We start from the raw sequence: 288,358 nt of genomic DNA on the forward strand, positions 1-288,358 counted from the left end.
TCTAAAAATCTGGTTCATAAGCTATGGTTGCAGGCTAATTCTCATCTACGTTCCTACCTTCTTAGTTGAATTCAGAAGGACGTCAAATTGAAGATCACAAAGTAATGTACCTTCAAATTCGCTATAATTAAGAGGTATATCGACGACGCAACTTGTGAAATAGTTCTTTTGGATGTTTGTCTGGTTATCCTTGGAGCCCATACCTTTAGAATCCAGATGCAGTTTCTACCAGTATTTGAAGAAGTATCAGTTCGTGAAGGACGGAAAGGAGTTTATGATTAACGCCTCCAAAATATAAGAAACTATAGACCTTCCAATTGCTACCCAAGCAAAGCGACATATTAATGTCTGCAACAAGTTTATGATGATGGTACGAAAATCTGATACTACTTATGAGAGGCTAAGCTCTCAATCTTTAGTTCTATTATCGATATACCGAGATCAAGATCGAGGAGTCGCTATAGTTGTCATCAACAAGGAAGGACAACAAGAAGTCCAGATGCAGGAGCAGAGCAAGTGGTTCGCTGAGACTTTAGAGTGACGAAGAGCCAAGCCAGAAACTATCTCCAAGCAAAGCTAGATGGTTCAATCGTGAGATGGAAAAGCAGGCGTTTCTTCATCTTCAGTTTTGATTGAGCGAGAGATAAATCTCCTAAACAACAGAGCCCTGATCTAAGAAAAAAAATATGCATTGAGAATGTTCTGTTGCTTCAATTGGGATTTGTGAAATAGTATAACAAATTCTTAAGAAAGAAACTACTGGATATGTTGGATACGAACAATCCAGAATTAGGGACTCAGTGACGATGACTAGGTTTTGTGTGTGTTGTGTGTGCGTGTGTGTGTGTGTGTGTGTGTGTTCCATATTCTTTATTATTAGGAGGGAAGTCCAAACTTTAATTAGGATCTCCTGGCCCTATTTGTGTCATGTTTGGTATATAAGGGTTTTAATTAGGATCGTGTAAGGGTCAAGTTTTCTGATCCAAACTTTTAAATGGTTCAAGTATGGATCCTAGTTTTGACCCAACTATGGTCATGAGAGCTAGTTCTGTTGAGTAGAAAAATTTTCAAGGGATTTAGTCATAATTTTAGAGGAGAATCGAATGATTGATCTTTTCTCAATACTATGTATTCAAATCATTTTAGAAAATATTTTATAAGAACGGTAAAGGCTTAATTTGATACGTTAAGATAGGTTTGTTAGTAATTTGAGTCTTACAAAATAAATTACGCTGTGATCAAATGGGTTATCTCAAATGACCTGTGATGTGTATGGGTTGAGAAGTCTTTGATCCGAAGTTGGGACGGATCATGTATGAGCCAAGATTTTCAATATTATTGTCCTTACTTGACCTGACCCCGGCTTGAGCCAATCCATTATCACCCTACTTACAGGAGAAAAGGAAGAAGTACAATAGGCCGGTCTAAGACATGAACCAAGGACTCAAAATCTTAGAACAGGGTACTCAAAGTTGAAATCTCGAGGAATAAAACCACTGAGGACTTGAACCATACCTGCCGCTTGGGGAAGGAGACAACTACTAAAGTCATAATATACTCCTAATTATCATGGCACAACCATGAGCCACTTCAAATACAGAATTTCATAAATAAATAAATAGGTTATATTTATATTCAATAATTTATAAAACTAACACTTACACTCAGTTAAATTAACAATATTAGTAAAACCGTTTATCTCATATAAAAAGTCAAAATTATCCTTGAGTGAGATGCTATGCCACTTAAAGTTATTTTAGACATTTTTATTATTTTTTTAACATAACATTTGGATCTTATTTAAGATTAATGATTTGACTAACGTTCTGTCGAGTTATGAGTTGAAATGTTGAATAAAACTAAACCTCAGAGGAATAACCGTAGATTTTTCAAACAATTTGGTGTAAGTGTAATTCACCTCTAACTTTAGGAGGGTTTTTATAATTTACTCTAAATAAAATGGTAGTAATGCAATAGCCTAGCTACACAAACTTCTATTAAATATTGGAAGATTTTCGCTTTTTCTCAGTGGCATATTAGTAAATTTTGCTTGGGTCATGCACTAATGATGCTTCTGTAGAAACTGATTTTGCTTTGTGGATGTGATATCCTGCATTAAGTTGAGATTTCAGGTTTGTGTTACTAGATGGTCTGCTTCAAACAATTACCATTATCCATGCATCAAACAACTATGGATGACCAAACTAGACCCTCTGACAATTGAGGATAACTCACCCACACACAAATAAGAATACATATAGGATATTGAAAACAAATGCAAATGTAAAATGTATATTAGATTTTATAGCTGAATTGTTATTTTATGTTTTTTAACTCAAAAAAATAATATAAGCATCTCTTTTTTTTTCATCACCCTCATCTTTTTACAACAAAAAAATGGTACCAAAAACAACAAAGGTATAGCCGCATTGACTTAATTAACTGATGCCTTAATAAAAAAAATAAAGATGGAATAATGCATGAGGCTCCCATCACTATGAAGTCTCATCCTCCCCTGGGATTGTTCTGTGTTTTAAACCATGATACCTAGATTACAATTGAGCAACCTTATTATTGTACCAAGACTTACCCTCTCATATAACTACTCTAAAACATCCTAATAATCTTGCCATGCCATGTTGACCACTTTCAATTAATTATTAAGTATACAATCCATTAAATCCAAATGTAACTATTTGAAAAAAAAAAAAAAAACTAAAGACATATTGATGATGAAACTCATACTATTTTAGAGTTTATGTGCTACATAAGATTAAAAAGGATTGCAGACATATTTGCATATCCAGATACATATCAGATATTCGCGTATTATGCATCCACATGCATGTCCAATTTTTTGTGTCATATCCAAATGTAGAAATTATTCAAATGTTAATATTTATATACATATTCAGGCATAATTGAATTAATTAAAAAGGATCCAGATGCATTGCAGGTGCAAATGGATTCAGTTTCTGAAGTCATTGGGAAACATTGTACTGGTGACATGGTCTGTTGTCTTGCCTATGCTATTTACATTAATTACTTCAATAAATTGGATGGGGTTCGGTAACCCCTTAACTCCTTTTTCTTTTTTCTTAAAAAAAGGGTCCTTGAACAGATTTGTCTCCTCAATGTCTTTCATCCAAAAGACAACCAGCCTGCTAAAGGAACACTTCTCCAATCTCTTAATAACTTAATTCTTCCTTCCGTACTGGTTTTCTTTTTCTTGTTGCAGATGCTGTGGTATGGGTTTCATTGAATGTAATGGGCCTTCAACCCTCACACACACACATATACATACATATATATATACATATATATATACATACATATATATACATACATATATATACACATATATACACATATATATACACATATATAAACTCACTCATGTTGCTGAGACAAAACACAGGACAAAGTTGATAGACAATTGCTGGTTGATGCTTTCTAACAAGCTGCTCTAATAATGCTCTATTTCCACCAACAAACATGTTCTATGAAGGCATTGGAATATTAGAAAATAAAAAATAATAGATAATAAAAAACCTTAAAGGACAAGCATTTCCGCAGAAGTACCCCATAAGACCTAACAAGATAATCTAACCAAATATAGAGCATCTTCATCTAAAGAAATGCATCCAGTTTCTTTGCCTTGATCGGATGCGGTGGTCTGAAATCCTCCAAACGAAGATTGGAGCTCAGACATATTTCATTCAAAACAGCATCCCCTTTCTCCATTTTGATTACTTCCAGGATGCTGCCAAGGACCTCAGCTGCAAGCCCGATCCCCAATAAGCGTCCGGGCTCCTCTCCACCTTCATGGATTAATTTTCCTATATCTCTGAGTGGAACCACATTTTCCAATATAACTCTTGCAAAGATGCGGCCGAGAAACTCTGCTGCTCTGGGAGCATCATTTACAGCATCCTCCAGCAAGGTGAGAACAGAGACAAACCTGGAAAAAATGTGGAAGTTTTCAAGATTTCTTTCATCGAAACAAATGAATAGATGTTCCTTTCCTAACTTTTTATCGGGTTTTAACAACTGGCATTCATACCCCTGGATGAGCTGTACTTGACTTAACAGGCTATCTCGAGACTTGCAAAGGTTGACGAGAAGTCTAGCCAAGAGATCCCTCTCCATGTCTTTCCGCTCAAAGGAGTCGGTCACCCAGAGTGATATCATAGCTGGATAAAAGTTTGGACAATTCAGTTCTTTGATGCACAAAGATACCTCTCCCTCGTCCCTGGCACTGATGAGATGAAGCGGAACAGGAAAATAATCAGAAACCACTCTCCAATCAAGGTACAACAATTTAGGAACAAGTAGGGAAGGAAATACAACCTCACCACTCCAACTTAACATGCATGGCAAGTAATAGACAAGGCCCAAAGGGACCTTGAGAATCATAAGCCAAAACACGAGGTTTGAGAAGTGAAAATTCATTTCAGGGGTAAAAGAATGTATGGCCTCAGGATTTTTTAAAAAGAAGCTACTCGAACTCATAAATTAAACAAAATTAATACAAAAATAAACAAATCCATAGCAAAAATCCCACTACACAAGCATGCTTTTAGGAAGATGGCTCTCAGCCCAGTCCTCCCCACAAAAATCCCAATTACTCAGGGAAAGTCATGTCCCCAGCAATGGGGAGCGAATATACTCTAGCGTCCACATCCAGACCATAAAACAATGAAGTGCATTCCAATATCTGCATCAATCTGGAAGCATTCATACCCAACATAAAAACACAACTTTGCTTCTAGTTTGCCTGTAGTAATGACAAATTTCCGACCAAAAAACTAGAGTTTTTTTTTTTTTTTTTTTTTTTTTTTTTTTTGCGCTTATGTAAGGTTGGAATGCAATCTATGGTTGCTTATGCATGAAGTTCAACTCTTTGGTAAAATCTACACAAAGTTGGTAATGTTCAAACTAATAAGTTCTGGAAAATATATAAAAATCGAAATAACTCAAAATATATTTAATGAGGAAATGACTTAAAACATGGGGAAAAACCTCATCTCACGAAAAAAAAAAAAAAACTAATTTCATATAGTTTGAAAGAGATATGGGAAATAAGGATGCTAAATGATATAAGAATGGAAAATTATATGCCTAATCATTAAATATAGATAAACCAGCATGACAAAGGGGAAAAGAATGCAATCACAGTTTAAAGAAATAAAGCAACAATGAAAGCTCCAAGATCATGCTGTACAATCAACGGGGAAAGAAGTGAAAATGGGATGGGGAAAAGGAAGATAATGAATGAGATGGGGAGAAAGAAGAAAAAAGAGGCAAGCAGCTGCAAATTTTTCTTGCACACTAATCATGAATGCTACACAGAGTGCCATATATTATTATAAAACATAGAAGAGAAGACATACATTTAGGATTTAGGTTAAAAGACCAGACGTAAACATTCCTGAAATTTGTTGATCCAACCAATGGAATTAATCTATGTTCTACCTGTTGGTGTAAATCTAAATTAATCTATATGATAAGATGACTAATGTTAAAAAGAGTGAAAACCTATAAGAAAAAAGCAAAGTATCTTTTCTCCTCATCACAGGGCTGCTGCCAGAGATCAGCTAAACTGGTGACTCCAACAATGAGAACCATAAGCAAACAAGTGTGGAAACGAAGGGGATGCCAGCTAACAAAGCACTACTGGCAAAATAATTGGCTGATTGGCTGGCAAGGTTAAAAGGCACTAATCTAGACTGGTTAATAGAGACACTAGAACCTAACATGCAGAAGATGCCAGAATTTACAGGGGTTTTCTCTTGATCATTAAGGATAGAAGATAATTGTCGATGAAAGGAAAAGGGGCCAGAAAATCCCACGTAGCATGACCAAACAACAGATACGCCTGCAATAGATGCTAAAAACTTAGCTAAGAAGAAAGATAAGTCTTATGCAGCACAAGTGGTAAACAGTGGAAGGTTATATCAAGATATGTGCAAGATAAGCAGCCAAGCAGTGTTACCTAGACACTCCAAATTTTGGGCCTCTTGACACGTCGGACACTTGGACACTTGGGAGTCGGAAAGTTTGACACTCCTTGACTCTTTCATACCATCAAATTTATGATGCCATAAATTATTACATGTCTAGTTTCGGCACTTCTATTTGAAAGTATTTAGTTAGAAACAATTTATGAAATTAAGGAGAGTAAGTCTAGCTTATAACATGTGCATATATCAATATACATCCACACATACATATTTAAGACATAGACATGTTCCTTATTTGTTTTTCAGAAGATTTCTATATCAGATTCTTTTGGACAATTGGACACCTAACATCTGACAGTAGTGTCATGTGTCCAAGTAATATTGCGGCTAAGACATGGATATTGATGTAAGTATTCATCTAGTATGTGGTCTTGTGCAGAGGGTTAACAAAATTATATGATAGCAATAAGTGGATTCAATGGACCTAGCCATCACAATGGTGAGTCAACATATGAAAGTCAAATAAATAGGCATAAGAGCCATACTGAGACCATTTTAAAGAAGGAAAACAAAATTTCAAACTCAAGGGTGGACAACAATCAAGAGAAGTCAAGGGCATAAACAATGACAAGTAAGAAAAAATGTGAAATGAAGGCAACACAATGGCACAAAATGTATATGCTGATTAGAGAATGAGAAAGCAAGGGCTCAAATAAGATGTCTGGACCAAATTAAGCAAAAAAAGCCTCAGGCAACCCTAAAGCTGCAGGAAACTAATGTCCAAACGAGACCATAAAATAAGTCCAACAAAAACAATGGATGATGGTACAGAGAACCAAATAAAGCAATAGAATCAAATCTCCAAGCAGAAAAGAAAGAATACCATGGACAAAGTGGCATACTAAAGACTTATGGGACAGCCATTGCAGGCTGGCAGGAAAGAATTAGGATCCAAGGGCTAGAAAGAGAAGGGGGTCCCATGGAATGGCTGGATGACCCAAAAAACCTATTTTTCCAGTCAAAGAAGAGTCAACCATTAAGATTTCTAAGATATTCCTTTGTAAGGCATTAGGGGGCTACCATGACACCGAGGTGTGAGCTCTGAATTATCAAAGGTAATGGGAACTGATTTAGATTTTGACTAAACCCACGAAAACCACAAAAAAGTTGAGAATTATATCATTTGGTGGTGAAACATTGAGGAGCATTTACACTACTAAAAAAAAAAAAAACAAGAAGACACTATGGAATGTTCCTAGCATGAAGATTGATGAGTGATCTTTTCTTAAAAAAAGAATAGGCAAAGAAACAGCAAACAGACACAAAGGATGCTAAATAAGTTCCACTAATAAAAGAAGAAAACTGTCAAATTGATTTGGACAATCAAACTGTCAATATTCTATCATCTCAACATCTCTTAGAAATTATGGCCCTAAACTGAGTGAAATGGAGAAAAGAATTCATGTAGGCGACCCAACTAGCTTAGGATTAAGGCTTACTTGAGTTCAGTTAAGACTGTCAATACTCCATGATGTAAAATTCAGGTCATTTGATAATAAAAAGTATAATGAAAGAATAAACTAAATCAAATGACACGTAAGTCAATCCTAAAGATTTTTGCAATTTACACTACCTACAGGGGGAAAAAATTCTTGAAACTTCACATTAAGCAGTAAAATTGTGATTCAAACAAATAGACATGGGATTAGGGAACCTTTAGACATATAGTTTCCTTCAAACCACACAATCGTTTCCAGTTTTTAAATAGTATTAGAAGTCTAGAAAAACCAGGGCTAGGACATCATGTGATCCAGTGCAAGCCATTTCTCCTATGTCAGGATTGGGCATCTTAACACACAATTTGGAGAGAAGACCCATACTCAACCCATCGTGTGATTCGATGCCTGATGAGGAGGTTCAAAGCCTAACTGGAATGCCCAATCCACAGTTCATAGAGAAATGACCTCTCGACCTCCTCTATCATTCCTGCAATTTTTCAGGACTCAGAAAGCAGTACTCAGAAGAAAGCTTAACGAGGAGAGCTAGGGTATAGACTCCTTACAAGCACAGCCTTGTTCCTAGCCACCATCACATCCTGGCCAAGTACGGCCAACATCCTGAGCCATCATCACTACCCACCCACCAGTACCCAAGCCCCAACACCACTCTACCACCTCCCAGGAGACCTTTTCCTTTGTGTACTCGAACATAGGTTAGGCTTTCTAACTTGGAAGATTTTTCTCTCTCATGGGACGAAAATCTGGGTCTTATCCCATGGGGTATATACCCCTAGTACCTCAATAGTCCCTCATAGAGAATTTTTAAAACAAGGAAATCAATAATGGTCAGTTGCTGATTGCAGAACATAAATCAATAAATTACCAGAAATTTTCTTGGAGAAAAATGTTTCTGTTAAAGTTTGGCCAACCATAAGCCAATACTTAAGCAGTGCAGTAAGAAGATCTTGATTAGAAGAAATGTTGTCAAGCATTGTTATTAAAATCCTAGAAACCACAATCTGAATCATATGATCTGCATTAAAATGGGTTCAAAGAATTTGGAGTTCAGATCTACAAAGAGGTTGGGAACAACATGGTTGCTTGAGGTGTCTGTCTCTGCAACAGAACAACTTCTATCACAGTCATTAGAGGAAATTTTTCTCAATAAAGACTTGGCATGTATAGGGACAATAGAAACAAGGATTGGCAATTTCCTTGGCAATAGGGGTGTTTATAGGTTGGGCCAACCCAAACAGCACGAAGGCCTAACCCAATTTTCATGGGCCTCAAAATCAAAAGCTAAACTTGCATGTTAGGCTTGGATTGAACAAACATACCAACAATCAATCAGTCTAGAATTGGGCTTGGGCTTTGAAAAAAGTAAGGATTTAGCTAAAATTTCAAGTCTGACATAGCATGGTTAGATTATTTTATATGAATATGATTGGACCTAGCTAATGCAATAGCATGGATCAAAGCCTAGTAGTCCTAGCAAGGACCGCCAAACCGGTACCGGGACCCGTACCGGTCAACGCCCAGTACGGTTCTGTACCAGTTCGGGTTGAACCAAACTGGTAGGGCGTGCCAAATATCCCCTCTAGATGAGAGTAGGTCCTCACAAGTGGGTCCGCATGAAACAAATCAAATTTGATTTGCCTACTACTCCGACCTTGGCCACACCCTTTTTTGTTTGAGTTCTCACTCTTTTCGAACTTTTTCTATGAATTTAAGTATAATTTGATGTTTTTTTTATGTTTTTCGGATGTTTTTTTTTAGGCTTTTTGATGTTTCTATGATTCCGGTTTAACCTAGATAATACATCCTAGATAATACATCTTATTACTTTAAAATGATACAAATCATAAAATGAAAACAACATAAAATATTCTCAAATCAAGATACAATCAATTACATACTTTTAAAGTCCAACATATATATGGATATCTAAAATCGGATCGAGTAGCGATGCATCTCGTAAATATCCAGATCATTAGCATAATCAGGAGGCACATCAACCCACTCCTCTAACCAAGGGGCATTGTAGTCTTATACGTTCATCCCATAAGAAATGTGCGCCGAGTTTTAAGCACTCTCGGATCCCTCACTGAAGCTCTGGCTAATAATACGGCTGTGGAGGGGCCTATCCGAATATGCCAACAGCAAATTCCGACTCGTAAGATGCTCCAGACTGTGTAGGATAGTAGCCACCGAAAGATGCCTCAAATGCTCTATATTTATATCCGTATCCGTATGAATCATAGGCTGTCTGTGGCTGCGGATAATAGAATCCAGTATACGATTCGAAATCTGATACGTTTATGGATCCTACTTCACGTGCGAGATCATCTGCAATTGCATCGTGTCCTCCTGAATGACCTCGAGAAGCCCATCTCCTATATGCAATCGTATTTTCACGGATTCTATCAGATCGTGTATCGTGATCCCTATCCTATATAGCATGCATAAATTAGAACTCACCGGTATATCGAAGACCACCCTGCGGCTGTCTCATAACCAGTAGCTTGCATGCCCCTAAATACGTTTCTAATTTTATAATTTTTTCTTATTTTTTATTTATTTATCAAATTTATTCTTTTTTAATCCAAATATATATTTTTAATTTTTAAAAATTATATAAAATCCAAAAATTAAATATTTTTATGTCAGCGTATATATTGTCCATAAATCTATATCATATAAAAAATCAAGTCCAAATCGAAAAATTTGGCATAATCTCTTATTTTGTAATTTTTGAACTATTTTTTCAAGCCCTTCCCAAAAAAAGAAAGGAAAGAGATAAGAGAGAGGAAGCACGCCTTATTTAACCTTGGCTCTTCCTTCTGATAGCCTGAATCAATGTTGTTTATGAATTTTTTAGAAAGGAGAAGCCTTGGCTCTATGTGGACTGACCGTTAGGAAAGCCTTCTCGGGCCTTCCCCTTCGGTGGCGTTGGGCTTTTAAAGCTAGCTCTAACACTGTGGCATGCCACAATAATGCCACAGTGTTCCTTGACTCGGTTCGCACCGAGTCGGCATCGAATCGGACGGAACCATTTTTAGAAAGCGAACCGACCTGATTTCGTACCGGGACGGTTTAGTACTGTCTAATTTGGCAGACCTTGAGTCCTAGTTATCTAAGATTCAGAGTAGATTGATTATGCATCTGAAAAGTTTTATTTGCAGTTAGTTGCTACTTCATATGAGATTTTAAAGTTTTTAGCTAATCTTAAGGCCTGTTCTATAGTAACATATCAAGAAAAGCTGGATAATCCTGCTGGATGTGGATCGGGCAGCTCATTTGGGTACGGCCCACATCAACCTAGCCCTGCCCCCACCTTGCAAGTTTGTATCCTGCAAGGGGGGAAAATGGATTGTCGTGAGTCTTTTCTTTTCCCTTGCAGGTTACAGGCTGGAGGGACCAGTTGATGTGGGTTGTGCCCAGATGGGCTACTCAGTCCCCAAATCTAGTGGGATTGATCTGGTTGTTCCTGTTGAATTACCTAAGCAAGCACCTAGGGGTTTCTAAAACTTTTAGGAATTTTAATATTCAACATTCGAGATAAAATTTCAGCACAGTTCAGCAATAGCTCATCCTAGTCACCAAATAAGAGAAACCAACCTAATGAAGCCCATATCGGATAAGAAGGCTCCGGACATCATGCACCATAGACAAGATAAAGGGATGCCTATTTCCACTTAGGTACATGAAAAGGATTGTGGGAAAATTAAAAAAATAAAAAAGTGTGACAGGAAAAGAGAGAAAGAGGGAGGAAAAGGAAAAGAGAGGAAAGAAGGAAAGAAACGAAAGAAAAGGAGATCATTACCTAGGCTGTCTGCTACTCTTTCTATCCCTTTTCCTAATTTTACAGTACATTTCTCCTTTATTTCCATCTTTTGGATCATATGATTGTCCTAAGGCCTATAGGATCTAGACTAGGATTTTTCTCATAGTATAAAAAGAAGAAGGATACAATGTAAAAAAGCAATAATGAACAAAACAAATTACATTTTCATGATTTTCTATTTCCTTCTTTTGTTCTCTTTGGGCTCAAAAATTCACCCCAAATCATGGATAAATGGTATGATTTCCTGCGGGCTTTTTTTTTAGCAAAAAAGATTGGAAAGGTAATTCTGATGCAACCGAAAAATCAGATCTTATCCGAAAATTAGATTTAGCCCCTCCAATGGATTCGATATGTAAACTGGGTCTACATTGAATTGGTAATCTTATCTTCTTCCTTGTAGAAGGTTATGGTGGCTTTGGCTTTAACTAAGAGAATGAAACATAAGTTCTATCATCAAATCCACAACCAAAGGGAGGCTTCCGTGCCATTAGTGGAAGACCTACCTGCACTTGTGGCAAGCATCTCAAACATCTGGATCATATAAGTTATCCCAATTTTTGGTATCTTAAGAGTAACAAAGGGTTCCAAGCAGTTTCTTTTCAAAAGAATCATTAGGTAAACTTCTTTTTGATTGAATACCTAGTTAAAATGTCCTTTTCATCCATCTTGAGAAGCTAGGGTTTGAAGGTACAATGAGAGGGAAAAGATTCAGGGAGTCTGATAAGGAAGCAAAGGCACTTGTTTGCCAGATGGAACATTTGTGTGGTTTCTTTCTAGTTGTCTACTTGAGCTTCGGCACCCTTTGAAAGACATGGCGATCAAAATTGCAAAATTGTTTTATAATAGGTTTTCTCTAAAAAGGTGTACCTTATACCCTTAGGACGTATATGCACTGAGAGATCATGAATCTAAAACTTTGCTTATGGTGTTTTTGATGTTGCTTCTACTTCTATAATAAGGTTTTACAAGGACTGTGATTTAAGTGTTTTAAGTTGTTTCTACTTCTATAATAGGGTTTTGCAAGGACTTTGATTTAAGTGTTTTAACGAGAGCTGAGAAGAACTCCACATGCTCAATTTTTGGTAAACTTTCAATGCAGAGAAACAGTTCAGTAAGAAGAAAAAAAATATTGAGATAACAAGCTCATGTCTCACGAGAACTAGTGTTAACCTAATCAGAAATAGGATTTAGTATTTAGACATGGAATCAACCACTTACTTGGAACAAACCATGCAAGTCCAACTTAGATAGAGAGTGGGTTTCAGTTTATAAGTTTGACTTAGAACACAATGTATTCAATCTCAAGGACGAAATTTTGCAAAACTTCATTGACCTGAAAGGAGGCTTAGGGCTGAATCAAGGACTTGCACCTAATCCTCAAACTCAGATTTTGGTGAGGGGCAGGTTGGTGATGAGTCAGATTAGATTTGAATTACCAAATTATTAGCACCGTCAATGAGCTTGCTTTCAGGTAAGATATATTTGTCAATTATAGGAAATACAAGTGCCACTTCCAAGACTAGAAAGATTGCAAGTTGGATCGAGCAGGTTAAGGAGGTCACAAATTATATTCAGGGGTAGAACCATGATTTCTGAGAGATCATGCTAATGTTGGCTCACTACCAAAAATTGTAAAAAAAAAAATAATTAAATGAAGACAAAAATACATTAAATATATATTATACAGATAAAAATGTTTTGAAATATTTAAACAATTATGATTATATTAAAATTTGAAATTTTAAAATACTATAATTAGAAACAATGAAAAATAGCTTACTGGTGAACTCCAGTAAAGATTTCTATCACTTTTCATGCATCTGGTAACTGACTACTATCGATGGAGGAACGAAGAGACAAAGAAAAGGGAATTAAGTTAGGACATCATTCATCAAGATTATGATAAGGAGATTTGTTTGCAACTTCAAATTTATTCTAATTTAGTTGAGGGCCTTTTTTGCAAGCATTGACTACTCAGATATGATAGCAACTAAGAACTCTATGAGAGAAAAGAGCCCCAACCTAATCTGCAAGAAATTTAGTATTTTGGTAGCCTGAGCAGTTTAATACTAAGTACCCTCACACGCAATTCTCATGTTCCTATGTTTTGCACCCTCGGTTGCATTTGGATGCTGAATAGCTAACTATCACCTGCATAACTTTAACCTTCGGTATTCATCCCCTAATCAGCTAACCAGCGAATAACTTCATTTACTATTTGGATGGTGCTCCCATGGTTAGTGGGATAAAATAGTGGATAAAGCAAAGAGGGAGCAGGAGAGTTTTGGGTGGCGGAAGACGTTCCACCTTCCCCACCTTGAAATAACTTTAAACTGGTTAAGCACCCTTTTCACCCTTTGACCAAATAAGTTTATTCATCACGTAAAAAGTGGTATTGGCTGGTCAGCTAGATAACCATATATTATCTATCATTTAACCAACTTCCAAACACAGTCCTAGTATAATTTATAAATTAGAAAGTGCTGACTGGACAGGTTATTGTGAGAAAATTCTCTTTGGTTTATTTGAATTCCTAATTTGACCATCAATGGGCATCACATGGACTACGAGTGGGGAACTGAGCCAAGAGGGAAGGGGGCCATGATTGGGATTTGACTGATTTTAGCAGGAGACCAGAAGTGGAACTCAGTGGGGCCACTAGGCACACGATTGAGCGCCTAAGGGCATTAGAGTAATTGAGAGGGGACCATGGGCCATCTTCTATGTAATGCAGCTCCATCCCTGATCATATTTGACAATCCATTAAACCTAACTAGAAACCCCACCTTTACGCATCATAAGCAAGAGAGAAGAGAGAAAGAGAGAGAGAGAGAGAGAGAGAGAGAGAAGGGAGCAACAATAACTGTATCCAATGGCCATGGGATCTAGAGGCTTCAAGTGGCAATGGTAGAGTTAAAGTGTTTGTAGGTCTCTTTCTCTCCCCCCTCCTTTCCTCCTCCTCCTATTCCTCCTCACCTCCATTTCTTTCGATTTCTTTTTTCCTATTGTCACAACTTGAAACCTTTGCTTCTATGCATCTGAGCATATTGGAGGGAAAGAGCATAAGATGGCTCCTCATAGTCCCACCTTTTAGCACTAGAGCTCCTTCCCCTCCTGTTTCACCCTCTCTTGCTGACTTGTTGCATTACATCAAAAGAAAGTCGTCCACCAATAATGTCCTCAAATGATTGTTGTGTCAGAAGTGCACAATAGCAAGTAAATTGATGAATTATTGTTAAGTGATAGAACTGATCTTCATGACAACCATTATAACCAATGGACGTCTTCTACCTTATTTCTTCAAACATTAGATTATAAATATATTTTCTTGTATGAATTTTGGCTTTTCTATTGATAGATTGTTTTGAATAGACTGACATTTTTTGACTGATAGATCAATTAGGCATACTGGCATTCTTATTAATTGTTGTAATCAAAAAATAACAAAAATAAATGTGTAATAACTAGGTTTGTTAAAAATATTTGTTCATTCGTTGCAATATCCTTGTATCATTATCCCTTTTTTTTCAAATTTTGTGGTATACAGCATGTTCATATAATGCTATATCCTAATCAATTATCTCATTCCATCTTCATGCTTCACAGACAGGTATAGATAATAATCGATCATTGGTGAGTGCATTTAGGACAAAAAACAAGTTTCACCTCTTTCTGGCCTACTTTTATGTACTTGCTGCATAACATATTCCTAGTTATGTAATATTCTGAGTATAAGCAACATTAAATGAAATAAGTCCACAGTTAAAGCATTGCATTATTTAACTAGTATATCAGATATTACACTGTGACTAGCTGATAAATAAGTTTGGACAGAATTTGCCAATACGAACTGCTAGATAATGATTTAGAACAACCATGCAAACTAAAAGGCTGATAGAACATTGGATCTTCCAGTCTGCATGACAATATAGTCTAGTCAGTACTAAGACATTCAGAAACCGGTAAATAACTACGAAAACTGAACAGCTCCTTGAATGTTTAAATGGGTACCACATAGGTTGATAGGCATCACATAGCTGTTTGCATTACTGTTTACGAACTTTAAGTGCCGATTTTAAAAAATGAAACAAGGGAATGTCAAAAAGATTTGAAGATGATAATCAAAGAGTAGTAGTTGGAAAGAGTGTAATTCTGATGGTGCAAGAATATGGAAGAATGTCATCGGTCAGGTAGAGAGTGCAAACTAGGAACTAAGATAAAAGATACAAAAAAGGTCAAAAAAATTAAAAGAGCACACACAGATTTATGTCCTCAACAGGGAAAAATTAACATCAAGAAAAAATGATCATGAACTTTTATTTCCAGACAAGATTAGTGGCTAGTTTAAGTACAAAAAAAAACAAACAATTCAGGAAATCAAATACTATTCAATACTCCAAGCCAAAAGCAAGACATCCAACATAGTTATAGCAGTACAAATTTATGAAATAGAATAACAAGACATATCACTTTATGAGACGCATGCACGTCATGGATGATATGTTTTGAAGCAATCTATATAGACAAGAAATATATATATAGTTCGAAGCAATCAATAAGGACAAGCAAAATATATGGCAAATTAGATTATGATAAAGACAAACTAAATATGCAAGTATCCCCTTTCAGAAAGATGAGAGGTTAGCGGCCAAATGAGTGTTTTAATATCCCATAACCATGTGAATTATCTACATAGTTGAAATATTTGTATCAGGATCAACTAAATTCCGTGTTACCCCTAAACAGGCAGTAAACCTACAACTGCCATGTAACCTTATTACTGTTTAACCTGCCTTCTATAATAATCTTCACCATCAGGCACAAAAACAATGGCATGCATCTTCATGATAACATAAAGATCTTCCAACAGTTCTCAGAAAAGTAAAAGTGAAACAAAAAAATATGGTACCTATAGAATTCCCTTATTGCTGATAATGACTTTTCTAGAAAAACCTCTTCAGACAATGGTTTTGCTTCAGAAGATGCAACCGCACTGCCACTTAAAGATCCCTGCGCATGACCAGCAGAAATGGTAGATGCCGCAGATCGTTCAAAAGAACGATCGGCAATCTTGTCCCTGCTTCCTAAATAAGTATTACGATCTTGAGGATTCAGTTGATCATGGCTTGCTCCAGAGAACCTATCTGGCATATATTTTGGCACCATTTCTTCTTTTAAGTTATAAGGTGTCCGATCAGGTGCTGGGCTGCAGCCATTTGGACCTGATGGCATTCTGCGACTATCACCAACATTTGAAGAAATATCAGCCATGGGAGCACCTGGCATCAAAGACTGTGCTCGAACAGACATGCCCCTAGCGAGACCACCTTGTGGGCCAAGGGTAATTGAATCATCATCAGTAAGTCTTTGAGGAAGGGGAACTGACAATGTTCTACTTTCAAATGGATGTCTATCCTCTGATCGAACATCTTGAGTTCCATATCCACGGACCTGAGGAGGTAAATTGCGTACACTACCAATCTGGGAGCTTGGAGAAGGTAATATAGTGGACCCCCTTGGACCATAATCAACAGGTGGTCCTCTTCTTGAGACGGAAATACCAGAACCACGAGTTGATCTGCTTGCTTGAGCGTGACGCTCCTGAGCTGCATCTCTATGCACCTCCTCAATTTTCTTTGGGCCTTCAACTTTCCTTCTTTGTTGCCATTTATTCTTCCTCAGATCAATTGCATCCTTCAGCATGAACCTAACCCGAGATGATAGCTTCTGATTTATTGATAGTTTTGCCATCATGTCAAAATATGCGTCCATATGTTCCTTGGCCTTGGGGTGGTCTATCATCTCACCAATTGTACTCATCAACTTGCACAAAGCTTCAATATCTTCCTCATCAGGATTCTGATACTGCCCAAGCAATTTCTTGATGCATTCATGCATAATTCTCTCAGTCAACATTCTTTTCTTGTACAATTCCCCAATTAACCGGATATTTCCCAGCATACGCCTCCGTGCCTTGATCTTTTTCTCCTCCTTTTCCTGTTCAGATTTTTCAGTCTCACCTTCCTCTTCAGGTTTATTAGCCTCAGCTTGCTCTCTCTCACCTCTTTCAAATTCCTCTTGGCACTTGTTTAAGAGCAACCTTTTAAAGGTAATCTTTTCATTGCCCTCTGTGAAATCAGGTAATTCACGAGCAAGATGATAACAGAAATCAGCATACATCTCACAAAAAGTTGGCTCCATCAAAGCTTTGTCAAAAATCTGATCGATAACACCAGTAAGAGTAACAGTATTGTCAATATTAACCTCTTGGACTTGCTGAAATAGCTTCTCAAAATTCTGAGGCGTCAGCTTGTTCAGTATGCCTTTCAATTGCCTTTGCTTTGCCTCTTCTTCGTCATTCACCTTACCCACTAAATATCTATTCGGAGCTTTGTGCATTACTTGTGCAGGCGTTTGAGGAGAAGGAATTAACCCTCTTTGAGTGCCAGAACGCTGCCACCTGTCTGCATCAGCACCATTTCGTTGTATTCCTCCCTGAGTTGCCAGTGACTGCATTGGCCCGGAGGGAATCCCTCCAGCAAACTGACTAGATGACTGCCCACGTGGATGTCTCAAAACTCCTTGGTTAACTCCTTGTCCTGGCCGAAAGTTCATAATAGATGATCCATGAGCCATCTCTGGCCGAAGATCACGTACAGAAGCAAAAGAACTAGACGCTTTCATCCATTTATCATCATCCACAATGCCAACCATACGGCGATCCGCCCGGGAAGCTCCTGGAGATCTATCTGTAATCCTTCCAGGACTTGGGTAGGTTTCACGATCAACAATACGGGAAGCGCCAACTGAGACACTCATCAAAAAATCAGCTATATCAGATCTAATCTCAAACCCTGCAGGAAGATCAGCACATTGCTCAGAAAAGGTTAATAGAAAATCCCTGGAATACTTCTTCCTCATAGTCTCATTTCTGTTATCATTCTTTGCTTGACTAGCTTGCAGTCCATCCTCTGATATTCTCAATTTTGGGGTGGAGATATCGGCAGCATCTTCCCAATCATCCACTTCAACTTTACTCTGCTCATCTCCCTCAACAGCAACAATGTCTTTATCAGTATCAGCGGTCACATGTTTTCCATCCGCTACTGCAGAACTATCCACACTTTCTGAGCTATTAGTAATTTCATGTTTTTCTTCAGGACCCTTGTATGCAGTGTAAAGATCAGAAGTTCCCGCAGCTTCAGCCTTTGAAAGAATTTCTCTCTTCTTCTTCTTTTTCCCAGAAGCAGGCTTACCCCGGGGAGGCTCCAAAAAAGACTTATCCTTGGGTCCAGATGACAAAGCAGAAACCAGATCCCCACTAGACAGCTCCATAGCTTTTCCTTCCAGTTTTATGGTCACTTTAGAAGTAACAGGGGCTGAAATAGCAGCTGTCTCTGGTTGTGAGGCATCATGTTCACTCAAGCCAGCATCGTGGCTGTGTAATGCTTTACTTGTATTTGAGATGGCATCTGGAGAGGAAGGCTTTTCTTCTTCAACATTTACAGATGAAAGATGACATGAAGGAACCGCATCAGCTTCTGTGAAGTCTGAAGATGACCTAGCAGATATGTCTATTTCCTCAGTTGTCTTCCCAACCACTAAGCTTGGCTCCACTGCTTCATTGTGGGCATCAAACTGTTGCCTTTCAGCATCATAAGACTCACATACGGTTGAACTTTCTGAATTTTCTCCCCCAGCCCCATCTTGCTCGACCAGCTCAACTGGCTTTCCACCTTCGACACATTCAGTAGTGGCAGGTACTGGAAACACTTTAGAACTACCAGTCTCTCTTGAGGAATCACCAAATACTTCAGTTTCACCATTTTTATTCTTTGCCACTGTTTCTTGTCCTGGTTCAACATCCAACAAGATAGAATTTTCCCGACTAAATGTAGGATACAAATTCTCCTGTACAGTTTCATCCATCTCAAGACCACTAGATGTTGATGTCTCAGAATAACCTTTCTTTTTAACTAGAGTTATACTATCAGTTCTCCCAAAAACGTCTTGTAGTATTTCCTTCCCCAAAATAACTCCAGCTGATCCTGATTCAGTAGGCACTAATTGGCTTTCAACAGCTTTCAATATTCTGGCTTCAGTGGAACTACTCTGTTCTAAACCTGCATCTTCAGGATTTCTGGATATTTGCCAAGTTGCTGCATCTCCAGAGCCACCCTGGCTAAATGAAGACAAGTGCACACTACCTGCAGAATCAGATGTATCCACCTGCACCATCCAATCATCACCAAAAGTTGCACATAAAAATTACAATGAGAGGGAGAAGAAAAGAAAAGGAGTAAGAAACATGTCACACCTGTTGTTGGTGTTGCGAATGTCTGGGATCCTTCTTACTGGGCTTTTTCAGGTGATCCTTCAATGAGTCCGATCTTCGAATAGGTTCTTTTCTTCTGCCATCAGTTCCTGTCTCAGCAGATCCAGAATCTCCATGAGGAGCAACAAGAACTGGTGAGGTTGCAGCCTGTGTGGTTTCCAATGGCTGAGTAGATGATTTGGGCTGCTGAACAGAACTTTCTGGGCTGATTTTAATGTCATTTTGTGGATTGGAAGAAGTGGCTTCTCCAGAAGGCTTTGATATCTTAGGTGCTTCAGCATTGTTTATGGGTGGGCTAACTGTCATTAAAGTTGTCCCAGCCTTATTCCCATGCAGACCAACAACTGGCTTCACCATTCCCTGTACAGGAGCTGTTGGTTCAGATACTGGCACAGCTTCCACTTTTGGTGGTTCAGAAGGACTATGCAAAGAAGGTCCAGAATTGCTGCCAGCCATGGGCTTATGGACAGATGTGTTCATAAATGGAATGCCTTGGCCACTCTGGCCAACTGAATAGCTATATCTTGGTACCTGTGAACCAGAATGCAACTGGCTGCTTGTCAAAGGAAGAGAAGTTGAGCTAGGGAAGAACATCTGTGATGAGCTATAAGCATTAGGTTGCAATGGAGGATAGTAATGCGGGGGAGCAAGTGATGCAACTGGTTGAGATTGAGACGTTACATTAGGAAGGGGCCTTTGCCCTCCAGAACCACCATCTGCATATGAATCTGTCCTTCTGTCAAGTTTCAGCTCCTCATGCGTCTCTGGGTGAGTTATCTTTACAGTGGTCTTACGAGGAGCACCTAATTTTCCAGGCTGCTGTTGTACAAATTGGGGCGTGGCAATACCCATTCCCATGCCTCCTATCTGTGGAGGCAGCTGATGGCCCATTTGAGGTGCAAAGCCCAAGCCTTGTGCCTGGTGAATTATGGCCTGAGGCTGCAGAGGATGAGACTGGAGACCATGGAGAAACATCTGTTGTGGTACTTGGGGGATACTTCCAACAGGTAAAGTCATTGGCATTTGCAGTGAACTGGCTGCAGCACCCTGTGACTGCATCTGAGGGCTGGGCCCACCAAATTGCAGGGGAACTTGCGGATGTTGAAAGGCCACCGGCACAGACAACCCAGCCATGGGAAGAACAGAAGATTTGGGTAGTGGTACAGCAGGGGAACCTGAAATTTGTGTGTGCCCATCCTGCTTTACCTGAGCAGGAGGTTGAGATTCTCCTGTATTTGATTGGTTAAGACCACTCATATCCTTCTTAGGTTGTTGAGGATGCTGTGATCTAGAGGGTATAGGCACTTTCGGCATCATCCCGAATGAACCATGGCGAGCCTGCATGATTGAATTCAAGATTATAAAAGAAGAAAAATTGAAATTTGAAAAAAAAAAAAACGATAATGGTTATTAGGTGTCTATTTGACAGTGATCAAAACTTCCTCAAAATGCAGACTCAACATTTGGACAAAATGACCCAACCCAAGCCAGAGCAGTTATGCATCTGTTTGATATGTATCAAAAATCACAGTGTTTGATTCATCCAAACTTATAAAGCTACAAAGTGATACGAGTAATATGGAATATGGACAGCTACAGGAATATAATGTCTGTTCATCAATCATCAAAGCAAAATTAATTTGAATATCAACATACAACCCAATTTTTTTGTGTGAAAAGGTAACAGTACAGTATCAACAAACCTGCTCATCCAGATTAGGTGGAGCTGACGTAGTCCGAGCAGGAATCTACATTGATCATTTTGCCAAATCAGAAGGTGCATTGCAAAAAATAAAATAAAATAAAATCAACAGCAGCCAAAACAAATAGAGAAAAAAATAACTTGAAGCATAAAGCAAGAATATTTACCTGCATTCCATCCATGAGACCAGGACTTATAGACCCAAATTGGAGAATAAATGTCTTCGGTCCATCACCTGAAGGAAAGAAACATTTAACAAATGAACCTAATTGCAATAAAATTAAAAAATAGTTCTCACTGCAATAAATTAAAAAAAAATAGCTTTCACATTTGAAGATGACCTCCTGCAGAGATGTTATCACTATTTGCAAACCATGCACCAAAAACAGTCAGTATAGAAAGGAGAAAAGGCATCTAAACATACCCAACGCACTAGAGAGAAAACATTCAAATAATAATATTAATAAATGCACAAGAATTACCTTTGGCTGGAGTCACAGGGGCTGCTGCAGAATCTGAAGCTCCTGCAGCAGAACGAGGAATCGGAGCACTTGGGTGGGCTCGCGAACTTCTCGGGATGGGTGCATCCACAGGTCTCGCAGCACTTGGTGCTGGTGCATCAGACGGTCCTGAGCAACATGAAGACGAGTTAAATTTAAGGATATAAATATTTTTTCCCCTTTTAAACCCAAGAATCAACCAAAATTGATAAATCTCAATATATAAAATAATCATAAATGAAGAAGAAATTCGAACAACCAAGCAAGGACGGCTGGACATAGGCACCATTCTGCACAGCCCGTGGAGCAACAGGAGCTGCAGAGGCAACGGCAACACTCGCCCCCGAACTCGAAGAATTTCCCCTGGATGACCCCCCTTGTCCATTTCCAGACTTCTTGAAACTAGAAAAACAACAACAAAGAACCAATAAAAACCCTAACTTTCGAATGTCTATTTGCCCAAATCAACAAATAAGGCGGATTCGATCGAGGAAGGACGGCATCACAGGCGGCAAGGTAGATGAAGTCTTTCTTTACCTCCGATTCGATGAGAGGGGCGGGTGGGTCGATGAAGAAGGGGGCAAAGAGGAGGAAGAAGAGAGCTGGGGAGGAGGGGCGGAACCGCCGCCGCCCTTCCCGCCGCCGCTGGAATATCCTCTGTGCTGGCCGGAGCTGCCGGAACGACCGCTCTTCCTCAGCTGCTGGCCGTCACTCCTATCTACCCTGGATTGATTGAAGGACATAAATCCGTCTTTCTTCCACCCACCTAGAACACCAAAAATCAATCTCAAACAACCAAAAAAAAATCCAGATCCCATGAATCGATCAAAACCGACGAAATAACCCTAGACTTTGCCGTCCCCAAATCCAGAAAAAATAAAACAAAACAGCACCAGAGATTCAAAAAAGTATCCCAAAACAATGATTAAAAAACCCAACTTTAACGCATTGGCAAACTCGATTTCGAGGGTTTTGAGATCAATCACTCACCTGAAGCCTGCGAAGGGATAGAATCGCGGATTCCGGGAAAGATTAGGGTTTCCCCTCGTCGCTATCGGGAGGAAAAACGGTCGAATAGGTTGGTGAAGCGAGCGTGGGGAAGAGAGAGAGACAGAAGCGAAGGATTCGAAAGGGTTTAATCGGAGAGAATACAAATATATGAGGGAAAATAAAAGGTTATTTATATTTATGTCACTATACCATAAGTAGTAGGAGAGAACAGAGAAGGTAATGAACTCCTCTTCTAAATGGGCTGGCTGATGGGCCTGGGCCCTGGCCTAAATTGTTCCATATGAAGCTTTCATTGATTCCAATTATTGATCAAGTGGACTCAACTTCTTCATGATTTGAGGCCATCAATCCATGAACTTAGGCAGCATTTGATTTGGCAATAAAGCAGGTATAAAGCTTGGCGTAAGTCTTATACATGTAAAACAGGTATACGCAACGCATACGAGAACTCAAGTGTAGGAATTCGGGTCGCGCATGATTTTTGTGGAGAAAATAAACTAGTTGAACCCCTAGCTAATAAGGGCTCGGGAGATATCATTTGTGTTAGAATGGTTATCCATGAGAGTTGTCGAGCAAGCCGACGTCAACAAGATGTATCGGAATTACAAGATTGTGACTCCACCTTTCTGTTACCAATAATTGCAAATATGCGAAGTATAAATTGTTATATCATCCAAATTTGCTTAGGCCCTGTTTGGGGGAGCTTTTGGAGGGCCAGAAAGCACTTTCTGGCCCTCCAAAAGTACTTTTAGATGAAAAACTGTGTTTGGTAAATTTTTCAAAAAGCTGTTTCAGCTTTTGCGAGAAGCTGAAAACAGCTTTTGGGAGGAAGCTCCAATTTGGAGCTTTTGGGAGGAAGCTGTTTCAGCTTTTTCGGAAAGCTGTATTTTTGACAAAAATGCCCATATTAAAATAACATAATTACATAGTTTGTCCCTTTATAAACCTAAAAATCTGCTGGAGCCAAGAACCCTAGCCGTCAGACTCCCTTCCATAAGAAAAGGTATTTTTCTTTTCAATTTTGTATGCATCTCTTGAACCACATTTTAGAAGAAAAAAATTTTAATCCTTTTCCATACCTTCCAAAATCAATCTATTGTTTTTTTTTTTATCATCAACCTCGCGGCCCACGCTGAGGTCCTCCTCGAGCGTGGACCACGAAGAAGAGCCCCTGGACCGCGGAAAATTATTTTATGAGAAATTATGAAAAATTATTTTATACTAATAATTATAATATTTTATACCTTTATTTTTGTGTTATACTATAAATATAATATCATATTATATTATATCATAATACATTAATATGTTATGTTAAATAATTTAATATTATGTTATATTATGCAAAATTAATTTATACTAATAATTATAATATTTTATACCTTTATTTTTGTATTATACTATAAATATAATATCATATTATATTATATCATAATACATTAATATGTTATGTTAAATAATTTAATATTATGTTATATTATGGAAAATTAATTTATACTAATAATTATAATATTTTATAACTTTATTATTGTATTATACTATAAATATTATATTATATTACATTACATTATAATACATTAATATGTTATTTTAAATAATTTAATATTATGTTATATTATGAGAAATTAATTTATACTAATAATTATAATATTTTATACTTTTATTATTGTATTATACTATAAATATAATATATATTATATTATATCAGCATACATTAATATGTTATGTTAAATAATTTAATATTATGTTATATTACCAAATATTAATTTACTCTAATAATTATATTACTATTATGCTATATCAACATAATATTATTTTATATTACAATAATATTATACTATATCATATATTTATGTATTAATTTATGTTATGTTTTATTATGTTCTGTTGTATAATACTATGCAATGTCCTTTATGGTAATTTTGTCATATAAAAGTACTTTCTCAGTTTGTTTACCAAACACAAAATAAAGTATCACAGCACTTTACGAATGTAGTTACCAAACAGCAAACAGCTTTTTATAACAGCTCTACTTCAGACAGCTCTACTTCCAACAGCTCTACTTCTAACAGCTCTACTGCCAACAGCTCCCCCAAACAGGGCCACTATTGCCAAGTGTTAGTATATGAAGAAGAAGCCATTATTTATGCCTATCTCTTATTTTTCTAATGAATAAAAATATTCCTAACCAAGGTTACAACTACTTCAAGAGGCATAACTTTATTCCTGAATCAAAAGCAAGACCACAAGATGTCAATGGTCCCAATCTTGAATAGATGACAGTGGGCCAAATCTAAAAGCCCCTGGCCCAATATGTGAAGTAAATTGCAGCTTGCGTGTCTCAGGGAACACCGAGATCGGATATTTTGTGGTGTTTATTTGAAGTTCTTTCTTTTTTGAGGGAGCACTTGGATGCCATAAAGTAAGTAGTTCTTTAATAATTAATCAAAAGAAGGGCTTTAAGATGAACGCAGGGTGGATGTGAGTCGACGGCCGAGTCAACGTCAATGTATAGTTTAGAGCATGCATACAAAACGCACTAAGGTTTTGCTTACATGGGAAGTAAAGAAATGAAGTTTGGCTTGTGGATACCCACATTCATCTCTCTTGTTTATGTTTTATGGAAGGGAAATTGTTTTGTAGCACAGCCAGGTGGTGGCGTACTGAAGTCGCTTATGGGAGGGTTGCCTATTATTTTTCCACCATCAAAATTTGTCGATTTTTTTTTTATTGAACCTAGGGCATTTCAGAACTTGCTATTTTTGACTTTTTTTTTTTAATTTGTATGAGTCTTCTGTTATAGTAAAATGAAATAAAATAAAATAAAATAATTTCTAGAGCAGAACCACAAATCGATCACTCGCCTGCCGAGAAATGAACATGGAATGTTTTGCAAATCCTCTATGAATATTTCTATGTATGTCTCATGAAATACCTAATGATGATTTGAGGCGATAATTTAAGAATTTTTTGCATGGATATCCTTCTAAATATCGAATTGTGCATGAATACCCTTCCAAAATTGATATTTACATGTATACCCTCGTAAAACTCTGTTATTGTATATATATCCCTAATATAACGGTTATTCTAACGGTGTTAAGAAAATCAAATTTATATTAATTAAAAATAAAAATAAAATTTTAAAATTACACCATTATTCCTGTCTTCTTTCCTGCTGTCGTGATCGTGATCTATTTGCATATCTACCCATTAAGGGTATTTTAGTCATTTTAATTTGAAACTGTTAATTTTTTAATGTCATTAGATAGTATGGGTATATATGCTAAAACAAAAATAAAAAAAAGGTAGAATAGCAAAATCCGAATCATCCGCCGAAACAGACGCAGCTGCCCCCAGTTCAAATCCACTAGTCCGAGAGTTCGAGACAATAAGTTGGAGAAGAGGGAACCTCATCGTCTATCCCTCAGTCTTTCTTCCCCATCCGGGAAGCCTTTTCCGTGGGCTATCCGAGAGAGTGGTTCAGGTGACTACCGGAGTCATTGATTAAGCAGGTCAGATGGGCTTAGTAGAAAAAAGTCAAAGGTAATATCAGGTCGTTCGCCCCAAAATGCGATGTAATAGAAGATGCAGACTTCGGGCAAACAAATGAGTGAAGTTCCTGTTCTGGAATGTCAAGCCATTTCGAGTAGATGTCGGCATTTCATTGTGTCGTCGGCGGAAGTGAGTTTGAAGTGAAGGCTGGACGCAGCCGGGCTGGGTTCGCCTCCCTCCAAGAATTCCAAGCTCCGGGAATCAAGAAGCTAATGATAAATAAGAAGATTTCTCTTCTTTTTAGTATAGATCCGAAACTGCTCTCCAACTCAATGAATGAAGGGGGGAGTATGAGGAAGGCCGACGGTTTATAATACACAAGCTCGACGTGCCTTAAGGCCACTTTTGCAGCTGCCTTGAAATCTCCTTTCTGTTTGAAATACTTCAACAATTTTTCCGCGACAACAGACAGCATAGGTTCGTCCCCGAGTCTGGAATCCGAATCAATCCAAATCCTCTGACACTCCTTTTCAGCTGCTATTTTCATACCTTGGAAGATGCAAAAGAGCTCGACATCCTCATGTGGGTGATTCCCAATCTTCTTCGTTAAACATTGGGTTCTCAGTAAGAAGATCGCTGTCGAGAAAACCACCTGGAACACGCTCTTGGGCTTGATGCTCTTGAACTAGCTCACACAAGTAAGTGCAGGACCCCCTACGGGCCTTTCTGAAGTGTGGCACAGCCAGGGAGGTAGGGAGAGTGTGAAGCCTAGAGAGGCGGAAGCGGCAAATCGCTTCTAACGAGTTCCCCAACACTTAGCCTTGACAAGGATGACATGAAAATCCAATCCGAAAATCAGACACAGACAACACAAAAAACAGAGCAACAAGGTCAACCACGGTAGTAGTTGCGGAACTACTGGGCCAAGAGAGGACAACCTGTTGTTCCTGCTCCTCTTTCTTCGCTTCGGGGACAGAGGTCCTACGGGATTACAGGTGACGGTTACAAGAATGGCGGGGAAGTGAAGAGTACCTGACGGCATTCAGGGATGAATGTAGTGGTGATCAGTTGGACCTTTGATTGAGTAACATTTATTTTTTTTGATTGACCTCCTCCCTGCGGGAGGTCAAATTCAAGTTGCAATTAAACTTTGTTTTGTTAAGTTTTTTTTATTGTGATTCGACATAACATAAACGTTGTTATAAATTTTCTGCGTTGAAGTTGGTAGTTCTTCCAAAGGAGGAGCTCGATTCAATTTATATATATCGATTCGTTTTTCCAGGTACTTCCGACTTGACATAAGTTAATAACTCTATTTTTTAGGGGGAGAGATAATTTGACATGTCAAACATGTGCTTGGATCATTTATCTGCTACACCAGTGTTGAAAGATCCAGGACTACCTTAAAGATTGTTGCATATATGTTGGCTATTTTGAAGGTACATGTTCTTTGAAACATGGGAAACATTTAACCTTGTAATTTGAAAGTTATCTATCATCTAAGATGCATGAAAAGTGCATGTTGGTTCTCTGAAGATCCAAAGAGAATACATAAATGCAATCTTCTATATGTTGCTTAAACGTGAGTCCCATCAATCTAAACCTTAGCTACTCTTATTAAGGACATGTTGACCATCTAATAGGGATTTTTGCAGTAGTATAAAATAATAAGCATGGGATTGTATCGTCTCTTACAATAAATCACCATGAACCCATAATTACATGTATAATGAAGAGGTGTATATCTTCTAGAAAACATTGAGACCATGAAGCACTTGATTCGCCGAGACTTACTAACCTTAGCCACTTCATTCAATATGTTTATCTAAAGCTTTGTCTAACTTTGTGCATGTAGCAATGATGTATTGTAAAAAAGATTTATCTCACAAGTTTTTTCTCTCTGTCTTTCTTTCTAACTCTTAGAGAAGGAAGAACTCTTGTCCTTTGTGCGTCTCTCTTTCTAACTCTTAAAAATGGAAGAACTCAGTGCTCTTTGTGCATCTCTTAGGATATAAAATGACCATGCTACGGAGGGGTATAGCTCATAACAACACGAAACTAATAGCCATAATCTCAAATAACATAGAAGATTCAAATCCATCATCCATTAAATAATTGAATAAATGCTGGTTCAGAGCAACTAAATCTAAATTTAGATGCCAAAATCCATAACTTCAAAATTCAAAGAGTCGCCCGCTACAAATTTATAGTTAATTAAAGAACTAAAATTCTGCTACAAAATCGCAGCTTGATAGCGCAAACTCCAAGCCCAAACTATTCTTTATTCCCGGTAACCCTATTTGTCTAAAAAAGAAAAAAAAATAAAGAGAGATGTAAGCTACACAGCTCAGTAAATAAAACTTATACTACTTTATCGGAACAAATATAAGTTTTTCTATGAACAATGCATCATTTAAAGAATAATAAATATTATAAAAATAGAGAATTTTATAATACAATATGATAAAACAAGTTATAAAGCCAATCATACATGCATAAATCATCAATATTTCAAAAACATGGTTCCAAGTATATTGTACAAATAAAATTGTAAATCATACTTTGTCAATAGTCATATCATAGTTCAAACCATTGCTTAGGGATATTCATGCTAAGATCACTTTATATATGTAGTAGGGTCCGTGTTTGTAATCGACAGAGTATCATGTTCTATATGCCAACTTTATACCTGCTAGTAGGGCCTATGTTCGTACGGAACTAGTTCCGGATGTCGTTCTTCCCCAATTCTAGAGGTCATACATAGCTATCCAAGAGCCTTAAAAATATTTATAATTTTTTTTAAAACATACATGTAAGTAGATGAACAAGTATTAAATGGCATGATAAAAATTTGTATTCCATAAACAAGTTATTTTTGTTAAACAAATATTCATGGAACCACTTTTTGTAACAAATCATATGTTGATCCAATAATTTAAAAAAATATCATATCATCAATAACAGACTATATGCACAAAAAATATATGATAGTTTGAAAATTAATAAGAAGTATAAGATCTACTTACCTCATCCACTTTGAGCCTTCAAAATTTCTTAAGCGAGTCGGCTAAACCTATTTAAAGACATCAATCAGGCAATTAATTCCTCAATAACTATAATATTAGTAAAATGACAAGGAAAAGTGGATAAATGGCCAGGTGACAACATTCGACAGCTCCGAGTGAGTCAGGTCTAAATGATTCAATCAATGAATCATGAAGTACGAACTTGATCAAAACCAAGATCGTTTGATAGGGTGCATCAATAGTGAGTTTTAAGGATTCTCAACAAGGGTCGAGGTGATCGATCCGATAGGCTGCCAGGGCACCGGGGCAGTAGGATTCATGCACTACATGTCATAAGCCAACTATTATTTTGTTTTCTATCAAGAAATATATCAAAATTTGGGTCAGTTACAGTCTCTGCTCTGCAGGATTTACGTAAAGAGCAGGCCACTTGTTCGATGATACTCCGAACTTCTTAGATGATTTATTCTCCTTCCTTCTCCATGGAACTTTAAAAATTCATGTAGAAAAATGGAGGTTGTGATCTAGGTCCTCAGTGCCAAGGGATGAGGACTACTTAGTTTCAGTGAGTGGATCTAGAGTTACAGGAACTTTCACTGATAAATTTTTAGGGTCTCCTAGCAACTCACTGCAAGAAGTTTAGCAAGGTAGCCACATTAATAAAAGAAACCTTCTCATTCCGACCATAATATTGACATGAATAAAAGAAAGACAATGAAGCCTAACTGGCCAATGCTAAATTTTTATGAAGTCCCATTATCCTACCTGTTTTGCCACTGCTATAGATGACTAGAGGAGCCTTTCATAGCTCTATAAGACTGATAGCCTAAACAATGTCTTATCATAAAACTTTTTGCAACAAAGGTGTCATCCTATTCAAATTTTTGTTCTCATGTTTTTAAGAGGAAAAATTTTACCAAAAGAACTAGAACCCACCGCATGGAAAATGTTCTACCAGTGAGTTGTAGGACTTTATTCCTTTAACCTATGATAATGACATAGAAACCTGAAAATCCTTGTATCTAAATGATTTTACAGCCTCCAAGACCATCCAATCTTTTCAACTATAGATTATGATTCAACAGTCACCTTGGAAACAAGAAGCTAATTTCTTTTTCGAGAAAGGAAATAGCAAGCTAAATTCAAGCATGAATATGTTAAAAGTACAAGCTTCAAGAAGCCAGTCATAATTGACTTGCATCAATTACCGAGAGGAGAAAAAAAAAACTCGCGAATAACAGATAGTGGTGGTATATCAGATCTTTACAAGCTTAAGATGAGCTTTTGATGACAAAGCCGGCTCTTCTCTCTTCAAAAGAGTACTCCATATCCTTAGGCATGTCTATGACTTCAGCTTGACAAATCACAGAGACTGGAGCATTAGCTTCTATCTTCATACAGCTCTTGCGAGTACCGATCTCCTCTTCAGCATTGTCAGAATTGCGCTTGGTGGGTGTGGATGGCATGTTGCTGTCTGAAACTACAGGAGAAAAAGGCTTACGGGGCATGGTTGTAGCATCCAGATCTCTCCTGACTACAAGCATTCAGCTGACACTGTCAAATAAAATAACACTTGATAATTCTGAGCTGCAACATTGATAAAACAAATGCTAAAGGAAAGCAGATTCTAACCAGCAGATAAGCCACTCCCATCATCAGACTTCCTGTGGGCATGTGAGGACTTCGCGGACTGCGGCATATCAGATTGCGACGTGGCTCCAGGTGTGGATGGTCTTCTACTTGGACCCGAAGAGAAAGTCCTAGTTACCTTTTTCATATTTTTCAAAGGGCTTGGCTTAGAGCCAAAAAGTGCTTCTTGCGCTGCAATAAGCTGACCCTGAAGTCTCCTCTGATCCTGCATCAAAATTATGTTACAAATGTGAGCCAAGCAGTGAGGATTCTATTTGAGTTTGATACTCGTAATGATAAAAGAATACCCTGTGTCTTTTGCGCTCTTGCTCTTTCTCCTGCCTCATAGTGGTGTAGTCTTCCAGCATCGACAAAAGTCTGACCTATAAGCAGTAGGGAAAAAGGAAGAGAATAGATGAGTAGTTTGGAATCGTCTGTCAAACTGAACCAAGATTCAAATGTGCAGCTATGAGAAATGCTTACACCATCATATATAAACTCATTGCCCCTCTCTTTCTCCCAAGCTGTAGTTTTGACTGACAATGCCTCTACCATTGCTGCTCCATATAGAAACAGCAAATAGGAGCCTTAAGTTTTGGTGTTTGAGAAATCAAAATTTCTCCAAAACTGTTAATAGTTAAAAACATAACTTCGAACCTGGAATTTTGCTGACAAGAGTGCGTGCTTTTTCAGCGCGCTTCAGCGCAAGGTGGGTACCTCTTCCGGCACTATAACGGCTCTCATCCTAAAAAACCATAGATAATGAAATATAACTACTCAAAAATATATAGTGGATAAATTTTAACCAATAGGTGGGTATTCAAACCCTATTGTACTCCTCCAGCCAGGACTCTTCTTCGCAAGCTGCCAGCCATTTTTCGACCCTTTCGAGCATATCTTTCCTGCTGAATGCCTCTTCTTTAGCAGCTGAAACTTGAAACTCAATCTGGCCAAGGATCAAAGAGGGGTCAGCATCACCTGCAATAGAAAAGATGAACAAAAGTTCAAGGAAGCAGAATCTGATGATTTGAAGAACAAATTTAAAAAGAAAATATTAGACTAATACCGGTCTCAACAGCTTCATATGCAAATTCTGTTTCGGTATCTCCTTCTGCTACCAAATGTGCCCGCCTACGAATCTCTTCTAGCTCGCTTTTTTTTCTGAGGACAAGTTCTTTCATCTTGCTATTTTTCAGTTCTTCGAGCCTCAAAACTTCTGCCTCAACCTACATTTTAGATTCATTCCTGCTTTCATTCTTACAGTCAAATTAATCATGCTGCCGATGAGCATACAAAAGATGATCATCTCCGTACTTCAGATTATAACTCACATGTTTGATGAAGTCCACAGAAAGAGCATCAGGCTCTGTTATTTCATGTTCTGAAGCAGCTATATTACATGTTACATTCTGAAAATTTAGTTGCTCTTCAGTTGGTGTGTCCATCAGGTTCCACAGCTCCAACATAGTACTTGCAAGATCTTGAAGCTGTCACAGCTTAGATTTTTAATTAACAGAATGGATTTTTTATTAAAAAAAAGGGCAAATTTTAATCTAAATCACTTGCCTTTTCCATTCTTTGCCGCTTAATATCTCGCAATCTCTGAATTGCAGAGGTCAACCTTTCAATTGTATCATCACTAGTATTTTTGCATCCTCCAGTTTCATTCAGATTAGGGTCTACCTCACTAACCATTTGCTTGAAATCTTTACCAAGTACCAAACACAGGGAATTCAAAGTATGCAGGTGGTCCATGACCTTTCTGAGCCGGTCAGCCTATAGCAGTAGACAATTAAGCAAAATAAGTTTCAAGAAAATAATGAACAAAAGAATGGTTCTGTGGAACTGATAACTATATAAATATAATTATTTCTAAGAAATAAGCTCTAACCTTCTCCTCTTGAAGTAGCTGTAACTGCCCACGCAATTCTTCAACCCTTCTCACAGATAGGGCAGATTCATCAGCAGCCACGGTGGATAAATCATAACCTGTTGGCCTAATCTCGATTAATATCTCCCGTATCTGCTCCACAACTTCAAGAATTTGATTCTTTCTATCGTTCTTCCTCTTTTTCATCTCCTCTAGGTGTGGAATAATGGCCTTGAGCTCTTCCTTTAAGCTTCCAGCATTTTGATTCCACTGACAATGCAACCACAAGTAAGAACATAAAAACAAAAATATCCCATGACTTATTTTATTACAGTCTTTGTGAACATGCCCCGATCACCATATATGTTTAAAAAGTTCCATTTCTTGCTGCCTGATCTGAGTCTACTAAGACAGAACATAGAAAGCACTTCAGTTCCAGTATTCTTTCCTTCTAATGTAGGACTCAAAGGTAGAGAGTTAAAATCAATCTCCCATACGACTGGAGAGAAGAGTTTGTATAAATATGTTTATATATATATATATTGGAGAAATGAGGAGGGTCTAAGAGTTTTAGTGATGCAAATGCAAATAGATAAAAAATGCAGACAGCTTTTTGCATAAAACAGTAAATCATCTGATAAAAAATTGGTTCTCTCATTGCACTTTTTTTTATCAGAAGTTCAAAGAGTAGACAGACCTGCCAAACATGCACTGGTGGCTCACCCATTGCAGAACATATGGCTGCAATCTCTGCTTCAGCATCGGCAATAGCCTGCCGCAGCTGAGCTTTAGACCTGTTTGCCTGGTCAACTTTTCTTCTATATAACTCCAAGCACTCCTGTTCTAGCTCAAGTAGCATTTTATTCCTTTCAGCTTCAGATTCTCCAACTTCATCCCAAATTATCTGCAATCAATCATATCAACAGGCACAATGACCTTTATAGACTTCCAAACAAAGAAGTGATTGGCTGGATAAATTATGCATCTAAGATGGATGTAGCATGCTTCAAATTAAATCCAACACATCAACGAAAACATGATTCGATGCATCAAACATATGCTGTGCTAGAGGTTCTCTTTTTCTTTTTTTGAGAAACGAAGGGAGAAAAAGAATAAGAAGAACCTCTATCCATGTGAGAGATTCTGGAATGCACTGTTCAGATATTTTTCGAAACTATGATCATGTACCATTTTGCCATACTAACAATGCCTTCAGTAGGAAGAACATAATGACAAACATCAGCAACGATTGAAAACAAGGACAAGTAAACATATCCTGCATATAATTCATCGAGGCCTAAAAGCTTACCTTGAGTTCATGTAACAGCGATCCGTGAGTGCTCTCCATTTGTAAAGATTGTTGACTTGGAAGCTTAGCCATATGTTACACCAACTACTACTCTGCAAAAGCAACGGCAAGAAGACGGTTCAAGAGTTACTCGCAGAGGCAATTTTTTTCCCACATCATTCAATAAGAGGAGGATTTTCTTAATCCCTTTTTCCATCATTCAAATGTATCAGAATAAACAAAATTAAACCAGCAATCACCAGATAGGTCAAGTGCTTGAAAGGCATCAAACCTCAATTTCTTTCATGAATAATTTGATTTTCAAGGACAAGATGTAATTACAGTAGGGATGAATATAGTTTATCCTTGGTGCCAAATCACCACCATTTAGGATTGGAGGCAAATACTCCCATTAAAATAATTCTCAAATAAAAATGGGCATGAAAGGGGAAAAAAGGGCATTGAACGGATTGATTGCTTTCTCAATTATCTCTTATAAACCACATTTTAATACTGACGCAGTTATCAATTGTTTCATGAAACAAGCATCATTGCCCCCCAAACTTTTATTTCTCTGAATTACTGTTCTCATAATCGATGGATTTAAACTCCTAAATTCCTAAGAATTCAAAGCGCAGAAACCTGATAGATCTATAACAAGGAAATACCTTGGACAATTGAGGATACGAGGAACCAAATTGACTGTGGAGACGGCCCAAAAGTCAATTGAATTAAGGAAAAACCTGGCAGAACTAATGAGAACTCTGCATGGAATGGAAAACAAAAGCAAATGTGAAGAACAAAATAAAACGAGGATCCCAAAACGAACTAACCGGATGGATATATGTTGTCCGACAACAGAGAATCCAGCAAAACAACCAGAAGGCAACTTCTTCCTACGGCTTCATGGCTGAGAAACGAAAGGAGCAATTTTTTCAGAAAAGAAAACAAACCGGTGGTTTTGAGGATGACAGCGAAAAAGAGAGAGAGAGTCTTGCGCGGCAAAAGCAGCGGAAGACACGGACGGATCGGATTGCTTTGAGCCTCTGACAGCAACCGGGCTGGAAGTTAACATGGTCCCAGATGTGAAAACAAGACATTTAACGGCTTAACTGCTTCCGCTTAAATAGGAAACAAGCTGCGCTAAATTTCTCAAATCTATTGAGAGAAAGAAAAAGAAAAAGAACAAATTTGTTGTCTTTTCTGGTTTCTTATCCTCCTGGATCCTCATCTCAAGCAACCCATACCACCCTCTTCTCTCTGCCAAGACTTTGGCTTTTATATATATATATGATTGGCAACCAGCAGTTACCACCTTCTTACCTTCTTCTCTCTTCTATCTTCGTGCTGTCCGGCTCGTGGAATGTGAGACTTACGTTAGCATCCACTGGCTATGCCAAACACAAAACATTTATAGTTTGATACTCCATTATGATTATTATCACATTTTTATTGTTTTACTTTATATATTGTTTTTATTTTCTTGTTTATTTGCATATTGAATGAATTTATTTTGCTTCAATTATATCATTTTATTTACCACATGATTAAGTTGTGTTGTTCAAAAAATATTAAATATTATTTATGACATTTGTTTAAAATGCAAATAATTACTTTTATTTCTTATGGAAAAACTTCAAAAAATTTGCACGATGCATGTTGGTTGTTACTGAAAGGCTGCATAATCCAAAAAAAAACTAGTTATTTTTGAATCTCCTATCTTTTTCTTCTTCTCTAAACCGATTTTCTTGCTCATAGGGACATCCTGACATCCTACTAAAATTTGGGCTCATTATTCGAAATTTCACCTTAATACCAATAATTTCTAGATATTTATTCTACTCAAGTTGGTTATATAAAAATATAGATAATGGAACACAAGCATAAATGTAAACTCCAGTATACTGTTGCATGCCATTAATATGGGGCTCTTGTCAAGTAGGCTAGCACTGCCTTCAATAACTAGCTGCATCATCGATTCATTGACCATTGAACTGCATTATGATACAAATACTGGCTGGACTAAGAAAGCATGGCCTATCATGCCATAATAGCATGGCAAACCCGAGGCTCTCCGGCTATTCCTCGACATCTTAAAAGTAATATTTTTAGCTTGCCATCATACTAATTTCCTAAGTGAATCCAATTGACATTATCCAAGTTCGATTCAAATTAAACTAATGGACGTCTTCTCTGAATTATCAAAAAAAATTACAAATTTTCTATTTTTTGACCAAATGACTCTCAAATTTCAATATATTATACTATTATTTAATTTTTTTATTATTCTTGAATTATTTGCAAATTTTACAATTTATTCACAAATTAGTTTCAACTAATTTTAAATATTTTGGTGTTACAAATTAATTAACAATATCATATACTATTACCAGAGATGATTTTTTTTTTTACCATAATTTATTATTTTTTAACCTTCTATGCTGATTTTTAAGTAAATAAATTTATAAATATTTTAGAATGCTTATATTTTTTGAAAAAAAATATTAATTTTCTCATTTTTCCTTGCCCCAACTCTTTTCAAATTTTTTATGATTTTTATTTTTATTTCTTTTCGAACTCCAACTCATTATATCCAACCAATTGGTTCCCTAACACTAAATTTGTGACTGATAACCATCCGCTTGGGCATGCTCCAATCAGGCCAAGACAGTCAATGGTTGGTACTCAGAAGTCTCTAATCTGAAGGGCCTTCCTGTTTAGACAAAAGGGCAAGGTTGAATGGCAGGTGTAGCCAATGCCCGTCAATTAGCAGCTCAATTGATGCTTTCTTTCCAATATTGAAGATGAGAATTCTATGAAGGCATTGGAAAAATTTTTTTTCAAAAAAAAAAAACTTACAGGAAAAGAATTTTTTGAGGAAGAGCCCTAAGAGAACCTATACATGATAAGCTAACCAAAAACAAAGAATCTAAAGAAATGCATCCAATTTCTTTGCCTTGATTGAATGCGGTGGTCTGAAATCCTCCAGCCGAAGATTGGAGATCGCACATATCTCATTCAAGACAGATTCCCCTTTCTCCTTTTTGATCACCTCCAAGATGCTTCCAAGGACCTCAGATGCAAGTCCCAGTTCTAATAAGCGCCCAGGCTCTTCCCCACCTTGGTGAATTAATTTTCCTACCTCTCTGAGTGGAACCACATTTTCCAATATAACTTTCGCAAAAACGCAGCCGAGAAACTCTGCTGCTCTGGGAGCATCATTCACAGCATCCTCCAGTGAGGCCAGAGCAGATTCAAACCTAGCAAAAAAGCGAAAAGCTTGTAAGATTTCATTTCTCGAGTCAAATATTGCTTTTGTATCTTCATTGGGTTTTAACAACTAGCGTTCCTACCCCTGGATGAGTTGTACTTGATTCAGCAAGCTATCTGGAGACTTGCAAAGGTTGACTAGAAGTGTAGCCAAGATATCCCTCTCCATGTCTTTCCGCTCGAAAGAATCTATGACCCACAGTGATATCATGGCAGGATGAAAGTTTGGACAATTCAGCTCTTTGATGCACAGAGATACCTCCTCTTCATCTCTGGCACTGGTGAGATGAAATTAAAAAGGAAAATTCAGCAATCAAACCACAATCAAGATAAAACATTTGGAAATAGATCGCAAGAAAAATACAACCAACACTTCTACTCAACATGCATAAGCAATCAATAGCCAAGGAACTTAAGGATCATAAACCTAAGAATGAGGTCATGAGAAGTTAAAATACATTTCAGAATATAGACAACCTTGGAACTTACAAAAAAGAAGCTACCCAACCATGTTTCAACAAAAATGATACAGCTCTCAGCCTCCCACCCAGCCCCGGACACAACCCCAATTGCTCAGGGAAGGTCATGTCACCAACACTGGGTGTGCATAGACCACAATTTCTGCATCATATGAAACCATAGAAGGATAAAGTATACTTCTGCGTCATTCCAGAAGAATATTATACCCAACATAAAAACACAAACTTGCTTCCAGGTAGCCAGTAGCAGTTACAATTTTCCCACTAGAAAAATGAAGTGTATCTCAATATCTCTGTCATTCCTAAATAATCTTATACCCAACACAATAACACAAAAGCTTGATGGTTTGCCTGTAGTCATTACGATTTGCCCACCAGAAAAATGAAAGGTTTGATTCTATATTGGATTTATGAACTGAAATGCCTCACTGATCGAAGAAAAACATCCAAAGCTGACCCTTTCTAACAGCCAACTCAATGTCTATATTACATTGGAAATAAGAGAATGAGAGAGCATGGGCTGAAATAAGATGATTGGACCAAATGACACCAGGAAGCAAATGCCTAAAGAGAACATAAAATAAGTCTAACAAAAGAAATCAACAATTGTACCAGGAACCGTCGAGCAATTAAATAACAAGAATTCCCCGAAGCAGCAAATGAAGAATACCAAGGAACGAGTACGATAAGTCGATACTAAAAAGACTGGTGGAGCGGCAACCGCAGATTGGAAATGAAGAATCCTAGGGACCAGCAAAAGAATGTGAATGCATGGAATGACTGCATGAGCCACAAAAACCAACATCTCAAGGCAAAGAAAAATCAAGCATTAAGATTTCTAAGGTATTCAAGTGTAAGATACAAGGGGGCTATTATGACACCAAGGTGTGACCTGTCGATTACCAAGGTTAATTAGGAACTGATTTAAATATTGACTAAACAAAGGAAAACCACAAGAATTTTGAACAATATATTATTTAGTGGTGAAGCATTAAGGATTGTTATGATATACCACAAAAAAAAGACAACAAAAAAAGAAGCATTACAAAATGGAAGGTTCCTAACAAGAAAATCAATGAAAGAGGCTAGAAAAGGAAAGAAATAAGTTAAGAAACAGCAGAGACTGAAAAATATAGAAATAAATTAAGAAACAGCAAACAAACACTGAACAAGCATAAAGAATGCTAAGTTTATGGGTCGCAACCATGAGGAGCTAGGGTTTGATTGGGTCTTTCGTATTCATAAAAAGTCATTTGGAGCTAAATTCTAAAAGACTTCCCCAGCACCTCCCCCCCCCCCCCCCCCCCCCCCCCCCCCCCCCCCCCCCCCCCCCCCGGGGCAAAAAAAAAAAAAAACAACCACCACAAAATAAAAGAATAAAAATAAAATTTAGTAGGAAACTTGAGGGACCCTATTAAAATGCCTGCCTAATCAGACAGATGAAAAGAAGAGCAGTTCAACCTTGATCAAATGGACTATGTTGTGATCAGCAGGTTCAAGTGCCAACCAAATAATGGAGCCTAACAATGTCATAGATCACCAAAAGATTTTTTTATTCTAATCCGCCACCCCTCTATCTCATTCCATTTCCTTTTACTGTCACAATGGGTTGAAACCTTTGCTTCTGTGCACATGAACAAAATGGGGAGAAAATGTATACTGGGCTCCTCGCAGACCACCATCAGGCCTCCTTCCCTTCCTATCTCTCTCTGTCAAATGTCGCTACAACTTGCAGGCTTGTTGCATTACATCAAAAGGAAAGCTATCGACCAATGATGCCCACAAATGATTGCCATGTCCATAATGAACTGCCAGAAACACCTTAAACAGGATTATCCTTAAGTGATGGAACTGATATTTTTATGGCAATTGTCATAACTAGGGGATGTCCTTTACCTTATTTAAGTTACTAATACATTTTACAATGGCCTTTAGTACCAACCATACTGGCATACCAACTCATACCTGTAGGCAACTGATACACAGTACACCCCTTGTACCAAGTGTTATTTTCAAGAACCAGACCAACAATGCACAATTGGGTATCAATAAGGGGTACTGAAACCAGATTTGAAACCCTTGTCATGTTACATTATTTTGAACCTCTTCGTTTGTGTTTTGGCTTTTCCTTGATAAATAAATTAGGGATGCTGACATCATCACTAAAAATCATAATTTATGGCTTAGAGTTTTCCAAAATATTTAACAAAATATATCTTGCTAATATGTAATTATGTATTTCTGTATTTGCTTATTCATTGCAATGTCCTCATTAATATCAATACCCTGTTTTCTCAGAATTGTCATATTGGCATGTTCATATAATGCTATTTCCTGATCAACCATGCCATTCCATTTACATGCTTCATAGGGAGGTAGGGATGATAAACCGATCCTTTTAGAGTGCATATAGAGCAAAAGACAACCTTATGATATTCTTAGGTTGCTTTTCATTAACTTACATGTAACAAATTCTTAATTATGTAGTGTCCTGAGAATAAGAAACATTAAATGGAATTTGCAGAATCAAAGGATTACACCTTTTAACAAGTGTAATAGATATTATATTCTAAAAACAGTCCATAATAAAATGAATGTGGACAGAAAAATTTACCAATATCAACTGATAAATAATGATTTAAACGATTGAACAAATAAATGGCTGCTAAAACATTTGATCTTCTAGTCTACATGATGACATATTCTAGTCTGAGTTAAAGCTTGAAGCAACAGCTAAATAACTAGAAAAATTGAATAACTTCTTAAATGTTCAAACAGGTGCCTCTTAAGTGGCGAGGCATTGAAAAGCTGTTCAAGTGACTGCATTGAAAAGCTGTTCAAGTGACTGCTTAAGCACTTAAGCAGCCATTTTTACTATTGACTAAGGGAATGTCAAAAAGATTAGTAGATGGTAATATAAAAGAATTGTTTAGAAAGAGAGTTATTATGATGCTGTCAGGTAAAGAATTCTAAACCAAGAACTAAGTTAAAAGGTAACAAAAAGGTGAAGAAATATTGAAGAACACACACAGATTTATGTCCTCGACAAGTAAAAAACTGCATTAAGAATAAATGATCATCAATAACTCAAGCCAAATATAAGACTCTCAACAGAGAATTAGCAGAATAGTGGTATAGAACAACCAAGATGGCAAAACATCACTTGATGAGAAGCATGGAAAGGATATTCAAGGATGATACAATTCAAAGCATTGCAATAGAGACACCCAAAATATACATGAATGATAGCAAAGATAAATTTTTAAATATATAAATATCCCCTTCTGACAAAGAATGATAGGTAAGATGCAAATGGGTACATTAATAATCCCATAACCATGTGAAATTGTTTATGCAGTCAGACTTTTTACATGGTCATAATCACCTAAATTCAATGTTGACCCTAAACAAGCAGTAAGCCTACAACTACCATGTAGCCCTATTATCGTTTAACCTTCATTTTCTAAATTCTTCCCAGTAGACACAATCAATTGTATGCATGCTGCATGATAGCATATAGGATTTTCAGTAGTAGTCAGAAAAAGGAAAAATATATAAGAAAAAGGTGTTACCTATAGAATTCCCTTATTGCTGATATCGATTTTTCCTGCAGAACCTCTTCAGACAACTGTTTTACTTCAGAAGGTGCACCAGCACTGCCACTTAAAGATACCTGCACATGACCAGCAGGGATGATACTTGCTGCAGATCTATCAAAAGAACAATCTAAAATCTTTCCCCTGCTTCCAAAATAGGTACTACGATCTTGGGGATTCATTGGATCATGTGGTGCTCCAGAGAACCTATCTGGCATATTTTTTGGCATTATTTCTTCTTTTGAGCTGTCAGGTGCCCGCCTGTAACCATTTGGACCTGATGGCATCCTACGATAGTCACCAACACTGGGAGAAATATCAGGCGACAAAACATTTGATATCAAAGAGTGTCCTCTTGCAGACATACCCCTAGCAAGTCCACCTTGTGGGCCAAGGGTAATTGAATCATCATTGTTAGGTCTTTGAGGAAGGGGAACTGACAATGTTTTACTTCCGAATGGATGTCTATCCTTCAATCGAACACCTTGAGATCCATAACCACGGACCTGAGGTGATAAATTGTGCATATTACCAACCTGGGAGCTTGGAGGAGGTAACATACTGGATGCTCGCAGACCATAGTCAACAGGTCGTCCTCTTCTTGAGGCTGCACTAATGCCAGAACCACGAGCTGATCTACTTGCTTGAGCTTGCCGCTCTTGCACTGCATCTCTGTGCACCTCTTCAATTTTCTTTGGGCCTTCAACTTTCCTTCTTTGTTGCCATTTATTCTTTCTCAGATCAATTGCATCCTTCAACATGAACCTAACTCTAGATGATAGCTTCTGATTTGTTGATAGTTTTGCCATCATGTCAAAATATGCATCCATATGTTCCTTGGCCTTGGGATGGTCTATCATCTCACCTATTGTACTCATTAACTTGCACAAAGCTTCAATATCTTCCTCGTCAGGATTCTGGTACTGCCCGAGCAACTTCTTGATGCATTCATGCATAATTCTCTCCGTTAACATTCTTTTCTTGTACAATTCACCAATTAGCCGAATATTTCCAAGCATACGCCTCCGTGCCTTGATCTTTTTCTTCTCTCTTTCCTCCTCAGATTGTTTAGCCTCACCTTCCTCTTCGGATTTGTTAGCTTCAGCTTCCTCTCTCTCCCCTCTTTCAAATTCCTCCTGGCACTTATTTAGAAGCAACCTTTTAAAGGTAATCTTTTCACTGTCCTCAGTGAAATCAGGTAATTCATTAGCAAGATGGTAACAGAAATCAGCATACATCTCACAGAAAGTTGGCTCCATCAAAGCTTTGTCAAAAATCTGTGAGATTACACCTGTAAGAGTAACAGTATTGTCAATATTAACCTCCTTGACTTGTTGAAAAAGCTTCTCAAAATTCTGAGGTGTCAGTTTGTTCAGTATGGCTTTCAATTGCCTTTGTTTTGCCTCTTCCTTGTCGGTCGCTTTACCCACTTCATATCTTTTCTCAGCTCTGTGTATTACTTGCGCAGGTGTTTGAGGAGAAGGTATTAACCCTCTTTGAGTGCCAGGAGAACGCTGCCACCTGTCTGTGTCAACACCATTACGTGGTATCCCTCCCTGAGATGCCAGCGTTTGCACTAGCCCAGAAAGAATGCCACCAGCAAACTGACTGGATGACTGCCCACGTGGATGCCTTAAAACCCCATGACTTACTCCTTGTCCTGGCCGAAAGTTCATAATAGCTGCTCCATGTCCCATCTCTGGCCGAAGATCACGTACAGAAGCAAAAGAACTAGATGCTTTCGTCCATTTATCATCATCCAGAGTTCCAACCATATGGCGGTCCACACGGGAACCTCCTGGAGATCTATTTGTAATCCTTCCAGGACTAGGATAGGGTTCATGGTCAACAACAAGGGAAGCACCAACAGAAACACTCATCAAAGCATCAGATATATCAGATCTAATCTCAAATCCCACAGGAAGATCAGTATATTGCTCTGAAAATGTTAATAGAAAATCCCTGGAATATTTTCTGCTCATACTCTCATTTCCGTCATCAACCTTGCATTTCTCTACTTGACAGACTTGCTGTCCATTCTCTGGTATTTTCAATTTTGGAGTGGAGATATCAGCTGCATCTTCCCAATCATCCACTTCAACTTTGCTCTGCCCATCTCCCTCGCTAGCAACAACATTCTTATCTGTATCTGCAACCACAGGTTTTTCAGCATCTACTACTCCAGGACCATCTACACTTTCTGGGGTAGTGGTAATTTCATGTTTTTCCTCAGGACCCTTGTATGCATTGTAAAGATCTGAAGTTCCTGCAGCATCAGCTTTTGAGAGAATTTCCTTCCTCTTCTTCCTTTTTCCAGAAGGCTGAGCCCTGGGAGGATCCAAAGCAGTCTTGTCCTCTGGCCTGGATGACAAAACAGAAACCAGTTCCTCACTAGACAGCTCTGTAACTTTTCCTTCCAGTTTCTCTGTCACCTTATTAGTAACAGGGGCTGAAACAGCAGCTGTCTCCAGTTGTGAGACATCAGGATTGCTCAAGGCAACATCTTGGCTGTATATTTCTTTGCTTGTGATGGCATCTAGAGAAGAAGGTTTGTTTTCTTCAATGTTTGCAGATGAAAGATGACTAGAAGAAACTGCATCAGCTTTCTTGAAGTCCAAAGACATACTAGAAGAGATGTATAATTCCTCATTTGTCTTCTCAACCATCAAGCTTTGCTCCCCTGCTTCATTGTAGGAACCAGACTGTTGCCTTTCAGCATCATAAGACTCACAGACAGTCGAACTTTCTGAATTACATTTTCCGGTCCCATCTTGCTCAGCCAACTCAACTTGTTTTCCACCTTCAACACATTCTGTCAAAACAGATATTGGATGCATTTTCGCATTACCAGTATCTTGAGAGAAATCACTAGATACTCTTGTTTTTCTGAGTTCCTTTTCAGCAAGTGTTTCTTGTTCCGGTTCAACATCTAACAAGATAGAATTGTCCCGACTAAGAAATGTCTCATCCATCTCAAGACCTGTAGAGGTTGATGTCTCAGAATAACCTTTCTCTTTAACTAGAATTCCACTGTCACCTCTCAAACAAACATCTCCAGGTACTTCCTTCACCAAATCAATGCCAGATGAATCTGAATCAGTAGGGACTAATTTACTTTCAACATCTTTAAAAGCTCTAATTTCAGTTGAAGTACTTTGTTCTAAACTAAGTGAAGACAAGCTTGTTGGAGTGGTTAACATATCTACCCCAGAAAATTCCGGAGCTTTCTCAGAGTTTCTGGATAATTGCCCCGTTGTTCCATCTCTGTCTGCAGATTCAGAAGCATCTGTCTGCACCATGTAATCAAGTCCAAAAGTTACAAATAGAAATTCGCTTATATATAACAGCAGCAAAAATATATCCTCTACATGAGAAGATGAGAAAAGAAAAAAATAAGAAAAATCTAGAAACTCAGACCTGTTGTGGGTTCTGTGAATATCTGAGGTCCTTCTTATTTTGCTTTTTTTGGTTATCCTTCAATAAAGTCATTCTTTCAACAGGTTCTTTTATTCTGCCACCAGTTCCTGTCTCAACAGGTTCATAATCCCCATGAGGAACAACAGGAAGTGATGAAACTGCAGCCTGTGTGGTCTCCGACGGCGGAGAAGCTGATTTAGACTGCTGAACAGAACATTGTAGACTGACCTTACTGTTACTTTGTGGATGAGAAGACGTGGCTTCTCCAGAAGGCTTTAACACCACAGGTGCTTCAGCATTGCTTGTACGCAAGCTAACTATCTCTGAAGCAGTTCCAGCTTTATTCCCATGAACTGTAGCTGATGGAGCAGAAACTGGCACAGCTTCCACTATCATTGGTTCAGTGAGACCATGCAAAGGAGAGCCAGCTTTGCTACCAGGCATGGGCTTAATGACAGATGGATGCGTGAATGTAGTGGCTTGGCCAACCTGGCCAACTGGATAGCTATATCTTGCTGCCTGTGAACCAGAAGCCATCTGGCTGTTCGTCAAAGGAAGAGAAGTTGAGGTAGAGAAGAACATCTGTGGTGAGTTATAAGCATTGGGTTGAAATGGAGGAGAATAATGGGGCGGGAACAATGATGGAACAGGTTGGGATTGAGAGGTTGCATTGGGAAGGGACCTTTGCTGTGTAAAACCACCATCAGTATATGAATCTGTCCTTTTATGAAGTCTCAGCTCCTCATGGGTCTCTGGGTGAGTTATCTTTACAGTGGTCTTGCGAGGAGCACCAAATTTTCCAGATTGCTGTTGTGCAAACTGTTGGGTGGCAATACTGATTCCAAGGTTTCCTAACTGAGGAGGAAGTTGGCGACCCATTTGAGGTGCAAAGTTCAAGCCTTGTCCCTGGTGCATCATCAGCTGAGGCTGCAGAGGATGAGACTGAAGGCCATGGAGAAACATCTGCTGTGGTACTTGGGGAACATTTCCAACAGGTAATGTCATTGGCATTTGCAGTGAAGTGGCTACAACACCCTGTGACTGCAGCTGAGGACTGGGGCCACCAAATTGCAAGGGGACTTGGGGCTGTTGAAAGGCCATCGGCATAGATATTCCAGCTATAGGAAGAATAGAAGATTTGGGTAGCAGTACAGCAGGCGCAGCTGAAATTTGTGAGTGCATATCCCGCTTTACCTGGGCAGGAGGTAGAGACTCTCCAATATTAGATTGGTTAACACCACCTGCATCCTTCTTAGGCTGTAGTGGCTGCTGTGGTCCAGAGGGTATGGGAACTTTGGGCACACCCCTGAATGAACCATGGTGAGCCTGCATGATGGAATTCAAAATCTTAAAATCATGACAGAACAAACTGAGAAAACTCAATGACGTCAACTAGGATCACAAAGACTTCCATTAGGTATACATCTGACAATGATCAAGATTTCCTCATGATAGGGACTCAACGTTTGGATAATATTACCTATCACAAGCAGAGAATTTATAAATCTGCTTGACATGTACTAAAAAATATAAAGTGAATGCTCCAGCTAACGGAGCAAAGGGATAAAGGCCATATAGAAGATGAACAGCTACTGGAATATAACGTTGGTTCATCCATCATCAAAGCAAAATTAGTCTAGATATCAATTTACAGCCCTTTTTTTGCTGAAAAGTAAAGTTTACAAGTCCACTATAAATTTACAAACCTTGTCCTTCTTCTGCTCATCCAGATTAGGTGGAGCTGAGGTAGTCCGAGCAGGAATCTATAATAATCATAACAAATTTTGCCAAATCAGAATTGCAAAGGACAGCACAAATAACACATAAAACATAAAATTTTATTTGAAGCAAAATGCTAGAATAAATACCTGCATTCCATCCATGATACCAGGGCTTATAGACCCAAATTGAAGGGTAAATGTCTCGGATCCGTCACCTCAAGAGAAGGAAGCAGTAAATCAATAAGACTATCCAAATAATAAATTAAAAGAATAGTTACTATGCATGAAGATGACCTCCGAAAAAAAACATCAGTTGCAGAAAAACAAGCACCAGCTTATAACAGTTAGCACAGAGAAAGAAACACATCCGACATAAACAAGCCACTAGCATAAGCATTCAAACAACGAAGTGAACAAATACACAAGAAATTACCTTTGGCCGGAGTCACAGGGGCTTCGGCATCTGAAGTTCCTGCAGCAGACTGAGAAATTGGAGCCCTTGGATGGGCTCGCAGGTTTCTTGGAATGGGTGCATCCACAGGGTTTGCAGAACTTGATGCTGCTGCATCAGATGATCCTGAACAACATGAAGATGAGTAAATTTAAGAGTATAGCAGCATTTCTTTTCTTCTTTTTTTTTTTTTTTTGCTTTCTGATCCACGGTTCATGAGTAGCGCTCAATCCAAGCAATCAATCAGAACCGATAAATTTTGATAAAAAAATAAACATAAAAAAAGGAATTTGAACAACCATGCAAAGGTGGTTGGACATGGGGACCATTCTGCACGGCCCGCAGAGCAACGGGAGCAGCGGGGGCACCAACAAAACTCGTCCCAGAACTCGAACTCGATGAATTCGCCCTAGATGACCCTCCTTGTCCATTTCCAGACTTCTTGAATCTAGAAGCCGACAACAAGAAACTAATCAAAACCTAAATTTTGAACGCCCATTTGCCCAAATCAACGGAGAAGAGTGATTTCATCAAGCAAGATAAAATCTTTACGTCCGATTTGTCCAGAGGGGCGGGTGGTCCGACGAAGAGGAGGGAAAAGAGGAGGAAGAGGAGAGTTGGGGAGGAGGGGCAGAGCCGCCGCCCTTTCCGCCGCCGCCGCCGGAATATCCCCTTTGCTGGCCGGAGCTGCCGGAACGACCGCTCTTCCTCAGCTGCTGGCCCTCGCTCTTCTCTGCCCTGGATTGATTGAAGGACATAAATCCGCCTTTTCTTCCTCCCACCTATAGCACCAAAAACAAAAAAACAATCTCAAACGAGAAAAAACAACAAAAGAACGGAAAGATCCATCAACCCAACAAAACCGAACAAAGCCCCAGATTTTGGCACCATCAAATCGAAGAAAGACAAAAAAACACAAAGGTTCGAAATTTATCCCAAAAAAAAAGAGACAAACTTCGAGGCATCGGGGAATGCCGGGGGACCTCGACTTCCAGGGTCTTGAGATCATTCTCTCACCTAAAGCCTGCGAAGAAATCAATTCGCGGATTCGGGGAATAGTTAGGGTTTCCCCCTCAGAGTGATGGGGAGGGAAACCGGTCGAATAGGCTGGACGGAATCATGAGGAGACCGAGAGAGAGAGAGAAAGAGAGAGACAGAGAGTGGGGGAAAAAGAGGATTCGAAAGAGTTTCACCAGAGACGGGGAAGAGAGTTATCAATAAAATAAAAGACAGGGGTAAAAAAGGTAGAGAGAGAGCAGACGCTGTGTGACGGTGCTCCTGACACGTTATCAAAATTCATTACTTAATATAAAAAAATCAAATTATTAATTTATTAAATCTTTTTGTTTACCATAATTTATTTTATTATTATATTATATTATAAAAATAATTTAAAAAAAATGGCATACTCCATGCATCACCAGGGCTAATATTAGTTAGAAGAAAGGTTTTCTGAAGGTTTAACTTAACCCAGAATGTTTGATGTTGATATTAATGATGCCAGTATTAATAACTATAATTTTTGTATAGCATTCGCTAAAGCTCATTACTTAAATATAACAAAAATAATTATAACTTCTATTTATTATAATTTATTATGTTATTATATTGCATTTTCAGAATGATTGAGAAAGGAGAAAAATATTGTATCCCATGCATCATGCAGATTATATGCTAGTAACATATGGATACTCGAGATTGTAAATTGGACCATATGCTAGTAACATATGGATACTCGAGATTGTAAATTGGACCCTCCAATTCACAATCCATGAGACATATGCTATGTAATTTATGATAAGAGAAAATAACAACTCATTTGTAAGATCTATTTGAATATTTAAGGTGTATATATACGCATGCATATATATATATATATATATATATAGGTATGTATGTGTGGGTGTAGACGTATGTACATGAAATTGGACATGAGATAATTTTCACTGAGAAAGTTTTACAAATTAGAATTTTCATCATGTGTTTGGGCAAAGAGAATGAATTTTCCAAACTCTATGAGATAGATAAGCAATTGGATGTTAAATCAATATATCTAAAAGTATAGCCTACTTTTAACTCCATACAACATGGCTAGGGACATGACCAAGTTAAGATTACTGCTTATTTAGTGGAAGCCGGTTACAAATCTAAGAACATCTTGAAAAAGGCTGGGTCTTCACTTAAATTGGTCTCTGGGTCTATAATATCCTAATCCATATCTCTAATTATATATAATTTGTTGATAATTGTATTTACTCTTTGAAAGATGCAGGATGCTTGAGGTAGTATAATAGCGAAGTTAAATTGTAATTTAACTACAAGCTTAGTTAAATATTCAATATATTTTTGGTTGTAGTAGTTTGAGACCCGGAATGATCTGATCGAGGGAAAAAAAATTATTTAAACTCGCTCTAACTCAAGTCTCTCAAAAATATTATGGAAAAATAAAAAAAGATTGGCAAAAGTAAGATTTTGTCCTTTTTTTATTGTTCCATCCGAAACTAAGGTACATAGTCTCTATTCATGACGTTAGTCCTTGCACAATTCGAGTCGGATTTCTCGCTTAGTTCGAACAGAACTAGCTTTTCCAATATATATATAACTAATAAAAATAAACATAAAAAGCTAATAGTTAGATCAACACAATGCATGCGAAACAAAATACCGATCCCACAAAAGCTCAAACAACAAACAATTAGATCAAAATTATAGAAAAATTAAAGAATAATAAATAATAACAACAACAGAAATAAAGTAAAAATTTTGGCTTCTTTAGTAAGCCGCTATAGATCGCCCACTGAACGATTTAAGTCAAAATTATATCGATCCTATCAAACAAAGTTTGATCCAAAAAAGGCTGAAACCTAGGGTTATACAAGGACCCGACCCGGAGTAATATCTCGAGGAAGAAGACCTAGGGTTTCGAAGAACCAAAGAAGGGAGGAATACATAAAGGAAGAAGAAAGGGAGGATGGAGGAGAACAAGGTAGGGCAAGTTGTAGATATAGGGTTTCAGAGGACTTGGGAGTCGGGATGAAGCATGCCGAAGTCGCTGGACGCCGAAGAAACTCACTGAAATGTTGCAGGCTCTAGGGTTTTGCACAAGCATGAAGGGGGAGATCGATCTGAGTTCGGGAAGGGAGGGTTTTGCACTTTTGCTGAGGCTCTAAATGGTCCTCAACCTTAGGGGAGATCGAGAGAGAGAGCGATTGGAAAACAGAGAAAGCCGAATAGCTGAAAGCCTAAAGCAAGAAGGGTTTTGCACTCCAAATGGTCCTCAGCCTCAAGGAGATCTAGAGAGAGAGAGCGGTTGGAAAATAGGGAAAGCTAAATGCTTGAAAGCATGAAGTAGTGAAGGCTGAAGCGTGGAGCGATTAAGCCTCAAGGAGTCGGAGCAATGAAGTCGAAGACTCGTAGTTGTAGCGATTGAGATGACTCAGAACTCACAAGAGTAATTGAGCGATTGGATAATTCCTTGCAACTGTGGCCTCGTGCTATGGGCCTGCGGGCCCAAAATGGATAATTTGGGTTTGGGTCGTTGGGTAAATGATCCAAAATTGATCAAAAATAATGGGTCAGGTCGTTTCGGGTTGGGTCAAGATTCAAAAATCCAAACCCGAACTAAAACATAGAATGGGTCCAATTTGAGACCCCGACCTATCCCGACCCTACGGATTCTTACAAATGGGTCGGATTAGGTCTAAATGGGTTGGGTCGGGTCACGGGTCAATCCGACCTATTTACAACCTTATATATAATCCTCCACAAATCTCAAGGCCTAGTCCCTGGATGCGCCTCCCAAGTGGTGGGGCCGGATGTGGGGTTGCTACGATTGCTCCACTGATAGCTCCTTGGGCAAGTTCACTTGCGCCTCCGGTGACTACGTCAACAGACGGATAGGTAACATGTGGCCACGCGAGCAAGACATTGCCGACCATGATAGCCAAGTTCACCATATAGGGAGACGATAACAAGGACTTCTACAACATGAGCTATATCGATGGCTTCAACTTTCCGCTCTTGATCAAGCCGCAAGGCATGCTGGGATGCACCTCCCCTTCTTGTGTGGCGCACATCAATGCATGGTGCCCCAAGGAGTTGGACAGAACCTCGCTAGACCACGGTGCGGTTGTAGGTTGTAGGAGTGCCTGCAATGCTTTTGATACGGATGAATACTGCTGCTGGGGAGATTTTTAGGGTCCGAATGCGCGCAAGCCCTTGACTTACTCGCAACTATTTAAGGATGCATGCCCTCAGGCTTATAGTTACGCCTATAATGATGCGACCGACCTCTTCACTTGCGTCGGTGCTAGTATCTCATCATCTTCTGTCCTTCAAATTAAATTATTGTTAGTTTGATTTATTTCTAGTTTTATGTCTATAGGATTAAATAAGTGAAGCTTTAGGCATATGGTTATTGAATAAGTGAAGCAAAGATCTCGTCTTTAGTTTATAACATCTCTAATTAATTAGGTAATTTTGGTTTTACTTACCTCCGGTACGTGTCTCTTTCGCAGCTTACAACAAGCATATATGTAAATCAGATCAGGGTTAGATCTTGTGGCGCACATGATTTAACCTGAACTATATATTGGATCCAAATCTAGAGCATGATTTGCTTTCCAATGTCAGATCCGCATTAGTAGTTGCTAGATTACGATTCTTTATGAGTTCATACTAGTCTAGTTTAGATATGGACTAGCCTTTCTCAAGCATACAGGTTCACAAGAACAATACTCTTCTGAGTTTATTAGTATGCTAGCATGTGCAAACTTATGTCCACGAGGAAAAACAATACTCGCAATTATTAGCAACTTGAATCAATTTGACTGATTTTGATTGATAACTTTTTTAAATAATAATAATAATGTCTCGAAAGATTATTATGATGGGGAGGGTTGATGTCAAATATTTATAAGTGATAAGTGCTAAATAATGCATAAATTAATATCTTATTCATAGCACTTATCATTATTTTAATTCACATATTTTGTAAATTCAACTAAAAGCCGTGTTACCCTCATCATTGCATTTTTATAAATTAATTCGAGTTTGATTTAATTATTTACTTATTAAGCTTAATGTGTGCAGGTCCAGTCCGATAATTCCCAAGTCATCCACTGTGGTTTAGTTTCTCCCACATCCAATTAAGTTCAACCTCTCTAAGATTAGTTTCATCATCTCCACGGTGCACTACTTGAACCCATACCACGACCGGATCCCAAACTTCTTCCACGCCCAGCCAAGACCCACGGACCCCTTCATTATCCGAACCCAGTGAGGATTCCAAACAACCAAATCCACGAATTATCTCCGTCTCTACATTTGCATGGGATCACCCAACCAAAGAACCCCCTGTTTTTCCGAGCAAATCTTTCTTCCCGAGCATCACGGAAGAGCTCGCTATCAGTATCCATTGCATCCACAACAATCCCAACCTTCATCCCGTCTGCGTTCCCTCCTCCACATCTTTCCCAATATCCCATGGATCATCTCCCCTGTTCCCAACCGAATCGAGTTCATCCTCCCGTATCCAACGAACAAAACCAATCCTCCGTCCACGGATTTCTCCCAGCATCCTCTCCCCTGATCCGAGAGTCCCTTCTCTTTCAGATAAGAACCAGCAACCGTACTCTACAAGCTCTCCCCCTCGCAGATTCAAATCAACCTCCGGATCCCCTGAGAATAGAGTTTATCCACAACTCCCTCATGTTCGTGATCTATCGTCAGCCGAATCCAACCTTCCATTATCCACGGAACACCGCAGCTGCATCTCATCCGGATTAGCTCGCGTCCAGCCAGCCGCCCCCAAGCATCCATCCGTTCTCAGCATCCACGGGATAAGTTCAAATCTCCTTCCACGTCTACTAACAAAACCCATTCCAAGATGCTCTCAACATCCAGCCGGATTCCCAAATCTCCCAACATCCAAGTTCATCCCAGCTGCCGCGGATCGGATCAAGCAGCATCTCCGTGAACATCCCGAGCTTCACGATGAGTTCCCTTTCTTCTGGATAATCTCCCAGCTCACGCGTTTGTTCCCAGCAACCCAGACTTCACAGAAACAAAACAGAGCAGCTCACAAAACAACATCATCCGTATCCCGTATCCACTTCCTCCCAGTGTCCCACGCTCAATCCGAGTTTCTTGCTCACATCCCATTCGGATTAACTCTATTATGGATTACATCCTTATCCCCTGCTCCTGGATTACTCCCATTCGTTCTAACTCCCCTTTTCCAGCTTGCATCTTTATCTCTTATTTCGGAACAGAGGTTCAGCCATCCAGCTGAGATCTTCTCCGCGTTCTTCCCATCGGAACAGATTCATCCTCTCCATGAATCAAGCATCCCGTGATCTCTTTCCTTCATTCCATTTCCTTCCCAACATCCCAAACTTCCACATGTGATCCCAACCAAATGCATAACATCCACGGCTCGTCAACGCCTCAAACGTCCAGCCTTCAACGTTCGCAGCCAAGCATCTCCGTATCAAGATCCGAACCACAGCAGCCCAGCAAATCCATGCATTTAGCCAAAGGCTTCGATCCATCCTTATCTTGACGTGAAATAGGGAAAAGAAGAGGGAGGTTGCAGCCTATAAAAGGCTCAGACGTGAAACAGGGGGAGACACTTCTCTTCGGAGACTCCTTAGAATATTTTACTTAAAGAGGGAGAATGGTTTGGGTACTTTGGGAATGATTTTCCAAAGGAAGAGATGATGATTTGTTGAGAGGGAGCCGACGGGAGGAAGGAGCCAATCATCATGAAGTCCTCCTGCAGTGCAGCTGTTCAACTCTTCATGGAAGCCTGAGCTCTTCTCCAGGGCTGGATGCAGCCCTAATAAAGGGACACGGATTTTATATTTTATTTTATATTCTTGGGGTTGTATGAATTTATTGTTTTTAATGGATATCTTCTTTTGAATCATATTTAATTTCTGTGATTTAAGTATGATGTTCGTACAACTGTTCTTCATGATCACTAAGTAAATATAAGATAGTCCATGCTTAGGAAAGATGCAGTGTCCTGCCACATTAGTTTAGGATAGACATTTCATGCCAACTGAAGATGGATTATTCCTAAATTACTTTTGTGAATTTCTATTTAAATGCTTATTAGGCTTGTAGCCAATTTGCATATTAATCCAAGAATAGATTAAAATATAAATAATCCTTGTTCCGATATTAGTGGTGAATTCCTTGCCCTAGGTTTTCTCAAACTGATAACATTTTAATTACATTTTTTTATTATTAAATTCCTTAGTTTAATTTTTTTTCACAAACTCTTCCTTTTAAATATTTTTATTTTTTAAGAAAAACAACTATACCCCAATCCCTGTGGATCGATACCCGTAATCACTATCCTACCAGATACATGCTATTGCGTGGTCTTTAAAGTTGACTATCAATAAAAGACAAAAAAAAGGAGCTAACCTGCCTTTTAATTTTCAATAGAAGTTTTTATCCAATAAAAAATAGCAAATTGGTGCATTTAAGTAAGACACAATAAATATATAAATGCATATATTTTTGGAAATGACATCAATAAAAATTGATAAAAAATAAATTAAGAAATCAATATCATGTAAAAGAAAGAAATGCAATATAATAAAGTAAGTAATAGAAAAATATGAAAGTAAATATCCAAATATAACAAGGCAAAAAAATATCAAAAGGCAAAACTAGAACAAAACAAATTACAAATTAGGATGACACAATACTGCAAAACAACATATAATTTTCTATTAAAAAATAGACCAAAATAATTCAAGCTAATAAACCAAAATATAAAAATAAAAATTTAATATATAATGAAATAAAAAATAAAATTACATAAAGTAGACTACAATCAAAAGGAAATACATTAGGAAGGTAATAAATTGAAATGAAAAAGAATACAAAAGAAGGCAAAATAGATAAACTAAAACAGGCAGCAAATAAAATATAAAATATGAGAACACTTTTGAAACACTGAAACATGATATATTTAAAATAAGGAACAAAAACTAAAAAGTAAGATAATAATACCTAAACAGCAAGGTATGATAAAAACAAGATCATAAAGAGAAGAAAAAAATACATCAAATATAAATAAAAAAATAAGTTAGGATAATAAAACATAAAATCATTAAAGATATAAAATTAAAATAAAATTAAGATTAAAGTTAAAAATATGAAATTATAAGTTAAAACAAATGAAACTATTGAATATGAAATGTAGAGGAGTTGAAACAAATCGAGATACCAAACTAAAAATGATTGATGGAATCACCTGTAACTCTTCCTCTTTTGATTATTGAATATGCCATTTTGGCTTGATTGACATTATGAATTTTATGCTCAAACTACTTTCATCAAGTCGGGCATCAAGAAAGCTTTCAAACACCACTTGAATACTTTAATCAGAGCTCGGATGAGGAAATTATGAATAAAATACTAAAGTAGTGTCAATGCAATCCGAGAACAAAAATTAGATGCCAAGGTATTTGATGTTAAGACTACAAATAGGTTAGGTTGAGCAGTGACCTGACCCAACCCTAACTCGAATAGATCAGACCTTGTCCATATCTGAAGACCCTTGGAATATTCTCAAGTGTATATATTTGTATTAAAAATCATTGTTTGTAAAGTTAAAAATGATCGGTTATTTGGATGAAATTAAAAGTTTATAAATAAAAATTCAAGTTGATTCTTTTTGTTTTATTTAAATTTTTAATTATTTTATATTTATCTTTAACTATTATATTTTAGTTAAAAAGAGCAACTAAATGCTTGACTCAAAGATCCTACTCAATCTTGACCTAAAGCTAAACATTTTAGGCCTGGTTTGGGCAATACTTGACCTAACCCTACTTGAATGACTCGCTGGATCTAAAATCCTTTGCATAGATCTGATCTGACCCACTCAGCTAATGGATTGGATTTGAGTCCAAAATCATTACCCAAATATGAAATTGGATCAGGTGGAGGGGAAGTATGCCATAGTCCAACTTGATCTATTTGCATCCCCATATGTCATCAAACAATTAGATGATGTCCAATCAGATGTTAATTCACCTACAAGCTAATGCAGATTGAGTCCTAGGCGCCGTTGAAGCCGTACCAAATTGGGTCTAGGTCAATTTGGCAGTAGTTGATATTCCTTTAGATTGATTTGGATGATAGTAAGTGCATTATCGGATCTGTTTTTACTTCTATAAGCATTCTCACAATGACTTGACCTTGGTGGTTAAGTTAGAGAGAATAAAAGAAAAACGGAAACACAAAAAGATGAATAAAGAAACTACAATTTTTCACTTCAATCCAAATGCAGAAGGAACAAGAAGTTAGTAAAAAAATAAAAACACACACACACACAAACAAGAAGAACACAATTGTGGAAGGGAGGGGGATGAAGTCTAGAGCTCGCCTGACCTGCTTCCATTTTTTGCCCCCTCCTTGCATCATGACCTTGCAGGATATGACTTCCCCACTATCTCGAAACCACCAACCCACAGTGGAAAGAAAGGAAAAACCAAAAACAACTCCAACGAAACTTCTTCCATTCTCCAACTTTCTTTTCCCACACGAGGAAAGCAGAGCCCTTTCATCAAAAGGGCGCGTCTTACGTCAAAAGTCCACGCATTCTCCCATAGCACGACGGGGTAAAATTTTTCCTAAATACCGAGGATATTAGCTTGGAAAAAGCTTGGCAAAATGAAGCCCTTTTTCCAATCGTCGGAGCACCCTCCGTAACACCACGGGAGCCTCTCTCTCTCTCTCTCTCTCTCTCTCTCTCTCTCTATATATATATATATATATATATATATTAATGGGAGACGAAATGGATTGTCCAACCCACAGCTAAAAGGCCGTCCCGTTTTGGCCCAAGAAACGTCAACACCGACTGGTTGAATCCTTGGTCGGGCCCAGAATCAACTCGGCCTCCGACTTCACTAAAAGCTCCATTGGCTTCAAATATTTGCTGACTCCCCCAACTAAGTTCGGGGCACCTTCAATACTCGCCGACCCGCTCCGACCAAGCTCAGGGCGCCTACTTCAGTAGCACGCCTCGACCTTCGAGCTCGGGGTACTCCACCGAGCACACCTCGGAATACGGGAAGTTGAGCTACCCTCAACACCCGTCTAGCCGATCTCGCTAAACACATGACGCGACCTCTCAATGAGCTCAGCCTCGCCAACAACCACACCCATGCCCTCCTACATGGCCGTACATTACAACACCACCGCGCCATGCTTCGATAGCTGGCCCTCAACAGTCAAAGGATGACACCATGATTACTCCGGTATACCTTGCTGTGACTGTCAATACCTTACCATTCTCGAGAACGGATAGCACCACACGCTACCGACCAGCCTTAGCTGTGCGCCATTTGGTTTAGAGCCATGCCTCCTCTCATGATGAGGGCGGACAGTGCCTCTACCACATGGGCCTCTCCACCGGGACTATAAATAACCCAGTCATGTAACTTCTAAGGGACTTTTTGGCTGGACCAAATCTACCCACTCTAACTTGATCGTCGGAGGGCCCTCATCGGAAACACCGGTGAGGCTTTGTGCAGGTCCGCCACCGCCATCACGCAGGAGGTGGCCCCCGTCTTCTTCTTCCAACCACCGAAGACTCCCTTGATTCCACCGGCATGGTCACCCTCGGGCCAAACTTGAACCACAACACACACACACACACACATATATATATCTAACCCCATCCAAGATTGTTCTTATTCCTTGAAAATCCTACCTCCCCTGCATCTTAAAGTGAACTTCGACGGTAGCACCCTCGGTGTTGACGATAGAGCCAATTTTGTGATTAGAAACCATGACTCAAAGTTGATTACCGTTGCGAGGCGACACATCATAGAATTGACAACCATAGAGACAGAGCTGAGGGCAACATAGGAAGGTATCACTTATACAAGACAGGTGCTGAAGGTCAAGCGCATCCTCCTTGAAGGAGACACAGTTATGGTGATCGAGTGGATACAGAAAGAGAGGTAAAGAGGGATGAAAATCCTCTGCTATGTGATATTCGTTGAATGGTGGGAGATTGTAGTGCCTTACAGGCCGTACATGTATACCGAGAGATGAATAGGACCACCGACTGAATCGTCTTCATTACTGTCCATTACTCCGAAGAGTTCTTTTAGACACACCCGAGCCTAAGGCTGCAAATGGGTCGGGTCAACCTGAGATCCGACCCGATCCGAATTTTAGGACCCGTGGGTCTGGATCGGGTCCTAAAATTGGACCCGAATCATTTTTTGGATCGGGTATGGGTTTACCGAACAGACCCGACCCAACCCGAATGGATCCGAAGAGAGAAAGAGAGGGAAAAAAAAGCAAAAAAGAGTTTTTTTTTTCTTTTTTTGTGTGTGGGTCGTGGCACTATTGATCGGTCAAGATCCTCTCTCGATCTATTACATTGTTGATACCTCTGGTGTCTCGATAGCTGGCTTTTTTTTTTTTATTTCCTTCTGTTTTTTGGTTTCTGTTTTTTTAAAGTGAGGGAATGCTGAACTGAATATGGGTCATGTGCCGGTTTTCTGCAATGGAATTGGATTTTGGAAGAAGGTCTGGGATTTTTTTTGTCCTTGTGAGGGGGGAGCTAGGAGACACCAAGTTCCGTCCAATCAGTCATATGGACAAAAAATAGTGTGATATGAAATTCGGCTTGTAGACCGACTTACTTAGTAAGTCAGGGGTCATTCGTTCTGACTGGAGGTCAATTGCAAGTCTTTCAAGTCATGGGTCACCCGGCACCTCATAATTATGATATGACCCAATTAGATTTGCCCAAATTTTTTCCAAAAAGCATAAAAAAATTAGATCCGATTTGAATCCGAACCCGATCCGACTCGAATTCGGATCCGATTCGAACCCAACTCGATCCGATCCGATTTTCAACCGGATTAGATCTGGATCCAAAATTAGGATCCGAACAAAAAATCGGATCGAATCGGGATCATACAAGATCCGATCCGACCCGACCTATTTGCACCCTTGCCCGATCCGCTCCTCTATTGCGCCATCGCCTAGTTTAGTGAAGGCCACTATTAGGGGGAAAAAAAACACCAAATTATTGTACAAACGGATATCTAAAGAACACATCGACTTCGAATCAAATATATTTCCCGTGAGTCTGTACGCTTAGAATCAATCAAAAAAAAAAAAGGAAGAAAAAATTATGTACGCCTCAATGAGATTCCACCGAAAACTGAGATCCTCTTAAACGAGAAGAGAATAAAGCAACAATCTTACCCTGCTGATTCCCTGATAAATACATATTAGCCATCCAGTAAGAAAGAACCAAAACAACCAAATATGGTAAAATCGTAGTTTAACATACATTGAAGGACTTCTCGCGTAAATATGCTCGCCCTCTTGCCGACCGACTGCTAGACCCCGCGAACTTCTCTCAAGACTCCCAACGTATCCACTCCACGAGAGAGGAGAGGGAGGGAGAGAGAGAGAGAGAGAGAGCCATGGACGACCCCTTCGTCCAAGACTACGAACCGTCGGAGCTCGAGATCGCGGCGGAGTTCCTAACCAACTGGCTCCCCTTCCTCACCCGCGACCTCTGCGACGGTTGCTCCGCCGCCCTCCGGCGCCGGATCCAATCCCTCCACCCAGGTCTGCACCCCTATCCGCCTCGATTCTAGGGTTTCCGGTTTTCCTCGCTCTCGATCGATCCGTTCTTCTTTTTCTTAACCCCGTAGATCTCGCGTTTTTGTAGGGGATGCGGCGGTCTCCGGCGGCCGAGAGGATCTCGGCGCTTCGAGCTCCCCCGGACCGCCGGAGCCTTCGGATTGGTCGGATCGGATCCGGCCGATGACGTGGGACTCGGAGCCTCCGCCGGAGTCCGCCAAGGTGCGGATGTCGTGGGCGGACATGGCGCAGGAGGACGAGCTGGAGGAGGAGGAAGAGGAGGCGAGGAGGAGGAGTTTGGAGGCGGGGGCGGGGGAGGAGGAAGGGGAGGTTGAGCGAGGGAAGGGGGAGGAGAAGAAGAAGCCGGAGCTGTCGAGGGAGCAGAGGGAGCTGATACGGTTCAGGAACGTGGGGAGGAAGAAGGATTTCATATGCCTGGAGAGGGTGAAAGGGAAGATTGCTAATATTCTTGATGGTCTGGAGCTGCACACTGGAGTTTTTAGCGCCGCGGAGCAGAAGAGGATTGTGGATTTCATCTATGAACTCCAAGAGAAGGGGAGGAACCATCAGTTGGGAGGTGAGGAAAAGTCCAGAGGTTATATGTTCTTGTTCTAGTTAGTTATGTTTACCATGTACAGTTTTCAATTTCAGAATCGTCACTTATCCTTTTCCTAGACTTAAAACTTTTGGATTTTGAAAATTGAGGCTATTTTTTTAGGAGATGTTTGGTTGTTAAAAAGAACATGTTGAAAAAGGAGAAAACTTAAATGATGTGAATTTGGAAAGCTCTTCTCGTAATAGAAATTTGATTTCATGATTATGAGTTTTATGAAATTTCCATGCAACCAAATATGTAGTAGTACAAAACCGCGACATGCAATTTTAGGAAACATGTAAAAATCACATGAGGAGGGCGGGCCTTGGTGCCATGGTAAAGTTGCTCCATTACGGCCTAATTGTAATGGGCTTGAAACATAGAATCAACTTTTCTACATGTAGAGGTAAGGCTTCGTAGATCTAACCCTTACCAAACTTCGCAATGGCAGGAGCCTTGTACACTGAGATGCCTTTTATGTAAAATCATATGATCTCATAATTTTTGTTTAGATTCAAATGCTCCCTAAGTTCACTAGTGTTGGACATGTAAGATGCATGTAATTTGTTTAAGGCATGGGAATGATATCAATAGCAATCTTTCAGAGTGGATGGTAGACCTTTTCTTCTTAGTCATTTGTTTGAGAGCAAAAATTGTAAAGTGTTTTTTTTTTTCCACTACAAGAAGAGCTTTGAAGGAAAGTGTGACAAACAGGCCTAAGCACAAACATTGTCGCATGCAGAATATTGTTGATTAGAGATCTGGGATATTGGACTGCATCTTTTCTAATATAGTCTGTCAAAAATGTGCTAGAACTAGATGTTACAGAATAATGCTGTAATTACTTATTTAAATTGAGAAACGAACAAAATCGGGAAAAAAGAAAGAAAACTATGTTTTATATCATATAACTTGATATGGTGCTGTGTTTGAGATTAATTTTTTAAGTAGGAAGTAGGCAAGCCTTGGATGGGCAGTTGATGCGGTGAAATTCTTTAAACCCAACTTCAGCAAAAAATTTAACCAATCGAGAAGCATTGGGAGCAGTCAAGCTCTTTAAAGACATCCTTTTAATGTTATTAATTCTATTTTACAAAAAAAGAGCATGCTCTAATTCTGGTCATCACAATCTAAAGTAAGTATAGTTAGTTGGATGGGTAGGCGATGGCATCCATGCACATGATTTGAAAGTGGAAGGAAATTGTGATAGAAACTTTTCTAGTGATCTACTAGGATATGTTGGTTTACCTGGTTGCTCTTCTACAAGGTGACATAGTAAGGAAGTAATGCATGGAGAAGTTCAAATGAAATCATTGGTCCTTATCAAATTGGCAAAGTTGATTATTCAATATTCAATGCTCAAAATAAAACTTCTTTCAATTTGATGAGAAACAACCACTTTGAGGTTGTAAGGAGTAGATGAGCGGCTATGGATAGTTCTCTCAGCTGTTTGAGAGTTAAGTAGCCACTATTAGTAAGGCTTGATTTTCTAAATACATTATGGATATTAGAACTTGGACTGCAAGCAGTGCTTCTTCTACAATTCAATCAGTAAAGCCAAAAAATATTACCTTTGGTTGTAATTCAAAGTAAGGTTACTCTAAATTACATGATGCGACAATTCATCATTAAAATCTTTAGATGTAAAGGTAATTCTTGTTATACAGCTAAGTGATGTAATTATTCTAGAGGGATGTGAGTTAGAAGTGGTCGAAATGAAGGTAGATGAAAAGACGAGGAATTGGATAAGAAAGTGCATGTCTGTGTGAACATGGCTAACTTATTGTGGGTTGACATTTGTAATGCCTCGTATGGATGAAGAGAGATATTTGCTACTGCTTGTCATCTTTCTTATTTATTTCAAGAACATCTAAAGAAATGAGGCTTAATCATTGACAAACAGATCATCAGATTTTAGGGGTCTCAATAGATTGGATGGGGCTTTGGCTATACTTTGCCTGGACGAATGAGGATCTCAGTTTTCAAGTTGATGCAGGACCACTTGGATAGCGAAGTATGCATAGATAAACCTAAAGGTTCGTTTGGTTGGGGTATGTTAGATTAGGAGGTAATCTAATAATTTCTGAGAATCATTTATCTAGAAAAATGATTACGAGGGAAAACAGGTTTTAGCACATTTGATTGGTGAAAAATTACTCCGAAAAATGGCATCGAAAGAAGATTACTATATTTGGTTGGAGATAATCTTATATAGAAATATTGTAAAATTTTTAAAAATACCATTGAATAAATAATTCAAGTAATGATATTTTTTTTGTTTAGTCCATTTGTTGGCCATTTATGGCCCACTTACATAAAGGCTGTCAAATAGGACATTTTGAATATTTTAGTTAATAATTTTTTAAATTAATTTTACATATATTAAAAATATATTTTTTATTATAAATACTTTTTTTTATTTTTTGTTAGATCAATAAATATATTAATTATAAATATTATAAATTTATTTATTAATAAATAAAATTTTAATTATAAATATCAATATTTTAATTGTTCTATTATTATTTATAAAGAATACTATTTGTATTTTAATATATTAATGATAATAAACTAGTTTATTATATTAATTATAATAAATAATTAAGAAATACAATAATTATATTGATGATATTAATATATTAATATAATAATTATTTATTTACTAACTAAATAATTAATAAACATACTAATTATCATAAATAATATATTTATTAAAATTAGTATATTTGTTAATATATTAATTTTATATATTTATTAAAATATTTTAATTTATATATTAATTATAAATATAAAATAATTAATATAAATATGTGTTAATTAAAAGTTAAATAAATAAATAATATAAATATATGACTATAATATATCAATTATATATTGTAATATATATTATATTAATATAAAGAGTTTATTTAATCATAAATATATATGCATATTAATATCTATTTAATAAACAGTATTATGTCATAGTATACTAATATAAAATATTAAAATATTTATTATACACCCATCTAATATATTAAAATAAAATTAATATAACATATATTAATATAGTTAATATATTAACTATATGATATAATTAATATTAATATAAGTGAGGGTATTTTCGTTAAGCGATGATAATTTCAGAGTACCTCGACTTGGTAATTTGGCGTGGGAAAAAAATACCATTCCACTGGCCGTATCTGTTTTACTTTCTCTCTTTAAAAATTGGCTTCGGACCCACCATTTATTTTACTATCTCTCTCATCCTCTTCGTACCAAACATGGTAATCTAAGATGGGATTGATTTTTCTATACCACATTACTCCCAACCAAATGGACCCTATGGATGGAATTAAACTAGGATTTGAGTATAAATTACTTAAACTAGGATCTGAGTATAAATTACTTCAGTGTTGTGTTGTAAAAACATGGCAAAAATTCTTTTTCATCGTTAAAAGATGTGTCAAAAAATTTTATTTTGTGTTTTCTATAAGAGAAGTGAGTCATGGGCAGACGAATTTAGAGTTGATCAGGTGAATGATGTAGGTTGAAAGTTGATGGTAAAAGAATTTCAGATCTGTTTAATGAAATTATGTGGACAATGTGCATGCTATGAAAAAAAAATAATATATAAAAACATCCATGAAGTGATGAAAATTGCAGATTTTTGTGGTGCAGAGAACCAGCAGATAAGAGTAGTAACAATAGAAATATTTAAGTAAAACTGAAAATAGTGGGGAAGGAGAAGTCTGAAATGAAGCAATAAGAAGCACAAGGAGAAGGAGAGGGAAAAGAAAGACCAGAAAGAGAAGAGGAACAACACAAGAAAGGAATAAAGAGGGAATGGTTGGCCGAATTTGGCCTTCAATCCTTTTTCTATTTCATAAAAGAAAACAAGACACAATGCTTTTCTTAGTGCCAAACTGTAGGGCCATCTACAGCCTAAGTGAATCAGCATCTGCCGTGTGCATTCCTCATTTGGCTCAAATAACTCAAATTAAGGTCCCTAATATCTGTTAATAACCAACTTAATGCCCAGGTTTGAGTCCCTATAAGACTTTAGGTAAGGAAAGAATTCCACTTCCACTGTTCATGGCATCATCGCATGAATAGCAATCAACTAATTTAAAATACTCAGCTCAACTCAACTAAGCTTTAATCCTAATCTACTTGGATCAACTACAAGAATCCTTTTCTTCCATCATGCTCTGTTTAGGGCCATACTTTTTGAAAGATATAGCGGTATCAAGTCCTTCCTTACTACTTTATATCATGTGATTTTCAGTCTATCTCTACACCTCTTTCCTTCTGCATGTATTAAATTATGCCTTCATAGTAGTGCATTCCTTAGCTGCTTCATCTAAGCCATAATCCAAATCGACTAATTTCAAATCCTTATTGAAATTTGGATCTTAACTCAGGTTGTTAGAAAGCACATTTTTCATCAAAGATAGACTATTCTAGTGGTTGATGCTCAAGTATTTCTTGTTTTTGTTTTTTTATCTTCATTTGTAATATATAGCTGTTACTAAATATCTAAGTCCTTCTATATATGTACATATGTTTATGCATCTGCATGTTGTTGTCTATTATTTCATAAAGGAACCTTTTTTTTATTTGAAAGATCTATATATTTAGCCATCTAAAGGAAAGTTAAGTATGTGATGGACCATAATTTAATAATATATACTACGAAATTGCATGACAAATTAGTTTATCTTCATGAGTGCACCAACTGGCTGAGTTGGTAAATTGTTTTGTGTTGATATGAGGACCTAGGTCTGGTCCCGCTTACTCCAGTATTTGTCTAGGCTTCCACCTGTCCTAGTGCTCTCCCCTCCCCAAAAAAAGATAAAAAATAACTGATATGGAGTGGCTAAGTTCAGATATGTGTTCATATATGCATGTCTAAACATAGATCAAGAATAGTGCAAGACTTTTATAGTCCATTGGGCTTGAGACCTATAGATGGGTTTGGCACATTTCGTTGGTTACCTGGATTTGATACCCTTATCCTCTCCCACTAAATATCATTTCTTGTCTATGCTATCTCTAAAATGCTCTGGGCTTGTCAGGCTAGCTGGATAGTTGTATTGTAGATTGTGATTTTCAACATGCTTCAAAAAGTCGAAGCCCTCTATATGTGAACATACTTGGCTGGATGTGGGAGCATTGCAATTATCTTTTGTGCTTTGTTTCCCCTATAAAGATTGTCCTAGTGGTTGACCATATCATAATGATTGAGATTTCAATGTGATAGAAAAACTAATGCTTACACCCTAATGTACCATAATGGGAAATCCTTGAGGCTGGCTTCACGCAGCTAGCCTCAAGGACTGATGATGCTGGGCTCCAACTTTAAACTAAATACCGGAAATCCCTTTGCATGATGAAGCCTTCCTTCTCAGAAAAGGAAATCTCTACATCTTTCCATGCCCTAAAATAAGCACCAAAAATCCTTCTGCATGATGAAGCCTTCCATCTCGGGAAAAAGAAATCTCCATACCTTTCCATGCGTTAAAATAAATACCGGAAACTCTTTCGTGTATGAAACCTTTGTTCTTAGGAAAAAGAAATCCCTGTCTTTCCACGCATTTAAGATATCATGTATATCTTTTGTCCCGCTTCTCATCTCTGGTAGTGGGGTACACCATCCATATCCTCTATTAAAAAAAAATAAATATCATTCATCAAATATTACATCTCCTATTATAGCCATATATCTATCTACTAATAAATAATGGGAAAGGATCCACGTGTGCCCCAACCCCATGTCCCATGGAAAAAGTATTTTCTTATTTCCTTGATGTCTTTCCATAAATTGTCTCTTGCTCAAGTTTTTAGAAGGGTTAGAATTTTGAAATACGAGTTTTCAACTTCTGTAAGTTTCTTTTTATATATCTAAAACTTTTTGTAATTAATACAAATCCTCTATTATTGGTAATTTTTAGATATATAGTATTATAATTGTACATTATTTTTAAAACACAAAAATCTTTTCTCCTTTGTTGAAGATATAGAAAATCTTTTTTTATCTATCTTTTATTAAAAGATCACAGCCATCAAAATGCAATTAAATTTCGCGTGCACCTCAAATGCGAGACTCTAGCATGTAGTAGTCATCAAATTGTTCTTCAAGCCCGTGAATAATGGGAGCATCTATATTAGGGGTGCAAGCGAGCCAAGTCGAGTAGCTAGAAGCTCAAGCTTGACTCAATTTAAAATACTCAGGCTCGAAACTCGACTCGAGATCAATCAAGCCTTAATATCCAAGCTCGAATTTGACTTGAATATTAATCGAGCCACACTGAGTTCAAGCTTGAATTCGAGCCTTGGTCACAATTTAAAAATATAGTTAAAAGTTATGAGTTAGATTAGATTAAAAAAATATAGATATTATATTTTTTAAATTTTGAATTAATAATATATTACAAATAAATATAATATTATATATATATATATATATATATATATATATATATATATATATATATATACACATACTTGACTAGGTTTGCGAGTCTTCAAGCTGAGTATTTTGCTATTCGTGCTTGACGCAAAACATTATTGGAGCTACTCAAGCTCGAGTCGAGCTCGTTAATTGTTGAGTTGAGCTCAAGCAGCTCGCGAGTTGCTTATCTCATTTGCACCCTAAGTCTATATGAGGAGATATGAACAAAATAGTGATTCCAATTTTTCTTGTACTCAACTATATTAAGGCAAGAAATTAATGATATATATTTAATATGCAAAATCATGCTTGGTGATTTGAAGTATGATAATTCTTCTTGGTATATTGTGTTCCACACTTACCCACATTTAATTTGGTCAGCATACCATAATGATTGAGAATTTGTCTAGGAAGCATGGATATGAATATGGAATATGGATAGATACGATACAAATATGTTCATATAATAAATCTTGAATAAAAAGGATATGATATGGCCATAATATAACAAGAAATAAATATTATTTTTATTTTATGCTACAAAACATCTAGAAACCATGATTGGTTTATTATAAAACACCATTTAGTAACATTCAACATCACAAATTTAAATGAGTTCACAAGATGAAAACTTATAAATATTTAACAATATAATAAAAACAAATATAGTAACTATATTTGTATGTGTTTATGTATCTATAAGTTAGTAGACATAAATACCACAAACATTCTTTACCCTCAAAATATAAATGTAGCAAGGTAGCAATTTAACTAAAACAAATGCAACAAGCTAATAAGAACTTATGCAGCAAAATATATGAATAATTAGAGTAGCAGCAGTGAACGTGCGAGCTTGCCAAGGTGATAAAGTCTTTTGCAGATGTACGAAATGACCTGGGATCAAATCTCACCTTCACTAGGTTTTTGGGGTTTGGGGTATTTTTGGAAGGGCTATCCCCCATTGTGTAGCCTATTGCCTAGGGCCTCTTTCTTAATAAAAAAGAACGGTAGCAGTACATATTTAGTGGGTCAGCAACAAGATTAAGAAAAATAGAAGAGTTGGAATCAGAAGAAAAAAATTAATGCAGAAAACCAGCAATATAATAAAAAATTATCTTCCAAAAAAATGCAGCAACATAAACAAAATACTGAATTATTACAAAATCACATGCAGAAATATTATATTATCTCAAAAAATGAGATTAGGACATAACCTGCCAGTTTTTCCATGTACCCTACCTATCATATGATACACATAGATGGGAAATACCAAAATGAAAGAAAAAAAAAAGAAAAAGAAAATGAGTTTGAATGAAGAAAGAGGAAAAAAAGGAAAAAAGGGACCTAATAACTTATTTAAATTATTGTTTGGAGGCAAATTTAGGTTCAAAACCCACTTGACCCATGTCCAATCGATGATACGTCTGATTGATTTTAGTGATGCTATGATTCTATCACAATCGATGTGCCTAACTAGAAAGAGTATATGATGCATGATTGTAATCTCATATTTTATCCCCAAATTTTTATTTGTGTGAATGTTGTGGGATATAACCACATGGATGGCTATTATTCCATTACATATGATACACTTGGTACTTTAAACTAGGGCGAACAATAAAGATTTGACACACCATATAGTGGGCTTGCATTGTCATAAGATCAAATATTCATTTAATTTAATTTTCTGTCGATAGGTTAAAGAAGAAATATGATAGCATTTTTCTCCACTGTTTTAAAAGGGTAGAATTGGAAACATAAGAGGAAGAGTTGAAGGTAAAATTTGACAGAAAATTCCATGAATTGGAGGTGGTGAGCCAAGGAGCCACACGGGTGTTCACATTAGTAGTGTATAAATCCATGTTTTGGACTGTCTATACTTTTGTAAGCAGTTTAAGAAAGAAAAGGAAAGAGAACCTGCTAGCCAAGTTGCTGTTTTCTAGTAGGGGTGTTGACTATCTCCGCTTTCTCTCGTACTATCGCTTTTAGCAAGGTGCTGTGTCTTGTGCCTTAGCTCACCGCCGGTGCTTATGTAAACTGATATAGCCACTTTCATTAGTTCCATTATGGTAAGCTGGGCTTTAGGCTTAAGGGAAGTTTGATTGCTCAATTCACTCCTGAGGCGGAGAAGCAGTCTCTTCTTCCTTCCTATCTATACACTAAGCTAGTGGATTAGAAATAGAACCATTATCCAAATTGCACACGTGAATCCTTAATAACATGGAATCGATGGCTACAACATTTTTTTGCAACCCATGAAACTCCTTGCTCTCCTCTGCATTTTGCCTCGCATAAGATATTCCCTTGTTTTCCTTTGATCATCCTGCATATTGGATATGATCTATCTGAGAAAATTTTGCCCATTAAATCTCTGAGAATAGTTAAAAGCTGATTTATGACAATTTCATTGTATAGTATTCCTCTATGCTTGGCTTGTTATTGTCTGCTAAACAATATGGTTCTATCTAGAAAACCTTGCTCATTATCTTCCTCCTTTTATCCACCTTCTACCCTTTGCAGTTTGCTCCTCCTTCCTTGCAACTCACCTTCAGTCTCAAATTAGTAATTGATTATATTATAAATCCATTTAGATCTCTCAACTTGTAAGGCTAGGTTCTTCATTTCTGGCAATTCTGTTCCTGAACCCTAATTATTGATGGGGGAATTAATATTGCCTTCATGGAATCCAATTTATACATTAGAAATTAGGTGCAGCTTGAAGAAGCAGCCTGTTTCCTTTTGCTTTTGAGAAACCTCATTAATTTTTGCATGGCTGGATCTTAAAGCCTTTTTTTTCCTAAGTTGTGATTACTTGGGATTCTCTTTTTTTCAATTTGAAGATAAAATTATTTTGGGAATCAGTATTTTTAATCTCCACTGTTCTACCAATTAGTACTTTCGGAAACCCAAAGCACCTATGGTTCCATCTCCATAGGAGTGGCGAGGTGTGGAGAACGTGTTTGTTTCTGCCTTAAGGTACTGGGTACTTAAGCCGTGTTTTACATTTGAAGAATCTTTTGGAATCCTGTGGTTCCTTGAAGCAGGAATTTGGATAGTCATAGTCTCTTCCTCTCCATTGAGTAGGATTTAGAACAGTAAAGATGCAGCCACACTGAATCTCATGAATTCCTATGACAAAAAACTTTTTTCCTTTTTAGCAAAGTTGTTGCTGAAGGGCTTCCTTAAGAAGAGTATGCATCTGCAGGAGAGGAGATAAGGGGAAAGAATCTTTGTGGGATCTCCCATCTGGCATCTGGATCTTGTGATGAAAGACAGCTTTTTGATCATCGTCAAACCTTTAATAAATAAAAACCTCTATTCCAACTCCAAATCTGCTTTGCAGCAAAGGGACAGACCATTTACTAGAACTTCTTAAGTATGACATCAGGTTAACTACAAAAACAATTCATTGTACCATAGATCTCGCTAAAGAAAGGAATGGGAGAGAAAACCTACAAAACTTCTGAATCCAACACCATTAATACTACATAGGAAACTAGATTTAAGTTAGATACCCCCTTAGAATGTCTCTCAAAAGCTTTTTGCGTTCTGGCAAATATGAGAAAAAAATGATATTTAGGTCTAGCATAAGGCCTGATAGTCTTTTACCAGCCCCTCACAATTATTGCATTCTATTCTTTATTTTGCATGTAACTTGCCTTAGTTCAACATCTCCAAGTGGCGGTCCTTCAACCATCTTGTATGCAATCCAACAACCCTCATCACAAGCAATGGGATATGTGTTGCGATCTTCTGAGTCTAACATGTTGTTTCTAAGCAAGGTCCGCCGTACCAACGTACCGGTGGGCACCGGTACCAGTACCAAACGGAGCCGAACCGGTGGGGCTGGTTCGGCCGAGTTTCAGCTTTGGCGTCGTTTTTTTTTTGGGGGGGGGGGGGGGGGGAGTTCTCATTTTAAAAGCTGTACCGGTGCGAACCGAGCCGGTTCGCACCGATAAAGCCCTGGAACCGACCGGTTCCGACCCCACCGATTTTAATTGCTGTACCGGACCGTTGCTCGTCGATATCGGTCTGATATGGGCTGAACTGACCGATTCCAGTTGGTTTAGCAGACCCTGTTTCTAAGGCATAATCGTGACTAATTGGCTCATGTGGAATGACAATAGAAAAACTTATTCTCAAATCGAATAGGTGTTACAGCATGTTGCTTTGAACTTTGATAAAAAAACCACTATCCTTCCAATAAAATTTTCCTACCCTTGTTGAAATGAAAAAGAAAGAAACACCTACTTTTTAAACTTCGCATAAAGGAAAGAGAAGGGGATTAGTGTTTCATGATGACTCGATTGTTGTCATTAAGCTGTTAATATAGGGTGTTCTTTTGGTCCCACATTTAAGTTAAGAATTTTCTCTTCTTTTTCTGATGAAATTTACTGCTGCTTTCAACTTTAGTAATCACCATATCCTTCTGATAGCCACAGGTTTCAAACTTTTAATGGTTTTAACATATTAGTATGCTTCCATTTGATCCTTGTGGGTAGAGTCTGGTTGTAGGATAGTCAATCTATATCTATTATAAGTATACTCTTTTCATCAAATATCAAAATTAAGGATCGCCGAATCTATACCGACACATGGTACAGGGCGATGTACCGGTGGGTCACCGCTATGGTACAATACTAGTTCAGTACTGTACCGACACATGATACAAGACGATGTACCGGTCATCTAAATGGTACGTCGTTTTTTTTATTTTTTTATTTTTTTGTTTTCTTAATCTTTTTTGTTTTCACTTATTATTTTGATGATAATTGTTTAATTTGTAATTTTGACATTGTTTTGATATCTTTTTGGTCATAAAGTAGAATTGAAGTACGATAATGTATTTATAAGTGAATACACATAAAATATAACAAATGGAGTAGATTTAATGTATTTAAAGTACAAAATTCGTACCGACATGAAAAATTTTGTGGAGTGCCGATGTCCCTCATAGACGTCAGGAGCACGATCATAGTCTGGGCCTGGGATACCCACTTCAAGATTCTGAGAGGATTGCCCATAAATTTGGGCCTAAGTCTCTATGTGCATGATTGTGTCCAAAGTTAAATAAATTGCTATCAAATTTAGGTAGAAAGAATGATGAATACCCCTAAATATGCTACCAGTTTTACAAAATTTTTTTATCATTATTTTATTTTTTAATTCAAAAATATATTTTCTAATCTAAAAATTCAAAGATTGGTTGTATTGTGTAAATCACCTATAGGTCTATAGGATATCACGAAATTATGCCGAAACCCAAAAGTTTGGCACCTTCATTTTTTCTATTTTTTTATCGATTTTCAGCATGTAAAAGAAAAAAAAAAGAGAGGAGAGGGAAGGGAAGAAGGCCCTTTGCTTTGTTTTTGGGTTGGATCTAGTTTGAAATCAGCAAAATCCTCTCTGTCTTTGATTTTTTTTGGGGTTGGAAAAAAAAGAGACGTGAGTAGAGAAGGCATCCGGGCCTTCTCTGCCTCCCTCTCAATAATTTAAAGGGAGAGAGGGCCGAACCGTGTTGAACCAAGGATGGTTCAGGTCAGATCGGGCTTGAACTGAGCGGTTTGGGCTTTGTTTCGAATCGAGCAGCTGTACTGTTGTGGTTCGGGGTGGTACGAATTGGTATGCTTGGAATTAGTTGGTTTGGGGCACTTCGGCATTCCATGATCAAAACATTGGGTCCATTCTTGCGTTGATTAGAGGTCAGTACAGCAACATGCTATATTACATTGTAACTTGTTGGTACAGGAGCCTGCATGCTTAGGTACAGTTAGAGAATCTTTATTTTTTTCCTTTCCTTGCCATTACATTTTAGTGTAAAATAATATGTTTTTTCAAAATCCTAACATGATTTCTGTCTAGCTAAACACATCTACTATCCCCAGTTATGTGAGGGATGAATGATAGCTGCTGATGAAGATATGCAAAGCATATACCATTAACATTTGATAGAAGTTGAATTTCTGAACCAATTTGAATTATCCTTCTAAAACACCTCATGCAAAAGCAAAAGCAAGAATCCTGTATGGGATAGTTTGTACATGTTTTAGTATCCTGGGTAGGATATATCATTATCCTGCACTTTCACCCTTCTCAAGTAGAGGTGCTGTCATCAATTCCCCATGGAGCATCCTTCATTCATAGTCTGAGCATGGTAATATAAAGCAGGGCAACTTAGAGTGCAATTTGGTTTGCAAATACAGGTTAATGTGGTCTGATTCAATATATCCATGGATTAGGCAATTTACATACAGTTCAAAGCAGTTGAGGTGTGATTCACCTTGGTTTCTGCCAAAGTAGGGCCAGTATGTTCTGTTTAGCTAGCCTCTGTGCTCTTGTAGCAGGTTACACTATCAAGAACATTTTTAATAAAAGAAATTGAAGAAGACATTGGGAGCTTTGATAGAGGATATGTTGATATATAACAAACTTGACATCTCGATATATAAATTGACTTCAGGTGGGATCCACTGTCTATACATGTTGAATAATGTGTTAAAGCACATTTCACTGTTTACAGCATATTGCTGCAACAGTAGGTATCATGATACAATCTCATATCATAATGACAACCATGCTATACAATAAGATAAAGCAGAACGCTCACATTATTGCTTTACTTTATTGTAACAATTCTAAGAAAAAAATCATTTTGTCAACATGCAACTTTTTTTTGCTGATTATGTCATGTCCATCATTTTCTGACTCCATTAAGAACTTTGACTTTGCAATGTTTTAGAAAATGGAAATAGAAGAGATGGATAAAGAAGATTCATAGATTACTAAAGTTGGGAATAATTCAGTATTTCACTGCTGATAATGGAATCTTTTTCCTGTTTGGATGATTTTGTTGCAACATTAAAGAGGCGAAATTCAGTATAGGGGTTGGCCTCATACTTTTAACCTAAATATTGACTTCAACAATCTTAGTATAAGTTTATTCCATTGCATTACAAAAGTTTCTGCTATTTTTATCCCAGTATCCAGTAGTTTGCTGCTCTCAAATGAGCTATGCTGTTCAGTTACCACCACCATATCATCATAGTCCTAATATTTACCCTTGATTTCCCATGTGCGGTGCCCTTCTTCCATATCTGGCATCACTTCTTTAAGGGCTTTCTGTAAAGAGTAACATTTCCCCATTAGATTGGTTTCTGGTAGCGCAAAATATAAAAGCGATCCATTTGAATCTCCAACATGTCTTCCCTTAAGGAGGCAAACTTACTAAATTTGTGGAAGTAAAGTTGGTTTTTTATGTAAACATAGCCAACAAATAGATTTTCTAGTTTCTCCTCAAAGCACCTTTTCAATTCCTGCATATGATAGAGGCATCAAATCAAACATTTTTATGTTTTGCCTTTTCTTGTTTAAAAGGCTTAATTGCTTTTTTTTAAAAGCAAAGCCAAGTATGCCTTTCAGGTTGTTGTAGAGTTGAGTTTCTAATGGCTTGTTAACTGGGTTCCTTGAATCAGGAATGGGGTATAAATGCTCATTGAAGCTCAACATGCAGATGTTTTAATTGGATGGTAAAACAACCATAGCTAACTGCTACTGCTAATGCTTGTTTGATGTTTTCTTTTCCATAGTCATGTTTCGTTGGTATCATATGATATTTAGGCATGCAAATTGATGGCATGGTTATGATTGACATCAAATGAATGCAGATGCATCTTGTAAATTAGATATTATGCTGCTATGTACATAATCATGGATAGTTTCACCAGTTAGTTTTCTGGGCATTTCAGAGCAACATGGCTTTGGCTATATTCCTGCAATTGGATGGGCGAGTGCCATATTCTCAAATTAGCGCACATCATATGTAAATCTGTCGTCCGGCAACATATATATTCCATTTGGTTAATTGTAATAGAATTGCTTAGCTAAGGAATACTACCAACTTGTACAAGCTGATTGGATGCTCCATTACTTTTGTGATGCCCTGCATGGGTTGGAATCATTGAGGGACTAAGGAAGAAGTGCATTGGACCAGAGGAAGTTACAAATCCCTCAGCCCAGTTTTTTTTTTAATAATATACATATATATTTTATTTATTTTTAACTATATATATAATTATTTCTATTTTTATTTTTATGGATGAAAAATTCATCTAATTGGTGTCTTTTGGTATTTGACAACCTTGGGACTGTAGCATAGGGCACTTTGCCCGATTCTGCTCATTTTCTTCTCTGTTTACTCCCTTCAGTCCTTCCCATCAGTTGTGATATATTATATGGATAAAGAAGCTGGGCATGTGAAGGCCCTTTAGTTTGATAATGCACATATATGATTCTGCCCTGTTTAACTATGAAAAGGGTAGCATAATCATCTAAGTATTGTGTAGTAAATACATTTGCTGGTTAGTGCTTTTATTTTAGTGCAGGCTTTTTTATTACTAAGGTTCTGTTTGGAGGAGCTGTTTGTAGTAGAGCTTTTGGAAGTAGAGCTGTTGGAAGTAGAGCTGTCTAAAGCAGAGCATTTATAAAAAGCTGTTTGCTGTTTGGTAACTACATTTCTAAAGTGCTGTTGCACTTTAACATGTGTTTGGTAAACAAACTGAGAAAGTACTTTTGTATGACAAAATGACTATAAAGGATATTACCAGTATTATATAACAGAGCATAATAATATAATATGTATTAATACATAAATATTTGATATAGTATAATATTAATGTAATGTAATATAATATTATTATAATATAGTACTATAACATTGTATTAATAATAATTTAATATAATATTAAATTAATTAACACAAATATCAATGTATTATGATATAATGTAATATTATATTATATTTATAGTATAATATAATAATAAATATATAAAATATTATAATTATTAGTGTAAATTAATTTTTCATCCTTCTAATGATCATTTATCTCTCTAACAAATAAAGAGAAAGGAAGAAGAATATAGAGAGGGAAAGAGAGAAAGGAAGAGGCGGGATAAAGATTTTGGGGGAAAAAAGTGTGATTTAAATGAGGGTATTTTGGTCCAAAAAACAGCTTCCCGACAAAGCTGAAAATAGCATTTTCGGAAAGCTCCAAATTGGAGCTTCTCCCCAAAAGCTGTTTTCAGCTTGTCGCAAAAGCTGCTTTCCGAAAATTTTACCAAACATCATTTTTTATCTAAAAGTACTTTTGAAGGGCCAGAAAGTGCTTTTTGGCCCTCCAAAAGCTCTCCCAAACAGGGCCTAATTCTTGTGACTTGTATATAAACTCGTACTTTTCTCATTTACTATGCTGTTATAAAGCTCAGCTCAGTTCTCTAATGTTTTCAGACAATTTGGTGATCTCATCTGCTGCTATTTGCAGAGCATACATATTCAGAACCACGAAAATGGATGCCAGGCAAGGGCCGGGCGACCATCCAATTTGGATGCTGTTATAATTTTTCTATGGTATTTCATCACAAGCATTTTGGATATGAAACTTCTTACATTTGTAGTTGGAAGATGGGGAGAAAACTAATGAGAAGTCTGTTGACAGGATAAGGATGCTAACCTCCCAGGCATCCTTCAGAATGTTATTGCAGATCCAATACCTCATCTTTTCAAGGTGATCATAAGGAGACTCATTCGCTGGCATGTACTCCCAGCAGCATGCATACCTGACAGTTGTATCGTCAACATTTATGAACCAGGAGATTGTATACCACCTCATATTGACAGCCATGATTTTGCTCGACCATTCTGTACCGTGTCGTTCCTTAGCGAGTGCAATATACTCTTTGGATCCAACTTAAAGGTTGCTGGAGCAGGCGAGAGTTCAGTTCCAATCTCCTTGCCTGTTGGGTATGCATGTTTAAAACTCTGACATCTTGCCTATTTCCATTAATGTTACCGTGACCAGGAATTAATGCATATAATTTCTTTTTCATTTACTTGGATTTTTGTGATAAGGACCTGGATGTGTGAAGAGACATTATGAAACATATTTACATCATATTAAATATGATCATGGGTTACTGTAAGATAAATGAGGAACTTGTCTCAACGTGTACCTTCTGCTACTTTATATTTAATGCATATGACTAATAGTACATATCTATATTCCTTAAGTTTGATATATCATGCTTTTTATTCTCCCAATTGAAAGGAAAATTGATTTATATTATTGTTTTATAATTACCCAGTGAAGTCCTATTTGAGCTCACGATGTTTCAAGATATAGTGATTTGATTTCAATTATCCTGTTTAAAAACTCATTTTACACTAGATGGTGTATGTAATGTTAATCAACCCTGAATTGCTGCCGATTAACTTGATGATGCTGGGTTATGTAATTGTGATTCTTCAATGCAAAACCTAACTTTCTAACTTTTTTCAGGTCAGTGCTTGTCTTGAATGGTAATGTAGCTGATGTTGCAAAAGCATTGTGTGCCAGCAGTCCCAAAAAAAAGGTATGACTATCATTTAAAAAAAAAGAGAAAATGTTCGATATGTTCAAGTCATAGCTCTCTCATGTTCTTATTTTAAATCACAGGATATCCATTACCTTCAGAAAATGGATGAAAACAAGCGGCCAGTTGGTTTCAAGCCTGAACCAGATCTGCAAAGCATCCAGCCACTTCCATATGATTCTGAGGCAAAGAAATTACCTCATCAGGACTGGAACAAACAACCTGCAGTAGAGAGTAAAAGCTTTAAGAAAGGGAAGAAACCCAAAGGAAGGTCAGCTGGGATAAAGCCTGAACAACATTTGTATGAGAGCCAGTCTCATCCTTATGATGCTAGCATGTCGACAAAGAGATCCGCATTCCGAGCTATGGACGATCAGCGTGCAATGGCTAGTAACGCGTCTGAGAGAGGAAGAACTTTGTTGGGAGGTCAACTGAATCAAAGCCAGAACCAGATTTGCAAGACATCCAATTACATCAAGATGATGCTGATGATCTCACAAAAAGGTCAGTGCAACGAGGTCGGCATGAGGAAGAGCATGATAACCTGGAGAGTAGCAAGGATTATGGTGGGAGGAGAGTGCGAATGGAGCAGAGGAGGATCATTATAAGCCGCAACATGGAAGGAGAAGAGGAAACACTACCCGTAGGTAGTCAGACTGCAGAGCCAACCCGTCTTTCCCGGGCTCATTTGCGATCCCTGAATAATGGACGAAGAAGGGTGAGGGTAAGCTTGTCTAATGATTAGTGGTGTCAAGTCACAAGAATTTTCCACATCAGATTTAGTTTAAATTGTGATGACTTGGGTTGTGGCATTTCGTTTGCGCATTGCTAAGGTTTGGCATTAGCTCATATGTTCGACATTAATATTCCCCATCATTGGTGTCATTTATGTTATGTCGAAATGTGTTATTTTATACATCAAAAAAATTACTTTACTGCAAATTACTTCAGCTTTCTAGTTTGAACATGATAGAATTGACTGTTTTAATGTTCTGAGCAGTAAATAAAAAAAAAAGATTAAATGCATCCGGTGAAACTCACGATTATCCTTCTTCTTCCTTGAGAGCAGATTTGGGGTTGGGGAGAGTAGGCAGGAGCTGGATGGGAACAGCTTGTGTTGGGCAGTTTCTATGCTGAGCTACTTTCACTAACTAGCTCTGTACCTTTAAAAACTGTGAAAGAAAGTATCAGAGCCTTTGTCTGATCAGATTGCATAGAGAGGATTTAAATGGCCTCCTCGGTGGATTACATAGTGTACATTTCGCCTCTCTTTTCATCTTCCCTTTTCTAACTCTTCATTAAGTGGTAGAATCTCTTTTGTGCATTTCTAAACGAAAAGTTCCAAGTTTGGTTGGTGCATAAGTTTTCCATATAATTGACAAGAAGCTTTTCTCTTGTTCGCTATTCCTATGCTTCTTCAACATTCTTTTATTGTTCTTTTCCTAAATCTCACATAATACTGCCCATCTGACGAGTAATGCCATATTATTTTGCATACCTCAAACAGGGAGTTTCTTTGAATGACAAAGGGATCAACCGGTTGTCCCGAACTAAAAGTTTCATCTTGAAGCCGGTTTGTTTAACATGGAGATGGGCTTAACCTCTTTATGGTGTTTCATCCATCCATTCTTGTCCTGTTAGATCATCTACCATCCATTCAGGCATCCCAGTAATTTAACGTTTGGGGCTAATCATTTACTTGATAATTGTTTGAACAGAGAAGCCCATATTGTAGGTACATGGTAAACTAATAATGCTTAGATTGTGATGGTTGGTTAAAAAGGGCTACCAAGGCTAACAGAAAATTGCCAGGCTGATCCATACAAATAATCAGAAAGGAGCCATCTTTTGTCTAAAATTTTTGGTTCTACAATGAAGCAAATTTATTTATTTATTTATTTTTATCTCAAACCATGACTTGTTTTCTTTAAATAAATAAATAAATAATAAAAATAAATAGAAGAAAAATAAGGATTTTTCTGCAAAACCCCTTCTTTTCTTTTACACTTCAACAAAACAAGTTGGGCTCACGTTGTTGGTTATCTAAATGAATAATAAAGAAGGAGAAACATGGCTTATACATAAGCTGTAAGTGGGATCCTCCCCCAACTCCTTGAGGAGTATATTTCAGGATTCTACATGAGCCATGAATTTATAGAAGAACTGTCGATCCCAGCACAAGCGTAACGATAACGATGACGATTCCATTTTTTTAGTGCTTCAAGTGTTAGAGAACTAGGCAATTCACAATATCTAGTGGCATTAGGGTAGTCAATTTAAGCTTGAATTATGGAATTGACTAGGTTGGGTATGAATCTGAGAGGTAGAACTTTGCCGTTTATCATTCAAAGTGGATAAGTTACGAGTGTGCATGGAAAAGTGTCAGGACAGAGTAGTCATTCTGTCAAAGAGAGTGCACTGCAAATTAGAAGCATATTAGTTTGGGAAAGTAATACTTACATGTTCTTCACACACCCATTCTCATGTGAAGGAGCCTGTGGGATTCTTATATTAAATCAAAATTTAATAATAATAATATTAAAAAAACACTCACTCATACCCAACCCAAGGGAGAGTGACTGATGGTGTCTTAAAACAGCACCACATAAATGGGCATGCTTGGGCAATACGTCTCTAGACCAAGACTGCTACTACTTGGAAAGGGTTTGGGCAGACCATCAGACGACTGACTCAACTGCAATAAGTCAGGACCCACGTATAAGACCAGAGATTGTGTGGTCCTTCCTAGTCCCACCCCCTACTATAACTACAGTAGCTTAAAGATCCCTACAGTTACATGAGATTACAAGCAATTCAACAGGTCCTCCCCCTTCACTATCAAACACTTTGAATCTCCTCCAGATGGAGCTCATATGTCCTTTCTTTTTGTGATCTAGGCATCATGCCCATCCCTTTTCCAAGAATTAATCAACTTTGTGCCTATGGGAAATGAGGGAAGCAACAAAATTAAGGCTGCTTCTTTTCTACTGTCCCTTATTTGTGCAAGGAGGGGATGTGGGGTGAGTACTGCTTTAGAAGTGGAAGTGAAGGGGCGGTCAAAACTAGTATGTTGCTTTGACACTTCAGATAGACTGAGAGAGAGAGAGAGAGAGAGAGAGAGAGAAGGCGGCTGCTAACACAAGAGAGAGAGAGAGAGAGAGAGAGAGAGAGAGAGAGAGAGAGAGAGAGAGAGAGGGGGGGGGGAGAGAGAGAGAGAGAGAAGGGTGGCTGCTAACACCAAGACGCATCTTTCATGATATCTTTGTGTAATCTTTTGGGATCTCCTGTGAGAACATCAGCAGTGGATGATTACCCCAAAGAAAAGGAGGCATTTTTGTACCCATCCCTACCCATCCCTAAGGGCTGCCCCCTAGGGGAGGCTCTCCTCTATATGAGGTATGAGTTGTAGGGTCCTACCTTGATAGAGCTACCGCGAGAGAGAGAGAGAGAGAGAGAGAGAGAGAGAGAGATGAGGGTATTGCGTTTGCATGATAGGGAAAGGAAAATCTCATGATGGTGGTGTCAATATCAGGGAAAATTTAACACAATCTGAAAAGTTGCACTTTGGGAGGCTCAGTAGTCAGTTCTGTACTGAAGCACGGATGACATGCATACAAACTATTATCTAAAGGAAAATGCTTCGAAAAACCCGGTGTAGCGCTCATTCCGGGTACTCTAATGGTATGTCAAACAGTACTCTTATCTCAAAGCGAATAAAAAAAAGAAGAAGAAGACATGCATACGAATTAAAAGGACAGGTTATGCAAACATTACATGCATAAGGAGAGATCAGAGTTTATTAGTGTTGTTAATGTTGTGGTATTCAATGCTCTGACACTCTGAGCATCCGTATGTGGCAGGGGCGTTTGAGTCAGAGTTGGCGGAAAAGGGGAATGAGATAGCCGCAGCAGCAGCAGCAGCAGGAGGAAGGAATTTGTGCTGGAAAATTGGGTGAAGGTGATCCTATACTTTCTTGACTATCTGTTCACGTCCTCTCAAAATTATTCATAGGAACATTAATCTTTTGAGTCATTCTCTTGGAACACTGCAAGAGAGAGAGAGAGAGAGAGAGAGAGAGAGAGAGAGAGAGAACCAGCCTGCTATCTAATTTTCTGTGCTTCAATTTTGTGGAAGGATATTTTCTCAAAAAAATTTCTGAAATTAAGGACCCTTTTTGTGCAAATGAACCTATTATTTTATGTTGAGAAAATTTTCATTTTTCTATGAAATATAATTATATCAGGATTGAGATAGGATGTTCAAGTATTGCAAATGAATAACGTCTAATTTTGGAGCATCCATCTTACAATGTCTCAAACTATACTCTCCATATATCACATGAAGAGGGGACCATCTTTCAGTGAATAGATTTTTTTTTTTTTCCTCCCCTCCATCTGCAACAGGAGTTTTTTAATCTTTTTAGAAAAAAACTCACTTTGCTTGTGCTTCAGTCATTATCGTGTTGCAGATTGTTTACTACTGTCAGAGGACTACTGGTTGATTAAATAGAGCCATTTCCTGCTAAATTTCATTTTAATTTAAACACAGGCCTAAATATGACCTATCCGAAGGAGTAAAAGATGGAGGTTTGTTGTTTTCCAAGATCACCAAACCCAACTCATGCAACTTGATCCTAAGATTCACCTGACTACTACATTCAGGTCCCTACAGAATGGGTCGAATCCGAATTGTAGAATTGAAACCAATTCATAGAGTTAAACGGTCATCGGGTGGGAAACGCAATCCAAATGATTCATACCTATGAAATTGGCTAAACATATTATTTCTATCATATATTTTCTTCTTCCCCTATTCTAAGGTACCAGAATATTTACTCCTCACATAGAAGTTGCGGCCAGTGAAGGTGCAAGAGACTAGCATACTACTCAAATTACATCTGGATTGAGATCACAACTTTATAAGAATTCGGCATTTAAGAGTAAGGCAGAATGCTTAGCATATAAGAAGTTGTGGCCCCAAGCATGATTAATTGCACGAGACTTTGTTATAGGCGATCTTGCTGAAATTGTTTCAAAGATGTTATTTTCCCTTTATTAAAAAAAATAGAAATCAAATTGTTGGTATCAACACCAAGAAACTTATTATAGACACTCTTTAATACATGCTAATGGTGTGCATGCAGAAAAGGCTAATGAATGGTCCGAGATAGTTTGCATGAAATTCTTTTTTAATTCATGAATGGTGATTGGTGGCCCCCACTGAGAAAAAAAAAGATGATCAAAGACCTTGTACTCCTGACCACCGCTCCATTCCTCCAGCCATCCCCTCTCCATATATCATATGTTTTCCTAGCAAATCTTTCTAGACCCTCTAAATAGAATGCACTGCCAAACCGACCCATGCTTACCGAAAGGCAACCCTTGGCCATGGTCCTACAAAGCAGCAGTCACTGTAGCTATCATTACTCTCCGACAATAAAACCCCCCCAAAGGCTTACATTTACCATTGCACCACTTCTCAGCAAAATAAACTAACAAAAAGGTCCTCTCGAATCAACCTTGATAGTTTTTTTCCCCACTAAGGAGAGGTCTAGGAATTATTTTGGAGGGTGACTCGGCCACCGTCGTCCGGTGGATACAGAGGGGATTGGGGGGTGAGGGCACAGACCATTCCTTGATTCGCGATATTGTGATGATGTGTGAGGAGGGGGCCTTTCTGGCCAAGCATGTATTCAGGGAGGCCAATGGGGCAGCCGATTGGGTGGCTGCCCATGCGGCCCACCACTCGGGGTATGCCCTCTGGTCGGGGGAGGCGGAGCTGCCATTGGCATTCCGTGAGGTATTGTATTTTGATCTTATTGGGTGTATTCGTACCCGTACTGTATGAAGCACCCGTTTTCAAAAAAAGAAGAAGAAGAAGAAGAAGAAGAAGAAGAAGAAGAAGAAGAAGAAAAAAGAAGAAGGGAGCGGCCTAGGACATGACTAAATGGGATGGAAGAGAGGAGTTTGATGGCTATTCTTGGAAGTGATTGGGGCCTTCTCTTGAACGCCTAGAGAGGCCTTTGGAACCTAGGGTTAGAAGCTCCACTCTACTAGGCCTAGAAAAAAGCTCATAGGGGTCAAGGGAGGGCGGGGAGACCCACATGAGTCATGCAGGGGTCAGCCGCGAGTGTTTTTAGGGCATAAAGAGAGATGCAGTGGGAAAGGGCAAAAATGATGAGGTTTTCATGAACAGGGGAGAGGCTCTCTTCCCTAACTCTTATCCACCATTCAATGCAAAGCACATCACCCTCAAACCCCGTGACTCCTCTTTCTAATCAAAGAAGAAATATAATTACAAGATTTTCTGTTGTTGTTGTTGTTGTTTTTTACTCCCCAGCATTTTGACATAATCGTATGATCACAAAAATAAGATCTTGTGGTTTTAGATCGTGCCACTAGCGTACTTAAATGAGGGATAGAGAATGAAAAGATACAAGCACGGTGGCACCGTATGCTAGTACTTCATTAGCAGCTTTCAGCACAAGATGTGGTTACAGTAATAACATGGCAATATTGTGGAGCCTATGATGAATCCAAGTAGTCTAAATATGCTTCCATAAATCCCTTGGAAAGCTGTTTGTTTCTAGCTTGGCTCTAATATCATATCAGGACTGCAGGAGTATTAATGGTGGCATCATATTGGTTCAAAAGTGAGCTATCTGCATGGCTGCAAGCTATACTTCAAAATATCAGATCTCTGTCCATATGTGCACTGGTTATTTAAGTATTATAAGCTAAATGCAACTTCGATCTTCTGGTTAGCATAGATATATATATTTTCTGGTTAGCATATAAATATCTTGATGTATATAATGTATAGGTCAATTCCTACTTTTCTTCCAATTTAAGATGTATTTATAACCAGTAAATGGAAGAGCAAGCAGAAAAAATCTATCAGCAAATGGCGAATACTGTGCATCCAATTTTTCTTCTATTGTTTTTCAGAAAAGGATATAGATGCATGCATTTTATTGGGAACATAGATAACCATTTTATACGAAAAGTAAATAACAAAATGAAGGTACACTGATGCCAGCGCTAGCTCTTAGTGTGGACTGGATTCGTTTTAATGGAGTTTAGTTGCACCATTAAGAAGTCCTTGCAACCTGATGATCATGGTCTATTATCATAAAAGGTCATCCATAAACCTCTCTTTTTCGATAGGTGAATCGAAAAATACCACAGAGTATCTTGTAAGAGGTAACCATCCATTTTTGATGCTTCGCTGATTAGGTGACCAACCTCACAAAAATTTCAGACAAGGATGTAAGTGGAAGTCTAACCAACATAGTACGTAAATTATCTGCTAGTTTATAGCCAAACGCATGCCTACATACCATGTCAAGAGCTAGAAAGCCCTGTTATGGTTAATGTGTTGTCTAATTAAATGCTATTTAATGTTTACCATAGTTACTTTTGCTAACTAGAGTCAAAGTATGAATAGAATGAGTGGAGAAGAAGTTGAAGAGACATGATATGCTGTAAAAAAAAAAGTAGAAACGGCTGAATAGTGGGTTGCCTCTCTTCCACTGTTTCCTCCTGTTTTGCTGAACATAATCCAGATTTGCAGCAACTTATTTTGTGAGTTTAATTCGGCATGCCTCTGTTGTTTTATAATTGCTGGTGTGTCCAACCAACAGATCTGGTATCAGAGCCAGGTTGAAAGAGGTGTTGAAGGCAGAAATTTGAAGAAGAAAAAGAAGATTTTGGAGGAGAAAAATGGCCAGCACAAGTTGCGTAAATTGGAGCAGTGTACAGGTTCCTATTTTCTCAGGTGAGAATTATGATTTCTGAAGTATAAAGATGAGAACCTTATTTGTCTCCATAAATTTGTGGGATATAGTAGAATCTGGTTATGAAATTTTAGAATCTTCTTCAACTCTAACCGAAGCCCAGCAAAAGGAGTTGAAAGAAAATAAGAGCAAAGATGCAGGAGCTCTTGGAATGATACAAAGGGGAGTTTCAGAAGCTATTTTTCCAAGAATCATGGGAGCAAAAACAGCAAAACAAGCATGGGAGACATTGCAAGAAGAGTTCCAAGGAGATAAAAAGGTGAGAGCCATCAAACTCCAATCTCTTAGAAGAGATTTTGAAAATATGAGAATGAAAGAAAATGAAAGTGTGAAAGATTACTCAACCAGATTTTTGGAGTTAGTAAACCAAATGAAAATTTATGGTGAAGAAATGTCTGATCGTAAACTTGTGGAAAAGATACTAATTAGTCTACCAGAAAAATTTGACCCCATGGTTGCTGTTATTGAAGAAACTAAAGACCTCTCTAAATTAAGTGTTCAAGAGCTGTTAGGCTCTTTAAAATCTCATGAGCAAAGGTTGGAATGGCACTCCGAGAAGTCAATAGAGAGTGCTTTCCAATCTAAGCTGAATGTTAGATCAAAATTTTTTGAAAAGAAATCAATGGCTTATTAATAAAATGGGGGAGACTCATTTAGAGGAGGTAGACAAGGAAGAGGAGGCAGAAATTTTAGAGGAAGAGGAAGAGGTAGAAATAATTTTGACAAAAGATTTGGTGGAGAAGGTTCTTCACAAAGATGCAATGTGTGCAACAAATTTGGCCATCTTGAGAAGAATTGCTGGTTTAAAGGGAAGCCTCAATGCTACAATTGCAAGAAGTTTGGTCATTTGCAAAAAGATTGTCGATTCAAGAATGAGCAGCAAGCAAACTTTACAGAAGAAAAGGAAGAAGGAAAGAGTGAAGAGAATTTATTCTATGCTTGCCAACATGTTTCTGAACAAAAGAATGATGTGTGGTTCCTTGACAGTGGGTGCAGCAATCATATGACACCAGAAAAACAATTTTTCTGGATATGGATGTTTCATTTAATTCTAAGGTGAAGATGGGAAATGGTTCAGTAGTAGAAGTGAAGGGAAAAGGCAGCATTGGTGTCCAAACAAAGAAGGGCAGAAAGATTATTCGTGATGTGTTATTTGTTCCGGAGTTAGACCAAAATCTGCTGAGTGTTGGACAGCTTTTGAAGCATGGTTATAGTCTTCATTTTGAAGGCAATGGTTGCAGAGTTTTTGACCAAGGAAGAAAAAAATCAGTTGTGGCTGATGTTAAAATGGGCCCTTACCGAAGTTTTCCACTCACTTTCAATTATGCTACAAGTGTTGCTTTGAAAGCTAATGTGCTTGATGAATCATGGTTGTGGCATAGAAGATTTGGTCACTTGAATTTTCAAAACCTCAACCTGTTGTACAAGAAAAATATGGTGCAAGGATTGCCTATGATTAAAGAGAAAAGTGAAGTTTGTGAAGGTTGTGCCATGGGGAGCATCATCGCCAATCTTTTCCAAAAGGAGTGGCATGGAGAGCAAAAGAGGTGCTGGAACTTGTGCATACAGACGTGTGTGGGCCTATGCACACTCCTTCTCACTCTCAAAATAGGTATTTCATACTCTTCATTGATGATTATAGTCGTATGACTTGGGTTTATTTTATGAGAAAAAAATCTGAAGTGTTTGGCATCTTTAAGAAGTTTAAATGTCTTGTTGAGAAGCAAAGTGGCCGTCCTATAAAAATTCTGCGAAGTGACAGAGGAAAGGAGTATACTTCGAATGAATTTCAAAAATTCTGTGAAGATGAAGGGATGAAAAGACAGCTTACAGTTGGCTACACTCCGCAATAGAATGGGGTGTCCGAGAGGAAGAACCAAACTGTAATGAAAATGGCCAAGTCTATGATGCATGAAGCTGGTTTACCGAAGCATTTTTGGGCTGAAGCTGTGTATACAGCAGTTTATTTAATAAACAGGTGTCCTACAAAGGTAGTGTGGCATCAAACACCATTTGAAGCTTGGAGTGGTAGAAAACCATCAGTAAAGCACTTTAAAGTATTTGGTTGTTTCTGTTATGCTCAAATTCCAAAAGAGAAAAGATACAAGCTGGATGAAGCTAGTGAGAAATGCATCTTTGTTGGCTATAGCTCAATGTCAAAAGGCTATAAGTTGTACAGTTTGAAGACCAACAACATAATCATTAGTAGGGATGTAATATTTGATGAGAAAGCTAAATGGAATTGGGAGCAAGGCAAAGTTGAAGAGCAATTTGTTCCGGTGACTATTCCACAACAAAGTGTAGTTCAAGAAGATCAAAATAATGATGGAAGCTTTCAACCTTTAAGTTCATCTTCACCACCATCATCTCCAAGCACACAATTAGCCCCAAGCTCAAGTTCATCATCACCAAGCTCAACTCCGGTAAGATTGAGAAATTTGAGTGATGTGTATGCAAGATGCAATTTTTGTGTTGTGGAACCAGAAAATTTTGAAGAGGCAGTCAAAGAAGAAGCTTGGAAGAAAGCTATGGAAGAAGAAATTGAAGTGATTGAGAAAAACAATACATGGAAGCTTGTTGATCGCCCAGAAAACAAAGAAGTTATCGATGTGAAGTGGGTTTACAAGGTGAAATTCAATACAAATGGTTCTGTTTAGAAAAACAAAGCAAGACTGGTTGCAAAGGGCTATTCACAACAGCCCGGTATTGACTTCCAAGAAACATTTGCTCCGGTTGCCCGTCTTGACACCGTGAGAGTACTTATCTCTTTGGCAGCACAAAAGGGTTGGTTGTTGTACCAACTTGATGTGAAATCAGCATTTCTTAATGGGGAGTTGAAAGAAGAAATTTATGTTGAGCAACCTCAAGGATTTATCATTGAAGGCCAAGAAGAAAAAGTGTACAAGCTGAAGAAAGCACTCTATGGGCTGAAACAGGCACCTAAAGCATGGTACAGTGAAATTGACAGCTACTTCAATGAACAAGGCTTTGAGAAAAGCAAAAGTGAGCCTACTTTGTATGTCAAAAATCAAGGTACAACTGATATTCTTATTGTTGCTCTTTATGTTGATGATTTGGTGCTAACTGGAAGCAATGCAGAAATGATTGAAAAATTTAAGAAAGAAATAATGAGAAAGTATGAAATGAGTGATTTGGGATTGCTACATCATTTTTTGGGTATTGAAGTCTATCAAGATGAAAAAGGGGTATTCATTTCACAAAAGATGTATGTTGAAAAAATTCTGAAGAAGTTTAGAATGTTTGGTTGTAAACCAATAGCTACACCCCTTGTTGTCAATGAAAAACTGATGAAAGAAGATGGAAGGAAAAGGGTCGATGCAACTCTGTATAGAAGTCTTGTTGGAAACTTGCTTTATATTACAGCTACAAGGCCTGACATTATGTTTGCAGCAAGTATGCTTTCAAGATTCATGCATTCTCCAAGTGACATCCACTATGCAGCAGCAAAAAGAGTACTTAGATACATTCAAGGCACCATGAGATATGGAATTCAATATTCCCAAAGTTCTGAAGTGAAGTTGATTGGTTTTTGTGATAGTGATTGGGGAGGTTGTGTAGATGACATGAAGAGCACCTCCGGTTATGCATTTTCACTTGGATCAGGTGTGTTCTCTTGGTCCTCAAAGAAGCAACAATCAGTTGCTCAATCATCAGCAGAAGCTGAATATGTTTCAGCTGCACTCGCCACATCTCAAGCAATTTGGTTGAGAAGAATTTTAGAAGATATTGGTGAGAAGCAAGAGAAAGCAACTAAAATATTCTGTGACAACAAATCAGCCATAGCAATGGTAAAGAATCATGTCTTTCATAGCAGAATCAGGCATATTGCAACTAAGCATCATTTCATCAGAGATGCCATTGAAGAAGAAGAAGTGAAGCTGGAGTTTTGCAGGACAGAGGATCAAGTAGCAGATATTTTCACCAAAGCATTGCCAAAGGAGAAGTTCCATCAGTTGAGAGAAGCACTAGGAGTTCAAGACCAACACATTAAAGGGGAGAATGTTATGGTTAATGTGTTGTCTAATTAAATGCTATTTAATGTTTACCATAGTTACTTTTGCTAACTAGAGTCAAAGTATGAATAGAATGAGGGGAGAAGAAGTTGAAGAGACATGATATGCTGTAAAAAAAAAAGTAGAAATGGCTGAATAGTGGGTTGCCTCTCTTCTACTGTTTTTCCTTGTTTTGCTGAACATAATCCAGATTTACAGCAACTTATTTTGTGAGTTTAATTCTGCCTCTGTTGTTTTATAATTGATGGTGTGTCCAACCAACAAGCCCAAAGACCAAATGATACCTCTGAGTACTAGTGATTAGTCAATGAACCAATAATAATATAGATGTATTCACGAGAAGATTGTAATAACAGACACTACAGCTGATTAGCCACCTTTCTTTGTTCTCCTCCCACTCATTCATTCTAATATTATACACAATCCTCTCTCTCTCTCTGTGTGTGTGTGTGTGTGTGTGTGTGTGTGTGTGTGTTGCTTCCATCACTTGTAATCATTTTGTTTGCATGCCTTCACACCCAAGCAATTCCTTCTGGACCTAAGCTTTCTACTCCCTATTTTGTCCCCTTGCCTTTTTAAGCTCCCATCTGTCAACTTCAGTCCCTCTCTCAAAGATATGCATCTGATACTCTCAAATCTCCCAGCCACCCACCCTCCCTCCCTCCCCCTCTTCAAATACTTGCACCTCCTCCTGCCCCCCATCCTTCATTCCAACCCCTCGGTCCTCTCTCTCTCTCTGTCTCTCTCTCGTTGTTCTTAATTCTTGTGTCATGGAACACCACCAGTACCAACAACAGCAGCATGAGGAAAGCAATACAAGCAGTGTTGTTGGTGGTAGTGTTGGAGGGAGTAAGAGTAACTTCCTCTGCAGGCAGTCCAGCACAAGGTGGATCCCCACTGCTGATCAGATACGGATACTGAGGGACCTCTACTACAACATGGGGATCAGGTCCCCTACCGCCGAGCAGATCCAAAAGATCTCCGCGACGCTCCGCAAGTACGGCAAGATCGAAGGCAAGAATGTCTTCTACTGGTTCCAGAACCACAAGGCCCGGGAGAGGCAGAAGAAAAGGCTCACTGCGGACATTTCCAGTACCACCAGCACTCCCAGCAACAGCACCATAACCACCATGTCTCCTGGTGCGGTTAAACTATAAATTACTCATTCCTTTGAGATACATGTATGCATATATAGCAGAAAACTTAATTTCCTCGCTTCTCATTCTCTGACTTTCCTTTTCGTTTTGGCCTGTTGGGTGTTGGTGTTGTGGTGGTGCAGGTTTGCATGGTCCCTGTTCTTCTCCTGGGTTTTATGGTGTTGGGCAGATGGGAAGCAGTGGCTGTGGAGGCTCTGTGCTTATGGAAAGGAGCTTTAGAGTTAAGACATACTATCTTGTTCATCTTGTTTGTTTATCCTTATCAAGTAGTTGGAGGAGCTAGCATTGCACAAGCTAAAATGTCTCCTACTGACCATATCTAATAGAGCTTAATTTGTACACTTGGGTGAAACATTGATGGTGCATAAAAAGTTGAGCATGTGATGATAAAATCGTCGTTTTATACGAAGAGAAAACAACCCAACAGCTCCTGCGCTCTTTTTGTAGCAGGAATGTACTTTAGTGTTGAAACTCTCTCATGCATTCGTGCAAAAGAGTGAATCACATTAAAGGTGGGAAGCATGAACTCTAGCATGACAAAATTGTACCTCTTGGCTCTTTAGGCTCTCACAAGTCACATCAACATGCTTATTTATTTAAACCTATTAGATGGTTTCATGGTACGACGTCCTTTCCTGTGGGAACAGGAGTGCTGCATGTCTGGAGGAGGAGGAGATGGGTCTGGGATGGAGAGCAGCATGGGATGGGTGGGATTAGAGAGCGCTGCGACGCCATGGATGTACCGCTACCCCTTGGAGCACGAAGCAGGAGCTCCGATGGCGACTCGAGAGATCGAAACCCTTCCACTCTTTCCCATCAAACAAGAAGAAGAACAAGAAGGAGAACAAGAGGAGAAAAAAGGGGAATTCATCACTCACTGTCATCTGAACAGCTGCGACAACACCACCACCACCAGCAGCAGCAATAACCACAACGATGGCGGCAACCAATGCCTTCCTGCCTTCTACTGGGGCGGCGGTCAGGCGCAGGACCAACACCACCTCTACAACCACCACCACCTAAACGACGGCAGCGGCGGCGCTGCCGCCCACCAGGCGGCCTCCTTGGATCTCACCCTCAACTCCTACTACTATGCTCCCCCGGGATCCACGTGATCTCATGCATGCCACATGGCATCTCCTGGGGAAGTCTTTCTCGGTCTCTTCTGCGAAGAAGGCAGCTTTCCACTTCTACTTCTACTTCAACTTCTCATCCTAGTGTAGTACTTTTCTGTACCGGACTTCCGTCACTTTGGTTATTCTTCTCTTCCGTGCCTGTGTGTAAATATTTAAGCAGATGCAGCGAAAACAGTTCTCCTCGGTTGAATCCACCGTACCTGCATGCCTTGAGATTGTTGAAGATTCCCTGCTACCTCTATCACAGTACAGTGGTACGTGAGCCTCGATCTCTCTCTCTCACCTCAGGGTTGAAAACCTTTACCGGACTCAGCCCGTTCTTGGACCCAGCACAGGTTAATTGGGTTGAGGCAGGACATTCTAACCTACCACGAGGTACTAACTAGAGGCTCAATGTGTGTGGCTAGGGTCATGGATGGCATGACACATTTTTGATACATCTTAATGGGTGTGGTTGGAAAAAAAACAATTGTTTAGCTAGAAATTTAGGAGGCAAATGGCAATGGCCAATGATCGACAAATAGAGCGAAATCCAATGGCTTGCCGATGAATCATGTCGTCCGGGAGCCACTAGATTCCACTCAAGGCACCGATAAAGTTAATCCATCAATTGCAAGCAAGTTTATAAAGATGCATGGTATCCTTGATCTCTTTAACAAGTTCGAAACAATTGTATGCTTTGACCGAATAGTGTCGGCAAGGGTAGAATGATGAATGATCTTTTTGTGGGTACCTGGCCATTGGATCCTTTTAAATGGGCCCAGCCCGTTCAGATACTCATAAGCTTGGATTTGATTTCTTTTGTTGGTTCTATGGGTGGATGGATGGATGGATAAAATGGAGGGAGGGAGAGAGAGCATTTACATATAATTAAGACCAAATTAAGTTGCATAGATGTCTAGAGCAACAACAAATTCAGGAGGAATGTAAAGGGAAAATTAAAACCACTGGTGTGGGAATTTCGATTTGAGAAACTTCCAATAAAGTGCCATTTTGGATCTAGGAGCTAGAAAAGCCAAGAAAGATTAAGTGATGAGTAAAGATAAATTTGTCCAGTCCCACAGACAATTATTTTTGGCGAATCAAATCCCTATCCATAGATTATTTGAGGAGATAGAATTGCGAGAAACTTGAGTCATGCAAGTGGCTATTGTGGTAGGTGCAGGGTTATGGGTAAGTTTGTGGTGTCCATGCCTAAAGATCTTAGAACCAAGTTTGAGGTCCATAAAGAAACATATAGGCTCCAAAAATAGCATCCTTCAGATGGCTCACTGTTAAAAGAAGTGCAAACAAGGCAGGCTCTAATGCAATAAGGTGACCAAAAACTAAGTAGGGGTGAAAAAGAATAGGAAAGGAACATCAAAGATACAACAATGATATATGCATTGAGTTGGAGGTCTGTAAATACAATTGCAGTTGCATCCTGGGTGACATCCAACCATAGAGTTGAGGTGTCTTACTAATCTCCAAACATTAGAAATTACCAGAAATAGTTCGCAGTTACATCCAAGTGGCCAGAGCAATCAAGGTGGGCAAACAGATCACCGATGTTGCGGTTAGCTAAAATTGATGCCCATAATGGCTGATAACTCGACCGACAGATGTTAATTTGTTTGGCGTGACAATTTCTTAAACTTCTTGCTTCCATATTAGAGGGTTCATTCAAGAAGAAACTAACAAGCAAAAAGCTCGATAGAGAATCTTGAAGTCGAACATCAAAAAAGAAACTTGGAAGTCATTTTGCCATCTTAGCGGCGTCAATTTCCCAGATAAACTCTTTATTATCATCAAGGAGACAATATGTAACATCACATAGCAACATACAAGGGAAAATTACATGTCAGAGTTTACCAAAAGATACATTTCAAAATTAAAAACAATTAGGATCTATAACTTCATTATAAACAACAACATGCTACAAATTGTACATGGAAGGAAAACAGAGGAATTATGATTATCACCTTTATTATGTGCCTTCTACATGGAATCCTGCATGACCACTAGCTTCTATAATTATTTTATTACCAACAGGAAAATTTAGGCCTCAAATTAACATCATATGTTTTTTTTTCTTTTGGTACAACAGCGGCTCACACCCTACGGGTGTGGATGCGGCTAACAAAATCAGAAAATAACAAAGCAGATAAAGAACCCGACACTATGTCACGCTTCCTCCAAACGAAGCCTTCAGAATGGTAAACTGCATAGAAGGCAACGCAATTGACTGCACCATTTACTTCCTTGTAGACGTGTGTGGCCTGATGGGCGCCACACTCCTACAGTAGTCCGTCAATGTCGAGGAGCACCGGCCTACCTTCGCCTGCATGACCCCAACCCCAGATCCAGTCGATCACCATTGTCGAGTCGCCTTCGAAGATGAGCCGGTCTGCACCCAATATCCATATGGAAACTTCTATGCCATGCGGGAGTATGACTGCTAGCTTCTTTGCATAAATGAGGTTGGACCATATGGAAAAACCTACATTATCGCCAAGGCAATGAAGGAAAACATTAGCAGAGGCATCCAAAATATGGAAACCAGAATTTTTTTTTTTCTCTCAACAAATTTATCTCCATCTCCTTAGAGCAGAGCTAGAAACTCTGCGAACTGTTAATCCATATATCAAAGGCATTTGCATCAATCAGCTTCAATATGAATGAGATTAACTCCTACGATCAACTTCAACCAATGATACATTAATTGCTATGTCTCAAAGTGCAAAGTAAAAAATAGTGTTAAAAGAAGATCTGGCTTGTATGTCATCAATAAGAAAGACTTATCAAGAATCAACTTTCCTACTCAGCAAGCAATCGATTGGCCACAAACAAAACACTGTTATATTACTTGTACCATACATAAGATGAGAGGCAGAATATATATTGTTATACTGATGGAAGGGATATGCTACCATCCAGCAAAATTTCATTTAAATCAGCAAACAAACTGTGTAATTGGTATTGCCTTAATGCAAAGGCAACTGACATAATCGGGCTGAATCATAGATTGCAAGCAGACCAAAAACGTGAAAAGCCATGGGAGGCCACTTATGGTGCAAGTCATTCGTCTACACTATATTTTTCTACTTACTAGATAATTTAATTTGGCCACTGCTAATAAATTATGACCATATGGAAATTCTCTCTCTTGCACTCTTTTACGTATATGCTTATCTCTTTCTCCTTTATTTCTGAATGTCATGATGAAGTATGTGATACATCATTATTGACATGGTAAATTACTCCACGATTTATTAATCAAGTTGCTTAGACCTAATTTGCCTGGAGCCACCGAACACTATCACCCAACCAACCGTCTCCTTTCCTTATTATTTTAACTTGAATAGAAATTAATCTTGCTTTTAATGTCTTTAAATAGGTTTAATAGGTTCGCTTAGTGAATTTAAAAATCTAAGATGGGAAAGGTAAGTAATTCTAACATTCCTTATTAGTTTTCAAATTTTCACTTATTTTCTAGTATTATGAAAATATGAAAGTACAAAAATAATATTAAATGTTAATGAAATCATTTTTAAAAAAAATTAAGGATTAAGCATATGATATTATAAAACTCATGATTTATTGTGAAATAATAGTTTCATGAGTATTTTATCGTTAATCATTATTTATAAACTATGAACTCCATATTTATTAAATTTATATTTTGTTATGAAAAGAATAATTTCCTGATTATTGTACTGTTAAAGGTTTAATTATGGATTACAAACTCTTTATAGTATTTTAGCAATTTATTCATGTATGATTTAAGACATTATGATTTAAAAAAATATGATTTAATAAAATTTACTTTAAGAAATGACTATGGGCTCTCAGATAGCTATGTACGACCCTCGCCAGCGGATTATAGTAGCTTGGCTTACAGTCCTCGCCAGCAGGTTATAGCAGCATGGCATATGGCCTTCGCCAACGGGTTATAGCAGTTTGAAGTTTGGCTGTCGTCAGTAGATTACAGTAGCTTGGCATACGACCCTCACCAGCAGTTTATAATAGCTTGCCATACGGCCCTGCCAACGGATTATAGTAGTTGGCATGATGATGATTCCGACCCTGTCATGGGTATATTTTCTATTATTTAGTTTGAGAGAATTATTATAAATTATGATATGACAAAATTACAAATGATTTATGACTTTGTAAAATTGGCACGATTTATGATTTTGTATGCACTAAGAACTATATTTATATAATTTGCATGATATATGCATATGTGCATGATTGATTTATGATTATACTGTTATTATGAAATATTCTTTTTTTATGGTAGCTATCTTCTCTAAATGATTTATTGATGCATGTAAAATACTTATGCTTGATCCAGTAAGGTAGTGAAAGGTTTACTTACCGAGCTGTGTCGCTTATATAACTCTATTTTTTTTAGATGAATAGGATCGATAGGAATGAAGGATGGTGCAGGCTTGGAGTTCGCGCTAGCAAGCTTAGTAATTTTATAGAAGAATTCTAGTCTTTTAATTAACTTTGAATTTGTAGTTAATGATTTTTTAAATATTAAAGATTATGGGTTTGGTATTTATATCTGGATTTAGATGATTTGAACTGGTATTGGTTTTCTTTAATGTATGATAAAATTAGACTTTCAATTATTATATTTTATTTATGATGGATTTGAAAATCTAAATGTAATATTGGCTCCGTGTTACTATGGGCTATACCTCTCGGTAGATATGCTCCGGATCTGGGATGTGACACATGTATCATTTACTTGTATTATGTAAAAAAACTTATTTTTAACTAGCTCAACTACTCGTAAAGCAATATTAAGAAACATTAAATTTCAATCATGTTCGAGCCAAATCTATTTTTGGCCCAAACGGGTAATTCGGGCTGGCACAATCATGTTTGAGCCAAGCTCGGGTCAGGCTTCGGCTTGGATTATCCAAAATTTTGGACCTAAGCCCAGCCTCCAAAAAAAAATTCAGGTTGGGTTAGGGGAGGGGTATGGCCTGGCCTAGCCCGGTCCACTTCCAGAACCATTGGTACTTCCTTTTTAAACCAACTATAACACGTCTTCAAAGCAAAGTCAGATTCCAACCTCGGACACATCCTCTTCTCATTGATCTGTGGAATCGGCCCGCTGTGAGCCAACATTGGAACCAGGTCTTTTGAGTCTCCTACTCCTCTTGCTCTTAGCCCAGTACTGGAGGTCGAGTGGAACTGGTTTTCCGGAAGCAAGAAAGACTCCTTTTGTTTAGTGCTCAAAGGCAAGTCAATAAATCGATGGCATATTTTAATTGGTTGAATCTTTTAGCGAGCTGTAGCCAGTTTAGAGGCATATTATTATGGATATGAGCAAGATCACTATTTCTATATTCTCTTCTCTTTTTGGAGAAAGAAGAGAAGATTACTTCTTGTCCAGGTATAGACATGATTCAAACCTAGGTTACCAGTATCTTACCACACCTCACAAAATATTTTACAAATCGAACTAGTTGACACCGACTATTTCTCTACTCTTTTGTCACGAAACATATATTCCAAAACCGGTGGTATACCATATTCTACAACTTCCATGTGGTTTAACCAGGCAATGAGCTACGTGTAAAACCTTGTCCACTAGGCAATAGCCAATCTCTAGTTTCTAGATTAACCTAGATTGCTATTATTGACTCTGATCATAAAGACGGACGGCTATCAAACAAGATTGGCACTAGGCCATACAAAACATACTCTGCATGGGTTACAGTCCATCCTGTTTGATAGCCATCCATCTCGACGTGATGGCTATCCAAGATTGTATCGCTGTTTGTGCTGCAAATAGCGCACCGGATAGGATCCTCCTTGCAAATGCCGAGACAATGCGTTTCAAAGGCTGGGCCCTTTGATCATCGATTAAAGAAGGTACCTGCTCCTTCCCAACAAAAAGAACACGGCAAAGCAAATTCTCCCTCACGGGAACAATTGAACAAAGACATTCCTTCTTCTTTTCAATTTCCATTTCTTTCCGGTTGATTCCCAAACAGCCAAAAGTATAAAACTAGTAGAAGTCGCCACTATTTAATCCACCAATGGGAGTTTAATAAACATATCTAAAGTTCTCGTTACATAGGATAAATTCTGAATCAGGCCATTAGGTGAAACGTCTCCCTCTCTCGGATATGTCTTCCTGGGATCACTCCAATCAAGACTGTTTACCCAACTGAAATCTTCTCCAACTACCAGTGAAGTAGACGCGAAGAAACGAAGCAGTATCATATTACTATACCTTTGAACAAATCAAACTCCCTTCTCCCCTTCCTTCCATGTCGCCAACCACCTGACCTCTCAACCTGAAGTCGTCAATACAAAATAAAACCACCCCCCCCTCCCACTGCCTTCCACCACCTTAACACCTCTCTCTCTCTCTCTCTCTCTCTCTCTCTCTCATGTGTTAGTGTTAGTTGTCGGAGGGGAAGAACAGAGCATGGAGAGAGAAGAAGGTGGAGTTGTGGCGACGAGAGCCGAGATCGACACGAGAGCACCATTCCGGACGGTGAAGGAAGCCGTCATGCTCTTCGGCGAGAGGGTGTTGGCAAGAGAAGTCTACGCCCACAAGCTTAATGAGGTAGCCTCTTTCCATCTCTCTGTTTTGCTTAGAAAAAATAAAAGCAAGCAAATCTGTCTGCTGTGGAGATAACGTATAGAGGTAAGCTGTGATTAGAAGAATTCATTCAACTGCCAAGTGCCAAAGCTTTTTGGGGTGAATAACCATGGCAGGAAAATCGTAGGATAGTGATCATCCTATAGAGAGCCTTTGTTGAAGTCTAGTGTTAAACCTATTGGTCAGCCACACAAAAAGTCCACCAAGTTTACTTCAAAGGTAAGTTGCTTCAAGCGTGCACTTTGGTGCATGGACAAGATAAATGGTGATGCAGCTAAGCAATATGTTACAAAAGGTTGATTCCCAATTATTGGCTGTCTATTAGCATATTATGATGCAATAACATGAAAAGAGCACAATTAGTGATAGCTTTTGCATGGATTACCTAAATGAGCCTGGTAATTAATTTAAAATCAATCCATTATTGTCAACTTGAAGGGTGGCAAGTTGACAATGCTTCAAAGGTCCACCATGTGATCATCAATTTTTTTGTTTTATGTAAATGATATGACACATGATTAAGTGGATGGTTCTGATCCAACGCATGCAACTCGCATGGAATTTTGATTGAACATAAAGGTTGTGAACTTGAATTGTGATTCAGTTAGATTACATCACTATTGTTTATTTTCCAAAGGAAGAGAGATCTTTTATTACAAAAATAAATAGATAGAGCAAGGAAGATAAGTTTGTTAACAAGTCTAGAACAGAGGGCAAAATCTTGAAGAGAGAAAGAAGGCCAGATTGGAATCAAGGAGACAGAACTGCGGTAATGCCAATCGATGAAACCTCTTTCACCATCTAAGAGTAATCCACTAGTTGTTCCTCAAAAGAAAAAGGAGTAATATAAGATAAATAAATAAATAAATAGTAAGAAAAAAAGCAGTTCCTTAGTCAGGTGATGATGAAACAAGTAATATAAATTGGTTCACTATTTTGTTTAAAAATGTAAACCAAAAGCACGAGGCAATGAAGATATATATCGTGTTAACCCTATATGATTGTTTAGTTATCTTGAGTTATGCTTCATGAAAGCTTACCAAGTTCTGCAGCACTTAATCATAATTTTTTGGTTAATAGATGAGATTTGCTGTGAGCACGAATGAACATGACCTCTCACAGATTGGGTCCATGAAGGCGGAGCTAGAAGTAACAAGGCAAAGCCTTGCGAAGGCACGTGAAGAAAGCTTAGAAATGGCAAACTGCCTCAGATCTCTCAAGGCAGAGCTTGAGAAGACAAAGAATGAGCTCAAACAATTGAAAGCAAGTGAATCGGAGAAACGAGTTGTAGAATTGGAGATTGAAGACCTCAAGTTTGTAGAGAATGCAGCCAAAATTCAGGTTGAGAAACCAGTGATAGAAGAGGGAATGGAGTTGCAAAAGAAGAGGAGTGTTAAGTTCGCCGATCCGCCAACCTTGGCTCGAGTCCTAAATGAAAAGGTATTGGAAAGACAATTTTCTGTGGACAGCGCAGTGGAACCGATGAAGAAAAAGAAGAAGAAGACATTCATTCCTTTGATAGGGGTGATTTTCTCCAAGAAGAGAGGTTATCAAGAAGGTGCATCACCTAAAGCTCATAGATCATAATAGTTGTACAAGGGATTTCAAGCTCCATGCTAGTGTTCAAACAATCAAGGCATTTGTTTGGTTTGTTCCTTTCAATATTGTTGTCATATTTGGCTGCCTTATAAAGTGATCAGAGGTGGCACTGCTATTAATCAGTGACTTTAGTATCATCATGTCATACATAAAGAAGATCCTAATTTTTCTTTCCATTGATCATGAGAAGTAGTCACAAGTGCTCTGGCAACAAAAAAAGAAAAAGGTTTCAAAAAAAAAAAAAAAGCTTCAGACAAACAACATTAAGCTGCAAAGATTCTTCTAATGCAGAGTTAATATTTTACCAAAACGTCTGCAACCCAACCACATCATGTATTTAAACCAAATGCACTCAAGCACGCAAGTTATTTCAATCTCGGATGTAATGCAAAGCCTTCGATAATTATAATGATACTAAACAAAATCTTCAATATTCTGACCATTCAATCTTGTCTCCTGGCATGACTTGTTAAAGAACTCGATGCAATCTGAGATGGCTTCGTTGTAATGTGAATCAAGGGGATGATGATATGAACTGCATGATATTTTCGGGACGTCGGGAGGTTCATCAACCTTTGGGTGGGGAATTGATGGCCTTCCAGAGCGAAGAGAGAAGAAGCATGTCACAATCTTCCGCAAGCGGCTGAAGAGCCCATTTGGCCACATGCTGAACTTGGGTGCAACCATAGATCTCGCAATCTCGCCTTCCTTGCTTACTTGAATCACAAAGCTATCTACTTGCAACTTATGCATTGACTCAACAATGATCTAGTAGATAGACACTGGTAAGGGACAGTGGAAGAGATGCCCAGGGCTATATACTCAGTGGCAGGATGCAGAAGAAAATGGATTCTTTAAGCTCTTCACTTCAAAGGAACAATAAGAAATATGACCCATCTGCCCAAATCATTGAAGGTTGCTGTCCGAGTCATTCAAAGTGTCTAGTTTACTAGATGCCTTTTTTGCTGAACTAGGTGGTTCTTGTCCCCACACTGCCATTGCTCCCATATAAATCCATCAAAGTGTCTTCAGCCAATGATAATTAGACATGTGTAGCAACATCATGTAAAATAAAGTGCATGGTAGGAATCTCTCTTTCTTTTGGTCAAGGAGGTCCTAGCTTTTTTGAATAACTAATGTGAAGAATGAATGATTTGGTCCTAGGTTTGGGCAAAAGCCTAACCAGTGAAAAGGCTTTTCTGCTGGCTAGGGGAGAAGTGCCTGACATTTAGATAAGCATCTCGGTGCTCATGATGAGGGAAGGGAACACCCTTAAAGGCCGGGACTAAGCTTGTCAGTTCTTAAACTAATTATACTTACACTGAAGAATGAGTATCATAATTTTCGAAGGGAAGGGAAGAGCACACTTTCCATTGTTTTATCACTTATGGAGTGCAGAAGCAGCAATTTAATTCGCAGGAGATAGTAGCAGGATGACTGTAGTTGAAGCAAAATGAGATGATGCAGTTGTTGTCATGTGGCCTATTGGCTGTCCATATGTGCTCATGTGGTAAGCCCACTCATGCTTTCCTCAGGCTCTCATGCTACCATTAAACAGCTTTCCTCGCATCACACAAAGAGTGGGTTGCTAGCACCAGGCTCAACAGCTCAACCATTGCAGGTTTTCCTAAAAGTTAGATAATTTGAGGAAGTTATTATGCAGGAGATGATGCAGTTAACATTCATCATCAACATGCCTTACCTATCAAATTGCCATGGTTTCATAAATCTTATTCAGTTTGCGCTCCTAACGACGATTTAAATAAATTTATACAGACTCTGCTCGCGTCTTTAAAATTAAAGAGAATTTTTGACCGTTTATACAATCCAGATAGTCCATTTTGTAATGCAAACACAAACAAAGTAAATATTTGCATAGTTGATGTCACTTTTTCTTTTCTTTCCCTTTTCTAATTATATCCCTAGGATTGCATTGGTATGTCTAAATGTTGTAAATTGATTGTTTAAAGTTAGAAAGATGGAAATATCTTTTTTCTCTCTTTTTTTTTTTTTTGTGCATGCATATGCCGGTAAGTTCTACCATAGCCAACTATTAGTATCCATTTACATCCACTTGAATGACCTTTTCTCATAATAAGAATGCAAATAATCCTGTTTCAGTCTGAGCAGGTATGGAATTAGCTTATAATTGTGCGCGTGCGCGTGCGTGCGCGTGCGTGCGTGATCAGGTACAAAATTAGCTTGTAATTGTATGTATAGATCGATGGATGGATGCATGAATGCATGCATGTATATTTGTTGATATACATGTGTGGGTGTTTATATAACCCACTAGGAAGTCAAATTTGCCGGGGCTTGGTGCTTCGGCGTATACATGATGATAATGAAAGCACTTATTGGACACAAATTCCTTAATTCCAGAAGGGATCAACCGAGTTCATGCTATATTGCAGATGTACGGTGCTTCATGAAGATTCTAAACGTTAGGAGTTGAGTTCAGAACAAGTGCTAGGGCATCTCAAAGGAAACCAATCCCATTACTAATCAAGTTCCAAACGGTAGCCAATAAACGTCAGATGTTACATGAATTGATGATTTTTTTGTTATAATGTATTGACAACTTTGATGTATCTAGCACGTACGTGCGATGATCTATACTTAGATCTTTGGTATAAAATCAAGAAAAATCAAAGCAAGCGAATGTTGGGTATCCTCACCAAAGTTTGCCTGGATGGAAAATTAATTGGCTTTTGGTGACCATTATTAATAAAAGTAACACTAAAAAATCTTGAATTATTCTCAACTTTATCTTGCGCCAGATAATGAGTTAAATTATTCCAACTTACTCAAGAAATTTCTACTTTTTGTAAATATTTCAACAAGCAATTTTCAATACATAATTGATGTTGGTATGATTCCATCAATTTTTATTATTTTAGTATTTTGTTCTAATTTTCTAATTTTAGATCATCCACACTTTTGGTGAAAAATTTCTTCCATTTTTTTGGCTCCTAAATTTTTCACCTCCTACTGAATTATATCCGAGCATCAAACAAGTGACTATAGATAAGTTTCTAAATAATATACTATACCATTATAATGAACCACACCAAAATCATTATTAATTATTATATAATCATTATTTACTTCAAAAAGTTGAACTTCAAATATTTATTGTTAAAACAATCATTATTAATAGAGTAAATTACGAAACCCCTCTCGAGGTTTACATTTATTACACTTACACCCAATAGTTTGTAAAAAACTTACACTTATACATAGTTAAATTAACGGTATTAATGAGACTATTTACCTCATGTGAAAAATCGAAATTGCCCTTTGACGGAGAGGAGGATGCATGTTGTCTTTTGTTCTTGGATGGTTGTTATGTCACTTAAGGAGGAGGCAAACTCTATTTGTTGCTTGAGTCAATGGAGAAGAGTATAGTGAATAAAGAAGCAGATATATAAGTTAAAATGGTGATTTGTGAAGGGGTGAAATAGAGATACAAGTTTATAACAGGAGTAGAGAATAAAAAGAGAGGGGACCCAATATTATAGCAATCTTTCCTTAAAAATAAAGTAGTTTTCTAAAAGAGTAAAAATAATGTTTAGTGTACCCTAATGTGTACCCCGGTTACATTTGTCATGAATTGCTAAGGGTAAAATAGGTATTAAAATCCTTTTTAAATAGCTTAGCCACCACGTGTGGGGCACCAAAACCTAGTTTGTGCTCCTCCCAGGTATGTACTCAAGTATATCTACCAGTACTCTTCTTAAAAGAGTAGTTACCTCTATACTTACTATATATGCCCTATAATAGTTAGAAGTGTAATTCAGGTTGGCCTTGACCTAAACTTGCTTGCCTAACCTGCTCATTGGATGGCATTAGATTAAGGTTTTACAAACTTAATTTATACTTGGGCTCAAAATTCCCAACACAACCTTAAATAGAGTTGGGTTAGGGTTAACCTTCAACCCAATCTGAACTTGATCTTAACCCAACTAGAAACTGATATGATTTAACCTAACCCAACCTGATGTATAAATAATTGTGTTTCATATAGGTTATTTATATATGTATATAATTGTATCTTTAATCTTATTAAATTATGTATAAGGGTATCATTGAAATTTATGAATGATCGAGGTCTCAATTTAATAAATATTAATCCAACAAAAACTTCCTAAGCTTTTTTCCTATCTTAAAGTTTCTATTTAACCTAATTTAATTCAACTAATATAGAACAACCCAAGTCAACCTAGCTAACCCAACCCTACTTAGCTAACTGACCTAATCTGAGTTTAATTTATAATGGGTTAGTTTAGGTTGGTTAAGAGAATCTTAACTCAAGATCGAATTGGGTTGTATTAGGGTTGAGGGACTTAGAGGTTGGATTGAGTTAGGTCTTGCCCTCAACTGGCTAGAGTTGTATCCCTAATAACAACTATTATAATGTTTTTGGCACCCCCTTCATCTTGCATGTTATTTATAACTTTAGGATTTTGCTATGGTCTCCTCAAATTCCATACCTCATTTTCTTGGTTAATATAGACCATCTATTTCTCCTAGGCAATAGAGAAGACTACAATGACGCCAACACGTGGTGGATCGGAAGCGGCCACTAGGTGGGCCCAACGCCATTCCATTAAGCTTGCATATCAAAAGCTCCCCACATTGGCCATATTCTAATCGAGAGACCTAGGGCTCGTTTGGTTCACGGGAAGTATTTTCCCTCCTAGGAATATGATTCCTGGGAATCAGATTCCTAGGAAGAGGATACCTAGGAAAGTATTTTTGGCATGTTTGGTTAACCATGGGAAAGTGACAAATTTCCAAAGTGCTTATGTTTGGTTAACCATCCATTTTCCTAGGAAAGTTATGTATAATTTCTATTATGCCCTTAATAAAAATTAGGTCTTTAATGCCTCTTTAATGCTTCTTTAATGCTGAAGGGTCTTTTTGGGAAAAAATAAAAAAGAAGTGATTCCCACCTCATGGGAAAGTAACTTTCCCATGTTTCTCATGGGAAAGACTTTCCCATGAAATGTGGGAATCATATTCCCATGGGAATACAACTTTCCCATCTCTCTCCTTTGAAAACTCCAACCAAACAAGAGGCATTTCATTACTTTTCCGTTGACCACACTTTCCCCCCTCCTTTTCCTGCGAACCAAACGAGCCCCTAGTGATCATCAAAATCCCACCGAAATGACAGGCAGGACGTCATCCGAGTGTGAAGATTCATGGCCGATGTCCAAGCCGTACTCAAGCCAGTCACTTTGGGTCGACCCACATGCCCCAATTCTTTGGTGGTAAGTAGGCTCCTCCACCGAACATATACAAAGGGGGTGGGGGGGCGGGCCAGCATAGGAGGTAAGCAAGAAAAATGCCCTTACAGACTAAAAGACTGCCTCCTTTCGTTTTCTGATTACTATACCAACTTAGGCATCGGATGGTTTCCACCGGATACGTTCTGGCTAGAGGATTTCTTTGCTCTATGATGTTTCAGGTCGAAATACTACTATCTGACGAGGATCTCGGCTGTAGCGACTGAGCGTCGCTCATCTTCTTCAATTCCAGCTAAAGCAATCGACCACCAAGCTCTCTAGTGTCGTCATGCTTCTCGCCGCAGTGCCTAGGGCCAGTCAGGTCTCACCGGCAACAGATTAGTCCACATAAATCTAGGCAATGACTATTGTGATCCAACACATGCAGTAGCCAGCCGCTCTCCGGTACCTACAATGGCAAGAGGCCTACAAGCAGGATCACCGGAAGGAACTGGAATGCTCGAGTCGATGCTCTCCACCTCGGAGTGGGGGGCAAGTGCCTCTCAACTAGCCTTCCTATCGTTACAGCTCTGGCAAGGCTCCACGCAGCCTCTACAACCAACCACAGAGTCATGTGCTCGAGGACCCATCTCGATCCACTGGCTCTTCCTCTTGGGAGGAGTCAGCCTCTAGCCATTGCTCCTCTCACCGACCGATAGGGCTTCAAGAAGAGAGGCCAACCTCGACCGTAAGCTCGAGGATATGTGCCAGCGCCTCGAAGACCTGCAGCAGCATCAGACTAATCAAGACTATAAGATGTGTAGTTCACCACTGAACCCCATCCTCGATGAAGATAATGGTAGATTAAATAGTGGTGATTTCTACTAGTTTTATACTTTAGGCTGTTTGGGAATCAACCAGAAAGACAGTGAAATTGAAAAGAAAAAGGATTCTCTTTGTTCCCGTGAGGCAGTATTTGCTTTGCCGTGTTCTTTTTGTTGGGAAGGAGCAGGTAGGTACCTTCTTTAATCGATAATCAAAGGGCCCACCCTGTGAAACAATTTCCCCTGGCATTGACTAGGCATTTGCAAGGAGGATACCATCCTTAGCTATTCGCAGCACAAACAGCGGTACAATTTTGGATAGCCATCACGTCATCCGATCATGAAAATGGACGGTAATAAATCAGGATGTACTATAATCCATGCAAAGCATGTTTTGTAGGGCACAATGCCAATCTTGTTTGATGGCCGTCCATCTTTATAATCGGAGTCAACAATAGCAATCCAAATTAATCTAGAAACTAGCTTAACCACATGGAAGTTGTAGTATACAGTATACTAGTTTTAAAATATATGTATTGTGACAAAAGAGTATAGAAAAAGCCGGTGTCAACTAGTTCAATTTGTAAAATATTTTGCGAGATGTGGTGGAATATTGTTAACCTAGGTTTGAGTTCTGTTTATACCTGGATGAGGAGTAATCTCCTCTCCTTTCTCCAAAAAAAATGGAAAGAATATAGAAATAGTGATCATGCTCGTATCCATACCACAACGAAAGTAAATCTCTTCAGCATGCAAGCTTTCATCTCCATGTATTTGTCCCACCGTGACTACTCTCTGTGTTGTGATTTAGTTCTTCATTCTGAGTGAGAGAAAAGGAGAGGTACATCTTCCAAAATTGAAAATTCACGGGAAATCAAGCCACCTCAGATGTGCATCTCATTTCACACAGAAGTGTATGAGATACTTGTATACATAGCTAGCATATGCCAGGATTCTATTCGTAGGTTAAATTATATATGTTTACACCTTATTCTGACACTTGAGGATCATTGTACATATGGCAATTCTAGAACAAAACTCAGAGAGAAATGTTAAGGGAGAGCTTGAGTCAAGAACTTTAGTCAGAAAACAAAAAATCCCAAAAATTCAGCCTAACTAACAGCTTAAGAAATGGTCTGGACATGGCATTTAACTATAAAAATATTTTTGATTTATTTATTTGATGAATAAGAACTTACATGAATCCCTGGAAGTTTCTTGTTCTTCACCTTCTGAAATATGCTTTGTTCCTGGTAAAAGTTCGCTCTTCGAATTCCAGATAGGAGTAAATTGTACACTAGCAAGTAGCTTAGAATAAAAATTGGCCTGCATTTAGTATTATAGGTATTGGATGTATAAAAACTATATGGTAACTAAAAGATAAGCCTGTAATTCAGTGCCTTGTAGAAGGCTGGAAGAGGAGAAATTATATCCTATACGGGGTGCACCATGTGGCTGTGCATACCCCAAATCATAACCACTCGTTCCTATAGCGATACATCAAGATGAGCGCTTGATGAATGGGGTCCACAAGAACGGGCAGCTGAGACTGGTGGCATGCATGTGGTGCACGCCGTTAAGATATAGTTTCTTATAGAAGAGAAAGTTGAAAAGACCGTAAGGAAAATAGAGATTAGTATCGTAAACTTACACTAAAAGCATTGACAAAATGTATTTCATCTAATTTGAAAAACCATATCTATGTGAAACTATGGAGTCTGATATTATAAATATAAGAAACCAATTGAACACCTGGATGCCCCTCAAACTGCAAATTGAATGTACCCTAAAACCACTTGCTCTCCTCCTCTGTGGTTGCTATGCCCTGGTTAGACCTAATTGTAGGGTTTCAGCTATCCGAGAAGTCTGAATTTGAGGGTCAATAAATATCCACTCCACTCTAGTTTGGGATGCCACCGGCTTAGAGGACGGGCGAAGAAAAATTACATGGGCAGGCTTCCTATTTTACTATATTTTTTTTAGTGCTCATCTCAAAAAAAAAAAACAAAAATCAGGGACTCTTTTTACTACTGGAGTCAGCAATCCCGTGATTAAAAAAAAGCTCAAAGAAAGAAAACAAAATCATCTTTCTTCTTTATCAAACCGCTCCATCCATCCTCTTCCTCATCAAGCCATCTCTCCTATCCGTGTTGTCTTTCCTTTTCTTTCCGAGTCTCTTTCTCCTCCAAATCCCTCTTTCTTTTTCAGAATCTTTGTACCTAAAAGTTTATGGAATCTAAGTAATGTCATGGATATAATTCTTATATTAAACAAAGCTAGAAAACTGCACACCATGTACTGGTACTGATGAATACTATATTCTAGAAACTATGTATCGATTTGATTAAAGAAGTGTATTGATTTGCTAGATGTCTAATTTGCTTGGTATGTATCATATGATCATATAATATATAATAGTAAAGATAATTAATAATATTAAATTATTCTTAGCGGTGATCAAATATAATGACTCTTGTCTTGATTTTCTTTTTAGTTTTGTGATTTCCTGGTTTATATTTGTTAGCTCTCTTTTCCAATTTCTCCTTTTATACCAGATAGTGATTCCTTTCCCTCCTACCTCCCTTCTGTTCACCTCAGCAGCAGGCCATCTCCCTTTTGTTTTTGCTCTATCTCAACCATTCATAAATCAAACTAGCATACACATCAATCTAACCACAATGTATCATCCATCTTTTTTTGGAAAACATAAGATGTAATGTCCGGGCCCACAACCTACTAGGCCCAATAAGAAATGGGCCCAGTTAAGGGTTTGGGCCCAAATTTCACTGTGGGCAGTATTATTTTAATGATTATTATAATGGTACGAAAAAAAATGAAGGGATAAGACCGACAGGGAAGGGTTACCTCACCCCCTGCTGGCAGCCGATGCCGGCGCGCCGGAGACAGGGGGGCGGCGGCCAGTCCCGGAGTATGGAGGAAAGGAGAGGATGGGACCTCTCAGAGGGGGGTTTCATCCTCTAAACAATTATTTAAGCCTCTGCCGGCAACCCCAAGTCACAGACTCCCTAGACTTTGAACGAGAGAGAGAGCCGAAGCCCTGGAGCCTAAGGCCAAGGAGCCCTGAGGCTCTGGGAAAGGAAGAACTACTAGGGAGGAAGCACTGCCGACTACAACCGGCCAAGGTAAGGAGTTTTTTTTTTAGGTTAGGGTTTAACAGAAGTAAGGAAACCCCTCTGTGGGGTGCTCTTCCCCTCTGTGTCAACAGTGAAATAGAGGGGAGGAGGCCGGCACAGGAGAGGGAGAGAAAAAAAAAAAAACCCACAAGCCCGGGTCGGGTCGGACTCACAGGCCGCGACCATCCGGACCGAACCCAACCGGGCTCGGCCTGTTGACGAACCGGACACCGCGGCCTCGGCCGCGGGTACCTTGGGGTTCGGGGGGCAACCCGGGCCGCCAGATCTGGCCGGGACGACAACAGAGGCGGCCACAGGGCCGCCAGCCCCGGCCGGACCACCACCTCTTCTCCGGCAAGGGGTGGTGGTGCCGGAAGGAAGAACCAAGGAAAAAAAAAAAAGAGAGAGAGAGAGAGGGAGGAAAAATTAGAATGAGCTCACCGGACCGAAGAAGCTTCATTCTTGGACCCCGGCCTTACCTCACCGTGGTCGGAGCAGGGGGAGATCTCCCAGAGGAGATCCAGCCGCGACCCAACTTCCCGGCACTCCTCTTCTCCGGCATCGCTTCGGAGAAGAGGAAGGGGGGGCCGGCCTTTCTTCCGCCGGTGCTCCGGGGGGAAGCTCCGCCTCGGTCGGTGGATCGGAGGGGAGCCTCGTCTCCCCGGTCGCCTGCGAGAGAAGAAAGGGAGGAGACGGAGGGTTCGGTGGGGACGAAAGGCCGAAAGGGCTAGGGCTTTCGGTCGAAAACGAGGAGAAAGAGAGAAAAGGAGAGGAAAAGAGTGGAAGAGAGAAAAGAAGAGGGAGTGACCGAGAGAGAGAGGAGGCCGTAGATCCGGCCGGAGGAGAAGAAGGGGAGCCGGAGGGCCGGCAGGAGGCATGGGTTCGGTGGAGACGAAGGAGAAAAGAGAGGAGAGAGAGGAGAGCGGGAGATGAAGAGGCGGAAGCCTCTGGAAGGGGGGAGAAAAACCCTGATAACGGGTTCGCGGGTCGGATCCGAATCCGAACCCGCAACCCGTTAAGCCCAAAGAGCAAAAAAAGAAAAAGAAAAAGAAAAAGAAAAAGAAAAAGAAAAAGGGAAAGGGTTTAGCCAAATTTGACTAAACCCGAGCCCAATCAAATTGGGCTAAGTCTGGACAAGCCAGACTATAAATTTAACCAAAATTAAGCCCAAATGGAATGAGGCCCAAACCCAATTCGGCTGGAATTGGTCCTAACAGACCAAACTAATGGAAATCGGCCCAATTAAAGCCCAATTCAAGCCAATGTAATTAATTTGGGGGCCAAATTGATCCCGGATTGACCCTGACTCAGGCCCAAACGGGTCACAGTGACCCTAAACCCGAAATTAAACCCAATTAAGCTGGGAATTAAGCTTAGTGGCCAATCGGAAGGCCAATTAAGACTTATGAGCCCAGCCAAGACCCCAAATACAGAGGAATTAGGCTTGGGCTAAATTTCAGGTAGAAAAGGAAATAACATATTGTTATTATGACATGATTGTAGGTGACTTAGGACTCGTCACCAGGACGCAGGAGACCTAGGAGAAAGGCAAATTACTGTAAGTAACTTGTTTTAATCTTGTTGTGAATCATGTATGTAAGTAGCCTGTCCTAATCTTTTATGGATCATACATGAAATTTAACATGTTATGCATATACTGTAGGCTAAGAACGATACGTGTATCTGACATGCTCTAGTTACACAAGATATGATGATATATGCTTTATATTCCGTTATGCCTACAAAATACTGGGATTACATTACATGCTAAGATATGAGTTATGAAATATGAACATGAGTGATACATGTCAGTCACATAATTCATAGTTGTGCACATATTATGTTTTCATAGCTCTTGTGATACATGCAAAATGAATTGAATTCCATATTATGATTTTTATTAGCATGAGTGTAAAGAATGATAATGATTTGCTCTAGCTGCATATTGCTTGTAAGAGGGTACCTAAGAACTCCTAATGCTACGGGCCAAATGCAACTGAGCCGGCCTTGCCAGTGGCCGATAATGACTGAGCCAGCCCCGCCAGTGGCCGACTAATAACTGAGCAGGCCCCGCCAGTGACCAATAATGAATTCGCCGTAGCATCTATGAGGTACTACCTATACGAAGCATTATTTAAGAACTCTTAAGAGCTACTGTGTCACGCCCCGGATCCGGCTCCGTGACACGGCCGTGCTATTGCCGACTACTGCCCACAATAGCACGCAGCCTCGTACATGGTCAACAGGTAGTCAAAAGCCGTGTAACTTGTATATATCAAAAGAAGGTATTACAACCCACTGGTTCATATAAAGTATAGAGCTTCTACATAGTTTATATACACAAAAGTTTATTTATATCATCCCCAAAAATAAAGAAGCCCTGTTGCAAAAGAAAAATGCTTCTGGCAGCTGTCACTGGTGGTGATCTAAAAAAAAACGTAAATGAACAGGCATGAGCTACACGGCTCAGTAAGTAATCCTGCATAATCTTGTCGAATCAACTAAAAATGCTAACCATGCTTATCAGAGTTTGAGAAGCTGACATGTATGCTACTAAATCAATCGTCATAATAAAATATCCATGCTGAGTAAATAAAACAGTATCCTACAATGTCAAGAAATCATGTAATATGCACATGTAGGAAAAATCGTGCCACCGGCATGCCGTGGTCATGCTCTCAAATGCTACTGCGAAGTCATTCTTGGCCACTGGCGGGACCGGCTCAGTTATTAGGCGGCCACTGGCGGGGCTGGCTCAGTCATTCTCGGCCACTGGCAAGGCCGGCTCAGTTACATTGGGTCAGTAGCTCTTAAGAGTTCTTAAATAATGCTTCGTATAGGTAGTACCTCATAGATGCTACGGCGAATTCATTATTGGTCACTGGCGGGGCCTGCTCAGTTATTAGTCGGCCACTGGCGGGGCTGGCTCAGTCATTATCGGCCACTGGCAAGGCCGGCTCAGTTGCATTCGGCCCGTAGCATTAGGAGTTCTTAGGTACCCTCTTACAAGCAATATGCAGCTAGAGCAAATAATTATCATTCTTTACACTCATGCTAATAAAAATCATAATATGGAATTCAATTTATTTTGCATGTATCACAAGAGCTATGAAAACATAATATGTGCACAACTATGAATTATGTGACTGACATGTATCACTCATGTTCATATTTCATAACTCATATCTTAGCATGTAATGTAATCCCAGTATTTTGTAGGCATAACGGAATATAAAGCATATATCATCATATCTTGTGTAACTAGAGCATGTCAGATACACGTATCGTTCTTAGCCTACAGTACATGCATAACATGTTAAATTTCATGTATGATCCATAAAAGATTAGGACAGGCTACTTACATACATGATTCACAACAAGATTAAAACAAGTTACTTACAGTAATTTGCCTTTCTCCTAGGTCTCCTGCGTCCTGGTGACGAGTCCTAAGTCACCTACAATCATGTCATAATAACAATATGTTATTTCCTTTTCTACCTGAAATTTAGCCCAAGCCTAATTCCTCTGTATTTGGGGTCTTGGCTGGGCTCATAAGTCTTAATTGGCCTTCCGATTGGCCACTAAGCTTAATTCCCAGCTTAATTGGGTTTAATTTCGGGTTTAGGGTCACTGTGACCCGTTTGGGCCTGAGTCAGGGTCAATCCGGGATCAATTTGGCCCCCAAATTAATTACATTGTCTTGAATTGGGCTTTAATTGGGCCGATTTCCATTAGTTTGGTCTGTTAGGACCAATTCCAGCCGAATTGGGTTTGGGCCTCATTCCATTTGGGCTTAATTTTGGTTAAATTTATAGTCTGGCTTGTCCAGACTTAGCCCAATTTGATTGGGCTCGGGTTTAGTCAAATTTGGCTAAACCCTTTCCCTTTTTCTTTTTCTTTTTCTTTTTTTGTCTCTCTTTGGGCTTAACGGGTTGCGGGTTCGGATTCGGATCCGACCCGCGAACCCGTTATCAGGGTTTTTCTCCCCCCTTCCAGAGGCTTCCGCCTCTTCATCTCCCGCTCTCCTCTCTCTCCTCTCTTTTCTCCTTCGTCTCCACCGAACCCATGCCTCCGGCCGGCCCTCCGGCTCCCCTTCTTCTCCTCCGGCCTGATCTACGGCCTCCTCTCTCTCTCGGTCACTCCCTCTTCTTTTCTCTCTTCCACTCTTTTCCTCTCCTTTTCTCTCTTTCTCCTCGTTTCCGACCGAAAGCCCTAGCCCTTTCGGCCTTTCGTCCCCACCGAACCCTCCGTCTCCTCCCTTTCTTCTCTCGCAGGCGACCGGGGAGACGAGGCTCCCCTCCGATCCACCGACCGAGGCGGAGCTTCCCCCCGGAGCACCGGCGGAAGAAAGGCCGGCCCCCCTTCCTCTTCTCCGAAGCGATGCCGGAGAAGAGGAGTGCCGGGAAGTTGGGTCGCGGCTGGATCTCCTCCGGGAGATCTCCCCCTGCTCCGACCACGGTGAGGTAAGGCCGGGGTCCAAGAATGAAGCTTCTTCGGTCCGGTGAGTTCATTCTAATTTTTCCTCCCTCTCTCTCTCTCTCTCTTTTTTTTTTCCTTGGTTCTTCCTTCCGGCACCACCACCCCTTGCCGGAGAAGAGGTGGTGGTCCGGCCGGGGCTGGCGGCCCTGTGGCCGCCTCTGTTGTCGTCCCGGCCAGATCTGGCGGCTCGGGTTGCCCCCCGAACCCCAAGGTACCCGCGGCCGAGGCCGCGGTGTCCGGTTCGTCAACAGGCCGAGCCCGGTTGGGTTCGGTCCGGATGGTCGCGGCCTGTGAGTCCGACCCGACCTGGGCTTGTGGGTTTTTTTTTTCTCCCTCTCCTGTGCCGGCCTCCTCCCCTCTATTTCACTGTTGACACAGAGGGGAAGAGCACCCCACAGAGGGGTTTCCTTACTTCTGTTAAACCCTAACCTAAAAAAAAAACTCCTTCCGGTTGTAGTCGGCAGTGCTTCCTCCCTAGTAGTCCTTCCTTTCCCAGAGCTTCAGGGCTCCTTGGCCTTAGGCTCCAGGGCTTCGGCTCTCTCCCTCGTTCAAAGTTTAGGGAGTCTGTGACTTGGGGTTGCCGGCAGAGGCTTAAATAATTGTTTAGAGGATGAAACCCCCCTCTGAGAGGTCCCATCCTCTCCTTTCCTCCATACTCCGGGACTGGCCGCCGCCCCCCTGTCTCCGGCGCGCCGTCATCGGCTGCCAGCAGGGGGTGAGGTAACCCTTCCCTGTCGGTCTTATCCCTTCATTTTTTTTTTGCGTATCATTATAATAATCATTAAAATAATACTGCCCACAGTGAAATTTGGGCCCAAACCCTTAACTGGGCCCATTTCTTATTGGGCCTAGTAGGTTGTGGGCCCGGACATTACATACTGACCTAATGTAACTGAGCCGGCCTTGCCAGTGGCCGAGAATGACTGAGCCAGCCCCGCCAGTGGCCGCCTAATAACTGAGCCGGTCCCGCCAGTGGCCAAGAATGACTTCGCAGTAGCATTTGAGAGCATGACCACGGCATGCCGGTGGCACGATTTTTCCTACATGTGCATATTACATGATTTCTTGACATTGTAGGATACTGTTTTATTTACTCAGCATGGATATTTTATTATGACGATTGATTTAGTAGCATACATGTCAGCTTCTCAAACTCTGATAAGCATGGTTAGCATTTTTAGTTGATTCGACAAGATTATGCAGGATTACTTACTGAGCCGTGTAGCTCATGCCTGTTCATTTACGTTTTTTTTTAGATCACCACCAGTGACAGCTGCCAGAAGCATTTTTCTTTTGCAACAGGGCTTCTTTATTTTTGGGGATGATATAAATAAACTTTTGTGTATATAAACTATGTAGAAGCTCTGTACTTTATATGAACCAGTGGGTTGTAATACCTTCTTTTGATATATACAAGTTACACTGCTTTTGACTACCTGTTGACCATGTACAAGGCTGCGTGCTATTGTGGGCAGTAGTCGGCAATAGCACGGCCGTGTCACGGAGCCGGATCCGGGGCGTGACATTTCGTGGTATCAGAGCTTTAGGACTAACAAGAACATAACAATAAAATTTGGGGTTAACGGGTAGTTAAGGGTGTTGAGACTTATTAGGGTATATTGACCTTACTTTGAATTTTGGTGGCAGTAAACACTATAAGATATGGAGGATGATAGGAGGCCACCGTCCCCAGATCCTAGCTACCGCTCCGAGTCCCCGGATACACCACGCTCTGGGGCAGGTAGCACGGATCTAGCTGGAGTGTACTAGTTGATAGCGCAGCTCCTCCAGCAGCAGCAGCAGATACAGCTAGCTACCCTACAACCAACCAGCTCTTATTATGAGAGGTTCCGACGACTGAACCCACCAGTATTTGATGGCGGACCGGACTCGATAGTGGCCGAGACATGGATTCGGGATATGGAGAAGATGTTCCAAGCACTCCAGTTCTCCGAAGAAACGAAGGTCCGATTAGCCATCCCCCAGCTGAAGGGGAGCGCCGAGTTTTGGTGGACGACCATGGAGCCCGCATACCCCGCCAGCAGGATTACTTGGAGGGACTTCACGAGGCTGTTCTATGCAGAGTATTTCCCGGACTCGGTGAACCAGATAAAACAAGATGAATTTTTGACACTGACGCAGTCCGAGCATATGTCTGTCCTGCAATATGCCAGCAAATTCAACGAACTGGGCCGGTTCTGCCCCCAGTTCATGGAAAATGAAAGGAGTAAGGCAAGCCGGTTTGAGCGGGGGCTGAGGTACAGGATCAGATCTCGGATATCTTCTCACCTATTCACCTGCTACAGAGACGTGCTGGACCGGGCCTTGAAGGTTGAGGCCGACTTGATGAGGCCTGACTTAGAAAGAAGTGATCTGACGAAGGCCAGGTCAGCAGGAGGACAGAGCAGTAGGCCCAAGGGCATCAAGGGGTCTATGATTAAGAAGAGGCAGAACCGAGGTTGCCCTAGCTGCGGCAAGCATCACAGTGGGCCCTGTCTGAAGAAAATTGGGGCCTGTTTTACATGCGGGCAGCTCGGACATATGGCACGTGACTGCCCAAAGAGGGCACCCAGACCTCCTGCAACCGAGGGCCAGAAGCCAAGGAACACCCCCCGAGTATTCGCACGCACAGGTCAACTCAAGGATGAAGTGGAAAAAGGGTTACGACCCGAGCTCCAGATTCACTCAGATGGTACCCTGAGGTTCGGTCATCGATTGTATGTCCCAGCTGATGTGGAATTAAAGAAAGAAATTCTAGGAGAAGCCCACCAATCCCGTTTCTCCGTTCACCCCGGTAGTACCAAAATGTACAGGGACCTCCGAGAGCATTACTGGTGGAAGGGTATGAAAAGAGAAATAGCTGAGTATGTTGCCCGATGCATGACCTGTCAGCTGATAAAAGCAGAACACCAGAGGCCGGCAGGGTTACTAGAGCCATTGGAGATTCCAGAATGGAAATGGGAGCATATCACTATGGACTTTGTTGCAGGGCTTCCAAGAACAGTAAAAAGGAATGACGCAGTGTGGGTGATTGTCGACCGCCTCACAAAGTCAGCTCACTTCCTACCCTTTAGGGTTGGAACCTCATTGGACAGGCTGGCCCAAGTGTACATTAATGAAATTGTGCGCCTACATGGAGTGCCAGTGAGCATCGTCTCTGATCGCAACCCCCGATTTGTATCCAGATTCTGGGGAAGCTTTCAGAAGGCCATGGGTACCGAATTGAGGCTCAGTACCGCATACCACCCCCAGACCGACGGTCAGTCAGAGCGAACAATACAGACCCTGGAAGACATATTAAGAGCTTGTACCATGGACCTAGGTGGAGGCTGGGACGACCACATACCTCTGGTAGAGTTTGCCTACAATAACAGTTACCATTCCAGCATCCAAATGGCACCATATGAAGCTCTATATGGAAGGAAATGCCGATCTCCTCTGCATTGGGATGAGGTCGGAGAGCGAAAACTACTCGGTCCTGAATTGGTCCAGAGTGCTAGAGATAAGGTACTGCTAATAACGCGGAGACTACAAGCCGCTCAGGACAGACAGAAACGATGGGCTGACGAAGACAGGAGAGAATTGGAATTTTTGGAGGGGAACTTTGTCTTCCTAAAAATTTCTCCGTCAAGGGGTGTTACCCGATTTGGGCGGCACGGTAAACTGAGTCCCCGCTACATCGGCCCATTCGAGGTTCTCGCTAAAGTGGGCAAGGTCGCCTACAAGCTGGCCCTACCTCCAGAGTTATCAGGAGTACACGACGTCTTTCACGTCTCCCTCCTACGCAGGTACATCCCAGATCCCAGCCATGTATTACAGTATGAACCCTTGCAGATAAATGAAGACCTGACCTATGAGGAAGCTCCTCTGCGCATCATCGATAAGAAGGAGCAAATTCTTCGGAGGCGTACCATCCCTTATGTCAAAGTTCAGTGGGCCAACCACACTGAACGGGAAGCCACCTGGGAACTTGAAGAGGAGATGCGCCAAAGTTACCCCCAGCTCTTCGAAGATAGAGGTATGTATAATTTCGCGGACGAAATTTATTTTAAGGGGGGTAGGATGTAATGTCCGGGCCCACAACCTACTAGGCCCAATAAGAAATGGGCCCAGTTAAGGGTTTGGGCCCAAATTTCACTGTGGGCAGTATTATTTTAATGATTATTATAATGGTACGAAAAAAAAATGAAGGGATAAGACCGACAGGGAAGGGTTACCTCACCCCTTGCTGGCAGCCGATGCCGGCGCGCCGGAGACAGGGGGGCGGCGGCCAGTCCCGGAGTATGGAGGAAAGGAGAGGATGGGACCTCTCAGAGGGGGGTTTCATTCTCTAAACAATTATTTAAGCCTCTGCCGGCAACCCCAAGTCACAGACTCCCTAAACTTTGAACGAGAGAGAGAGCCGAAGCCCTGGAGCCTAAGGCCAAGGAGCCCTGAAGCTCTGGGAAAGGAAGGACTACTAGGGAGGAAGCACTGCCGACTACAACCGGCCAAGGTAAGGAGTTTTTTTTTAGGTTAGGGTTTAACAGAAGTAAGGAAACCCCTCTGTGGGGTGCTCTTCCCCTCTGTGTCAATAGTGAAATAGAGGGGAGGAGGCCGGCACAGGAGAGGGAGAAAAAAAAAAAAAAAACCCACAAGCCCGGGTCGGGTCGGACTCACAGGCCGCGACCATCCGGACCGAACCCAACCGGGCTCGGCCTGTTGACGAACCGGACACCGCGGCCTCGGCCGCGGGTACCTTGGGGTTCGGGGGGCAACCCGGGCCGCCAGATCTGGCCGGGACGACAACAGAGGCGGCCACAGGGCCGCCAGCCCCGGCCGGACCACCACCTCTTCTCCGGCAAGGGGTGGTGGTGCCGGAAGGAAGAACCAAGGAAAAAAAAAAAAAGAGAGAGAGAGAGGGAGGAAAAATTAGAATGAACTCACCGGACCGAAGAAGCTTCATTCTTGGACCCCGGCCTTACCTCACCGTGGTCGGAGCAGGGGGAGATCTCCCAGAGGAGATCCAGCCGCGACCCAACTTCCCGGCACTCCTCTTCTCCGGCATCGCTTCGGAGAAGAGGAAGGGGGGGCCGGCCTTTCTTCCGCCGGTGCTCCGGGGGGAAGCTCCGCCTCGGTCGGTGGATCGGAGGGGAGCCTCGTCTCCCCGGTCGCCTGCGAGAGAAGAAAGGGAGGAGACGGAGGGTTCGGTGGGGACGAAAGGCCGAAAGGGCTAGGGCTTTCGGTCGGAAACGAGGAGAAAGAGAGAAAAGGAAAGGAAAAGAGTGGAAGAGAGAAAAGAAGAGGGAGTGACCGAGAGAGGGAGGAGGCCGTAGATCCGGCCGGAGGAGAAGAAGGGGAGCCGGAGGGCCGGCCGGAGGCATGGGTTCGGTGGAGACGAAGGAGAAAAGAGAGGAGAGCGGGAGATGAAGAGGCGGAAGCCTCTGGAAGGGGGGAGAAAAACCCTGATAACGGGTTCGCAGGTCGGATCCGAATCCGAACCCGCAACCCGTTAATTCCAAAGAGGAAAAAAAAAAGAAAAAGAAAAAGAAAAAGAAAAAGAAAAAGGGAAAGGGTTTAGCCAAATTTGACTAAACCCGAGCCCAATCAAATTGGGCTAAGTCTGGACAAGCCAGACTATAAATTTAACCAAAATTAAGCCCAAATGGAATGAGGCCCAAACCCAATTCGGCTGGAATTAGTCCTAACAGACCAAACTAATGGAAATCGGCCCAATTAAAGCCCAATTCAAGCCAATGTAATTAATTTGGGGGCCAAATTGATCCCGGATTGACCCTGACTCAGGCCAGTGACCCTAAACCCGAAATTAAACCCAATTAAGCTGGGAATTAAGCTTAGTGGCCAATCGGAAGGCCAATTAAGACTTATGAGCCCAGCCAAGACCCCAAATACAGAGGAATTAGGCTTGGGCTAAATTTCAGGTAGAAAAGGAAATAACATATTGTTATTATGACATGATTGTAGGTGACTTAGGACTCGTCACCAGGACGCAGGAGACCTAGGAGAAAGGCAAATTACTGTAAGTAACTTGTTTTAATCTTGTTGTGAATCATGTATGTAAGTAGCCTGTCCTAATCTTTTATGGATCATACATGAAATTTAACATGTTATGCATGTACTGTAGGCTAAGAACGATACGTGTATTTGACATGCTCTAGTTACACAAGATATGATGATATATGCTTTATATTCCGTTATGCCTACAAAATACTGGGATTACATTACATGCTAAGATATGAGTTATGAAATATGAACATGAGTGATACATGTCAGTCACATAATTCACAGTTGTGCACATATTATGTTTTCATAGCTCTTGTGATACATGCAAAATGAATTGAATTCCATATTATGATTTTTATTAGCATGAGTGTAAAGAATGATAATGATTTGCTCTAGCTGCATATTGCTTGTAAGAGGGTACCTAAGAACTCCTAATGCTACGGGCCGAATGCAACTGAGCCGGCCTTGCCAGTGGCCGATAATGACTGAGCCAGCCCCGCCAGTGGCCGACTAATAACTGAGCAGGCCCCGCCAGTGACCAATAATGAATTCGCCGTAGCATCTATGAGGTACTACCTATACAAAGCATTATTTAAGAACTCTTAAGAGCTACTGACCCAATGTAACTGAGCCGGCCTTGCCAGTGGCCGAGAATGACTGAGCCAGCCCCGCCAGTGGCCGCCTAATAACTGAGCCGGTCCCGCCAGTGGCCAAGAATGACTTCGCAGTAGCATTTGAGAGCATGACCACGGCATGCCGGTGGCACGATTTTTCCTACATGTGCATATTACATGATTTCTTGACATTGTAGGATACTGTTTTATTTACTCAGCATGGATATTTTATTATGACGATTGATTTAGTAGCATACATGTCAGCTTCTCAAACTCTGATAAGCATGGTTAGCATTTTTAGTTGATTCGACAAGATTATGCAGGATTACTTACTGAGCCGTGTAGCTCATGCCTGTTCATTTACGTTTTTTTTTAGATCACCACCAGTGACAGCTGCCAGAAGCATTTTTCTTTTGCAACAGGGCTTCTTTATTTTTGGGGATGATATAAATAAACTTTTGTGTATATAAACTATGTAGAAGCTCTGTACTTTATATGAACCAGTGGGTTGTAATACCTTCTTTTGATATATACAAGTTACACTGCTTTTGACTACCTGTTGACCATGTACGAGGCTGCGTGCTATTGTGGGCAGTAGTCGGCAATAGCACGGCCGTGTCACGGAGCCGGATCCGGGGCGTGACATAAGACTTATATTTCCTCTTCGAGGAAATGCCTAACAAATTTTATTTGTTATTACTAGCTTTTATTTATACAAAATTTAAGATTTTATTGGTCCATAACCAATGCAGCTGTGGAGCCTGCCTTTGTGTCTAGATTCAGCAATAATTTCCTATGTCATCTTATAGGATTAATTAATCTTGATTCATTTCTCTATCCTATCCTTTAACAGTACTTCTCCATCAGAAGTGGTGTGTTTAAAATTTGGCTTAATAGTTTATTTATTTTTTTTCTATTTTATCTTCTCTTTATGTTCAATGCTAGCTCTTTTTTTCATAATAACTCCACGATTTTTTTTTTTAATTTTCCCTTTTAGAACTCATTTAGTTCATGAAAGGAGAAGGAAAATAATATGATCAATAAAAAAATAGAGAAATACTTTATATTTGATTGAAGTTTTTAAAAAGAAGAGATAGAGAAGTAGTTTTTCCAAGAAAATAAGATTTCTATATTTTATGGAAAAGAAAAATTTACGTAGAATATGGAAAAGTGACTTTCTCAGTTTAAAAGCATCCTTAAGCTTTTAGATAGAATAAGATAGTTTTTTTTTTTCTTATGGGCATAACAAGTATTTTATATAACTCTTCCAAAAAATAGATATTTAACTAGTATAAGCCACTGAAATATACTATTTTTTTATGATCAACTAAATATATAAAAATTATTTTATTAAGTATCATTTATTTAGACATCAATTTTGTAGAAACAGATATTTTAATGTTTTTTTTTTCACGAACCAAAAATAGTTTTTTTATTAAACACCAATTCCACTCATTTTTTCATACGATAAGCTTCTGTGCAAAAGTTTTGATTTAACTACTATTTTATAATGATTGGCAGCTGATAAAAACACCACCTAATTCGTTATCTGCGTCCAGCTTTGCTGATAAATACACCTGCCATCCATCTGAACTTTTCATCCCCACTTCCCTTTAAAAAAAGTACAAAAAAAAAAATCACCGCCAAAAATAGGGAAGCTACCGGCAAGACTGATAGAGGACAGGCTCATCTCTCTCTTGAAGTCATGTAAGAATCTCCAATGGATCCACCAAATCCAGGCCCAGATCATCGCCAACGGTCTCCATCACGACCCATTCCTCGCCCCCACGGTCGTCTCCTCCTCCTTCCAAGTGGGAAATCCGGAGCTCGCCCGCCGATGGTTCGACCGAGTTCTCCTCCCCAACACCGTTCTTTGGAACCTCATGCTCAAAGGCTACACCGAGGCCGGGCTCCACGAGCAAACGCTCCATCTGTTCAGCCTCATGAACCGGAGCGGCGCGCGGCCGAGTCGCTACACCTTGCCTCTCGTCATCAAGTCCTGCGCCGGCATCCCCTCCCTGACGGTGGGCGAGCAGGTGCACTGCGTTGCAATCAAAACCGGGTTTGAGACCAATGCGTTCGTTGGCCCGGCATTGATCGATATGTACTCGGATCGGGGTGTGGTCGGGGCTGCCCACAGGGTGTTCTCCCAAATGCCTGTGAAAAATGTGGTTGCTTGGACTGCTGTCGTCGCTGCGTTTCTCTCGGCAGGGGATGTGAAGTCGGCAAGAGAGCTCTTTGATCAGGCGGTTGAGCGTGATGTCATCCTATGGAACACCATGGTCTGTGGGTACACCAGGCATGGAGACATGGCTGCGGCGCAGGAACTCTTTGTGAGAATGCCGGACAAGGACATCATATGTTGGAACACCATCTTGCTTGGTTATGCGAATGGTGGAGATCTTGAGGCTTGCGAGCGGTTGTTCGAGGAGATGCCGGAAAGAAATGTGTTCTCTTGGAATGCACTGATTGGAGGGTTTGCTCGTCATGGCCGGTACTACGAGGTCTTGGATGCCTTAACTCGGATGCTGGGATTGTCTGATGTCAAGCCAAATGATGCAACTCTTGTGATGGTATTGTCTGCCTGCTCGAGGCTAGGGGCTCTCAACTGGGGAAGATGGATTCATGTCTACGCCGAAGGCAATGGATTCAAAGGAAATGTATATGTTGGAAATGGACTTATTGACATGTATGCAAAATGTGGCTGCATAGAGGATGCAGTCTCTGTGTTTGATGGCATGGAAACAAGGGATCTCATCACTTGGAATTCGATGATTGGAGGGCTCGCGATGCATGGACATAGCATGGAGGCATTGGAGCTTTTCGATCGGATGAAGGACACGGGAGAAAAACCCGATGGTATCACACTTGTTGGAGTGCTATCTGCTTGCGTGCACATGGGTCTGGTTAAAGAGGGGTTCATGTACTTCAGATCGATGACAAAGGACTGTGCAATTGTTCCTTGGTTAGAGCATTATGGATGTATGGTAGACCTCCTTGGCCGAGCTGGCTTGCTTGATGAGGCATTGAATTTTGTAAGGAAGATGCCAATTGAACCTGATTGTGTAATATGGAGTGCTTTGCTTGGAGCATGTCAGGTTCACAGAAATGTTGGATTGGCTGAGCTTACCATGAATCAGCTTGTAAGGCTTGTGCCAGAGGATGCAGCTAATTATGTGGTGCTCTCTAACATTTATGGAGCTAATCGGAGAAGGGAAGATTTTGCTAAACTGAAGTTGATGATGAAAGAAAGGACTATGGGGAAGTTTCCCGGCTGTAGCTTGATTGAAGTTGACTCTGAGGTGGTTGAGTTCTTTTCATCAGATACAAGGCATTCGCAAACTAGGAAGATATATGGGGTATTGGAGGGATTAACAAAGCTGTCAAAGTCATCAGGGAATGAGACCGAGCTTGATGACCTATGTTAAGTAAATGCCTGGACGAGTCATCAAGCTTGAGGACAATAATTCAGGTAATGCAATCTGATTCTATTTCCCTCTATATTAAAATAATTCACATAGTTGACTGATTTTATATGCCTGTCATAAGCTGCTTGATTATAATCCTTGGTAGAATTTCATGTGAAATTGCATTAGTCAGAGAATCATTCACTAGAATGATTAAAGAAAGTGTGTACTTCTAGATCTAGTATGTTTTCATAAGACAGAGCAGTACGTATATAATTGAAGGAGATAACTTTTGGTTTTTCCCCCTCTCAAAGGACCTCTCAAACGCTGAGGCAGCATTAACTTCTTATGAAATGGTGATCTGAGATTGCTATGCTGTAGCTTGATTGAAATAAATTATAAGATGGTTGAGTTCTTTCATCTGATATGAAAGAAGTAAGGGATGATAAGTTCTTTTAGAATAATTTTCACTTAATTTTTCACATGACAAAGCAATCCTTCACCACAGCTTTCTTACAAGAATCTTGCCTCATCTACTATTCCATAAAGAAGCTCAACTAATAGGTACACCACCTCATCTCCTCCATTGCATGTGTCCAAGTTTGTCTATGAATACACTTAACATCCATCTGAACTCATCATTTCTCATCTTTTTTTTTTTTTTTAAGAAAAGACTATATAGGTTGTGGGCTGCACAATAATGGTAGCCCTCCTCAAACCCCGAACTTTGGTTAAGACAAATTTTTATCACACCTGCAGCGATGCAAATGCTAATGGTTACAAACCAAGAACATCTCTTGTAGCAATGCCTTGGTAATCTCTTTACAGGCAAGGGTAACTATCCCAAACTACTACCTGTACTTCCATGTTGAGAAGCCTGGCTGAAGTCTAGGATGGACATTGGCCCTGGAAGAGGTTATTTGGTCCATGCTTGGATCTCTTGCCACACATCAAGGCAACATCTTCAAATTCAAATTCTGCATCCTTCATTCTTGCAAGAGAGATCCAGTCATCACCGATCTCACGACGGAGGCGGTGCCTTAAAATCGAAGCTTCTGTCTGCTTGGGCCATTGACCAGCCTACTTCCTTCTCATCTTTTGACCTCATTGTAGGTAGCCTTGACAGAAGCCCCAGAACCTCAAACTCCTCACACCAGGCCTGGGCTACACTCGTGGTCTATTGGAGGATGACACTCCTACAGTGTCTCAGTTGGGTGAGGGAGAAGAGAGGAGCAGGTTTTCAGTAAGACTTCTAGACAGATGATTGTCCACAATTCACATATAGTTTCTGACTGCCTTTGATCTCATTAGTTTGTTGTGAACAAGTCATAACCCTCTTGAAGGACTAAGGAAAATATTCTTAAGTGGTTGGCAGGAACATGATAATCAGCATGCACCTACTCTAGATTTGTGGTGACAAGGCATTGGCTTGTTGCATATTGCTATCAACATTCTACAACTCTAAAATCACACCATGCTCAGTCTGCAGCTGCGGTTGCCAGGCCACAGGCAACAAAAGACCACTATGTGCAGGTTGTGTATTTTTTCGAGTGCTACGTCATTCTTTAATTATGGATCTCATTATGGTTGTTGCAATCAATCAATCTAATCATGGGAGGCAAAGAGTGAAGAACTTGTTAGAATCATGCTATCCCTTGAGCATGGAACGTTGTTCTTCAGAAAACATTGCAAACTAGCTCGTTCATGCTAAGGTGCATGGTTGCGCATCTTTAGAGATCATTCTACTAACTTTGGCTCCAGTTAGTTGATAATTTCTTACTCTAAACTCTGGTGCAGAAACAGTGAGATGAAGTGATTGCCAGGAGATGACCCGAGCCGTTTTAACTTGGTCGGCTGCACTGACCACTCGTGGCCAGTCCGAGTTCATTGGCATGTGAAATCTAATCATAGAGATCACTAGAAAGTAGAAGTAATAGTGTCAAATGACCGCTTTGCTTACAATTTTTCTGACTGGAACTATGTGATTCAGCGCCTACCTTTGGTCAGCGTACTCTTACAACAGCTTCAACTCCAACAGACTGTCTACTGCAGGAAACGTGGGTACTCTTTTTACATTTCTCTCGTTCATTCTTTGCAACTAGCTATGTGGGAGGAAAATTTAAGACTACATGGAAATTTCTGATCATGCTGGTGCCTCACTCTCAGAAAGAGCAAGATCTTTAATTCTAAAAATGTGCTTATGTTTAATTCCTTGAAGGACCAAGATCATGTGACCACTTTGTAATTGTTTAGTCTTTATCTCTTTTGTTTTCATCAGAAAATTGGTTGTCTTCTCTGCAAATTTAAAGAGAGTAGAAAAGATATATAAATAAATACATCACCAACAAATTGAACTCTGCTCAATGTTAGTTCCCAACGTGAAATACTCTTTAACAGTCACAAAATACTTGGGCATTTTGGATTCTTCAATTTGTTGTGCAGTCGCAGCAAATTCTTCTAGGTCTGTACATTTGTTCTATAATTTTGTGATCCTGGCTTTACTGTTCTCTTGCATTTTGCTTCTGATTCTAGCAATTAATGTCACATGACACTGCCATTCTGTAGCAAAAGCTGAGTTATAGCCCAGTAGTTGCACCCCGCATTTGGAGAACTTTCTGTATTCCGACCTACAGAGATGCTTGCCTGAGTTTGTGGTTAGATATTGCCATTTCTATCAAGCACAGTGCTCCTAAGGCTTCAACCTTCGTAACTGTGCTACATCATAGATGAGAAAGCTATTTGATTATAATCATTAAGTTTCTACCTTCAAGGGTAAGAAAAATGATTTGCTACCAAAAAAGAAAAAGAAACTAACATGAGCTTAAACAATGCAGATGAGACAGCCAACTTTTGGGGTATAAAGTACTACAACAAAGAGCTTCTGCAGACAGGAACCAGGCTGAGTCATGACGGAGATGGTTCTGCGCAAGGATCCTGAATCATTCACATTGAGGAACGGCTGCGCCTTCCCCTTGAAAAGTCTATTTTAATGGAGAAATCTGTGAAATGCCTATGCCAGATGACTTCCCAGCGCCACCAAACACTGGTTCCAGTCCCTCAAATGCTTGCTGTCTTCTCTTAAGTGTATTCTCCATGATTATTCTCTTCCATTAGAAATTCTAAATCTTGCTTTGTAATCAATAAAAGAAATGCATTACTGGATGTCTAAGACACTGCTAATCTACACTAAAAAAATTATTTTACATGCATGCTTGCAATGATGTCTTATCTATGTACCTTTGATTCATTTGTCATATAGCTTAGCATGGTGATGCTAACACGTCTTCTTCTTATTTCTGGGAAACATGTAATAAAATTTTTTCCACGCAGGCATCTTTTTGAGTTTTCAGTGAATTGAGTGGTGATAAAACACATGTATAAATTAGCTTCAAATCATAGTATCTTTCATTCTTGATGCCTAGAGATGGAAAAATAAAAAAAAAAGGTCATGCTGACCATCAATTGCCAAACAATTCTGCCACCCGAGGCAGTAAGATTAGCCTTAATTTTTTTTAGAGCTGAAATAGGCTGAAGCCCAAATTCATTAAGTATAGACTTAATATTTTGGAATACTAGATTTTGGATTACAAAATAAGCAGCATTGGTTTGAAACTCAGGTCTAAAGTTATGGGAAAACCATTGGCAATCCCTCTCTTTAACATTCCATTTGATGTCCGGATGCCTATTGAAGTGACCTAATTTGATGCAGTATATGTAATTAAGCACTACTAGCTAATAAATTTTCTGATTTTTTTTCTTTTGAGGCACCAATAGTTATACATGTGCATCCATATCTACAGGCACGTGAAAAATGTATATATAGAAAAAAATGTTAATCAACAAAATGAATTGGTTTTAAAGGCTGAGATTTGGAAAGAGATGAGATCATGAAATTATGTTAATCAAAGAACTCATCGGCAAGGTTTTGGTTTCTTATATATACAAAAAGAGATGTTAGGAAGATAAGGGCATTAGTTTTCCTAAAATATCCGTATCTTTAATCATTACAAAATAAAATTCTCTATGCTAACTAATTAGTTTCCAACTAGAGATATAATTTCATAGACCTAAAATCCCATTTCACTCATTTAATACAGTACGTGTATATAGTATGTACCCAAAATCCTAGGTCTTAATGCAGAGTATTGAGCAGTCACAAGAGGACCATATGGTTGCAATTAACATTCCCATTGTTTGACAAAAGATGTTGGTTAAGTTGGCTTGGGTAAACAACCATCAACAAAAACCAGCTTGTTCTTTCCATCAAGAGCAACAGTTTCCAAGTACTTCAGTTGTCCCTCATCAAAAGTTTGTGAATCTGGCTATGCAATTGGAGATAAATAGAACTTGAAATCCAAAGTGGCACTCTCCGTGCGGGCGTATGTTTATTCATATTCATATATCGATTATTCGTCAGAAAGATCTTGAATACTTATATAGGGCTAAAGAACCCAACAATACTTGCAGCCACAACATCTCACCGGAGTAATTGGTTATGAAGAAAGCAACCTATTCCGCAGCACTATTCACCTCGTGGTAAACATGGCTCACCTTGGATATCAATGTTTTCATTGTGCAAGTGGCCTACATTCTTTAATATATATCTTGATGTTCAACGTATTCAGGTTTCTAATTTTATCAATACTAATAGATCCAGGCATGGAGTTATTGGTCAGTACAAGAATAACGATGGACAACCGCTGCTACAGGATATACATAGACTATCGAGAGGATGTGGCTCATTTCGGGCTGCTCATATCTATTAGAAGATAGATAGGGTTATTGATTCGGTTCACCTTTTTACCTGCATAATATTCGGGAGAAATCTTTTGGAAGAATTACTAGTTTGTTTCTTTTTCTCTTTGTCGACTTTGTTTTTTCTAACTTTATTTGCCGTGCTCGAGCAAGATCAGTGTGAGTCATCGTTGTACCCAAAAAAAAAAGAAAGAAAAAAAAAAAGGGCATCCAGTTGTTGGTGAGGATTCACAGTTTTGTGATGTTACCCGAACTCAGCCAGAGGATTAAGAGCATATGACAGTGGGGTTGTCCATGGGCTCCACAACGTGAAGGAAGATCCTTTCCAACTGCCGTGGAGCTACTTCTACGCTGATCTCCGTTCCTGGTATCACTATTTAAATTTAAATTCTCCAAGGAACTGAGGGAACTAACCTAAGGAGATCTTCTCCCTCTTCTTATGGATTGCTTGTTTTTTTGGTTACACCCACCCTCGGGTGTTCTCAAAGTCTAACTTTGATGGTGTTGCTGGAAATTGGACCCGGGGGCGACCGTCGGCTGAGGGGGGAGGAGCTCCGCTGCTGGAACGGTGGGTGGCGGTACATCGGCTGGTGGTGTCCTCCGAAGGACCTGCAAGAAGCCGGTGGCCGGGCTTTCCGGCGCCGGCCCTCCGATGCTTAAGTCAGAGGGGGCCAATATGAGAGTGGAGATAGCAATCAGAAGTCAGGGTTCTTTTTTTTTTCTTTTTTTCTTCCCTCAGGTGGAGGGATTCCCCTTTTATAGAGGGAATGGAGTTACCTGCGATGTGACAGGGCAGATTGTCCTCTTTGTGATAATTGAACGCGATCACGTTCATTAATGGCGTCATGGGGGATGAGACCGGATCAGACCGGAGTCAGCGAATTGTCGTGGTTGATCGGACCTGGGGGAGTGGTTCAACCGCCCGCTGTAGAGGGCCTGGGGTCCGTAGATAACAAGTGCATTAATTGTTGAGTGAGCCGGTGATCAGGGAAGGCCATACGCTTTGATGGTCGAGTGATCCGGAGATCATCTTGAGCCGTGTTCATTAATGGTTGAGTGCACTGGAGGCCTGCAGAGGCCACGCGCATTAATGGCTTGATGACGGTAGCGCAAAGTACGGTGGCGTTGGATATCTAGGGTCAGGTTCTCTCAAGGAACAGGCCGGGGTCAAATATTTGGACAAGACATTTTGGGGCTCGGCACCGAGCCGAGCCGGTTGCCCAGTTGGGCGCCTTCAACTCGAGCGTCGCGAGGTTGGTGCGTTCTGGTCGGCGCTCCCTGGTCGGGCGCGTTCTGGTCGGCGCTCCCTGGTCGGGCGCCTTCTGGTCGGCGCTTCCTGGTCGGGCGCCTTCTGGTCGGCGCTTCCTGGTCGGGCGACTTGGGTTTTCCCCCAACAGATGGCTCTGTAGCATCCGATTCAGCAGCAGTTGGGTATATTATTCGGGACTATCAAAAGGCTTTATTGCAGGCTGAGGTTTTCCAATTTCAAGCTTTGAGGGAGATTCTCAAAAGGTGATCTCGTGAAATTACAGGGGAAGATCAACACAAGTTCGGCTCAAACCACTATCTTAAGGATATTATGAAGATTCTCAAGCAGGGCGTTCAAAGCAATCCACATCTTCAGAGAAGACAATCAGGCAGCCATGCATAAAGATGTGTGCTGGAAGCAGGGAGATATTATACTATCTAAACTTAATGGGTTGGTAATGGCAGATGCTTATGGGTCTGGTTTTGTAAGAGTTTTAAGTCTGAGTGTTCTCCCTTTCCATGTACCAAAAAAAAAAAAAACACTCCGAAGACAGATAGCATGACTCATGGGTCATAAGATTATAACATACAAGTTCTCATGTCAACAAAGATAGTAAGTTAACTAGTGATTTATGGAATATACATGAATTGAAACACAACAATGGCTTAATTTTGTGGGATTTGTCTATTTGACTTGGCTGCTACTCTAATAATTTCTACACATCCTCCTAAATTAGACCCCATGGCACATTTTGACTAGCTGTTTTAAAATTTTATTTTCTTAATTGTTATTCATTTCTGAAATTATATTGGAATATATATATATATATATATATATATATATATATATATATTGGGAGGTGAAATACATAATTTTACAAGAGGGAAAACTAGTATATCACAAGCAAATCATACTTCTCCAAGGAACAAAATAGTTTCTTTCTCAAAATGAAAAGGTAATGAATTTTTTATTTTATGGCCTAATAGTTTGTCATTTCTACAATTTTTGTTTTCCTGATCAGGAAATATGACATTTTCTGATAAGTATTTCAGTAGTTAGTCTATCAGCATTTTCTTTTCTTTGATCAATAGGCATTACATCTCTCCCTATTCTTTTGATCCTAAAATATCAGCAAATATATGTAGTTCTCACTTATTTAGTAGCCCACTAAATGAGAGGATAAACAAGAATGAAACAGATTGATTGCATAGGAAATGTGACATCGCATTTTTCACCAGCATGATATCAAGTCTATTTATATATGCTGCATCACAAGATATAAACAGGTCAGAGAACATTTCCCTTTCATTTATGATCTTCAGAAAATTATAGATGCCATGTGGTGAACGAGATCATGGAATAATCATATGCATAAAACTGCATGGAAATAGCTTTCTTAAATGAAGCAAGCCTCTTCCTTCACACTTTTTTTTATAAAAAAAATGTAGTTGAAAGAATCTCTCCATCTCTGTTCATGTTAAGCATCATTTTTAAAAGGCAAGAGATTGCACAGCATTCCCAGCAGCTCATATGTCTACAGAGAGGCAAACAAAGTAACCCTCTTCTTGTTTTGGATGTGTTTATACTAGAAGTGTATGATCTATCGGTCCTATTAAAAAAAAAAAACATCTGTAAAGTTTTTTTCATATTAGGCACTCGAATTTGCTAATGAATAGACGAAAACCTCCAAGTTCCCAAATGCATTGCAGGCAATTTAGAGTAACCTTGGGTTAAACATGTGATAAAATTAATCACCAAAGCTAAATCAAAAATAAAAATACAAAGGAGATGGAAGCAATAAATAGGAAGAACATACATGAATAGGAAGAATACACATTCAAAATTTTCTGGATATATTACATAAAAATGTTTTTATAAAAAAAATCAAAGTGTACTAAATATAAAGATGGTTTAATAAGACATTAGATCTAGAAACAATTTAGTTGTGGCACGAGCAAATTTTTCAAAACCAGTATGATATGGAAATGCATGTCTAATGCTTCAATTCTAGCAATGCTCTCAGTGTTTGATATGGTATTTGCCCAACCAATTGATGCAGCATGGTCCATTCGCAGTCAGAATTGGTTCCAGTAAAGTAATCTCGTGAGTCTATGCCTTCCCCAAATATATTTTTCTGAGAAAACGCCAACTCTAAAGTATATTAATATTTATATTTCATTTTTGTTCCTTGTATTTTTCTTTCAAAAATAAAAGCGGTAGGAAGAGAAGCTAAACATTTGTCCTACAGAGACATATCTCAAAAAGGCAGCCTTTCTATTTCATATGGCCGGTTACAACCAGAAATGATCTTAAGACACAAAACAGCATACCTAAGCCCAAAAAAAATATTAAAAAATATGAAGAAAAGAAATATACAAGGGGTAAGGCAAGCAAATGTGTGCTATGAATTCTAAAGACCAATTTGCATTGGAATATATAATCACATTACATTTGTGGTAAGAAGTGGATGCAACCTTCTCCCCACGGCATCAGAATGTACAATAAGCAGGATGGGAGAGCAACTACATCTGATCAGGTATTGGTGGCTCCCAGGAATCTTTTTTCTGAAGCACTCTTCAGGTGTAACAGGTCTCACAAACTGCACGCTTGCAATTCACAAAAAAAAAAATGATGATCACGTAAACCTATGACAAGAAATGTGAGCAGGGGAAGGTAATGGAGGTTCAACATATGCAACAAAACTGTTCTAAGATCAGAACTCCAGCATAGCATCTCCCTGCCTCTCTCACTCCCTCCTCTTCAATGGCCTTACTATCTACAGTCTCTGATGACATCGAATGCCAGATGGACTGGGAACATTGCATGAGCCCATGCTTGCAGTTCTTAAAAGCTTGCGGAATTCAGACAAGCTTATCCTCCCATCCTTATCAATGTCAGCCTCCTCCAACAGTGGCTCGATAGAGCCCTTTAGCCCTGCGTGCTGCACCAAAAACAAACCTCCATAAGAACTAGTTTCTAGTCTTAACTATCTTCGTAGTCAAGATGAAAACTTACTCATAGATACAAAAGAGATCCACACATACCTTGGACCAAGGTACACCATCTCGGTACCGGATCTCGTACTGTGCCACACTAGCACAATGTCAGTACGGTATGGTACGAAATTTTATTGGCGTACCAAGTATTAGTACGCCATCCATACCGAGTACCGGTGCCGAACCGGTATGGTATGGTATGCCCCGTACCGTCCGATTCGGGCCGGTACGGCGTACCTTGCCCTGGGCAATTCTCTTGTGTTTAGAAATCTTGTATCCGCATGCATCATGAAGTGTGTTCAATTATTTGGTTGCACTCGTAACACTTCCAAGGAATCACTCTACAGATGCACACAAGCATGCACACACATACACACAAAGGAGATGACTTTAATATTTCCAGAGGATAACTAAATTGATCATGTCCTGCAACAATGGTGGAATATTCAGAGAGATAATCAGGACCTCCCCCCACCCACCCTCTCCTCCCCCGACTTTTTGTGGAGAGAAGATAATCTGGACCGTTTGCAGATTCTAAATATCTTAAAGCACATAATAATAATGAAGTGGTTTTAAAAGTGCAGGGCCATAGATCAAGATAAATCTTTTGTGATGCTACTAAAAAACCATTCGTTTAGGGGATCACTCAACAAAATAGCATCAAGTCCTTAATACATTTAAAAGTTTGTTTAGATGCATTTTATGTATTAGAAATCATGATAAAAGATCTGACTTATTGCTTCAGATGTCCCACGATGTATATTTACAGCAGGACAACCAATTTGGTTATGCCCTAAAACATTAGAGCCATAAAACATTGTGCAAGAGAACTATATCAAGTCAAGATATAGGCAATTTACCATTCTAAGTTCCTCAGGTGTGATATATCCATCTCTATCCACATCAAATTTCTCAAAAGCAGCTTGACAGCGTTTACGCCATTTTTCACAGTCATGCTCCTCCATCTGATGCACATGCAAAGTTGCTGCCACAAATTCAGGGAAATCGACCAGCCCATCCGTGTTGCTGTCGATCTGTTTTGAAAGAATGAAAACTTTAGCTCCATTTAGAAATCACCAAAGCCAAGCATGTATAAAACGAACAGATCCATTTTAAAACTGGATAGTCAATACCAATTAAGAATGCACATCAAACTAACATTGTTTCCCTGTTTTGAGACATACAGCGGTAATAGGCTACCGCCTGAGATTGGACCCAGGACCTCTCCTCAAGAGGAGAGGGTGCCAACCAGCTCAACCAAGTCCTGTTGGCATATATCAGAAGAACTAAGAATAATAGAACATGCTTGAATAGGATATTACAGAAGAAATGCAAATAGCAATTATCTATGGTGATGCATCAACTCGAATTCAGTAGCGTCAAAGAGTTTGCAAATCTTGAGGATTTTGATTAAAAAGCTTTTTTGAGCAAAAGGTGGTTATTTTCCACCACCTGGGGTTGAACCTCTCCTATGGAGAGTTGGGTGCCAGCTAGCTGATATAACAGTTGCTGCCATCATGGTTAAAAAAGTTATAATATTTTTTCGGCATGAAGGAGATAATATGCTGCCTCACCGCATGTTGCATACATCTAACCCTCCACAGACCCAGTAGCAAAAAGAGCCTCAACCGCTAGGCTGCCCATAAAGGAGACAATATACTGTAGCAAACAGTCAATAGAGGGCTGCATCTTTTTATTCTTGTGCAATTAAGGAAGGTAAAGGTCTTAATAAAAAGCCAAGTAAGAATTTTGGTTTAACTCCACTAATACCATTGTAGACACCTTGTTAATGAGCATAATTGTTACAATTTTCCAAACAGGTAAAAGGTTTACACAGACTGCTTAGTAATTCATTATTATTGCTTCTTAACATAAACTTTAATTATTTATTTAACACTTTGTGTTGGTGATGTACAAATTAAACTTTGCGCAAGTATACAAACAAATAGGATATCACACCAACTACCCTCATTACTGTCGAAAAATTTGTTTATCAAGAGCAACTTGGATGAGATTTTTTAACTCTACTTTACATGGTCGGCGGAACTGTCTTGAACCCCCTAGTTCAGAGCGTACCAAGCCGCACCAACAGTGGACTGGGATAGTTCCGGGAACCAAAATGAGAAACTGGCGACGGAGGAAAAGAAGGAGAAGAAAAAGAGAAAAAGAGAGAGAGAGAGAGAATAAGGGAGGGAGGGAGGGAGGGAGGGAGAGGAAGGAAGAAAAAGGGAGGTGGAGGCTGGCTGGGGGAGGTGGAGGGGATCCAAAAAAAAATTAAGAGAAGTCGGCAAGCAATTTACCGACTTAACTTAAAAATCTTGAAATTAAAAAGGAACCCCCTCCGAGACCCTATTTCAAACGAAATAGGAGAACCGGATGTTGAGCCCCTCCTCCGCGCGGATCGCCGCCGTCCTCTCTCCCCCTTCTCTCTCTCTCTTTTCCTCTCTCCCGTTCTCCCTCCCCCCCCCCCTCTACTATGTCGGTACGGGCCCGGCATGGAACAACATAGGGGCATACCGACCCGTACCGCTAGGCAAACAGTCTAAGCTTCGATTCCAGCAAATCAATCCTTGCTAGTTTAGGTAAGAGATCTTTTAGCACAAACCCTTTATTTAATCTCTTTGGGATAACTTTTAGTATAACCCTGTAAGGACTAGAGGTAGCACATTTCAAATATTCAAAGTGAAGACAAGTAAGCATATTGCACCATTATGCATGAAAGCACCCATTTTTAGTATCATGGAAAGAATGTTGTCCTCAGAAATAACCATCACTAAATATTACTAACACAGTATGCAGGTATCAATGTGTTTTTCATCAATCAGAGCATGTCAATAGATTTAGAGCTACAATACTCTGGCAGTTGCATGACATAAAGCAAAATATTCGTGTTGTAATTATCAAATACCCCAATATTGAATGTACAAAAAAATGGTCACTTACAGCTTCAAGAATCTCCAGAACAGGTGGTTCTTTTAATCTCCAAGGAAGATCTTTTGCAAGAGCCTGTACAGTTTTCAACATAAGTAGGCAATGAGATGGACAATAATATAGTCTGCAATAATAACCTTGTGAACTGTACTAAATGATCAATCATGTTCGTACATACATGGTTAAATAATAGCTCCTCATCTACATAAAAAAAAGGGGGTCACCAACCCTTTACCAAGTTGGTAAAGGGGCAGCATGTTAACTTACTGGAACTACATCTCTCCATAAAAATTATTGGAACTACATCAAAGGATGACGAGATAAAAGGAGATAAGAGATGTCAATGCTCCTCAGCCTAGTATGATCTACGTATTGAACAAAACTTTTCCTCATGCTTTCCAAACCTCTCTGCGGAGAGCATGTGCCATATCATTCCACCTCTAGAGCCTTCCCAGCTGTCGCCTGACCTTATTGCTTCAAATTGACTAGTAGCAAGTTAATTATTATATAGAACATCACCAGAAGACGTGCAATCTCTCAATCCACGTCCACAACTCTATGAAGCAAGTTGCAGCTTGTACAAACATCAAATGTTGACATCTAAAACATCTTGAAGTTTATGAGGTGAAGCCACGTTCCTCATTTACATGGGTACTCTAACCAGCAAGGTCAGAAAATGACCTAACAAAATGTTAGCCAAGACTCTTCAGAGTCAATTACTTTCAGTAGAGATAATAGAAGATCACCATTTACCATGAAGAGAGCACTCAAGAGACTAAACTACTTTGAGATCCATGTCACTTAGGTTTTAGCAGAAAGTTGTTATTTAATCCCCCACTGCCCTTACATCAGGATATGAATCATACTAACAGCTCAAAAAAGTCCCAAGCAAATCCAGCTGAAAATTTTTCGAAACCTAAGATTAGCATTTTTGGTGCATAAACCTACCATTAACTTTATCGGCAACCCTCATCCAAACCCACTCTTAAACTCTTCAATACTGATAATGACATCTCTGCAAAGCACTAAAATATCGAAAGACCTACAATGAAAGCACCAATATAGAATCTTTCATTAAAATCAAATGTCTAGAAATCCTTGATCTCCATAACAACTTAATATACATTTGTTCAAATTCTCAACCCTCATAGTTTCTAGTTGAAAGTGAAAGCCAACATTTTCTGTCAGAACCATCAATGCTGTCATCTATGCAGGTTGGAAGTTCTAGCTCATCCACAACTAGGTTGCTTAAAGTATTTGATAATTCTACTATATCTTTTCCTCAGAAAGGAATGCCCAAAATCATCATTAACCATAGAATGTTTGAAAATGATATTTCTAGAATGGGTCATATAGCTTTAGTAAATCCTTTCCAATGTAATATACTCAGGCATATTATTAATATCATATTCCCATAAATATCTTAGTTTCAGGATAGTGAACTGATGAATATTTGTCCAGTGCAAGTATGATGGAGCTATATGGTATTCTGCTCCACAACCTGTTGAGATGCTGATTGTCTTGATTTGGTCATTAACTACATAAAGAGTTACAGCTTGGTTGTTGAAAGTGACCTAAGAAAGCCCCTTCTTATGCTGATGTGGAGCAGAGAAGAAAACCACTGGAATTTTGTGTCTACAATACAAAATTTATAATCATGAGACTATTCCAGTAACCATGAGCAATTTTAATCCTACTGAGACTAAAAGTTGTTAATAATAATGGATAATAGTAAGTGGCATAGTCTTAATGTAATTGATTCAACCATTCATGTAAGATGATCAATGGCAGAGATAGGGTGGGCGAGGGGGATATTGCCCTTCCCCCTGAAATTTCAGTTTTCATGAGCAATAATAATGGATAAATAGTAAGTGACCTAGTATTAAGGTAATTGATTCAACCATTCATGTAAGATGATCAATGGCGGAGATAGGGAGGATGAGGGGGGCAATTGCCTTTCCCCCTGAAATTTTAGTTTTCACGAGATTTGCTTTAGAACTGTTATATTTTGCCCCTTCATGTCTCTTCAAATTTTGAAAAAGCTGGGCACTAACAAATCAGAATCCATATTAGCTTGCCTTGCTCGTAGCAAAGATCTCTTATTCTAGATGTTCTATTTCCATATGTGGATGTGGTTAACTTTTATTGAACCGTAAATCTCTTTCAATCAATCAATATCATCCATATTCATATATATACACAGCTTGGATTTATTATAACAATGCCTTTTTTCTTCTAAACAACAAATCCACCCATGATCCACCCACTAGAGTTTCAATCTTCCAACACCAAGCATCCCACCTTCCCACGTACTTTTCAAACCGGTTTAACCCACTTTGAATTCAGTGCTAAATAGAAAACCAAAAGAAGAAAAATATGAGGAATTTCTAAGAGGAGGTTTTTCATTGAAGAAGGAAATAAGGAGGAACATAAATGATTTTCCTTGCAACCCATGTATGTATATTCCTCCAATTTATTTATTGTCTACTTGTTTGTCCCTTTTTCGCAATTTTGTGTGAGAGAAGATAAGAAACTAACCCTTTTCTAAACTTCATAAAAGATGTTTAACAACTGAAGAACAAAAAAATTCAAATTTTATAGTAGGTCAATAGAGATGTCGGTAGACCTACGAAAATTCTCCTCTAACAATTATCATGTCCAACCATAAGATGAAGTATCTATATCTCACAACTTATTCATGTGTTTCTTTATGTTTCTAGCATGCCTTTGCTACATCCAAGTTTTACTCTTATAAACTTTCCTTCTTCAATTGCCTTCATGATTAAAAATTCATTGTGAAAGGTTGAGAAGGTGCACAAGTCTGAAGCTCATCAAGGCTGTGATTAGCCATTTCTTGTCCGATTTATTATTTATGTATATTACATGCTAAAATGTTTAAAAGGAAAAAAATATTGTTGATTTGATTTTATTATTCCCTCCCCCCGCCCCACCCACCCCCCCACAATAAAATCCTAGCTCCACCACTGAAAATGATTTATTATCATATTTCGAATGTCAAGAAAGATTAGGAATATGAAGAGTACTATTTCAAAGTTATATTAACAAAATAAGATCTAGCTTTCCTCTGTATTTTGACAAGTTTAACTTCTGAAGTAGATCAGCAAAAGCTTGAGATCTATGCTACATATGCCAATAATACTCTGTCACTACAAATATACCAGTAAATCAATATAGTAAGCATGATAATTTAATTTAATTTCCACATCTGGTGAATTGGCAAATGCAAGGTTGTCAAAACTGGTGCTTAGGTGCCTAGAGATACCAAACTGCCTAGGCAACTACTGTTTAGCCATAGAATCCCCCCCCTCCTTTTATAACATTGTGTTATATTCTTTTTATTAGTTTCTGTTGTTCGTGACTCAAGAAAGCTATACATAAGGGTGTCATGGTGCCTCAAGGAAGCTATACATAAGGGTGTCATGGTGCCGAGCTTCATCAAGCCTGGTTTGAAATTAATTTCGAGCTTGAATTCTAAGATCAAGCTTGACCTGTTTATAACTTTTTCCAGCTCACTTCGAATATTGGATCAAGCCAAAGATGAGCCTAATTGATTAGCCGATAATCCAAAATTGAATAAAATCAATTAGAGCTTGGTTCAAGCCTAAATTAGCATTTAATTGATTCAAAGAACAAAAATTCACAAATTAAAATCTTAATCTAATAATCAATTATAATATATAACATATATATACAGAGAGGTCAACTAGGACTCGTTCCACCGAATTTCAAGTTGGATCCAATTTGGTGAAATCAAAAGATAGGAATCCAATATTGATGATCCTAATTATTTTGATCTACTATCTCTAAACTACTTACAAAGCAAAAATCATGTGACTTACAGATATCTAGCCTATGCATCAAGTCGTCCGAAATGAATTGTTTAAATAATATAATACAATGCTTGCTTTGACCACTTGATGTATAGGCTAGGGTTTGCTTTATCGCATGATTTTTTGTATATAAATGATTTAGAGGTAAAAGATCATATTCAATAGGATTGGACTTGGAATCTAATCAACTGGGTCCTATCCCACCTCTCACTGTCTCTCTCTCTATATATATATACACACACATACACACATATATATAAGAATGGACTATGCTCCGAGAGGGGAGGATATCTACTCCTCTTGAGAGGGGAGGATATCTACTCCTCTCATGTCCACAATCAATAATCAGGCATTCAAATCGAAGATCCACACTATTGATCATGATCTGTACTACTAAAAATGCCTTGAAAATCATGTATTTTGGTGGTCTCTAACTTGTGCATCAAGTATACCAAAAGAATGGACAATTTTCATTGGGCTAGGGTGATAAAATATTTAAATTAAAAATTCACCTAATTGATCATGATCTACACATGTTCTAACATAATAGATTGCAAATCAATAGATTTTAATGCTTAGATTATAGCAGAGTATGGAGTCTCATCAATTTTAACAATCCATCTTTGTATCTAACTAATGCAGATGTCAGAGAGTACCAAAGCACATGACTTTTGGATGTTAAACATTATAGATCATGATCAACAGTGTGGTTCTTCAATTTGGATGCCTAATTATTGATTTTGGACCTCGAAAGAGCATATATTCTCTCCTCTCAAAAGGAGCAACGTGCATCTCATATTATATATATATATATAAAGAGAGAGAGAGAGAGAGAGAGAGAGAGAGAGAGAGGCCAGAATGCTCTTGAGAGCATTTCCAAATGCTTCACTGATAGAAATTCAGGAAGGACCTCCCAAAATAAAATCAGCAGGGCCATGATCTAAGATTATAAAATAGTTAGACACTAAAAATCATTTTTAGATCTCTCTTGCCTATGCATCTAGCTAGTAAAAAAATGAACAGTAGCAATATAGCTAATGAGCAAAAACATAATATACACTATTTAATGTGCAATTCCAAACAGATGATCTTGATCTAAATATTTTAAAATAAAACATGATATCATACCGTTGAAATTGTCAATTTTGTTTTCCTTGAGTGCATAAGACCTAAAAAATTTTATATATCACAGAACATGATTGATGATGCTGATTTTATTTTGAGAGGCCCTAAATTGATTTCCATTTGTAAGCATTTGGAGCCAAATGCTCTCAAAATTCAAAAGAATTCCAGCCTCTCTCTCTCTCTCTCTCTCTCTCTCTATATATATATATATATATATATATATATGTATGTATGTATGTATGTGTATATATATATATATATATATATGTATGTATGTATGTATGTATGTTTATTAAGTCTGATCAAGTTGGTCAATTTTTAACTCAGTTCAAGCCTATGTTTTTGGTTTACGCCTGGTTCATCTAGCTTCAAACATAGCTTGATTCGAGTTTTGTTTTTTTCAAGCTGAACTTGAGCCAAGCATAAGTTGTTCAATTCGTTCGACTAGCCTAGCTATATAGAAATGAAAATGGCAAATGTTATTACTTTCTTAAACAAGAAACCCTATTACACCACCCATCCATCTCTCTTTGACATAACCCAAGAGCAAAGGGCTGCTCTCTACCCCACCAAATACCACCCTCCTATCCAGCAACCTTTTGGCCTCCAACAGCCCTCCAATATCCCTCCGACCGCTAGAAGCCTTCCAACAGTCTACTGGCTACCTTTTAACCACCCAAAGATGAATTTTGCCCTTTATCTTTAAATGAGCCTTCTTTTTCCCCTTTTCCTAATACTTCTTACTTTCTCTTCTTTTCTTTCTTTATTTCTTCTCCTATAGTCTTTTTCTTCCTCTTCTCCTACCCCTTTCTTCTCCTTTTCATATTATTTCCCTTGTTTTCATCTTTTTTTTCATTTTTATCTGTTTTTACCCTTTTTTCGTGTATTTCTTCCATTTTTTCTCTAATTTTCATCTTCTATCCCTTGTTTTTACTTTGTTTTTGTTTCCACCTTTATTTTTTCTCTCATTTTCCCTATTGCATTTTATTTTCTATTTTTATTTTGTTTATCACTTGATTCCTGCATCTTGTTTTGTAGTACATAAATTATTGCAAAGTTTTTTGTTAAATACTTAAATACAAAGCATTTATTAGCTATTTCTTATTAGTTGTGTTGTGTGAAGACCTTTATGTTTTTTTTTATTTCTTTTTCAAATGTGGACTGCCTCAACCACTAGCACTCTACCTAATCACCTAAAGTGGTGCCTATGCGATGGGGGCCATACCAAGGTCTATTTTTCCAACCGTATTGTACCGTACCAATAAGCTATCAATATGGTATCGAGGTTTAGTTCGATATATGAGCCAATGTAGTCTGTACAGGTCCGAACCAAGCGGAACCATCCTATGCTGCTCGAAATCATCTGAAATCAGATGTGTATCGTACTAACCTATATAACCCAGTTTCAAATGGTAACCTTATAAAAAGTGAGAAATGGGAGTTGAAAGTAGTCTCAGTATGGGGTGTGTATTGTACCATTCTGAACCCGTAATGTACCAGCATGATACCTGGCACCAAGATTGCACGCCTTAACTGTACCATCTAAGATCTGCTTAAAGATTTGGGAGATAACAACATATATAGCTGGCCATTTCATAATAGTATCCTAGACAAATAAGATATTTCTTTATTTGTCTTCTCCATACATTTAAAATTCTTTTTCATGTCTAGGTAACCTTTGGAGGGTTGTTCCCTTGTTGTATAAGGTTGAATTATGAGGAACACGATACGCGTCTTTCCTCACCAACTAGCCTTGTAGGTTTCATTACAGGTTAATCCCTTCACTTTTGCCTTGACCAACATTTCAGCACCAACCCTAGAGGGTTGACATTGGATTGATAAACGATTGCAAAATCTACTCAATCCTTCCATGGAGCCTTCTCAATTTATAGTTGCATTCTATAATTGATGATGTTTTAGAAGCATCAACAACTATTTATGCTCCATCCTTGATGACGCCTTTTCATCTTAGAGTTTCTTCATATTGATGGAAAAAGGCTTAGATCGTGATGATCAAGGGTTTAAACATCGATACCAAGTGCTATATAGTTTTGTTGCAAAACAATACAACACCAAGATGATCAGGATGGGCTGAGACACACAATATCAACAAGAAGCATGCAATTTATACGATCAGTATGCGCTGCTGATACACTGTTGCTGACCATTTCGAGAGAACTGGTATCCCACATCCATACTGGTACTATTTTTCTATCACATATTACTCGTGGTACCATACCAAATCCTGCAATATTTCAATTCTTGGTGGTGGTGGTGGGGGCGTGATGATGATGATGATGATGACGATGATTATTTTAGAAGCATCAACAACTATTAAAGAGATGTAGACCGCTAGGATATAGAATTACAATGACTAACTGAGAATGCAAAGGCATGCAAAATGTTAAGGTGTTTGTGTTCTTCATCTGTCATGCCAGCAAAAGAACTAGAAGTTTTCTAAGGCCAAAATTACAGAACCTGCATTTTAAAGGCGATTATAATGCCTCTACTTTGTGGCCTTTATATGACAACATTGTCATCTTCATTCAGAAATAACAATTTAAAAGTTAAAAGATTGTTTCCAAGAAACTCCTCTTGTACGATTTGCAAATGGAAATTTGAACTAAATGGACTTCCAAAGTGTCCTCATTCATTTAAAAGAAAGATGTACCAAGTTGAATTTTCATTTGCCTTAAGGTTCCAGGGCCCAGGTTATAAAGTACAGGATGTATGCTTCTCCAAGAAACATCGCTATGGCTTGGTCATTGGCCAGCTCTTCCTCTCTGATTTGTTGCTTAGGGATCAAGCTATCAACTTATATAACAACTTGTGATCTTCATTCAGAAATAACTTATATAACAACATTGTGATCTTCATTCAGAAATAACAATTTAAAAAGTTAAAAGATCATCTCCAAGAAGCTCCTTTTGTCCAATTTGTAAATGAAAATTTGAACTAAATGGACTTTCAAAGTGTCCTCATTCATTTAAAGGAAAGATGTAACAAGTTCAATTTTCATTTGCTTTAAGGTTCCAGGGCCCAAGTTGTATAATACAGGAGGTATGCTTCTCCAAGAAACATCACTATGGCTTGGTCATTGGCCAGCTCTCCCTCTATCTGATTTGTGGCTTAGGGATCAATTTATTAACTATAAAATAGTCAGTGAGTATCTTTGCCAATCAAAGACCGCCGAACCGGTACTGCGACCCATACTGGTCGGCGGCCGGTATGGTTTGGTATCGGTTCGGTATCGAACCGGAACCGGTACACGTAGGGTGTGTCGGTTCCGTATCGGCACGCCCAATTTATTTTTTTAACTTTTCAAGAATATTTAATTGGTAATTATTCTTTTTAAAATTTTTCAATGATTTTAAATCTAATTTGATTTTTTTGGGTGTTTTCTTGATATTTTTTGATTTTTTTGATGTTTTTATGATCCTGGTTTAACTTAAATGATTCATTTTAATATTTTAAAATAATACCACAGTCAACCCGGTTCGAAATTGGGTTGACTAGGTGCAAACCGGCCGGTTCGCATTGAGTCGGCATTGAACCGGCCAGTTCCGGCCGGTCCAATAGAGATTTCGGCCGGTAGAGGCCGGAATCGAATTGAAATACAGAACCAACCCAGTTTCGCACCTGGTCAGCTAGGTACTGTCTGAACCAGACGATTCGGCCCAGTTCGGCAGACCTTGTTGCCGGTTAATGCTAATAAATGAACACCAAATAGATGGCAACACAAAACAGAAAAAGCAAATGTCTTGAAGAATTACTTAAAATAGTGTTTCACAAAACACAGAGTTAAGAAATGACATTGTCTTCTAACACTATATGTTCAATGCGAATATGTAATATATTTTTGCAATACATCATTACCTAGAGCTAAGAAGCCAAGAAGCCAGCAAGAAAGCAAAATGTTTGGAAATTGATAACCTTTAAAGCATATCGTGACTAAGCAGAGAGGTAGAAAGAAACAAGTATATGGCAGATAAATGACGATTCAAACACCCATAAACAGCCAAGTCCATAAAGACCAGAGTCCATAAGATCAATGATAAAAAAAATAGAGCATATGATGAATATATTGACATACTTGTCTCATTTCTTCAAGACTAATGGAACCACTTTTGTCAACATCAATTGCATCAAATTGGTCCTTAAGACCAGCCAACTCCTCCTCATTGAGCGTACTTGCCAGTGCCTGCAGAACAAAATCATTTATCATTAGAGTCTAAAAGAAGCTTTCAGAAAACAACTGATGATACAATTTTCCACGTGTATTTGTTTACCCTAAGTGCAAACTGCTTGAAACGGCTGTACTTCACAAATTGGCGCATGTTGGACAGTACAGATATATCTAATGGGATCTCTGATGCGTCTCCCCCTTCTCTCACCCATGGGTGTGCTGAAAATATAAAGATCCACCAGGAGAAAATTAAGACCTCCCTCACGAGCTGAATGAACCTAATAAATATTTGACAACTAGATGCTCAAAATGATAGAATCAAAAATCATCATGCTTAGCTATAAAAAAGAAATTCTGCTAATGAATTAGCATCAGAGACAGTAAGACCAATCTCAGAAGGTAAATTCATTTCTTTTTCAGTTCAATAAACCATGGAAAATATCTAGTATTCAATTGTTAGCCGGAAGAAATAAAAAGACTCGCAACATACACAAAGCTTGAGCAGCAGTCAGTCTCGCACGAGGATCTTTCACTAATAACTTTTTAACAAAATCTTTTGCGCTGTTGCTTATGCTTGGCCATGGCTTTCGACGAAAATCAGGCTTGTTCCTTAGGACCTGCAAACCAGCACCATATTATAAGGATGACTGCAGTTCCTGCACTAGCAATGGAACATCTAAAGAACATATATTTTTGCATCTATTAATAGCGAACCCTTCTGCAACATTAAAGCATTGACCAAATTGTTCTGACAGCATATATTAACTATCAGAGCTTCCTCATCTAAAAAAAATAGAGACCACAAACTGAACCTCACTAAAAAAAAAAAAAAAATCAAAGAGTAACGGTTCAGTTAGTATCTTTTCTATTTTCTTTGCTTCTACTAAACATTCCAAACCTGCATGAAGATATGTATGCATCCACAATTGTGAAACAATAAGAGTTCTCTTTAGAAAAGATGAAATACGCGAGGAATGCTTGTCCCATTGTAACATCCACGGGCCTAAGGTTTCAAACTTCTGATTTGCTTTTTTTCTCTTGCTTACATTGAGAATGCTTTAGTTATAACTCAGAAGAGGTGAACACCTCATAATAGCTTTTTCTCTTTTTTTAATTAACAAGATCATGGTTTCAAATTTCTAATGATTCTTCAACAAAAGCATCGCTGCTTGTTCTTTATTGTCCGTGTTTTTGAGATTCTCGGGAAATTATGATGAAATATGCATTTTCTCCACTCGGAAGTATTTCCATTGTCAATACTGTCATTTCTTTTCACAAGTAACTCACAAAAAGCATAATAACTTTGTAGAAATGTGTGCTAAATTTCTTATGGTAAGAATGGAGCAAACTCTGCACTACTAGTGGCAGATTTTAAATGTTAAGGTCAAGCAGTAAAAGTCAGGATCTAGTACTTTATAAAGCAATAACCTAAACAGAAATATCAACCTTATTAGAAACTGATGCCATCCAAACAGGATGGGTACCAGAAAGTTGGCCCATAGCAGATGGCCAGCAACATGAATGGCATGCCTGAGGGCAGAGGCTAGATCTAATCAATGATAAGATATGACCATACTAGTCCATTTCTAAATTCATAATCCTTTGGTTAAGCACTAGTGCTCTGTACTCAGGTTCATGACGGCAGTCTCATCCTTAAGACAAAGCATGCGAGAGAAACGTAATATGGCAATTACTATTCCTCTAGACTTAAGCAGTAGCATAGATATTCTATACCGGACAAAGCACTCATCTCGAGCAAGCAGCAGGGCCAATCACAAATATTCCAAACAACAATCATAAGAATTGGGAGAATATGAGTAGTAGTTGTGATCATCTAATGAAATAGACTGCAAAATTACCTCCTTAAAAATTCCATCCTCAGTTCTATCCCAAAAGGGACGTCTTCCACAAAGCAAAATGTAGGTTATCACCCCTATGCTCCATACATCTGACTCAGGCCCAGACTTGCGTTTTAATACTTCTGGAGCAACATAATAGGCACTGCCAACAATGTCATGGAATTTCCTCCCTGCAAATGGCCATGTTTAAGCAATCATTCCTATACAACAATCTATCAAATATAAACATTGCAATTTGCAGTAAATATGAATGAATTTTATAACAAGTACAGGAATCTACGAAGTTCAGAAAAGGCTTTCAAACAAACCAGGCTTTATAAAATCAGAAAGGCCAAAATCTGTTGCCTTAAGAGGTGAGTCCTCTTTAGCTGATTTGAAAAGAAAGTTCTGCGCAAGGAAATGGTATGGTATCATAAAACTAACAATCACTAGGTTTTTGAGATAGAGTTTCACAAGACTATTTAGGTGCTTGACTTGTACCTCAGGCTTCATATCTCGATGTACTAAACCATGCAAATGACACTCAGCTGCAACTTTGAGCATCTGCCGTACAACTACTGCAGCATCTTTCTCAGTATAACGACTATCCTTCCTAGATAGAGAAGATCAACCAAGAATCAGCTCACTATCTTCTAAACTAATTAGAGGAGAATATTTAATGTTGAATAATTCAAACATAAAGTGAAAAATAATAAAACTTCGAAGAGCAAAAGGATAATAATAAAAAAATAAATTAAAATTAAACCCAGGGATACAAATTGAAGCTGGCAAAACATAACTTTTAAGAGTATAAGAGCTGCATGGCATAATTTTTCTTTGTTATATCAGATGATAAAAAGGAAATCATAAAGGACATGAACAATAGGATAAATAAATAAACTTACTTGCCCAATATCCGATCCAGTAGTTCACCACCCTCACATAACCTAATCAAGAAAAGAAAAAAGAAACATTACATCCCAAAGAAGCTTGATCATAGAAAAGATTAAGCAGAACAGAATGCTGATGTGACCTCTGTGTGACTAAGTCCAGCACTTCTTAGATTTTCATTTTCCAAAGAAAGTACAAATACAATTCTCTGAACTAGTGTTTTTCCAAATAGAATTTTTACAGGGAAACCATTTTCATGAAAGTGTATATATTTAGATCAAATTCAACACCAAGGTATGATATGTTTTGTGGAAAAATGAGAAAACAGAAGATCATGCATCATCAATCCATATTTCTGTTTTATGCTCCAAAGAAAAGGGGTATCAATTTTTCCATCAAATGGGCTTTTTGCTAGTGGAAGCTAGTTTTAGAGCTAATCTTCATATCACTGTATGGTGAATGAGATTGGATTTTTATAATTCATCAATTATCAAGGAAACAAGTATGTCAAGCCTACTTCATTTCAAAAAGATAAATGATATAGAAACTACTAACTGGTCCATCAATAAAATCTTATATAATAATCATGGGGCAAGAAAGCATGTTGACACGGTTAATTATTAAGCCAAAGTGGCACCATAAACTGAATAATGCATGTCATGTCCCGTGTATACTATATCTTTTAGCACAAAAATATATTAAGTCACTAATCATTCTTGGAAGGCTCAATATGACAGGTAAAACCATGTTAATAAAAAAAAAGAATGAATTAGAAAAGAAACAGATTAAATAAGCAGGAACAGAATATAAAAGAGTGTTGCATAAATATGACATTTTATAAAAAAAAAAAACAAGGAAAAACTTACTCCATAACTATATACACATAAGATTCATCTTCAAATGCATTATGGAAGCGGACAACATTCTCGTGGCCTTTCAGGGCTTGCAGTATCTTTACTTCCCTCTTCACATCCTCCACAGCAATAGGAAGAATCATCTGCCACAGTATTAAAACCTTGTATAGACTAATGACACATATTTGAAGAGCAAATGAGAATCAAAAATTAAAAGAAAAATGTTCAGACAGCTTACACATTTATTCATCCGTTCTGACTTTTACAATAGTGATCAGCTTAACTATTCAGTTCACAAACTCAATGTTATATACATGAGCATTTCAAATCCAGCTGAACTTCTTCATCCTTTCCTTTTTTTCAAAAAACATTCTACTGTATCCAGCCTTTGGAACAAGAAAGGAAGGCTGATGTTCCTAGTTCCCATTAATTTCCAGTTTCCAGAGATTTTTCAAACTCTCTTGACAAAATTTTACATCAATGTTCACAATACAGGATTGTTTACTATAATAATAATTACGTCCCATCCTTCAAATGTATATCATCGTTAGTTCTGATTGTATACATTCATATAGCTTCATTATGTCAATGAAAAGGCTTCCATTATGAAGATTTGCCAAAAAAAATAGTCCTGCTTACCAAATGCTTGTTGCACTGAATCGTATTTCATATCTGCTGATCCCTCCCATATATTAATTGTGATGCCTTTAAAGGATCTGCTATTACAGTTTTTAATATCCATAAAACTGTAGCAGCATTTTACAACCATATTCCCATTTTATTCTTTGTCTTCTTCTGTTGTCCTGAAGAAGCATTTCTTCTGCCACATTTTCCATTAAGGTTTAGTCCACATGACTCCCAATTTTTTAAGTTTCATTCTCTTAATTCTTCCTGCTCATTGTATTGGTAAGTATCCGCATTGTTCTTGCAATGTTTTAATCCTAAATTAGTGGAAGATCGCCCACCTCTAGCTGATATCATTCGCCCAACTAGTGTGTGAAGACAAGTCAAATAACTAAAACTTCAGTTACAACATCCTATTCATTCCATGTAGTTTTCTCCTGGAGGTTAGGAGATTATAGTATGTGTCATCAATGTCATAGTCATCAATATTAAGGTTCCAATTTTGCATTTTCTTAAGCAACAGATGCATTTTGGTCAGATTTCCATTTGTGATGTTTGCTAGAAAGACTTCAGTCAGGCAAACAATTAAATTGTTGTTGCACATGCTTCACCAAGTAAGGTTGTCAATTCTGTTCACCTAATGCTGAATCCAGAAAAAGGTGATGCTGTAACAACTTTATGAACCTCCCTCTAAAACCAAGGCCAACCCTCAACGAAATGTATTTACAACTGCTGGTGACTAGGTATAAACTTTAGGTTGATCCCTCCAGCTCCTTGAGCTTGCACTTCCTCAGCTTTGTTATAAACAAAGAGAATTTTCCTCCATAATCCATAACTAGCATGTGGAAAGCATTAATCAAGATGGCATTTCTAATGCCGGTAGGCCACCTCTAGTTTCGGAAAACGAAAAGAAATAATAATTACAAGAAATCACAGTTGCTGACTGATGTTCTTAACATCAACAACCCCTCCCCGCTTCCATTCATCATCCAAAACCAGGAGATGGAGCACTGGACTCTTGCCTATAGGGTGGACAAGCTAACACAGCATTTGCTGATCAACATAGCACAAATAAAACCCACTGTAAAGTCCTGCTTCATGATCTTTTAGCAAAAGTAAGACTGAGTTTTCTACATGACATGTTCTAAAGCTCTGAGCCTTCAACAATCATCGCAACTTCTAAAGCTTATGTTCATTTTTTCAGGTAAAGTTCTAGATTCAATGGTTCGTCCTACGAAATTTTTACAGGGATGAGGATAACTTTAGATCCATAGAGTTTTTTGATGTTTTAAAAAGCTCCAGTCGAATACGGACCTGCCTACATGTTTCCTGAACCAAACTTTGACTGTAATATTGCAGCGAAAGAGAATGGAAGGATTTGTAGAGGCTAAAACTTTCACATAAACTACCATTCTAGGATATGTTACAAAGTGCGAATTCAGAGTGGACCAATGTAGAGGCTCAAAGTTGTGGTAATAATCTCAGTGAATACATTATAAGCTTATAAAGATGCAATTTTAGTATTTTACCATCCATGTGAAATGACAGAGGATCGATTATTATGAAAGATAATGGAAAAGTTTAACAAATATATTAATTTCACTCTCTTTTTTTCACATAAGGATTAAGCTTCACCCATCGAGTAGCCAACCCCACAGTCTTTCAATTTCAGAGAGACAAGTTCTCCTATGAGAAATTAGGAAAACAATTGAGCTCACAATCACCTATATTATTAATTGTATTGATTCTTTTCATCCAATATTAATTAAGGCATGTAATAATGATAAAAATTGTATCCATTAACTCCTTAATTGACCTACGCTTTGAAGAATCCTTTTATCCTAGGAAATCAAGATGACAAAATGACGGGACAAACATGAATTGGATAACATTTATTGAAATATGGCAAGGATAGGTCCAGATAAGGTTGATAAGAACAGTCTAAGTTGGAGAAGAAAAAAAAAGGAATTAGGACAAGCTTAGAAGGAACCAATTGCAATCGCAATTTTCAAATCTGAGACCTAGCAGAGTCCATATTCATTCCAAACTATCTCCCCTCCCATCCAAACCAAACAAGCTTCCAATACCCATAGACAAAGTAGCAATTATATCAAAGTTTAAAATTTGTCTGGGAATCAGAACACGTGGATTCTAATCCGACATCCACATGCAGATTCTAGGAAACAAAAAAAGCTATAAATTTCGCCAACCTAACCCGAAAGGATCCAAAAAAATAAAAAAGGTTGAATCTTTTCATAAAAGAAAAGGCAATCCATGCCAAAAGAGCTACCTTATTCTTGTCGATCCTCTTGACCGCTACCCGGTCCCCATTGGCCTTGTCGGTGGCGATAAAGGTGTATCCGAATTGTCCATGGCCGAGGAGCTTCCCGATGGAATACCGGCTGTCGAAGTGCTTGGCGTAGCCAAAGTCGGTCCTTTTCCCATACGGCACGGAGCCGCTCGGCCGTCGCCGATGTCTATCTCTCTGCTGCCGTGGATGCTGCGACGAGTTCCTTTGCGCCTCCCGCGGCTTCTGCTGCGGTCCGCTGCACGGCGGGGTCTGCGCCGCCGCTGGGTCCCGGTGCCCGGCGCTGCCGCTGGAGGAGCCACCTACCTTGATAGCGCTGGAAAGGCAAGAGCCCATTCTCTTCTTCTCTGGCGACCTCTTAAGTTTGAGGAGATAATAAGCATCAATACATGAAATGGGTGATGATGATGATGATGATATTATAATGTTAGAGGAGGGGGGTGGGGAAGCGCTTAAGAGCAATCAATAGCTACAGAGATGGGCAGAGAGAGAGAGGGGGGGGGGGGGGGGGGGGGGGGGGGAGGCGCGCAGAGAAGGGGGAAGGAAGGGTTGAGGAAGATGGGGGGGAAGAAAGGAAATGGTCAAAGGAGACTTTCCTTCAAGAAAGGAGAGAGAAGGGTGGTGGTTTGAAGGTAAAACAACCCCCTCCCCTGCTCTAATAAAATTGTTTATTAGATGAGATGGATAAAATGAAATGGCAAAAAATAAACAAATAAAAAAATCTATTGGGAGAGAAAGAGAAAGAGGAAAGGAAAGAGAAGGAGATTAATGTTGCTGTTTGCTATTGCTGCCTTGGGGTTTCCTAGATCATGCTTGTTAAAGTTAGTTGAATTTTTTTTTCCTCTCTATTTCTTTTTTTATATATTTTATATTTTGTTTCAGATGTGAGAATACCCTTTCAATGTGAACTATAGAAGAATATTATTTTTAAGTCGTCAAAAGCTAGAAATTGGTTGAATGGTGCTTGAGGCCCTGACGCCTATCCGGTCTTATGTATTGCATCAAATCCTTATGATAAATAGATGAATGATCTAAGATGGTATCATTTTTCTTAATAATATAATATTGATAAATAGTTCGATTCCTCGACTAAAGTAAGATGTTATTAACTCTCATAATAGAAATGAAATTAGTGACTTTTTCTAGTAGTCTCGTCCCTCCTACTGTACGGTGTAATCTTAAATATTTGAATAAAAATATCTCATTTTATTCTATTAATTTTTGTTCCTTTTCTCATCAACATAAATAAATAAATAAGAAACTCTATAAGGAGGGATTGTAAAATATTACGAAGAACTCTAGAATGTATATCATGTTTTATTCTATTCTCAAGGGCTAACTAATATACAAATGTATAAAATTCTCTTTGTACACAATAAAATTTTACTATGATGTTATCAAGAGTTAAAATGTGAGTAACCAATAACATAGCAAATCTTAGGATATAATGTCGTACACACATAGAAAAGATCAATCTTAATACCTTACTAATATAATCCAATATAATTGATACAAAGACCAATACTTAGAATCCTTAGTTTATATTATCTAACCTATTCTCTCTAGTTGAATATTAGATACTAACAATCTTCTTATTCTCTCTCTCTCTCTCTCTCTCTCTCTCTCTCTCTCTCTCTCTATATATATATATATATATATATATATATATATATATATATAGACTAGAAAATGAAGCCAATGGGTGGAAAAACACTGAAAAGGGAGGTAAGTTAACTAGAGGTGATTGGGTCTTGATGTTATTATCTTTTATGGGGATAATAATGGCTATTTTGGCTATAAGCATTTGAAGCATTTGATAGATTTTGTTTGGTATAGTTTATTTATGACTATGTCTAATTTTATTTGAATATTTAAGAGTGGTTTTTACAAGGGAGGGTCCAATGTCTCCATATTGAGAGCGTTGACCAAGTCACCATCGACCACATGTGCATAATAGTTTTTTTTGACTGTGAGTTGCTAAAGTGCGCAAAAAGATGACAAGTGGTATGGCACCGAGTGTGATACTACAAGTTGTTCAGATGGGACCAGATTTCCAATGGATGTCCCTCACTTCTTTCTTAAGAAGAGACAATCTTAGCAAAAAAAAAAAAAAAAAAAAAAGCAAAAAGGAAGGGGAGAAAGAGTTGGATTTACCAAATAATGAAATTTTGGATGGCTCGGAAGCATGGTATGCTTTACCAATCGGTACCGGTCGGTGCCGGATATACTGTACCGTACCGGTATGCCTGACATACTGCATACCGTACCGTACCGACACTTGGTATATCTATCTAATGCGACATCAGTACGAGGTCCGGTACCGGTATGACGAACCTTGCTCGGAAATGAATAGTATTACCACCAAATCTAAAATTTAGCAAAGGATAAACCAAATATCCAACAGCCTTTGGCTCTCAATGTGGATTGATTGGGATGTTTTTGGAATACTAGATTTTTTCTAAATAAAGATTCTAATATTGCATTCGAATTTATTTTGGTTTACTCCCATTGACTTCAAAATTATCTAATTATTTATTATTTAGATTTAAATAATCAAGTGGAATACAAAGAGACAAAGTTGGATATACCTTAATCATCACATCCATCTTGCACGTAGGTAGAGGTTATGGAATTGAAACTTGATGATTTTTTTTTTTTTTTTTGGGGGGGGGGGGGGGAGAATTGAGTCTTGATTACAATATTTATTATTTAATCTAGGGGTTGGCAATACAATAAATAGTATAGATAAGATGTAGTTCTAATAATTAATTCCTTGAATCCACGGAGCGAGCAAATGTATGAGGTGTTCACAAGAGAGAGAGAGAGAGTAGGATTTATCTTGAGTGTACATTGTGGCATTTGAGGAGTGCATGAGTTTGGTTGGGTATGAGCAAAGATTGAGAGTGGATAGGACAACTTGGGTGGAGCAGATTTTGATTTAACTTAAGATCTCAAGACCAAGTTTGACTATGAAATGTAAAATTGCTCTAGCCAAATCATAGATCTAGAAAACAAATTGTTTCTAGATAAACTTTACAAATCTTAAATAAATATTATGGTCTTAATTAAATATTTTTATAGCTAGTTAGGTAATTTTAAATATATGCCTTAATTATAATTGATCAATATGAAGGATGTCAACTGGATGAGTTTACAAAATATCATACCTTGATGTAATTAATATGAGATCCGTCTCGCCCTTAGTTTGACATTCAACTAAGGTTCCACTTGTCCTAATTCTCAAAGAATTGTGGAAGATCAAATTTGCAATTTCAGCAATAAATATATAGAATTCAATCAAAACCCATTGTGTGGATGTGTTGAGATCAGATCATATATCTAAATTCATTCTGAACATGTAATGAATCATCTGACATCCAAAAATAACTTAATCTATCTATATCCTGATTACTCTATACATATATAAAATACAACATGTAAACATAATTTAAGAAGAAATCTATTATTTTTCTTAAGCCTGACCTTGGCTTCTACTACAGCAAGCCTTCCTCCTCGAAAAAAGTAAGCATCAATCTTTGAAATACATATAGATTTTCTCATCGAAAAAAAAACTTTCAGTAATTTTGTATTGAACCAGAATGAAATATCAAGCTTTCGTACAGTTTTTCCTGCAACCAAACACACCCTAAACACGCATAATATCATACTCCAATATAGTTGACTACATACCTAATTCATAAAAGCATGATCCAGAATGAAACATCAAATCTTTGAAATACATATAGATTTTCTCATAGAAAGAAAAACTTTCAGCGATTTTGTTTTGAACCAGAATGAAACATCAAACTTTCGTGCAGTTTTTCTTGCAACCAAACGCACCCTAAACACGCATAATATCATATTCCAATATATTTGACTAGATACCTGATTCATAAAAGCATGATCCAAGGGTCAAGAATGAGAATAAATGGCAACATTTTCTCAATGTGCACCATGGCTGCAAAAGAAGGTATACTCTATTCATAAATGCTCTCATCTTAATATAGGTGTGGACTCCATAGTTATTTTGCCCTCTTTTGTTGACTAGTTGCAAATTAAGCTTGCAGATGAAGACTAATTGCAGCCAAATTTGGGTTCCGGACGACAAGTTGCTTGACCAATATCCACGTCTCTCTCTCTATATTACTTAAGGTGACGAAAGATATCCGCCTAGCGTTTTGTTGAAGCACCATGCAGCTCCTGTGACTTTTGAAATGGTTGGCCTTCGAAGTGGACGTGAAGCTCGTTGGCGTGCTACTTGTACTAAGAATGACGACCGAGTCACTGAGAAGAAAAAGGGGAGAGGTCGCTTTCTTCTGGCAGGTGCGTGAGGGTGTGAGAGAAGACCAAGACCTTGACCCAAACGTCTTTTACGGCTTTGGATTCTATTATTTTGACTCGACATCAGTTTGGTCTCCTTCATGGGACATAGGCTGTTTGGCCTCAATTAACAATTGCATAGTTGCTAAAAGCAATTTATTTTTCCAATTTCATCAGTTGTATCCGATATCTCGATCCCTGAGGAAGAGTTGAGGGTTGTCTGCGCCAGCCTTAGTCATGCTCGGTGTCTTTTGAGAGCCGATGTCACGTCATTTTGTTGGAATGTGATCTGGCTATAGTGGTTGACGGGATTTAAAGTCGAGCGAGGGAGATTCGTATCCACCCCCGGCTGCGGGACATATGGAACTTGGCAAGGGGATGCGTCTCCTTTGGGATGAGGCATGCCTACCGAGAGGCGACAACGGACTAAATGGCATTCTTTGTAGCTGATCGTTTTGGTGGTATTTTTTTGACCTGTGAGGTGCAGCTACCTAAAATTTTCAGAACCTATTGTTTTCTGATATTCTTAGATGTATTCATACCAAAGTAACGTGGATCTTCCATTCTAGCAAAAAACAGAAAAAAAAAAAGCAATTTAATTTTTTTCTTATCATTCATGTATTTAATTTGAGGTTCGTATCCACTCTCTACTGCGAGACATCTAGAACTTGACAAGGGAATGCGTCTCCTTTGGAAAGAGGCATGCCTATCGAGAGATGAACAGTGTAATGGATTGGAAGGCGCCCTTTGTGGCTGATCACTCCGGTGAAATTTTTTGGACCTATAAGATGCAGCTATTTAGAATTTTTCGGGCCTATTGTTTTCTAACTTTCTTGGATGCATTCATACTAAAGCATCATGAATCTTTCATTGCAGCCAAAAAAAAAAGAAAAAGAGAAAAAAAGTAATTTATTTTTTTTCATATAATTCATGTATTTAATTTCTTTGAGCATTTTACTCTGGTTTCTATTAAATAGAAAGCAAGCTTGGTTACATATATGAAGGTCATGCTTGGACTAAATAGTACTCGCCCACACTGATGAACGCTGGATTGCACCAGTCTGCATCGAAGGTCAGATCAAAAGAGGAGGATAGGGGTGTTGGGTGAAATATTGTTCTTTGTCAAAGCACATGCATTTGTGACTAGAAATTTAGGGTGGCGGTTGGTGGGCAATCCATTCATCAACTTAGCTAATCAAACTTGTATAGTAATTGTGGTACCAAAGACTTGGACCCAATATAGCTCATAACTTATGAATCTTTTTTTATAAATAAATAAGTATATAAAAGTTAAAGCTTAATGATCCAATATGAATAAAAGAACGAACAACATCTACTGCATCCAAGCGGTACATGAAATTAGATATGCACCCTGGATTTTGCCTATATATGTTCAATTAAATTTTTAAGTGATATTAGTCTGAAGTGGAATATAAATTCAAAGTGAATGGATATTTAGGAGGCAAACAGCGCAGCAGACTAGATTACTTTCCAACCGATGTAGAAAAAAAAAAAAGAAAGAACGGGAACAGGGGGAGGGGGGCGGGCAGGGCTATTCTTGTGATTTAGTATGGGCAAATCAATGCATGACAAGGACGCAACTGTCCAGTTACAATCCTATTAGCAGTGATGTTCATTAAGAGGAAGCAACAATTGATGGAGATTAAGAGTCTTAATTCATCAATCAAGATTTTCTGAAATAAATTTGGTAAATATACTCTCTTTTATTGTTACATTTTTTATTTTATAAGTATTTGTTCCAGTAAATGCAGAGGGGTGGTTTATCAAAAGAAGATTGCATTCATGGGACTTGCAAACAGTCATTTGTGAAGATTAAATTTAGAAGCCCATGGTTAAGCAATCCTCTTAAGCTGATTCAAAGATATTAAACGGATGGTTAAGTTGAACTAAAGATATCAAACGGACAGTGAAGATTTTTATTTTTTTATGATAGATAACCCACTAACAAGCAGCTCAAGGAATTTCCATCGTAATCAAAAAGATTTATATCATAACTATCAACAAATATAAGCTTTTTCAAGATAAGTGCTAAATTATCAAACAAGTATGGCATACAACCACAAGATGGATTAGCACCCAAGTGATGCTATATCGGAAGCATGTTTTATCCAATGAAAGTTTTCTATACCAAGTCTTCCAATCCAGGAGAAAGAAGTTTCCTTAAACCCACTCGACTCGAATCTCTCAAAAAAAAACTAAAAGTAGAATTGCAAAAGTATGGCTTAAGTCCCTTTATAATCGAAGGACATAATCTCTATTTATAATGATGAGGTCTGCCCTTATATAATTTGAATTAGATTTCTCTTCCTAATCACAACAAGACGTTCTTTCCTAAAATAAATATCACTAGTAGAAATCTTCTCGAAAAAGCTAAAATTCTTGAGAAGGTAGATCTCGACTTATACATCAACTCTGTCTTATGTCGCTCTGCTTAATTCTTTTCGGATGGAGAGAGCTAAGCTCGACTAGAGCATTATTTAAAAATAAAATTTTCGATTTGAACAGCCCATTTCAAGCTCTAAATAATGGAATTTGAGCTCAATCGCTAGAGGTGCCGCCTCCTAAAAGGCACGGCATTGAAAAACTATCCGATTAAAAAAAAAAAAAATATCTCTATCGGACGTCGTATGACCAAATTATGGCCTCCGAAAGTTTAGCTTATGACTCAGCTTTCCAATATGGGGGATCTTGCTTCTGGACCCTGTCCAACCCTACTCGTAGTGGCCAAAGTGGTTCATATCGATCTGAGGATCCTCCTATATCATCAGGTGGCATGAGAGAATTGACGAACCTCGCAAAAGTAGTTATCGAAGCCAATATTAGTAATCTTTGGGAAAATTTCTGCACTTAACATGCGCTCCAGAGCATTTACTTTAGCACCTACGTACGTAACTGCAATCAGGGATAAAAGATCATTTGCCTAGCTAGCAAGCCCTTTCACTGGCAAATTTCTCAGGCAAGCATGGCGTTTATAAGGGTTGTTCATTAGCTCAGTACTCTCTACTCTCCAGTAGTAAACCTATGTATAAATCACATAAAAGAAGGGGAAGAAGGGGAAGATCATAACACTCAATCAGAGGTCTAACATACGCTATAAAAAAGAGCCTTATTTCAGTGTATGTCCTCGGTCTAGCAACATCTTGGTTTGGATTTGATCAGGTTAAACTTCATGGGATTATGAAATGATCTGAATCCACAACAGGTCTAGCCTTTTACAACCAAAGCGTATTTATACAAGTCTAAGTTTGGACTAGAGAAAATCATAAGGGATGGGGTTTGGGTTGGAATTGCATCAGTACTGCAACTTGAGCTGGTTGGGTTGGTTGGAGACTTCACTTAAACCAAATACAGCCAATAAACTCAGATACAGGTCAGGTAAAAGGTCCAGCCATTAGATTTTGATCACAATTAGATTGTTTCAGTTTGAGAACCCTTCCACATAAGTATAATTATATGACAAACTCACTAGCTGACAAATCCTTGTTGCAAAACCACTTTTAACAACTAAGTAATCCATGTTGGTATGGAAAGCCAACTTGGGTACTGCAGCCATAGATGGTCAGAATTTTTGCTAGTCCTCTGTCTCCTAGCATTGCTCTTCCTGAAATCCTTCAAACCCAAAACCAACCTGAAGCTTTGCAGCAAAACCTGATCAAGTACACATTGACCTAACCCAAGTTAAGCTGAAGCTTTGCATCTCCGATTCCGATCTTTCCATTCAATTCCTTGAGGGTTGAGAGTAAGGGAGCTTATCACCTGTGTCCATGTGGCAAAATTATAGAATAGCTGAAAAGGACCAACCATATCTATTTCTAGCTTCAGCATTGTTCACATCTCAGCAAGAGCAATCATCATTATGGGTGTAGTTGGAAGGTCACTAACAATGAACATGAACCACACCTCTAACAATTCATGGGGTTGATGTACTCCTTTTTTTGTTGAAAAAAAATTAGCATGGCATGGTTTGTTGGTCTCAGTAGACAGCTGTGGAGAATAGCACAATTGACCCCTTCCTGGCTAAAGAAATCAAGTCATGTGTCTGCCTGTGAGCAACCTAAATTTATAACTACACCAAGCATGCCAATAAACAATTGATTCGCTTATTACTTGACCACAACTTTCCTAATAACACCAAAATATCAGCAAAAACAAACCAGATGAAGCCACGTAAGTCTTAATTTTCTCAATTGCTACTGTCAAGCAACTGCAGAGGGGCCTAAGGACAGTAGATCCGAGAAATCCATATGATGTTGCTGGAATTGTATACTTAGCACAGAAACCAAGACTCCATCCTGTCCATGCTCTTTTTTTCTATGATTTGATCATAGAATATTGAAGTAAAGGATCATTTAGGGAGAGAGAGATATCATTAATTAGTCCCAGTTTCTCGGGATAATGTACTTCTTGATTCAATGGACGCTGGCAGGATTGAAATGCAGGCTTTTCCTCCCTACTTTTCCATAGCTAGTGAAAGATGCAATTATTTTCTTAAGCAGACTTCTCCAAACCAAATGTCATAAATCACCATGGCCTCATCGAATCATTAATGCCATCCCATTGAATATTCTTACTCTGATCAAGACATTCACAATAGATTATAGTAGCTTAGAACTGACTGACAAGATCATGAATTAACAATGAATGCATCGATTGCCAAGCAGCTTCCTTTTCATCACATGTGACCAAGGTAGTAATAAACTGTTGAAGTTCCAATCTATTGTAGACATTGTCAATGTCCAGTGCGTACCTGAGCTGTCTTTGACTTCCACAGGAACTTTGAAAAATCTTTGTTCAGATGATAAATACTTGTCTGCACTGGTGCGCAGACGATCAGGTGCGGAATAAAGAGAGCCAGGTTGTAGATCGGTCGGCTAGATGGAAACCTTCAGTTTCTTATTCTTTTTCTTTCGTGAGATGGAATCATCATGACCGCCATCTGAGTTGCTACCAATACGCTTTCGTTTCTTGGCCTTCAACACGGTTTCTGACGTCATTTTCCTATTTTTCTTCACAGAACAAGTTGACGCTTTCTCAAGGGCGGCGGCCTTGTCTGGTGACTCAAGCTTCTTTTGTGGGCTCTTCTGAAGCTTCTCATAAACCATCTTGGCTGCTTCTGGTGGAAGCAGTCCCCACTCCATCATCCTGTGCACAAACAATCGTGCTCAGCAAAGTCATTTTTTTGCATTTTCAAGGAAAGATAACAGGAAAAAAGGGGAAGCTGAAGTAAACACTGACATCATGGGACATAAAAAACTATGCAGAGCTTGGAAGTTTGGTGTTTAAAGACATTATTAACATATTATTTTTTGCTAATATAAGCTGACTCAGTCCCCAAGATTACTGATTTCATAATTCATCACTATCGGACGAAAAAGGAGACTGTGTGAACTCTCATGACCTCTTATTGTTAGAGTAATGCAAAGGTTGTCCAAAATGTCACATTTTCTTCAAGGCACGCGTAACAGGAAGAACAGCAGTGGCAAATGCTAATACCACACAAACATGAAGACTGGGAGGCACATATATTGCACCTCAACTTGGTGACTTTTTTTAGATTTCCACAATGTAGTTCAGTGAGCCGTGAGGGAAGATAAATTGAAACAGTATATGAATAAGATTCCAAAATATGCCAGATTCTGGACACTTTCTTTGTTTACCTGAACATACTAAAAAAGTAAAATAAATACATTAGACATATACTCGGATGCACATATGTATTGATTTCCCAAGAGAGCTTTTATAGCCCAATACTTTGTAATAAAAACTATATATATTTAGATCTTGAATGAAACTTTCGAGGCTGGTTTTGCCATATCATCCCCTTATTTTGACACGGTTTAATTAAATCTTGTAGTTCTCCAAAGAGAGGTCAGAAAAGTAAGGTATTTTAAACCCCAACCACCTTTCAGTGAACTAAACAAATTTAGAATATTAAGACAATATTTTTCAGAATTCAGATTCAAGGATTCATGTCATAGAGGGTTGGCATGATCCAGATACAAGCCCCCTAGTAAAATGTTGATAGAATGCTATGAATAACCAACTTGGACAAAGTACAAGATGATATTTAAATATGATAGCAGGAAAAAAAAATTATGCAAACATAATGAAGGCTACAAAGCCTTCAGGACAAGGCTGTGATTTAGTAAGTTATTGGAGAAGCTGACTTTGGTGGAAACCAGTGCTCTTTGCTTTATGCATTAAAGTGCTCATGCTCCAAGAAAGTGGGATGTGCTGTACCAAGCAATGGCAAATGACCAAGTCAATGTCCTTCAATAAAAACTATGATGCAACAGAGCCATAACCAGATTACTTTCCCCAGTGGAGTTGCACATAGCAATGTGATTATTCTAATCAGCTTAATCCACAAGCTCATTTAGGTACAATAATTAATTCATTGCATAAGGTGTTGACTAAGGCCCTGACAGAAATTCAATTTACCTGAACTGATTATTATCAGACAACAATATGTATAATTTCTCTGAGAAGAAAATTTGAAGTTTTAAGAAAATTTAAAAATGTACAGCTTACACATAACTTCATATGCATCACTAGCCATCTAATAAAATTCATAATGATGATATAGATTATGCATATGTTTCCTATAGCAAACCTTTAGAACAATGTTCTTAATTTGTATAATAATTTTTTTGAGGAAAAAAAAAATAGTACAGTGATTTTCCTATAAAAGGCTTTTGCAGGAATATGAAGAGGCAGATATATCTCTTTATTTTCCAACTATCACTTGGGCATCCTGCGTGAATTTAATTCTCCTTCCCATAACTCAGCGTAATGGTTGAATTTTTCTCAGTGCTGAAGATATAATGCAAACATGCATATCTTCTGTATATCATCTCGTCATGTAAAGCAGACAAGAGAGACAACAATAGAATTATCTAGCTATCCTATTATTGTAAAGCACAAAAATAAATTTCCCTGGTGCAGGAAGATAATACCAAAAGTAATCCATTTAGATCAGCACAAGAAAGATGGTGTCAATTTGTATTGATTTGCAAAGTTAATTATACTATAAATATTCAAAAAGAAATTTAGACTGCTGATGCTTATTGCTGTTATTTGAATTCAAAAGAATTTCAGCGGTACCAAGACATTAGATAGCATCTCTCAGAGTCAGCAGCAAATATTGAATACAAGAGTTTAACTAAATTGCAGAAATTAAATTTATTCATTGTTGTTTGTAAATTTAGGGTAAGATTTTCCTGTAAAAGCAGAATAACAGAGTGATCACCTAAATGAACTTTTATCTTCCATTGGTAAGCTCATAACACTTAGCCTACTGATGTATTCTTATATATTTAGCATAATTAAAATCTCACACTTATTTTTATAAATTGTTTCCCTCTTTATTATGAACAACTCAATATAATGATGAATGTGGGCCATCATTTTCATTATCATTAATGCCATTGAGAGTTCAGTCCAAGGTTCAGAAACTTGAATTTGGTTCTGGCTTCAGCTGAAGCTGATGACTTTCGGATCAGGCTGCAACATTCAGATCCAACGGTTTGTTAAACAAGGAAGACTTGCATATCTTATGAGAAAAGCAGAAAGATATAATTTACTTCATTAATCCAAAGTTGCAACTCTAAATCATAGCTACCAGTAACCAGTAAACATCTGTCTACTGACATTTCACCTGCCTATTAACTCTAACTTCGAAGATTATAGAACAATAGTACTGCAGGATCCTTATATATCTATGGTATTCTTGGAAGATTACACTAAAATAGTACTGTATGACAAATTCCGAGTCCAAACCACCTTGAGTAGAAAATTGTTCAAGATGGTGAGAGAGATACAAAATTCCGAGAACCACTATCCCATAACCTAGAACTATGATCAGCAAGAGCTTATTGAGGGTTAATCAGCTGCTTCATTGGCCTCTCTACATACATTACCTGTACATAAGAAAATTGTCTAAGAAGGTGGGACTCACGGGAGGATTGGGTCTTGCAGAGTAATCATCCAAGAAATAGTCTATCAACTAATCTGTTACAAGCTTGAAATGCCCTTCTATCCAAATAGAACAAGATCCATAGACCTCTTTAGCTGCCTTGATCCGTTCACACAGCGCTTGAGCTTCAGCACTAATCGCAGACAAGAATTAAAAAAAGAGAGAAGGAATCTCCTTTATTTGTCAAAAATTTAGCTTCAGAACTTTTGATGTTGGGAGGCACCCAATGAAAAAAGACTGAAGAAGAAGAACGAGGGCATGGGCAAGAATATCAGCGAAGTAGAACTCTGTAGTTAAGATAATTGCTGTTTGAACAACAACAGATGGTCTTTGATGCTCTTGTCTAAATAACAACTCAATCTATACTTTCAAAATTTGGTTCCGTATTGCAACAAATCAGTTTGATATGAATTGGTCAGGGCTTATATGCTGTCCCACAGACTGAAATGAATGGTACATATTACGTGCCTTTCGTATTCATGCCAATAAACTGCTTGCCTGGTATATATTATACATATAAAGCAGTATGGATAAGAACCTAGATCTTTGTTGTTTGATAATCTCAAAGTTCTTCTTAACTATCCCTAGCTCAAGCATAAGACCAAATGATTCCATCCCTATCGTGAAAAAAGAAGGGAAAATAAGCCTCCACCTATCTGTCCAAAATTCCCTCTAAAGTTCCCATTAACTTCCACATTCTAGATAGAAAATGAAGGTGTATGCATACAATTACTAATACAAACCAACAAAACCAAAGATCCTACTTTCATCAACATTACAAGGACAAAATCCTGATTAGATTTATCATGCGCCTTCTCTTCATCTACTTTGAAACAAAACCTTGCACACAGTCGTTTCTTCTTGACCTGAAGATGAGTTCATGTGCTACTTATTTGTTTTTCATTAATAAACATTGCTTGACTAAAGTTAAGTAGCTCTGCCATCACCTTCTGCAACCTCGCTACAATAAGTTTTGTTAGGTTCTTATAATTTGACAAAATCTGATATCAAATTTCAACCGCTACTTTCCAATACAGTTCCAATTCCAGACAACCAGTCAAGGACCTCAAAAATTCAACATGAAACCCTCCACGGCTCAGCTTTATAACATGCAGATTGACTTTATACACATAATAGATTACAGCAAGGCCTACCGTACCAACCGGTACCACCCCATACAGACCATACCGTATCATACTAAGGTTCGGTTCAGTAATATAAGTCGAGCCTGTCCATAACTTCGTATCAATCTAAACCAAGCAAAACCATACCGTACATTCCGAAACCAACCTGTAACGCCCAGTTTCAGGTGGTACCATAGCTAGGAGTGAGAAAGTGTTGGAAGCCTGTCTCTATATGAGGTACGTACCATACCAAATCGACCATACCATACTGTACCGAATTGATAGCATACCGATATGATTCTTAGTAGCAATTTTACAAACCTTTGATTACCACTTCCTCCTATAAGTTTAAATTTTTATTTTTTCTATTTACTTTCCTTAACTATAATTCACCTTATGTGCATTGAAATCCTAAGGATTCCATGCTATTGGAATTCATTACCTCTGATTTTCCCTTTTATGTTCCAAAGGTAGCGTCTCTCCAAGGAAACTTCATAGCAACAAGCTTACAAATTTTTGCCTCCATTCCAAAAGCATCGGCCCTACACCTCTTTAATTATTGACCTGCTTCTTTGAGTTATACAGTTTTCTAACATCTCAAGAAGCAACCATGACTTAGACAAAACAAATTCTCCTTGCTACTCTACTTGAGTTGCAACTGCTAGTCCTAGAGCCAAAATCTCACTCATCTCCTTTCTTATTTTTGGATTCTTTAGCCCTTGTGAGAACCTAGTCAACTTTCCCCCATTCGTCATCATTGGGTTAGATCATTATTACCTAAATCAACACTATCCAGTATATGTTTTGTGAGTTGTGGTTCACAAACAAAGTTAGTTGTAACCATTATTCAGTTTGTTAGCTATTTAATAACTGTTTTCTGGTTAGTTACTGACTTGGCACCTAAAGCTGTTGGGTAGTTGTTCTGTTATTTGCTTCAGAAAAGGGATGTGAGTTCTTGAGAGGTTTGGCTTTTGGTGCTAAGCCTAGAGAGAGTGAAATCTTGTATCGTGAGGCTATGAGGCTGTGAGAATAACTGTCTCCTTGAGGGTGTAATCTTGTTTTGAATAGTGATTGCTTAGTGGCTGAGTTCCGTGGATGTAGAGTTCTTTATGAACTTGAACCACGTAAAATTGTGTTCTTGCCTGGTTTGAGAACTTGATTCTATTTCTGTTTTGTTCATTGAAGTCTGTGTGTTTAGATCAGTCTATGATCTTGAAGGTTGATTCAGTTTGATCCCAACAAACTGGTATCAGAGCCTTGGTCATAGGGTCTCCAAGAATCAATCTGAGATGGCTTCAACGAAGTTTGATATAGAGAAGTTTACTGGCAAAAACGATTTTGGCTTGTGGAAGATGAAGATGGAAGCTGCTCTGGTTCAGCAGGGTCTTGATAAAGCTTTGATTCCAGAAGATCAACTTCCAGTGGATATGAGGGATTCAGACAAAGAAGAAATCTCAAGAAAGGCTCGAATGTAATTGTTTTGAGCGTTTCTGATCAGGTCCTTCGCAAGATCTCAAAGGAGAAAACTGTTGCTGCAGTCTGGAAGAAACTCGAGGAGTTGTACATGGCAAAAGCTTTGCCAAATCGTATCTATCTTAAGGAACAGTTTTTTGGATTCAAGATGGATGAATCCAAACCTGTTGAAGATAGTCTTGATGAGTTCAATAAACTGATATTGGATCTTGAAAATCTCGACGTCAAGATAGATGAAGAAGACAAGGCTGTGATTCTCCTGAATTCTCTGCCTAAAACATTCAAGAACTTTAAGGATACCTTAAAGTATGGCAGAGAAACAATCTCAGTTGACGATATTCAGAATGCTCTGAATTCAAAGCTACTCGACATCAAAAGTAGTGAAGAGACTCAAAGTTCTGGTGAAGGATTGACTGTTAGAGGAAGACCAACAAAGAAGGATGCTAACAACCACAGAAAGAAGTCACATTCAAGATCCAAGTCGACTGGAAAGAAAGATTATAGTAAGGTAAAATGCTACCACTGTAATAAGTTAGGACATATAAGAAGAATCTGTCCTGATAGACTTGATGGGAAGGATAGAGATAAGGAGCAGAACAAAGGAGATGCAGCTCTTGCTGATAATGGCTATGAAAGTTTTGAGGTATTAACTATCTCAGTGGACCAGAACTTGCAGGAGTGGGTTATGGATTCAGGTTGTAGCTACCACATGAGTCCAAGAAGGGAGTGGTTCAGTTTCTATCAAAAAGTTGATGGTGATAAGGTCTTCATGGGAGATAATACCCCATGTAAAGTAATTGGCATAGAAAGCATCACTATCAAATTGGTAGATGGAATGACCAGAACTCTTAAGGAGGTTAGACATGTGACTGATCTTAAGAGAAATTTGATTTCTCTAGGAGCTCTTGATGAATCTGGTTATAGCTTCAAGGCAGAAAATGGACAATTGAAGGTGTCTCGAGGTGCTTTGGTGGTCATGAAAGGTACCAAAAGAAATGGCCTCTATATCCTTCTTGGTAGCACAATAGAGGGATCAGTGTGTACAGCAGCAAAGATTGATTCAAACAAGACTAGTCTTTGGCACAAAAGACTGGCTCATGTGAGTGATAAAGGGTTGCTGGAACTGCAGAAACAAGGTCTCTTGTGTGGTGACAGAGTGAGCAAGGTAGAGTTCTGTGAGCACTGTATTCTGGGAAAGCAGCATAGATTGTCATTCCAGGCAGCAGTACACAACACTAGAAAAATTCTGGAATATGTGCATACAGATCTCTGGGGATCAGCAAAGGTTCCATCTCATGGTGGCAGCAGGTACTTCCTTTCCTTAGTAGATGATTTCTCTCGAAAAGTTTGGATTTTTCTGTTGAAAACTAAGGATGAAGCTTTTGAGAAATTTAAACATTGGAAAGTCTTAGTTGAAAATCAAACTGAGAAGAAACTTAAGGTACTAAGAACAGATAATGGTCTTGAATTCTGTAATGAGATATTTGATGCTTATTGTAGTGATAATGGTATATTGAGGCACAAGACTGTTAGAAAAACTCCTCAGCAAAATGGAATTGCTGAAAGGATGAATCGAACATTACTTGATAGAGTAAGATGCATGTTATATGGTTCTGGTTTGTCAAAATTTTTCTGGGGAGAAGCCATCATTACAGCTTGTTATTTGATTAATAGGTTGCCCTCGACTGCTATAGGTTTTAAAACACCTGAAGAATATTGGAATGGGAAACCAGCAGATTATAGAAATCTCAAAGTTTTTGGTTGTACAGCTTATGTACACCAAAGTGAAGGGAAGCTTGAGCCTAGATCTCTAAAGTGTGTGTTCTTAGAGTACCCAGAAGGTGTTAAAGGGTACAAATTATGGGTGAAAGATGCTCCTGGGGTTAAGATCATTATTAGTAGAGATGTAATCTTTAATGAAAATGAAATGCTTTGTTTGAGGATTAACAATGCAGGTAATGAGGTTGAAAGTACAGAGAGTATATCCTCTACAGACAAGGAGTATTTTGAGTTTGAGGTGGAGTTTCCATCCCAAATTGACTATGAGCACCAAGTATCCCAACCTGATGTTACTGAAGATCAACCGAATAACCAAGGAACCACAGAATCTAGTTCAACTGGAGCACAGGATCAGGTGGAGTCGAGAGTAGATGGATCAAGATCAGTCTTGAACTACCAATTATCCAGAGATAGAACTAAGAGGGCTATAAAACCACCTGTTAGATATGGTTTTGCAGATTTGATCTCTTATGCCCTTATGACTGCCTCAGAGATTGAAGAACAAGAGCCAACTTCTTACAAGGATGCTGTTAAAAGTAAAGAGTCCAAGAAATGGATTGTTGCTATGACTGAAGAGTTAGAATCCTTGAGTAAGAATCAGACATGGATTTTGGTTAAGAAACCAGAAAACCAAAGAATTGTGGGCTGTAAGTGGGTGTATAAGAAGAAGGAATGTGCAACAGCCACTGAGCCAATGAGATTTAAAGCCAGGCTTGTTGCCAAGGGCTATACACAAAAGAAAGGGGTTGACTATAATGAGATATTCTCTCCTGTAGTCAAGCATACCTCAATCAGAATTTTAATGGCTTTGGTTGCACAGTATGATTGGGAGCTGGAGCAGCTTGATGTCAAAACAGCTTTCTTACATGGAGATCTTGAAGAAAAGATATACATGTCACAGCCAGAAGGTTTCAAGGAACCAAGCAAAGAGGATTTGGTGTGCCTACTTAAAAAGTCCTTATATGGACTGAAGCAGTCCCCTAGACAATGGTATAAGAAATTTGATGGCTTTGTCATTAAGATTGGTTTCAAGAGATGCAGTTATGATGGGTGTTTCTATTTCAAAAAACTTGAAAGTGGCAACTTGATATGTTTACTAATCTATGTAGATGACATGTTGCTAGCTTGCAAAGAGAAACCTGAGATTCAAAAGCTAAAGGGTCTGCTGAGTTTAGAATTTGACATGAAGGACCTTGGGGCTGCAAGACGAATTTTAGGTATGGAGATCAAGAGAAAAAGAGATAAGGAGCTATTTTTGTCTCAAAAGAGTTATCTAGAGAAGGTTTTGAAACGGTTCTCTATGCAAGAGTCTAAACCTGTTGGTGTGCCCTTAGCAGGTCACTTTAGATTTTCTGTGACTCAATGTCCTAAAACTGATGAAGAGAAGGAACAAATGGTTAAAGTCCCCTATGCTAATGCTATTGGTTCAGTAATGTATGCTATGGTGTGCTCGAGACCTGACATTGCTTATTCTGTCAGTGTACTTAGCAGGTATATGGAAAATCCAGGTCATGAGCATTGGAGAGGGGTGAAATGGTTACTGAGATACCTTAAAGGTACGGTGAATGTGGGATTGAGGTTTGGTGGAGCTGATAGTCTGGAAGGTATTCTAGGGTACGTTGACTCAGATTATGCTGGGGATGTGGACAAGAGAAGATCTTCTACTGGATATATTTTTACCATATGTGGAGGACCTGTGAGCTGGAAATCACAGTTGCAATCTATTGTGGCTTTATCTACAACAGAAGCAGAATATATTGCTGCTACAGAAGCTGTGAAAGAAGTTTTATGGTTACAGGGTTTGGTTAAGGAACTTGGGGTGATAAGTTCTTCTGCAATACTATATACTGATAGTCAAAGTGCTCTTCAACTCTGCAAGAATCCAGTATATCATGAAAGAACCAAGCATGTAGATGTTAGACATCATTTCATCAGAGACATTGTGAGCAGTGGATTGATCAGTTTGAAAAAGGTGTCTACAGAGGATAATCCTGCAGATATGGCAACTAAGATTGTTTCGTTGGCCAAGTTTAAGCATTGCTTAGATCTGGTCCAGATTGAAGTTGGTTGATAAAGATGAATAAGGACATGGAAGCCACTACAGCAGAAAATCACTTGTTTGTAAACCAAGGTGGAGGTTTGTGAGTTGTGGTTCACAAACAGAGTTAGTTGTAACCATTATTCAGTTTGTTAGCTATTTAATAACTGTTTTCTGGTTAGTTACTGACTTGGCACCTAAAGCTGTTGGGTAGTTGTTCTGTTATTTGCTTCAGAAAAGGGATGTGAGTTCTTGAGAGGTTTGGCTTTTGGTGCTAAGCCTAGAGAGAGTGAAATCTTGTATCGTGAGGCTATGAGGCTGTGAGAATAACTATCTCCTTGAGGATGTAATCTTGTTTTGAATAGTGATTGCTTAGTGGCTGAGTTCTGTGGATGTAGAGTTCTTTATGAACTTGAACCACGTAAAATTGTGTTCTTGCCTGGTTTGATAACTTGATTCTATTTCTATTTTGTTCATTGAAGTCTGTGTGTTTAGATCAGTCTATGATCTTGAACGTTGATTCAGTTTGATCCCAACATGTTTCTTCCAAAAATTTACAATATTACCAAAGTATAAAGATGTTTCTAAATATCCTCCCTCATGCTACATAAATTAGCTTCCTCTTCTCCTTCTAAGAGCACACTTGTTTGGATTAAAAAAGAAAAAAAAACCCTCCTTTTGATTTAAAACAAGTTTGCTCTCCACTTGATTACTTTTCTCTCCTTCAAGATTCGGTCTCTTTCCCCGCTCTTTAAAACACCCAAGCAATGATTGAAGTATTGCTATGATACACAAACCAGTAAGTTAACGATACAATAAAGTTATGTATCAACACCGGTGCAACAAAAATGAGGTGATATACCATGTGTTGATATGGATCAATACCAAAGAAAATACCAATATTGATACCTTACTAGTATGTATTGGAACTAATACTTCAATCCTTGAATGTCCCATATGGAAGGTCTATTTTCCAAATACTCCCCGTACTAGAATTAATCTTCTTCCCATCAATATTGTGTCTAAAAGAAGGCCTTTAACAGAACATCTTAAGTTTGTCCCATTGAAGAGCACTAGATCCAAAATAGGATTTCAAAAGATTGTTCCCCTTGCATAAGTTTGAACTTCACCATCAGCAGTTCGTATCATCTCCATACAAGCTCTAGCAAACTCAGCAAAAACTACAACAGTCAGAAAAACTTGAGCACTTCTCCACTGCAACTAGCCATAAGAATCATCCACCCAAATCTGATTTTTCCACACAGACCTTGGCTGGACACTATGCAGATAGATGACCAAAAGGGACACAAAATGGACAACCTATAGATTTCTGCTCAAATTCCACTAGAATATCTCATAATTCCCGATAATCCAAAACAATGATAATAAATCCTTCAAGTTTTCCTCTGCATTAACTAAATCACATCCACAAACACTATGCTAAATCCAACATAAATCTCCTTGAAGCTTTGTTTGTCTATCTACAAAGGTCCCCCCAGCAGCAAATGAATACAAAAACCTGACTCATACCAGCAGCACCATCAAGAGATTCTTCTTCAGCTGTGCTCCTCTTCCCCTCTTCTAACGATTACTGCATAACCCTAAGAAATCCACAATCCCCCTTTCAGAACTCTCCTAATCTCCCTCTAAAATAAAATCGAGTAGATAAACCCAGTAGGCACTGAATGACTTCAACTTAACCCTCTAATCCCTAACTGCACACCAAATAGCTTAGAAGAAACTTATACATGGGTGTTACTCCAACCACACGCCCGCACGACCACAATACCCTTTCATTGACTTGCCGCCTAGCAATTAATCTTCGTTTGTCGCAACAACTCTATCTCAACTTCTCCCCTCAAGCAAGAAGAACGGGAGACACACCTCCTTCTCCACCTTTATTTTCATAAACAACCCAGCTTGTTTCGAAGAAGAAACAGAATTACCAAGGAGAGCTAGAGGGTCCCTGTTTAGAGGCTCCTTGGGTCAAACCTCAAATAACCATCCAACTCAAGACCTGTTCTCCTTCTGCCAAACCCCACTCCAAACTGCACCTCCAAACCTCACAAACGAGGAGGCCACAGCCACCTCCATCCCTCCTTGGGATACCAATTCTACAGCACTCAGAGCAGAAGCACAAATCACCTTCATGCCTTTGCCCTAGCTTGCTAGCAAAGGACAAGGAGCAATACGAGGAAGGAAGGGCCCTAGCAAACCCAATCTCCAACTTTATAGTAACTAAGATTTGTCGTATCAGTCGGTATCATGTTGTACCGAGCGTACATACCATACTAGTACCGAACCAGTATGCAGTCTCATACCATACCAACACTCGATATGCCTTACCGTCTTGTACCATACCGTATATTGATATTATAATAGAATGGTACCGGTACGGGTACGGGTACTGAGCCAGCAAACTTTCATAGTAACTATTCATAATTAGAACATTTAGTTACACTTCTTATAGTATACAACAAACAAAAAAATCCAGGTCATAAAAATGCGAAGAATGAAATGCAATGGTTGTGATTTTTTGAAAGCATAAACTAACATAAATATTGGTCATGATAATTCAGCTATTTCAACCACAAGCCTCATATCATTTGCCTCTCAAATTTCCAAAAACAAGCTCCTTTTTTGTAAATCATAACTAGAAAAGAAACAACTCAAATGATTGACAAATAGCTAGAATCACTAACCAACTTGCAGCCAGTTCGTTGTCGGGCAGCTGTCGGTACAGCATCTCGAAGAATATCCTCAATGGGTCTCTCTGCACATCAACAACAACAAAAAAAAAAAGATGAAATCTCAAGTCAATTTCTTCCAAAAGTAAAAGGAGAAAATGAAGGCTAACTTCATCCGGTGTGTCATGCTTCTGTCCCGGCAAATCATAGACCTTCTTCTCCTTCTTATCCTTCTCTTTTTCACTATTTTTTATTTCCTTCACTTCTCCTTCCTCTGCTAGTGACCTCTCCGGTCCTTCTTTCTTCTGTCTCTTCTCCTTCCAATCCTGTGAAAAATTTGTTAACTCCCATCGCTAGAAGAGAGAGAGAGAGAGAGAGAGAGACTTGAAGAAACAAAAAAAAAAAAAAAAATTGGACTTTGTTCCAACCTTAGAGGCTTTGCTGGGGTTCTTCTTCGCCATGGATGGAGCGAGGGGGTGCTCGTCTTCGTCTTCCTCTTCCTCGTCGACGTCTTGCTAGGGTGGGTTCCGCCGTTTTTGAAGGCCCTGGGCCCCTGGCCTCTCCTCTTCCTTCTTGAAGGCCTACGGCGTCGGCATCTTTTCCTCCGTTGCAAGGCCAGGTGGCGGCCAGGTGTTAAAAGTAGCTGGGCCGACGTCCTTGGTCTGGTGGTCTTGCGGCCCGGCTGTAGTTGCTTCCAAGTTACATATTTGGCCCATGTCGATATGCTTTCCCACCATATTATTAAAAAAAAAAAAAATTTACATAAATACCCTCCTAAATATTGAATTTTACATGAATATCTTTTTAAAATTAATATTTGTATGTATATTTTTTCGTAAAATACTTGTTTTGCTATTCTATCATTTTTTTTATTTTTATTTTTTTATGTATACCCACGCCATCTAATGCCGTTAAAAAATTAATGGTTTCAAATTAAAATGATCAAAATACTCTTAATGAATAGATGTGCAAAAAGAAACATTTATAAGACGATTGTGATGGAGGACAAAAAAGTAATTTCAAATTTTAATTTATTTTAATTAAAATAAATATGGGTTTTATTAACGGTGTTAGAAGAACCGTTATATTAGGGGCATTTGTACAAAAACAATATTTTATGAGTGTACATAAATAAATATAAATTTGAAGAGGGTATTCACGCAAATTTGAATTTTGAGAAGCGTATTCATGCAAAAAACCATTAAAAAAAAGAAAAGAAAAAATCTATATTAAAAAGTTATTGTGATAACCAAGATGTATTGCATAAATATTTTACATATTTTTTTTTTTGAATACAAGAATTATTTTGTTTATTATCTTTGATATCATAGTCTAGCTTAGCATCACAATAGACATCATTATTGTGCTCCTCTTCACAATAATGAATAAATCAAGATGTTCTAAATCCATCTTATGCCGATGTAAGCTATGTGCCCTCAAATGAAAATGTAGTGATCTCTAATTTTTAATTTGGAACAAAAATAGTTGTTAGCTGGAGAAGGTGGGTTAAAAGAGGTTTTATTCTAACTCAAATGCAGCATAAACCAGAACTAGATGGAGCCAAAGGGCATATGTGATCTTAGGAAAAAAACACTATATGCCTATGCAATGCACTCAAAATTTGGAACAAAAGAAAAAGAAAAATGTTGGCAAACTTATTCAAGTTACATCTATGTGAGTGTGATCAACCTTGTCATTGGAGCATTTGTTGCAAGTGTTTAGTTTTTGGACATTAATTAGTTGATAAATCATGGGACATATATACTCTATGTATAATTGAAGACCATGGAGTCCATATGAAATACCGTTTTGATCAAAAAAAAAAAAAGGACCATGGAGTCCATTACGCTTTCTCATTATATATGGTGCCATGCTAGACTATTGAAGCTTTTTGTGAGACTCCCAACTAACCCCTCCTGCCATCTCTCTGAAACTTTGTTCTTGAATTTTTTTTTTTTTTTTTAACTTGTTTAAGATTCTAGTATTTAATAAAACCGACAACCTTGGCTGTGCTTATTTGAAAAAAAATAAAAAGTGAAATTGAAATAGAAATATACATTAAAGTAGTTATCTCACAAGATATTATTGTTTATGCCTGGCTAAAATTTTTGAAATAACTAAATTGAGATTAATTTTGTTCATGAAAATAAACTAGCCTATATGGACAAATTGTGTTAGAACATGAAATAGTTTATGACAACTTTTGTTTAAGATAGATGTTTCATGCAAGTAGATTTGGCTAAAATTATTGTTCATTACTTATTTTTAAAAAGTTGTTGACCAATGTAAGATTTCTTCCAACACCCATGCTTGCTTTATTTCTAGCCCAAATACTCTCTTGGTGTTATACCATTTTGTGCACAACAATGAGAAAAACCACCACACATGAAATGAATATAAAAGATTAGCTAAAAATAGAAAAACATAAACATAGTGGGAGGAAGAGAAAAGACACAGTTCCAACAACCCGACTAGCCCAATCAATGCCAAGAGGCTCTAAACCTTACATAAAGTAGTTCAATCCAAATAACATTTGTTGAGCTAATCTCTAATCTTCAACATGCTAAGAAACAATAAATGGCTCCTCCTCATACAAATTCTTTGAATATCCCATAAATTTAAACTTAAATGATAGTCTTTTTATAGATCTTTGATTGCACCCATGGTTTTACCTTCTTTTCGATTCAGTTATACCTATTTGTCATTAGTAGGGCTAAAATTAAATCAAAAATGGATCAGATACTAGTATATCTATATCTGTTGCCCAAGATGACAACCCAAGAGGGGGGGTGAATTGAATTTTCTAAAAATTATGTTCCCTAATTTTTACTTTGAATTGAATGCAGCGGGATGATAAGATGCTACTTACTTAAGTAAAGCAGTGGAAAATTAAGCTAGAGCAATTGTACTATAGCTTTAGGGTGCAATTGATCTAAAATTAATCTATAGTTGTATGATCAATTTTAATCTATGTGAATCGTAAGAATGGAGTGGAAGCTAAGCAAGTTCTAAACAATCACTTATAAATCAATAGGAAACAAAGCTAGTGATATTACACAATCAAGTATGAATGTAAAGCATGAAACACAAGAGATAAAGCATCACAAACACAAAGATATATAGTGGTTCGGTGCACCCCAGCACCTACATTCACTCCCCAAGACCTCTTGGAAATTTCACTATAATCCCTCAGATTACAGCCGATTGTTTTACAAGCTCACAACCTAACTTGTTGTTTTCACGAGATCACAACGAACTCGGTCGGTTTTCACAGGCTCACCGACTAGAACCAATCCGATTGTTTTCACGGGCTCACAATCCAACCTAGTTGGTTTCTTCCGGTTCACCAACCACAATCTTACACCGTTGGTTTTCCCTTTGGCTCACCAACAAACGTTAACCCCTTGATTTAATCCCTTGATTGAATCAAGTTACAAGATATTAGAACAAGAGTTTAAAACAAATCAAGGCTTCTTAAACAAGCAGATATAACAATGTAAACAAATAGAGTAAAGAGAAGCCCTCAAACAAGTTTTGTAGATGAGGGAACTCGGCTTCTTCTTTACTTGACCCTCTTCTGATTTCGCACAAGGTAGAGGATCACTGAGGCAGCACACAGTTAGAGATGAAGCTTTGGAATTCACTCGGATGCTCTTCTTTTCTCTTTTTTGCTTTGAATGACCCTTTTATGCTTTTGGGAGGTTTCTCTTGAAATCTCTTTGAAATCTCTTTCCTATGTGTTTTCTCCCACTTTCTTTACTTCTCCCATAACTCTCCTCTTGATTTTATAGCTTTGGATGTCGTGGGAACAAAGATCTAGCCGTTAGAGACAAAAATAGAGCCGTTGGAGTTGAGAAAAAACTAGCCGTTATGCCTCCCAGCGTGCTCGAGTCGACTCGGCTGAAGTAGGAGTCGACCGTGAATAAGAGTCTGCCGGCACTGTAGCTGGGAGTCGACTCGAGCACTGTAGCGCTGAAAATTAACTCTCTGTCTTTTTGTCTGTTCTCAGTCGGAGTCGACTCGCAGAGTCCCGGAGTCGACTCGAGCACTGTTCCTTGAAACTCCAGAGTGCCAGAGTCGACTCTGAACTTCCAGGAGTCGACTCGAGGATAGTTCTTTTGAGTTTTTCTTTAGAATTGTCCCTCCAACTTGAATCCTTTGAAATTGAACTTTGGGCCAATGAAGTGTAGCTTTCTTCCAATTTTTCTTGAGAGCTTTTGAGACCTTCTTGTATTTTTCCAACTTGCTATGTTCCTTGCAAAACAAATTATCTTTCTTCTTGCAACACAAACATTAGTAATTATACTTCAAGGTTTTGTGATCATCAAAATCAATCTTTGAGTCATCAATCTCCCCCTTTTTGATGATGACAAAACTTGGAGTATGTGCAATATAAAATATATTGTGTTCTAGAACTAATGCATAGCTAAGTTGCATGAAGTAGAAAACATATGTCACGCCCCGAACCCAGCACCCGGGTCCGGTACGCGACCGGCCGCATGAGCCCTAGAGCAGTGCCCTAAAGATCATGCAAGGCCTATGATTAACAAAAATTCCAATAAATCCACAATTAATCGAGTAATTCAAATAGAGCAGTCCAACATGTCCAAATAAACAAATTAGTTCAATTACAAGATCTTCAAATGTTCATCGACATCAAAGAAGGATAAACAAACTAACTAACTAATAACTCTGGTACTCGCACTCTGCGCCCATCCCATCCAAATCTATGCATCCTGCAACTCTGGTAAAGAAAAAGAAGAGGAGGAGGGTGAGCTTTACAGCCCAGTAAGAATTCCTACACATCCACACCAACACAATAATAATAAAAATCTGAAAACCACGACAAGTCGAAGCATATTTCATGAAGTCATAAACCGGCTATCAAAGCTCAAATAATCGATACAAGTATGTACATCAAACATCAATAAAAGTCCAGCCACACAAGAAATATATAGCATATGATAGCTCATAAACATGTGTTATAGTTTCAATGTCTTTTCTTCAACTTGATCCGGATTAATTATCTTTCCGACTTTGGGTCAAATCTTAGTCACATTTCTCAGCCTGTGGTGGGGCAACCAAATTATCACATTTTCAGCCTGTGGCAGGGCCTGCACATTATAGTTCCACATTTCTAGCCTGTGATGGGGCCTACCAAAGTATCACATTTTCAGCCTGTGGCGGGGCCTGCACATTATAGTTCCACATTTCTAGCCTGTGAGGGGGCCTACCAAGGTATCACATTTTCAGCCTGTGGCGGGGCCTGCACATTATAGTTCCACATTTCTAGCCTGTGAGGGGGCCTACCAGAGTATCACATTTTCAGCCTGTGGCGGGGCCTGCACATTATAGTTCCACATTTCTAGCCTGTGAGGGGGCCTACCAAAGTACCACATTTTTAGCCTGTGACGGGGCCTGCCATAATAACAAGATAAACCCAAAGTCCCTTTTCATACAATCCAGTTTACATCCACACATCAATTTCTTGTTATTTATTTCCGGCTTTAAACTAACCACGGTCACGTTTCCAGCCCGTGACGCGGCAACCAATATCACATGGTTAGTTTAGAGCACCACATCCATCAGTCCAATTATGTAGGTGTAGGTTATGCACATGCATGCATCCATCATGATACCAGCCACAAGCAAATACGATCATAATATCAACCACAAGCCAACACGATCAAAATATAATTTAATATAAAACTATTCTTGATTTGTTTGGATCATAGCATATCATACATATCTAAGTATAAAAATATTTTATCATGCAGGATTGGCGTACAAGGATCCTTACCGAAATTGTAGACTGACTCAAGCACAGATCCGAATCACAACCTACGCGCTGGGGTGCTGAGTCCCCTGATCAAACTCTCCTGGCACCGCTGACTCTTCCCCTACAACATCAATTATAATTCACAAACTAAATTATTTAATATTTAAATATTCTGAACCATAATTCACATCTACTATGGGGTCCATCACCAGGTCCCCAAACATCTCAATCCCTCCAGATCTAGGGCAGTCGGGGTGGCCCGACTCCCACCTTGTACCATCGGCCTATGTCGTCGCCAGCCGTGGCCGCAGCCATGCCGGCGACTATGGCCGGTCCCGATGAAGAGACCAACAAAAAGGGATGATTCCTCTCTCTTCATGGTTGGGAATACATCTCCCTCCCTCAGATCCTTTTTGATCCAGGGGCAACAACCATAGTGGTTGTGCCCTCTCCTTCCCCAACCCGACAACACCACTGGCCGAACCATCGCCGGTCGCCACTATTGCAGTCGCCGGCGATGGTGGCCGGCCAAGGGAAAGAGAGAAGAAGAGATCTCCTCTTCTATCTCTTCTTCTTCTTCCTCCCAAGAACAAGCATGATTTTCCTCCCCCTCATCCAACATCAACAGATGGACTTCTTTCCTCCCTTCCCCCTCCCCCTTCATCCACGGAAGAACATGGTGGCTCGGCCTTCACCCGACGGCAGCCACCTCTCCATCGTCGCCGGCCGGCGGCCAACCGATGAGAGGAAGAGAGGAAGAAGGTGGAACCACGAGGAGAAGACCTCGGTTCACCACTTCCCATCCCCAACAAAGCCCAAGAAAATCCTCTCCGACCCTCACACAGAACCGACAAACCCCACCCGCCATGAATCCCGGCCAACCCCGGCGGCCGGCGGCGGCAAAATCCGAAAAGAAGAGGCCGAAACAGGGGCACCCTATTTCGGGCTCTTCTCCGACGACTCACCGGCCAAAAACTTCACCCACGCCGCCCCAAATCCAGGAAATAAAACACAAAGGAAGGAACCATGCTTACCTCGGTCCGGTGGGGGTGCTCCGGCGGCCTTTCCGGCGACGAAAATCGGAGAGGAAGCCTTGAGAAAACCCTCATATCCCAAGCTGTGGAGGGTCTTCACCGAAGGGAAGAGGAAGGCTCCCCCCTACGGCCGGCCGGATCTCGGTCTCCTCCGGCGAGTCGCCTCCAACGGCGACCGACCTCCCATCACGCCGCCGCCTCCCCCCCTTGCAACCCCTCTTCCACGATCGTGCCTAGGGCACGATCATAAAAGGGAGATGGGCCCGGTCTTTTCGGGCCGGCCCGTTAACCCTCCCCCCCCCCCCCTTTTTTTTTTTTTTTCGGGGTATTACATACTCTCCCCCTTAAAAAAAAATTTCGTCCTCGAAATTAACTTACTTGAAGCCTCAAACTTTTAAAAAAATATGCATCCATTATATCATCCCCGAGATCTCAAATAGTCTCCCTCTCGGAGTACCTACTCACAAGATTTTGACATACAAAAATCACAGCATCTCAAAACTTGATCCTTTTTATTTACCACACGTAGTAAGTTCTTTTGATCTCCTTCAAAAGATTTCCAAACTCCCAACCTTGGATTAAAATGCCATAATTATATCCCAAAGAAATTAATTTCTCTTGATTCTACACAGAGATCATAATTGGCTTGACAGAAATAGGAGATATCTTTAATATCAAATGCTCTTAATATTCTATAATCATTTTTCTTTTCTTAACTTTGCCTGTGATTAAGTGATCAACCTTTATCCTAGGAAAACCGCAAACCTGTTCAAATAGGTATATTAACAATGTCAGAGCTAGGAGTCGAAGAACTATTTTAAATCATTCCAGGCCCAAGCTTAATCACAGAGCTATCAATCCGTTAATGCTAAATTTGAGATGCCCCAAAATTCTTCTTAGAATTATCAAAAAAAATAGGAGAGCCCATAGCTACTTCCAGTAGGCAAAGAATCAACGACATTCCCCTCTACTAGAAAACTAACTCAAGTCTTCTATAATAATACCTTTCAGATCAAATATTAATGTCTTAACCAGTTTCAAAATAACTCAAACCACCACACTTCCGCTGCGCACTCTGATTTAATCCATTAAATACTCTAAAGCCTCTAAATAATTTATGACCGAAATATCACTTTGCATTAGGAGTAAGAAAAATCCAAATTTTAGAACTTTAATTGAGCAGAACCTCCAGATCTCTCTATCCTCAATTTATGTAGAGTATACTAACCATTACTAACACTCAAGCCATTAATCAAGTTTAAGGTCACGACATGATCTTCACAACCGTTTTAGAATTCAAAATATCTAGGTTTAATTTAAAATAAGTTAACCTTGGATTTCCTCAGCAATTCGATTAGACAATCTACGTTGATCTTCTTTCCAAAAAGATTTACTTCAAATTCAATGGGTTAGAAGTCATTGAGCCAATACACTATGATTAGAAATTAACTCTATCGATCTCCAGATCTTTCTTCACCAAGATTCTTAACATCCATCAAAAATGCTATATATGATAATTTATGTAAGCATCTCATGACCGAAGTCTCTACTCAATATGACATTTATTAGTGGCTTCATCAACAATGACAAAAGATCCTGCTCAAATCTTAAACCTAGGCTTGAGTTTTAAATTTAACACATCAAATAGTCTTCTACAATTATAAGTAAAATCCAGTAGCCCAATCCAAATAGGAGAATTCAAATAATTAGAATTCCCCCGTCAATATGCATACTCTATGGCCTCAAAATAATCAAATACATTAATAGGAAATAGACCTATTTGCAATAGCCAACATGCCAATACCAGATATAATCCACATACATATTCAACTTCGAAGAACATTCCTTTCAATATTATGAAATCTTCTTAGCTCACTCCAATACTATGGAAGATCTACGTACAAACCCTACTCTAATAATTAGCAGCAAAACCAAAAGTACGATCACATCAAAACCCATATCAAGTTTGAACTTTCAGGTCATTTAAATAATATCCGAATATGGTATAACTGATATGCCATTGTGGACCTTCCTACACTTATCTTAGGTCAAACCTCTCTTATCATGATCAAAGATAATTTATACTTTCCTTCCACACTCATCGAAAACCAAAACCCGATGCATATATTTTATCACAATGTCCAGTGATCTTACACCTTAAGCACTGAATTTAATTGTCATGTTCCAAGTGATCATAACCTTACGCTATAATATATTTCAGTCACAGTCCCTAGTGATCTTAAACATATGCTCAGATTCCAATTTATCACTATCCCCAATGATCTTAAACCTTAAACTCTAATGCCACTAAGGCCACAATCCCTAGTGGTCTTAAACCTTAAATTACATTATCATTCCTGTTACAATCTCAGGTCATTATAAACTAAGGCTCTAATAGTTTTTCGATCATAATTCCCCACTCACACTCACCTGAACCTAAACCCTAGGATACCTTAACCTTAAGCTCTGATACCACTCTGTCACGCCCCGAACCCAGCACCCGGGTCCGGTACGCGACCGGCCGCATGAGCCCTAGAGCAGTGCCCTAAAGATCATGCAAGGCCTATGATTAACAAAAATTCCAATAAATCCACAATTAATCTAGTAATTCAAATAGAGCAGTCCAACATGTCCAAATAAACAAATTAGTTCAATTACAAGATCTTCAAATGTTCATCGACATCAAAGAAGGATAAACAAACTAACTAACTAATAACTCTGGTACTCGCACTCTGCGCCCATCCCATCCAAATCTATGCATCCTGCAACTCTGGTAAAGAAAAAGAAGAGGAGGAGGGTGAGCTTTACAGCCCAGTAAGAATCCCTACACATCCACACCAACACAATAATAATAAAAATCTGAAAACCACGACAAGTCGAAGCATATTTCATGAAGTCATAAACCGGCTATCAAAGCTCAAATAATCGATACAAGTATGTACATCAAACATCAATAAAAGTCCAGCCACACAAGAAATATATAGCATATGATAGCTCATAAACATGTGTTATAGTTTCAATGTCTTTTCTTCAACTTGATCCGGATTAATTATCTTTCCGACTTTGGGTCAAATCTTAGTCACATTTCTCAGCCTGTGGTGGGGCAACCAAATTATCACATTTTCAGCCTGTGGCAGGGCCTGCACATTATAGTTCCACATTTCTAGCCTGTGATGGGGCCTACCAAAGTATCACATTTTCAGCCTGTGGCGGGGCCTGCACATTATAGTTCCACATTTCTAGCCTGTGAGGGGGCCTACCAAGGTATCACATTTTCAGCCTGTGGCGGGGCCTGCACATTATAGTTCCACATTTCTAGCCTGTGAGGGGGCCTACCAGAGTATCACATTTTCAGCCTGTGGCGGGGCCTGCACATTATAGTTCCACATTTCTAGCCTGTGAGGGGGCCTACCAAAGTACCACATTTTTAGCCTGTGACGGGGCCTGCCATAATAACAAGATAAATCCAAAGTCCCTTTTCATACAATCCAGTTTACATCCATACATCAATTCCTTGTTATTTATTTCCGGCTTTAAACTAACCACGGTCACGTTTCCAGCCCGTGACGGGGCAACCAATATCACATGGTTAGTTTAGAGCACCACATCCATCAGTCCAATTATGTAGGTGTAGGTTATGCACATGCATGCATCCATCATGATACCAGCCACAAGCAAATACGATCATAATATCAACCACAAGCCAACACGATCAAAATATAATTTAATATAAAACTATTCTTGATTTGTTTGGATCATAGCATATCATACATATCTAAGTATAAAAATATTTTATCATGCAGGATTGGCGTACAAGGATCCTTACCGAAATTGTAGACTGACTCAAGCACAGATCCGAATCACAACCTACGCGCTGGGGTGCTGAGTCCCCTGATCAAACTCTCCTGGCACCGCTGACTCTTCCCCTACAACATCAATTATAATTCACAAACTAAATTATTTAATATTTAAATATTCTGAACCATAATTCACATCTACTATGGGGTCCATCACCAGGTCCCCAAACATCTCAATCCCTCCAGATCTAGGGCAGTCGGGGTGGCCCGACTCCCACCTTGTACCATCGGCCTATGTCGTCGCCAGCCGTGGCCGCAGCCATGCCGGTGACTATGGCCGGTCCCGATGAAGAGACCAACAAAAAGGGATGATTCCTCTCTCTTCATGGTTGGGAATACATCTCCCTCCCTCAGATCCTTTTTGATCCAGGGGCAACAACCATAGTGGCTGTGCCCTCTCCTTCCCCAACCCGACAACACCACTGGCCGAACCATCGCCGGTCGCCACTATTGTAGTCGCCGGCGATGGTGGCCGGCCAAGGGAAAGAGAGAAGAAGAGATCTCCTCTTCTATCTCTTCTTCTTCTTCCTCCCAAGAACAAGCATGATTTTCCTCCCCCTCATCCAACATCAACAGATGGACTTCTTTCCTCCCTTCCCCCTCCCCCTTCATCCACGGAAGAACATGGTGGCTCGGCCTTCACCCGACGGCAGCCACCTCTCCATCGTCGCCGGCCGGCGGCCAACCGACGAGAGGAAGAGAGGAAGAAGGTGGAACCACGAGGTGAAGACCTCGGTTCACCACTTCCCATCCCCAACAAAGCCCAAGAAAATCCTCTCCGACCCTCACACAGAACCGACAAACCCCACCCGCCATGAATCCCGGCCAACCCCGGCGGCCGGCGGCGGCAAAATCCGAAAAGAAGAGGCCAAAACAGGGGCACCCAGTTTTGGGCTCTTCTCCGACGACTCACCGGCCAAAAACTTCACCCACGCCGCCCCAAATCCAGGAAATAAAACACAAAGGAAGGAACCATGCTTACCTCGGTCCGGTGGGGGTGCTCCGGCGGCCTTTCCGGCGACGAAAATCGGAGAGGAAGCCTTGAGAAAACCCTCATATCCCAAGCTGTGGAGGGTCTTCACCGAAGGGAAGAGGAAGGCTCCCCCCTGCGGCCGGCCGGATCTCGGTCTCCTCCGGCGAGTCGCCTCCAACGACGACCGACCTCCCATCACGCCGCCGCCTCCCCCCCTTGCAACCCCTCTTCCACGATCGTGCCTAGGGCACGATCATAAAAGGGAGACGGGCCCGGTCTTTTCGGGCCGGCCCGTTAACCCTTCCCCCCCCCCCCCCTTTTTTTTTTTCGGGGTATTACAACATATATCTTTAAAATATACTTCATGATAATGCTTTAGATTTAATCAACTTAACATAATCAACACATAAAGCATTATGAGCATATACTCAGATATTTTTCTCCCTTTTTGATAACATCAAAAAGGTTGCAAGATAATGAAACATTAAGCACAAAGATAATGATATCCAAATATTTCTTTTCCTTATTGTACTCTGATTTTCAGTTAATTCATGTCAAATTATTGTAAGAGTATGAATCATATAACTCAAGTCAATAATGTCAGAATATGACTAATTAGTATAGATCAAAGCCAATTAAGATGATTTCAGAGCAAATTATAATGAGAGCACATCGAATGTGATTCCAAAGATAGTTTTCAAATCAAGTGTAGGTGGAATCTTTTTCAATTAATTCAAGGAGTATTAAGAATGATATTCAAAGAAAGCACGAATGAAAATCTAATTTGTTTGAAAGATCTTTAATAACAAGTATGAAAAGCTTGTTCATTTAAGATCTTTTGCCCAATATATTAAGTGTTTAGCAACATAAGAGCAATTTAATTAATTTTCAGAGTATAAGATCAAAACAAAAATAAAAAAACAACAAAAAAAAATATAACATCATGTTGGATCATTGATAAGAGCACAAAAGTGCGACCTATATATCTCTAAAATTAGTGTTATTGCTAACCGATAATAATAAAATCACTAAATTAATATTATATTTGGGTTTGACACCGATTATCATAAATTAGAGATAAAATGCACATTGAGTACAAATTTGACTTCAGAAAGATCCCTTCCCAAATTCGACCCGGTTGAAGATCGAGTCGGGTCTGAATCGAGTCGGGTCTGAGTCGGGTTCGGGTCTGAGTCGGGTTCGAGTCCGAATCGGGTCCAATTTCTTTGTGCTTTTGGGAAAGAATTTTGGGCAAATCTAATTTGACCATATCATAACTATGAGGTGCTGGGTGACCCATGACTTGAAAGACTTGCAATTGACCTCCAGTCAGAACAGATGACCCGTGACGAATTAAGTCCGTCCGTCTACAAGCCAAAATTCATATCACACTATTTTTTTATCTATATGACTAATTGGATGGAACTTGGTGTCTCGCAGCTCCCCTCTCACGAGGGCAAAGAAAGTCCCAGACCTTCTTCCAAAATCCAATTCCATTGCAGAAACTAGCACATGACCAATATTCAGTCAAGCGAGATCCAGCGCCCGGATCCACGCTCCTCCCGGCTTCTTCCGCTCGACCCAACGCGATCACAGCTCCATCCCAGCGTCTCTTCCGCGTCTCCTTCCTTACGCGATCAGAACCCCAGCATCTCACTGCATCCAAGCCTCCAAATTAGCCCCCAATTGCAGCCATTTCCTTCTGTCCGCACGTCAACCTCCCGGAATCCCAGCGGCTAGCTCCATTGATCCGGCCATCTGCAATCAACCCGGCGCCCCAGCAATCACGTGTCCCCCTTCCGGATTCGAGAGTCCCCAGCAGCAATACCGATCCAAAGATCCCGCGATGCAGCCCCTCCTCCGCGATCTGCCCTCCAGCATCATGCCAAAGATCCCGCGTCCACCTCTTTCACCGTTTCAAAAATCATCTAGCGCGGCATCCTCCTCCCTGCGATCCCGCACACGAGCATGCGTACCCCCCCTCTCCACGCAATCGGGGGGGTGGGCGACCTATTTAAGGGAGGCAAGGCCATCGGCTGTAGGGGGGGATGGACGCCCACAAAAAAAAAAAACAGAGCACACTCTGTTTTGAAGAAGAGAAGAATAAAAAAATTAGGGGGAGAGAAGAAAGAGGAGTTGTTTTGTTTTGCTTTTCTTTCTTTGTTTTTATGTCTTATTTTGTTGAAGGGAGGAAGCATTAAGTTCCAATTCTCATTTTATTTTTGTAATTATCCTTTTATGCAATCCATTATTGTCATTTTCTTTCATGCAATCCCTGTTCTAGATTCGAGTTAATTTCTATTTTCTTTTTATGAAATCTTTTAATTTTTCTTTTTATGCAATACATTAAATCTTCCTTTATGCAATTTGTGTTCACTTCAAGCTTCTTGTTTTCATCCATTTTAATTTATGCCAAAGCTTTTCTTTTTCATTAAATATATAAATGCTTTTCGAATTTAACTAAGTGTCTTTCCGTTAATTTCAAGCAGAAAAGAAATTCTCTAATAGATTAGAGAATCATATCATCATCCCCGACATAATGTTTTTCTTCCATCATTCAAAAGTCGATTTCGAATTGAAGTGAATGTTCTAATTTTTATGCAACTCCAATTGCCCCCCTGTGGATCGACCTCTTACGACCGCTATTCTTCGAGTAGGAAAGGTAAGAGTAGAATTTAAATTAAACTTTGTTCATCGGTTCTAACAACGATCTGTTTAGCATATTTTTAGTTAGACAGGAATCAGACGAACAAAATTTTGGCGCCGTTGCCGGGGAGGCAAATCGAGAAGCAAGAACGATCACGAAGATCAAATCGGATTTTAGATGCCCGGAGTGAACGCACTCCGGTAGTAAGTTTTTACTTTTATTTTTATTATTTTTCCTTATTTTGATAATTTCTAGTTAATAATTTCGTAGTTATTAAATTCTGAAATTTGAAATTTGAAATTCAAAAAAAAAAAGATAATTAAAAAATTGAAATTTTTTTCAAAATTCAAAAATTCAAAAATTTAAATTCAAAATTTGAATTCTGAAATTCGAAATTTGAAATTTAAATTTTTTTAAAAAAAAAGCTAAAAAAAAATTAAAAATTTTTTTTAAAAAAAAAAATATTTTTGCTAGTAATTGATAAGGTGCAATACCCCGAGGTTATCATACCTCTATTGGGACTCCTCACGGAGTAATCTCCAGAGCTTATTCAACGGGCATTCGGAGATTGACTGACGCATAAGGATTGTGTTTAGTTTACATTCAAGTTATTTTTATATAAATTTTTTTTAAAAAAAAATTAATTAAAATAAAAAAATAAAAAATAGTAAAAAAATGCTTGCTCATTTAATCAGTACAACCTAATGACATTGCATAAACTTTAAAAAATTATTGATTATTTGCTGCATTTAGTATTAAGCATTTGCATAAAATAATTTAAGGGCAAAACCCATTAAAAAGATAAGGTCGGGAAGTCATTACCTGTCCTTAGCCCAAAAATCACCACCTTGCATACATATCCTAAGCCAAATTAAATTAAAATCAATTAGACGTTGGCCTTAGGATTTTTGAGCTCAATTAGGCTCTTGGAAAGAAGCGGCTGAAAGCCACTCCAGTGAGGATTTAGTAATTGGTGATGTCTAGGAAAGTTTTACAACAGTGAGAACTGTTACGGGTATTGTGGTATCGGTGTATCCCTTCTGGCACCACCACACACCCCGGGACTTTCCTGGTCACTGGTTACTGGATCGCTTAACTGGTAAGCTCAAGCTTAATCTGAAAGGGAGATTAGGAGCTGTCTGATCTAGAGAGAATTTCAGGAACTTTTTTAACCTGATAAGTCTCTGTGCAACTAGATTTAAGAAGCTACTAAACCTCACTTAGCTCTAAGACTAATAGAGTCAAATTGTTGTGTGGTGTTGATTGTGCTCATCTTGGTCTAGCCCTTCTTCTTATCTTTTAGGATTTCGTTTAAAAAATTGAGTCTAATTAAGTTGTGGAAAATGTATGCATGGTAGAAGGTCATTAAGGGATAAGTTAACCCCATTTGATCCTGAGATTGACAGAACTTTTCATCATAACCTGCGAACTGTAAACCAACCGTCGATCTCTACAATGGGTGAACATATTAGAACCCTGAATGAATTATTCGCTCCTGCATCCGCTAGTCCCCCTACTTGCACAGTATTACCAATTAATAATGCAGCCCAATTCGAGATTCGGGCTGCAACAATAAATATGTTACCCAAGTTTCATGGGTTTGAGAGTGAACAACCCTACATTCATCTAAACAAATTTTTGACAATTTGTCAAACGTTTAGAAATCAAAACTTAGATGAAGAGGGTATTAAATTAAGATTGTTTTCCATGACTTTAGAGGATCGTGCCGCTGCATGGCTGTATTCCCTTGCTTCAAATTCCATCACATCATGGGAACAACTATCTAGGAAGTTCATGGCTAAGTTCTATCCCATGGTAAAAACTGAAAAAATTAAGGATGCCATCAGAACTTTTAGAGGAAAATCTGAGGAGGAATTTTCCCAACTTTGAGAAAGATTCCATGATCTTTTGGTCAAGTGCCCGCACCATGGGCTTGACAAGGCTGATCTAGTACATTTCTTTTATAAAGGACTACCTCCGGCACATAGAAACATGATCGAGTCCATGCACAAAGGTAGGTTCATGAACCAAACCCCTAGATCAAGCCTATGAATTCCTTGTTGACTTAGCCGAGAACACCCAAAATTGGAGTAGCTATGGTGAGGAAGTAAATAGAGATGAGTTCGGGTCTAGAAAACCAGATAATTATGAAATGAAAGCAGACCCAGAACTCAAAAATGTCATGTCCAATCTGGTGACTGGAATGAACAACTTAAGCAAAAAGTTTGATGCTTTCACTGTTTCCACTAGCTCAAGTTCATATAAAGAGTTAAATCCCATCATGAAAGTGGATCACGAGTCACATAGTTTATGTATCTTGTGTAACAGTTCTGAGTATCTAGTGGAGTGTTGTCCTAGTTTACCCAACATAAAGGCCGAGCAAGCAAATGCTCTAAATTCGTATAGTGCCTTCAAGAAGCCCACTCCCAATTCGTTCAGCCTAGTTTACCACCCTGATAATAGGTTCCACCCAAATTTCTCATATAAGCAGAACGAACCTATTCAGCATCAAGGTGGTCCACCAGGTTTTCAGAACAACTTTTTCAGGATAGGGCCACCACAAATGAACCAATCTTTGGTTCCATCTGTACCTCCTTATAATGCCCCTATCCTACAGCAACCTTCACAATTAGAAACCATGATGGCTAATATGATGAAACAACAACAAGATTTTATCAAGCAACAACAACAGACCAATACAGCCCAAGCCCAGACTAATCAATTCCATGCGCAAGCAATTGCAAAACTTGAGGTTAGTCTAAGCCAAATAGCAAACTCTCTAGGGGATAGAAAGAAATGTGAACTACCTAGTCAACCAGTGCCTAACCCTAGTAGACAACAAACTCAAGATCAAAGAGGTCAGTATCAAATCAATGGAAATCCGACCTATGAAGTCCAGGCAATTACCACTTTAAGGTCTGGCAAGCAAGTGGACAATAAAGTCCAACTTCCTGAACATGAAAAAGAAAATAAAAATGAATCCGATAACAACCCAATTCAGAAGAGAGGTCAAGAACAGGATAAATCAGACAAAAAGGAAGAACCCATAGAAACATACAAACCTAAGGTTCCTTTTCCCAGTAGACTTCAGAACTCCAAAAAACAATCTAACTTTGATGAAATCATGGAAGTCTTTAAAACTGTTCGGATAAATATACCTTTTCTCGATGCCATAAGACAAATTTCCTCCTATACAAAATTCTTGAAAGACCTCACCACGATCAAAAGAAAAACCAGCATTCCTAGGCAAGCTGTTATGGCTGCACAAGCCTCATCTCTCATTCAACAACAGATTGCCCCGAAATTCAAAGATCCTGGTTGCCCCACCATTGAAATAAAAATAGGAGAGACGATCATCCAGAGAGCCCTATTAGATTTAGGAGCCAGTGTGAATCTACTTTCCTACTATGTGTACCAAAAGTCAGGTTTGGGAGAATTAAAGCCTACAAATATTATCCTTTCCTTAGCAGATAGGACAGTGAAGTACCCCAAGGGGATTGTAGAGGATGTAATAGTGAAAGTAGATGAGTTTTTACTATCCTGTGGACTTCGTTATCCTTGAGACTGAACCTGCAATACATCCAGACAGTCACACACCTATAATTTTAGGTAGACCTTTCTTAGCCACAGCAAATGCTGTGATCAACTGTCGAAATGGGATGCTGAAGTTATCTTTTGGCAACATGAAAGTCGAGCTTAATGTCTTCAACATAAGTAAACAACCACCAGACGACAAAGAAATCAATGAAGTTGACATGATTGAAAGTCTGGTTCAGGAGACTTTCTTACAAACTTATATTAAGGACCCTTTAGAAGCTTACCTTACCCATTCCGAGGAAGGGGTCAAACATGCGCCCCTTAGTTCTGTTCCTCTTATGAGCATAGATCGTCATCAGCCGACTGTTCTTCATCGGACTCTTCCGAAACCATTCTTAGATAATGGTTGAAAAAAAAAGAGGATTTACATTTTGTCCGGCTGAAGACATAAAACTTAGCGCTCTTGGGAGGCAACCCAGCATGTAAATATTATTAAAAAAAAATTATATAAAAAAATAAATAAATAAATAAATAAAAATTTATTAACATGCAGGTTTGGGGGTTTTTGGCCCTAATTGTCACTTTACCCATCCATATCAGGTAACTTCTCCTCTGTCCTATTACTGCTTTAAATTTTCTTTAACATTGAGGACAATGTTAGATTTAGGTATGGGGGTGAGAATATTTTTGATTTTTTATGCAAAAATAAAATAAAATAAAATTAAAATTAAAATTAAAATTTAAAAAAAAATAAAAAAAGGGAGTTCAAATTTTTAACTCAAACTCTAATCTTTTTGGCTGTACAAACTAGGAATTGCTTTGACAATAGCTTTGAGTTAAGGAATATGATAGCAGTTCTAGCTTGAGTTTTCATCCCACCTATCTTCTGCTAACATGATACAAGATGATTTAGCACCTACACGTAAACATATGAATAGTGGGGTATGTATACTTGCAACTAATATGAATACTTTTAATCTTCAGGATAATTTAAAGTTATATGTGTGATGAACACCAAAAAAAAAAAAAAAGAGAGAAAATAAAATAAAATAATGAGTTTATTTTAAGTCTTCTCACTGAGTAACCGGGCCTCTTGCCTGGCAAGCAGCGAGTGTTCGCGTAAAAAGGTGAGGATGGCTGAGATTAAACTCTGAGTGACTAATTTGGCCTTGGAGCCTAGTTGACTTGAGTTATTAAGCCTGTTAGGGTGTCTTTACACCTAGTGCCCTGAGCCATCTGGATCGGGAGTCATTGGCCTAACACTCGCTACATGGGTTAGCTAGAAAGCTTAAGAAGGCTAGATATTGCACAAGTCATTCTTTTTAGCATTCAAAAAAATAATAATAATAAAATAAATAAATAAATAAATATGGGGTGTTCATTACCATTTAACTCTAGAAAGTCTTGAAAATTAGAATGATCATGTTGGAAGTAAGTGAAAGCCACTCATTTATATGATACTATCTTACACCTCACTACATTTTTGACTTGTTAGCAGATAGATGGGGAGTAATGGAACTTGAGTTAGAGTCTGCTTAAATATGATAGCAATAAGTCTTTATTGTCCTTGCAATTCTAAGTTCATACAGTAATACTTGTTCAAATTTTGAGTTAAAAATTGAAAATTCCTGACTGATGAAGTTTGTGGGTAACTTCACTGTAAACCCTCACGAGACAACACTCGTCCACTAGGGTAACCTAGGGGTTTAAAGGCTTGTTGCACGTGCTAAGTGCAATCGTGACTCCCTACGAAAATGGGTACATATATTAGTTTGTGTATTTAGCTTCAATTTATATAAAAAAAAAAAGAAGAAGGAAAAAGTCATAAGTTAGACTACATCTTTTTGTGCCCTCATTTTATCGTTTGCTTGTTAATTGCTAGAGACTAGCAATAAGCTAGTTGGGGGGTGTGATAAGAGCACAAAAGTGCGACCTATATATCACTAAAATTAGTGTTATTGCTAACCGATAATAATAAAATCACTAAATTAATATTATATTTGGGTTTGACACCGATTATCATAAATTAGAGATAAAATGCACATTGAGTACAAATTTGACTTCAGAAGGATCCCTTCCCAAATCCGACCCGGTTGAAGATCGAGTCGGGTCTGAATCGAGTCGGGTCTGAGTCGGGTTCGGGTCTGAGTCGGGTTCGGGTCCGAATCGGGTCCAATTTCTTTGTGCTTTTGGGAAAGAATTTTGGGCAAATCTAATTTGACCATATCATAATTATAAGGTGCTGGGTGACCCATGACTTGAAAGACTTGCAATTGACCTCCAATCAGAACAGATGACCCGTGACGAATTAAGTCCGTCCGTCTACAAGCCAAAATTCATATCACACTATTTTTTTATCTATATGACTAATTGGATGGAACTTGGTGTCTCGCAGCTCCCCTCTCACGAGGGCAAAGAAAGTCCCAGACCTTCTTCCAAAATCCAATTCCATTGCAGAAACTGGCACACGACCAATATTCAGTCAAGCGAGATCCAGCGCCCGGATCCACGCTCCTCCCGGCTTCTTCCGCTCGACCCAACGCGATCACAGCTCCATCCCAGCGTCTCTTCCGCGTCTCCTTCCTTACGCGATCAGAACCCCAGCATCTCACTACATCCAAGCCTCCAAATTAGCCCCCAATTGTAGCCATTTCCTTCTGTCCGCACGTCAACCTCCCAGAATCCCAGCGGCCAGCTCCATTGATCCGGCCATCTGCAATCAACCCGGCGCCCCAGCAATCACGCGTCCCCCTTCCGGATTCGAGAGTCCCCAGCAGCAATACCGATCCAAAGATCCCACGATGCAGCCCCTCCTCCGCGATCTGCCCTCCAGCATCATGCCAAAGATCCCGCGTCCACCTCTTTCACCGTTTCAAAAATCATCTAGCGCGGCATCCTCCTCCCTGCGATCCCGCACACGAGCATGCGTACCCCCCCTCTCCACGCAATCAGGGGGGTGGGCGACCTATTTAAGGGAGGCAAGGCCATCGGCTGTAGGGGGAATGGACGCCCAGAAAAAAAAAAATAGAGCACACTCTGTTTTGAAGAAGAGAAGAATAAAAAAATTAGGGGGAGAGAAGAAAGAGGAGTTGTTTTGTTTTGTTTTTCTTTCTTTGTTTTTATGTCTTATTTTGTTGAAGGGAGGAAGCATTAAGTTCCAATTCTCATTTTATTTTTGTAATTATCCTTTTATGCAATCCATTATTGTCATTTTCTTTCATGCAATCCCTGTTCTAGATTCGAGTTAATTTCTATTTTCTTTTTATGAAATCTTTTAATTTTTCTTTTTATGCAATACATTAAATCTTCCTTTATGCAATTTGTGTTCACTTCAAGCTTCTTGTTTTCATCCATTTTAATTTATGCCAAAGCTTTTCTTTTTCATTAAATATATAAATGCTTTTCGAATTTAACTAAGTGTCTTTCCGTTAATTTCAAGCAGAAAAGAAATTCTCTAATAGATTAGAGAATCATATCATCATCCCCGACATAATGTTTTTCTTCCATCATTCAAAAGTCGATTTCGAATTGAAGTGAATGTTCTAATTTTTATGCAACTCCAATTGCCTCCCTGTGGATCGACCTCTTACGACCGCTATTCTTCGAGTAGGAAAGGTAAGAGTAGAATTTAAATAAACTTTGTTCATCGGTTCTAACAACGATCTGTTTAGCATATTTTTAGTTAGACAGGAATCAGACGATCATTAATTCTTAATGGCTTCAAAGTTCTTGTATGATAATAAAAACATTCGGGCACAAATACCAAAACATGAATTCATGCACTTTATGATATATCTTAGAGCATACATAAAATTCAAAGCTTTGAAAGTTCTTTTAGAGCTCTTTTAAAGACTTTCTTTTATTCTTTTAAAAAGAAGCACATTTTGATACATATAAAAATGAATTGGCACAAAATTGAAGTTCTAAAGAGCAAGCCAATAACAACTCATTAGTAAATTCCAAAATAGATTTTCTAATAAAGACGGATGGAATTCGTATTCAAATATTTTCAAGTGCATTTTAAAATCTATAGATTTATCATATGTAGCAGCTACTTTTAAATTTGTGTTCACAAGAGATACTCAAGAAAATTTAACACATTATTCTCCCCCTTTTTCATTAAACTAGAGACTCTTAAGATCAACTGTTTGAATTGCAATTTGGTTCATGATTGATGCATAAAATATATTAACCAAATAGTAAGCCTCAAGGTGTATTACAGAGATTTTCATATTTAAATTTTAGATATTTATATAATGGAGAGTATTAGGAGCACTTCTCATTTAGTATTCTTTCTCTCTTCTTTAGTTATGGATTTATGCGATTAAGTTCTATATGATCTCTTCTCCTGAAACAATCTTTATAGAACTCAACTCAAGGCAAGCAATGGCAACACAAAGAGGTTCATCAAAATCAATCCATAAAACATTCAAGGAATGCATTAAGTGAAAGTAACTTTTGAATAAGATACATAATGCATTTAGATTAAATATCTAAAGCTCTCCCTCAAAAAATGCATTCTTCTTTAATTATTCTTTTTTTTGTTGAATTTCAGATTTTGATGATAAGCGTGAATAAAACTGAAATTTAATGATATCAAGAATGTAGTGTGATCTAGAATTATTCAAAATTTGTAGCAATCACTCTTTTTAATCTTTCAAGAACAAGTTATGCTTCCTCTTAATCTTTGAGAAAATGTTCTGAAATATTAATAAAAAATAATTCATTTGAAGCTCAATTTCTTTCAAAAGCAATTACATTTTCTTTCTTTTAAGAGTCATTTGAGTGAGCTGAAATGTTTTTAGCTTTAAGATCATTCACTCTTTTAAAAATAGCTTTTTCTTTTAGTGATGGAAGCAACAATCATGCAGAAAGGGATATAGAAGATCATTCAAGTGAATGTTTATAGAATTTAATTTCTTACTCATAGATTCACATCAATGTATACATGAAATACAATGAATTTTTTTAATATCAAAATAAAGTCATATATTTAGAAACATTTGTTCGCAATCAAGATCATTAAAAAATACATCATTTAAACCAATTTTAATACACTTTAAAGATAAGAAATGATATGTTTCAGATGCGTATCGGAGCAATCAACCAAGGCATCAAAATTAATTATGTTTTTCTTAAGTTAATATTTTTATTTAGGAATCATATTAAGTTATTCTCCTGAATGATGCGATCATTGAAGCATATAACTAAGGTTACAAAGATGTAACGATATAAGCATTTTTAAATTAAGTTTAAGCTTTTATACAAAATCGAATTTTGAACTTCATAAAGATTTTCAGGAGGCTTTCAAAATTATAATTTGAGATATGTATCTTCCACATTGTAGCTCATCTTAAATCATTATGATTGAAAACACATATTTCAAATATATTAGAGCATATTCAGAATATTTATATTTAATATTGAGTTTTGGTACGAATTAGAAGATTAAGTACCAAAGTTAGGCAAGTTGAAAGATAAAACAAAATCAATTCATTTTGTCTAAATAGAGATATCCTTCTCTTCTCCTTTTTACAAATTTATTCAACTTTCAGATTTCAAAGATGATTGTGAGCGACAAATCTGAAATTTCTTTTCAATAATATCAAAAAAAATTTATGTAGTATTTCAAACATTCAATCAAATTATCCAAGCATGGAGCATTACAAAATATTGAGAACCCATAATTCAAAACATCATGCCACATGCAAAATATATTATGTATTAAGTCATGCATTAAAATATTAAGAACAAGCATATCAAAGATCAAAATTAATTCTTTTCAAATAAACTTCTCCTATTTAAATATAATCTTGCACTGATTTCATCCTTAAGGTGTGTTTCCAAGTGATTAAAACTTGACTTGATTCTTCTTATATACTTTCATTTACTTTGTCATTCATTTCTTCTCTTTTTTTTTGAATTTCTTTCCTTAACCGATTAACGAATATTTTGATTTTATTTTTCATTTTTATTTTCTTATGCTCTATACTCTATTTGCTCCCTATCCGGTGGAGTTGGAAGGGGCACGAGGTACTACCACTAGCCTCCCTCTTATGCCATCCCTAATATACCCTACACCGAATAGTTGGATCAAATAGTACCGGGTACTACCACTAGCCTCTCCATTGGCACCATCCCTATGATGAGCAATATAGAAAGGTTAAAATGTTCACTTCAAACTCCTCCTGTTTAAGTATAATTAATTACGGATTTTATCCCTTCCAAAAGAATGCTCACACAAGTCTCACAAATGTGCCGAATATATTATGTTTGTTTTGCTTTTTCTTAAGATTGGAGTATTTGCCTTTACTTAGATTTTACTTCTCTTGAATAATGTTCATTTTCTTTTCTTTATCTCTCTCTTTTTGTTATTCTCAAGTAATTTACATGAAAGAACAGAATAAAAAAAAATAATCTTATGTACCGTATAAATGTATATCATGCAAACAATATTTTCATTATGCTCAAGGATTCATAGCTTTTCACAAGTTATTTTAAATCAAAATTTTAAGCATAAACTTGTGTATTTCATGGTTATGACATAGGCAAAGATATATTTTAGTTTGGGCAAACCATGAAACAATTTTTAAAAGCATAAGTCAATCAATACATATATAGACATGATATCAAGAAATTAATAATTAAAGACTTTAATCATGCCATAATAAGATTTAAGTTATTGACTTTGCTCAGCTAATTTATGAGAGAGGTATCTAAAACTACCGATTCATTCTGCATTCTTCAAGTTAAATACCTACTAGATTTCTTATGTGTAAACTTTTGGCTGAAGAAAGTCCCCTTTCTTGTTTGCATGTGAATGTTTATTGTATCTTATGTGGAGGTGTCCTTCAAGTTGAAATTTCTCATTTTCTTGCTTAAGGATCGTGCATTATTGACAAAATCTTTTTCTTTCTTGAAGGAAAGTCATTAGTTTCTTCAAGATACAAAACATTCATACAACATATTTTTTAACTAGATGACTCAACATAAGATATGACAATAATTGAATGTTGAGTCACTTTACTCAAGAGATTGCCTAAATATAAGCAAGCACATGTCACTTGAACTAGAGAGATGGTTTCATTAACCAAGATGGTTCAAGGACAAGCATGTGAGGCAATAGAAAGATTCATCAAGGTCAAATCAATTTCTTATTTTCAAAATCAATTTAGCTTAGATTCTATTTACTTAAGATAATTATCAATAAGACATGCTAGCTAAGTTTTAATCAAATTATCTTAAACAGTTGTTTCTATCAAAATTCAGATTATGATTCATTTGTTATCAATAAAATATGATTCATTAGAGTTAGATTGAAGTCTTGCACAAGGGCACATAATGAGCATACAATCTGGTCTACTAGCTGTATGATAAAATAATTATTCTATCATGCTTCAATACAGCTTTAAAACAATAGATCTACCTTGCTCATCCTTTTCAAAATCTACATGATGGGGTCATAGACATACCTTCTTCATGCCAATCTTCTATAGGAGTTTTCTTGTGGACTAACTTTAGTCAATGAAGTTCCCCTTTCTTGTTTGTCTTAATTTAGAGTTCGAGAGAAAATGTTAATTCATTCATCATACATATTTCAAACTCACATTGTATGAGCTTAGTAAAATCTTCATATAAATCTTCATTAGTAAAACCAAAAACGATGTCATCAATGTATACTTTGAGCAAATAAGATATCACAAATTATTCTTTTTGATGCATAGATTTATCACTATAACTTTCTATCAAAAAAGTTACTCAAGCTTTTATATCATGCTTTTGGTGCTTGTTCCAAATCATATATTGTTTTATCATATTTGTAATGAGTGTTTTCAAATAAGGTGGTTATTTTACATAGATCTCCTTTTTTAATGAAATAACTACATAGGAGTGCATTCTACACATTCATTTGACAGAATATAAAACTCATAAAGCAAGCAAATGATAATGGTGATCTTTACTTTTAATCATGTAAGAATTTTATCAAGATCTATTTCATCTTTTTTTGATTGAATCTTTTAGTAGTCACCAATTTTTCTTCATTAAGTGCATTTCTGAAAAACTCAATTTGGTTCTAATTATTAACAAGTTTTCAGATTTCATCGGCAAGATTTCAAATTCTATCTCTTTAAAAAAAATGATTTAGTTTAACTCGACCAATTATAATCTTGTTCATTCTTAAGGTGTTTTAGTTTCAGATTGTTATATGTAAGCAAAAAGATTAATTATATACATATCAAATAATCTGATTTTAGTGTCTTGATAAAAGATCATTAGTCTCATAAAGAATAAAATGAATTGATATTTCTATAACTAGAATCTTTTCATTGAATATTCTATATGCATTGCTTGATGAATGATATCCAAGGATAGAAATATCTTTATCAGATTTGGCATTATTTTCATCAGAACATATCAAGTAAACATGTATGACTGAAAAATATGAAAGATATGCAATAATTCATTTTCTATTTTTCAGAAGATCAAAAGGAGTTTTCATCAAAAATAGATCTAATAGAAACCATATGTATGACAAGCAGTGATGATAGCTTTTAACAAAAATCATTTAAGTAGATGACTATCATACACCATTGTCTTTTTCATTTCTTCAAGAATTCTATTAACCCTATTTTACTTATGGCGTCCTTGGTGCTGAAATAATTGTATTCAATATTATTTTTTGTATAAACCTTATCAGGATTTTGGTTTTCAACATTGTGCCATGATACTCTTTATCTTCACAGTTTGGAAACCTTTTTCATTTGAAACACTTTTACAAGATTTAGCAAATACAGAAAATACTTCAATTTTATTTGCCAAGAACAATCCAATGTAAGCTTTTGAAAAACTTAGTGATGGAAACAATATCTTTAGATTTAGAAATTGATTCTTGTTTGTTTTCTTAGTTAACATGCATAGCAAACTTTGACCTTTCAGAAGATAATCTAAGTAAGTCAATGACAAGGTCTTTTGAGGTTAAGTACATTAGTTGATTTTATATGCCAAAAGTGGTTTCTTTACTCTTGGTATTCATAATGCATAAAAATATACCAAGTACACATTCTTATGCCTAAGATCAATAAAAGATAATGCCATGGATAAAAACTCTCAATCAAGCATATAGAGGACTCAAAAAGATATTTTAAGAAAATTGATTAATCATTAACAAAGTATCGATCAATAAGTAAAGTATAACATAGAAAGATGGAGGAATTTGAATTTATTTCTTCTATTTTAATTGCTTTTCTTGATTATATTTTAAGTTCCATTCTTTAACGTGTGTCTAGAATACCCATTTGTATGAAAGTTCTATTTGTTCCATGGGTATCTTGGCACACCTATATCTACATCCTCATATTTTCATTTTGGGTACCCAAGCTTGCTTGGATCCTTGAGAGTTAAGACATATGGTTCTTTTTGGAACCCAAATCTGTTTAATAGTAATAACTTTACCATTTGATTTAATTGTACTAGAACTATAGGTAAAGTTGTTATGCCCATTCTTTTGATATTTGAAATACGTTATCCTTTTTGATGATTTGCTTGACGAGTTTATAACCTTTTTTTTTAGGGATTCATTGCTAAGCGAAGGAGTCAAGCCAAATTTTGATTTATCAAAAACAGCATATTGGCTTTCAAACATCATTTTTAATTTTTCTGAACTTACAGTAAATTTGTTAATAAAAGATTTTAATTGGTTAATTTCTTCACTTAAGTTTTGATTTTCTTTAATTAAATTCTGATTTTTCTGAATCAATTGTTCTGAATTTAACCTTAAGCTTTCATTTTCAGAATTTAGTTTGTCTTGTATTTCAGCAATAGAATTTCTTTCTTTTGAAATTTTCAGATTTAATTTCTTAAGATTTTTATTCTTCATAGCTAATTTTCTACATTCACCATACAAATCATGAAAAGCATTTAATAATTCATCGTAAGAGAATTCTTCTTGAAAGTCATTTGATGTAAAAGTAGATTCAGATTTTACCTTATCTTCTTGTGCCATAAAGCACAAGTTAGTTACCTCTTGCAGTTCTTTGGAGCTAATATCATCATTGTTGCTCCTAACTTTTATTTTCTTGCTTGACTCTTCCTTGGTCAAGGCTTTCTTGCTTTTTATCCCTTTCTTCCTTTCTTCTTGCTTCCTCTTCTTCTTTGTCTTTAGGAAGCTTTTGAATCTTTCGGTGTTTGGGAATGGATCCTTGTTTTCATCACCGAATTCTTTATTTGTTGTTCTTTCTTTCTCGAGTCGACTCGGGTTTACTTGGAGTCGACTCGACTGACTTGAGAGGCGACTCGAGATCTTCGGAAGACGTCTCCTTCTCAGAGGCCTAAAAAACGATTCTCTGTCTTTTGAACTGATCTGCCTCGGAGTCGACTCGGGATTTGTTGGAGTCGACTCGGCTAACTTGGGGGTCGACTTTGAAATACTTGGAGTCGACTCGTTCACAGGGTCTCCAAAACTGAGTCTCTGCCTTTCAGACTGTTTTTCTCTAGGAGTCGACTCGGACAAACTGGGAGTCGACTCGGCTGATGTGGGAGATTCTGCAGTCTCACTGTTGTATGTAATTGAAGCACATGTGAGCTAATCTGAGATTTATCATAAATATTTTTTAAAGTATCCCAGATTTTTTTAGCAGAAAAGCATGCAGAAATCTTATTAAATATAGTTTCATGGATAGCACAATATAGTATGTTCATAGCATTAGCATTCAATTGTGCTAAGTCTTTTTCATTAACAGTTTGAGAGAGTGTGTGAAGGTCATTTATTATGATATTTCATAAATCATAGTTTTGTGATTGAATAAAAATGTGCATGCGTGCTTTCCAATATGTGTAGTTTATGCCATTAAATAGTGGAGGTCTATCAATTAATTGTCCCTCTTCTAGAAAACTATCTATTTGAGTTGTCATGATCTTTGGCTCTTGATCGTGAGATCAACAATTAACTTTAGAGCACCTGCTCTGATACCACTTGTTGCCCAAGATGACAACCCAAAAGGAGGGATAAATTGGGTTTTCTAAAAATTATGTTCCCTAATTTTTACTTTGAATTGAATGCAGCGGGATGATAAGATGCTACTTACTTAAGCTCTAGGCAATTACAAGTAAAGCAGTAGAAAATTAAGCTAGAGCAATTGTACTATGGCTTTAGGGTGCAATTGATCTAAAATTAATCTATAGTTGTATGATCAATTTTAATCTATGTGAATGGTAAGAATGGAGTGGAAGCTAAGCAAGTTCTAAACAATCACTTATAAATCAATAGAAAACAAAGCTAGTGATATTACAAAATCAAGTATGAATGTAAGGCATGAAATACAAGAGATAAAGCATCACAAACACAAAGATGTATAGTGGTTCGGTGCACCCCAGCACCTACTCCACTCCCTAAGACCTCTTGGAAATTTTACTATAATCCCTCAGATTACAGCCGGTTGTTTTACAAGCTCACAACCTAACTTGTTGTTTTTACGAGATCACAACGAACTCGGTCGGTTTTCACAGGCTCACCGACTAGAACCAATCCGATTGTTTTCACGGGCTCACAATCCAACCTAGTTGGTTTCCCCCGGTTCACCAACCACAACCTTACACCGTTGGTTTTCCCTTTGGCTCACCAACAAACGTTAACCCCTTGATTTAATCCCTTGATTGAATCAAGTTACAAGATATTAGAACAAGAGTTTAAAACAAATCAAGGCTTCTTAAACAAGCAGATATAACAATGTAAACAAATAGAGTAAAGAGAAGCCCTCAAACAAGTTTTGTAGATGAGGGAACTCGGCTTCTTCTTTACTTGACCCTCTTCTGATTTCGCACGAGGTAGAGGATCACTGAGGCAGCACACAGTTAGAGATGAAACTTTGGGATTCACTCGGATGCTCTTCTTTTCTCTTTTTTGCTTTGAATGGCCCTTTTGTGCTTTTGGGAGGTTTCTCTTGAAATCTCTTCCCTATGTGTTTTCTTCCACTTCCTTTACTTCTCCCATGGCTCTCCCCTTGATTTTATAGCTTTGGATGTCGTGGGAACAAAGATCTAGCCGTTATAGACAAAAATAGAGCCGTTGAAGTTGAGAAAAAACTAGCAGTTATGCCTTCCAGCGTGCTCGAGTCGACTCGGCTGAAGTAGGAGTCGACTCGTGAATAAGAGTCTGCCGGCATTGTAGCTGGGAGTCGACTCGAGCACTGTAGCGCTGAAAATCAACTCTCTGTCTTTTTGTCTGTTCTCAGTCGGAGTCGACTCGCAGAGTTCCAGAGTCGACTCGAGCACTGTTCCTTGAAACTCCAGAGTGCCAAAGTCGACTCTGAACTTTCAGGAGTCGACTCGAGGACAGTTCTTTTGAGGTTTTCTTTAGAATTGTCCCTCCAACTTGAATCCTTTGAACTTGAACTTTGGGCCAATGAAGTGTAGCTTTCTTCCAACTTTTTTTGAGAGCTTTTGAGACCTTCTTGTATTTTTCCAACTTGTTATGTTCCTTGCAAAACAAATTATCTTTCTTCTTGCAACACAAACATTAGTAATTATACTTCAAGGTTTTGTGATCATCAAAATCAATCTTTAAATCAATCTTTGGGTCATCAATATCCGTATTTGTTTTGCTTGAGGAATGCAGATACATATATGGATATTAGTTGAATGCAAAAATTTATACTCATATTTATTTTAAACGGATATGGATATAAATCGGATACTGAAAATATAGTTATAAATATGGATATAAGTCAGATAATTAAATTTTATGACCATAAAATCAAAAAAATTACTAAGTAAAAGATAAATCGAGTTAATAGCATGTTAATATGATTATTTATTTTTCTTAAAAGTTCATAAGTGCTATAAAAAATTAAATATGATGATAAATAGAATCGAATATTCGGATATAAATTGAATAGTTATCTACCCATATTCATATCCATTTTTCTTTAACGGATATGGATACTAATATGGATATCAACCAGATGCTTAAATTTTTGTCTATATCTAAATAAATTTGGATAAGAAAATATATTTGAACAAATATTACCCGATCTCTTTTCACCACTAACCATTAAAAATATGTCCAACTACATCAAAAAAAATAAGTTCAACAAATACAATTATCATAAAGAAGAATCGAAGGGAGGAAAAAAGCCGTCACTCTTGCCTCTAGGGTTTGTCCATTTAGTCATTTGTCTATCTATAGCCAATGGATAGTCTAGATTGAATAGGATACAGGGCTAAGATTTATACAAAATATAAAGAGTACTAAGAGACATCATATATGTTTAGTTCTGAATTCGGTATCGATTTCAGATTCAATTTTGGATCGGATTTGGGTCGAAAAATCTATTAAAATCGAAACTAAAATTGAAATTGAATAGTTTTTTATTTTTAAAACATCACCAAAACCATCCCTATTTAATTTCAGTCAAAACCATTCTTCAGTTCAGGGACTAGTAAAATATTTGGATATCTGTCCTCGTTGACATCGCCACACATGCTGGCGGTATTGGTAGTTTTGAATTTCATGGTGAAAAGAGGAGAATTGAGAAGAACATAGAAAAAAAAAGTCTTTCTATAGTTGCAGCACATGACAACTAATGATGTATATTTCACCTCTTTCTTCATATTATATCATCATTTTTTTCTCACTTCGAGTGATAGATTGAGAGTCTTCTTGATCGAGATGTAACAAAGAACCGTACGGCATAAATCTTGACTCAGGTAGAGAAGAGTGAAGGTATAGAGCAGGATAAACTTGGCTCAGAATTTTCGGTGCATGGTTTGTGTTGCGGGGTTTCGCCCCGGCAACAACCCCCACCGCCTGGACAGAGAAAGCAACTGCGTCCCTCCCGAGGTATTTTCCACTCTGGAGGGTTCGTGGATCGTAGCCTGCGGGGGTCCGCGTAGGTACTGTCCCTTTTTTGACAGGAGCTACCAGCTCCCCCCTCACGGTTTTGTCCCAAAAGACGTCTCGAAAGGAAAGGTTTTGGCCTCCTCATTATAAGGCACAGACCTTTCTGCTATCCGGCGATGTGGGACTAAATTCGAGAACCCATCCCACAACACAGCCCCCCCAGCGGGAAGGTCTGTGCGCGGGCGGGGCCCTCCTTCTAGCGCCATCTATTACGGGGTTTCGCCCCGGTAACAGCCCCCACCGTCTGGACAGAGAAAGCGACTGCGTCCCTCCCGATTGTCCGCTCGGGGAGGTTCGTGAATCGTAGCCTGCAGGGGTCCGCGTAGGTACTGCCCCTTTTTTGAAAGGAGCCACCAGCCCCCCCCTCATAGTTTTGCCCCAAAAGGCGCCTCGAGAGAAAAGGTTTTGGCCTTCCACAGACCTTTCCGCTATCCAGCGATGTGAGACTAAATTCGAGAACCCATCCCACAACAGTTTGTATTGCAGAATGTTGTACATAGTCATTACAAAAAAAAATTGGAAAGTTATCCACAAAAAAAAAAAAAGCTTCATGCACCATACATGTATGGGTGTTGCTATTGATGGATGTCCATTTGATCAGTACATTTCATCACCCCCTCATCGACTCATCGTGCTAAAACAAAAGTAAAAATTGGCGCCGTGAGAACCAATAACTGATTGCCAAGTAGGACGAGAGAACGGAGAGGTGACGGGTCGGGGATCCCGGATCCCCAGCGCTCTCCACAAGTTAACGGCCAGCCTCCTGCGCTGGATCTTAATGTGGTTTTCAACGGCTATAGATGCTCCGCGATCAGCCACCTCCATCGCTGATCCTGATTCCCGTGGCAGCGGTTTCCTCGCTATTTTAATAATTCGTTCGTACTTTCCGCTTATCCATAGCGAGCGAAAGCGGCAATGCATGCCTCTGCTTCCATAGGCTAATCCTTCTTCTCCCATGCGCAACTCTGAGACCTTCGCCCGCGAATCCATCGACGCCCATGGCCTCTCTGTCTCTCCCTTGGAGGCCTCTATCCCAAGCGGTAGCCATCCCTAAGAGCTCCTATCGGATCAGAACGCGAAGCTTTCCGCTTCGCTCTTCTCGTCTGGTTTCTACTCCAAGATCTCCCAGAGAACTCTTCTTCTTGAACTTTGTAAGAAAGGTTGGTCTTCTCTTGCCCTCTGTTTGCTTCCATTTTGGTGTTATGTTTTCAGTTTGGGGGATTTTGTGAGAAATTTTGGATTATCTGGAAACTAATTTTATCTCGTAGTTAATTATTGTAAAATTCCGATACCCAGAAGCAAAGCTCTGAGCTTGCTGAAGACAAACGCTCTGAAATGGTGTTTATCTCAAAAAAATCACGGATCAACAGCATCAGAATCGCATCTTACTTACGCGACCCCATTTTTTCCTCAAAAAGCTTGCTTTTGTAGCATCGCAGGAATTAGCTCTTCAAAAAGAAAGGAAAAAACTTATTGAGTCGTGTCTCAATTAGTTCGTTTCTTTTTAAATGAGTGGGATTTGTTGATAATTGAAGTATTCATCTTTCAAAACTTCTTGATTTCTTAGCAGGTTTTATGTTTTTTTTTTTTGGGGGGGGGGGTCTCTGTGGAACATTCCTTACTGTTAATTTTGCACAGAGGAGGCTGCCATTGCTAGGAAGCAGGGTACCGAATTTGGAGGAAAAATCAGTTCTTGGTCTGGAGGTCATCCAGGTATGCACGTTTACATGCTTGTGGGTAAAGCTATAAAATGAAACTTCATTGTTTAATTGGGGTCACAAAGGCAACTAAAGATGCATGAAACTTTGGAATCATGATGAGGTTAAATGTGCGAGATTGCGTTTGGTCATGAGGGCGTCAACTTGAAAGGATAGGTTGTCTCTGCGGCATGCCTTGTTGTGGAGGCTCATCACACTTTTCTGTTAGTTGTTTCATCTCGAATTTGAATGTGCCAGTTATTTGTCCTTTGGGTGATTTGGAGAAGATTAGTTTGGTAGCATAGCAATAACTAAAGGTTGGAGTATGTTGGATCTGGTTTTGAAAGTTTCAATGATGATTATGGTTTGTACTCAGGTAGTCAGGTATAGTCAGACCAAAACCCGTCAAATTACATAAGCAATTTGATAGGTCTTTCTATCTTATCATTCTTTTGATTTGGCCATCTCTTTGGAAATATTTCACAACAGAAACTCAAGTGTCATTCTAATCTGTTGACAATTGGCATGCATTTGAGGTTAATATTCTTTCTTTTCTTGTCTTTTTATGTTTTCTTTTTGCTGCGGAGGAAGGCAGATGTTGGATGGGGAAGCAGAAACGAGGAGCTTAATCTCAAAGAGCCAAGAAAGTATGTCTGGCTTCCACATCACAGGATTACATATCACCCCTTTCTGTCCTTTTTTCAAAAAAATATGATACATTGTTAGGTTATAAAGAATAAAACACCGTTTTGATTTCAACACTTTTGGGGATCTTGATTTTTTTTTCCTCTCCTAATAATGAGTGGCAAAGCCAATATGTTGAAAAAATAACCAAGGGCTATTTCTAAGAAAAGAGTAGAAATTTGTAAGATGAAAACGTTTACACTTTGATTCTGAATTTCAGGTTTATATCTAAATTTTTTACAAATTTTAGTGCATAAAATTATCCGCAGGATTAAATCGATGTTTGATAAAATTATCTGGTATTTCTCATAACACTTTTGAAGTCACTGAGCTGAAATCGATCTAAGAATTTAAAGACCAAGAGAGAGAAATGGAGAATAATAGAAGGAAAAAAATCTCAATTGATAGCCCATAATAACTTCAAATTAAAGAAACCTAAACTTATCTTGAACCATTGATTTATCTAGACTAATCCTAACCCTTAAGTTAAACTTATGATTTAAAAGAATAATAATAATAAAAATATGCTCCAATTCCATCATGGCAGTTTAAAACCATGATAACTTGCCATAATAAGGTCAATTAACCCTTTATACATCTAGTATATCAAAAGGATGCATCTAAGGGTGGAGGCTGACATGCAACTTTCTCATAATTGAACTTTTAGATGGTTGTTTCGAAGCTTTTCACTTTTTAATCATGTACGGCTTGATCTATAGTTTAATGAAAATTAATCAAGGGGACCCATCAGATCTCAGTTGATAGGAGAGTGGTAAACTATGCATAATCATGAAAAGGTTGCTGATTGCTATGGTTGTATTTCTAGACCTTCCTCCTTAGATAAATGATGGCTGGATCGTGCGATACATTTTCATTTTTTGTACTTTTAAGTAGTTCAATTTTTAAGTTTGGGGCATAGGATGAATTGTCAACTAGAAGATCATCAACCACAAGGCTCTTGACTGGTAGTCCTTCTATCACAGGAATTCATGCTGTAGGTCTTCAAATTTTGAATCATCACTAGATTGGTTTGCAATCTTTGTGTTCATAAGCTGAAAAAACTTTGATATGTATTGAAAATCCATCCATCTACTTTGTTGAAGCCATTTTCCATGCACTTGAAAGTCTTGTCATGCTGTTAACACCTGATTTTATGATCAGTTTTCCATCAAATGTTGATGAGATTGTTGAACTCGGGATTTTGACTAGGATCGTGCCTCTCTGATACTAATTGTGTGGTATCAATTTGGAAAATGTATCCATAAGAAGGTTAGGATCTGAAGTTTATGTCAGGACTGAAATAAATCAATCATCATTGGAGGAAGAAGGGAAAAGGTGAAGAAAGAAAATAATGACAAAAACTAAATAAATTTTCCTCAACTTGGAGGATTTTCTTTGCATTTTGAAAGGCCATGATAACTTAAATCCTAAGAAAATTTGGATAATTCTGAGTCATTACTTTGCCTAGACTAATCCAAAATCTTAAAGGACACTTAAGAACAAATAAATAAATAACATTTACACCCCTGATCCCATTATAGCACATCTGGGCTAGGATAATTTGTCCAAAATGGTCACATTACTCAGATCTCAAGTTTTGGCCTTTGAAAGCTATGGCTGTTATTAAATTTGAACAAGAAGTATTCACGTTTTAAACCCAAGACTCATCTAACTATAGACTATGTCACTATGAAAAGTATAGGAAGTAGTTTGCAACTTAAATCTATTTTCCTACTGTTGTGGATACTATATCCTTTGATGAAAGCAAGGTTCGCCTATTGAAGGTGCTTATCTTTTTGGTAACATCAACCATGTTCATTAAGCACTCCATCCATGCCTGCTTACCATGCCTTACGAAAACCCTGCTTTAAACCTTCCATTCTTTACAACTTCTCTTGCTTTTGTGTGTCACACTCTTCTTTATTTCTTCTATAAAATCTGAAAAATCTTGATGGTATCCACTTCTTGTTGCAGGGGTTTTCAAGTTCGTACGGTTTAATAAGGATATGAAAACTGATAAACATGTATTCTGGTTGTGCACGCTTTCATGTGGAATAACATCATGGTTGAGTTTTGCTCAAGTCGTGCAATCAAGTGAGGGAGCAAGAATAAACATAGTTTATGAGATCGGGGAGCTCTTTGAGTTGGGAATACAGCTGTTTTATTTGCTCATATTATTGGGTCTGCTAGGAGTTGGGACCTTTTTTGTCATTCGTCAAGTTCTTGTTCGTCGAGAGCTTGACCTTTCTGCTAAAGAATTGCAGGTAAACAACTGGCTATTTCTTTTGCTTTCTTTCTGGAATATGTTACAGTTACACAGAATGCACACTAGTGGTATATATAGAATGTTACAAAAGGGGGAAGAAAAGAAGAACATTTTATTGCAGATTTAAGTACAGCAGCAAATTGCATTGTAAATTCCACCAAAAAATCATTAACAAATTGTTAATATTTTTCTTCTTTGTTTCTTTCTTTATTGAAAATTAGTTATTTGGTTTTAATTCTTTTCTGTGTGGAGATTTTTTTAGTTAGTTGTAAAGGAAAGCATGGTTTGGTTATTGGTCATTAGGAGAAACATTTCAGAGGTTTTGAAGTTACATCTGGGAGAGAAAGACAGGAAAACTTTCTAATTCATTGGATCATATCTTATTAGTTATTAACCATCATGAGTTGTTACATGAATGATGTGTACTACAAAGTACCGAACAAGGTTCATAAAGTTTTGCTGTTCCGGGACACTTAAACAATCCAAGTATTCTCCTGTGTTTCTTTTTGTGCTTAAATTTTTATCTTCTTGACAATATACTGAAGTTTATGCCTCCTACTATTAGGCAAAGGAAAGTAGCAAAGCTTTCTGAACAAAATTTTCTAAATAACCTGAGTGTCTACATCGTACAAAAAGGAAAAGGAAAGAATGTCTGCAGTATTTTGGCTTAAAAGAACTGTTTCTGGGTCAATTAACCTTTTCGGGCTTATTTTTAGGTTGCCAAACTCTGTTGTAAGTTGCTTGTAATTACTTCTTTTTCTAATGGACTTCACATTTTCGTCAAATCCATTTTTTGAATTTCAATATTGTCCTTGTTCTTCTTTGCTGAATAAAATGCTTGATATAAAAGCATCATGTCATTCCCCTTGTCTCTAAACCAAGAATTATCTGTCTCCTTCTCTGTCCTGCTTCCTGCATCCCCTCTTTTTTCTCTGCCCCATATCTTGCTCTCCTCCCTTTTTCTGAACAAAATTTTCTAAATAACCTGAGTGTCTACATCGTACAAAAAGGAAAAGGAAAGAACGTCTGCAGTATTTTGGCTTAAAAGAACTGTTTCTGGGTCAATTAACCTTTTCAGGCTTATTTTTAGGTTGCCAAACTCTGTTGTAAGTTGCTTCTAATTACTTCTTTTTCTAATGGACTTCACATTTTTGTCAAATCCATTTTTTGAATTTCAATATTGTCCCTGCTCTTCTTTGCTGAATAAAATGCTTGATATAAAAGCATCATGTCATTCCCCTTGTCTCTAAACCAAGAATTATCTGTCTCCTTCTCTGTCCTGCTTCCTGCATCCCCTCTCCTTTCTCTGCCCCATATCTTGCTCTCCTCCCTCTTTCCTTACCATATTTTCTCTGCATCTCCCCACTGGTCCCCCCCTCCCTCCGTCTCTCTCTCTCTCTCTCTTCCCCATGAGATCCTTGATCTGCATAACTTTGCTCTCTGTGTCTTACAAGCCTCCATCCATTGCTGCCCATGCATCCTTATAAGCTGTATTAATGACATAAGTGATGTGAATCAAGGTTTTACATCTTGGTACTGGGTATCACACGACATCTTACCTGTACAATACTGCACAGTACAGTACAACACCATGCTAACACATGGTAAAGGTGCTAAGTTGGCATAGCACCCATACCATGAATAGTACAACATCTTATCGATACCCTGTACCATATGAGTTTCCTACTAGTATGGTACGATATGATGCACCTGGTACAGACCGGTATGGTGTTCAGTATGTAAAACCTTGATGTAAATAGCTTGCAATATAATTTATTCTTCTTAATATTGCTTCCTTATAACTCTAAATATGCCTAGAGCCTTCGATGAAAGTCAACCTTATCAATCATAGACCCTAGGTTCTTAGCTAATTATATATGAAGTTCATTATTTCAATCATGTGAGGAACATGGTGTCGTATACAGTTACTTATAATTTACACAAAATCAATATCATATATGCATCATTTTCATAGCTATATCTAGCTTGTGATTGCATATACATAGCTTATAGTTATAGTTCATTGTTTGCATTGGAATTCCAAATATATTATAGTCTTCAAGAAAATAAATGACTATTATCAGCTGTGGAACATAACTATGCATGCATGCATATGTACACACACGCATGCATCCATACATAATGCAGGACTAAGGGAGAGAGACAAAGAAGAGTTTGGGAGTGGGGAGAGGTTCTGAGATTGTGTGCGCTATGGGTTCTGAAAAGAGAAGTAAGGATCTAGGTACCATTTTATACATATACATCATACAGGACTAAGGGAGAGAGGCAAAGAAGAATCAGGGAGTGGGGGGAGGTTCTGAGGTTGTGTGTGGTATGCATTCTGAAAAGAAAAATAAGGATCTAGGTGCCATTTTTTGGCAGGGAGGATGCAGCCAACGCGGCATGGTGTCAAGCACTCTATTCAAGGAAGAAGGGGTATCTTAACAGTCACCACTAGAAACAAAAGGATGGTTTAGATTCTAGACCTCGAAGGAATATATTGGGATCAACTTATAAGTTGTGACACAAATATATTATGTTTAGTGAACCTGAGATGAAAATAACTTTAAACTGGGACTTATACATGATTTGTAAGATCATTGGATTAAAACATAGTTCTAGAGACCTCTAGGTAATCTTCCTACCCTATGGAAATGAAAAATATGTATCTTTGATGAAGTCACGATCTTGTTGTTCTTTCCAACATATAGTGTAACATTCTGCATTTGCAAATATTGTCTTGTCTTAATTAAATATAACTAATAATTTTGAATGCTGATTCTTTTGTATTGCCCAATTTTGTTCTTCAGGAGCAAGTTCGAAGTGGTGATGCAACTGCAACTGAGTATTTTGAGCTTGGTGCAGTTATGCTCAGAAGAAAATTCTACCCAGCAGCTGCCAAATATTTGCAGCAAGCAATTGAGAAATGGGACAGAGATGATCAGGATCTTGCACAGGTTAGTTGTACTCTTCTTGCCAACAAGTTGTGATTATCCATTTCCTTTTAAATTTGGAGATAAGGAGGTGCCTCATATCATCAATAGTTTACTAGAGAAATTATGCATGCATGTTATTTTGTTCTTCTAACATTATACTTCTGTGGTTTTCTTCACATAAATTTCTAAATTAAAATGCTGATCAACAATAAGTCGCTTATAATCATGTCACACTGATGCAGCCTTGCATAAAATTGGGCTGCAGGAATTATTTTAATTGCAGAAATAATTTTCAGTTCTGATTTGACTTTATTTTTCTTCTTGAAGTTAGCAACTAATTTGGATGTTGACAAGTGGAGAAAAGAGTGCAAGAGAGAGAAATATAGAGATCAGAGACACCAGAAGATAGAACTGCTTGCTCATTCGAGAGGAAAAAATAAATCTACTCAATGTTCATTACCAAAACTTAATTTACACCATCCCCTCAATTCCTTCTATACCTAAATAAGGCTCCTTAATTGAATAGGACACCCCTAGACTTCCCAAAAGTAAAAGAATTCACTTCTCTCTGAATCGCCAAATAGAAATCCATCAAAATCCATCAGGAAAACAATCATAATGACCTACTAACCCATCCTAGACCAAAAAAAAAGACTCATGGATACCAATTCTCCTAGAAATAGGATGCAAAAATCCACTTTAAAAAAAGCCCCGCAATAAGTAAAAAGTCAGAAGAAGATAGAGAATATTTCATCTCCCCAGAAGAGATTTACATATAAAACTCCTAAGACTCGATAAAACAGCAAATTGAATAAACAAAAAAATAATAATTTAAACTTAATTAAACCTAAACAATAACAAATGTTTCTACTGCATGGATCTTATTCATGAGATTTTCTGGATGATGTGTATGTACAGAATTCATTACATTTTCTGGATAATGTGGACATACATAATCCATAATTTGATGATGAATTCTTGGAATTGCTTTTCTTGAGGTCAATCATTAGATGGTCGCTATTGTGCACCTTGACCAATAGTCTCATGTAGGGGCAAGAAACAAGCATGCTGTTTGCAGGTTGGCTTGTGAATGGTTTCAAATCCCGGTGTGAAAATCTAATTTCTGGTGGAACTCTAGTATTTTGAGTTAGCCTCTTTAACTTGGTTTGATGATTGCCTCTTGAGCCTTGATTAACTTCAATAACAGTCCTCTCCATGAAGTCATCCATCTTTTCCTGTAGCCAATCAAACTTAGATTCATGATCTTGTAAATTTTTCTTGAGTCCCTTACAGTGTTCCAATATTGTTTAAGATAAATTTCAACTTCTCCATAGCTTAAAGCTGGGACAACCTAGCTTTGGTACCAAATTTAATGGAGTCTTGTGCAAAACGCAAATTAATTTAACTTGCATAATTGTTTTCAAATCTGATATTTTACTATTTTGGAACAGAAAAATCAGTGAAAAGTGAGTAATTTGAGGGGTGAAAGATGGAGAAAAGAGAGTGCTAGATATAAAAGAGAGAAGATTGAAAAACCACAGTGTGCAACAGAGAAAAACTTGACTAAATATTCATTAGCAAAACTGATTCTACAACATCACCTCTCATCCTTTATGATTAAGTTAGACTCCTTAATTGACTAGGATACCTCTAAACTTCTCCATAAAAAACAAGGGGGAAAAAAGACGACCTTAAAATAACAAAATTCTTATGTTTATGAAAAAGCTAAGTGTTTTAAAGAAATTTGGCCACCTAACTAGGAGGATCAAGCACCCAACCGCCCTGCTTGGACCTAGGCAGCTCATTCCTCATGCATACAAGTGAGGTGGGGGCTTTGGGTGTTCCAGGTCCAGAACACAACCCACTAAATTATAACTTTAGACTATTCCACTGATTGTCATTTGCACTAACTCTAAACGGCAACCACCAATCTATTGAGCACTGCATTCCCCTTCTTTTATCCCTTCTCCTTTCTCCCAATCTCTTTTTGTTTTTGGGTGCTGCCTTGCTGGTGATGGCAGGGCTCCCACCTGCAGCGCTGGTGTTTACTGTTGGTGGAGTTGCCACCGCTGGTGCCAGCAGACAGCAGCTACTGTTACTGTTGAGCAGGTGCAAGGCCTATGGCTTCTGCTGGTGCTGCTGCTGGTGCCTGTTACTGTTGTCCTGAGGGCAAGGAGCCCTTTGGCCGCTCATCTTGTGCCTCCAGTCTTTTAAAGCAATGATGAAAGCCAATATAGAAATCCATCAAAAGTAGGGTAAAGCCTTGCCTTCCCAACCTGGACTTTAAAAACTAAAAAGGACTTGTAGTCACCAATGCTACTCATAATAGGACTCAAAACCCACTGCAAAAGTAACATCCCAAAAGGTTTAAGTATATATATCCTGAATAAGACAGCAAATGAACTAAAAAAAAAAGTGGCCCAATGCACGAGGCTCTAACATTACCCCTTCCTTTGTTTCTATGTTTCGAACCCATGGCGCTAAGTCACAATAGAGCAAACTTACCATTGCGCCAAGGCTCACCTCAAGACAGCAAATTAATTAAAATTAAAATTAAATATTGAAATATATTAGCTAAACATAATTAAAACCAAAACCATATATGATATATATATATATATAGCAGGTTACAAACTGATGAACCAAAACTCGATTTAATGGGTGAGAGAAAAATCCGTAAGTTTGATATCTAGTGGGGAACATATTTATTGTTCTTAGAGCAGATTGATGCCCAGTCGAAATGGATAATTATTTTTTTTTGCAGGTCTTTTCTTGTCAGTAATTGCATGTTTCACATGGAGCATTGTTCTTTGGGACATGCTTGGTGGTATAAAAGCATTTCTTTGATCCTTTTTTCATTCATTTGTTCACTTTCTTGCTTTCCATTCTTTTAATTGCTTTTACAAATGTAGCTTCTTTCAATAAAACAATTGTGCCGCAACATATAGTCCTTCAATACCACTACAACTTTGCATGCTTCTCTCTGTATGATATCTTTCATTGCATGGGTATACATATACATCTGCGTAGTTTGACATCCTTGGCCAGTTAGTGTTTAACTAGTCACTTGTCTGTACATTTTTCATATAATGGTTTTCCCTTCCCCTAAAAGCAGCATAAATGTAACTAGTCGCACTCATTTTCCCTAAGGTTTGTGCATGCACATACGCACTCATGAATTTTTTTTTTTTTTGGTACTATGATTTTCCCTCCATACATGTCTGAACATTGTTTCTATAATGATTTCCCCTTCCCCTAAAATGCTTGTGTCTTTATATTTTTTGTAGGGGTTTTTTAATACATACCCCTGCAAATACACCCTACATATTTCAGTATAATGATTGTTCCTTTTCCTAAAATGCTAGATTTAATGCAATTTAGCATAAACATCACTAGTTTTATTCATTTTTACTTAGCCTTGTGTTCAATATTATAGTTTTCTGTTTCTCCTTGGGTGGATTAGTCTGTTCCTTTCCATAAAAAAGGTTCTACTTTACATATCGTTTGGTACAAATCAATCAGGATGTATTTTCTTCAACTGCAATTTGCCTTTTTAATCTCTCCACCTGCAGTTCTAGCCATTTTAGATGAACTTATCCCTCAAGACTTGACCAGGTATATAATGCTCTTGGAGTTAGCTATGTCCGAGAAAACAAACTTGACAAGGGAATTGCACAATTTGAGAAAGCAGTGAAGCTTCAGCCAGGCTATGTGACTGCTTGGAATAACTTGGGTGATGCATATGAGAAGAAAAAAGACTTAAGATCTGCTTTAAAAGCATTCGAGGAGGTGCTTCTTTTTGATCCAAATAATAAGATAGCGCGGCCACGGCGAGATGCTTTGAGAGATCGTGTCAAATTGTACAAAGGAGTCCCTCTTAAATCAGAGGACCGCTGAGTCTTTTTGCATCCGACGTAGCCTCGGCCAAATTTTAGCATCATTTCCTTATGGAGGTTGGAAGGAATGATTTGGAAAAGCTGGCAGTGATGCAGGATTCAGCTCCTTGGTAGGATTCAGTGGTGAAAATGGGTTGAGAAAGCCTTGTATTTGAATCAGACTTTTGTATGTGGTTAGGTAGTTTGATTTTTGGCTCATAGTCTATGCCTCGTGACTTTCATCCCTCAAACTGTTAGATCTTTTCAAGCCTAGAGAAATCTAGGAAAATGTTTTGTTGTTGAGTAAATATATCTGTTGAAATAATCAATCAACTACTTGAGTGATTCTTTAGGTTTTCAATGGATGCCCCTCATCTGAAATTAATTTTGGCTAGAAACTTTTGTGAGGAGGGTCAAATATCGGGATTGGTTGCATGACATTTTCAGTTTTTCCCCTTAAAAAAAAAGGCATTTATCAAAGTTTGATAGTGTAGATTCAATCATAAGCTGAATCCATGTGGACTTGACAAGGCTTGCTAGCTACCTCAAGGGATGCCATGCTCATGTGGATTAATTACCAAATAGTTGTAATGGATGGATTCATAGCAGTAAATCATTGACCATAGCTGACGAATTCGGCTACCAAGTACATGTATAATATGGAGATCAAGGGGTCTCTTTCCTTGTAAGTACTTGTAAAGAGTCTTGATAATATATTGATGGCCCTACAATGAACATCCATTAAAATAGTGAAATTGTCATGGTACATTGTAATTTTGAATGGGTCATATGGGTAGGATCCTAGCTGGAATATATGCCAACTATCTCCACAATTTGAAATCCTTGATCGGTGTAATCCGAACCGAGTAGGGCTGGAAATGGGCTTGGGCTGAGTCGAAGCCCATCGGGTCGGGCTTGAGGCTAGGTCTGAAAGAGTTCAAATAGGGTTTGAGTTTAAATATAGAGCCTATTTATTTCTTAGGCCAGGCTCAAGCATGTCACTAGCCCGGTCTAGGCCCGAGCCGAGCCCAAGTCTAAACAAGGCCAAAACAAAGTCCAAATTTAAGTCTGAATCAATTTATTTTTATATGTTATTATTTAGAAAGAATAATAAGGAATGACCAATTAAAATGAGTTTAGCTAAAAATAATGTATCATGTATCATTTTGTATTATAGGAGAGAGCCTAATTTTTAACCGGGTTATTTTCTTGTGAAGGAATATTATGAGATATTAAACTTCAATCGAGTCCGGATCAGACCTATTTTTGGCCTAAATGGGTAATTCGAGCTGATCTAATCGGGTTGGGCTCGGGCCTGGATCTAAAAAATTTTGGGCCTAAGCCACCTAGAAGCCCAAAAAAAAAATATTAGGGCGGGTTCGGGTAAGTGTATAGCCTGGCTCGGCCTGGCCTACTTCCAACCTTAGCTCTGAGAGAAAGGAGGAATTTTTTTGAATCTCTTCAACTTGAAGCTCTTGAATAAAATAATAAATAATAAGAATTTTAAAAATGGAATTCCAAACTTTTACTTTCTTAAGCTTTTTATGATATGACAAATTATAGTACATATCATGTGTGGAAGGTAGAGTCTACATTCTTGGCTTTCATTTCCTTTGTTGGACTTTAGTGAGCAGAAACTTGAATCTATGCTCTCCGATTTTATTCTTGTTGTCGTTCTCCAAAACAATGGCATATGTCCCCTATTTGTACTGTGAGATCCTTCTTATTTAAGCTGAATTCTTCTTCTAGCTAAAAGATAGAAAGTGTAAGTTCTTCATCATTCCATAGAGGTCCACTCTTTTTATTTAAATTAAATTTCTGTTTTAGTGAAAATTGATGGAATTTCTCCTTTTTTATATATAAACTAGTAAAGTTTAGTCTAAAGTGAGTTAGATGTCTTTTTCTAATTGAAAGAGAATGCAAACTATCAAAAGTAATAAAATATTTTAAAAATTCTCATTTCTAGATTATATTCAAGTCTTGGATACGGTGGATCTCATTTATATTAAAGACCCAAACTTATTTTAGATGGATCTCCATTAGAATTTTTCTGTTTAGAAAATTTAACTCCTGCTAAATTAAAACTGAAGTTAGGGAATGACTACTTCCCCTTCCTATGAGTGAGCTGCTTAGTTTTTTAATTTGAATTCATTTTTTGTTGTGATGTATCTACCTCTTTCAATATTAAAAAAATAAATTTTCCATCATCTCCAAATGGTAAAGAAAGCTTTACTATAAGAGTTGTTTGGGTCGAAGGTATTGCTAGCTAAAATACAAGCTTGTTGAATTGAGTAGTCTCCTCTAACTTTGTGGAGCATCCCTTCACATCATCGCCCATCAAGATCCTTTTTTCCTCCAATAAACTTCAAGCATCGATCATGATTCTCTCAACTACTTGTATTGTTCGTAAGTCTCGGCTATAAAATAAGGTCCCTGCAAATTAGAGGACATAACTCTGGTACCAATTTAATCTGATCGAGGAGAAAAAATGAATTCCTTTGGCCTGCTCAAATCATTAATCGAAAAGAGATGCATTTTTAAAGACTAATTATCATTGTATATTGCAATAAACATACCCTGAATTTGTTTGCTAGAATTTTATTATTTTTATGTTATAGTTATAAATTTCTAATATATAAATGTAAAGACCTGAGGCTAGCTTCACATTTCCGAAGCCCAAAGCCATGCGTCTTTCAGTCTGCATGCCTCCCAAGTACTCCAATCTATAATAAAAAACTACAGTTCTCTGTTCTCTTTCCCATATGTGCCCTCGTCCACCATCCATTGTAAAATGAAAAATCTTTATTTCTTTTCAGTTAGAATTTTTGTAAATTCAAAACTCTTAATTAAAATTAACACTTTGTAATTAAAGAGATTAATGGATATGTCATATTATATACATATAACATTATAAATAGAAAATATTCTTTCATTTTTTATTTAAGAAAAAGCATCATATTGGTCCCCATGCAGGTGTTGGACTAGTGTCTATAATGTAATGGAGGTATTCTGAAGCTATTATCAAAAATCACAGATCTAAAAGACAATGCCACATCTATTCACAACTTATGCTGTACCTTTGTACGATCCAACGGCTGTTGATTTACCGTTGTCAATTGATCTGATATTAAGTAAATGGTTGCCAAGTGATCAAAAACTAGAATTATTTTGGCAGCACAAAAATTTCAAACACAATTGAAATCCTTTCACATGCTTGCATGGTGATATTAGAGTCAGCTAAATATCAGCATATAGAGAATAAAGGTCTGAGTAGAACATTTTTTTTTTTTTGAGAGAGAGAGAAAGAGAGAAAGAAACCAGGGAGGATGGTGACACATAATCTTCACCATTTCATAAATAGATGAATTGGTGAAATGTTCAGCAAAATCTAGAGCAGAAAAGAAGGGGAGGGGGAGAGCAAAGGAAAGAAGAAGAAAAGAGAAAGGAAGAGAAGAGAAGGCAAAGTAGACAATAGTCCATGGCCCACTAGCCTAAACCAACCCACCAACCCAGTACTCAGCCATACTAGCCCAGAGTGAAACTCCAAATGAACACAAACTAGGAGTGGCAGTTTTCCAACCAGCTTGAAACCATCCAAAATAGTTGGATTTGGGTGGATACTTTTTGTAATTGGATAGGTATTGAATAGCTAATATCAATTCAATTATAACTAGATTGGTAATGCGTTTGGCCCTTTGCCCCAATTGGTCACTATGGGTTGAATGAATTGACTTTTAAAAAATTCATTCCCAAGCCTTTATGGTTGTTGCAATTGTGCAATGGACCATTGCCTAGTGAAGAATTAGTTCAAAAGACTAGAAAGGCACCATAATTAATGGTTAAGAAAACAGATAATATTGAAAAGAAAAGTGGAGAGAATAGTATATTTAAGATTTATCAAGAAAATTTTCTTCCTACTTTCTCTAATTATTTGGTTGCCAACATGAAATTCTTTACCTTTTGCTACATTTTATTTTTAACTAAATTATATACTCGGCAAACAAAAAGCTAAGTAGTTTGATGAATAAGTATGGTTTTATGTTAAAAAGAAGACATGTTATAACTTTATACTTATCGGCCTACTTATAAATGAGTTGAGAATGAGTTAGAAGTTCTCTGAGACAACCTATTTACACCATGCTCGTGGTGGCATTTGACGTGCATATTCAACCATATGGCTAGACCAAGATAGGCTTCAAGCCAAACATCCTATATTAGTGATAAGTCAAAGGTCGAAATATTAGTACCATCTAGAAAAACTGACCGAGTAAGTTTGAAGATGGCTAAACACAGGATTCATCATTCCATGGCCTGATTTAGGAGCGTGTTGACCAGAGCAAGTTTAAATATTAAACGCAAGTTGAATGTGTTAGAATAATTTCAAAATATGGGCTTACACTGATTGCATATTTTGTTTTATAAAACGGGTTAGACGTATGGCTCAGAATGGTACTATGGTTAAGCCCAATATGATGTGTGATCATTTTGTTTTATGAGCTTTGGTGCACTTTTGGATGTATAGGATTGAGTCCTATTTATTATGGTACTTTTGGTATGTAGGCCAGGAAACCCAATTAGGGTTATGGAGCCTTTAATGGGAAGGCTCCTCTATGTTTCCTATATATAGGCTAGGTCCCCCTCTCCTCTCCATATGGTTGATAGCTTGCCCCATTGACGGCTATCTTTTGTGAGGAGCAAGGAAGGGAAGATCCAGCCGCTATTATTCCAGGTGATTGAAGAACGTATTCAATATGTCTTCCGCAGGTATATCCCTTAAACTTGAATACAGTATTATTTGTGATTCTAAATCTTAGCATGTTATTATTTATGACTAACAATTGGTATCAGAGCCTCCATGCTAGGATTAGAATCCTTCATATATAATTATTATTTTATCTGAATTTATAGATTTTGCATTGGTGAATGGATCTTCTGCATAAATCGATCTTCCATTGATAATTAAATATCTGGTTTTATTTTATTTTAGATTTGAATGAAATATGATTATATATGATTTTCGGATTTTTTAAAAAAAAAATCACTGTTCATCTTCTTCCCTTTCCTTCCCGTAAGCTTTTCTTCCATGAATCAAAAAAAAAAAAAAAAAGGGAAGGGGAGGCAAGGCCTCCCTGGACTCGGGGGGCGGACGGCCGCCCCACGGCGCCACAGCAGGCGGACGCCGCCGCCGCTGCGGGCCGCGGGCGCGTCCCAAGCCACCCCACGGCCGGCCGCAGGCCGTGGGGGCTTTCTTCCGGCCACCCCACGGCCGGCCGCAGGCCGTGGGGGCTTTCTTCCGGCCACCCCACGGCCGGCCGCAGGCCGTGGGGGCCTCGCGGAATCGGGGGTTTTCTCCCGGCCACCCCACAGCCGGCCGCGCGGCGGCCCGGGGAGCCTCGCCGGCCGCTCGCAGTGGCCGGCGTGGGTGGCGGCCATGGATGGCAGCCGCGGGCTGCCACCATGGGACAGCCACGGGTAGCAGCCACGGGCTGCTTCCCACACACAAAAAAAAAAAAAAAAGAGGGGAACAGCGGCGGCCAGAGGAAGAAGAAAGGTCAAAAAAAAAAAAAAAAAAAAGGGATTTAGGGCTTTTTCCTTCTGATTGGGCTTGGTCCTACTAAGCCTAACCTGAATAGGTCCATAATTGCAAGTTGGGCCCTTTTATTTAGTCAGCCCATATTTATTTCATTTTGCATTTTAATGGACCAGAATGGGTCCATGTTGTAGGTTAGGCTCTTTTATAAACCAGCCCAATTTTATTTAATGGACCATAATGGATTTTGGACCCGGGCTAAGAGTTAGTAGCCCATTTAATTATTTTTTTTTAATACTGAATAATTTGAATTAGGCCCTCATGCATATTAATTATTAAATTGTTAAATTTTGGACATTTCTTGCTGTCATATATGCCTTGAATTTTGTGATTAACATTTTTTGTTTAAATCACATGTGATTTTGATTATGATTATAGCATGTTTAATGGTTATGATTTTGTCACATAACTATTATTTTGTGATTAAAATTTGTTGGGCATAAAGACTATCCTTATTTTCCCATTAAGAGAATATTTTGAAATTGAAGTGGGTGGTAGTCACCAAAGTGGCACACTCACTGATATTTATCTGATTTTCTTAAAAAAAAAAAGGAGGGTAGCATTGCATTTTGCCAAATCATTGAATGCAATATCTTGCCCGAAGGTGTTATTGTGTATGATGATTTGGAAAAATGACATGAAGTGATTAATGGGATTGCATTAGCCTAGAATCATTCTTCTGCCCAAAGGTGATGGTGTTTCGAAAGCTGATGTGATTTTGTTAATTAGCTTCATGATATGTTTTAAGAATACCTTATAGCATGTTGTGTTGTTAGCCCAAAGGCGACTCTACAATGATGCACCGAGGCTCTTACCGTAATTAGACTTATATGTTTTTTCAAGTTGATTACGGACTATCTAATTAATAGCCCAAGTTGATTAGATAGATATGTTATCATCCATTGATTGCATGCATCACTTTTGGATGATATTAAATAAAATATGTTGTTTCCGCAGTCTTGAATGCCTCTTCCCTATCAAGCCAATTGTCTGCCGTTCAAATCTTGACTGGAAATAATTATGTGAGATGGAAACGAGACATAGAAATAGCACTGGGTCTCTTGGATTTAGATTTTGCTTTAGAGGAGCAGCCTTCAAAACCAACAGATAAGAGCACTATCGAATATAAGGCTGAGTATGTCAAATGGAAAAGAGCTAACAGGCTATGTTTGAAGATTATCAAGCGTTCCATATCTGATTCCATTATGGGTGCTATACCGGACCACGACAATGCTAAGAATTTTTTGGATGCTATAGGACAGCGATTTGTTGAGTCCGATAAGGCTGAGACTGGGGACCTAATAGATAAATTTATGAATATGAAATATGATGGTGTTTGTGGAGTTAGGGAGTACATCATGAAAATGCTGCACATAAGTTCTAAATTGGAAGCCCTCAAAGTTCCCATTGCAGAGCATTTTCTTATCTATCATATTCTTAATAGCCTTCCTAGCCAGTTTAATCAGCTTAAAGTTGCTTATAACGCCCAGCGTGATAAATGGGATTTGAATGATTTGATTGCTGTGTGTGCCCAAGAGGAGTATAGAATACGTCGTGAGACTGTTGAAACTGTGCAACTGACCCATCAGCCTTCTCAAAACAAGAGGTCTTCTCATAATCGTAAGGGCAAGTTCCATAAGGGCAACAAACCTCACTACAATCAGCAGAACAAAGGATCTGATGGGCAGACTTCTGGTGGTCCTAAAGGAATTATGAAAAAGAATGACAAATGTAAATTCTGTAAAAAGAAGGATCATTGGCAGAAGGATTGCTTTAAGTTTAAGGCTTGGTTGGAGAAGAAGAAGATTTCATCAGGTATCTCCTTGGTTTTGGTTTGTTTTGAGTCTTATTTGATAGATGTACCTTTAAATTCTTGGTGGATAGACTCTGGTGCAAGTATTCATATCACTAATTCCTTACAGGGATTAATAAGGAGACGGAGGCCAAGTGAGAATGAAGTGAACCTATGCGTTGGAAATGGAGTTCAAGTTAAAGTTGAGTTTATAGGAGCAGTGAAGTTATCCTTGGAGTCTGGTTTTTCTCTTATTTTGGAAAATATATTTTTTATACCGACGATGAGAGGGAATTTAATTTCTGTGTCAAAGCTTGATCAGTCTGGATTTTCTTTTAAATTTAGTAATGGAATGATTGAACTATTTTATGACTCTCGTATGGTTGGACATGGCATTTTGTGTGATGGTTTATACAAATTGATTTTGGCTCCAGTTGATGAAATCTCTTGTGTTACTAAAGTTGGAAAGAAAAGGGCTTTAATTAGTGAATCATCCTCTATATTATGGCATAAGCGTTTAGGGCACATTTCAAGAGAGCGAATGGAGAGATTGATGAAAGTTGAGATTCTACCCTCTCTGAATTTTTCGGACTTTGACACTTGTATAGATTGCATAAGAGGAAAGCTGACTAAAACTACAAGAAAGGGATCCACTAGAAGCGATGGTCTTTTGGATCTAATTCACACCGATATTAGTGGACCGTTACCTTCTACTATATGTGGGAACAAATATTTTATAACCTTCATTGATGATTTCTCGCGTTATGGTTATGTTTACTTAATTAATGATAAATCCCTCGCTCTTGAAAAATTCAAGATATTTAAAATGGAAGTTGAAAAACAATGTGGGAAAAGTATCAAAGTTGTGAGATCTGACCGTGGTGGTGAATACTATGGAAAGTATGACGAGTCTGGTCAGAACATGGGTGATTTTGCAAGATTTTTACAGCAAAGTGGGATAGTCCCTCAATACACAATGCCAGGAACACCTGAGCAAAATGGTGTTTCTGAAAGGCGTAATCGGACTCTAAAGGATATGGTCAGGAGTATGATGAGTAGAACAAATTAGCCAGAATTCTTATGGGGTGAAGCATTGAAATCTGCCATGTACATTCTGAACAGGGTTCCTAGTAAAGCTGTTGAGAAAACTCCTTTTGAATTGTGGACAGGTCGTAAACCCAGTTTAGCCCATTTTAAAGTTTGGGGCTGCCCAGCTGAGATTAGGATTTATAATCCTTATGAAAAGAAATTAGACCCCAAATCCACACCTGGTTTTTTCATTGGGTATCCAGATAGATCAAAAGGCTACAAGTTCTATTGTCCTAATCGTGGCACCAGAATTGTTGAGTCCATTACAGCAAAATTTTTAGAAAATGATGTTGGTAATAGTGAGAGCTCCGTGTTAAATAAAATTTTTGCTGAACCGGATCAAGTTGTGGTTCCGATTCCTGTTGTACAAGAAAAAGTTATTTCTCAGCCAATTACAATAGTTAATGAAGAACCTGAGCATCAAGAAGAACTTCACGTTTCTCCTCCAACACCAGTAGAGTCATTTTCTGAACCACAAGTTAGGAGATCACAAAGGGAAAGAAGGTCTGCCTTGCCTAATGACTATATTGTCTACTTACTGGAGAGTGATTTTAATATTGGGCATAATATTGATCATGTTTCTTTTAATGAAGCATTAACAAGACCTGACTCAGATAAATGGCTGAATGCTATGGAAGATGAAATGCTTTCTATGAAGAGAAATAAAGTTTGGGAACTTGTTGAACTTCCACCACATGTTAAGGCCATAGGTTGCAAATGGGTTTACAAATCCAAGTTAGACTCAAAAAGGGGATGTTGAACGACAAAAGGCTAGACTGGTTGCCAAAGGGTTCACTCAGCGAGAGGGCATTGACTATAATGAGACTTTTTCACCGGTTTCATCCAAGGATTCCTTTAGAATTATCATGGCACTTGTAGCACACTATAATTTGGAGCTTCATCAAATGGATGTTAAGACAGCGTTTTTAAATGGAGATCTCTATGAAGAAGTTTACATGAGGCAACCTGAAGGTTTTGTCGTAGAGGAAAAGAAAAATTTAGTGTGTAAGTTGAACAAATCCATATATGGGCTCAAGCAAGCCTCCCGACAATGGTATTTGAAATTTGATGAAGTTGTGACTTCTCTTGGTTTTGTTGAAAATACAGTGGACCAATGCATTTATCTCAAGATCAGTGGGAGAAAATTCATTTTTCTTGTTTTGTATGTGGATGATATTTTACTTGCCAGCAGTGACCTAGAGTTACTTCATGAGACAAAGAAAATGTTATCTGCTAATTTTGAAATGAAAGATCTTGGAGAAGCTTCCTTTGTACTTGGAATTGAGATACAGCGTGATAGAGACCGTGGCTTGTTGGGACTTTCACAGAAGACATACATACGACGCATCCTAGAGAGGTTCAATATGCAAAATTGTGCACCCGGTGATGTACCTATAGTAAAAGGGGATAAGTTTAGCAAAGCCCAGTGTCCAAGAAATGAACTTGAAAGAGAATCTTTGAAGAACATACCCTATGCAAGTGCTGTAGGGAGCTTGATGTATGCTCAAGTTTGCACTAGACCTGACATAGCCTATGCAGTAAGCGTCCTTAGTAGATTTCAATCGAATCCAGGACATGAGCATTGGAAAGCAGCTAAGAAAGTTATGAGATATTTGAAAAAGACTGAAGGTTATATGCTTACCTTTCAGCGTACAGATCATCTGGAGGTGGTAGGCTACTCAGATTCTGATTTTGCAGGATGTCAAGATGATCTGAAGTCAACTTCAGGTTATGTTTTTATGATGGCTGGTGGTGCTATTTCTTGGAAAAGCGTTAAGCAAACTCTAGTGGCTTCTCCTACTATGCAGGCTGAATTTGTGGCATGTTATGGAGCTACGGTCCAAGCCATTTGGTTAAGGAATTTTATTTCTGGACTAAAAGTTGTTGATTCCATCTCGAGACCAATTACCATCTACTGTGATAATAGTGCAGCGGTGTTCTTTTCAAAGAATAACAAGAGTTCTGGTGGCTCTAAGCATATAGACATCAAGTACTTGGTAGTCAGAGATAAAGTTAAAGAAGGGCAGACAAAAATAGAGCATATAAATACAGAGGTAATGATTGCAGACCCATTGACTAAAGGACTCGCACCGAAAGTCTTTAAGACACATATTGCCAATATGGGCATTGTGGAAACTTTTGATATTTTGGGTTAGTGGGAGTTATTTATGTAAAAGAACTACGTTTTGGCTTGATCCTCTTTACGAGGTACATAGGCAACCCATATGCTTCGGGTACAGCCTCTTCCAATTATAAAAAAATATTTATCTTCCTATTTATAATTCTGTATTTTGTGCACAGAAATTATAATTATATTTGAGCATGCATTGCACATATGTCTTTTATTATGATATCATTTTGATCTCGAGATATAATGCATAAAGACATGATGTGAGTCTCTTTTGAGACATATGGCTTCTTTTGAAGCATTTATGAGGACCGATATGAATTAGCACACCTTTGATCACATTTTGGTGCTAATTTCATACTACATACTACCACATTGGTTGGAGGATGGGGATCCATGTCGATAAGGATGTTAGCATTTGTAGCTGTGGAGTAGTCTTACATCGATTAAATGGTGTAACGACTTCCATGCTCAATGTTGATGTTCTTGTTGGACCGGATCATGTATCCAAGGTGATTATCATTTGAGCTATATGTGTGGCCACTTTTGTAGTCTAACCCGAGAGTCGTTTTCAAAACAAAGTTTTTAAATTAATATGACAATCCGTGTTCGCCCAAGTGGGAGAATGTTAGAATAATTTCAAAATATGGGCTTACACTGATTGCATATTTTGTTTTATAAAACGGGTTAGACGTATGGCTCAGAATGGTACTATGGTTAAGCCCAATATGATGTGTGATCATTTTGTTTTATGGGCTTTGGTGCACCTTTGGATGTATAGGATTGAGTCCTATTTATTATGGTACTTTTGGTATGTAGGCCAGGAAACCCAATTAGGGTTATGGAGCCTTTAATGGGAAGGCTCCTCTATGTTTCCTATATATAGGCTAGGTCCCCCTCTCCTCTCCATATGGTTGATAGCTTGCCCCATTGACGGCTATCTTTTGTGAGGAGCAAGGAAGGGAAGATCCAGCTGCTATTATTCCAGGTGATTGAAGAACGTATTCAATATGTCTTCCGCAGGTATATCCCTTAAACTTGAATACAGTATTATTTGTGATTCTAAATCTTAGCATGTTATTATTTATGACTAACAGAATGAAGACCAACTATGGCATACTTGAGGTTGTTTGGGTATAATAATTAGGAGAACTCCATCGGTCTCATAAAAGGTGTGAGAAATATGGGAGGACACTAGAGATAAGTGGTTATTGTACTATTTACCTTGGCTATGTATAAATAATATGATGTACTCTGAAAGAAAAACTCTTGTGCCAATCAACAACTCATTGTTATCTTTATCTTTACCTTAAATTTGCATTTATTTTTAATTCTTATGCTTTAGTTATCCAATTACTTTCTAGTTTATCCATAGCTATAATATAAAATCATAGCCCCAGCTACATCCTATCATGGTAGCTAAATCCCTTGAAGGTCAAGACGCCAAAATCCATGCTACTGACCCTTCATCCTATCTTCTTTCCGGCTATCGATATGCATGGCATGCCCATGCAAACAAACCTGTCAGGGGACGCTCATGCCATCCATATCCATCCAGTGGAGAATCTTCAAGCCAGCACAACCTGCACTCTGATTTAACCCGAAACCAGCCCTACTGTGACGACTCAATCCCATCTATACAATCTCTACCAGGAAAATTCTATCCCTTTTTTTGGGTACACAACTTGCATGTGTTGGTATAGCATCACTTCCATTTTAAAATCGTGTTTTGCAGATTTTTATTTCTGATCAAAAGAACTTTTTGTAGCTTTTTCAAATAAAAAAACTGCAAAATGATCCCAGATCAAAGATAATATACGTTGATCTCAGTCATGGACACGAGTCAAGCCCATGAAGTTCAGCTCACTTATCAATGAAAACTTCCCTCACCAGATGCCTCATTTCCTTGGACTGCTTCAAAATTTGTTCAAGAGCATTCGCTGCACAGTGATACTTTGGCCTTGGGCAGTATGCCCAGTTCATGAGATAGATGCATGAGAGAGAGTGTGTGTGTGAGAGAGAGAAAGAGAGAGAAGGAAGGGGAGGGCAAAAGGTTAATGCAGTCAGCAAAAGGGCAGGAAGATTGCTGCCCAATATACCAACAAGACTGCAAAGTGCCTTCCCTTGAACACAACATCTCTTCTAAGGTGGGTCGCCCCTATTATGTCATGCCTATCTCATCCCCTTCTGATTACCCCCACCCCACCACCTTTTCTTCCAAGCAGAGCTGCAGTTGTGCTTTTGTTTCTTGCACCCCCAGCGAATCCACATACATATCTTTTACTGTCATTGGAGAGAGGGAGAGAGAGAGGGAGAGAAGAAGAAAAAAAAAAAAAAGGGACATACATGTCTTGTACTTGTCCCTTTTTGAACACCTACAACTCTTTGTATGGACAATTGGTGGGTCCAAAACTTTGAAGACTATTAGGCTGCCATTAGAGTACCCCAAGCTTTCCATCCCCCATTAATCAAGGGCTGGCTGGCTTGTGGAAGGACCACATACATACTTTGTGTATGGTTGCTACTTTCTTTCGTAAAAGAGAGATACCATCCTCCTTTCACAGAACTCTCAAGCTCTTTCCAGGCATTTGGGCTGGAAACCTCCAAGCTAATTATTTGTGCTGATGAGCATGGAATAGCACATAGGTTCTAATCATTAGTGTCACGCACCCGAGTGTACTGGTGGACAAATAAGGGGTCCGAGGAAGGGGACAATGCTATGCTTTAGTTTGGGGCATGCGCCCACGCAAACTGTGCATGAGCATGCAGTGGCATTGATGCAAGTACAAGTTGGAAGCATATTTTGCCAACTTATTTGTGTTGGGAGTTAGCCAAGACATTAATTTGAAGCAGGCATTGCATCTTGTTATCTTTGATAAAATATGTTTAGTGAAACAATATGATCAAATTACAAACTTAATCAAAGAGTGGAGTGTTCTAACTAGTTGAGTTGGTGAAGTTATTGATAATAAGATGTTTGATACTAGAGACTCTGGATTATAAGATGTTTGAGTTGGTAAACCGACCCTCATTATTAGATGTTTGATAATAAGATGTTCGATTATACATTATTAGAATCCTGCAGTGCATCACATATACAATTTTTTTCTATTTAGTTGAGATTGTATGGTGAGAAGAAAATGCGGAATTTCTCTCATCTTATCCTATTATGTAGTGGAAGAGGCTAGAAAAATTTAATATATTGAAGAAGAGCCGTTAATAACCTTTTGGCATTTTTACTGAAAGTGAAGCCCAGGATTTGGAGGAATTATATGAAGTTAAGGGCGGTAATTGAGTCCGATTGAACTAGATATAAATCAGCCGGATATATGATAGATCAAAAAACTGTAAATCCAAATCTAGATCAAAAATTCACATCTATTCTTTATCATTTTATTCAATAGATAATTTGATTTGATCTACAACAGGTCGAAACAATTTAACATATTAGACAATCATGAAGCATTGTCACCTCTGAATGAATCTGATCTCAAAAGCTTTCCATTATATATTAATAGAAGTAGATTAAGATAGAGAGAGGTTAGGGCATGATATTTGATGAAGAATACTGGATTTACTTAATTCGCTTGAAACATGTTCACCCTACATGAGGTCATCAACTCTGTGCCAAATAGTAAATTTTAGTTAAATTTCAAATCCTTGCACTGTACAATTTTGCAAAATACCACCTATACTTAGTTAGGTCATTAAATTTTTCATTTTTTTTTTTACCCTTATGATCTCTCCAGTGCTATGTCTACATACATACATCATCATCCTGTGACAGTGGGCAGCCTCCCCTACTTTCCAAGATTCCAAGCCTACCTTTTAAACCCTCCCAGCCTCTTATCAAACCCCAGAAAGAACCCATCGGATCCAACGGCTACCATCCCAACAAATTGGAATCCGAACACGACCATCTTTTCCTCTGAACGTATTTGAGTTCCGACACGTTGTTGGAAAGGTGAGCAGACTGGGATTAAATTTATATACGTACCGCCTTGCTTTCCCTCCTCGGGAGTCCCACCCACGCGTGCTCTTCGTTCTTGGCGCCACCCATCGGAGCCGTCCGATCCCCCATCACCGCCCCGTCGCGAATGCCGATGCATGCATGTAGCGACAAGAGCTCGCGCCCCATCGCTGATAAAAGGACGAGACGTAGTCAACAACTCCTGCCCCTCCTATTCCCCCTTTCTATTCCGGATTTTGGAATGTTTTGAGCCTCCTTTGTCTGCCTTTGGGCTCCTCAGCCCTACCTTATTATTATTATTATTATTATTATTATTATTATTTCTCACTATCTTATAGTTATACATAATATATATATATATATATATATATATATATATATATATAAGGCATAAAACGTTATAAATATGTAGTTTGGATTTTTCTTTTTTTGCTTTGGCAGGTCCATCATACAAAGTGTATACAAATACACCTAATAAAATCAAAATACACAGGCTCACGGAGTGCCCGATGCAGTTTTTCCTCTCTTGACCGTAAGGTGAACCCTGAGTGGTGAGCCACATAGGCAGCCACCCAATCAGCCACTTCGTTGGCCCCTCTAAAAATATGCTTAGCCTAAAAGGTCATCCCATCCCTCGTCATTATCTTAATATTCCGAAGCAATGGGTGGTTCGTGCTCACGACCCTCGGATCCCCTTGGATCCAACTGATCACCGTGGTTGAATTACCCTTCAAGATAGCCGGACTGGCCTGCAGCACCTACCTCGCATGTCGAAGATTCGCCTAGACAGCCTGCAACTCCGCTTATAATTTAGATATTAAAATAAGTGATGACGAGATGGTGGTGAACATACTGTCTCTCTTATTCCTTTTTTTTAGATTTTTAATTTTTTTTGTTAAAATAGATGATTCATACAATTTTTGTACAAATACATCCAAAAAGATAAAAAAACAACACGTGCATAAGCGCTCTAGGCAATTTTTCCTTCTTGACCCACAAGACGTCTTTGAAGGGATTCATCATATATGATACCATTCAGTTTGCAGCTTTGTTGGCTTCTTTGTAAACATACCGGAATAGATTTTGAGATATTTTGACCTTTTTTTTTACCGGCATCTCATAATGGATTTGTATTTTTCATTATCTTATATATGATATTATATATATGTATATGAAATTAAGCATATAATTCGTATATCTAAAAGAAATTGATGATGATGAGATGGTGGTGATGGTCCATGGAGCTCGTCGCCATTTTTTTTTTTTTTTGTCTTATATGATTGTATGATACATAGAATATGAAAGTATAAAAAATATTATTATTTATTAAGTTTTGATGATGATGAGAGGGTGGTGGTGATGATGGGTGGGGTGGGAGCCGAGTGCGGTCTTCTCTTTTGATGGACGGAGTCAGAAGGAGGTGACGTCATGGGGGAGAGGCCTGCTGTGTTGTTGACTGGGGGTCCCACAAGTCCAGGGATTTTCTGGCCGTTGGTGGACCCTCGGACGTTGATGGCGGGGTTGGAGCATCTTCAGACTGTGGAAACACGATTCCCATTGCGGTGCCGTGTAGGGAAAAAGTTGGCGCCCTGCTTGGGCTGGTGATGCAGTGATAGCCAGCTTTGGGTGGCAATGGATCGAACTCCAACCGTGGAAGCTCGTAAGTCATGCCCATCCATTCATAAAATGGGTTTGGTTTGGGTTTAACCCTTTTCCGATCCAAATTTTAAAATAGCCAAGGTTCGTGCAGATTCATAAGTCCAAGTGATTGAATACGAATATATCCATATCTATATTTTTTGTTTGATAAGTACGTATATAGATATAAATATAAATCAAGTTAGTAGCATATTAATACGGTCATATTTTTTTTTTAAAGTTTATAAGTACTATATAAAATTAAATAAGGTTATAAATAGAATCGGATATTCGCATATAGATTGGTTAGTTGTCTATCCATATCTTTATCGATTTTTCTTTAATGGATATGAATATGAATATGAATATATATATTAATTGGAGATTTCTATTCATATCTGGATAGTGTGGGATTGGAACTAAATTCTAGCTAGCATTCCAAAAATGCGATGAATCTTCTGTAGCGTATGTTGTAATGGATTTTGATTTACCGGGTGAAAATTCTAATAGAATTCTCGTTATGTTTAAAACTTTCGTGGTACATTTGATGTGGGTCTAAATTGCATAGCCAATAGAAATCTTCCGCATATCTTGATTGTAGGAATGTTCAGCAATCATGCTTGTAAAGGAGTTGCATCTCTTCATAAACACAATCAAGAGCATCTTGGTGCCTATCACATTTTGGTCATTACGAATAGAAATAACTACATCTTGAAGTATCGAATATTCCATGACTAATTAGAAACATGGTCCCAAATATCATTTATGAAGTCTCTTGGAAGTTCTTATTTTGGGAAGTAGACTTCGCTATGCACATGGGAGTCACTCTAAGTTTTAGCTCCTTATGAGGTACAATTCTATAGAATAATTTGCTAACCTCAAATTGGTAATATACCACTGGACCCACACGTCATCCTACACATGATACACACATTAGACTCATGGATTGATGCTAGATGGTCACTAAATAGCACCTAACAATTTGATGGGACCTAACATGTGGACTATAAGTCTTGGCGTTTTATACGAAAGAAGGCCATTGATTCTCCTTCACAAGAATATAAATCACCATTACCATTATTATCATCGTCGTGACTACAAGAGCCTATAAATTGAGGTCACATATCTATATCATAGATGCAACATCATATGTTTGGCATTCCGATGCACTACATGGTCATGCCTAAACTCGCACCATAATTTGTGACTATCAGTTGCTAGGACTACCACCTATGTGCGCTCTACAGTTAGGAAGGCATTCAAATTCCTCAAATTGGCATCAAGAACCCTAGAACTGCTACCATGTGCTTTTTCATCCAAATTATTTAGTCGGCGTCGAGAGGGCATGAATCTCATGAAACCTCTAGGAGGAGCAAGCGGCGGCTAATTCGAGTAATGAATTCTCCTCAAAGACATGTATCATAAATAGAATTCTCCACTTACATAAGAGTGGACAAGAGGATAAACTATCTAATGAATCAACAAGTCAGTATGGCATCAAAAGGAATTCTTGATCAATCCATTCTAGGTTGTTTTTTCATGACACAGATGGTACCACAAGTAGCATCACACAACTTCAATTATCTCAACTAACCTTTACACTTTACAAGGCCCCTCAAAAGAGACCTAATAACTAGAGGTCCTCACCTCCATGAGGGGGAAAAAGAAAAATTCCTTCATGCTCACATTAGGAAAATGCTTTGGGGGTCCAAACTTGGTATCAAGAAAAAGCTTTAGGGCCACTTGTTGGAATATACTGCCTTGGGACCTTAGCAGTAGTCTTCACATTGTACATATCAGTATCTAAACAAGTTTATTTTTCTTGGAAGTAGCTATATGCTTAATTCAGTATGATATTGGATTACACAGTGAAAAAGCTGGAGATTCGCCAAAAATTCCACATTAACGCCAAGTGTCATGCGGCTAACGTGCGCCGAAAGCTGGGTTCTCGAACGGTCAAATAAGCAGAGGAGTCTCACTCCAGACGCAATCCATAGCGGGAGAAAAAGAAAAAAGAGAGAGAGAGAGAGAGAGAGAGAGGGAGAGGGAGAGGGGGTGGAATTAAAAAAAGGGAATTTGGACAGAGGGATGGTGGGAGTTTAAAAAAAGGAATTCGGAGTGCTCTCTCTCTCTCTCTCTCTCTCTCGCTAGCTCGCTGATGCTCTGCCACAATTCGCTGCTTTCGTGTGGCGCTCGTCTTTTCCAGCTCTCTGTAGCAGTCTAAAGCTGCAATTAACTCAGAAAGATTGTATATAAGGAGAGATAGAAGTATAGAGAAGGATTCGATGAACCAAAGAATAAAGAGGAGAGAGGGGGGATTTCCATTTCCTCTTTGGAGTGGAAAGGGAAAAGGGGGTGGAGAGGGAATCATGGCGTCTTCCGTTGAAAGGTCGGTGTCTTTAAGGGAGGAGAGGGGGAAAAGGAGGGATAAAAGGGGGAGGGAAAGAGCGTTCCGAGCTCGACCACTCATGTAATGCTATTCTTCGCGTGCTTCGGAGGGCCAAAATTCTCTCCTTTCCTCGCCCGGGTCCGCGCCCAGGCCCACTTCAGATTTCTGCAGCTTTTGCTCCTCGGTCAAGGCTCGTTCGCTAGAAATTGGATCGGGTCGTGGCGTGTTTTGAACAATTTTTCTCTCTGCGATAGGGTCAGCAGGGTTGTCTCTGCTTCGGTCTCTCCCTCTTCTGTTGAACGGGGAGGAAGGGAGAGAAAATGAGGGATCTTTCTTCCTCATATAGATGGTTTTGACGTGGTTTGGGCCGTAACTTCTTGAAAAACAAGAGAAATTCGCTACCTTTGGTACTCTGCGTGGTTTTATCCTATCGACATGCATAATTCCAATGCTAAAAAGGCGAGCTTTTTAAGGAAGCATGGGGTTTTGGGAGTAAAGACGCGATCTTAAAGCTGTGGGTTAATTAGTTTTTGTTATGGATACCGTTTTCGGGTAGTTGTCTTCAGAAGCTTTGCTTCTGGGAATTGGAATTTGGCACTTCTGCTAGCTAAATTGGAAGGTTCGTTTATCGCAATCCAATATGCAGTGAAAGTGAGGTGGATTCCAAGTTCAAAGTGAGTTTTGTGGCTGGAAAATGAAGGCTCAAGTTAAAGATCATGACTTTTTGCTCTTATGAGAGCTTGATGTTATGCTCAGCAAACTCTTGTTCTGTTCATATAAGTTCAAGATAAGTTCCTCGATAGTAGCTAGGTGAAGATGACTTCCGTCCAAGAGCAGGTCAAAACCTCCGGTTTGAATCATGCAGCATCTCTGCTTGATGAAATGAAGCTCCTGGGAGAAGTCCAGAGTAAGCAAGGTTAGTGTTCTCGTGTTGAGTAAGGCTCTTCTTGTCCAATAGTATTCACAATTCTTTTTATATGTGGAGATCTTCTTCTTCCTCTTCTTCTCTAGTATTTGGCTTGTTATTGTTATTATCTTCTGAAGCATTTCCTGCTTTATATTTAGCTGCAAGGAAGGTGATAAATTCCGAGCTTTGGCATGCCTGTGCCGGGCCACTTGCATCCTTGCCTCAGCCTGGCAGTCTTGTATACTATTTCCCTCAGGGACACAGCGAACAGGTTCTTACTTCCCCCAAATCTTTTCTTTTTGGAGGTTCTCACATAGTGAATTATGTTGCATTCTCGTTTAACATAATTTTGATAACATATCTAGTGGTTCATTTATAAGCAACTTGACCATTTCTGTAGTGTAACTAGTGAATCTTTGTAGCAAAACATAGTGAGCACAAAATCTGCCAAATTATCTTTCAATATTCCTTAAGAACTAGATGTTATGTTAGCTGGTTTTACATTATAATGTGGCTAGCCTAAGAGCGGCTGTGACTGACATTCCTAAATCTCTGCATGAATATTGGTTTAGTTGTACTTAAAATGTGTATGGGTGTTTATTCAGCAGTTTGGTTGGAATAAAATAATGTGGGACAGTTAGTATGTAATCTTATATTTTAACTTGAGCCATTTAGGTTATCAGTGTTTTCAGAGAGCTCCCATTACATGATTAAACATTGGCAGACTTGGGTTCTAGTGACCACTGTGAGAATGATGACGATCATGTAGACAATTACAAGAGTCATCTATTAAGCGTATGCAACTTGTTTTGTTCCTGGACTTGGATAGAGTGTGCTTCTTGACCGGCATCTTTCATCTGTTTTCTTGAATTCAGTTGCAGGAGTTTGTGGATGTTTGTACATCATTATCGTGTGTCAACAAGTATAATAACTGCATTAGAAAATCTTAATTTTTTATTAGATATTCGAGTTTTACATTTCATCAAACTATGCAAATTTGATGTGGTCAGAGTTGTCAGGAATTTGAGCTTCTGGAGCTATGATAAATAATGAAGCATTGCAAACAAGGCTGTTCCTTTTTTTTTTTGCAGGTCTTAAAGCCACAAAGCCTTTCTTTGTTTGGTTATTATAACCATATTTTCTTTCCAACAGGTAACAGCTTCAACTAGAAAAGCAGCAAACTCGCACATTCCGAATTACCCAAATCTACCATCTCAGTTGATGTGCCAAGTTCACAATGTTACATTACATGTAAGTGTAACTGGTATATAGTAATTCATTTTAGTTTTGAATGAAAAAGGGTGGGTCTGTCACCATCAAAAAAATTCGATATGATATAATATTTGGCTTTAGTTTGTGTTCTTTAATAGCATTCAGCTAATACTTGCCTTTTTCTGTCTATCTTGCTAGGCTGACAAGGACACTGATGAAATTTATGCACAAATTACCCTTCAGCCAGTGAACTCTGTAAGCAAATTTGGTTGCCTGAGATTTATATTTATTGTGGTTTCATAAATGTATTGCAACATGCTTCTGAGGCAGTGTTTGTCAGTGCAGTCCAAAAAATGGTTCTATACATATGAACATTTAGCACAGCTATGTCTATATCAATTGCTAGCATTTGACATTGGAATGCACACTACTTTGATTTGGTGTACAGATTTTTTACTATTAAGATATAGTACAATAATGATTATTTTGATAATGATATACTTAGTGTTTATGAATGTGTTTCACTAGTTACTAAGCATTTTTTGGAATTTACTGGAAAACAGTGCTTCTCCTGAACTGCCACAGACACAGCCTGAGCATTAGTTCAGGATAAACGATTTGGGTTATTGCTCTCATTGTTTAATAATATATTACAAAGTTTATAAAAGACATGCCATTGGAATAACAATTACACCTCTAGAGTTCCTTTACAATATGGAAGGGCATCAATTATATTCTTATGAGTCTTGAAATTATTTTGCTTGTTGTCTTTACACTTTTCTTTTCCCTTCATTCAGGAAAGTGATGTATTTCCTATCCCGGACCTCGGACATACAAAAAGTAAACACCCAACCGAGTTCTTTTGCAAGAATTTAACTGCAAGTGATACAAGCACACATGGTGGCTTCTCAGTGCCTCGAAGAGCTGCAGAAAAGCTGTTTCCACAATTGGTGAGGTGTTGCAGTGAGTTAAAATTTAATAATAGTGTACTAATTGATGTATTTGAGTTAAATGATACTCTTGTCCTTTTCAGGATTACTCAATGCAACCTCCAAATCAGGAGCTCATCGTTCGAGACTTGCATGATAATGTGTGGACATTTCGACACATTTATCGCGGTATGAACATTGGTCACACCTTGGTTTCTTAACAAACTTCTGTACCCTAAGTGACTTTCTGGACATTTTGACACATTCTTCATGGTAGGGATATCTGTCACACATTTATGTAGTCTGACCTTTATTTTACAATAATTTATGCTTCCTTCGTTATAGAGATTTCACAGTGTTTGACATACTGAACAATTTATTTATGTTGACCATGTCCTACTTGCGGACTACTATTTTTATATGTTAAATGACTGATTCTAATGTTCCTTCTCTTTCCAGGTCAGCCGAAGCGACACCTTTTGACAACTGGATGGAGTTTGTTTGTGGGTGCAAAGCGATTAAAAGCTGGCGATTCTGTGTTATTTATCAGGTAAATTATTGCAAGAACACATCCCTGATATATATTACATGATGGGCAGGTGGATCTGTGCTTGCAATCTAAAACTGTTATTAAATGACTCTCCTCTGGATCTGCACGCATTAAGAGATATCTGGTGCTGAGCAACTATAGAGTTGCTGCTTTGAGCAGCTATTGGAAATTTAGAATAGCCCAAGCATATAAGAACTCTTTCCTATCATATTTTACTTTAGACAGTCTCAAATAACTCTTTTTTTTGTCCATATGGAAATCATTTTCATGCCTTGTTTTTGGTGCCAAATTGTATGAGTTCTTGCATCAGTTATTTCCTGTGATTTGGAAAACAATCTTAGTATAGCTTTCTTGGAGTAGGATTAAATGGCAAGATGGGAAGTAATTGTTCCTATAAAACTCTTCTTGCCATGGAATAAATTGAGTCAAATAAATGTAGACATTAGTGGAATGCATTAAGTCAATGAGATCTACCTTCAAGGCAAGCTCTGTTGCTGATTTATAAGTCATAGTTTATAATCAATAAGTACAAATCAATTGATAAAAACTCTTGTGTGTCCGTGAAGTTAAACTTCTTATTAAAAAAAGTATGTAACTAAGCAACATAATTTAAATTAATCAATCATTTGGCTCGAATATCATTTCTCATCCTCATCTTCTAAAAGAGTTTCATGAATCATAATGCAAACATGATCTAAAGCATTAAATGAATGCATGAAGGAACAAACTTACAACTATGTAATTAGCTAAGCGTACAACAATCTGATATGTAAGACATTATATAGGGAAGAGATAGGGAGCTACTGGAAGAAACAACATTTGCTAGTATCTCATGTGTGGGCCTCTATTAGTTTTGATGCCCAACATTTCCATCCAGTTTTGCAGGTCATACAATTGTTCATATAATTTTCCTGGCATCAAACATATTTAGTGATCACACCACAACCTAAAGGAACCCCTCAATGTCATCCACCTCCCCTTGGCCAACCCCCTGTAGGGTTTCCAAGAGATCAAGTGTGGTATCTTTGGCCCATTGACTGGGACCTTATTTGTATTTATCTTCATAGTGTGAATTTCCATTCCTTGTAATATGTTTCATTGTCCTCCAAAGCTTTTTCACCAGAACTCATTCAATTTTTAGACATTTGCTGATTATAGCAATTACCACAATGTTGCAGCAGCGGGTGAGCCTTAGCACAACTGGTAAGATTGCTTCATTGTGACCTAGGTGTTGTAGGTTCAAAAAATGGAAACATCCTCTCCGCATGCAGGGGTAAGGCTGCATACATCTGACCCTCCCCAAACCCGTGGGAGTCTCATGCATTGGGATGACATGTTTACAACAAATTACATATACCAAGGCACACTCTTCAATAGCAGTGGCCAATCTTTGGTGCAGGCCCATTTCATTGTAAACCAATCTGTTTCATTAGTTCGAACACTTGTAGTTCCTTAATATACGCTCTTATTGTCCAGGTTACAAAGTTGTGTACAATAATCAAGTTGAATATCCAGAGTCTTTGTTAAAGTAAAGAATTCATAATTTGTGTTTCAAACTGCTGAAAAGGTGTTGTAGATATGTGAACTTTGACTATCTTTTTAGCAGAAAGGCTGGATATATAATACAGAGTAATTAAATATCTTATGTAAAGTTGGATTTGTGATGAGTGACACTGTGCAATAATGCTTATCATTTATATAGGGACGAGAAATCACAACTACTGTTGGGTGTACGACGTGCCAATCGTCAGCAAACAGCATTGCCATCATCTGTGCTGTCAGCTGATAGTATGCATATTGGTGTGCTTGCTGCTGCAGCTCATGCTGCAGCAAGTCGCAGTCCATTTACTGTATACTATAATCCAAGGTATATCAAACTCTAATTTTCTTAAATCTTTCCATGTAGTCTTTTTGTCTTTTTCATTATTGGAGTATCATTTTCTCTAAATATGCTCAGGGCATGCCCTTCCGAGTTTATAATTCCTCTAGGCAAGTACCACAAAGCTGCGTACACCCAAGTATCAATTGGGATGAGATTTGGAATGATGTTTGAAACAGAGGAGTCAAGCAAGCGCAGGTGCAGATTTATTATAGTCATTTGTCTAATGTTACACTTAGCTACAGACTTATTTCTTTTGTTGCGGTACACTGTAGCGTGATTGCAAAATCTTGCTAATATGGCTATAAGAAGTTCTCTAATCTTGGTTTCTAGATTTATATTGGTCTTCTATTGTGTTAATTTTTGATGGATTAGCATTTGATTTGATGTGAAACCAAAAGTGTTTTGAATCTTCCCTCTAGATTTGCTTAAAATCTAGCTCACAATGTTGTGCAAACAAGATTTTTGTTTAATTTTGCCTCCTTTACTTTTGCACCAAGAATCAAGAAGTCCTTTTGGCTCTTTTGACTGTTTTGGTCCTTGACACTTGCTTCTTTTCTGTATTTATTCCTTGTGTGTGGAGCCACCTATGTTAGTGTATTTGTTTTTACTAGTGGAACTCATTAACTCAGTGTTAACCATATTTTCTTTTTCTTTGTCCCTTCTTTGTCTAGTTTTTAAGTCTTCAACTAAGTATGCATGCATTTTGTATAGAACGTATCTTTTGTTTATTTTTATATGACTCATGATCTTGTTCGGTTTGGCTTATTGTTATTTTTTATTTCGTGTTGAAACACTAATCCTTTGTGTTCCTTTCATGTTGTTTTGAATCTTAAATCACCTTATGTTGCTAAAGTATCTACATGGCCCTACCTCAGATGTTATGCTTTTCAACATTATTTACTCATTTTTCCATTAACTTATGACCTTTCAGTTTAATACATTGATTCAATTTTTATTTCTTTCTAGTCTCTTTAATTAATTTTGGTAGATTTCATTTGCAATTTGGATTGATGAACCCTCCAGTCATGGTCGGTGGAACCGTCCTGAACCGTCCGGCTCAGGGCGTACTGAGCAGTACCAGCAGCGGACCGGGATGGTTTTGTCAACCAAAATGAGAAACGGGCGACGAAGGGGGAGAAGGAGAAAGAAAGAGAGGAAAAGAGAGAGTGGGGGAGGAAGGAAGAGAAAGAGAGGTGGAGGTCGCCGACGGAGGGCTGTAGAGGGCTAGAGAGCCATGAAGAGGAGGTGGAGAGGCTTGGCCTTTGGTTCTCCTATTTCGTTTGAAATAGAGGTCTCGAAGGGAGCCCCTTTTTATTTTCACAATTGAAACAGAGGTCCCGGAGGGGGTCCCTCTTTATTTTCGCGATTTTTAAGTGAAGTCGGCGAAGGGCCGCAGAGCACTGGGGAGCCATGCGGATGAAGCAGAGGAGGGGCTCCGCCTTCGGTTCTCTTGTTCGTTTGAAATAGGGGTTCCTAAGGGGGCTCTTTTTTATTTTCGTGATTTTTAAGTGAAGTTTTTCCAATTTCGAACTCTTCGCCTTCGATTCTCTCATTCGTTCGAAACAGAGGTTCCGGAGAGGGTTCTTTTTTATTTTCGCGATTTTTAAGTGAAGTTGTTTCTATTTCGTTCGAAACAGAGGTCTTGGAGGCAGAGTCCCTCCTCCGCAAGGCTCACCGGCCCTCCGCCACCCCTTTCTCTCTCTCCCTCTCTCACCCTTCTTTCTCTCTCCTTCTCTCTCCCATTCTCTCTCTTTTCTTCTCTCCCATTCTCTCTCTCCTGCCCCCTCTATTGTGTTGGTACGGGCCCGGCACGGAATGATGCGGTCCGTACTGACCCATACCATCGGGCAATAAGTCTGGGCTCCGATTCTGGAACAACAAACCTTACCAACACTTTCATCCTTAAGATTGATTTATTTTGTCCATCCTTGAGTGAATTTGGTGTAGACTTTGTGCCATGTTTCAGCTAGACATTTCAAATTCTCCATTTTGCTAAACATGTTTCTTCTTTTACATTAAATTGGCTTGTGGTACCTAAACCATGATATTTGATGGCTTTACTTTTTGGTGGCTCTGCATTACTTACTAAATACATGCTTTGAGCCTCGCCATTTGGCCATTATCCTATGCAGCAGGTACCAAACATTCATGTTAGCGACATTGATATTTGACACAGCACAGGGTGTAGCCAAGATAGTCTATGAGCATCAATAGTCTTCCGAAAATAGAATGATATCACTTTTGCAGTTTTGCCAAGTAACTTAATGCTAACCTTCTAATTTTATTTTATTTTATTTCAATACCTTTTTATACGCTCGAGACTCTTAGGTGGCCAGTGACTCCTTTCCCATAAAGTAGCATTCTAGGTCTTTGGAAAGGTCCCTCCATTCCCAAAGTTGACTTGTCAAGGAGTGTGAGACGAATTTTATAGCTTGTTGTCATTGGTTAATGGTTGTTAACAAATATTCTAGAACCATGGCGAACCATTACCTTAATCTATAAGACTGATCATTCATAATTGCAAATAACCTGTAGTACTTCCCAATAAGTTAAATATTCTAAAACTTAATGGAACTTAGGTGAATGCACAAAGTCAATCTTTATCCCAATGGTCTTCCTTTGTTAGCTAAGGATAGAATGGTGAAAATTGGAGATTTTTAGTTAACATTGGAGTATTGAAGTCCATTCAGATTATAGAAACATAAGCATTAGAGCTAATTTCCACGGGGAGGCAGCATTATTACTTGAAGGCATCACTGTTATCCCCCCTATTGTTCTTACCAAAATAGTCCCCAAAAAATTCATGCAATAAATAGCGTCAAATTCTTCATTAATTAGTGTTTTTAGTTATCAGAGGATTTTTTTTTCAACTAATTAAAAAAAATCAGAATACTTCTTTGACTCTAGCACCTTTATATACCATTTGCTGAAAAGAAAAAAAAGAAGGAAAGAAAACCAAAATGAGGTGAGTGAACCACTCTTCTGCAAACTTGAGGACTTGGAGGCCTTCTTTGGTGAACACTTCTAGCACTGGTTTCTACTAGTCATTCCGGTTTATCGAAAATCATGCTTAGGTCTTGAGTTTGATAGGCCTCAATGTCCTCTTTGTTACACTTCTCAAGCCCTTGACACAATCAATCGACAGCCTACTTTTGCCATGGTTAACGAAATAATTAGTACCACCTGAAGCATCTCTTTCATGTGAGCTTTGCTTACTAAACCCAGATAAACATGCAGATGAGTTCACTAATCTTCAATATCGTTAGATACACGCAACTTTAGTAAAATGTTGTATTAATGTGACAAAATAATTATTATGGCTTGTCTGGTGCTTACTTGATGTCCAGCTAAACAAATTCATGATTTTGTGGCCATCTTTATTCACCATGTGCCATGGAAAGCTTCCATGTTTTATTCATCTATCAAAATCTGTCTGAGACGTTCTTGAAGGAAGGGATCTTAAAAGACAAACTTGTGAATTGAAGGAGGTATTAGTAAACCATCACTCTTAAGTATAATTATCACCAATACCAATAATAATGTCAATGATCTCTTAGTGGGGTCAGATATCATTTTGGATTGTTGAGCAAGATCCACCACAACCCACATATTTTTCTATTGGGTATGCATGAAATCAGTAAGTTTAGTACCAAAATGTCTTAAAACTCACACATAGAAATAGGAAATTATTCTCCATTATCATTAGCCTAGTCTTCTTAAATCTTTTGAGCAAGAGAAAAAAATTGCGTGACTGATGTTTCTAATTGATTTCAGAGGACCTTGGTAGCTGGAATTTTCTATCTACAGTAATGTAACTGCTCTGAAATCTTTTTGGAATCTTCAATCTGCACCATTTTCCCCAGTGCTTTCTTATAGTGTTTCTAAAATATCCACTTTCCTGCACCTGCATCTGCTCCTGCACCTACTCTTGATTTTGGCAATTAAGGAGAGGACAGTATCTTAAGAGGGCATTTTGCTACTGTGCGAAGGGGCAACTCCCAACATGAGAAAGAAAAGGCTCTTTACAGTTTGGCTTTGTAAATTTTGACCATTGAAGAGATTATAAGATGTAGATAATTTTATTGCTTATACATTTTTTCTTCAAAAGGATACTGGAAAAGAATCTTATCACAACCAATGCACATGAGGTTAAACCTGGTAGCTTCAACATCTTCAGTCATAACTATTTCTTTTGGTTGTCTTCACACATTAAACTATAAGTTTTTTCTAAAATCCATACTCCTTTAGCTTGTCGGCTACCAACTTATCTTTCCACAGGAACCTTCATAATAATAAGAACTGTTCCTAATTGAGGAACTCCTTAAATTGAAGTTGCTCTGAAAATCAGGAGTATTTGCTTTTTCTGCAGTTCTACTCTTGATGGTGTTGGCTCTGTAATTTCTCATTCTTGTAGGATTTGTGACTAAGACTCCTCGGTACTAGACTCATTCAAAATTTCATGAATAACCAAGGTAGGGCTTGATGTCAGTGATCAATTTTGTCATGGACACTGTAAAGATACAAGTTTCTTATCCTTTTTCTCAATCTTAATACTAGATTATCATGCTAGTCAAAGTCCTCTCTTGTCATCCCTGGCTTCTTCTCTTACCAAGGTTGGGGAAAAATATGCTATTTTGGCTTGCTATGATGCTCAAACTTGCTTTTATAGATTGTTAGATTTGCTTTATTGCTTATATGCTATGTAGAGAAGGAACTTAATTGCGGGGCAATCAAGTGGAAGTAACAAAAAAAAATGTTAGTAATAAGGAACTGATTTTTTAATAAATGAATTAAATAAAAAAAGAGAACTCAAGACATATTATCTCTATTTGTTGAGGTCCTTTCCATGCTAGCGAAGAATAGTCATGTTAGGTGTCTAGTAAGGCCACCTTTCAACTAATAATGAACCACTATCGTAATTACAAGATTTGGATCTTGTGGGGCTCTACAAAGAAAAGACTATTAAAGGATGGTGAAATTACAGATATAAGGAATGGTGAAATTACAGATATAAGGAAGTGATGTCCACTCAACCGGCAATTCAAGACCTTTTAATACTATTTCAAATGTTTGAAGGCTTGGTACTAGGCTTATATAATACCTTACTGGTATGATACGGTTATGACCATATCAACACATGGTTTGATGTTGGAGTCAACACTTGTACCATGTGTTGGTGCAGCGGTGTACCTAACCGCCATACCATACTTGGTTGCTACAGTATGCGTCATATGCTTAAAATGCTGCTATTACACATTAAAATAGGACTGAAATGCATAACAGAAGCAGCCTTGGGGACTTCCAAGGACAATTAACCTCTGATCATACTTTCAATATCCAGACCTAATTTTGAGTGAACTATAATAATTTGCAAACTAATCAAACAACAGTAGGATATCTTTCCAAAAAAAACCTCTGAAAAAATCAGATACTTAAGGTCTCTTAGTTTGAACATGCCAAGAATTTGGATTGCAATTTACTCATTGACTCATACTGATAGCTAGACAAAGAGTTCTAGGCTCTGAAAACCTTGGGTTCCACCTAGAGCTCAGCCAGTTTGGTAGTTTCACTTACCTAAAACCTGTTCAATAATTCCATAACCTTAGTCCCGGCTTGGCTAAGCAACCTGGTAATCTTAAAATACCTTTTTTTTCCATACTATCTTTCAGCTAAGTTACTTTGCAACCTTAGCATATTATCTTTTTTTTTAAATACTTGGGCTCAAATTCAATAAAGAGGGATGTACTTTAAATCTGTTTTCCATCGTATGCCTCCAGATTGTATTGCTTAACACACATAAGGTGCAAGATCAGTAATAAACATGAAAGATTCTAGGTTTTATGCTGATGTGCAAGTCCGTTTCTGTTATTGTGAAGGCAAATGCTTTTCTCCTCAAGTCTAACTTCCTTTAAAATCATGGTTGGAATATAGTTCCCTTTCTTTAAACCAAGTATTATTAGCTTGCTTGTCAATGTTTGTAATGCATTAGAAATCCATGTGTGAGAATATTATGGTTGTCCTTGCTTAACTTTATTTTAAATTTTTGTATCAGTACATCATGTTTGGTGATACAGCATAGTTTGCGCTAGCATTATAAAAGTTTAGTCATCTGTTCTTGCAGATATATGGGTACAATTGTAGGGATTAATGATTGTGATCCATTAAGATGGCCAAATTCAAAGTGGCGTAATCTGCAGGTGACTTGCCCTAGCACATTTATTTATGAAACAATCTCTATAAAGAAGCACAAGATAATTGCATTGTCTGAAGCACTAAATATACTCTCTCATGATCAGGTAGAATGGGATGAACATGGCTATGGGGAAAGACCAGACAGGGTTAGTCTTTGGGAAATTGAAACTCCTGAAAGTCTTTTTGTTTTTCCTACCCCAAAACGACAATGTCTTCCCGGATTTGTTGGTAAGTTTTGTTGATTCATTTTTAAAGGAAGTATTTAAATTATTCTAAATTATTTTTTCAATACCAGAAGGTTCGATGTGCTGTAGATTTGATCTTGTCAGATCAACTCCTTGAAATATTTGCAGTACGTGACACTTGGTTCCCCATATGTATTGTTTGTGTGTATGTTTATATAACTAGCTGCCAATGTAATATATATACGTATATTTTTCCTCCATTTGGACTCAAGATCGTTCTCCTATTATTAATTTTGCAGTGCCTGGCATGGAACTTGGATCAGCAAACATGTCAACATTGTTGAAGGATCCAGAAAATGTAAATGGTGACTTACGTCCCTTGATCTCTGCTTTTGGAACAGAGCAGCTTATTAGGTTCTTACATAAACCTCAAAGTCCTGGCACTGGGAATCAGCTTGGATGCCATCAGTCAATATATGCTAGCATATTACGAAACATCAAAACCGATGACATTTCAAGGACCTTCTCTTCTGCTGTGCCATTTTGTATGGTAAGAAATCCGGTACAGCAAGAGGAATTGGTTAATAAACCACCAGTGCAACAGAAGTGCCAGTTTGCTCCAGTACAGCAACAGACCCTCCCTTCAGAAAATAGATCATTGCAAAGTCAAGAATCTCAACATTGCGGAGTGCACAATGGTGTCGACTTAGATTCTGTGCCATTCCCACATATGAAGCCACAAGAACTGTGTAAAAAAGATTCGCACTTGGAACAAAATTGTCTAGATCAATGTGCAAGTGATGAGGATAGAATCAGCATATCAAGGAGTGAAAGTGCATTACTAAATGAGACTGTTCAGCAGAAAAGAGATTCAGCTTCTGTGGCATCAACAAGTCAAGTGGTTCCACAATCTGAGAACATAATAAAAGCACCTTTGCAGAAGATACCAACGGAACATCCGAACCTGCTTTCCAGAAATGATTATGGTGAAAATTCCATATGCTCACTTAATCATGAGAACATTGCAAGCCAAGTACATATAAACCAAGATTTACAAATTAAGGGACATGGTGATCCCCAAACTATCCAGCAGCAGCTTGAACCAATTAGTATACAGCGACCAAGATTAGAAACAACACATTCACCAGATAAGAGTGACATGAGCAACTTGCATCTACATCAAGGATACCCATCTCCGTTCTTGAATAATGAGGACTGGATGCTGCAGTCTTCATGCTACCAATCTTTTAACGACATTAAAACACCTGAATTTCTGGACACTGCTGGAAGGCCTGATTCCTTATTTTTATCTGCATCTGAGAATGTTATCAGTACCTCGACAGACATATCATCTATAGTGAATCCACCATCCTTTGATCCTATAGAGACATTTCAGTTCTCTTGCACGTCGGATTCTGGGACGACTCCATGCCTCCCTACTTTCATTCAAGAATTCTTGAGTACTCCTGAGCTAAATGCCCTCCATGATGAGCAGCTTGCTCCAGGTATCCTATCATCTGAGGTGCACAATTTGCAAGTTTTTGAAGAGGCTACTGTCTTGCAGAGCATATCTAACTCATGTGGAAGAAGAGACTTATCCGAGGAGAGTTACAACCAAAGTGAGACTTTTAGCAATGTCCAGTTTGAAGCTAGCACTGGAAGCATGAATATAAGTCCTTGTTATCCAACTAAAGCTTTTGATGGCTCCAATATCATGGGGAGTTCCAAGTTTCATGTTCTTTCACAAAGTCTGGTTGGCAACCTTACTTCTAATCAAGATCTGCAGTCTCAGATTACCTCAACAAGCTTGGCAGATTCTCAAGTGTTCTCTCTACAAGATATTCCTGACAGCTCTGGAGGGGCATCATCTGGGAGCATAGATGCAAATGAGTACGGCTTAAATAGAGGTTCAAGAAAACAAATTTCTCAACAACCTTTGCGAACATACACCAAGGTAAAGTTGTAACTATTATACTGAAAACTGATGTTAGTGAACTCTGCACTCCTCCCAAATTTGGAGAATGTCTCTTGAATATTTGCCCTTGCTCTGATAATATATGATGCTAACCATATTGAACAGGTTCAAAAGCTAGGATCTGTTGGAAGATCGATTGATGTGACACGCTTTAGAAATTACCATGAATTAAAATCTGCAATTGCATGCATGTTTGGACTTGATGGGCAACTCGATGATCCTAGAGGTTCAGAATGGAAGCTTGTTTATGTTGATTATGAAAATGATGTTCTTCTTGTAGGGGACGATCCATGGGAGTAAGTCTTACTTTTCCTTCCCTTCATGCATGTGAATATATTCAATGTCCATAGTTATTATTCAAATACAAATGTGTTTGACATTATGCATATGAATATCTTATCCTAAGCTGTAAATGAAGATACCTTTGAAATTTAAACATGCAACTAATTCATAACATCTTTCCCAGCCTGCTTTTTTTAAGCATTTTGTGATTTTTTGTTAATCCCTACCAAATCTAGGTTGACTATGGGCTAGGTTCATGTCAGAGATTTGACCTATTCATGAGTGCAAGTACTTGAGTAAGGTCTATGGGACATTAAAGTGTGAAAATAAGTAGAATATGCAGTTAAGAAAATAAATTCTTGTACCCAAAGATCAAATTCTATATGGAAATTTTTTTCTCAAGCAACAAATGTACAATAATTGTAAGCTTACCTAATCATGCAAGTTTGATAAACGCGATTCTGATTTTCTTTGATAATCAACATGCCCTATAGTGGTTGAGTGTAGCCCTCTATCAGTCTATCCCATATTATATTGCCACTAGGAACCAATTCACTTATTTCTAGGGGTCTCTAGAGTTTCTCTAGTCTCTAGACCCTATCTACCTTGTTTGTTGATTGTTGAGCAAGAAGAAACAAGACTAAATGGGTCTGGCCCTCTCGATTTTTTTATAAACAGGGGGGAATTGATTGGCACACCCAACCTCCTAATCTGATTAGGAAGCGTTTTATTCCCCCTTTTCCGTTTTTTCCCCCTCTTTTGTGTGTGTGTGTGTGTGTGTGTGTTTTTTTTTTTTTTTTTTTTGGGGGGGGGGGGGGGGCTGTAATCTTCTTAAAGTGGGCCCCTCATGCTTCTTAAACTGAAGATGGGACAATTCTAGGATTCTCTCTCAGGTTAACTGACAATAGGACCGACACATTTCCAAAATGCATGCTAAGGCCCGATCTCAGCCTTCAATGCTATCTTAGTCCCTTTTTAGCTTAGTTCACATCCTCTACATGTGACCAAAGCCCAGTAGGCCTATTATACATGCTCTACAACCTCCCATAGGCTAAAACAGTTGTTCTAGGAATTTGTGGGTAACCTAGTATCCTGCTTAAGTGTTTATACCAAGGTTTGCCGTGTCAGTACTGGACCCTATACCGGTGCCACACCAGCATAGTATTGGTACGGTACGGATTTTTTTTTGGCATACCGAGTGTTGGTACGCCACCCGTACCAGTACCGAACTATGAAGGAAGGCGGGATATAGGTGTCTAGTCAAAAGTTCATTAGGTGTACAATTAATTATCTCTTAGTCAAACTTGTCACATTTTGGGGGAACATTTCACCTAGTTGTTTTCTCTACCCTTGGAAACAACATTGCAACAACTCTCTATGATCCAGGTCATTGTGAGATGTAATTCCTTTATGTGACATTACAACCATTTGCACTAGTGTCACACAAATATTACCAATAACTCTTTCGATCCTTGGGATAAAATAGCAACACAATAGAATGCATATCTAAAACACACGTTTATGGGCTCTAGGGTTTGATTAGTCATTGTAGAAACTTATTTACTAGAAAAAATACTTTTCAAACTAAAAGATAATTTTGTATTTCTTCGTTTTTCTAGAAAAAATGTGCCAAACAATTTTGATGAATTGCTAAAAGGAATAAAATATCCAATGAGAATCCTCATCGCCCAAATGAATTATTCTCCTTCATCAGATCGTGGATTTCTTGTTTGGCATTCCATGTGTCCTCAGTGCAAGACATGTACACCTAATGACCTACTAACTTAACCCAAGTTTGGTCTAGTTACCTGACCATTAAAGTGACTAGATTCATGGGAGTCCATGTAAATCTCTCAAGTCAATGGACATTTAAAAATTATCACATGCTGAGAAAATGGTCTGTTATGAACTTATGATAGTATTTTGTCAATGAGACATGTTCTCATGTTAGTTTGTCAATGTGTCTTAGATATTTGGTTATTCATATGAAGCCGCTACTTTGGCAACTGAGAAAAGATCGTCATCATCATACGGTCGTTATCCACAATTGTTAGCCATCTTGGTCAGGTCTTTTAACCATAATTATAGCTGTGACAAGCTTGATGAATAAGGAGTCAGAACCTTTCTTTTTCTTGCTTGCTTGATGCAACTGATTTTCTTATAATGTCTTATGATCTTAGGTATCTTATACCTTGTCTGACATCTCATGCCAACTAAATAATATCTAAATATGCATAGATAAAGGAATAAACAATCTTATTCATGCCTTTCTCACAAATGAATCATGCTTTTGTTAGGCCATCATTTTCAACACTTAATTTTACATGTATAAAGTGCCATAATTACTTCCTTGTTAGATGGTTAGGCAAATCTTTAGAGCAACATGTGGAAATCCCAACGTGTGCATTTGGTGTAAATATATGCCTCTTGTCAGCTTTTGGTTAAAATTAAACATCAACAGCAACTCTAGATGCTGCAACTCCTTTTACTCAATATTGAACATGCCTATCCAAAAGCTGTGGGCTGATTGTGATTAAAACTGCGTCATACTAATAACGTAATGTGGTCAATCAGTCCTTGTGGATTTCAGTACCTTCTTGGGGCTATCCATACATACATATGTATGTATGGAAAAGCTTCTTATAGTTAATAATATATTATAACCGAGTTCAGTTTAAGTTGAAGTCTGTCGTATGTGTTTTTTTTAATATCCTCTAGCAGAGAATGAGCATTAAGGAGAATTAAACCAGGTAAATTGTTGGTTTTATAATGTAAAATCTTGCAGTTATAAAAAATGAATACATAAAGACATACAGGAGGATTCTGGTTGTCGGCAAACTCTACATTTATTATGATATATTCAGATGTCATTGTATGAAATTATACTCTTACGACATAACTTACCCTTTTTCAAGTGCCATCACCCACATTCAACTACAGCCGCACCTTAGTTTTATTTGGTTCTGCTTTCTTTTCATCTCCTTATTCGTTTTTTCTTGTCTTTCTTTAAAATGAGAACTATAACTGCATTATCAGCAGCGCCCATCATCTGCTTATTCAACATCAAAAGCCATGCAATTGCAATTCCCTCCGAATTTTCCCGACATCTAAATATTGTCTGGTCTGCTTGTAGGGAATTTGTCAACTGTGTTAGATGCATTAGGATTTTATCTCCTTCTGAAGTACAACAGATGAGCCAAGAGGGCGTGCAGCTTATGAATAGCTGCCTCTGATCAGGTCAAGAAGACAACAGATATTTGCCATGCTTAGCATTTCCAAACATCACTCAGCTGAGTAAGCTTTGCTAAGCTTCCATGATCTTCTATTGAAAAACTGAAGAAATGCGACAAACTGGAAGAGTTGTGGAAATCAGGTTATATTCTTTTATCTTCTCTGGAGAAGGCCTGTTTACAAGCTTCAAGAAGTGGGTGAGATAAAATCAAGCATCATTGTTCCATTTGTTTGGGAAAATTATCTTGTGATCTTGTTTGCGGATGGTTAAAGTGTAAGTTAGACCTCGATCATAGTTGTAATGGCAGCTGCTAATTTATTCTCTAAAGTTATAATCGGAATGCTTGAATTACATCTCCACAATCTAAATCGTCTCTACTCATTTCTCCCAATGCCCAAAGCAGAAAGTCAAAAACAAGGGTGTCATATATGACTGAAACAAGGCCTGATAAAATGGATCCTTTTTTCCCCATGGTTTTGAATTTTTCTTTTGGGGGCTTATTCTGCTTATAATGTTGTGTTATATAATGTGTTACTGTGGATACATTAGCTATGGTCATAACAGCCATCATTTGAACATTTCATTGCTCAAAATGTGCTCAGTTCTAACACATCTCCTTTGAGTTTTCCTTTTCAATAAAAATATTTTATAATTGATGAATAGGAATAAGCTAGGGCCTGTGTGGTATTGCTTTTGTTTTCTATTAAAAAAACCCAAGAATAAAAATGAACTAGCTTTTCTTTTTTTCTGTTAAAAAAACTGAAAAATAAAAATGAACTAGACTGAATGACCGTCTGATGAAACCTTTCCATTCTCTTAAATTGGTCTTAAAACCTTCAGATTTTTTGGCAGCAAAGATTTGTTGCTTCCAAAAAAGAGCAAAAAAAAAAAGAGAGCAAAGAATGACAGGATTTGTGCAAATGCCATCTTCAACATCAATCTCCACAACTGTTTCACTTTTTTGCAGGGAAACAAAAACATCAAAGCCACTCTTGGATGACACTGTAACAAAGCTAGTACTCTTAGGGTGGGGTATTGAGATTTTGAGGGTAGGATGATATGGTTATTATCATCTGGTGGCAACACTAACAAATGATTGTTGTTCAGCATACTTAGTTAATACATTCAATATGGACCCAGCGAATGATTGAAAGCATACAAACTTCTCAGTATGAGACATTTTTTTCCTGTACAAGTAGCCATTGGAATGCAAATGTGCTGTTGTGCACTTGGCACAAATTATTTTTTACTTCCCATGGCCTCCAAATGAGTCAAATATATTATAGTTACTATTTGGACTACAAAAATTCTTCACACATGTTACACTGAATAAAATAAAGAAAATGTCAACTGAACTTCCATAGAATAGAAGTCATTGCGAAGATGGCATTCACCAGGTTTGGCAATCAAATCCTGCGTTCGTTTGGATTGGAAGATTAGGGATACCTCGGAGGAGCTACCTCTGGTTATGTCGCTCATTGTCTACGAGCTCTTTCTATTAAAAAAAAGTCATTGCTAAGCGCAGGCACTACACAATATATTCAGCAATAATATTTTATCAATACAGATGCAAAAATGCCATCTGACCAAGCTAGTAAAATCTTTGGTAGTTGTACTAAATGATTTGCAATCGAATCCTGCATTCCCCAAGTTTGGCGATCAAATCCTGCATTCGTTTGGATTGGAGGGTTAGAGATACCAGGGAGGAGCTACCTTTGGTCATGTAACCCATTGTCTATGAGCTCTTTCTATTAAAAAAAAATAAAATCATTGCTAAGCGTAGACACTACACAGTATGTTCAACAATAATATTTTGTCACAACAGATGCAAGGATGTTTGGCAGTTGTACTAAATGATTTTTAATTGAATCTTGCATTCACTAGGTTTGGCAATCAAATCTTGCATTCGTTTGGATAGGTTAGGGTTTATGTAGCCCCTTGTCTACGAGTTCTTTCTATTAAAAAAAAAAAAATCATTGCAAAGCACAGGCACTACACAGTATATTCAGCAATAATATTTTGTTATTATAGATGTAAAGATGCTAGCTTACCAAGCTAGTAAAATCTTTAGTAGTTGTAGTAAATGATTTGTAATTGAATCATGCATTCATCAGGTTTGGCGATCAAATCCTACATTCATTTGGATTGGAGGGTTAGGGATACCTAGAAAAGAGCTACTCCCGATTGTATAGCCCACTATCTACGAGCTCTTTCTATTAAAAAAAATATATATATTGCTAAGTGCAGACACTACACAGTATGTTTAGCAATAATATTTTGTCATTACAGATACAACAAGGCAAAAAAGCACTACCATCTTAGAATTGCACTTCTGTCACATTTTCATGAATGATGTATCCTTCCAACCACCACAGATGCTCTTATGCCTCCATTATTTCTAAATGACATGTATACCTTTAGACCACAGCCAACACAATGGAATAAAGGGAAGAATAGCCTATCTGTACTACTTTCATTTTCAGATGCTGTTGGGAAAAAAATAAAATAATAGAAATTGCATTTCCTCCGAAAGCAACTTCTGGTGACAAGCAATGTGCTACCCCAGATTCCACCATGCAAGCCTCCTTGTATCATTGCTTCATCATTCCACTAAACAATCAAATATCCAATATATTTTATTTAAATACATAATAGTCTTTAAATATTTAGTTGTTTTCTCTTGATAATATAACAATTTGCAGTACCTAAGTTGCCACTATTTATATTACCTCCCAAGTATTTGACAATGCTATTGATTTATATTCACGAATGCAATGACATTTAGAACAGATACTGCTTAAAAAATTAAGACAGTTTGTTATGATGAGGGAAGATATATGATACATCTTTGAGTATAAGACTTTTAGGAGCCATTATAAAAGTCAACCACATGACTGATGGTGGTAGAAATATCAGATCTCACGGCAATCCACTACTGAAGTAGCACACACAAACTGCAGGCCCGCATGGTTGCTGAACTAAAGGAGGCTACACTGCTGACACCAGACAGAGATGAGCTGCAAGAATATTAACAAGATTGCGTAGTATAAACAAGGGGGAGAAAATTTACATAGCACCTGCTATTCCCCAGCATTGTAAGTGCTACATACAGTATCTAGCGACTAAAGAACACTCCGAACATGGCTCTGAAAATACATGTTTGAGAGCATCCGATACAGACCATGTCGCTGGCAAATAGTAATATACACAGGGAACATGCATAAGAATTCATTTGGGTAGATAAGTATCTTGCTAACGATAATCCCAACTTAAGGTAAATGAAGTTAAAGTAATGAGATCTGATTCTTTTTGATACAAAAGGTATTAGGTATCCAATTCTAATTCTTAACACATGACGAAAAGAGAGCTTGTGCATGACATGTTCCACAGGTTGTTTTGCCCTCTAAACATATACCTCTATACATGTCTTAGAGTAACTGATTAAAACAATAGTGAGTAGTAATATATGCAAGGAATATGCATAAGAATTTATTCATGTAGATATGTACTTTATTAACAATACATCTGACTTAAGGTAAACGAGATTAAAGTAATGGGATCTGATACTTTTTGATACAAAGGTAACTGATTCTTTTAGGTACAAAAGGTATGCTTAACTTGCTGCTGTTAAATTATTTTTGGATTTTTTTTTTCTGACATATGTAAGATGGTTCAGGAAACCAGACAAATTTGCTAAGGGCCCACTTGGTATTGCTTTTGTCTTCAAAACGCAAGAAGAAAAACGAACCTGACTGAACAACATATATTATGAAACCCTTTGCATTTTGAAATTGATCGAAAAAGCTTTAGAGCCTTTGCTAGCAAATATTTATTGCTTTCAAATAAGAGGGAAAACAAGAACAAGAAATAGCAGAAGTTTTGTGCAAATGCTATCTTGAACATTAATCTCCATTTGCTAGTTCACTAATTTGTAGAGAAACAAGAACACAAAAATAACAACAATGCCAAATCGCACAAAGAATTCATCTAATCGATATGCTATTTATTTTAATCAACTAGCAATTTGTTATAGTGGTAGTAGGAAATTGTCAAATTTCAGTTTTCTTCTTCTTCTTTCGGATGTCTGTAGATCAATGATGAATTAGATAGCTAATACTAAGCAACTAGATATCACTTATTTGTTATTTTAATTTAAGAGTTGTGATAATGCGCGCATCACTCTAAGGGGGCAAAAGGCCAAAATAAAAGGAAATCTGTCTGATGTATGGGTTAACTGTAATATGAAAAATACATTACAAACTTAGCAATGATCAAGTTGTAATATTAAATATGCTGTTGAGTTATTTTTGGATATGATCAAGAATAAAAGCTCCCAAAGAGATGAACTAGTCTGATCATTTAAATATAACTCGTCCAAAATCATTTAAATTTACATTTGATCAAGACTATGATTTGACACTCTCATATAGCATTACTGGAATATCTAAGAAGGCAACTACTTGGTGTCAGATCTAATTACCTTGTTCATTCAAGATCAACATGGCAGCTATCTTTCTTGATTTCTCTATAACCATGTTGGTACTTGTATATGTGCAGATCGAGAGGCTTTTGGAATGCATTTGGCTGGTAAAAAAAGATAGCTTGCACGATTGTTGTGACAATGTTCGAAATTACTGTAGGGGGAGAGAGGAATCTAAGAGGTCACCTAATGCCTAGGCACTAGGTTGGTACCATGTCAAGGCAACCCAAAAATGATAAATTCAAAAAATAGTAAACACAGGTAGAAATCTACAGTACTCAAAATTGAACATATAAAATAAGATGTAAGCAAAGGGAAATACCAACTTGACAGCATTCAATAATACATAAATCAATTTCATAATCCATCTCAAACAAGATGCAAAACATTAAGGCAGGCGCTAGGCAGCCATTTCTCAAAATATTAATTATGCTATTTTAATACCATTTTATTAGAATGTCAAGCCGCTCCAAATTTGATAACATCAAGACTTTGTAGACAGTATCTTCTAAATAGGTTGCTGCACTCACTTAGGAATCCTGATCCACATAATCACCAGCCTCCTAGTGCTTCCAAGCCCCTTTTTACTGAACATCATTCATTGTAACTATGTTTTATAACAAGTATTCTTGCTCTAGTGGAGGTTGTATTATTTACTATCTTATCGATGTTATGGAAACTTGTGTCAGTCAATTCTTATAATTACCAAGCCAGCCACAGACTTCAGCATGTTACTTTCATGGCTGGAATAGTTTATTAATTGAAGATGGTTTTTCATGAACCAATTACTCGAGCATCTATGAATGCACATATTAATTCAATTAGTATGCTAGTTAGTCTTACTAGTTGTCTAAGCATGAGAAAATATAGTACATGGACTTGCAAGTGATGCTCTACTCTATATTGTTTGACACACATAAGTATATATGTTTGAAGCATTATTGCCCAAATAATATCCCTTTTAATTTTACCAGAAGTCATAAAATATTATCTATGCAGGCTCTCAAAGCCGTGTAGTATTTGCAATATCTGTACTTTTCATATCTACTAGTTGATCCTTAGTATATCTTACATGTATGTGCATGAATACTTGTTGTGATAGAGGCAAAATCTGGCATTGTCATTGAAAAAGGATTGCTCATCTACCAATCAGTTCCAGACCTGAAGGTGTTTCATTTGATAAGCAAAATGATAACTGTAATGTTGTCAATAATTCTAGTTGGAGACACAATGCTAGCATTCTTAATCCAAATTTGTATTTGTACAATAGTGAAATAGATTGCTTGTTTGACGAAAAATTTATCAGACAACTAGGATGATATTTCACGATCTTTGCAATGATGACAGCAAATTCGTGAAATTAGCTAGGACTCAAGGATAAGCAAGTAAAGAAGCTCATATAAGACAGAGTCTCTATGATTTGTAATCCTTCTCACCTATTAGGAAGCTGCTTCATAGAAATGAAAAAAGAGAGAAAAAATGGAAAATTCTCTCACCTTCTAACGGGAGCATACAATGAAGACTCCAAATAAATTAAAAGGTATTAATTCAAGAATAAATGGACATTTATAGGATTTTAAAATCAAGATATACAAAGCCTCCAAGTACTTAATGCAACTCCAATTTGATCATAACAAACACCAATGCCACATTAACAATGACTATCGAGAAAGGATAAAAGCACACAACCAAGTAAAATATTGTAACAGGGAAGGCAGGGGTCTCAATATTGGACCTAGTATTGGTAATCTACCTAAGTATGCTGACACATCAAAAAATCAAACCATGGGACTGCAGTTAATTTCTAAGTTATTCTGGGAAAAGCTACCAATGGTTCAAGCTTTATCTTTAGGAACCACTCCCTCTATTGTCCACTTCATTGTCGTTGATCTGAAAGTTATGACACACAACTACTAGTATGATACTACGATAAGACTTGTCCGATCACAAGTTCTATTGAAGAGGCCATGGACTATGATCTCTTGAACTGCAAGGCAGAAACTCAAAATAGTAACAACTGAACAATATTCCAATCCAACTCAATTTGTTGTTTGCTCTGCAGCTTTTCTTTTGGCAATAATTATGTGGAAGTACTCTAAGTCGCAGACTAATACTAAACATCCTGACGGACCTATATGTCATACTATGTTGCAGTAGTCAAAGCCATTTTCATGAGTTCTTAATCTCTAGAACAATAGACAAAATGAGATAACAATTTCTTCACTTAAACGAAGGAAATTGAAGTGCCAGGAGGCAATGACAGCATTATTTATTGTTTTAGTTCACCTTGTCACCCAAACAGGGCAATGGTTGTACTGGTTTAAGTCCGGATATGAAAGCAAGGGAGAGGTGCCTTAATTAACGTATGAAACAAGAATGACTCGAAGCAATTGTTGAAGCAGGTCATCTGTTTAACAAAGGAAGGGGCGACATACATCTAAAAGAACGTATTGAACCAGGTGAATATGTCATGTGCTACAACTTAAACAACGCAAATTAATCTTAATAATAAATAGTTTCTAACAAATGAAAGAGAAGTCCAAATACAAAAATGTAGACTGAATTACACATTGCTAACAGTGGTCATTCAACATTTCCTTCTTTGGTTCGGAAGCACAACATGGTACCCACAACATTATCCTCCTAACTCCACCACTACACGATAAATAAATCCTACAAAATATATGAATATCCCCATCCTGCAGCCATTTGCGGCAACAAGTAAAGAAATGCCCACCCATGTTACACTTATTTCGCATACACTTGAAACAACAAAAGGAATTGCATGAGATTATAATTGGAGACAAGGAATTGCACCGCCATTTCTCATTTCGTCCAATACCCAAAGTCATTAAAGAATGGAGGAAGAAGCAGCAACAATACCTCTCCGCCGTCCTCCTTGGCAGTAGTAATGCCACAAGTCATCCTCTTGCCGGTTTCTGCAGAACTGCGGAGAGGTACACCTGAGTCTTTCCTATGCCAGCAGCATCGGCCTTCTCCCCAACCACCCATTTAAGCTTCTTAAATCCAAACCTCTCGATAAGCCTCGTCACAGTCCGCTTCCTCTCATCATCAACACATAGGTAGTTGTCAAGCCAGAACAAGCCTCCAGCCCTCAGGATTCTGTCGATGTCGAACATCAAGAACTCCAGCGCCTCCGGCCGGCCGGCTGGCCCCAGTGCCGGGGCACCTCCCTCATCCAATGCATTCATGATGTGCACAAGATCGAACACCGAGTCGTAGAATGGAAACCTCTGCGCCGGCGACATGAGCAGCGGGAACAGCCCCCTGGCGGCCACAAATTCATTCATCGGCTTGCCGCCGAGCTCGAGTGTTGATGTCACTATAGTAACATTCCGCTCGGCCATCCTCGCCGCGAAGTTCCCGGCACCACCATTGATGTCGAAGCCAATGCGGATGCCGCCGCCGCCCAGAGCCAATACGTCGTCGATCAAGAAGTCATTTTTCCCTGTCGGCTTGATCCACATCTGCTTGTCGATGCCGTTGAGGCCGGCGCCGGGGTTCTTGGTGTTGGGGTTCCAGAGGGATCGGGGAAGGGGGAGCCGGGGGGAGCCGGCAGGGGGGCGGGAGAGGCAGCGGCGGCGTGGGAGGGGCTCGCAGGCCTTGGAGATGAGCTTGGAGGGGAGGAGGGGGTCGGCGGTGGGGCAGGGGGCGGCGGGGCGGTAGGACATGAAGTCGGAGAGAAGGGCGGCGGCGGCAGGGCGGGCGCAGGAGTGGGCGACGGAGGAGACCATGGCGGTTATGCCGGAGCGGGCGTCTCGGCCGAGGGGGAGCGGGTGGCGGCCGAGGAAGAGCTTGAGCTCGGAAGGGAGGCCGGGCTTGGCGGGGTCGAGGGTGTCGTAGCCGGCGAGCTCGCGCTCGATCTGGTGGAGCCGGCGCTCGGAGGCCTCGATCTCCCGGAGGATGAGGGAGACGTGCTCGGAGATGACGGAGAGGTTCTTGTGGCCGCCGCCGGTGGCGGTGGCGGAGGGGGAGTAGGTGAAGACGTATAAGGCGAAGAGGTTGGTGGAGACGACGGAGGCGAGCATGAGGAGGTGGAGGGCGGAGGAGCAAAGCGTGGCGCGGCGGAACCGGGCGGTGCCGTCACCGATCTTGAGGGAGACGGAGCCCATGGGGGCGGACGAGAGGAGGGGTGAAGGCGACAGCGGGGCGGTGACGGGACACACCGGGATCTCCGGTTTTCTTTTGACCGCTGTCCGACCGGGAATAGCGTAGATTGCGTCCGGAGCTGGAAGAGTAGAAGGTGGGCGAGCACAAGATCGCTGTCGATTTCGCCGGCTATCTTATGTCTTAATTTATATATCTTTAAATCTCGCGTTCTACTAATCCTCGAGAACTTAATAACCACGCGATAATATAACCACCATCAAGGGTTCGCTAGCATCATAATTTCTTGTCATATTGGGCGGATTAGGTTAAGTAAGAGGATACGGAGAGGGCAGTTAGGTGGTGGATCTAGGGGCTTAGAGGAGTAAGTGTAGTTCTACTACTGAATTGGGGCATGCAAGTGAAGTTTTCTGGGGGTTGGAATGCAAGGCTGTCGTGCACTCAGACTACGCGGAGTTTTCAGCGCGTTCACGTGAGACGTGCCACCTCACGGATAAGGAATTTGTGACAATGGGAAGCATGGGAGATGTTAATAAAGATATTAATGCAAGTTGTGAAGAAAGTATTGTAACATTGGCATACTTTGTGAGATCCTTAGGTGGTTTTCCTCCTCTTCCCCTTTGGTTTCTTATTTAGTATAATTCTATCATTATTTGAAAGAGCTGCATTATTGTTAGCTTTAAGAAATGAATTGGATGTAAGCAATTAGACTCATCAGCCGAGCATGAACAGCTATTGTTGAGGTTGACTCGAGCCAAGTTAAACTTGGGATGCATGATCGACCAGGTATTGAAATGCCAAGCTATAGATTTTTGATGGTCTATGTAACTAATCTACTGAGCTGGCTCAACCCTTAGGCGACTGAGATGCTCGCCAAGGCTTCGGCCTCCAAATGCACTTATTATAGTGAGTTCCAAAATGAACGTCCAAATACATTGAGGCCCCAATACATTTGAAGGCCTCAAATGTTACGTATTTTTATAGCTATAAATGCATTGAGGCTTCCAAATGCATTTATATTGAGACGTATCTTTGTGATAAACTTTGTTGAGGGTCTCAAATGTTACGTATCTTTATAGCTATAAATGCATTGAGGCTTCCAAATGCATTTATGTTAGGACGTATCTTTGTAATAAACTTTTTACAAAGTTTATCACAAACTATCAGATTAGTTTCTAATCTAACTTGCCTGTGCGAGCCAACGTACCAACCATCAAGTAGGCCGTAGATGGAGCCCACTCTCGCCTAAAGCTGATCAAAATTCGGGCGGGGCCGGGTTCGCGTCGGGCTCTACAGCAGAAATTAGGCCCGATGGCTATGCCCAGGCCCAGTCGGGCAGACTGTCGGGCTTAAATTTTTGTCCAGGCCTGATCCGACATGCCCGATTTTTTCTTTATTTGAAATCTGAAAATGGGCCAGAATGGCCCAACAACTTAATGAACTCTCTAAAACTGAATATATTTTTTTACCTTTATTTTGTTTCTCCAAATGGTTAATTGGGTTCAAGCCATTTTTAAAATACGGGCCGGGCCGGGCTATTTTTAAAAGTTTTCAGGCTCAATTCGATTTTTTGGTCGGGCCGTTTTTTTCTGCCCAAGCCGACCTATAGGCCTTTTTTTAATGTCCAAGTCCAAAAAATTTCGAACGGGGCTGGGAGGGCTAGAAGGCCCGTGATCAGACTCTCGCCAAATCTCCATTTCTTCGACCACTTCTCCCTCGGCGACTAAAAACCAAACACCTGAAGCCCACCTCCGGTCTTCCCCATTTCTCGCCTCCGCGCTCCCAAATCGGATGGAGCTCCCCAGTGGGAGCCTCTTCCTGCTGGGCTTTCTTCTCCTCTTCGCCGCCTTGCTCGATCTGGCGGCGGCCATCCGGTTCCCCGACCGGATCCCAGAGTCCGGCCGCCGGCAGCCGAACCAGCCCCTCAGGGTTGCCGTCTTCGCCCTTGGGAGCTTCTGGCGTTCCGAGGCCACCTTCGGATGCCTCCCCGGCGTCGTCCGGACCTCGGTCGGTTATGCCGGCGGGTCCAAGACCAACCCGGAGTACCGAAACCTTGGAGACCACGCCGAGAGCGTCCAGGTCGGATTGATTCTACTCTCAATTGCGTGAATTCGGTGATATTTTGTTATGTTTCTCAGTTAAATTGTCAAAACTTAGATTTTTGGTTTGGGGGTATTGAGAACAAGGTTAGGTGGTTGCTGAAAATTGTTACCACGGATTCCTTTTTCAGAATTGATGGTATTTGTTCTGATAATTTAGAAAATGATGCCAGTTTAGATGTCAATTCTAGTAAGAAACTGGTAAGTTTCATTTAAAATGTTATTTTTGTTTGAGAAAGCAGTAACAGCACCTTCAGTGCATCTTAAAAGGGCTTGATAATGTTTGTCATTTTCTTCCTGATTAACAGGATGCATTTCTCTGGATCTTCAGGATTCTCAAGAATCTATATAGACAGTAATAGGATCATATTGCTAATCTAGTTGTTGCATACATGCTTACTTTTACTAATGTATAAAGTGGAAGAAGGGATAATCCTAGTTTGCTCAGTCTTAAAGGATAAGTTCATCGCAATTCTTCTTTTAAGTATTCGTAGTTTCATCACAAAAATATCTTAATATTTAAGCTATAAAGGCTAAAATATATCTATTGTCAATTCTCTAAAAGCTAAAAGTCATCTAGTATTAACACAATACATGGTTTTTCATTTCAATTTTAACAAATTAATCTGAAATAATCTGGTATTCAGAATTTACCACTATTTCTTACTTAATCAAATATTTACTTAATATAACTAAACATTTATTGCTTACATGTCATTTTTTTTTTGGTGAAAATTAGCCTCTACCACTCCACCAATATGGGTTAAATCTAATTTCAAAGTCAAAATGGCTTAGGAAGGTGTAAGGGTTAACATAAAATTATCATTTAGTAGATTCTAGCTTGTCTACTCGTAGATAGTAGTGTATCAGTGCAAATCCCTCTCAGGTACTCCATGTTGACATTGTTATTCCATGTTAAGGCTAACTCGTAAAACATCAAATTTAAGTAAAAATTAGAGGAAGAATGTGTACAACTCAAAAAGGAGTTGTTCAAGTTTTAAATGAAATTTCAGTGTCTTAGCATTTAGACTAATAACATATTAATATCATTACAATTTCTTTTTTCTAAAATGTCAGATTGAGTTCAGTGCTATGAATGGATTGCCTTGATACCAACAGCTGTTGATCATAATGCTGGTGGGGCACATAATGAAGCTTTAGTTTACACATTTTTTTCTAGTGGAATGAATCAAAAACCAGCTTCTTTCAGCTAATCAGCTTTGTTTATATTTCATTCCCATCCCAAACAATAAGAATAATTGCAAATGGTGAAAGCTTGTAAACTTTAATGCTTTATTGTCTGACCAGGTGCTCAATTTCTTTTGCAAAATATTAATATTGTGTTCCCATACTTGTATTCATTTGCTATTTTTCCATGATCTGGGTAGAACTCTTAATTTTGCATTCCAGATTACTTAATGAAATGGTATGAGATTCATTGATACTTCTCAAAGTGATGTGATTCCTTAGTTCTTTATGATAGATCTGTCCACACTGGCCTGTCAAACTTTCAATATCTTATGTTTGCCTTTATGGTCTGATCTATTTGTAATCATGTCTTCAAAGCAGTACTTATTTCTTATCCTCTTTTGGTAACATTGTCCAGGTTGAATATGATCCCAAGTTGATTCAATTCAAGCAGCTTTTGGATGTCTTTTGGGCTAGTCATGATCCTAGGCAGGTTTTCGGCCAAGGACCAGATGTAGGAAACCAGTATAGGTAAATGAACTCTTAAAGAAAGAAAAAAGAGATCTCAAACTTCTCATAGTGTTTGACATTCTAAAAAGGGAAAAAAAGGAGCTTTTCAAACTGAGAAATATCAATGTTGAATCTATAGCAGCCGCTAAAATGACACTTATAGCTGAGCACTCCTTGAGGAGTATGGACCACATTTACATTAATACCTATCCCAGGAGCAAGCAAATAATCTGGATTATCTAATTGACATCACACTTTTCGAAAGTTGATAAAAATATTGCAAAAGTTGGAAAAGTTTAATCAATTAGAACATGAAGTCATTTCTTGTAACACAAGACCTGCATACTCCATATCTTTCAGTTCTAGGCTTAAGCGTACAGGTACATATGCAGATATAATCAAGGGAGAGATGTAGATTTTGATGTTCATATAATATCTGATATAACCTAAATGTTTGAGAATCATCTGATTGATTTTTTTTTAAAATTCGATCCCTCTTAAACAAGGACTCTCCTTACTCTGCAGATCAATTATCTTCACAAATGGAACGCTAGAGGCTAGATTAGCTGCCGCAAGCAAAGAAAGGGAACAGACCAAGAGTAGGGGCAGTATTGTGACTACACAAATCCAACAACTAGGAACATTCTATCCTGCTGAATCTGAACACCAGGTATTTTCCTTTTAGCTTTAGTTTTTGAATACTCTAACAGAAGGTTCAAATGTTTTCTGCCTGAGAATATGTGATCTTTGTGATGCTTTTATCTTTATCACACAAAATGATATTGCATTTTATTTTCATTAATTTGTTTTAAATAAAAAAAGGGAAGTCCAATGCGGGCTGCGGGTTCTGGAAAGGGTCAGATGTGCGCAGCTTTAACCTTATATGCAAACATGCCGTTTCATATTTTGAACCCGTGAACTCCAATGTCATAATAGAGCAACATTACCATTGTGCCATATTAATTGTTTTAAATTCAGTGTTTATCACCTAGTGCTGTACTTGGTGAACTTCTTGATTGTTAGCCTCCTGAAAATTTCATGGAAGACTGAAAGTTTGGTTGCAAACAAGATAATCGATATGTAATTCCTGTGCTGTTTCTTTGTTGAAAAAACATAAAACTGAAAAAAGTGCAGTTGATAAGTTTTTAAATTAATCTGTTGCATGTCCATATAAGTTAGAAACAACTTGGGACTTGCCACATAAGTATTGAATATAAACAATTTGAGTATCCTGCCAGGTACGACTCGCCATGTATTTGGATGAGTTGACTTTAACTTGCTTCTCTTCTAAAACAACATGTATGAAGTTTAAACTAACAAATAAAGAAGCCAAGCTTTTTCTCACATTTTCCTTTGTGGTTTTTGTATGTTTCACATGGAAAGGGAACCATGCTTGGGAGTTGTTCCTAAACTAGTTTAACTCAAAACAACTTCATGGTTTTTTTTTCCAAAGTCACATGTTTTGAGCATTTCTTTGTTCCCTCAATGTTGATGACAGAACCAGAATGCTCTTAGCACTAGCCAATTTAGTGAGGAAATAAGCACCCACTAGCATGAAAGTAGTGGATACAGACATTCTCTTCTAGAGTTTTAATTATTTTTACTGCTACTAAGCATTCCTTTATTTCTGGTGTCCCCCAAAAGGGATTATTTAAGCCTGTCATTTTCTGATAGCTGAGAGGCAGTTTGTGATGGAGATAGCTAGCTCAGAAAAGGCATCCTAAAAAGAGTTTATGGCAGACTGCAACTAATAATTATAGAACCTCTGCTCAACGCTGCCATAAAGTATTATTCAGGTAGCAAGCCTGGTCTGTTAATAATCTTTGAACCACCATCCACCATTTAGAAAAGTGTCTAGCTTTGGAGACATTGAGTTACCATCTGCCTTGAGATCTCAAAGTATTGACAAAACAAACTTGGTGATTGTCAATGCATCATTTATTTATGTGCATCGCTTCTTTTTAGTCCTTAATGGTTCAAACAGCAACACCATTGTCCTTTCTTTCTTTGTTCATTATTTTTTTATAAATGTAAACAGCTAAAGGTGAACATCTGGGCCAGTTATCATCTGCTTTTCCTTTGTCAATTTTTCTTTTCATTCACATAGGTATGATGTTGTTCTTCCTCTCTCTAATAGCATAAATTTTTAGACCTTCAATTGGAGCTTTTACCTCCAATTCTAGTTGCAGGAATTTCTAGGTTTTCCTTCTCTTTCATATCTGGACAGGTGGATTCAGGTGGAACTTTCCTCATTGCTGCCTTTTCCAGATTCGAGATAGAATGAAGATCTCAATTCTGGCAATGGTGGTGGTAAGGAGCTTAACTCTGATGACGGGAATATTGAGAAGCACGGGCAGTTTATTACCTAGAAGCTCTGAAATGTTGAATGAGAGGCATGGGAAGAAACACAATATATAGTTTGTTTTGGATGATGGAAAATCAGCTTGGTGTTCTATTGGGGGATTTTTGGGACAAGAGAGGTCTTGATTTGCAAACATGTCAAAGAGGGGTCTGTATATGCAGTTAATTTATGAAGGAAAGAGTTAATGGAAAAAGCCCAATAGGGATCTTTTGACAAGAATATCAGCATTTTATCTTTTCTATTGAACCAAAAGGATAGCTTGATCTCTTTCTTTTTCACTACTGAATAACTTAAAAAGAGTTGCTAAGTGGTTTCTAGACCTTGTCTGAAAGAATGTGGTTAGGGAACATAAGCAGCAAGAGAATGGTGGTAATAGACAAGGGAGAGGATATTGTGGTGATTAAGTTGGCCTGCTAATTGAAACTCACAAAAGACAATATGAAATGGATGGAGGTGTTTAGGTTATACAGGGTAATATGTTTTTTAACTTGAAAAAAATATTATAGATATTGACCCAAGGATAGTGATCAGAATTACTAAGAAAATTGCAACAAAATTAGTTATGTTATAAGAAATGGGTAACAAGGGGAGAATCAGAACTACTATGGATCTTATATTTGTCTTAATTGAAGAAGGTAATTAGATTTTTTTCACAAAACTCTATCTGGTAAAAACAGGATTTGAAATGATGGTATTAAATTAAATATAAGGGAGTAAATTGAATGACACCGAGGATTCTCTTTTTAATAATTTGGGGTCCCAGAGGTTGTGTTCAGTGTGGAGTGTGGAAAAAAAAACCCTAGTTTGATGAATCTTCATTCCTGTTTTTTCAGTGGTTCAAATCACTTTATATGTTAGTCTAGAGAGGTCTTCCGAACCTTGGGTTTTTATGAAGTTATCATTTTGTTTGAAGTAGGAAACACCATAGGAGACTGGGCTTGATGTAAAGTCTGAGCATGAAAAGCAATCCAGCTAGCTGAAAGCAGGGAAGGTTAGACTAGGCTTTTAAATAGGTAACGAAGTATTCACTGTTGAGAAGATTAATTTGGTTCTTTGAAATAAGTACTAGCATGTATCTTCAGATGATCTGATATCTGTTTTCTGGTTAGAAAAGTATCTAAGCAGAGAGGAGTAGAAGGATTGGAAGGAATTTGGAGGACAACTCTAGGAGCAATGTCAAGTCTACTTCAAACCAATAAGTATTTAGCCCTTGAATGTTGACAATTCATTATAATTTCTTGGTCTTCCCAATAACCATAAAAGCGCATACAAATTCTATCCTTCATGTTGATTCTAAAATGTAACTACTGTTATATGCTAATGTGCAACAGACACCCAGGGCAACACCAATAAAAAGGTTGGTTTAGAGAGTGAGAAATGAGAAAAGGCCTAAAATATCATGGCTAGAAAGTTGGGAAAGGATTTGAGAACTGGTGCTGAAAAAGGACCTTATTCCTAATGGGATTGAATATGAAGAAACATTAATAAAGTCAGCCCAGACAATTGGCAATGGCACAAGACTTCTACAGCTCATGATTTTTACAAAAAACTATGAGCTGACCATCCACCTATTTTAACTTCTGGGTAAGATTCCAGCTCTCTGTTGCTTAATCACCTTGACAAAGACCTTACAACAAAGTAGTGAACTACCATATTATTTATGAACCAAACTAGACATGGATCTGGTGGTTGTAAGTTTTGACAACTTGAACAACACAGTTTTGGACATTGGTCCTATATCGGCTGATCCATTAATGTGGATGGTTCCAATTGATATAAAAATTTAGGCTATATTGTGTTATACAAACCTATTATGCAGCTGATTCAATTGTTGATTGAATGGCTTTCCATGAATAAATTATCTGACTTATGATCAGGCATGTCCTGCATGTGCCATACAGCAGATGGTTATGCATGCTTCTACGTGCCTTCATCAGATTTATGTGATAAGTTTCACCCATTTCCAATAGGCTTCTCGTGAGTCATGTGACTGTCTTTTGCCAAGCCTTAGTAGTTAGACTTAGGCCCTATTTAGTATTGCAGTTGGAGGGTTAAAAAGTACTTTCTAGAGGGCGAAAAGTTTTTTTTGGATTATTTTGAGATGTTTGGTAAAAAATTTAAAGCTCTTTATAGCCTCCAAAAGCTGGAAAAAAAAATCTATACTAGGGGAGGCTCCAATTTGAAGCTTTTTGCAAAAGCTCTATTTGAGAAAACATGGAAAGTTGTTTCTATTTTTATAAAACTCTGTAGAAATGAAAATACTAATGCTAATTCTTCGTGATATCATTATAATAATATTACTATCATAATATAATGATATTATAAAATATTAAAATATCAATATAAATAATTCGAAAACTAAAAATGTTATATAAAAATATTTTTTGATAGTATAAATAGTTAGATAACTGAAAGAGCTATGCATTGTCTTTTATTATCATTTCTGATACTCAAAGCCCTTTCTCAATTTGGTTACCAAACATATATTTTTCACTGCACTTCACAATATAGTTATCAAATAACAAACAGCTTTTTATTAAAGCTCAATTAGCAAAAGCTTTATTGCTCCAAAACTATATAGACAAAAGCTGCAATACCAAACTGGGCCTTAATTGCATTTGGACTTGAGTGCTGCTATATGTTCACTTGCAAACCTTGGGGCCAGAAGAAAGGTTAGCTATTGTGCAATAGGCACCTACTTTATGGTAATAATTATTGCAGATATATTGGCTTCGTTGACAACAGATCTTGTCGAGTCTTGTCAAAGAGGTTCAGATGCTTGTAGTTTGCTTCTAAATTTCCTGCCTAAACCAAAACACCTGTCAGTTTGCACAGATGCTGATTTCAGTTAAAAACACTTTATGATGACCATGGTTTGTATGTTTTGCAGAAATTTGAGCTGAAACATAATCCATTTCTCCTGCAATTGATTGGAAATATGCCGGAAGAGGAACTTATGACATCAAGCCTAGCTGCAAAGCTGAATGGCTATGCTGCTGAGCTTTGCCCTCCAAGAATCCAAAAGAAGTTCGATGCGAAGATTAATGAGATACTAAAAAATGGTTGGCCCATCTTAAGGGAGGTTTAGATGTGTGGTAACAGGGTAGGTTTAGTGTGATGAAGGTTATTGCATTCCAGTCTAAAATCTTGCAGCAAACGGCCATTAGCTTTAAGGACGGTGAGCATGGGAATGGAGGTGTTATATTTATAGTTGATTCGTAATATTTTCTCTTTCTGTTGAATGTAGTAAACCTTCCTCAAGCTGTAAATTGATCTAGTGCTGGCTAGGTCAGTTGGGAAATAACCATGCATCAATAAAAGTCTGGAGCCCTGGCATGCTTTGCCGTAGGTAACCATGGAATAATCCTTTGTTCAAACTTCAATCTGTCACATGACCACCTATATCTAAGCTAGATGAATGAATGTATAACAGTAGGTTTCTTTTCTGGTTAAATTAGTTGATTTCAAAATCACTTGTTAAACAGTAAGGCCATGGGAACCTAAGGTTTCTAATGAAAGGTGATTAGCTGTAAATATTCGCTAGAAATAGGACTGAATGGTGTTTTGTGATTGCATCCAGTAAAAGAGCATGATACCATCCTTGAGAAAACAGATTTATGGTTGACTGAAGTTGCCACAAATTAGGATAACAAAAGAGTTAATATACAATTGGATGATGGAGGAGACAAGCAGAAAAGCTTAGTGATGGTATACGGTGAGAGAGAGCATTGTACCATCGACTACAGAAGGGATTTATGCTACGTCTGAAGTTGCCAGAGATTAAGAGAAAAAAAAAGTAGATAAACAGTTAGTTGATGATGTATGAGATGAGGCAAGTTTTCACGTCCAGTTCTTTTCCCAGCCTTATCCCCTCTTAAGCGAAAGGCTATGTGATTTGAAGATGCTTTCAATCGAAGAATGGTTTCTATATGATGCATGTAGAGAACTATTTTCACTGCCTGTAATTGGACAGGTTGCAAGTCCAACTGCAGTCAGCTGTGTGTTAGACTGCTTGGGCCTTGTATTCACCATTTTTAAGTCCAGCTGAAGATAGCGAGACAATTGGTAGTATTAATTAGAGCATTATATAAGCATTATATGACACGTACATGGAATTGTAAACATATGTTCCTTAAATTACACAGGTTTCCTGGTTATATGAAACAAAGCATGCCTTTAGGCACCCAAAATCTATGCTTTTTTTAAAGTTGAAGGCTGTGGACAATCCCTGATAACCTGATAATTAACCCAAACATCCCAAAATAAGCTGGTTTTGTTACAGACAGAATGGGATTCTTTATCCGCTCAATGTTGGACATGAATACCAATCCTGGATAACTTTATAATCAAGCAGATTATGGTAGGATAAAAGATAGTGCATGAGAACTGTCAAATAGTCTCAACAGCAAGTGTTGCAATAGTGCATGACATATCAAATTTATCCAGGCCATAGGCCAAATGAACAGACAAGAATATGCTTGCGTAATAAGCTGAAAACTAGTCAAAATACTAGTAAAAGGGGGAGTAAATAACTAAATATCATGAATCATTACCATCATTTTATGCCTTTTGATAATGCAAGTGTTATAAGATTGTTTTCTGTCATACCCAGTACATAAGGTAAAGATTTGAGATTTTCAGAATAAAGAATTAAGTAAAATTCAAAAATGAATATTAACTTTAGTGGAACCCCCCAGGGGAAAAAATTGAGCAGAAATTCTAAACTTAATGATCTGTCATATCTAAGTTTGCATTAAAAAAGACGAACTTAATTTCATCCCAACAAAAAAGTCAATGCAACTGAGAATCCATGAGCAATCAGCAGATCAACCTGATTTGGATCTTGTCATATTTATTCGCTTTAGTGTAGTTCTGCTGGGGCAATCTCTATCAGGATTTTGTTGATGAAATTTTGGGTATTCGAGAACAGAAGAACTTCCATGCAGTCATCACATGTCAAGCCAGCTTTGAGTTTCAATCATGGAATATCTTGCTGGGAACCGGTTTGCCATAGCAAACCAGCCTCAAGCAAACACGTTGGTGGTAGTGCCATAAGTTAATCCGGATTTAGCATCACCAAGTCTTCACTAGGATGCATTCCTCCCACAGCTTATGAAATTTCCAGCACCATAAATATATAACTCTCATGAAAATTTGTTAAAATAAGGACAGAAGGCTGAACTGTCACACTGGCCATGGTAAGAAAGGAACTACCATTATTGGTTTCATGATTGAGATACTTGAATTGTCATTTCTAATTTTTTTTCAAGTTCACATATGCTAGGAGATGAACCCCTCTTTTATCAGAATAAATGTCAACCATCCTCGCAGTTTTCTTGGGAAAGATAAGAATCACAAGTAAATCATGTGCTGCAACAATTGAAATAAACACTCAAATCCGGTCATTGTGAAACAAGAAACAAAGATATGCATTTCCTGTTCAATGATGTCCTTTTGCCTCAGCTTTTTTATCATATTTTGCCTTTGCCTGGAAAAAAGAAGAAACATGTTGTCACTCACCAGAGGGGTTTATAGGTGTGAGATCATGTACTCATGATATAATATTGTAACAGTCTAATATGAACAGAATACTTGGGAGAAAATGCAATATTTTCACAAAGAAAGGTACGAAGATAAGCAGATCGCTCGCAGCTAAATTACTCTTAAATGGAGTGGAATACTAACTATTAGAGCAATTGAAAGAAAAAAAAATGAAAGACTGACGATTTTAATATGCCTTTGGGAAGTAAAGATGGCAACAAGTAGACAAGTTTTGCGAAACATTCAAGCATTCCTGATATCAAGCAGCCAAACACCAATTGCAAGGTTACCAAACAACAATGGATAAGTTCAAGATTAGACTGAAAGTAGTGCAGTGTCTCCAACCCTTTATGCACGCATAGGGAACGGTTTTAATGTTCCCTGATCTGTGGTAAATTGCAAGGTGCAACACTTCAAAGGAGGGAGGAAATCTATACTGCAGACACATGCTAACTCACTGACAAAAAATCCTTTTTCAAACTGTGTCTATAAGAACAACTGTCATATTCTGAACACAAACTCATTACTCATTTAACCAAAGAATAAATCCAAAATCATCATGAAGAACATCAGAGTGCTGTGAACATAAATAGCTAAAATACAAAATTAGAAAACAAGCTTACTATTGTTGGTACAGTAAATATAGTTTTCTTTCTTGTGATAACCTATATGGGATCATCAATTTAGCAACAATTCATATGCAATCTAGTTTCATAATATAATGGGTTAGTAAAGAATTTGATATTATGCACATATAACTACATCTTTAGTTCTGATTTTTTGACATAAAAACATAATATTTTATAAAAGGAAAGAAATGAAGATGCCAAATGTTACTCAAGTATTATTCCATGGATTCATCGCCCAGTCAGTGAATATATGAATATTGCAGGTTGCCAAACAAATCTAGACTCATTATTATCAAGAAAAAAGATTAAGAAGAAGAAGAGGAAAGAAAGGAGAAAACATGTTTCCTACCAATTCACTCTCTAATCAAAGCAGTTGTTTTGAGAAAGGTTGGAAAGTCCAACAAATCAAGCCATTCAAAAAGGGAAAGCATAGGGCAGTCCTACTAGACAAGTACCTTTGGTTCCTAATGTAGCCTTGGTATATCAGTGCTGAATATAGGGTTTTAGGGATGTAATAATTTCAGAACTAAGTCTGGAATCAGTTTGAAAAATGATTGTAGCAAAGGATAAGTAGGAAGAAAGGAAAGTGGTAACGGGGGAAGGGAGAAATGACAGATATTGATGGGAAGAGGAAATATGAACCAGGATTCCCAATAGAAGCGAAGACACCCTTGATATATTCAATCATCAAAGCATGTTCTTTATACAATACTTAGGATTCAATAAATAGAAAAATCTAACTCTCACTCCTACATTTGATGTTCAATATCAATCATATACCGAATAAAAGCATTAAAATAGCAAAACAATTACAAAAAACTGAAAATGAAAATATTATAAACTTCAGCAAATCAAAGCTTCAAAAACCTGATTGCATGAATTCCATGGCAAAATAAGGCAAGAAAGAAAAAGGAAGAGTAGCATTATAAATTTAAAGAAGAGAGCACAAAGAGATGGGCTCCACAAAGACCTTTTCATAAGCAAGGAGTGATGACATAGGTGAAGAGAAGGACACCAGAATGAAAGAATCGAAGTCAAATAGGAAGCTGAAGAATATGCAGTCAGATGAAGGGAAGGAGCAAAGAAGATCAGAGTAAGAAGAGGGGAGAGAATTGGAGTGGCAGGGGAGGGGGAGGATATAATTATATAATCAATCATAAATTAGTTCTTGCAGAACATGGTGGAATCAAAAATAGATGACCTTGCTGTTCTTCATAATGACAAGATCATCACCAACAAACCAGTATTCTCATTCATGAGCTTCCATGCATCATGGTGTTGCATCACAAAGTCAAGCCTCTTTGCAGGAATTGGGACCTAGTGGGGCAGCTTGGGATTATCAATTGAAGATGGCTGGAATAGGTTCAAGAGATCGAGTTTTGGCTGCTGGAATGGGTTTCCAAGCAGGTTGAGCAATGTGGGCTCGATAATATTGTCCCCAAGGAGGATGGAGTGGAGAAAAGTGTGCATGAAGGAGAGACCCCATTCAGAGACTTTGTTGGATTGCCTCTCTTTCTTCCTTTCTCCCTAGGTCCTTCCCCCCATATTCCTAGGTTCAATTGGTCTCTCTCCCTCTCATTGCCCTAGAAATGTATTTCCCTTTGCGTGAGAGAGACGACAATGGATAGTTCGAAAATAGCACAGGTTTTATTAGCTGGTGAAACCTTGGAGACCATGTCTCCATCCATAGTTCAACCTTGGATGTCTCCGTGATATCTAAATTGTCATCATTCTTGTTAATTAAAAAAGGAGTGGTGACATTTTTTTTGTAATAAAGTTATAATGGGAGGGCGATTAGTTAGTCAAAGAACTGAAATAACGCCAATGTGCTTCTCCAATTTCTCCACACCCAACATGAGCGGCTCAGATACGTTGCTGACTATAAAGTGAAGAAGTAAAATTGATCACTCCACATACTTTTCTGATGATCTAAGGTCTCCATGAAACAGAGATATAACCAAAACAACGGGGCTCTTCAAAATAACTACTGTATGACTCCTAAAAACATTAAGACCTTATTTCCCTGTTCGAGAACAAATAAGAATTCTTCAAAATTAATATATGTATTCTGTCAGTTTGCATTCTATGAAAACTAATATTCTCCACGACACCCAATTCTTCAGTATTTAAATAATTCTGTAAATATACTACTATTCTCCCTGTCAGAATGCAACACATTGACCAGGATGTTATGTACAAAGGTTGAGACCATACTATCCAGGCAGTCCATGCTAAGCTAATTCAAAGAAATTTCAATACTAGTATGTGTTTCTGCATAAGGTAGTCTATCTGCACTGCAGCAATGTGTCGTAGGAAAAATGGCTAAGGGCAGATTGTCCAGGCAACAAATCATCCATAGATTTCCTCATTTAAAATTCACATTACAATGTCAAGAGGAATAGTCCTACCAAATCCAATGTATTATTCATCTTATTCTCAACCCACAATGCCTAAATTTATGTTGCCTTTAGTATCAAAACCCACACATCACAAAGATGCATGACAACAGTGAATAATAACAAAATTTTCTTCTACACTCCACAAGGAGTAAATTACACCCTGCAGATGACCTATAAAAAAGATATTTAATCATCCATATTTAAGCTTCTTCCACCAAGTCAACATTATAATGACATGTTAGGATCCATCACAGTGATGTCCGCCCTCATAATATGCCTGAATCAGTTCAAAGAATATAATAAAAGTTTCATCATAATTATATGCTCCCCAGCAGTATATCACTGAATCCGGAAATTTGGGCTTATTTTCAATGGCACAAGTAACAGTCTTGAGTCCAAAAGCGAGACAGAGAAAGTTCCTTAAAATAATGTATTATCATTAGGTGTAGCTGACTGTGTGTATCTCTGTGCTCAAAACACATTCTACTTCACAAGTTGCGCAGGAAAACATAATAGTCTGTTTTGCTAATTGCTGTGTGCTTAATTCTATGTAAATTCGTGATGTAATTCATGGAAATCTATACCATCAGTTAACAAGTAATCCTTCAAACGGGAGATCATAAAAAATAGGAACTTCCTTATGATCTATACATCCTAAAAATAATTAATTGAATTTCCCCCTCCCCCCACCAAAAGAAGGAAAAAAGAATAAGAATGTAATTATCCCTGAAAACCTCAGCGCATAGCATATAAACAGCAAGAACAGCAACAATAATTCTAAGCATACCAAACAATCACCTAAATGGATTTTAAAATAAATCAGATCAAAGATACTGCCTTTGATTCAATACAAATATATATATATATATAAAAGAATCCCAACATACGAATCACATTATTATAATCCGAGATCCGGCAGATAACAAAATATCTCGCTCCTGATCCTGTGCTATATAAATGAATAACGGTTGGCGAATGGATATAGGATGGAAGGAAAAGGTCCAATCTGATACCTGGAGGTAGGAGAGCTTAATGCTCCCGTAGACGAGACCGAAGGTGAACGCCGATGCACGAGCTACCTATAATACAAGATCACGATCACAGTTAGAAGGATTAAGCCCGGAGGAAATCGGAAGAAGGAAATCCAGAGAGAGAGACTTACGAAGGCGAGGGAGCTGACGCCGGAGTAGGGGCCGGGGATTGCCATGGATAAGGGATGGAGCTCCGAGGGGTCAGAGAGCGAGATCGAGGGATGATGTGGGGTGAGTGGTATTGCTTGCAAGGTCCCTCCCGTCAAACCCTCTTATTTTATTGATCGCCGTCGAAACCCTAGTGTGCAAGTCTGGAGGACATTTTTTCTGTTCTCTCGTAGACTTCTCCTCCCTCTCTTTAAGTGCATTTTGCAAACAAGTCCGCTGAAAGTTTGATTTTCTAGGAAAAGGCCACATTGTTTGATTTTGCAGTTTCATCCAAATTTTCCTTCCTTCGTTGCCCTTTTGCTCCGGGATACCTAGCTAGAGGTGGCAATCAAGTTGGATCGGTTTATGGGTCCGGCCAAATGCTAGTTGGGTCAAAAAATTTCAAATCTGAAACTAATATATTTACTCAACAGATCAAAATTTTGAAATATGAACATACTATATTTAATAAATAGGTAACTTTACCCGACTCATTTAACATATCTAATAAATAGGTAACCTACTTAACTTGTTAACCTATTAACATATTTAATAAAAAGGTAACATGTTTAACCTACCTAATCCGACTCGACCTAATTATTAAACAGGTTAAAATGGTCATGGGGCTGGAACCCGAACCCAACCCGATTATTAAATAGTTAAACGGGTTAACCTATTTATGATCCGAACCTGTTTAGCTCAAACCCAAATCTTTTTGTTACAGGTCGGTTTATAGGTCGGGTCATATTTTGCTAGCACCATGTGTACTGTATTGACCTTTCCACAGTTGAACAGAAGTTGTATATGTCACGTGAAAGAAGGATTTACATTCCTTGGTGTGAACCACCAATGGATTGTGCAATAGCCACTTCGAGATATGTGCAGGTAGATAAATAAAGAAGTTCGGTATACTATGAGATTTGTGTGAGGTGTGATCCAACGGCTAATGTCATGAAAAAAGATTAATCATTCATTCGTTTGAAAGGTACAACCCGAACCCTTTGCAATTGATATGGATGGGGTTTTCATATGTTATTGGTGCATAAACTAAGAAATGGATTGAGGAATTGATGGAAATGTTCTCTCTCTCTTTCTCTTTCTACCATTTTTCCTTAGAGGTTTTCCATCTCCCCAGTCTCCATCTCCTCCCTATCCAATGCAAATTATGCTTGTCTTGGTCATGGAAAAGAAGGATGGCACAGGGAAAGATCCCATGATCCTGGCCTCCTCTAGCATCACCGACCAATCTACAGCTAAGCAAAGTCTCCCCCATCTCAAAGGATGGACACGATGTGATGACCAAAGCTTCATTCTCTCTACCTCTTTTTCTTGGTCACCCACACTCTCATACCTTATCGTGTTCAACTGTTATTAAACTATGCACACCAACTTTTTCTCCCAACAGTTTGAAGTTGAAAGTGTGTATCATTTGTAAGCCATAATCCTTAGGATTTGATTCCTCTAGATTTGTTGGAAAACTACCTCTACTCTATTCCTCCTTATCTTCGCAAGCATATCATCACTATATTTCTCATTTATTTCCAATGTCTACTCCATTATATAGGTGTCATCTAAGGAAAATCCTAATTTTTGAATTTGCTTAGTCAACTGTCACAAGAATGGAGTTCGTGTCATTTCCACCAAATTAAGCATTACTCATCTCCTATTACTTGCATTCCTTGCATTTCTACCTTTAACTCAAATACCACCAACTCCTGGAGTGAAGTTGTTCCAACATCTAAGGTTGTAAATGGGTCGGCCAGACCCGCTTAGACCCGACCTGATCCATTTTGGAGGATCCGTGAGGTTGGGTTAGGTCCTAAAATTCGACTTGTTCTATTTCTCGGGTCGGATCTAGGTTTATTAAATTCAGACCCGATCTGACCCATTTAAATTTGGATAATTTTGGGTTTTCAATTCTATGATCCGTCCCGACCCAAATTTGTAAAATTATTTGGGCCCGCGAGTCATAGCTCGTGAGGGTGCAAACAAGTAAGTTAGCCTATACCTAGAGAGAATATATCTCACATCAAAATTTATTTAATAAATAATAAATTCTTTCTTTGATCAACTTATTCTATTTATGTTTCCCTTCTATTGGAATGGTACATTATGTATTAATCATAGAGCTTATCCATTCAGATCATAAGGAAGCAGGTAGAAAATCTTAGTTGAAAATGTGGGCAAACTTCTGATAGTTTTATTGGGAATGAAGACTGAGTTGACTTTCTATGAGCTCCAATTTATCGTATATTATTGTTTTGCTTGACCTTTCTATTTAACTTCAAAGATTTTAGATATCATAGCCCACATTTATAACAGACACCAACTCTCGCTACGATGGACAAGAACTAAGAATGCAAGGAGATCATAGCTTTTTACCCGGACCCGACCCAAACCCAAATTTTTTGAGTTGAGTACGAGTTATACATGGACCTGACTCGACCCGAATGACCCGTTGGGTCAAAAATTGTAGCCGTGGATCCGAACCGATCTGATCAGATCTTCTATTGGATTGGGTTTGGGTCCAAAATTAAAATCCGAACAAGGAGCTAGGTCAGATCGACCATGGAACTATTATTAGACCGCTCAGATCGACCATGGAACTATCTAATAATTTTATCTTAGGGTGAAATAAATCTAGAATTTTTTTGTATGAGAACCTTTGTCAAAATTCAAGTTTGTGTGAATACTCTTTTAAAATTTATATTTATTTATGTATTCTCATAAAATATTATTTTTGCACAAATGCTCCTAATATAACGGTTCTTCTAACATCATTGATAAAAACTATATTTATTTTAATTAAAAATAAAATAAAATTTTGAAATTATTTTTTTGTCTACTACGATGATCGTCTTGTAAATATTTTTTTTTGCACATCTACTCATTAAAGAAATTCTAGTTATTTTAATTTGGAAACCTTAATTTTTTAACGATGTTGGATGCTGTGGATATATATGTAAAAAGAAAAAGAATAATAAAATAAGTGTTCTATAAGTAAATATTAATTTGGAGAAGATTTTCATGCAAAATTTGATATTTAACAAGGTAATCATGTAAAAAACCTAAATCTATGTAAGATCCTGTTGCCAAGGTTCCATGGATACGATCCATCTAATAATTTCTCGATAGGCTTTATGGAGCCTGGAGGAGTGGAAAATCTAATTAGTGTGGTATAATTTCTTGGAGCTGTCGCGTAGGAGGGTGTCCAACCGAAGCAGCACTCCTCAACGTGGCGCTCTCCCGTTCCAACGACAACCATAGAAACCCTTCTCCTCTTCTCCCATTCCTCTTCGTCCGATCGAGCGAGGTATAGAGAAAGAGAGATGGGAGCCTCATCGTCTACCGAGCATGGCTCATCATCCCAAGAGCAGCAGCAAGAAGAATCCCTCGCAGCTTCCACCGGTTCCCTCCCCACCCTTCGGACTGCCTTCTCCAAGCTCTCCAATCCCAATTCCTCCACCATCCCCCTCTCTTCTCTCCAGGTAAATCTCACACCTCGTCAATTGCTCGTCCTTCTGCTATTATTTGACATTTCCCCTGCTCTTCTTTCTTGTTCTCAGGAGGCTTTTTCTCTAAAAGTCGCAAACTTTGCATCTGAATCGCCCCCAATACCGGTACATTTTCCCCAATTAATGCTTAATCTCGGCCCATCGGTCGCCTCCCTCTTCTTCGCTGCTGTTGATGGTACGGTTGGGGTTGATTGGGTTGGTTTCTTGAGAGGCTTCAATCGGTGCTGCGCGAGGATGCCTGTCTCATCATCCCTCAATTTGCTGTACAAGATTTACGCCACGACGTGCGGAAAAGCTGGGATTCCGTGCAATTTGGAGTTTGATGCGGATGCTGATGATGGGAAGGTTGGCGGGTCGTTCGAGTCGGGCGAGTTGCTTATGCTTCTGTGGATGTGCTGGGTCATGGAGCAGGGGTCGAGGATTTCGAAGATGTGTAAAGGGGAGAAAGATCCTGTCGTGCTACCTGATGTGATCCTATTGATGCTGTCGGCGTTTGTGTCGTGTGGGGTGGTGGTGGAGGATGACGAGAAAGTGCGGCATTGTGAGGTTTTGGGTGGTGATAAGAGTGTTTCCGCACAGAAGCTGCAGACTTGGGTCTTGACAACCGCTCCAGGCCTAGCAAATTGTGTTTCAAAATATGTACAAGAAAAACTTCAAGCCTGCGCTACTTCAGAGGTATGAAGGATTTATTCTTCAGTAGTTGACAGGCTAAAGTTAGGTAAAAAAAGAGCACCGTGTTTATTTATTTTATGGATAGGCATATCATATTATCATGGCATATAAAAATGTTTATTAAAGAGTATCAAAGATGCTATCAAGCAACTGTAAATGTACTTAAGGTGTTTCTTGGCATTTTCCTTCTTTTTTTTTTTTATTCTTTTGCTTCATGAAACCTTCCCAAATGAAGGCGAAAAACTTATCCAAGAAAAAGAACATTACTAAAAGATCCCACAATCCAGTAAAAGTGGTAAGTGGTAAAAAAAAGCTAGGCTATTAGAACTTTCATCAGTAAAGTAGTTGATATTTATTTATGCAGAGTCAAGAATGGTGGGTTTATGAAATGTGCGAATAAACTATTACTTGAAGCAGGTCGATAAATCATGGGATAGTAAATAAAATCAGATTAGATGAACTTTATCTGGTTATTGCATTGATTGATTTGGTCTTGTTTTGAATTAGCTGTGGAAGATCCAAATCAAACATATTGGCACTGTTTTACTAAATAAAGTTTTATGTGTATAGTCTTGTCCCGTGCTATGTATGGGCATTGTATGTTTAAGACTAAAAGATTGCACTAGCATTTGTGTGTAATATGTGGTATCACATTTTTACAAAACTTAACTTTTATGAACATTGGAAAAGAAGACTGAAAGGAAATTTAGCATAACCTCATCGACACATACTTAATTTCTTTTGGAGTTTGCAATATCATTGTTTTTTAATATTTTTATCTGGCTCCATGGCTAACAAAAATTCATGACCCTATGCCCAAATACTCTAATGAGACTAGGGCACCTCCATGCTCCCTCTAATCGATTGCTCTTAGTCGTTCATTAATCAACATGATACATCCACCCTCTTCTCTTCAGGTGAAAAGGAAAGACCAAAATTGTTAATAAATGAATACATGCATGCATGTACACAAGAAAAAAGGGGCAAGAGCCTAGCTATGGACTTGGAGGTCCATGTGCCCAGTTTAGGGATTGATACATCCATCTTAACTTATTTTTTGAATTAGGGACTTGGAGGTCCATGTTATTAACTTTAGAAATAGAGGTCCCTTTTGCTATTTTTTTGGTCCCAGAGCTTAAAAATGGTATAAGTTCCCATATCAATTTTCCTAGGCTTTTGGTTACTCCATATTTGGTGTTCACTAACCTTGAGGCTCCCAGGTGGTTCCCAGCATCCAAGTTTGGTATGCACTAGGGTCTTTGTCCTTTTGGGGGAAAAAAGCTACCTTGAGAGTGTGAGTTTGAGCTAATCATGATTCTATTTTGAAGAAGATTTCACGTTTCGAACAATGGTGAAGTTGAAGAATTTGCATGATTTAGGTCCCATGGTTCAAAATTTTGTGGGAGTCTAGCTTCCAGGCTTCAAGTATCTAAAATCTGATATGGGGCACTAAAGTCACTTGAACTTTGGGTCCATATTTGATATGGAACCACGTCTCCACACTTTGGACAATCCAAATTTGGTATTGGCCTGAGGCAACATTTGCTTTCTGGTTCCAAGGCCAAAAATCTAGTACTGGAGAAGGTTCTAGATCTTATATGATCAAAATTTGGCATGAACTCATTAGTTCATTTTATTTGACTATTAATTTGATCCATCTATATTGGCATGATTAGGCTTTTAACCTTAGGACTGGCTTAGTGAGCTTTGTGAGACTAATATATGTGATTCTCATTTTGGTTTGGTCAAGATTGATGTTATCTTTAACGTAATTTGGAAATTGCCAGCCTTTTCCAATCAAAATTTGATGGGTCTTAGCTCAACACAGCAGAACTGAGTTCTTGAGTCACTTGATTCTTCATATCATGAGTTTGATATCAGTTAATGGTCATGGAGGTATAGACTGCATAACACATAGAACAGGAAGCTTTTGAGTCCTTGATGAAGTTTAGAAGGCTTGTTTCCAGTTCATTGTTTTTATCTGTTTTCACTTCTATGATTGGTATATGTGATCTATTTGATGATCAATGCGTCTGAGTCCAATCAATTCTACATGGGCTGAGCTTATTTTGTTTTACTGGGTATAGACTAATTTTAATGATAATTATTGCCATTTATCTATGGGAAATTCTAATGATTTCGTTGGCAATAATTTGAGGCTTTAAGATCAGTTAGCAGTTTCAGCATGAAGAATTCAGATTAAGACATCCACTGATTATGCTGGCCGTAGTCTGTTGTGATCTTTAAGCTAAAGTTGATGTGATGTCAATCTGTTAAGGGCTTTCTGTGTGTGTGCGCGTGCGCGTGTATGCACACATCTTTGAGTGCATGCATGGACAAGTGAGAGGATATACATGAATGTTCATGTATCTGTACCTTTTGGATAAGAGTTTCTTGTATCAAAATGAGGCATTGCTGGCTGCCTGTCCTGCCATCGCTGGAGTTGGTCTTCATCCTTAGTTCTTTGTAGAATTGAAGCTATCAAAGTTACTTGCCTTTGTATGGGTAAAGTCAGTATTTCTATTTGATTCCTTTTAATATAATTTTAGTTGCTTATGAACAGGACAGGATGGATTCCTCTAATTCTTCAGCTGATAGTGGTTGCTCCAGTGACGCCTGTGTTACATATCTCCTAACACGAGGAAGGGCATGGGCAATATCTCTCGCTATGAGAGACAGACTGAGCGAAGAATTCCTAAGGGCATCTTTTCTTGGAATAGACTCTAAGAACCTTCTGTATAGGTTGGTCATCCCCATCTCTTTATCATATGTGCATATAAAATTGTTCTTTTTTCTGTTTTAACAAATTCTTCTTCTAGATGCCTGCTTTTTTAAAAAACTGAGCCTTTTGAAGTTCAATTTGTGCTGTAGACTGCTGATTGCTGTTTATTCATTCTTGAATCATCATGTTTGTGAGTTAAGATGTTCAGAACTTGTGCAGCCCATTGGTTTCAATCAGAAACACTTCACTATATTTTATAGCCTGTGATGGTTGCATTCTAGTTTTTTACAAGGAAAAATAGTTGTTCGCTTCATGGAAACTTTCAGTTAAAACTAGTTTTATATTGGAGTCAAAGAGTCTGGAGTTAAATGGACCATCTTGAGAGGTCAGCGCATTGGTATTATTGTAGGTGAAGCTTGAACATCAAGACCTTCAAAAAGTTGACATGTAGAACTGAGAGACATTGACAAAGATAGATCATATGTATCAACTCAAAGGAAGAAATCATTGCATTATGTTATATAGATGTTGGATTAATGGTTGTTACTGTATGTACTTGTAATCCCAAGTTCTTTCCCATCTTGCTTTATCGCTGTTCGGGCAGTTCACAAAAACCAACTTACGTCTGCGAGCCCACATGGCCAGCTAGGTATTATTGCGGGTCAATCAATTGAGGAACCAAGGACTCAACTAACATTAAGAACCTTTCATGTGAGTAGACAATCTCAACAAACATTTTATCTGAAGGCTAAATGAAAGAAAGCTCCATCAGAATAACATTAAAGCTAACAACTTAAATGAAAGTTCTCCACGATTATTGGCAGTTATTATGAGGAATATTAGTGTTTCTGCAGTGTATATTTCAAAAAGGGACTACTTTCTTGCCTTAAACGTGCAACACTGGGGCATATGGATTGTTTGGAAGACCAGTAACAACTAACAATTGTATCAAGCACCAGCATCTAGGACGTAAATACACTGTTTCTCTTTATTATGTGAAGGCTCTGAAGCAAGAATTTATCGATCACAAATGTTTAGGTCTAGCCCATGTTACATCATCCAGTAAGGCAGCTTCAGTTGCATAAGCTGGATCTATATCAGCAGAGGGTGATTATGGCTCTCTGACTTGTACTATCATGGTGATGTTAAAAAAAAGGTGAAAAGGACAGAGAAATATGAGGTTTGGAGGGATTTGTATGCAGGTCAATTTATTGATGGAGACGACCCTTTCATTTAACAATAAAGTGCCGACTTAAGTTTGTGATATTGTATTGATGTAATTCCATATCATAGAGGTACTTCATAGTAAATCCTCTTATCCTAAATTTTCTTCTGTTAGTTTCCTTATTTATATATCATGACATATTATTAGAGTAATGATTATGCTTGCCTTGGTTATTTGCTAATATACCTGCTGTCATTCAGGGGAATAGATATAGATATTCTAGAACCTAAATTCCCAAAAATTGCACATGCATTCTTCTTTTGTTCCATGTACAACTATATATGCTTTTTTGTGCCCTTGCTGAATATGTATCGATTAAAGTTTCTTCTTTCCGTCATATGTATCTCACATAAAGATTGCCGAACTGGTACCGGGTCCCGTACCGGTCGGCACCTGGTCCCAAGGTCCGCCGTACCGGTACCGGTCGGCATACCGGTGGCGGGCCGGACCGGTACGGTACCGGTCCGGTACGTACCAGCCGGTATCGGTACAGTACCGGCCGGTATCGCGAGCCAAAAACCACAGCGCCTCGTGCTGTGGCTGGTTCGCACAAGAAAACCGGAGATACCGGTTTTCTTGTGGTTCCGGTACCGGTCCAGGACCGGACCGGTACGTACCGGCCGGTACGGGCCGGTACGGCATTCCATGCCTGGTCCGGTTCAGTACCGGTATGGATCGGACCGAACCCGTAGTGAACCGGTCGCCAAAAATGCCACAACGCGTGTGCTGTGGAAAATCTAATCGAACTCGGTGCGAACCGACTGGTTGGTTCACACCGAGTCCTGGTTGAACTAGACGGAACTGTTCCGAACCATTTTATATGCCCGAGCCGACCCGGTCTCTGACCGGGTCGGCTCGGTTCGGCCTGAATCGGGCGGTACGGCCTGGTCCGGCATTCCTGGATCTTACAAGAGATGCACCAATTTAGGATGCCTTTTATTCATTAAGCTTATTTTCTACTGCACTGGATCTTCCTAATTATCGAACAAATTATTCTTTACTTAGAACATAATTTCTTCATTAAAACCAGACTTTTTTTTTGTTTTCCTTAAAATATATACCATTATAAGAAGACTTATGCTAACAAGTCACTTCCTTTTTTTTGTGATGTGTGCTTTTTCCCCCTGATGGGGAGTTACCTATGTAAAACTAATAAAGTGTAAAAGAAAAATCAAGTATAAAGCTGATTAGCTTTAAGGAACCCTTAAAATGATATTCAGCTGCATAATTTAAGTGGTATTAAAGCCATAAGTTGCATGTGTTGTTCTACTAAAAGATCAAGAACTAAAACGAGAAATGAAAATGAAGAGCAAAAAAACTATGAAAAGGGAAACCAAATTACTAAAGGAATGGACTACAACAAATGTTAGACATCCCTTAAAAGTGAAATTAAAAAAACTTAAATGAATAGATAAATAAAAACTAGAAGAAACATGAAAAGCATTATTGAAGAATAAGATAAATAATTAATGAACGAAAAGACATGCATAGTGAGCAAAGTGAGAGAAAGATGAATAAAATAATCAAAAAGGTATTCTTGATTAAAAGATGAGTTGTTTGCCTAAGTGAGCCCTAAAGTTAGCAGTCTAGACCAAGGTCGGAGGAACCGATACCGGACACCGTACCAGTTTTTCGTCAGCTCAAGTCAGTACAGGCTATGCCAGGCCTGTACCAACGAGGGCACGATACCGTGGGTGAGAGAAAAAGAGAGAGAGAAGAGGGAGAGAGGCTGGCGGAGGGTGGTGGACGCCGATAGAGGGCCACAGGGGGCCGGCAAGGCCGTAGGGGGTCGGCCGCGGGTCCGGCTGTGGCCGACCCCTGTTTCGTTCGAAATAAGAAAATTGGCTGCGGTCGGCCCCTTGCGGCCCTCCGCCGGCATCCGCCACCTCTCCCTCTCCCTCTCTCCCCTGCTCGCTTTCTCTTTTCTTCTCCGGCTCTGGCAATGCGTCTCGTTTCTGTTGCTGAAACCGTACCGGTGAGCTACTGGTACGGCTCGGAATGGACAAAACCGTTCGGTTCGGGATGGTTCTACCGACCTTGGTCTAGACTGAATGTTTGCCATCTCGGAATGGGCGAAACCATCTTGTTTGGAATGGTTCCGCCGACCTTGATTTAGACTGATTGTTTGTACTTTATTATGCTTAGCCTTGTTCGATACGCGCCTATGATTACCAGCTATTTTTGTATTCAAAACTATATCAACTATTGATTATCTGTGGTCTCAATTCTTTGACTATATGTCTAGAATCACCTGTTTATAACGATTTCTTATTACACTAGAAGTTAAAGCTTTTTCAGTGACCAGTAAAGTAGAGGGAAAATTTGATAACATTTATTTTTTCATTTTAAATACAGACTCACAAGTTTGCTCCTGTTACTTGCTCCAGTACATTCAACAGGAGTCATTCATCATATAGATTTCTTGCTACACAGTTCCCTGAAAACTCATAAAAATAGATGATAACTTTCCTGATTTTTTTGTTGTTTTCAATGTGAAATCTTAAGTCAGCTTTGTGCTTATAGTTTCTTCTTTGAAACTGGAGGTCAGTGTTAGATTATGTCATATTTACTGAAGCTCAAGAAAGGGTGGAGAATTATTTTGAACATTTATGGGCTGGTCAGTAAAATGAGATTAGACTTCCATTTCTAATTAACTATTGCTGTTAACTTCTCTAACATTGGCCTTTTTTCATCAAAATCAACATCATCAAGATGATCATCTCATCCTTTGTTAAGTTTGTGATTGCACTGGCATGACATGCAACTGTAATTATTTATGTTTTCACTATGCATCTAGAAAAGCATGCATCTGTCACTATAGCATATTCATATCTTGAATTATGTTCCCTGCATCTTTGTTTCACCTGTTTATTGCTGAAATAATCAGCATTTTATTAGCTATTGTTTAATTCGAACTAGTTGTAGCATGCCGTGCTATCATAATGAATTCACAACTTCCACTTGTTTCTTCTGACACAAATTGTCAATTTTGAAAGAAATGCGCATTACATTTTCTGTTAGATGTGCACTTGCAGGTCATCAATTCATGGCAAGGGATTAAGCAGGTTCTGGTCTAACATTGAAGGTTATAACGGGCCCTTGGTGATTTTACTTTCTGCTAAGTCAGCAGATGCCTCTGAGGGTGACAGCAGCACTGGAAGATGGGTGATTGGTACACTAACCGGTCAGGGATTTGAAAATAAAGATACATTTTTTGGAAGCTCTGGACAACTTTATGCTATCAGCCCAATTTTCCGTGTGTTTTCACCATCTGGTAGGTTTTTAAGATGTTTTTCTGTTTCCAAATTATTTCCAAATTTTACTATGAAGATAAATGATTCCTAGATGTTACCAAGCAGGAAAGGAAAAGAACTTCATATACTGTCACCTGCATCCAACTTTACGAGTATACGAACCAAATCCAAAGGCTGTTGGCTTGGCATTTGGTGGAAGTGTAGGAAACGAGAGGATTTTTATAGATGAAGACTTTGCTCGAGTGACAGTTCGTCACCATGCAGTTGACAAAACTTACCAACATGGCTCTCTTATTCCCAGTCAGGTCAGAACTTCGAATTCAGAGCTTTTGTCATTGGCATCTTTTCTTGCTAACTTTCTGGTACTGATGTTTCAGATATTTTCACTTATTGCAACATGAACAGTTGAATCATAGAGATTCAGGGCAAAATAGAATATTTAGTACCTTCCGAGGTTGCTTTGGTTTTATTTTCTCACTCTAGATGTAGTATGAATTGGATAGAATATATATTGTTGACTGATATATGATTTCACATCAATCTAATTTCTATTACATGTACTCATCTAATCATGTATTGATTCTTGTAATGAATTTTATATGTAGCTAGTTCCTGTTGAACAAAATTTCAAATGAAAAAACAATATACTAATATGGCAAGGAAAAGTTTTTTTTCCTCAAAAAAATCTGACTGCCTACCAGTTAGGTACCCCATGCCCAACCATCATCTGATATATGGATTTGAAGAGCCACAAAATATGCCTCGTCTCAATGTGGTTGAATACTCATTGAAGTTAACAGCAAAACATGTTTATTATTCTTTGACCCATGTACAAAAGCTCACATGAGACAATCGGCTGAATGCTGCCATTAGTCTGATATTGCAGCTCATAAGGCAGCCAGAACTGTTGACTGCATGTTGTGGTATGATGCAGGGCTTTTTACCTGTTGAAGCTGTAGTTCTGGAGATTGAAGTATGGGGTTTTGGTGGGAGGACTGCAAAGGAACAGCAGGATGCATACAGAAAAAGAGAGACACTCTTCAGTGAGCAGCGGCGAAAGGTTGGGCACCTAACCATGCTTTTGTGATCATATTTGTCGGTAACAGTG

At 38.3% G+C, this 288,358-nt stretch overlaps 16 protein-coding genes and 2 long non-coding RNA genes across 40 annotated transcripts in view; 11 read left to right on the forward strand and 7 right to left on the reverse strand.

Annotated features, from left to right (window-relative positions):
• Positions 1 to 3,375: 3,375 nt before the first annotated feature.
• LOC103707362 (eukaryotic translation initiation factor 4G-like) lies at positions 3,376 to 22,994 on the reverse strand. 2 transcript variants are annotated; one of them, XM_008791814.4, is made up of 10 exons: positions 22,834 to 22,994; positions 22,381 to 22,609; positions 22,103 to 22,245; positions 21,826 to 21,972; positions 21,511 to 21,578; positions 21,345 to 21,389; positions 19,624 to 20,979; positions 16,216 to 19,535; positions 4,064 to 4,258; positions 3,376 to 3,961 (listed from the first exon to the last, which is right to left on the reverse strand). In XM_008791814.4, exons 2-10 carry the CDS (start codon positions 22,584 to 22,586, stop codon positions 3,631 to 3,633), a joined length of 5,811 nt encoding a protein of 1,936 aa, XP_008790036.2. In that variant the 5' UTR covers positions 22,587 to 22,609; positions 22,834 to 22,994; the 3' UTR covers positions 3,376 to 3,630. The 2 variants fall into 2 exon arrangements, with proteins under 2 accessions (XP_008790036.2, XP_008790037.2); XM_008791815.4 differs by having other exon boundaries at positions 3,518 to 3,961; positions 22,130 to 22,245.
• A 7,471-nt stretch (positions 22,995 to 30,465) lies between these two features.
• Positions 30,466 to 35,597, reverse strand: LOC103707389 (65-kDa microtubule-associated protein 3-like). Of its 7 annotated transcripts, none has more exons than XM_026804771.2 (14): positions 34,996 to 35,595; positions 34,831 to 34,864; positions 34,184 to 34,275; positions 33,572 to 33,778; positions 32,896 to 33,144; positions 32,571 to 32,780; positions 32,336 to 32,491; positions 32,071 to 32,230; positions 31,831 to 31,982; positions 31,662 to 31,749; positions 31,488 to 31,561; positions 31,313 to 31,387; positions 31,008 to 31,230; positions 30,466 to 30,909 (listed from the first exon to the last, which is right to left on the reverse strand). In XM_026804771.2, exons 3-14 carry the CDS (start codon positions 34,253 to 34,255, stop codon positions 30,647 to 30,649), a joined length of 1,929 nt encoding a protein of 642 aa, XP_026660572.2. In that variant the 5' UTR covers positions 34,256 to 34,275; positions 34,831 to 34,864; positions 34,996 to 35,595; the 3' UTR covers positions 30,466 to 30,646. The 7 variants fall into 7 exon arrangements, 6 of the variants coding, with proteins under 6 accessions (XP_026660572.2, XP_026660571.2, XP_038970695.1 ...); XM_026804770.2 differs by having other exon boundaries at positions 34,831 to 34,905; XM_039114767.1 differs by having other exon boundaries at positions 34,831 to 34,926; positions 35,116 to 35,408.
• Positions 35,598 to 36,958: 1,361 nt separating this feature from the next.
• LOC103707363 (eukaryotic translation initiation factor 4G-like) lies at positions 36,959 to 48,277 on the reverse strand. Of its 2 annotated transcripts, XM_039114770.1 has the most exons (11): positions 48,114 to 48,277; positions 47,649 to 47,878; positions 47,396 to 47,544; positions 47,079 to 47,222; positions 46,793 to 46,860; positions 46,631 to 46,687; positions 44,925 to 46,250; positions 44,714 to 44,797; positions 41,484 to 44,572; positions 37,516 to 37,710; positions 36,987 to 37,422 (listed from the first exon to the last, which is right to left on the reverse strand). In XM_039114770.1, exons 2-11 carry the CDS (start codon positions 47,852 to 47,854, stop codon positions 37,092 to 37,094), a joined length of 5,649 nt encoding a protein of 1,882 aa, XP_038970698.1. In that variant the 5' UTR covers positions 47,855 to 47,878; positions 48,114 to 48,277; the 3' UTR covers positions 36,987 to 37,091. The 2 variants fall into 2 exon arrangements, with proteins under 2 accessions (XP_008790038.4, XP_038970698.1); XM_008791816.4 differs by having other exon boundaries at positions 36,959 to 37,422; positions 41,484 to 44,797.
• Positions 48,278 to 59,497: 11,220 nt separating this feature from the next.
• LOC103707364 (RNA demethylase ALKBH9B-like) lies at positions 59,498 to 78,199 on the forward strand. The gene is made up of 6 exons (XM_008791818.4): positions 59,498 to 59,726; positions 59,830 to 60,318; positions 76,087 to 76,172; positions 76,261 to 76,565; positions 77,101 to 77,173; positions 77,257 to 78,199. The coding sequence occupies exons 1-6, from the start codon at positions 59,579 to 59,581 to the stop codon at positions 77,779 to 77,781; spliced, it is 1,626 nt and encodes a 541-aa protein (XP_008790040.2). The 5' UTR covers positions 59,498 to 59,578; the 3' UTR covers positions 77,782 to 78,199.
• Positions 78,200 to 81,753: 3,554 nt separating this feature from the next.
• Positions 81,754 to 85,602, forward strand: LOC120104336. The gene is made up of 3 exons (XM_039115260.1): positions 81,754 to 81,759; positions 84,816 to 84,933; positions 85,043 to 85,602. Exons 1-3 carry the CDS (start codon positions 81,754 to 81,756, stop codon positions 85,600 to 85,602), a joined length of 684 nt encoding a protein of 227 aa, XP_038971188.1.
• Positions 85,603 to 89,453: 3,851 nt separating this feature from the next.
• Positions 89,454 to 92,607, forward strand: LOC103721730 (protein WUSCHEL-like). The gene is made up of 2 exons (XM_039115234.1): positions 89,454 to 90,142; positions 90,282 to 92,607. The coding sequence occupies exons 1-2, from the start codon at positions 89,773 to 89,775 to the stop codon at positions 90,440 to 90,442; spliced, it is 531 nt and encodes a 176-aa protein (XP_038971162.1). The 5' UTR covers positions 89,454 to 89,772; the 3' UTR covers positions 90,443 to 92,607.
• A 4,844-nt stretch (positions 92,608 to 97,451) lies between these two features.
• Positions 97,452 to 99,683, forward strand: LOC103721725 (WEB family protein At1g75720). The gene is made up of 2 exons (XM_008812037.3): positions 97,452 to 97,872; positions 98,989 to 99,683. The coding sequence occupies exons 1-2, from the start codon at positions 97,732 to 97,734 to the stop codon at positions 99,493 to 99,495; spliced, it is 648 nt and encodes a 215-aa protein (XP_008810259.1). The 5' UTR covers positions 97,452 to 97,731; the 3' UTR covers positions 99,496 to 99,683.
• A 20,019-nt stretch (positions 99,684 to 119,702) lies between these two features.
• LOC120104168 lies at positions 119,703 to 120,347 on the forward strand. Its single transcript, XR_005506630.1, has 2 exons — positions 119,703 to 119,747; positions 120,169 to 120,347. It is a non-coding gene; the product is annotated as an uncharacterized LOC120104168 (long non-coding RNA).
• Positions 120,348 to 121,277: 930 nt separating this feature from the next.
• Positions 121,278 to 126,417, forward strand: LOC103696864 (pentatricopeptide repeat-containing protein At3g29230). 9 transcript variants are annotated; one of them, XR_003383394.2, is made up of 4 exons: positions 121,278 to 123,264; positions 124,028 to 124,911; positions 124,997 to 125,256; positions 126,034 to 126,417. XR_003383394.2 is itself a non-coding variant. In XM_017840535.3 (2 exons), the coding sequence occupies exon 1, from the start codon at positions 121,676 to 121,678 to the stop codon at positions 123,218 to 123,220; it is 1,545 nt and encodes a 514-aa protein (XP_017696024.1). In that variant the 5' UTR covers positions 121,279 to 121,675; the 3' UTR covers positions 123,221 to 123,264; positions 126,034 to 126,417. The 9 variants fall into 9 exon arrangements, 1 of the variants encoding a protein (XP_017696024.1); XR_005506633.1 differs by having other exon boundaries at positions 124,028 to 124,732; XR_005506634.1 differs by having other exon boundaries at positions 124,028 to 124,442; positions 124,565 to 125,256.
• A 5,041-nt stretch (positions 126,418 to 131,458) lies between these two features.
• On the reverse strand, positions 131,459 to 151,304 carry LOC103696863 (calcium-dependent protein kinase 18-like). The gene is made up of 12 exons (XM_008778585.4): positions 150,790 to 151,304; positions 147,888 to 148,018; positions 147,036 to 147,077; positions 146,632 to 146,743; positions 146,460 to 146,538; positions 146,152 to 146,321; positions 144,783 to 144,909; positions 144,396 to 144,511; positions 144,200 to 144,307; positions 135,143 to 135,205; positions 133,060 to 133,233; positions 131,459 to 132,144 (listed from the first exon to the last, which is right to left on the reverse strand). Exons 1-12 carry the CDS (start codon positions 151,141 to 151,143, stop codon positions 131,980 to 131,982), a joined length of 1,641 nt encoding a protein of 546 aa, XP_008776807.2. The 5' UTR covers positions 151,144 to 151,304; the 3' UTR covers positions 131,459 to 131,979.
• Positions 151,305 to 159,675: 8,371 nt separating this feature from the next.
• LOC103696862 (muscle M-line assembly protein unc-89-like) lies at positions 159,676 to 172,829 on the reverse strand. Its single transcript, XM_008778584.4, has 4 exons — positions 172,653 to 172,829; positions 172,395 to 172,550; positions 172,240 to 172,310; positions 159,676 to 160,290 (listed from the first exon to the last, which is right to left on the reverse strand). The coding sequence occupies exons 1-4, from the start codon at positions 172,683 to 172,685 to the stop codon at positions 160,020 to 160,022; spliced, it is 531 nt and encodes a 176-aa protein (XP_008776806.1). The 5' UTR covers positions 172,686 to 172,829; the 3' UTR covers positions 159,676 to 160,019.
• Positions 172,830 to 204,823: 31,994 nt separating this feature from the next.
• Positions 204,824 to 215,767, forward strand: LOC103708213 (tetratricopeptide repeat domain-containing protein PYG7, chloroplastic). 4 transcript variants are annotated; one of them, XM_039114771.1, is made up of 6 exons: positions 204,825 to 205,108; positions 205,587 to 205,661; positions 206,241 to 206,292; positions 208,304 to 208,593; positions 211,406 to 211,552; positions 215,147 to 215,767. In XM_039114771.1, the coding sequence occupies exons 1-6, from the start codon at positions 204,947 to 204,949 to the stop codon at positions 215,426 to 215,428; spliced, it is 1,008 nt and encodes a 335-aa protein (XP_038970699.1). In that variant the 5' UTR covers positions 204,825 to 204,946; the 3' UTR covers positions 215,429 to 215,767. The 4 variants fall into 4 exon arrangements, with proteins under 4 accessions (XP_038970700.1, XP_038970699.1, XP_038970701.1 ...); XM_039114773.1 differs by having other exon boundaries at positions 204,843 to 205,108; positions 206,237 to 206,292; XM_039114772.1 differs by lacking the exon at positions 205,587 to 205,661 and having other exon boundaries at positions 204,824 to 205,108.
• A 5,207-nt stretch (positions 215,768 to 220,974) lies between these two features.
• Positions 220,975 to 223,056, forward strand: LOC120104169. The gene is made up of 2 exons (XM_039114775.1): positions 220,975 to 222,811; positions 222,919 to 223,056. The coding sequence occupies exons 1-2, from the start codon at positions 222,202 to 222,204 to the stop codon at positions 222,945 to 222,947; spliced, it is 639 nt and encodes a 212-aa protein (XP_038970703.1). The 5' UTR covers positions 220,975 to 222,201; the 3' UTR covers positions 222,948 to 223,056.
• Positions 223,057 to 233,637: 10,581 nt separating this feature from the next.
• On the forward strand, positions 233,638 to 251,819 carry LOC120104170 (auxin response factor 11). Its single transcript, XM_039114776.1, has 14 exons — positions 233,638 to 234,918; positions 235,068 to 235,180; positions 236,062 to 236,160; positions 236,320 to 236,376; positions 236,919 to 237,071; positions 237,155 to 237,239; positions 237,510 to 237,600; positions 239,303 to 239,467; positions 239,558 to 239,677; positions 245,604 to 245,679; positions 245,779 to 245,902; positions 246,159 to 247,813; positions 247,940 to 248,130; positions 251,250 to 251,819. Exons 1-14 carry the CDS (start codon positions 234,819 to 234,821, stop codon positions 251,347 to 251,349), a joined length of 3,129 nt encoding a protein of 1,042 aa, XP_038970704.1. The 5' UTR covers positions 233,638 to 234,818; the 3' UTR covers positions 251,350 to 251,819.
• A 2,209-nt stretch (positions 251,820 to 254,028) lies between these two features.
• Positions 254,029 to 260,325, reverse strand: LOC103696936. Of its 3 annotated transcripts, none has more exons than XM_026801065.2 (2): positions 258,712 to 260,325; positions 254,029 to 254,341 (listed from the first exon to the last, which is right to left on the reverse strand). In XM_026801065.2, exon 1 carries the CDS (start codon positions 259,959 to 259,961, stop codon positions 258,750 to 258,752), a length of 1,212 nt encoding a protein of 403 aa, XP_026656866.1. In that variant the 5' UTR covers positions 259,962 to 260,325; the 3' UTR covers positions 254,029 to 254,341; positions 258,712 to 258,749. The 3 variants fall into 3 exon arrangements, with proteins under 3 accessions (XP_026656866.1, XP_008776887.1, XP_026656867.1); XM_008778665.4 differs by having other exon boundaries at positions 254,029 to 254,365; XM_026801066.2 differs by lacking the exon at positions 254,029 to 254,341 and adding an exon at positions 254,380 to 254,536.
• Positions 260,326 to 261,606: 1,281 nt separating this feature from the next.
• LOC103696935 (peptide methionine sulfoxide reductase A5) lies at positions 261,607 to 269,498 on the forward strand. Of its 2 annotated transcripts, none has more exons than XM_039114777.1 (4): positions 261,607 to 262,035; positions 263,662 to 263,774; positions 264,279 to 264,423; positions 266,022 to 268,257. In XM_039114777.1, the coding sequence occupies exons 1-4, from the start codon at positions 261,748 to 261,750 to the stop codon at positions 266,169 to 266,171; spliced, it is 696 nt and encodes a 231-aa protein (XP_038970705.1). In that variant the 5' UTR covers positions 261,607 to 261,747; the 3' UTR covers positions 266,172 to 268,257. The 2 variants fall into 2 exon arrangements, with proteins under 2 accessions (XP_038970705.1, XP_008776885.1); XM_008778663.3 differs by lacking the exon at positions 266,022 to 268,257 and adding an exon at positions 269,006 to 269,498 and having other exon boundaries at positions 261,614 to 262,035.
• Positions 269,499 to 271,311: 1,813 nt separating this feature from the next.
• On the reverse strand, positions 271,312 to 276,053 carry LOC103696934. Its single transcript, XR_005506637.1, has 3 exons — positions 275,847 to 276,053; positions 275,698 to 275,763; positions 271,312 to 271,603 (listed from the first exon to the last, which is right to left on the reverse strand). It is a non-coding gene; the product is annotated as an uncharacterized LOC103696934 (long non-coding RNA).
• Positions 276,054 to 279,042: 2,989 nt separating this feature from the next.
• Positions 279,043 to 288,358, forward strand: part of LOC103696933 — a 9,699-nt gene continuing 383 nt past the window's right edge. The window contains exons 1-6 of the mRNA XM_008778662.4: positions 279,043 to 279,350; positions 279,429 to 280,052; positions 282,613 to 282,791; positions 287,032 to 287,270; positions 287,356 to 287,555; positions 288,185 to 288,310. Coding sequence (XP_008776884.2) covers positions 279,192 to 279,350; positions 279,429 to 280,052; positions 282,613 to 282,791; positions 287,032 to 287,270; positions 287,356 to 287,555; positions 288,185 to 288,310 — 1,527 coding nt within the window. The 5' untranslated portion in view covers positions 279,043 to 279,191. The remainder of the gene's footprint in view (positions 279,351 to 279,428; positions 280,053 to 282,612; positions 282,792 to 287,031; positions 287,271 to 287,355; positions 287,556 to 288,184; positions 288,311 to 288,358) is intronic.

Source organism: Phoenix dactylifera, chromosome 17 (genome assembly GCF_009389715.1).
Source record: "Phoenix dactylifera cultivar Barhee BC4 chromosome 17, palm_55x_up_171113_PBpolish2nd_filt_p, whole genome shotgun sequence".
NCBI lineage: Eukaryota > Viridiplantae > Streptophyta > Magnoliopsida > Arecales > Arecaceae > Phoenix > Phoenix dactylifera.

Excerpts from the sequence above, each read along its gene's own strand:
- LOC103696935 (XM_008778663.3), top strand. The coding sequence starts at position 261,748 with ATGGAGCTCCCCAGTGGGAGCCTCTTCCTGCTGGGCTTTCTTCTCCTC. Across the intron at positions 262,036-263,661 it reads ACCACGCCGAGAGCGTCCAG|GTTGAATATGATCCCAAGTT; the intron begins GTCGGATTGATT and ends AACATTGTCCAG. Across the intron at positions 264,424-269,005 it reads CTGCTGAATCTGAACACCAG|AAATTTGAGCTGAAACATAA; the intron begins GTATTTTCCTTT and ends TATGTTTTGCAG.
- LOC103707364 (XM_008791818.4), top strand. The coding sequence starts at position 59,579 with ATGGACGACCCCTTCGTCCAAGACTACGAACCGTCGGAGCTCGAGATC. Across the intron at positions 76,566-77,100 it reads CCAATCTCCTTGCCTGTTGG|GTCAGTGCTTGTCTTGAATG; the intron begins GTATGCATGTTT and ends AACTTTTTTCAG. Across the intron at positions 77,174-77,256 it reads CCAGCAGTCCCAAAAAAAAG|GATATCCATTACCTTCAGAA; the intron begins GTATGACTATCA and ends TTTAAATCACAG.
- LOC103707362 (XM_008791814.4), bottom strand. The coding sequence starts at position 22,586 with ATGTCCTTCAATCAATCCAGGGTAGATAGGAGTGACGGCCAGCAGCTG. Across the intron at positions 21,973-22,102 it reads TGTCCAGCCGTCCTTGCTTG|GACCGTCTGATGCACCAGCA; the intron begins GTTGTTCGAATT and ends CATGTTGCTCAG. Across the intron at positions 21,390-21,510 it reads GTCTCATGGATGGAATGCAG|ATTCCTGCTCGGACTACGTC; the intron begins GTAAATATTCTT and ends TGATCAATGTAG.
- LOC103696864 (XM_017840535.3), top strand. The coding sequence starts at position 121,676 with ATGCTCAAAGGCTACACCGAGGCCGGGCTCCACGAGCAAACGCTCCAT.
- LOC103708213 (XM_039114771.1), top strand. The coding sequence starts at position 204,947 with ATGGCCTCTCTGTCTCTCCCTTGGAGGCCTCTATCCCAAGCGGTAGCC. Across the intron at positions 205,662-206,240 it reads TTGGTCTGGAGGTCATCCAG|ATGTTGGATGGGGAAGCAGA; the intron begins GTATGCACGTTT and ends GGAGGAAGGCAG. Across the intron at positions 206,293-208,303 it reads AATCTCAAAGAGCCAAGAAA|GGGTTTTCAAGTTCGTACGG; the intron begins GTATGTCTGGCT and ends TTCTTGTTGCAG.
- LOC103696862 (XM_008778584.4), bottom strand. The coding sequence starts at position 172,685 with ATGGCGAAGAAGAACCCCAGCAAAGCCTCTAAG. Across the intron at positions 172,311-172,394 it reads AGCATGACACACCGGATGAA|AGAGACCCATTGAGGATATT; the intron begins GTTAGCCTTCAT and ends GTTGATGTGCAG. Across the intron at positions 160,291-172,239 it reads AACGAACTGGCTGCAAGTTG|GATGATGGAGTGGGGACTGC; the intron begins GTTAGTGATTCT and ends GTTTGTGCACAG.
- LOC120104336 (XM_039115260.1), top strand. Across the intron at positions 84,934-85,042 it reads TAAATTGGAGCAGTGTACAG|AATCTTCTTCAACTCTAACC; the intron begins GTTCCTATTTTC and ends ATGAAATTTTAG.
- LOC103696863 (XM_008778585.4), bottom strand. The coding sequence starts at position 151,143 with ATGGGCTCTTGCCTTTCCAGCGCTATCAAGGTAGGTGGCTCCTCCAGC. Across the intron at positions 147,078-147,887 it reads TATGTGTATATAGTTATGGA|GTTATGTGAGGGTGGTGAAC; the intron begins GTAAGTTTTTCC and ends TTTCTTGATTAG. Across the intron at positions 146,322-146,459 it reads TTCTGATTTTATAAAGCCTG|GGAGGAAATTCCATGACATT; the intron begins GTTTGTTTGAAA and ends GGCCATTTGCAG.
- LOC103696936 (XM_026801065.2), bottom strand. The coding sequence starts at position 259,961 with ATGGGCTCCGTCTCCCTCAAGATCGGTGACGGCACCGCCCGGTTCCGC.
- LOC120104170 (XM_039114776.1), top strand. The coding sequence starts at position 234,819 with ATGACTTCCGTCCAAGAGCAGGTCAAAACCTCCGGTTTGAATCATGCA. Across the intron at positions 245,680-245,778 it reads CAAAGTGGCGTAATCTGCAG|GTAGAATGGGATGAACATGG; the intron begins GTGACTTGCCCT and ends TCTCATGATCAG. Across the intron at positions 248,131-251,249 it reads GTAGGGGACGATCCATGGGA|GGAATTTGTCAACTGTGTTA; the intron begins GTAAGTCTTACT and ends GTCTGCTTGTAG.
- LOC103721725 (XM_008812037.3), top strand. The coding sequence starts at position 97,732 with ATGGAGAGAGAAGAAGGTGGAGTTGTGGCGACGAGAGCCGAGATCGAC. Across the intron at positions 97,873-98,988 it reads ACGCCCACAAGCTTAATGAG|ATGAGATTTGCTGTGAGCAC; the intron begins GTAGCCTCTTTC and ends TTTGGTTAATAG.
- LOC103707389 (XM_039114768.1), bottom strand. The coding sequence starts at position 34,255 with ATGGCTAAGCTTCCAAGTCAACAATCTTTACAAATGGAGAGCACTCAC. Across the intron at positions 31,750-31,830 it reads GGCTGGAGGAGTACAATAGG|GATGAGAGCCGTTATAGTGC; the intron begins GTTTGAATACCC and ends ATGGTTTTTTAG. Across the intron at positions 30,910-31,007 it reads TGGGAGTGGCTTATCTGCTG|TCAGGAGAGATCTGGATGCT; the intron begins GTTAGAATCTGC and ends GAATGCTTGTAG.
- LOC120104169 (XM_039114775.1), top strand. The coding sequence starts at position 222,202 with ATGGGTGCTATACCGGACCACGACAATGCTAAGAATTTTTTGGATGCT. Across the intron at positions 222,812-222,918 it reads GAAGAAGAAGATTTCATCAG|GGATTAATAAGGAGACGGAG; the intron begins GTATCTCCTTGG and ends AATTCCTTACAG.
- LOC103721730 (XM_039115234.1), top strand. The coding sequence starts at position 89,773 with ATGGAACACCACCAGTACCAACAACAGCAGCATGAGGAAAGCAATACA. Across the intron at positions 90,143-90,281 it reads CATAACCACCATGTCTCCTG|GTTTGCATGGTCCCTGTTCT; the intron begins GTGCGGTTAAAC and ends GTGGTGGTGCAG.
- LOC103707363 (XM_008791816.4), bottom strand. The coding sequence starts at position 47,854 with ATGTCCTTCAATCAATCCAGGGCAGAGAAGAGCGAGGGCCAGCAGCTG. Across the intron at positions 47,545-47,648 it reads CCCCTCTGGACAAATCGGAC|ATTCAAGAAGTCTGGAAATG; the intron begins GTAAAGATTTTA and ends GTCGGCTTCTAG. Across the intron at positions 37,711-41,483 it reads GCAATAAGGGAATTCTATAG|TGCCAGAGATGAAGAGGAGG; the intron begins GTAACACCTTTT and ends TCATCTCACCAG.